This window comes from Diceros bicornis, chromosome 7 (genome assembly GCF_020826845.1).
Source record: "Diceros bicornis minor isolate mBicDic1 chromosome 7, mDicBic1.mat.cur, whole genome shotgun sequence".
Taxonomy (NCBI): Eukaryota; Metazoa; Chordata; class Mammalia; order Perissodactyla; family Rhinocerotidae; genus Diceros; species Diceros bicornis.
Genome location: NC_080746.1, coordinates 70,137,713 through 70,426,070, shown reverse-complemented (window position 1 = coordinate 70,426,070; position 288,358 = coordinate 70,137,713). Strand labels below are relative to the sequence as shown.

Here is a 288,358-nt window from a genome sequence, read left to right as displayed (position 1 = left end):
TCTATTTCTATCCCATTGGTCGATTTGTCCATTCCTGCACTAATTCCTTCATATCACTGCCTTCATAATAGCTCTTAATAGCTGGCAGGGTCAGTCTCTCCTCCTTGTTCTTCTTCAAAATCATTTAAGCTACTCTTTGACCTTCTCTCTTCCATATGAATTTTAGAATCAGCTTGTAAAGGTCTAGGACAATTCTTATTGAGATTTTGATAGGCATTTCATTACATTTATATATTAATTTAAGAGAAATTATATTTATAGTACTGAATCTTCCAGTCCATGAGTCAAGTAAAGCTCTCCATCTATTCAGTTTTCCTTTTGCGTGGGATGTGGCAATGAACACCAGAGCATCATTCCCAAAGGAATCCCCAATGGGAGAGTAAAGAGCATGTGAGAAAGCCATCACTGGGCCTGAGCAGAGCCGAGCCAGCAGGACATGAAAGTAGGCTGTTCAAACTGATTGCCAAGGTTTGGCTGACCCAGGGATGGCAAAGAAGCTCCCACTTCCGAATCCCACTGTGGCAGGTACTATTGGGCCACCATAGCAGGTCCCCTAAGCCTGGGGCTCTCAGCTGCTTTCCCAACCTGGCACTTTAGGCAGTCCCTGGAATTAGTCAGAGCTGGCACACTGCGTGAAACCAACCTAAACCTCTCTAAGCAGACAGGCATTTGCTGGGAGCCTATGACAACCCAACATTGGTGGCTCGTAGGGACTTCGCAGGCGTGCACAGGGCTCTGAGCCTGCTGCCTTCCACAGACAGAAGGGCAGGCACACCAGACACAAACCTCCTCCCATTTTAGAGATTGCTTTCCCCTGGAGAAACGGTGGATTTTAGACAACCCAATTAGCTGAGTAGACTGAATGAGACATACTTTGCCGCAGGATCTGGTTTTGACTTTTCATTCCAGCCACCAGGCTACTCTTGAGTTTTCACGTGCACAGAAGCCCTTCAAATCTGGTCCCTGAGTGCCTGGCGGTGGAAGCTATTTATGTTTCCTTACACCTTTTATGGAAACAAATTGTTACAATGTATTACGAAAAGATTACAACAGAGGTTGTTTGTTTAAGGGTCTCCACCTTGCCCCCTTCTGTACCTGTTGCATCTGGTGCACAGTAGGCACTTACCTGATGCAGATTAGAGTCAGTGAACATTCAGTAAGAATCTATCCTGTGTCAGGCACTGGGTTAAGTGCTTAAAAGATGAGAACCCATTTCATCCTCACCACAGCAGTATTGTCATCTTTGTTGTGAGATGAGAAACACAGGCTCAGGGAGCTAAAGTGACTTGGCCCCTCAAGATCACAAGGCCAGCCAACGATAGAATCGCAGGCCGAGCTCTATCTGCCCCTGACTGTGGGCTCCAGGTCCAGAGCCACGTACCCACTTCTGCCTGTTACGGAAGGGAGGAGAGAAGGGAGGAGAGAAGGGAGGAAGGGAAGAAAAGGGAGAGAGGAGAGGGAGGGACAGGCAGAGACAATGGAAGGAAGAAATGAGAAGAAGGAAGTTGAGAGAGCAGGGGAGGGAGAGCTGAGGGAGGGAGGCTGGTGGAGTTGGAGGCTCCAGGCCTGCGCTGTCCCCCCTCCTTGCCCCGGTCTGCGTCCTGGAGTCCCGTGGGTCTAGCAGCCCCGTTACAGCAGTCTTGACAGAGTGCTGCTGTGTGTCCCCTGGAGGAATGAGAGGCGGAGGTGAGGAGGGCAGATTTTCATAGCTGAGGATCTTCTCTGAAGTGGGAGGCAAGGTTCTTTGAGGCCTGGTGGGTGTAGAAGAGAATCCTGAGATCAGTTATGAAGGTGGCCCTTCCCTTAATGACAGGGCAAGAAAAGCCACAGCAAGCCCATGACCTCTGTAGCCTGGGAGAGGGGCACAGCTAAAGACCAAACAGAGCACCAGAGAGAGGATCGGAAGAGTATAATTTGGTTAAATGTTAAAAAAAAAAATTTTTTTAACTTTTCCAGAATATAGAAACTATTTATCTTTAGGGGTAGAACTCTAGAAATTTTCTTTTTTGTGTTCCAATATTCTATTATATATCTGTATTCCAGTGCATATAATTCCCTTTCTGTCCTTGATTTGCAGGATGTTGTTCAAATATCATCCCCACCTCCCAGTGGGTGGATGGGATGGGATCAGATGTGTATGTGTAGAGGGTATAGCTGTCAGATGGGGAGGCCACTGAGGGGAGGGGCACAGATGCTCAGGTGAGCGACCCATTACATAAGGTGCATTTCTGGGGCATTATCTCAGCCAGGGAGGAACCACTCTGGACTTTTGACTTCTCTCTCTCCTCCCTCCTTGCTGCTCCCAGCTCCCCAGAACTCCTCCCTTTTCTGATGGCTGCTGAGGGAGTTCTATGAGGCCATCTCTTCCCCCAGGCTCTCCGGGGTATGGACTTAATTAAAAACCAGTCCGGTTTGCCCCTCAATAGGAAATAGGGCAGACAGGATGTTGGTGCCAAAGCAAGCCAAAACCCCAGTCATCATAGAAGGCATCCGCAAGCTTCCTGTCCTGACCAGCTTGGCTCAGCTACAAGGCATGCTGGGACAGGAGTAGAGGGGCTGGGGCCCTCAGGGGAGTTGACTGGCTGGCTACAGACCTGGCAGGGGCTCCCGGGCAGGTGGGCGGGGCTCTGACAGGAAGAGTCTCTGGCATTGGCCAATGATACTTGTCCTCAGGTGAGCAGCAGCATCTCACTTCTGAGGCGAAACAGGAAGTAGTTTTGGATTCAGGAACAGGGTCTAGCCAACAAGGGAAAAGATGGGAGAAGTTAGCAAGACCTTAGAATCCCAGCCCAATGGGGTCCAGGGGACTGCCCGTTCACTGGGAAACCTGTGAGATTTGGAGCAGAAGTTCAGTCACCCAGATGGGGCTGGGGATAGGCTGGAACTGAGAAGATAGGTGGGGGCCCGAGGAGGGGGCTTCCTCGGGAACGCTTGAGTCATGAATACAATCTAAATCCTCCCTCTCCCACTGCACAGATGGGGCTCCCACTATGAGTCAGGCCTGGTTTCACCAGCTCATGAGCCTGAAAGGAGCTAAACAGGGCAGTTAAAGATTTCCAGCCCCTGCCGATGGCCTGGCTGGGGCGAGCAGAGACTGACAACTTCAACCTCACTGTGTGGGTAATAACACGAGAATCTCAACTTGAACCTGTTAATCGCCTTTCCCTCCACAGCATTTGGTATTGACAAGGCACTCGGGTGGCATTGACTCTATCTGTTCACCTTTGAAATGAGACAGTTTCACTTCCTCATTCCCATACTGAAGACCCCTTAGAAAAATGAAAAAGAGGAAACTGAGGCACAGAGGGGTAAAGAGTACCAGCTAGTACGTACCAGGTGGGCCACCTTCTCCCCTCCTGGGCCTTGGCAGACAGTGATCAACATGCAGTCACTGCCTTCCTTCTCCCTGAGCCCAGGGAGCTGACAGTGCCCAGCAAGGCCCCACAGGTCTTCCTGTCCAGCTGCTCAGGCTTTGCCAGCCCCTGTGTGAGGGACACATGAGGAGCCAGAGAGGCTGGACAGAAAGCAGTGCCGCAGGGGAGAAGGGACCATGCAGTACAAAAACGTCTGCTTCTGTATCCTTTGCCACAATAATGCTGTGCAACTGTGGAAGATTTCATTTCCCAAAGATGGTCCCAACACTGTCTCCCATCCTACATTCTCTTCTGAAATGTGATCTTGCCATCTCCCCATCAAGAGGTAGCATCTATTTCTTTACCCTCTTGAATCTCGGAGGATGCTGTGACTGTTTTGACCAATAAAATATGGAGGAAGTGATGCTGTACCAGAGTTGGCATAGCCCTGAACTGGCCTAGCAGCTTCCTCTTTCTGCCTCTTGGAACCCAGCGGCCATATTATAAGAAGATCATGCCACAGGGAGAGGTCATGTGTAGTCCATAGCCCCAGCTGAGACCCCAGACGACAGGCAGCATCGAGTGTCAGCCATCTATGTAAGCATCTCAGACACCCAGTCCAGTCAAACCTTCAGATGCTGCAGCCCCCGCTGACATCTGACTGTAATCATATGCAAGACCCCAAGCGGGAATTGCCCAGCCGAGGCTAGTCAACGCACAGAACCGTGAAAGATCGCAATAAATTAGTATATAATAAATTGTTTTAAGCCACTAAGTTTTGAGGTGTTTTGTTACCCAGCAATAGGTAGCTGGAACAGAAATAGACTACCCCAAAACATAGGCCTTAAAACAACCACCACATATGATTTCTTGTAAGTCTAGTTGCTCATGTGTCTTCAGTCAGTTGGCAGGTTGGCTGCGGGCTGGCTGGTCTGGGGTGGCCTCAGCTGGTCCAGCTGGACTCTCTCTATGTGGTTTCTCATTCCCCAGCAGGCTAACCCAGGCCGTTCTCATGGCAGAAGCAGAGTTTTAACAGATAGAGTTGAAGACACAGACTTCTTAAAACCTAAGCTTGAAACTGGCATATTATCGCCTCCACTAAATATTGTTCCAAGCAAATCTCAAGGGCAATGCATATTCAAAGGGTGGGGAAATCAATTCTATCTCTTGACCGGAGGAATTACAAAGTCACCTTGTAGCGGCTGTGAATACTGGAAGGGGTGGAGAATTGTGGCTGTCTTTGCAATCAGTCTATCCCAATTTCTAATGAGGATGTTAAGAAGTTTGCTGACGGTTATGAGACATAAATCCCTCCTCTGTTTTGATCAACATCTTTCGTTAAATCTCCATCGCTCAATGTTACTTTGCATTGTTTTAATTTTCCAGCCTCTCATGGAGGAAGGGAAGGAGAAAAGGGACCGTGAGGAGCAGCGTTTAGGTGGCCAGCCACACTTGTCAAGTGCTCTAGTCCTGAGGTTTTCAGACGGTGCTCTGTGAAGCCCTGCAGATCTGTGGCGGCTTCTCAGCAGCTATCACCAGGGGAGTGGGGGTGTTGAAGTGTGAGGGTCCCACGTTAAGCAGGTCAGCTCTGCTCTTTCTTGTGATTGCCTTTGGAGAAAGGCTATGCAGCTTTGAAAAAATAAAGGAAAAGATTTGCAGTCCACTGAACTAGATCAATCTCTCAGTCTTAAGGAGACAGTCTTGGTGAAGTTAACTGTCTACTCCAAGTTACTCAGCAAATGTGCTTGGCTGGTATTAGTGCCCCAGTCTGCTGACCCACCATTCAATCAAAGGCTACGTCTTCTCACTCTCCCCTCCCCTCACTGGGTTCAAGACAGGTGAGGATTGCTGTAGCCTGATGGATGGGGGGAAACAGAGGCAAACTGAAGGGATATTCCTAAAACTTTTCTAATTCTCCACTCCATTCATAGTCCTTGAGCCCTGATCCTTGGTGACACACACACACACGCGCGCACACACACACCCTCACATGATCTCTATAAGGCTTGATCTCCAGAACCATAGACAGTTCAGAGCAGCATATTGGCAGGCAAACTGGGCTGAACAGGGTATGCTTGGTGGAGCTGACTCCTACAAAGGCAGATGGAGCTTGATCTAGAAGAAAAAGCTCATTTCCCAGGAGAAGTCCTGGTCTTACTTGGAGCCTGTGATCTTGTTCTCCTCCCAGTGTGTTAATTCCATTTCTTCCCAAGTTAGAATTTTTAGGACATGGACTATTTATAGCCCCTCCTAAGCCCTTTCCAGTCTGTTTCCTGCTCAAGCACTGCATTACTCACCAGAAAGTGTCTCAGGCAATCTCCAAGTCGCTGCCTGATCTCAGAAACAGCGAACAAGGATGCTGGTCAGACTCTGGGCGGGTCCAAGTGGGAAGGAGGCATGCAGGAGGCAAGAGGCTGGGCAGAGAGGCAGAGGGAGCATCTCTTGTCCCCATCCTCTGCGGCATGAAGCCCTGAGTCCTTATGGCTTCCCGGAGTTTACTTAGCCCTTGGAGACACAAACTCTGCAGAGGCACCTCTATTTGGCTGCATATTTTTGCCATTACTTGATGACCCATTTGCATGCAGCTCCTTGCAGAGAATTTCCTCCCAAACCATATACGGTGATTTCATTGCACCACAAACTGAGGCTTCTATTTGCAGTCAGTGACAGAGCTCCTTCCTGGCTCCCCCCTGCCTGTCCCTATGTCCCTCCCTTTTACTGCAGCCTGCCTAGGCTGCTCTGAGCTTTCTCCAAGCTGGAGTCTCGCCAAGCATGTTTGGTCCCAGGAACTTACCAGCTTCATCCGAGGGGAAGGCCCCTGATCGAGCTGAGCTTTGGTATCCACAGCCCAGGGATCAGTGACCTCTGAGGCCAAGGGGAGGAAGAGGCAACTTCAGACAAGGGAGTGGGCGAAGGGGGCAGTCGCTGAGCCCTCCATGCCTTTCACCTTCCCGTGCCTTTGTTCTTGTGGTTCCCTTGCCTGAAATGTGTGCCCTGGACTGGGTGGGTGGATCAAGGGATCCATTGCTGGAAATTTTCAGCAGGCCACCAACATTCCCTGGCCACCTTGAGTGCTTTGATCAACCTCTACAAACCCCTAGTGCAGGAGGTGAGTGCAGGGTTTCTGACCCTGCCTTCCTGGGGACAAAGGAGGGACAGGTGGAGGGATGTTGGAGCTTCTCTTTGCATAGTAAGTCAGCAGGTGGCCAGCGCCCGGAGACTAAGATCTTTCCAGCTGTAGTCTCATCATTCCCCAAGCCCCAAACAAGGGGATTCGTGTGCCTTGAACAAAGCTCCCAAGGGCTTCAGAGGTGACTCACTCCAGGCTCTCCTCAGGGGCAGTGGCCTTCTCAGTCCCAGCCTCAGGGTTGCCCAGCTCAGCAGCAAAGAACCACCTGCTACCAGACGGTCGCTAAGCACCCGTTTTATGCCAGGCTGCCTACTAAGTGCTACGGAGACAAGCACTCTGAACACTCAGAAACAGTCTTGGGGAGAAGGTGCCAGAGCTAAATGTGACCCTCTCATCTCACTCAGAGAGCTGGCATGCACACCAGTGCCCTGAACGGAAGAGGAGGAGGAGGAGCAGGAGCGGGAGGAGGAAATTGGATGTGAGACATGCATACCAGGCGCCAGCCCGGGCCCAGGCATATCAGGGCTACTCCTGAGCTGTGATGCACACTGGCAATCTGGCACAACTATTCTGATTTCCATTCAGTTTCTATCCTAGGAAATTCATTACAGACTGTCTCCCTGTAGAGTATGCCCAGTTACATCCTTGGGAGTGTAAGAGCCCAGAAGACACCATTAGGGGTGGCTGAGTCAGGCTCAGTCAAGGATGATGTTGCTTCTGCCAGCACTGGAGACCTCAGGACCAATTTCCAGGGGATGGGTGATCCAGGAGCAGGCAGGGACGTTAGGACCAAGCAGGAACATCCCTCCTCTGGGACCATGATGGTGGATTCTGAAGCAGAGAGCATCGGAGGGTAAGACCCTCATCCAAGCTCCTCTTAAAATGAGGCCTCCTGCTTCCATTTTTTACGTAATGAAAATTAACACACACACAGAAAAGTGCATAGAACTATATGTTCTAATAAATAACTATAAAGCAAATGCCCATGTACTCACCACTCACATCAAGAAATGAAACATTGCCGGCACTCTGAATCCCCTTGCATATCCCTGCCTGATCATACTTTCCCTCTCCCTTAGACTTTTAAGGCATATACTTCCTTTTCTTTTAGTTTTACCCCCTAAGTCTGCATCTCTAAAAGTTTTGTTTTGCTTGTTTTGAGCTTTATCTGAATAGAAGCATGTTTGGGGGTGTTTCACGTGTCTGGCGTCTTTTGCTCAGTTATGTTTATGAGATTCATCCATGTTGTTGTGTGTAGCTGTAGTGCATTCATTTTCACGGTTGTATAGTATTCCACTTTGTGGATATGCTGTATTTATTTATCCATTCTACTGTTGATGAACATTTGGGTTGTTTCCAGGTTTTGACTATTATGAGCAGTCTTGCAACGAGACTTCTTGGTATGTATATCCTGGTGCAAATATGGGGATGTATTTCTCCAGGGTTTATACCTAAAAGTGGAAGTGCTGGTGATAGGATATGCATGTCTTCACCTTTACTCGATAGCAACAAATGGTTTTCCCAGTGGTTGCACTGCCCCTTGCTCTCTCTCTCTTTGTTGCACAATTGCAGCTGTGCTGAGGGAAGGAAACCACAGGCTCAGATTTACTGGTCCCACAGAGACGCTTTAGGAGGAAGAACTTCTGTTGAGCAATCAATCCACGTGTGCCTTTGTTTCTTTCCCTGCCTCACGTGTGGGGCCTGTCAGCCCCTGCCTCACTGTCCCAGCCTCTGCTGTTCCAACTCCCCATAGCTGAGCCTATTACTCTCCAACCTCAGCCTCACTTTGCTGTGGTTCCCAGACTAATCCGGTCAAGGACACGGTGCGCAGTTGTCATCTGAAGGTTAGCGCAAGGGTAGCGGGATTCCAGCCATCAGACAGGAAGCCAGAGGAGATCATACAGGGCGGGGGCTTGAGCAGTGCTGGTGGCAGGATAGCACTGCCATGTCTGGAGTCTGAGGCATGATGGCTCCTCATGGCATCCTGGGACAAGCAGGGAGCAGGAGATATTAGGACCCTCACTAGGCCCAGAGACCTGGGGCAGACCCAGGAGTGCCTTCAGCATAGCATATCACTTACAAATCTTTACATTGCAGCAAAAACCCAACTTGATGACTCTTAAACAAAAAGAGGAATTTATTGGCTTGTAACAAAATATAATGATAGGACTGCTTTCAGGAGAAGCTTGATCTAGAAGCTCCAACAGTGTCATCAGTGGACTATCTTGCCTCTGCTTTAGGAGAGTCAGTAGTTGCTAAAAAGGGTAAGGTGAAGCTCCATAAAAAAGATTAGATCCTGAAAGAGAAATGGAAACCAGCAGCCCTGGCTGAGGCCAGGTCTCAGCAGGATCCATAACTGGGGACAACTTGGGGAGTGATCCCCTGTGTCTGGATACAGTGGGTGCCCCCAGAGTGTTCCTGGTGCCTAGTGACCCACTTAAGCTTGGGGACTGGCAGACTCACACAACCTTATAAAGACATGTTTGCATCCTCAGATTCCTGAAAAAATTAATGTATTACTATTCTGAGCATCTGGGAGGGTACTCTCAGAAAGGAAAGGAAAAAGTGAATGCTCTTCGTAGACATGAAAATGTTGAATGTATTTGCTATACTAAAAATTGGGAACCGGGGTCTGATTTAAGATTTGGCCCTACTTCCAGATAGGTGAGGGAATTTCGATGCCAACATGCTGTCAGAATTGCTGGGACGTTTCTATGGTGTGTGAGACCAAAGGGACAGAACATCTGAACTCAGGGCTGTCTTGGAAATCTTAGAGGTACAGTAGCTGATTTTTAATAACATTTATTAGTCTTTTTGATACAGAAAAAAAGTAAAAACCAATTGGCCCAAAATCTCACTGATGAGAGAATCTCTTTGGCATGTTTCAAAAATAACACCTCTGCATGCTGTTTACACAGAAAAGTATAAAATGAAACAGTGAAATCCTCTTCCTTAGCATCCCCTTCCCACAGGGACCCACTAGTCAGAGTTTCTTAGGCACTTTCCAGAAAATTATTTCTTCAGCAGTCAGATCCAGGTAAAGGAGGGCGGGAGAACTCTTCTGTTAGCTGTCCCACCTAGATGAGGGGAGAGCCAAAGCATTCCAGGCCCTCTGGCCCCTCTCTAGTGGGCCCCGCTGCCCTGGCTCCGGGTGAGATGAGCTCAGCTTCGTGGCTCCAGGGAGCCTCCCCGTGTGCCGGCTACACTGACACTCCTCCCCCTCCAGTCCCACCCCTAGATTTACCAGAGCATCCCCTCCTGAGGAAGCTGACAGCAGGGGAATATTTACTGAATGAGAACACCCTGAAGGGAAAGATTTTCCTACTGATTACATGTCTGGCTCTCTAGAACATCTTCTCTCTATTTTTTCCCTGGTGATTCACCCAGGGATCATCAGAGACAGCCTGCTGGGGAACATGCCATTGTCTCTCCCAAGCTTTGATCAGGGTTATACAACTCTGTGCTGATTTGGGCTTAGAAGCCCCCTCACTTCCCCCTGGCCACTTGTCCCCAGAATTTAGGGAAGAAGCCTGTACAGTGCCTGGGGTTTTCATTAGGGTGAAATCCTTTTCCCTAAGCATCTAGTCATCTGTATCCATAAACATGCCTTTGCATGACATTGACCCTGGAAGAAAGTGTGAGATTCTCAAAAATTGTCATTTATACACTCATCGTATAATCACTGAGAGTTTACCATATCCTAGGCACTGTGCTATACCTTCAGTACTTTTGTATTAGGCCATAAAAGATAGCCAAGTTTTTCTGAGGCCGAGAAAGAGAGAGAGGCAGCCCAAGCATAAGGAACAGTGTGCTCAGGGTGCGAATGTCTGAGGGTAAAGGCAAATGACTCATAATGAGACGCTAGAGTCAGTGAAGGCCAGTGGCAAGAACCAGGCTGGAAAGGTAAATGGAGGATGGATGATGAAGGACTTTATTTTAAAGGCTAGTGGGAACCCTTGAGGGTTTTGAGTAGGAGAACTGAATCATTCAGGGACCCAGCAGAAAGAGATGGCTCACTCAAGTGAGGATAATTGGAGGAGTGGTAAATGAAGGGACTGGTTACTAAGGTTGCGATACCTGGAGCAAGCAACACGGGGCTGTTAGGCAGGAAGGGGGGAGGGCAAGGATCAGTTGCTTAGAGAGTTGTGTCAAGGTCACCTTGCCAGGAGCTGCAGCCTTTAGTTGGAGTGACTCCACAGTGAGGGAGCCGGGGTGTGAATACCCCAACCTACTCTCCTCCCCTTTTGACCTCCTGCTAGTTCTCCCCATTGGCCAAAACCAACCAGAAGCCAGAAGCCGGGGGAGGCCATTGTCGTTGTCTAAACAGGTCAGCCCCCCAGGGCCGAGAGCAGGATAGAGCGGATTTGCGGGGACAAACAGAAGATGTCCACACAATAGTGGTGTGATCAGATGAGCTGTTCAACAAGACCATCTTGGGCAGAGTGGAGGATGAATTAGAGGCAGAGGGATGAGGACAGGAAGAGAGCACCAGGGTCAGAACTAACATGGGTCATGGAGATGGGGAGGAAGAGAAAGATTCGAGCAATATTGAGGAAGTAGAATAGTCACGACCTGTTGACAGGGACTAAGGACAAAGGAGGTGTCTAGAGTAGCCTGGGTGGACGGTGACACCATTACCTAGGAGAGGGCTCAAGTCCAAGGGCAGGCAGTGCTACTGGAGAAAAAGAAATCACTTTTTCCAGTGGCAATGGCAACCGGGGCAGAAGGACAGATGGCTCTGTGTCCCTGCTCTGGGAAGAATTACAATGGCTTCTGGCATCCTTCTCCTCGAAAAACTACCACTTAGCAGCCCACAAACACCCACTTTCACAGGAGCGTGATGCTCCTCAGAGTGTCCAGACTGCACATCAATTTCTGTCTCCACCACTCTCCCCTTTCCACTAGTCAAAAACCAGTCCTTCTAAAGGGAGGGGGGAATTACAATAAAAAGTGACTGACTGCTAGCTCTTTGTGGAGAGAGATGCATGTTTTTAAAAAAATCTACTGGGATGAATTTCTACTCAATAGACTCTGAGGGGCAGATTTTTATTTTCAGCTCTGGACCCTCCTAGGGGGTCTCTGAAGCCCCAGCTGCACCCAGCCTCCCAACTCCACCCAGCCCCCCGCTGCCTCAAAAGAACAAGGTAAGCAGTCTAGTGCCTCCATTACAATGCTGGCAAGCCCTCATCTGGCATTACGTATTACTCAGGATTTTCAGTGGTGGGTGCAAATTTTAAGGTTGGTTTCTAAGAAGTGTGTGGTATGTTTGGGGGTAGGGCAGACCTAAACACATTTTAAAACAACAAGGCAACTTCCGGAAGCTTTGCGAACAGGGTCTCCAAGAGTGCCCTGGGCCTCCCCCCGTGAAATCCAATTGTCCTACCCACAGAGAGCTGCCTTGAAGGGGAGAGAGCCCGCGCAGCAGAGGGGTGATGGAAGGTGAGAGCAAGGGAGGCGGTGTTGCTAGGCAGCCGGTTGCTGTCCTGCAGTTGCCCTGGTGATGATGGTTTGTGTGCACGAGGGGGGTGCTCGTGGGTACTTGCTGAGTGTCTGTATAAGCAGACTGGACTTCTTCCCCACAATGCATTCCTGGAAACCATGTCATAATGCGGTTTGTCAAAATTTCCCAGAGGAACAGCGTTTTTTCTCCTTGCAGGGTTGGGTTCCTGACTAAAGACGCAGCCAGAGATAAATCATAACTGTGATCAACAATCTGTCATAAGCAGAAGGCACAAGTGCCCAAATGTCCTAAATGCATTCTAGGGCTAAGATGGCGCTCCGAGCCTCGCCATGAAGCTATCGCTTGACTCCACATGAGGCCCCACGTACCGTGTTCATTCATTCTCTCATTCATTCATTCAAGGGCTGTAGGGGTCCTTGCAGTTCACTCCCAATATCAATTCCACTTCCAATGACTAGTCTTCTAAGCCAACATCATGAGTTGTAGTCCCCAAAAAAGATATCTTGACATCCTAACCCCTACTACCTCAGAATGTGCCCTTATTTGGAAAGAGGGTCTTTACAGAGGTAATCAAGTTAAAATGAGGTCATTAAGGTAGGCCTTCATCCAGTATAAGCGGTGTTCTTATAAAAAGGGGAAATTCGGACAGACAGACATGCACCAAGGAAAGAGGATGTGAAGACACAGGGAAGACCGTGTGAAGATGGAGGATTGGAGAGATGCATCCATAGGCCAAGGAATGCCAAGGATTTTGGGCAAACCATCAGAAGCCAGGAAGAGGCAAGGAAGGATTGCCCTACAGATTTCAGAGGGAGCATGGTCCTGCCGACACCTTGATTTCAGACTTCTAGCCAGAACTGTGAGACAATAAATTTCTGTGGCTGTACACCACCCAGTGTGTGGTACTTCATTACGGCAGCCCGAGGAAACTAATACGGCCAACACAGTAATCTCCCCCTCTTGGCCCAATGGTGGCCAAAGAGTATAAGAGGAACACTGCTGGGCTGGATTCTGAGAAAGGTTTCTGCTTTTCCCTCTACATGTGCCTGGATGTGACTCTGGGAATTGCTGTAGTCATTGTACTGCGCGCCTACAGGGCAGAGCCCTCCCCAAGGCAGAGAGGGGATGGAAAGGACCAGGAAGATGACCCTGTTGAGTTGCCATTTCAGCCAAGCCGGAGCGTGCCTGGCCTCTGTGCGCTCTGTTATGTGAGATGATACCTTTCCTGTAGTCTAAGGTAAAATGTGAAGTAAAGTCTCCTCGCTGACACCAGTGTCCTCCATGTGTGGATGGACTGTGACCTGTGCTCAGCACTTCCCCCTGCCACCTCCCTCATGCTAATTGAGCCTCCAGCCCCTCCCAACCTCTATGCTGCGTCTCAGTATCAACTGCAGTGGGTCGTTTGTGAAGATGGCTGCAGTAATTCCTTCTAGCCTGTCAGCTTTGCAATGTAACGTTGCTGCCCCTCCCATCAAGAGGCAGAGCTTATTTCTCCATCCCTTGAATCCAAGCTTGGGCATGTGACCTGCACTGGCCAACAGGAAATTAGCAAATGAGACACAAGCAAAGGCTTCAGAAGCACTTGTGAACTATGGCTTGCTCTTTGGGCTGCAGTGGGAACCCTGGCACCATGACACAAATGGGCCTGAGCTAGCCTGCTGGAAAGGCCACGTGAAGGAGAACCGAGGCACTCCAGCTGACAGCCAGCACCCAGTGCCAGACATGTGAGTAAAGCTGTCCTGGATCATCTAACTTTAGTCAACTGCCCATAACTGCGGCCACGTGAATGAGCCCAGGTGAGACCTGCAGAAGATCCACTGAGCTGAGCCCAGCCTGAAGTGCCAACCCACAGGACCACAAGCAAACAAAATGGCTGTTGTTTTAAGCTACTAAGTTTGGGATGGTTTGTTACACAGCAACAGCTAACTGATACACCGTTGACAGACAATCCCCTGTCTGGCACAACCCTCTCAGGCTCATTCATGTGCAAGGCACTGTGGATATAATCAGGAGAAAGAACAGACCTGGTCTCTGCTCTCTTTGGAGCACTTATGGTATTACCATGTGCCACGCACTGTGCCAAAGGCTTTAGATGTCTTAACCCAGAGGAGAGCTGTTACAGTCACCACCACTATCTTCCTGCTGAGAAAATCAAATGTCAGAGAAAGCAAAGAAATTGCCAAATGTGGCAGGCTGTATTTTCCAAAGATGGCTGCAACAGTCTCTGCCGTCTGCCATGCTCCACTAGAACCCTGTCACTTCCTCATCAAGAGGCAGAATCCAGTTCCCCTCTTGAATCTGGGTGGGCCTGGGATTTGATTGTAAACCAACAGAATGCAACAGAAGAGACGCCGCATGACTTCTGAGGCTCAGCCATGAAAGAAGCTACTTTCTGAGCCAGGACACTTGACCTTGAAGGCCTGAGCTTCCATGACGGTCACCGTGCCATGAAGAATCCTAGGGCACATGGAGAGGACACATGAGGGTGTTCCCTCCGACAACTCCGGTTGAGGGCCCAGCTGACAGGCGGCCCATATCAAACTCCAGATGATTCTAGCCCCCAGCTATTGAGTCATCCCCAGCCTTGGAATCTTCCCCCTCAAGGGCCAGAAACCACAGATCGGAGACAAGCTGTCCTTACTGTGCCCTGCCCCACCCACACACTGCAGAGCATAATAAAATGGTTGTTTTACACACTAAGTTGTGGGTGGTTTTTTATACAGCAATACTAATCAAACGCCTAAGATCACACAGCTAGGTGACAGGAAGACGCATGAGGTCAGACCTTGAAGCCTAGCGGTCTGGCTGCAGAGCCCCAGCTCTCCAGCACTGCCCCTTCCAGGCTCTTCCTCGGGGAGCCTTTCACTCCGACGCTCCCCAACTTCCTCCCCAGAAAGGAACGGGCAGGCTTCTTACTCTGCTGCCTCCAGGCTCCCACCGCCCACGGCACCCTCTTTTTGGAAGCCCAGCCCCCTCCCTTACCTTGGCTCCATGACAGCACTTTCCCAACCTTTAGACACAGCCCCACATCCCTTGATGACTTCAACTCCTGTTGCACAGGTCTGCTTTGCTCCCCGTCAAACTCCATGTACAAATGCACACAGTAGGAATACAAAGTAGAAGGAGCCCTGCATTCGTTTCCTACGGCTCTGTAACAAATTGCCACAAACTTAGCGGCCTAAAACAACATAAATTTATTCTCTTACAGTCTTGGAGATCGGAAGCTTGAAGTGGGATTCACTGGGATAAAATCAAGGTATCTGTAGGGCTGCATTTCTTCCAGAGGGTCTAGGGAAGAGTCCATTCCCTTGCCTTTTCCAGCTTCTAGAAGCTGCCTGCATTCCTTGCCTCATAGCTCCTCCCTCCGTCTTCAAAGCCACCAGTGTAACATCTTCAAATCTCTCTGATCCTCCTGCCTCCCTCTTCCACTTCTAAGGACCCTTGTGATTACATTGGGCTCACTCTGATTATCCAGGAAAATCTCCCCATCTCAAGATTCTTAACTTAATCACATCTGCAAAGTCCCTTTTGCATGTAAGGTGACATATTCACAGGTTCTGGGGATTAGGACGTGGACATCTTTGGGAGTCCATCATTCTGCCTATGCAAGCTCTTTGAGGGAGCTCACATTTGGGTGAGGTTGTATATTTATAGCAGAAACAGCATTCCTCACCAGTATTCATCTTCTCTTCTTACTGGACACAGACATCCTTTCCTTGCATTCAGGTGTGATGACCGTGCAATTGGGTTCCTGCCAACGAGGTGTAGGCAGAAGTGACGGGCGCCCCTTGCAGGCCTGGCCCATACAAACCCACCTACAGGCCTGGCCACAAAACCCCTCATATGAGGTCCCCACTTCTCCCATCCGTGAACTGAGTGAAGAAGACTCCGAGGACCCAGAGGAAGGTAGAGCCACCGAGCGAAAGAAGCCATGGCCCTTAAATGACAGTGGGACAGTCCCCCTGCTGACTCACACTGTATTCTGACATAAACTAAGATATTGACATTTGAGGGTTGCTTGTTACAGTGATTAGTCAACACTGACAATATACAACTACGGAAATGTACTTTAAAAGAACATGTATAAATATATTTCATAAACTTTATATGGTATTCAATTTTATAAGTAAATATAACATTTACTTATTATAATAATAGGTTGATCTGTGACATAGACTCTATGTGAACAAGAAGGTTACTTGATAAACACAAAAAAAACAAAATCAGGGATTATGCCACACAGCTGCAGTCAGCCCTCTGCATCTGACTTACTTCTGTGTTTTGTATGACAGGTTGCACAATATTGAGGAATCCTGATTAACACAAATAAGTAACTGCAAAGGGTAACAAGTATATTTTAACTTACTATAATCTCTAGAAACTCTTCAATAAACAGAGATCACCAGAAAAGCTTGATTCCCAGGTCAACACAACTAGTTAACTGGGCGGCACAAGTTAATGTTTTGGAGAGCTTTTACACAGATTTATTTATGCATTGTTTACTTTCAAAAGTATCAAAGACAATTTACCCAAAAACCTGCAGGATAAATGAAACCAAAACCAGGCAAACAAGTACAACAAGAAAGGACCCAGCGGTCAAGAAACTAGAGTTAGGAATTTCATGGGCTGAGAAGCAAGGGAATGTGTGTGTGCGCGTGTGGGTGTGTGTGCGCATGGTGGGGGACCGGGGGAAGGGGGAAGCAGGAAGATCCTGTGGCCTTTGAAACATGTGACCTATTTTCCAAAATGATCCTTCTGGGCAAATGATTGAAGGGTCCCAAGTCTAGATGACCGTGCACCTGGCTAGAGTAAGAGCTGAGGGTTCCTGCAATGGTTTAATCAGGGAACAGAGCCTGGCCCCCAGCGCCGGTGTACACAAACATTGAGGGAGAAGCTGGGGAGAACTGGGACCCCAGAGCAGTCACTTCTAGGCAGTGATCAGTATCTGCACCTGTAACACGTTGTGAGACATTGGGTCTGTAACCCCATAGTGACTGGGGGGAAGGTGAGTCTTGAGAAGCCCCTGTTCCCTTTGGCACCAAAAGAGTAGAAGGTTCTGGAAGCCCAGCTAACAACCAGGCAAGGCAAGTCTGAGAAGTGGCCCTACCGTGGAGCCCAGGACTGCAGGAGAAGGCAGCTCCTCCCAGACTGGCCTGGGCAGCCCACTCCAGGAAGGCACCCACTGGAGGAAGGACACTCCCATTGACTGACACATATTCTGTGCCAAGCACTGTGCTCTGCCCTTTACATATAGTTCAGTTTGAACAACACCCCTGTGCGGCAGGTACTTTTAATCCCCAATTTAGAGATGGGGAAATGGAGTCTTAGCAAGATTAAGAAAGTCAGCCCCAAGAGCACAGGCCATTCCATTCGAGGCAGAGCTGACATCCAAGCCCAGCGGGGCTGCTGGAGCCCAAGTCCATGTGCTCAGACACCTGCCGAGTGGGCTCGAGCTGCACCCTTTAGGCTGCACACACGCCCTTACTGTCAGAGCCCTTCTCGGACTGAAATAGACCAGCGGAGGGAGGCATTGTGGCACTCAGCGCCACAATTAAGGCTATAAATATTACCAGGGAGGTGGAACTGCCGACTTTGGCTGGGAAGGAGTGAACCAGGTTGCTGCAAAGCCAGGGTACACGGCGTGCACCAGTGGCGCTCACGCCAGGCACCAGGGTGACGGGCACAATGTGCTCCCATCTACATCGTCTTTCGGGCCTCAGATTTCACAGGTCCCCATGACACAGACCTTCTGGAACAGCTCCAGGGCCCTCAGAACACTGAACTTCACATTGTTTACACAACAGTGGCTGCTATGAGCTCCCCAGGGTTAATCACTGTGCAACCGCCCACGCGAGAAGTGGGGAGACTGAGGCACCGAGATTCGAGCCTAAACTGGGATTCAGAAACCAGTGAGGGCTGATAAAGTGGTGAGCCATGGTCACCCGGCATGTCCATTAATGTCCAATGCACCGATTGCCGGCTCCAATTAACAGTAATAGCATTGGCACTAGTAAACACCTTCTGAATAAAGTTTGACTTGCCTGCTGTGGTCTCGCCATTTGTGGCCCGGGTGAGCAGTGCATGGACGGGTAGCGCTCAGGGTTCTAGATGTCGGGGTTTGACTGGTGGGAGAACGGGCTCTCGTCCAATCCCCAAATCTAGTGGCTTACCTGCCAGAACAGACGCCTCACATAGCCATCTGCCCATGTAAACAGAACGGGGCATCTCTCTTCCCTGGGACAGCAGATGTGGGTCTTCATAAGCCCCCCAACAACCAGCCTTTTAAGTTTTTGTTCTTGTGTGTTCATTTGGGGACAGTGCGTGATTATAAGTCACCTTTTCTTTCTAAGGGACATTGACAGTGAACTGAGTCCCAGCAGCCCAACTGGGTTCCACGGATGATGAAACCCATTCTGTTCTGTTCTTTAATGAAGTCGTTGCCCAAACCCCTTTCCCCTTCACTCTCTCCTGTGAAATATGTCAAGCCAGGAGGATCTTCAGAATGATCCTAAAGTTTACAGACTTGCAATGAGAAAGGACTAGGGGCTTTTTACTAGACTGGAGATTGAGAGGAATGTGGACTTTTCTACAGAACTCCAATTCTGGTACTTTCTTATTTAAATTTTTAAAAAGTTAAACAGCATTTATACACAATCGGCTTTTCCTAGGGATTTAGTTTTTATTGTTGAATGTTTTATTTAGAAATTTCCACAAATTCCTTAAAGAAGGAAGTGAAGCAAAGGGAAGGATCTTCGAGAGAAGGAACCAGCACAGGGTCTGGCTGCAGTGGACCCAGATGTGTTAACTGAGTGAGTGAATGGATGAATGGATGAGTTAAGTTATTATCAAGCAGCGGATCTAATCCTGTGGATCTGACCCTTGCTCCTCCCTCCCCTCCTTGTCACCTGCAAAATAGTGTCCAGAAGTCATGTGCTTCACCCAAACACCCACCTGTTCAGGCCTCAGGCCCATCTTGAGAGATTGGGGACTACCTGGCGCCCAGCAGTGGCTGATGTGGGCCCGATTCCCTGAGGCAGCCACCAGCCCTTCCCCGCCTGGGCATCTCCTGTTTTTTTAAGCCCCTCTGTGGGGTTCCCTCCTGGGTTCCTCTGAGCACCCCTCCGTGGAGGCAGAGCGGGGATCCTTCCTGTTTGTATTTGGGGTCCTGCCCCTGGGGCTAAAAGGCCACAGCTAGAGGAGGTACTGTCAGGATCAACAGAGCCAGCTGGACATCAGCGTGCTGAGGCCGCCCCCAGCAGGTGCAGAGTCCCAGCCAACTTCCCGCTCTTTATAAACTCACTCCCCCAAGATGCTTGCACACTTCATTTTCTCTCCCCACCAGGCAAGAAAACTGTGTTGAATTTAGCCTTGTAGATTAAATTATGAGAATAATAAGAGTATTTTATACTCATTTTCAAATGATACATCCCCTTCATCTCAGACTCTGGTAGCACCCTCGAGGGGCCAGAGCCCCCACTTCCCACCCCTCTCCCAGGTGAGCACTGCCCTTGAAGGAGAGAGGGCTGGTTCCCTTCTCCTCTGCGGGGTGGGACCACCCATGCACTCTGCCGTCAGTTCCACACTTCTCTCCCTGGTCCTAAGAGGTATGGAGGGGACAAAGTCAGTAGAGCCCTTTGGCCCCCAAGATCCAGGGCTCCTATTTTTGGTTTACTGGAAATTTGGGCAAAGGAGCAGCGGGAGGACTGGTTAAAACCATCGATCCTCAGTTAAATCCACTGACTCTTTTTCTGGCTAAAAATATCTGAGCATGAAGAAGCCATCTAAATGTTTGTTGTGGGGTGGGGAGGGCTGTCTCAAAATCTACCAACTGCCAAGACTTGCCAAGGGTCTTAAAAGAGTTAACTAACTTACTGCGGGGCAGTGACCTACTAGAGCCCTCCGGAGGAGGGTGACTAGGATGACACTGGATGTGAGAGACATCCCAAAGAAACGGGGACAGCCATCTCGGAGAGCACGTGAGTGGCCACTGTTTTCAAATCTCTGGAGGGCTGCAACAGGGAAGAGGAGTGGGCTTGTTCAGAGGGGCCCTGCAAGTGAGGACAATGAGGGAAGACCACATGGAGGTAGAAGGCAGCGAGCTGAGGAAGAGCCGATAGCCAAGAGCCAGCCAGACACAGGACAGGCTGGCCTGTAAGGCGGTGAGTTCCCCGCCCCCGGAAGTATCCAAATATCTATTCATTCATTTACTCTGTCAACATAGATGTACTGAGGTCCAGTAATGATTCGAGTGCCAGACACGGAAGTTTCCTGCTGTTGGGGAACTTACAGCTTAGTCAGAAAGACAAACCACAAAAAACTACAAAAGAAAAAAATCCCAAAATACATATTCAGTTGAGAGAGGGTTATGCAAAAAAATTAAACAGGGTTCTGGGAGAGTGCGTGCTGGGTGTTCCTTTGGATTGGGTGGTGGGGTGAACATCAAGCAGAAGCAGAACGGCCTCTTGCCAAGGAAGCTGTTAAGGGAGCCTCAGGTGGGGACCTTCCGTTCTGAGTCCATAAGCTCACATAATACGACTCGTCCATTTGCTCACTAATGACTGCGGGTGACCCCTGCCCAGAAGGTGGATATGGCTGAAGGAAACCTGAACTGAGTTGGGTGCATGGCTGGGGTGAGGGGTCCCAGGCGCAGTGGAGTGGTGGCATCCCCCGTCTCCCACCTGCCGCCCCCTCGAGTTCTGCCTGCCTCACGGGCTTGACTGCACAACTACTGGGCCCGGGTTCAGAGCCCGGAGCTTGTAAATCTTCTCTCACATCACAAAATGCCAGCAATTTCACAGCCAGGGATTCCTGTTCTCATCAAGGCCCCACGCCAGCAGACTCGCATCTAAAAGTGTCCTCTGGACTGATGGATTGATGTCAGAGCTGCTCCGGAGCCAAACACGGGGACAGGCAGCCTCCGACACACACTTGGCTTCTCCGAAGCCCCCAGAAGCTAAGGTTGTGATTGCCAGGCCCGGTGGCCTGCGAATCGACACTCAAACGCGGCTCTCTGAGGAATAGAGGCATAGGAATGGTGGCCCCACACTGGGCAACAAGGCCACATCTGTGTTCAAGACTATTTGAGGGGGAAAACCTACTTCCAAGCAATATGCACAGTTGTAATCCAAGTGGGGAAATAGCCACTTATACTTACGTTTGCTGGTAACTCTCACTTCTGGCTCCCATTTGAATGACCTGTGGAGTTCTTAAAAGATAGGCTTACAGAGAGAGGCAGTTCTCACTGCCTCTGGCCACGGAGATTCTGACCCAGTAGAATCTAGAAAGAATCTAGAAACGGGCCCCTGCATCTGTATGTTCCACAGGTAAAGATTCGCCACCTAATTCATAAGAAAAACAGAAAACAAACAAGAAGGACATCGTGGCAGGCTTCTAAGAAGGTCCCCATGATCCCCACCTCCTAGAATTCATACACTTGTGTAATTCCCTCCCCTCAAGAGTGGGCTGGACCTAGTAACTCACCTCTATGAACAGAATATGGTACAAAACGATGGAAGGTGACTTCTAAGACCAGGTTACAAAAGACTATGGCTTCTGTTTGGGCACCTCTCTCCTTCTCTTGCTCTCAGGGAAGCCAACTGCCATGTTGCAAGTTGCCCTGTGGAGATACCCTGGTAGAAGGGAATTATGTCCCCAACCAACAGCCAGAGAGTACTTGAGGCCTGCCAACAGCCACATGGGTGAGCTCGGAAATGCATTCTCTCCCTGTCGAGCCTGGAGATCACTGCTGTCCCCCGACACCTTGATTGCAGCCTTGTGAATAAAGACACCCAGAAAAGTGCTCCCAGAGTCCTGATTCACAGAAACCTTGAGACACTAAATGTGTGTTGTTTTAAGCTATTATGTTTTGAGGATAATTTGTTACACAGTAATAGATAACCAATGCAGACATATGTAACAGAACATTAATCATGGCCTATCTCTGGGCAGTGATGTGTATTTTCATCCTGTTGCTCATCTATATGTTCTAACTTTTTTATAGTACCACGGCTTATATAAAAATGAAAAAACAAATAAAAATCATTTTCAAATTATGTTCAAAAAAACTTCTAGAAGAAAATATAGGAGAAAATCTTTGTGACTTTATGTTAAGCAAAGCTTTCTTAGACAAGTTCCGAAAAGAGAGATCCAAAAAAAAAAGATAATTTGGACTTTATCAAAATTAAAAACTTTTGCTCTTCAACAAACACCATTAAAAAATATGAAAGACAAGCCCCAGATGGGGAAAAAAGATTTGCAAATCATATATCTGATAAAGGGCTTCTTTCTAAAATATATAAAGAACAACAATAAGAAGACAAACAACCTAATTAAAAAATGAGCAAAAGATTTTAATAGACATTCCTCCAAAGAAGATACACAAATGGCTAATAAACACATGGAAAGATGTTCAGCATCATTAGTCATTAGGAAAATGCAAATTCAAACCACAAAGAGATACCAATACATACCTATTAGAATGGCTATCATCAAAATGACAAGTGTTGGTGAAGATGCAAAAAAACTGGAACCTTCACACACTGCTGGTAGGAATGAAAAATGGTGCCGCCACTTTGGAAAATAGTTTGTCAGTTTCTTAAAAAGTTAAACATAAAGTTACCATGTGACCCACTCCTAGGTATCTACCGAAGAGAAGTGAAAACACTTGTCCACACAAAGACTTGCAGACAAATCTTCAGAGCAGTATTATTTTTAATAGGCAAAACCTGGAAACAATCCAAACGTCCATGGACAGGAGAATGGCTAAACAAGATGTGGTATATTCATACAATGAGATCCTACTCAGCAATAAAAAGGAACAAAGTCCTGATTCATGCTACAACATCACTGGACCACAAAAACAGTATGCTAATGAAAGAAGCCACAGAGAAAAGAATATATTGTGTGATTCTGTCTATACGAAATGTCCAGAAAAGGCAAATCTTCAGAGACAGAAAGTAGACCAGTGGTTGTCTAAAGCTGGAGTGAGAGTCAGTTTGACAGCAAATGAATATGAGGAAATGTTTTGGGGTGATGAATGTGTTCTAAAACTGGATTATGGGGATGACTGCATGACTCCGTAAATTTAGTAAAAATCATTGAACTATACACTTACAATGGGTGAATTTTATGGTATGTAAATTATACCTCAATAAAGCTGTAAAAAAGTTATGTTTATAACCTTGGACCTAGTAATTTCGTGCCAAGGGCATAATCAGAAATGTACACAGACTTATGTCAAGTATGCTCATAACACTGTTTGTTTTTTAAAGTTAATGAAAAACTAGAAACAACCTGAATGCTTAGTAATAGATACTAAATGATTAATAAGTGGTGATCCACTTGATAAAATACAATGCAGCCATTAAAGATATTTACAAAGGATTTTTAACAAGCTGTAGAAATGCTTAGGACAGAGCACAAAATTGTTCTTAGGCCAGATTTCTGCAAGAGTAAAAAAAGTGTATGTATAAACATTCATTTTTAAACAGAGTTGTATTTGTTCTATGAATGGATGTGTCTATATATGCAGCATAACCAGATACATATACGAATATAGTTTTTTTTCCTCCTGGGCATTTATAAATAGTAAACTGCTGGTGGTTGTAGAAGTAATTTCAGTTTTTTGCTCTGTCCTTCCATTTCTTTTCTGATTCTTTTTTTCCAAAAAGCATGTATTCATTTTAAAATCAGAAAAAAAAAAAAATGATTAAGGAAAGGAAAGCAATGGGAGGGCCCTCCCCTGCTGGTCAGAAGAGAGGCTGTGGTCTCCTGAGTGAGGGGCGCACTCTGGCCTCAACAAAAGGATGTAGAGGGCCCGTCAGCAGCTGCGGATGTAAACGGCAGTGAGCACACCTGGAAACATCTGTCTGAGTCCCAGTCATCCCAGCTTGGACTCATCAGGCTGTCAGAGATGCAGGAATGGGGCAGGGCCTGGCACAAGGACACTTCCCCCTCATTAGCCAAGAGGAGAAGGGGTTCCTGCCATGGAGAGGCCCCAGAGCTGGTTTCTTTGTCACAGCAGGGTGACATGCAGGAAAGGGAGCAACGACCTTAGAAACAGAGGCCTGAGACTTAATAGAAACAGCTGGAAACCCAGGTCCACGGGATGCAGCTGTGGCGTCATGGAGAAAGCCTAAACACTGGGGACAGAGAGACCAGCGTTTGAGTCCCGGCTCTGCTACGGAAGCCATGCTCTGCAGTCCTGTGGCAAACGACTGACCTTCACAGAATCTCAGTTTCCCCATCTGTAAAGCAGGGACAATTCGATTGCCTATTTCCAAAGTGGAAATCTATATGTCTAGTTAATAAGATTCAAGGAATAAGGGATTGTATTGGTTTCCCCCACAACCTGAGTGACTTACATCAACAGAAATCTATTCTCTCAAGTTCTGGAGGCTAGAAGTCCACAGTCAAGGTGTTGGTGGGGCCATGCTCTCTCCAAAACCTCTAGGGAAGACCTCCTCTGACTTGTTCATGGCAGAATCCCCAGTGATTGCTACATGCGCAACAGAATTCATACAAAGAAGAAATTAGTTAATAATTCAGAGGACAGTGGATTCTTTTTTGTTTTATTTTATAATAACTTTTTTCCTAAAATAAAAGTGACATGTATTCATTTTATAAAATATCAAAAACACACAGAAGCAGAAAGATTAAAAAGTGCCAGAATCACACCTTTTAAGCCATTGCTAATATTTTTGCATATAGCTATCCAATATTTATATCATGTTTTTAAAAATAACATCGTACTGTAAACACATTTTTGTAACCCGATTTGTAAACTTAACCTTTTATGAATATCTTTCTGAGTCATTATATTTTATTTGACCCTATCAATTCTTTTGGCTGCATAGCAGAATGACATTTTGAACTATTAACCAAGGTTCCCCTGCAAATCTGAAGGTCCTCTTTTCTAGGACCCTCCACCCAATCAGACAGCAGCTGAACTGAGCTGTTAGACACTGTTATTCTTCATGCTCTTACTTGGAGATTGCATTTGGACTTACTATTTTCTAAAAACCAGTGGAAAACAGAAATGGAGAAATGTTGATGCAGTGATCATTAAACTGTGACAAGATCAGAAATCACGTGGGAAATCTTGGTTCTCAAATGAACACCCTCTGGATTGGTTTACCACCTGTAGGTTCAATTGTTAAAAGAACAAGATTAAGGAAAAATGTACGCACTCTAGAGACATACTCTCTCTGTGCCACACCACGTGCCCTCAGCATTTACCATTTCCCCACTCCAGCCCGAGTATTCGCCTCAGGGCTTCCTCTGGCCACAAGCCTGCTCTGCCGCCCTGCACAGGACAGGTGGGAAGTGCTGGAAGCCACACCCTCAGGAGCAGCCTCAACCAATGACTGATGGGAGGTGGTGGATAAATACCCCAGCTCCCCCGCCCCAGGAGAGGCGTGCTCTACACTGTTTCCCAGAGCCCCCTGGGTAGAGTTAGGCTCTCATCGCCCACAGTGGTAACTTGCTGGATAAATCACCATATCAGCTTGTTTTCTTTCTCTTTCTCATTTCTCTACTCCTCCATCAGCACTACCTGAGATCACCTTGCAAATAAACAACCTGCATTCAACTTTTTGTCTCCAGTGTTAATTTTGGAGAAACCCAAACGAAGACACATATTATTAAAGACGACTTCTAAAAGGTTAGGCATATTTAACGATTTGATCATGTTTTAATTTGGGGGGGGCGGAACACAAACATCTCTCATAACATTAAAAGCTGTTGTTAGTTTCTAAAAATAAGCTATTGTCCACGTTTCAGACATCTGACATTTGGATGAATTCCTGGGAACACTCACTGTGTGTGAAAGTAGAGGGCCACCTGTGATGCAGTCATTCCTCCTTCTCTTCATGGACATTTCATTTATTTTCAGCCGCTGCTGGACAAACAATGCTTCATCTTACATCCTTGTGGCAACATCTGTGCACACGTCTTTGATTTCTCTTAAGCACAAATTCCCTAGAGTGTGATCACTGTGTCAAAGGACGTGCATCCATATTGCCAAATTGCTCTCCAGAAAGGCTGTCCCAATCTACTCCACCCCTTCCCCAGGTCTGGTTTCAGAAGTGTCTTTTCAACGCAATTCTCTGCTCTGCCATGGCTGTGCAGACACTGCCTTTGCCCCTGGCTGGGGAATCTGAAGGTCAGGCAGGCTGCAGGCTGCAGGCCATGAGCTTGGTCACAGTGGACACCAGGCAGGGGCCCAGGTCTGGGGCCAGCCCCAGGGTTCAGAGACTGAGATGAGTAGGAATCAGGGTGCAGGTCAAGGCTGACCCTGGAAGCAGAGCTGTCGCTATTAGAGAACTGAAACTTCACCCAGGGACACAGAGGGGGAGACCTCACCACACAGGTGGTGGCTGCAAAGGCTGTGTCTCCTTGAGCCTGGGCAGGGCCTGGCTGGCCCACACGGCACCTTCGTGCAAATTAGGAAAAGATGCCCCTTCTTCAGGTTAAAAGAGAAAGGGCAAGTTAGTATATTTCTGCACAACCTACACAGCCCTGCCTGGTGGGCAGCAGCCCTTGTTCCATGTACACACGCCCCGGGGACACACTCGTGGCCAGCGGCACACACACTCTGAGCGCCACTCTCCCAGTTCCCACCAGACCGGCCCCCCAGGTGAGGCAACCATGTGAGGTTCAAAGTCTCAGGGGCCTGGGAATTAGGTATTGAAGGGCATCAAGAGGCAAAACCGAAAAGCACAGCTGGAGTATGGGCAGGACAGGATGCACACGTGTGCAGAGAGCTTGTGCACAGGCCCGAGCGCCATCGTGAATTTAGGTCAAAGACTGCTCTCTCCTGCTATCTACCTGGAGACCCAAAGTCTTTGTGCGTCCAGTGTGCTCTCACACAAATTAGTGTGCATTTACCATGTGGGCGATGACCCTTAGATGTAGTACCTTAGAGCAGTGCATGACCTGAATTCCTGAACATGAGCTGCAAAGCATCATCCACTCAAGGTCTATGAGCTGCTTCTGGAGTAGCAGAACCCACCTGGTGGTGGGCTGCGGCTCCTGGAGACCTCCTGGCCCAGCTCAGCAGAAGCCCAGGTGGAGCAGAGACTTCAGTGACTTAAGTAGGGAGGGGCTAGGGAGCCAGAATCCAATCCAGTCCTCAGCCACCTCCTAAGGTAGTTCTCTGGGCTCAGACCTGCCAATTAAAGGCCTCAAAGATGAAAGAGGAAGGCTTCAGTAAGCAGTGGGCGAGATGAAAGCCAAAGCCAAGCCCAAGCGGTGTTTTACGGCCTCCTAATGGGAGGATTGCTAGTGCTCCTCATTATGCTCAATCGAAAGCTTGTAATTACAGAAACCCAGGGCAATTCTCACCCAGGTGGCGCCTGCTCTTGGCTTTGGCTCCTGACTCGCTTTGACTAATCGCAAATTCTCATCTCCTTACCAGCAGGCATCTGGGGAACACAGGACTAGCCCCAGGCTTCTGGCTGCAGGCCCCACCCACCCCTGGACCCGACACTGCACACCTGCCCGCTCCGCAGCCCAGGAACCTTAGCTGTGCCTCAGACCAGAGGCCGTGAGCAGTGGGACAGAGCAGCCCCCGCCCTTCAGCCGTGTGTGCAGGGAGGGGCATGAGGAGTGGGGGTGCCATGGGTGGGGTCAGCAGACTGACAAGCTCCATGCAGTCTGTCCCAGCCCCTGGCTTCCTGCTGTTCCGTCTGTGCTCACCGCCCCAGGAAAGGAGAGGAAACGCCCACGGCACACCTGGGTTTATCTATCTTCTTGCTGGGTGTCTCCATAGAATGTGAGCTGGGGGCGGGGAGCTTGCACTAGTACCCTCCTGCCGCTGTAACAAATTCCCACAGACGTAGTGGCTTAAAACCACACGGATTTCCTCTGCTGCAGTTCTGGAGGTCAGAAGTCTGACCGGGCTGAAATCAAGGGCAGAGCTGCACTCTTTTCTGAAGGCTCCGGGGGAGAATCCGCTTCCTTTCCTTTTGCAGCGTCTACAGGCTGCCCCCGTTCCTCGGCTAGTGGCCCTCGACCGTCTTCCAAGCCAGCACTCGCCTCACACAGACCTCTGCTTTGTCATTACACGTCCTCTCTGCCTCTCCTGCCTCCCTCTTCTACCTAGAAGGACCCTCGTCACTATGCACCACCGGGTAATCCAGGAGAATCTCCTCATCTTCCCTTCAGCTGGCTAGCAACCTTAATTCCCCCTTGCCACGTAACATAACGTATTTACAGGTTCTGGTGTCAGGACATGGATGTCTCTGGGGGGGCCAGCATTCTACCTACCACAGGGTTTATTGTCTCCTGTTCACTGCTATATTCCCAGTGCCTGAACAGTGTCTGGCACATAGTAGGTCTTCAGTAAATACTTGGTGAATGAATATGTGAATAAATTATTAAGAATAATATTTAGTATCATAGAAAACAGTAATCTTGCTTATTAAGGGCCACTGTTCAAAGTGCTTTATGTGTATTAACTCATTGAATCCCCCACAGTCCTATGAGGTGCACTTGGTTATTATGTGCATCCTACAGATGAGCAGCCTGCCCCAGGCGGCACAGCTGATGAGTGGTGAAGCCGGATTTGACCTCCAATTTATTGAGCACCTACTGTGTGGCCGGCCCTGGCTGGCACGTTACATGTCTGATCCCATTCTGTCCTCATGAGAGGCCATGAGGAAGGCGGCAGAATGTGAACCCTGGTCTTAACAGGCACAGAATTAAGTCACCTGCTCAGCTGAGGATTCTGAAGTTTGGGGCAATGGATTGCTTGTTGCTTCTTGAGTCTCCTTCGATGCCAATCAGACTGGGACCCAGTGGCACCAAGGAGACTGTGGCACTCCTGTCCCCACCATGATGCAGAGCTGCCGCCTCCGCCCCTGCTCTCTGGTTCTGCTTTTACTCCATGCAACCAGCGCCCAGGCCCCGGCAGGCCTCTAGCAGACCATGACCTTCACCTGCAGCTGGGCCTGGCAGCCCCGCCTCCTAGAAGCCTGTCCTTCTCCAAGAGACAGGAGCCTGCTTCGAACCTCACCCCGAGCTGAAGTTGCATTGCCCACTTCCTTGATGACAACTCTGGGGACCCCCTAGCCGGGCCCCATCCACGTTTTGCACGTGCTAGAGCTGCTTGCTCTCTGCATGCTGGCCCCCGTCACTGGCTCCTATCACAGGCAGCCCCTCCAGAGCCCCCTCCCCAGCTGCTGTGATTTCCCCACCTGCCTGCTCTTCAAGGCCGTGAGCACACGGGCCTCAGCGTCCCACCAGCTCTGCAGGGAGGGTGCTGCTCGGGTGGGGAGGCAGCCCTGCCTGCTCTCACTTGCATCTTAACCTTTGCAATCAAAGCCAAGAAGAGAGAAACACGTGTGCTGCCAGCACTGTGGGGCATCGCATTTTCTGTGCCCGCCAGCACATTTTTCTAGGTCAATGTCAAATCAGGGAAATCCAATACCGCATGTCCCAACTTTTTATTTGAAAACAGAGAAGTTGCTTTCCAAAATAAATAGTGTTACAAGCAAAGCCTGGAGAAACCTCCATCAGAAACACACTCAGTACCTAGGCAGGACAGACATGTTCTGGCCTGGATGCTGAAGACCCCATGCCAGCCCTCAGCTCCAGCCCTAGGAGGATAGGCTGGGTTGGGGGAGAACACGTGTATATACACATGTGTGCTGATGTGTGCCTGTACGTGTGTATGCGTGTGCATTTGCACGAATGTGCGTATGCATGTTTCTTTAAGGGTCTCTGGGTATGATGAGCATTTGTACATAAATTGGGGGGTTATACATGTGTACTTGTGTATATGTGTGTGTGTACAGGCATGTGCACATGGAGGTGGGGTGTGTTTCTGCCGGATGAATTTGCACCCAGCCCTGCTTCTCAGACACAGTTCTCTCTGCAGACACCTTCCTCCTCTCCTCTCTGCTGCCTCCAGTCTCAGGCCTCAGCCTGTTCTTTTTTTCAGCTAAATGAGGAGCTGGGGCTCAGCTTTTGATGCACTGTAAACGCATTTCCTCCATCCTGTCTCCTCTCAGTGCCCAGCCACTGCCCACGCCGTTAGATGTGGGCTTGTCCTACAGGCCAACTGGGCCGTTTCCCATTACCATGTTGGGATCCAGCAATTTGAGCTCACGGCATGTTCACAGCTCTCGGTAAATGGCACTTCGTGCATGCCCCAGGAAGGCCTCTGGTGTCACATCTCGCTGACGGTCACCCTGACTTCAGGGTCTCCCTCACAGCCCCCCCCCCACCAGCGCTGCCAGCACAATCTTCCCCAGTTGTTGCCTGTTTCTCAGCTCAAGGCCCCAACTGCCTGGGCACCACCTGCTCCATCAGGCTTGAGTGACTCAGCCTGGCTTCCAAGAGCTGAGGGATTTTCTTAGCAAAGCCCCCTGGTTGCTCCCGGGAAACCCCACGCTGTGCGTTAGCTCAGGTCCCTCCCTCACCCCTCTTGGAGCCTGTCTTTGCTCATGCTGTTCCTCTGCCACCACACCATTCTCCGCTGCCACTTCTCTGCCATCGGCTCCGCTGGTCCACACCCTCCTCGGCCTTTCAGACCAGTCCTACTCTCACCCTCCCCCATGCGGCCTCCTCAGATCCACTCCCACCCCATGAAATGCCTTTCCCGTCAGGGATGACACACTGCCTGTGGATTGCCTAAGAGTTGTTTTCAGGTTGCTTCGTGGCCCTTATCTCGCCCTCCCACCAGATTGCAATCTCCTTCCAGGTAAGAATCAAGCCCTGTGCTCTCACTAAGTTATGGATCCCGACACAGGTCTGGACACAGTGTAGACCAGTGATAAGGGCTTGTGGGTGAGTGGATGCGAGAAGACAAAGTCAGGGTAGGGGGTGGTCAGGGCACAAAACTGTGTGCCAGGCACTGTGTCCGGTGACTCATTGCCCTACATCATTTAACCCTCCGGATTACCGTGGGAGCTGGGTCGTATCACCCCCATTTCATAGATGAGAAAACGGAGGCTGAGAGAGGTGAAGGGACTTCTCCAAGGCTGCAAAACTAGTCAATGGCAAAGTCAGGGTTTAATCTGAGGTCCGTCTGACTCCGTTTCTCTATTACCTTGCAACAACCATAGAGGAGGGCAGTGTGCTAGAGAGCTGAGAACTTTCTGAGATTCCAAAGCACGCCCTAGCCAGAAGAGGTTGGAGTAGGCTCTGCGTTGGCGCTGTCCAACAGACCTTCTGCAGTGATGGGAATGTTCATTTCCATGCGTCCGATGTGGTAGACACTAGCCACCGAGTGGCCATTGAGTACCTGACATGTGGCTAGTGTAACGAAGGAACTGGACTTTAAATTTGATCTAATTGTAAGTCATTTAAACTTCAGAGGTCATCTGTGGCTACTGGCTACCATATCGGACAGTATAGCCTGAGGGAACTGCTTCCCACCCATGTTCATGCTGGGCAAATATGGAAAATAATAAGAATTATACAATGAAGGAGGCTGCTTGTTACTGGGGGCAACCGGCTCAAGGAGACCTGCCCTTCTGGCCCCACCCAGCCATCCTGAGGGTTATGACCTTTAGGGTCAATGTTGCAACAAACTTGTAACCCATTCCAGGCACACCAGCCCTTGATGGCCCAGTTCCCCGCCAGCTCCAGCCTCTAAGCCAGGACACGGAAGTCATTGTGGCGATGAGAAATCCCAGCATAGCAAGGGCGCAGGACCCTGCACGGCATCCTGTCCCTCCATTCCCCAATCAGTGCGGGGCCTGGGCAGGGGCTGGGGGACAAAGGGTGACCCGGCGCCGGGCCACACTGAGCACGGGGCAGCAGTAATGGACGGAGCGTTCCTGGCCTTCACTGTCAAGGAGCCTGCGGCCCCACAGTTGTTGGAGAGCAGGGCCCTGGTCACAGCAACAGAACCCAAGGCGGGGTCTGGCCCGGTGGGAGGGGAGCCCAGGCGTCCAGAGCAGGAGGGATCCCAGCTCCCACCAGGCCATTCTTCTTGGCAGCACTTTGGCGCCACCTCCTGGGCATCTTGCAGAATGCCGGTGAGTACAAACTTGCCAGGAGGAAGCCAGGACTGGGCGCTGCTGACTGATGGGGGCTGGCGGAGACCTCCCAGGCCTCACCTGGCTGGAAGACGGGGAAGGCCTGGCCACTTGCCTAGGCCCAACTAGGGCACAGCAGTGGAGTCAGCTCCCTTCCTGCAGGGAAAGGACACTTTGGGATGGAAGGGAAATGAGTGAGGCCCCTGCACTGGGGAATGGGGAGAAGAGGCAGCTCTAGTGCTGTGTGAGTCTGGAATAGGAACATTCCAGAATCCAGGATCACGTTCACACCTCCATCATTAAGCTGGGCCAGGCCCTGGATATACAGGGAGAAACCAGATGTGAGCTTGGCTGTGGCTGTAACGGGGTGACTGCAGGAAGCTGGGTGAAGGGCGTGACGTCTGGGCTTGTCTCTGAGGATGAGAAGAGCTGGCGGCACAGAGAGAGGAGAAGGAGAGGAGTTTTTGGAGGAGGGAGCAGTGTGGGGCGCCAAGCCCTGGAGGTGAGAAGGGGGGTGCTCCGCTGGGGAAGCGAAGTGGCTCCGGGGGGCCAGAAGGTAGAAAATGTGTGTGGGGAAGGGGCTGGAGGTGAAGCGCCGGGGTGATGCTCAAGGGGCGGCAGAGTCCAGCTCACCCAGGGCCTTGTTTTCTGCAACCCCACCCCGTCCAGCAGAACCCAGGGTCAAACCCCCAGGGGCTTCTGAGTTCGAGTGGTGTTATCCATGGCTACCCATGACCGATCCGGAGAGGCCAGCAAATGCAGCAGATGGGCACAGGGCTCATGGTTTGGTGCTGGGGATGGGTGTGGGGGGTGAAGGAGGGCCCCAGGAGGGGCGACAAGAGCTCCGTGACCTGGCAACATTCTTCCACTCTGGGCCTCGGTCTCCCCATCGGTAAACTGCAGGAGTTGACTGATGATGGTCTCCATCAACTCCCGCTTAACCAGTCTGGGTCCTGAAGGACAGGAAGGGAGTGAGGTATGGAGACTTTGTGCTCTGGGAAATGCCCCCCTGCCCAGGAGGTGTGGGTGAGGGGCTGTCCAGCCAGGATCCAGTTACATGCAAATACCAAGGGGGCTTCCAGGCCTACTGAGTCTTGAGTTCTCTCAGTGGGAAAGCTGGGGGTGTGGGGCCCCCAGGAGGGTTAGACGCCTGGCTGAACCACAGAGGCTTATGGGGGAGGGGCCTCTTGTTCAGACTTGAGCCTCACACAATTTCTCCACACCACAAAGGGAGGCTGTCGGGGTGCTTGCGGGGAGCCCAGAGCTCTGTCTAGCTCCAAAAATCAGAAGAGCCCACCAGAGGTTTCTTCCCAAGAGACCCCCAAGCCCAGGAAAGAGAGAAGAGGCCCCCAGGGGAGCCTGGGGAACCCTTTTCTGGGAGCTGCGGAGTCAGCAGCATCTTGAGCCTTGGGTAAACGAGTCAGGACGGCTTCTGGCAATCCTCAGGAAGTAGGAATGGAGATGAGGCCGCCCGTCAACAGACATGAATAACTGACATCCCTCTCATTTGAAAACACTTCCTGGGCATCTGCGAGCCCTCACAGGCTGGCCCTCAGCCAAGCCTCTTACCGACGGGCGAGGGCGGCAGGGCAGGGCAGGGGTAGGCCTCATTTTACGGTCATAAAACTCTCCTCCAGGAAGAAACAGCAAAGGTCAGCAGTCCAGCTCCGAGTTTCACAGAAAAGGACAACAAGACCCAGGGTAGGGAGCAACGGTCACCGGGCCACAAGGAACAGTGGTGACTTAGTGACAGACAGGAAGCTCCAGGTCCTTAGGGGCGGGACCTGAGTGAGGAGGTGAGGAGGAGGGGAGGGCTGCAGGGGTGGACCACACACGGAATTCCAAAGACTTAGTGCAGGAAACAAGGAGACAGAACATCCCCTCACTGATTTTTAATTACATGTTGAAATGACAAGATAGATATTGGCTATATTGGGTTAAGTAAAATATATTATTAAAAGTAATTTCACCTGTTTCTTTTTACTTCTTTTCATGTGATTACTAGAAAATTTCAAATTAAATGAGTGGTTGGATCTGCAGCTGGTGTTATATTTGTACCGGACAGCGCTGCACCAGGCTGTGACTTCTGATGCTGGCCATGCGGGGTCATGGGTGTCACCCTGAGGTCCAGTCCAGGGAGTGGGAGAGGGTGGGGACAGACATGGGGACCTGTGAGGACATTCCACATGCCAGGCTCTGGGCTAAGTTACTTACATCTCCTTTTATCTCCCCAGTGCCCTGTGCAGGGGATGGGAGGGCCGTGAGAGGTGCAGGGCAGGAGGGCTCATTCAGGGCCCCCAGATTGGTGTCAGGGGGAGGTCACGGTGAGGGATAGAGTCCTGAGTTTCTGGACAGGGAAATGCCTCCTCTGGCCCTCCTTCTAGGTACTTCCAGGTCCACCGTCTTCCCAACTTGGCGTCAGCCATGTCAGTTGTGAAATTTGTCCGTCTCCTCTCAGGCTCTGCCCTTCTCTTCTGGATCCAGACCCTGTTCCCTCAGTGACAGCACACATCTCCCCACCACCACACACTGGCCGGTAGCCTTCACGGGCCTCGGCAGTGTGGCGGCTTTCGGAGAAGGGCTCCTGAGTCAGGCAGCTGGGCCCGCTGCTGGGCAGGGGCCTGGGCTCAAACCCAGGCTCTGAGCTCAGAGAGCCTCGGGCCCTTTCCAGCAAATGCAGAATCCCCAGTTCCAGGGACACAACCCTCTAGGAGCCGCCCCTAGCTCTGAGACCAGCCAGGCCCTGCTCAGGACAGTGACCGCGGGAACCACAAGGTGGCGCTGTTCCCACAGCCCTCCATTCCCCAGTAACCGGGCACACCTGCCTCCAAAACAGTCCAGCATCTGGAAGAAAAGGTTTTCCCTGGACTGGTGGCTGAATTTCTTAGCCTTCAGCTGCCAAAGGTTATTGAAACTCAGGAATGCTGCTATGAAAAACAGTCATCTCGGAGTGCATACTTAAAAACAAAAGTCAGGCTGCAGACTCATTGCCAGTTTGCAAAGGAATTCCCGACCCGGAGGCCCTTACTCACACCTAACGCACTCACGAGGAATGCACGCTCGTGAAGCCAGTAGCACACAGGTCCTCGTGTGTGTGAACATGACGGCCAGAGGGATGTTACAGATCAGTTAGTAGTGAGGGGTTTTTCTTTTAGCTCTAGGATTTTTGTATTCAAAAAGGAAAAAAAAGAAAGAGGGGCCGGCTGGTGTGCAGCGGGTACGTGCGCCCGCTCTGCTTCTGCAGCCGGGGATTCGCAGGTTGGGATCCGGGCGCGCACTGATGTGCCACTTGTCAAGCCCTGCTGTGGCGTCCCATATAAAGTGGAGGAAGATGGGCTCGGATGTTAGTCCAGGCCCAGGGCCAATCTTCCTCAGCAAACAGAGGAGGATTGTCGTGGGATGTTGGCTCAGAGCTAATCTTTCTCACAAAAAAAAAAAAAAAAAGGAAGAAAAGAAATTTGAAGCCAAATATGTACAATGAGGAGAACAAATTTTAAAATTGTGGCTGCTCTCATTGCAGACGTCGGGTTAGAAGAATGTCTTCCCCATGGATAGTTTTCTGGAGCATAGTTGGAAGACCATCAATCTAGTCCCACTGCTGTATTTCATAAGAGGGTAAATTGAGAGGAAGGAGAAACGACTTGTTCAATGTCACACAGCCAGTTGGAAATGTACTCATTTTAAATCTAAGTCCTGTTGACCTAAATAAAGAGGTAAACTGAGGCAAGCTCTAAAAGATGAGTTTCTTTGGGAATAGCAGAGGAATTGCAATTTGGGCTAAGCAAAATGTAGCAAGCTACAGGCAAGCCCTATGGGGGTTTGGGGTGGGTTGTATTTGTTAGCAGGGAACATAAAGAGGGGAGAGTTCAGTTAGAGCCAGTTAAAATCAAAAACAAGCAGAGACCAGCCTTGACAACTTTCTGAGCAGACAAAACCAGTCCCGTCACACACAACTCCATTCAGCCCACTTTGTGAGACCAGCCCGACCTGGGTCACCTCCCGTCCGTGCCTCTGGCAAAACTTCCCAAGGTTGACATGAGACAACCTCTGATCAACCCCCCATCATCCAAGAAAATTCCAGCACTATCAGTTTTCTGTAAATCAGGCATTTACGGGAAATCAGTCTCTTAGTCCTTAGTTTTGTCGTCCCTGGGGCCCATTCTCCATTTTATATCCTCCAGTTCTACTTTAGATTGAAATCCTTTCACAGTCCCAAAAAGCAGGTGTTTCCACTGAGAAATAAAAACAGTTTCTATTTTCTCTGACTTATGTCCAGAATCTCTTCAAATTGTGGTCACAACCCAGGGCAGAATGATAGAAATGCATGACACTTCCATCCGGCTCTGCTCCTTCCAAGCCCTTTCGGCATCCCTTGTCCTGCACGACCCTCACAATGCTCCTGAGAGGCAGGAAGGGCAAGTAGACGCCCCACGGATCCGAGGAGAAACCGAGGCACAGACAGGCGACTTGACTTGCTCTTGAGCACAGTGAGCGAGTGTCCATAAAACAATAAAGTAAAAGACTAACACCCAGGACTCCCGCCACAATTCTATACAAGTCTAGAGTTAGGTTTATTTTAGGTTTATCAGGGAACATTTAAAGAAACAATAAAGGACGAGGCTGTTAGGCATTGGTGTTCAAGCTGATGAAAATGAAAAATGAGAACAACAGACTCTGTTCCTTAAGGACAGGACCCTGACTTCTTCATTTTTATATCCTCAGCCCCAGGCATAGTCGCTGGTACATTGTAAGCCTCTAAATATTCATTGAATGAATAAATAAACGTGACATAGTGTCCCATGCACTGTGCCCTTCACGTGCACACTCTCGTTGATGTACTTGACAATCCTTGGGAGTAGGTACAGTTAACGTCCCCACATTACAGATGTGGAACCTGAGGCTGAGAGTAACACAAGGTCGCCAACCAGTGCCTGTCAGAGCTGGGATTTCAACCCAGGAGTGACTCTGATATCAGCACCATGTTTCAAAATAATTCATTAATTTACTTTTAATTTTTTGCCTACATAATACGAGCATGACATTTTACAAATGTCATCAGGGACAAAAAGGTGAATGGGGGATAGTCCATGCTGATAGGTGCACAGGAATGTACACACACTCTTCTGCACTTTCCTTTCTTGCCTTAGCAATTTATCTTGGGGATCATTCCATTCGTCACTTTCCTCTTCTTTTCTAATAATGTACTGAGGTGAAGTTCACATTTGAAGTTCACACAAATCTGCCTTCTGTCTCGGATTCGTCTATTGTGGCTACTTCATATAAATAGAGTCATGCAATATGTGACCTTTGGTCTCTAACTTAGCATAATATTTTGAAGGTTCACCCATGTCATAGCATGTATCAGTATTTCATCCCTTTTCCAGGCTGAATAATATTCCATTGAATGTATGTACCACAATGTGTTTATCCATTCCTCCGTTGATGGACACTTGGGTTGCTTCTACCTTTTGGCCACTGTGAACATGCATGTACATGTCCTTGTCTGAGCAACTGTTTTCAATTCTAATTGCTGGGTCATGTGATATTTCTATATTTAACTTTTTGAGAAACTGCCAAATTGTTTTCCGAAGTGACTGACCCATTTTATGTTCCCACCAGCAGTGCATGAGGGTTCCAACCTCTCCACATCCTCATCGGTACTTGTTATTTTCCATATTTTGATTACAGCCATTCTAATGGGTGTGAAGTAGTTTTGGTTTGCTTTTCTCTAGTGACTAATGATATCAGATGTAAGGCGGAAGCTGTTGAGGGTCTTTTCATGGGTTTGTTGGCCATTTGTTTATCTTTTTTGGAGAAATATCTATTCAAGTCCTTTGCCCATTTTAAAAATTGGATTGTTTGTCTCTTTGTTGTTGAGTTGTAAGAATTCTTTATGTATTCTAGATACTACCTAGTCTAGACCCCTATCAGATAGCATTCCTCACTTTCTTCATGTCTGCTCAAATGTCACCTCATCAGAGAAGTCTCTCCAAAGCACATATATATAGCAGCTCTCCTTCATTCTTCCCAGTCCTCTTTCTGCTTTATTTTTTTTCATAGCATTAATCATCACCTAAAATATAAACATAAAATATTATTTCTGTGCGTGTGTGTGTGTGTGTGTGTGTGGAGGTTTGGAGGTCTCTCTATCCTGAGGAAAGTACACTCTATAAAAACAGAGACTTTGCTGTTTTTTTATCTCTATTCCCAGCTTGTAGAATAGAGCCTCGCACATGTAAGCACCCAGTAAACATTTGTAGAATGAATGGATAAATGAATGAATGAGGATAGACCTTCCTCATTCTTTTATTTTTTTAATTTTTTAACTTTTTTGTGAGGAAGATTATCCCTGAGCTAACACCTGTTGTCAATCCTCCTCTTTTTTTCCTGAGGAAGACTGGCCCTGGGCTAACATCCGTGCCCATCTTCCTCTACCTTATGTGGGACACCTGCCACAGCATGGAATGATAAGCAATGTGTAGGTCCACACCTGGGACCCGAACCTGGCCGCCAGAGGCGGAGTGCGAGAACTTAACCACTACGCCACCAGGCTGGCCCCTGTCTCATTCTTTTGATAGGTGAAAATAGTATCTCATTGTGGTTTTATAAAATATGATTCTTAAAACATAATGTCTCTGTTCTTCTAACTCTTAAGTTTTCAGGGAATTGTTCAGTCCTGTCTGATCCCTCAAACCACCAGCGGCCCCCCTGTAGGATTTCTCATAAAAGCAGGCTGCTCTCCGGCACCCGTCCACCCTCTACAGACTTGGGCCTGTGCTGCCTGCCCAACCTGTGTCAGGAACCACATCCAAACCTGTTTCTAATCTGCTCCCTTTTTATTATTTCCTTGTTTCTGACCTCTCTTGACCTTGGATGTGACTCAGCACTGTTTTCAGCTCTGCCGTTTGAATCTCAGTTGTGTTCTGCAAACGTCTTTCTTTGTCTACCTGGTTTCTGGGACCGTCTTCAATGGCCCATTTTCTTGAGCAGATCGCTTTGTCCAAGTCCTCCTCTCTTGGTCCTGTGATGTGAACCAAATCAAGAATGTTTGGTGGCAGCTGCCGGCAGAAAGTAGAATGGCAAACCTGGAAAACACTTTCATTTTCCTTTTGCTTTTATCAACAGTCACAATCTCTCTCTTTTACTTGGGCTGTTCTGTCACCGGAAACTCTACTGCCATCTTCTGGACACCGGTGAAGCTTGTTACCTCCTCCCAACAATCGAGAATAGAGGTTCTATGGGGCCAGCCCGGTGGTGCAGCAGCTAAGTGCGTGTGCTCTGCTTCGGTGGCCCCGGGTTCGCAGGTTTGGATCCCTGTCGCACACTGATGCACCGCTTGTCAAGCCATGCTATGGCGGCGTCCCATATAAAGTAGAGGAAGATGGGCATGGATGTTAGCCCAGGGCCAATCTTCCTCAGCAAAAACAGGAGGATTGGCATCAGATGTTAGCTCAGGGCTAGTTGTCCTCACAAAAAAAAAAAAAAAAGAATAGAGGTTCTAAAGGTTTGGTCCCTGAACCGAGAGTGTTAGGATCACCGATGAACTTGCTAGAGATTCCAAGTCTGGGGCCCCATCCAGGAGCCCACTTGCCGGCCCCCAGGCGATTCTCACACTTGCTAAAGCTTGAGGGTCACCAGGCAAAAAGATGGTCGGCGCTGGTATGTGCCACCTGGCAGCATTGGCCAGCCTCGGGGCCAGCAGGGTGAATTCCCAAAGCAGCACACTCAAACTAGCAAGGAGTTATCAGCTTGCAGAGACCCACAGGCAAATAGATCTGCCCCAAGTGTCTGCTTCAGATCAAGGGACAGACAGAGCATGACAGCGACAGAGGAATAACAATGAGAAGATGCAGTTTTAGCATATCTATCCAAACTGCTCCAATCGCAGGAAGTCTTTCCCTTGTTAGCAGTGGGACTCTGAACAAGGCCCTTCGTTTGAATCTTGCCCACGTTTCAGCAGAGGGCTGGATGGAAATCATATTGCAGGAAGCGATGTGCAGACCCTGAGCGAGAAAAAGAGAAGGAGGCTAAGCTATGAGAGCCTCAGCAACAGGACCTAAGCACAGATGGGGGCGTGTTCAGGGTACCGAGCGTGTTTATTATGTGAACTTCTTCTGACCCAGCCTTGCTGGCGGCACTGTGCGCCAAGGCAGATAAAACGTTTGCCTGTGTAAATAGAAAGAGCTCTCTGCACCAAGACCCTCTCTAAGCCTTCTGCTCTAAGCAAAATGGCTGTGGACACTCCCCTTGCCTGGCCTTCCCCTGAGCCGCCGCTGAGCCGACACAAAGGGAGCTCTGTTCCCTGCTTGCTTTGTTGGCTGGGCCTGGCAACGATGCTGAGGATGATAACATGTAACAGCTAACACCTGTGGATGCTCATTCAGCACCAGGTGCTTGCTGAGTGCCCTACGGAACTATTTCTTGTTAGACCCACAATAGTCCCATGAGATAGATGTAGAGGAAGTTGGGTGGTCTTCCATAAGATACTTAAGTTGGCTCCTTGAGGAGATGGAAGAGGAGGTCCTGTCCTTCTTCTATAGATGGTCACCTGCCTGGGGAAGAACACAGGCTGGGGGCGCCCCAGGACCCCTGCCCTTTACAATGACCCTGCAGGGCCTCCCAACAAGACTTGTTTCTTCAGGTGGGCTTTCATTGCTCTCTTTTAACAAAGAAATTATTTAAAAGATGAGAAAACTAGAGTTTAGAGAGAGAAATTAGCTTATCCAAGATTATAAATCTAGAAGGTAGCAAAACCATGACTAGCACATAGTTCTTTTCCCCACTCCATGATGTCCCCACACTGGCTCTTTGTCTGACATTCCCGACCACAGACAGAGCCCATTTCCCGAGAAGTGCCCCTTCCACCTCGGAGCAGCTGAGGTTTGTGAGGGGCCAGACTGCAGAGCAGTTCAAGTCTGGACCCAAGAGTTCAACAGACCTGCTTGAATGCCTTGCTCTGACCTTGGGCAAGTTACTTTATCTCTTTTTACCCCTGTTTTCTTTTAATTTGGATATAATTTAGGTACATTAAATTGATTTTTTTACTGTACAGTTCTATGAGTTTTGACAAATGTATACCAATATCGTGTGCCGACCACCACAATCAAGGTATAGAATCCCCCAAACGTCCCTGTGTCCCTTTATAGTCAACCTTTCCCCCCATCCTAGCCTCTGGCAACCAAGGATCTATTTGCAGTCTCTATAGTTTTGCCTTTTCTAGAGCATCATATAAGTAGAATCAGTATATAACCTTTCGAGTCTGGATTCTTTTGCTTAGCATAATACATTCGAGATGCATCTATGTTGTCACGTGTATAAGTAGTTCATTCCTTTTTGCTGCTGATCAGCAAAAATCTTAACGTAGCAGAAACCAACAGCAGCTACCCCACTTAACTGGAAACACCTTGCCAGGATAGTGAGAACACTACCTAGTAAGTCTTGGCCCATTATCTTCAAGATGGCACAACTGTCCTGGAGATAATGGTAGAAGAGGCCACTGGAAACCAGGACTGAATCTCAGAGGCACAAACACGCTCCTTGGGGACTTCCCAGATTATCTTCTTAGTGACAGCAAGTATGGGCTAAGAGCCCTGTGGTTTGGGCACTAAGGTGCCTGTAAGCTAGAGAATCCTGGGATGTTCCAGTCATGGCAATGAGAGTCAGAGCCAGAACTCAAGCCCAGGACTATCTAGCTCCAAATCCAGCCTTCTTTCCACTACTCCAGAAGCTTCCAGTCACTTCTATAGGAAAGCAAGCACTGCTGGGCCTGGCCCTGCTGTCCTGCAGGTTGGGAGAAAGGCTGATGCGATGGGAGCAGAGCTTTTTAGTGAGGCCTGGGGATAACAGAATCCTTGGCAAGGACCATTCCAGAATGTAGCCTGAAGGGCTCCATCTCTTACCCACTGAATCTCCAAAATCATCTGTATTTTTTAGCACGCTTTCCAGGTGATTCTGTTATGCAGCCAGCATTGAAAATTGCTCCAGGGAAGAAATAAACACATCATTATGTATCCAAACAGTGGCAAGAATTGAGTGGAAACACAGTTCTAGATATTCTTCTCCCATAGTTGCCTAAGAACATCAATTCTTTGCTTTTTCTCTTTTGGCCCGGGCTTCACCAAAATTCTCTTGCCCTTAGTCATCCTCCACTTTAGCCACACACACAAGAATATACAGAGCACTTGAATCCACCTGCTAAGTAAAAAAGCAAGACAGCTAGGCTGAGGGCTTGTCCCTCCTGTGCTGCGTTCCAAGGGTGATGGCCAGAAATATGGTCCTCTGGGCCCCTTTTGTTCACCCACCCACGGAAACTTGGCAAATTAAATGTATGTTTTGGATCTTCAGTGGCTGTTACTCATGGAAATCCTGAATCCATGTGAACACTCTTTCCAATGCCAGATGGAGTTTCCATTCAGAAAAATCTTGGCACCAATTTTTTCAGAACAATTATAAGTTACAGGACCTGGGAAGGCTCGATGAAATCGGGAGCTGGCACTGCGGGTCAGGGGTCAGCTAGCAAAGGAGAGGATGCCCCTGGCTGACACTTCCTTGTCCTGCAGGACCTGGTGGCCCTGTTTCTAATTCACGGGTCTCAGAGAGGGGTAGTAACCTCCTCAAATGCAAACCTTCCTGGAAGAGGATTGCCTTGTTAGAATATAGGCAGCCCCACCCCAGACATTTAGGGCAACTTGGTAGCCAGTAACGAAAGTCACTAAACCCGGCTCCAACCAAAAGGGAAGTATATGAGAAGAATCCAAAACCATCTCCTAGTCTAAGGGCATGTGGTACAGCTGGATCTCAGACTCATGAAAGACTAGAACCGAGAATCAGATGGCATCAAGGAATGAAGCAGCCTCTCTCTTCCTTCCCACCCCCCCACCCACCCCGTCTCAGGCTGATAGAATCTCATGTCTCTAAACGTCTCTCTCCATCAAGCCCTATCTCTCTGACTTTTTCTCTCCGTATTGACTTTTGTCCTTGTCGGGGGAAGAGGGAGACTCTCCCTCTGCCCTTTCTCTTAAGGTTCTTATGGCTGGCCAAATAATTAACAAGACAGGTTAGCAGGAGAAAATAATACCAAGTTTAATAACATGTATACATGGGAGAAACTGAGAAATGAGCAACTCGTCCCTCTGTCTAGGCTGCTTGCTTAAGTATTGCAGCTAAAGGCGAGGAGCGTGTTGAGGGTGGGTAGTGGCCTGGGACTTCAGAGTTCAGGATGACAATTCTTTTCAGGGTCATCTATAGATAATGTGGTCAGGGAGAGACAGAGTTTTTGATAAAAGGGGCTTGGTGCCTTTCCTATTGTAACCTCTATCCTACATTATCTTTACGGCCATCATGATAGAAGATCTGTTCCAGGAAGGAGCCACCATGTCAAATTCTTTAGGCAGTTAGTGGGGGAGGTCAAATGTCCTTCAGAGAAAACAATCAAGGTAAAGAGATATATTTCAGGCTGGCCAAATTTTGATCTCCCACAGTCCCGCCTTTGAAACTAAAAGTTTCACAGTCTTTTTGAAACTTAAAGAAGTTTCATAGTCCGGAAGCTGAGTTGGTAGATTGTTTCATCTCACTGAACATATTTCTTAGTCCTGATAATAGATCAGTTCAATTAAGTTCCTTTTGGAAGGTGGTGAGGCAGGTGGGCTCTCTAGGTTACGCCTATATTGTGGAAGCAAGCAATCAAGTATTTAATAGAAGCATTTCTGTGTAAACGAAAGAAAAACAAGGTTAATGGTTGGAGCAAGTTGTAAACCAGTTTTTGAGTTCAGAGGACAGCCAGTGAAGAAGAATTTTAGATGTCAGCGTCAAAGTATCTTTTGCAGTTTAAATGTCTCTGATGATGTCATCGGGTAATCTCTTAAGTTTGTATCAAGTCCATCAGCTTCAGTTTGTAAGGCTTCAGGAAAAAGGGCAGGTTCAGTTCAAAGTGATTCCAAATGAAAATGATGGAAAAAATCAAAAACGTTAGTTTGGATATCTGTAGCCAGATATTTCAGGAGACTAGAAGAAATCAGGATCCAGTCTAGTCAACAGATATAAAACAAAAACCTCAAAAGACAATTAACAAAACTAGGATCTAATATCTGCAAATGTATACTATAGTTTTTACTGAAATATAATTTTTCTCTCTAAAATCGCCCTCATTTTTTTCAAAGATAGCCAAATTAAAACTTAACTAGTTTGCAAAATAAGTCTAGTTCCAATAAAGTTGGCCCAATTATTTACATAAGTACAGCAAGAATAGCAATTGATCACATAGGCTCTTTTAAATCTGCTTTGCTGGAACTTTTTATAAGGAATCTCAGATTGAACTTCAAAGGCCTCTTGAGGCCAGGAAAGCCAAGCCAAGGATTTTGTCATCAGACTTTGCCTGCAATACCTACAGATTTGGGTGAATTCCTCTCTTCCGAGGTTCCCCCAAAATATTTTGAGGTTCCCTGTACCTGCCAGATAAGTGACATTCTTAACTTATCCTGGTAAGTGCTGCTTGGAACATAAGGTACCAGGCCAATATTTTGACGTAGCTTTATTCCATAAAGTCCAATCTTCATTCCTCAAAAGCTGTATGGTTATATCACAAAGATGATGTTCCAGTCACAGCCTTGGTAATATAACCAGTGTTTCCAATTGTGTCCTGTTATAAGGAGAACAGATTCTTATTGAACTTATGCAAATAACTATATTGCCATGAAAACAACAATACTCACTAAGAGTTTCCAAATCTTGGAGGGATCATGTAGAGAGAAAAAGGTAAATATTTCAATTTTGCTTACAAAAGTATCATTTACCAAATTGTTATGTCATAGCTAGCTCAGGAGAAAAGAGAAAAAGTTTTCCTTAAATCTGAAAAAACAAAACATTAAAAATTCAGCAATACTTCAAATGAACAATCATAAAAATTATAATCATCCTTATCAGTTCATTCAGTCCTGTGTAATCCATTTTTGATCTCAATCTTTTTGTTAGCAGCTTCATGAAGTTATTAGTCTCTCCATCAGATTTCTGTAGTTTTTTTACCAAGTTCAGTTCTATGATCAGAAAGTTTGTCAGAAAGTTTGTCACTGTGTTCCAGTGTAAATGTCAGAGTCCTTTTCATGAATTTTTTTGAAGTTGAAACATTTTGTAAAAGCATTAGAGCAAAGAAATAAGTCTGTAAACAACAAGACCTCAAAATGGCAACTGACAGGGAAATTTGGTTAATTTTGTGACACACAACACTTTAAAATAATAATAACCAGAATTATGACTGATAACCAGGACAGATCAGAACTTCAGTAATGTTATATAATTTTAAAACACTTATATCAATAACATTTACCCACAAAATACCACCTAAGCAGGCTTATCATCACTTGTCTGGCAATGCTTTCCATGTAATTTAACGTACTGAATAAGTCTAATGAGTTTAGTATCTTCTTCCTTATAGGAAGAGAGCAAATTTCTTTGAGAAGTTTCAGGGCCCTTTGAAAATTCTCAAAGAAAAAAAGTAAAAAAAAAGACTTTATTTAAGATATGAATTTTGGGGAGCTTGTCACAAATATAAAAAGTCAGAGCAAACAGAGCCTTAACAGTCCAAAAAGCCTTAATAGAGAGACTTCAGTCTTTTGAACACAGGAAATTATTTTAACAGGTTTTTTTTTTAGGTAGACTTACTCAAAGGTAAAGAAAAATCTTTTGTAACCTCTTTATCAAGTTTAAGCAAATTATCTTTTTAAGAGAGAGAAGACCAAATTTTAATTTTGCACCAGCTTACTTCTGCTATTAAAACTCATTTATTTAATTAAATTCATTTCAATCTTAGCCAACTTGACCATGCAAAAACTCCTTTTCCAGAATTTCTCTTCCACAAACTTAGAACTTTCTTTTTACATTCAGAATTTGTCCCATGTCTTTCTTTTCCCTCCTAGTACTTGAAGACAAATTTATCTTTCTTAATCAATCAAACAAAATATTTTTATTCTTTGTATCTTTTTTATACATCTTACTTTCCTTGTACACAGAAATATTTTTCTTAATATTTAGTAGCTTCAATCACACATACTAATTAGAAATTTTAACCCTTAGAAACCTTAATTTGTAAGTAAAAACTAAGTAAACAATTATAAACTTTCTTTTACATTAGTATCTTGTGGCTTGGAAAATTTATAAACACTTCATAACTTCTAGAAATATGTTACTTTATAGTACAATCTTTTAATAAAACACGTTTACCAATAGACCCAAAACACCTTTTAGTTTTCCTGTAATGAAAAGCCAAAAGTAGACAAACGTACATTTAGCAATCAATGTCTAATATTTTATGTTATTTGGAAATGATCTAGATACTCAATTGAATTTTTATCATAAAATTTAGCAAAACTCTAAAGTTTTAAGTTACCAAAAAGAGTTTGGAAGCTGTAACCACCATAACACATAATTATTGTTTAAAGTTCACCCAACATTCATCTTTTTCACAACTATTTAGTTACTTGTTCCCAATAATTATTTAGATTGCCTACAAGCCTTCATAAGACATTAGATAAAATTAGCCATCATTTAAGTTATTATTTTTGTTAACCAGTTCTGTAACAGAAATAACATCAGTTTTTTTCCTACAAAATTTCATGTAAATTTTATCACCTCTTATACCTCTAGACACAGTTTTCATTAAGACTTTTATCAATAGGTCTTGGTCTTCTAATTTTGGACAAGGGAAGCATTCCCAGTCAGACATTTTAAAACATACTCAGGCAAAGTTGATGTAACCTCTTTATATAAAATTAGCTCAAACATTCCAACCTTTATAATCTTATCAATACTTACACTTTTACATGTTTTCAATTCAATTGTAACCTGAGTCAAGGTCTTAAGGCTATTTAAATTTTTCCCTTCCTTTTTCTGGCATTTTTTTAGGTACCAATTAAACAATTATGTGAGAGCTCTCAAAACAATTTTTTTTTCCCCCAATTTAGAAGTTTTCCTAATTCAAAGGATCCGTCATCTGGCCATTGATGAGTAGGATCTTTATTTGTATATTTATTCCAATAGTGACTCGAACCAATAAGCCTTTTTAAGGAAAGACCCGGAGGTAACTTTCCACGCTTATAATAAATCTACCATGAACGCAAGAGGCATCCCTGGTGAGGGTGCAGATGATGTAGCCCCCGTGATCCACAGAATTCACTCCCAAAGATATTCAGAGAAAGTAAAGACCTTCGTTGCATAGGCGGTAAGGATTGTGTAGTGAAAACGGTGTCTCCGGTCTCCCACAATAGTGTGGGATGCCTCCAGTCACAGACCCGCTAATCTGTGACACCGGGCAGGCGATACTGGAATGGGATTTTTCCAGCACTAACAAGCAACGAAGGTTAAGACGACAAAAGCCCTTATGGACTGGGCCCTTTATGACAAACTCCCCTGAGAGCTTGGCACAGCCAGACAAAGAGACAGTTTGGAACCCCAGTCTACTCAACTGGCCACCAAGGGGCACCCCGGTAAATGCACCTTCCGTATGGTGGAGACCAAGGAGAAGATTCTCACTGGTCACAAAGACAAGTTTTCTCAGGACACAGAACAAGACAGAGACTACTCTGGGAGGAAAAGGGATCAAGATCAAAACCAAGAGTACTCTACCAAATTTAAACCAAGAGTCACTAAAAGCACAAGAAACTAGTTTCCCAAATATTTTCTCCTGCCAATCTAAATTTAGAAAGAGAAAAGATTCTCACCATTTCTTTCCGCCAGACTCCGCAGATAGAGATTCCGGGAGGCTGACATGGTAAGAAGTCTTACCTTTTTGCCGGCTTTTGTCAGGTGTTCCCGTATCTCATCATCTGCAGTAGTCCAGGGAGAAGGCAGGTCTTCCAGCCAGAGAATGCAACTTGCCAGCCAGTGTGGATCCTGCCGACTACGCCAAAACTGTCGGGGGAAGAGGGAAAATCTCCCTCTGCCCTTTCCCTTAAGGTTCTTACGGCTGGCCAAATAATTAACAAGACAGGTTAGCAGGAGAAAATAATACCAAGTTTAATAACATGTATACATGGGAGAAACTGAGAAATGAGCAACTCGTCCCTCTGTCTAGGCTGCTTGCTTAAGTATTGCAGCTAAAGGCGAGGAGCGTGTTGAGGGTGGGTAGTGGCCTGGGACTTCAGAGTTCAGGATGACAATTCTTTTCAGGGTCATCTATAGATAATGTGGTCAGGGAGAGACAGAGTTTTTGATAAAAGGGGCTTGGTGCCTTTCCTATTGTAACCTCTATCCTACATTATCTTTACGGCCATCATGATAGAAGATCTGTTCCAGGAAGGAGCCACCATGTCAAATTCTTTAGGCAGTTAGTGGGGGAGGTCAAATGTCCTTCAGAGAAAACAATCAAGGTAAAGAGATATATTTCAGGCTGGCCAAATTTTGATCTCCCATATCCTCAAGCAGCTGAATGGGGTCTCTAACCTCAAAATCCAAGAAAGAATCTGATGGGTCAAGAATCTGATGGGTCAAGAAAGAATCTCTCTGGTCCAATCAAAGGGATGGGAGAGGCAGGTCATCCACGGGAATACCACATGATCTCCCACTTCCACCAGAGTTAATTGGACCAGGGATGGACATTCTAGAAAGAGTTAGCTTCTATTATTTTCCCAACCTTCCCTTTCTTTAGTTGCCAGTTTCTCTCTGTCTTTTCCTCCATCATATTGTCCTGGCATTATCTGCTTACTTCCCTGTTTCTTCATAGACTGTAGATTCCTTACGGGTTGGGACCCCAGCCCCTAGCAGGCCTGCATTTGTTGAGCATATCTTTATTGAGTGCTAACTCTCTGTAGGCCCCGAGCTGGACTGGAGATGGCAGCAGGGACAGGCATCCTGTGCAATCTCATGTGGCTTGCATTTCGGCAGGGAAAATAGATACTGACTAGCCGTGCAGATACGTTATCTCTGAGCCAACTCTTCACATTTTTGTTCCCAAGTTATGTTTAGTCTAGTCTATTTACGATGGAAGGGAAAGAAAAAAAGAGAAATATGTAATAAACTCTCCCCTGATCTAATTAGTTATTCTGAATGGTTAAAGTTTTAAAAATCAGTGCATAACAGTCACGTATGCAGACTGAGTGCCTGTATTTCTGGATGTCTGAGCTTCCCTGTTTGAGTAGTGTTCCCTCCCCTGGTGGTGGTGGGGTCGACACAGAAGCCCCATCTACTGCCCAGAGCCAGCCCCCGGCTCTGGCTTCCCCTTCCTTCCACCCACTCCAGGAGGAAAGCTCCTAACCCTTCCAGCAGACAGAGGGCCTTTTATGAAGAGAATGCCCCGGGGCCTGGTGGGGGCCCTCCCACTCCTGCCTCTCACCTCACCATCACGGGAGCCACCGCTGGGCCTTGGGGAGGAGAGCATTTCTGTCAAGAACACATCTAAGAAAAGTCTGTTCAGCCCTAAGTGGTTTACGTTTTGTTTTGTTTGGGGTGGGGGATGTGGGGCTTGCCTTTTCCTTTTTTTGGGTCTCAATTTATTCACAAACTATTTCAAATATACTGGAAATAATACAACAGACACACTCACATGCCCACATGTAGTTAATCAACTGTGGTGATTAAACAGATGTGACTATTTGGACACTTTTCCTCAGAACTCCTCCCTGCTGGTACACTCTCTTTCTTCAAGAAACAAAATCCTATAAATACAACTGAAGACGGTCTCCATCTCTTCCCCCACCTTCCACTTTAGAGGCAGCCTGCACAGCTCTGTACTTTTTACTATATTTGTAACATCCATAAACAGTATATACTGTTGTTTTGTGTTTTTTAAATACGAACAAATAATATTCTGTGCATATCATTTTGCAAATTGCCTTTTCCACTCCACATCATGTCTTTCGAGATTTATCTGTGTTGTTGTTGCCTAGATATATTGTTCATTACTTTGCTGTATTCTATTGTTTGTAGAAACTAGCATATACCTTCTCTTGCTGAAAAACACAACTAAGTGGTTTTCACATTTTTGCTATTATAAGTAGTGCTTCAATAAACATCTTTATATATGTCTCCTTAGGCACATGGTCACGAGTTTCTGGAGGGTAGACAGCTAGATGTGAAACTGCTGTGTGGGTGCTAACCTTGTAGGTAATTTTCAGCAGGTTACAACCACTCTGCTGCCACTTTCTCGATCATGAAATGGGACCCAATGGAGAAAATGTGTGAACTTAGAATTTGTAAATGATGATTCCAGGAACTGCTTCTGATGCTCTAAAAGAAAAACCACATGTCCTAATTGATATAGAACGTAGACCAGTGGTATAATGGAAATGGTGGAATTTTAGAAACTTCCTTACCCTAAAGAGGATTGATCTGGACAGCTCTGGACGTCTCTGCCTGCTCTGTGTGCCCCTGTGCCTGTCCCCTCACGATGGCCATTGTGTGACTGACCCTTTGTCAACTCAGGCCCCAAACTCATAGGGCTTCCCTACCCCAGCCCCCAGGCCTCTTGGAGCCCAGACCACGTGTGCTCCTGGCTGGGACCCATCTCTGCAGCCGACCCCAGGGCCTTTGCTCCGTGCCTGTGGATGCCTCAGGCTGGGGACAGGACTGGCACGAAGCTGGGCAGGAAGGGCACTTATATTTGAGGACTGTAGACTTTCTTACTTTTCCTTTCTTTTTTCTTTTTTACCTCTTTCTTTGCTGGTAGTGTCACTTAATAATGGAACTATTAATACATTCCTATATTTAGAAGTACACAGTTTAGACCCCATATGAGAAAACATGTAGCCCTTCACCTGACACTTGGAGCAGCTCAACAATTGTTTTTTAAGTTCAGTCTGAAAGTCTAGACCTCCAGATCTCATGGCAAAGATGTAAGGCAGAAAACAAGTCTTGTTTGGGGAAATTCCTGGTCTTCTAAGCCAATACTGTGGAGGACTGGAAGAGCATGGTTTGCTCTGTAAATTTGCAACTCTTGGCTTGGCCCAAAATTGTGGCCCCAAAAGTTGGCCCCAAACTCCCGGCAGCGGCCTCCAGTTCTGCTTTCCTTTCTTCCCAGTGTGTGTGCCTGAACTGGCACGGCGGGGTACCTGGAGATTCAGCTCTGGGTCCTTGCATGGGCTCAGCCATCCCCAGAAAGCTAAGGAATAGCGGTGCCAGATGTGTCCAATACCTAGGGGACAGAGCAGGGGATGCTGGGGCGAGGGGGCTTTCCCTGCATTTTCAGGAGGACTTAGCCCAGAGGCCTGGAAGTTGAAGAGAACACGGCTAGAAGCCACATCTTGGTGATAAACGGTGATTTGGAGAGTTCTGCAAAGAAAGGCAGTCGTGAGAAGCAAGGCATAAGAGCCCCGGCTTTAGAGTCAGCCACCCCCCGAGTCCACCTCCAGGCCCACCGCTAGCTTACTCGCTGTCCGGCTCTCAGCACGTGGCCTGACTTCTCTGTCTCCATGCCCTCACTGTAGAGTTGGGGTGTGCACAGTGCCCGATGCCAAGAAGGCCCCCAAAATGCTTTCTCCCCCAGTGACACTCTGCCGTAGACTCAGGTGTATGAACAACAAAGAGGCCGTGGTCCCTGTAAGAGGACCCTGTCCTCTTAGGGTCTCTGGCCAGGCCTAAGAATTAAACTGACATAAGACAGATCAATGGGAGAAAAGCATACACATTTTATTAAAATTTTACATGTACACAGGAGCCTTCACAAGAGAATGAAGACCTGAGGAAGCGACCAGAGCAGAAAGCTTATACATCTTCTAGACAAAGGATTGATAAATTTGTGAGGAAATGACAGGCCAAGGAGGTTTGGGTTAGGGACAGTACATTGTGGGGAAGTGACTAGGAGATGTCTAATGGGAAACGAGTGAAAGATAGGAGCTATTTTAGTAGGTTGGTCTGTACAGATCCATTTTGGCACTGACTTCCAGTCTCTGGTGATAAGAATGTTCTCTTCCTGGTACCGAGAGGGCACCTCTCTCATGGGAAATTTTAGGGCCTGTTTTTAGGTAGAAAAGGGCAGAGAGCTCCTCCTCATCTGCTGTTTCTTTTTTTTTTTTTTTTAATAATTTTATTTATTTATTTTTGTTCCCCCAAAGCCCCAGTAGATAGTTGTACGTCATAGCTGCACATCCTTCTAGTTGCCGTATGTGGGACGCGGCCTCAGCGTGGCTGGAGAAGCGGTGCGTGGGTGCGCGCCTAGGATCCGAACCTGGGCCGCCAGCAGCGGAGCCTGCGCACTTAACCGCTAAGACAGGGGGCCGGCCCCCTCATCTGCTGTTTCTTAAGTGCCTTCAGCTCAAAATAATCAATATGCCCAAACAGCATATTTTGGGATGGCATGTCCTGAACTTCCCCAAACACATTTTCCAAGTGGTCACCTACAGAAATTGCTCATCTCATACTCCCCAGTTGGCTCCGGCAGCTCCCAGGCCAGCTTTACAGCAGAGGAGCTTGGCAGCGAAGGGTGGAGGCTCTCGAGCCCGATTCCGGGGGTCAGATTCCAGTTCAATCACTTACTAGCTGTGTGGCCTCAGGAAAGTTTTCTTACTCGTAAAAATGGGAATCAAGTCATAGGACCAACCTCAGAGGTAGTTTGAGAATTCAATGAATTAATACCTGTTCCTGGCACATAGTGAGTGCTCAGTAATGGTGTTGCTATATTGAAATATCAATACCTATTATTATAATGATCAGCCCATCCATTTTTCAGTGACCAAGTGTGGATTATGGCTGTGGCCCTGGTGACACAAAAGTGAACAAGTCAGTACCTGCCTCCCAGGAGCTGGGGGAACACAAGCCAGTGACCGGACAGACCGTGGCAAGTCATGGCTGGGATGGGGAAGCACGTGCGTGGTGCTGGGTGAGCCAAGAGAGAGACGGGGAGGGGTCGGGGCAGGTCAGGAGAGATTCTGAGTCATGAAAGATGGGGAGGAGTCAACCAGGCCAAGGGGAGGAGGTTTGACAAATAAAACACTCATTTATTCAAAAAATATGTGAGTGCTCCCTGTTCTAGGCACTCACACATTTTAAAAATTGTTTAAAAATAGTGAGCGCCTCCTGTTCTAGACGCTGGGGGGACTGCTGGGAGTAAGACAAAGTCTTGCTCTCACTGTGACAGCAACACTTATATCCCCCCCCAAACCACGCGCCGCACGCTCCCCTGCACGCGGTGCACTTAACCACGAGGGACGCTCACCACTATAACCTCCATTTTACATTTGGACTAACTGGAGCGCAGACAAATCTGGTAACTCGGCCAGATTGGTGAGATCCTAAGGAGCAGACCTGGGATTCCCACCAGGTGGTCAGGCTGCGGATGTCTGGTCTTAACCACTCTGCTGTGCCCCCCTCAAGGAGCTTGCTGACATTCTCGGGACCTATTCCGGGAGCTACAAGTGGGTGTTCTTGGTGGAGCACAGCGTCAACCATGGCAGACAGATTAAGGCCATCCTGTGATGGACCTTGAACGCCAGGCTGTGGGGCTGCGATTTTTATCCTGCATGCTGGGTGGAGAATGGCCTGGAAAGAGCAAGGTGGGATGCAGGAAGAACATCCTCCCCCTCTCCCATAAGCGGCTGCAGGAACCCAGGCCAGAGATGACAATGGACTGGGATGCCGCGGGGCACGGCTTCCTGTTGAGTCGACCGCGAAGGCCCAGGAGGCAGGCCTGGGGCGTGAGGTCGCCGGCGCCTGGCTGGCCAATGGCAGCGGGCTGGGCTCGGCCCCTCCCGCGGGGCGGGGGCCCGGCGGGCGGGGCGCGCGCTGCGGGCTCTTTCGGGTACCGGCGCCGCTGCATCCCCGCCGCGCTCCCCGCACCCGCGGCCCGCCCACCGCGCCGCTCCCGCTCCCGCAGCCCGGCGGCGGCCTTCCGGCGACGCCTGGCAGGTCTAGCCCGGAGCGCAGCTCTGTCCAGTCGCGGTGGGTGAGCGGCCGCGGAGCGTCGGCGATGGGGATAGGGGATAGCTCAGCTCGGTCTGGCTTGGGTGGGTGAGGGGCCGGGCGCTGGACTTGGTTCTGACCCCGCGCAAGGGTTGCTGACCTGCTCTCCGACCACCCCAGAAGAGGACTGGCCTGTGGTTGGGGTGGGAGTGGGGTCGCTGCACTAGAGCTGCGCTCTGACCTGGTCCAGGAGGGGGCAGGGCTCGAACCCAGGACGGAGCTGGAGTGAGCTGAGCTGGGGGCTGTTAGCGTGGGGGGACCCAGGTTCCGTTGCTCAGGGGAGGGAGCCGTCACTCGGGGCGGGGGCAGAGCTCAGCCCGTGCACGAGGATGGGAGTAGGGGTACCGAGGGGATCTGGGCGCGGGGGCCCGGGCTGGAGCGGGTGGGAGGCTCCTCTGTCCGGGGGAGCTGCGTCCAGAGGGGACTTGGTTTCGTCCCATCTGGAGGTGGGTGCGGGGAAGGGGGGCGCCGGGGGCGGGCGGGGCTCGGAGTGCCCGGGGCGGCGGGGCGGAGCGGCCGGGCAGGCGAGGGGGTGGTCGGCGCGCTCTGATCGCGCTCTGGAACACACACAGGCGGCGGCGGCGGCGGCGGGCGCAGAGCGGAGATGCGGCGGCTCGGGGGCGCCGTGCTGTGCCTGCTGCTGGCGGCGGCGGTCCCCACGGCCCCCGCGCCGGCTCAGACAGAGACCTCGGCTCCCGTCGAGCCCGGCCCGGCGCTCAGCTACCCGCAGGAGGAGGCCACCCTCAACGAGATGTTCCGCGAGGTTGAGGAACTGATGGAGGACACGCAGCACAAACTGCGCAGCGCGGTGGAGGAGGTGGGTGCGTGCAGACGGCCAGGGCCGCGGGGCTGGGGGAAGAGTGCACCGAGCGCTGGCCAGCGTTCTCGGTCCCGCGAAGGGGCAGGGAAGGGCCGGCAGCAGATTCGGAGTGATCTGGAGGCAGCGCAGGGTGATCCCAACTCCCACCTCTTTCTGCCTTCCTGCCAAGAGATCTGGCTCTGGGCCTGTTCACCGAGAGCCTCCGGCTGGACCCACCCAGCCAGGCCACCACCTGCCAGCAGGCTGCCGGCCACCACCCCGCAATTGTCTTCAAGTGTGCAGTTGCCCCCACCCACTGTGTAAGCGGACGCTTGCAAGGCCCCTGGTATTCCAGCGCTGCGGTTTGTAGAGGCTGAGGAAGCTCCAGGCATCTCAAGTTCTAGCTTGTCCGTTGGGCTTGGAGCTTGTGCCATCTTCCCAAGACACAGTAAGCATGCCATGTGGGGACAGAGCCCTGAGCTTTGCTGGTAATCTGTCTGGGCTTCCCAAAATGCATGGGGGGCCGAGAAGGAAAATCGGAATCCTAAATCCCAGCGGTGTACATCGTCAGAGGGTGAAGAGTGAGAGGAGGAGGGGCAATGCGAAAGGCAGCCCCACCTCCACCGCAAGAATGCTTTGGAGTCAGCCCTGGGCGCAAGATCCTCCTCTGCCACTCACTATCAGGGGACATTGGGCAAATCCCTTCACATCCTGTACCTCAGTTTCCTATGAGAATTGAATGCCATGATATGTGTGGGCACCTGGCATATAATAGGTGGGCAGTTGATAGCAGCTGTTAGTATCAGATACCAGATACCTTGGCAAAACTTTGCCTGGCTTCTTCCTTCCATCACCTCCCAGATCCAAACACTGTGGATGGCATCCTCCATGGTGGGCACCCAAGCATTGCCAGGGCTGCCTGGGAAGGAGGTGCAGCTGGCCCAGCTCACCCAGCCCAGGGGTGGGGAGCTGTCCCTGGTGCCTGTGGTGGGTGGGTATGGTCACTGTTGGACACCGCCCTGGCTGCAGCCTGCTTTGGAGAGAAGCCAGCCATCCCAATGAAGGAGTCAGCCAGGGACCAGATGTCCAGGCTGGTGGGCCAGATGTCTCCACATTCCATTTGGGCAAAGCCTTAAATGCTAGCTCTGGTCTACCAGGAGAGGTTGCTTTCTCCTTCCAACCCTGTGTAGTTTGGGAATATTTCCCCTTCCTTCCCACAACAGTCAACCTGGTGGAGTTTACAGTGAAGGGGACACTGGATTGGGGGGCAGTTGCCTGGGCATCTGTACCTGAACATCCACGGGACAGGCCAGATTCCAAAACCCATGGATGTTCTGTTTCCTGTGAAAGCAAAAGAATCGAGACATGGAGCAATTAAAGGCAAGGGAGTCACACAGGCTCCAACGTCTCTTAACTCTGCACCTTCCAACTAAATGAGCCTATGATCCTTCTGGTTCGGGGGTAGGTCCTCTGCTTTCCTTATCTGTGCTCGGCGCTCTCCCTCCTGCACTCGGATTCCCAATGAGACTGACTAGGTCACCTCCCTGTTTTTATTCAGTGTGATCGTGCCTGTGCAGCGTGGTCCTCTGATGGTAGCTCCTGGTGAGGGAGATGAGGGAGCAGCAGGGGCCTCTTCAGTCTCTTCATGGAGCAGAGCAGCTTGGGGCCCAGGGGGACTTCAGTGATGGTGTCCACTCCATGGGAGTTGTCCACGTTGGCTCTGCCAGAGCCCCAGCCTTCCTCTCTCCAGATGTGGCTCTGCTTGAGTTGTGCGGATAGACTGGTTGACCAGATGGACTGGTTGAAGTTTGCCACCAGGGGAGATGTTGGCTATTCCCCCTACCCCACTCACTGGTCATTTCCCAAAGAGTGTCCCCGCTGGCAGTGGAGACAGGTTGAGAGAGGCTGAACACCTGTGTGGCAGGAGAACAGGCCGTGGGGACCAACCTTCCTTCATCCGATCCCAGTGCTGCCACTTACTGGTGGTGGGATCCAGGCTCTGAAATGGAGGAAATGTCCACTCCACAGGTCAAAGGGGAGGATTAAATGAGAGGATGCAAGTAAAGCAGGTTATCTGACTGTCCAAAATGGGGTTAAATAAAATTAGTATGATTAAGTAGCTCCCTCATGAGATTGTTACAGGGATTACGGGAGATTGTCAGTTCTCAGTAAATAATGGCTATCATTGCCATCATATTAATGATACTAATATGAATAATAACAAAATCCACCAGTGTCTGATATATAATAGATTCTCAATAGATTAGGGCTATTAGTACTAATTTTTTTTAAAAGAGACGGTCAGAGGGCTGGCCCAGTGGAGCAAGCAGTTAAGAGCGTGAGCTCCGCTGCGGTGGCCCGGGGTTCGCCGGTTCGGATCCCGGGCGCACACCAACACACCGCTTGACAAGCCATGCTGTGGCGGCGTCTCATGTAAAGTAGAGGAACATGGGCATGGATGTTAGCCCATGGCCAGTCTTCCTCAGCAAAAAGAGGAGGATTGGCAGATGTTAGCTCAGGGCTGATCTTCCTCACAAAAAAAAAAAAAAAAGACGGTCAGAAAGCGCTTAAGTCACATGAACACAGGATGGTTGCTATTTACTTGTGGCAGGGTAAGAACCGAAAAGGACCAGACCAGATGCATTAGTTGTTTACATAGTTGCGTCATGAATCTGCTTTCAAGTAACTTCCTGACATTTTAAATATTCCAGCTGACTCAAGCTGTTGATTTCTCTTAAGGGGAAAGACGAAGTTAATTCTACTTCGAATCTTCAAATGGTTCAATCCAGCTGTTTTTATTTTCCTGTCTTATTATTCTATATGTTACTGATAAATGTAATTTTTTTTTGTGAGGAAGATTAGCCTTGAGGTAACACCTGTTGCCAGTCCTCCTCTTTTTTCCTGAGGAAGATTGGCCCTGGGCTAACATCCATGCTCATCTTCTTCTACTTTATGTGGGATGCCTGCCGCAGCATGGCTTGATGAGTGGTGCAGAGGTCTGTGCCCGGGATCCGAACATGTGAAGCCTGGGCTGCTGAAGTGGAGCACGCAAACTTAACCACTACGCCACCGGGACCAGCCCCAGCCCCAGTAAATGTATTTTGAGGATAAAACCACTCTCTGCCCCTCCCTTCCCCCTGCTCATTGCTACATCTGTAACTGGCCTATTTTAGAATGTTCTTATCACCTCACCTATTCCTAGGAAGAACTCCAGTACCAAGCCTGGATTTATCACTCCAATTTTTCCTGCTATGCCCCTTTAACAGACACAGAGATTCAACCAACTATAAATGCCATTTTTAATAACATTCACATTCCTCCTCTATGAGACAAGTCTTATTGCTCCAAGCTTAAGTTTCTCGTGCTAGTGGCAATTATAGTTGTGGTTGAAATTTCCACTGTAAACTGTACTTTTAGTTCATGGTGCCATTAAAGAACTGTTAGCTCATTCGGTTGAAATAATCCCTGGTTGAAAGGGAGAAGGTTTTAGAGAAAGACTATCTGCTCAGCCCAAAGCAAACTCTAGATTTGGTAACTAGTCAATTATTTGAAAGCCAAACTGGAGGATTCAGATTGCAATGGGAATTTTAAAAACATGCAAACATTCTCTTTCCCTTGTGGATGGAGCCTCTGTAGCATCTCCAGTCTCCTCTTCTTGTCCAGCTGTCTCTCTTCTCTCACTAAACATGCCAGGATCTCTCGTTTACAAAAAAATTTCAAGTCCTTTTCTTGCCCATCCTGTCTCCCATCTAAATTCCATTCCATTCTTCTCTGTTTTGTTAGCAAACTTTTCAAACATGGTATCTACTGTCTCCTCGTTCCACTTTCCCACAAACATTCCCAAATGTTTGGGGAAAAGTAGGGGAGATTCCCAAGGCAAACTGGCTTCATCTGAAACTGCTTTCTTAAAGGACAATATTGTGAAAGTGGCTATTTATTACACCTTTGCTGGGTGCAGGTCCTGTGCAAGCACTTGGATTTCGTGATACCTAATTCTTACATCCGCTCAGCAGACTAGGATCATCCCATTTTACAAACAGGAAAGCTGAGGTCTAGAGACATTTCATGTCTTGCCCAAAGTCACGCGGCCACTTCTTGGTGGCAGAGCCAGGATTGGCCCCACCTCACCTGACTCCAGAACCCTGGCACTTGCTCCTGTGCTGCCCTCTGGCGATGCTGGGGGTACCTTCTTACCTAATCCAGTGGCTCGGTCCTTCTAGACTTATTTGGAGCCTTTACCACCTAGAAGTCCCCTCCCCAGATATCACTTCCCACTCCCACACCTGGTTCTAGCCAGTCCCCTGACTCCTCTCTCTTCCTTGTCTAGACTCTATATTGTTTCCTAACTAGGCTTCAGAACTTGCTGTAACTCCCCATTGCCTGGAGCAGAGGTTCTTTCCTGAGGGCAAGTGGAGGAGAGGGAATACCTCAGAATCTTCTGAGAAGCTCATTGATATCTGAGGTCCCACCCCAGAAATACTAATGTGGCAGATCTGGGAAGGGATCCAGGTATATATATATTTTTTTTAAGTTATGGGTATGATTCCTATGTACCTTCCTGGTTGAGAACTAGGCCAACACACTCTGCTTTAGAACTGCTGCTGAATCTGCCGGTCCATCCCTCTCTGCTTCATCGTTCGCCATTTTATCCTGGGCCCCGTGTGGACGCTCTGCTCTGGCCTGCAACATGCCATTTTGTCCAGGCTGCCACAGCTTTGCTTCCTCCATGCTCCTCTCTGTTCAAATCCTACCCATCCTTTGAGACCAGCCCAAATGTGCCTCCTCCTCCTCCTGGAAGCCTTTCTTCTCTTCTCTTTGAACCCCTGACTCGCTTCTAGAGACCATCATAATCATCCTCAAACTGGTTTGTGTGGAACTCTCTTATCTCCCCAGTAAAATTATAAGCTACTGGGAACAGCTGAATTAAGTACTGGGAAAAGCATGTAATTTGGAGTCAGACTGACCTGCGTTCTAATCCGAGCTTTGCTGCTTTCTAACAAAGTGGTGGCCTTAGGCAGATCCCCCCATCTCTCTCAACCTCATTTTGTTATCTGCAAAATGAGGGTAGTAACACCTTCCTCATAGGGTTGCTGCGAATATTCAAGAAGACGTGAGAGATGTCTGGTGCAATGGCTCAGACGTAGCTGATGCCCAAACATGGAGGCTACTGTGATGATGCTGGTGAGAAGGATGATGATGGTGAAGCCAGTGGTCAGGTTTCAGACATCTTAGCACTTGTCTCACTATCAAACACAGCAGTTGCTGACCAAGTCCTTATTTGATTATTCGAGCCTTTGTGCCCCGCAGACTTTCTTCACACTTCTAGTTCAGCGTTTTTGTGCTGCAGTGAGACATGGGACTTCTTTCCCCCTGTCCACCCAGCTCAGCAAATCTGGTTGGGAGAGGAGGGAAAAGGGGGGCCTCATCTAATACCTAAGGGGATAGAGGACAGTGGTTTTTTTTTTAAATAGAAAAATCTGTTTGAGGATTAGTTTTAAGAAATAAAAATAGCCTAGAGTCAAAGATAGCAGTGTTGGAAAATTGCCAACCCCAACTAGAACTTCTCTTTGTATCTCTTATTTTAAATTCCTAGAGAGAGTGTCCGACTGACTCAACCAGTCCATGACATGGCCTCTCTCTGAGTCCATTCAGGTGTGAATGGATCGTGTTGTCAACTGCCCACCTGTCAGGGCTGGGGTGGGACGATAAATCTGGAAGGGGAAATTGGTGCAGACGTGATTTGACTGACATCTGGTATAGATGTCATGGAGGCTCCTGAGACTGGAGGACTTGAGGACAGCAGCCTCAGAAAACTGACACCAGGGAAGGCACATGTCGAGGAGAGCCAGAAGGAGGTAGACCCTGAGAACCAGTCAACTGACCTCCTACAAGGGTCCCTCTTGTGCCCAAGAGGTAGGGTGGGGAAGGAGACTTGGCAGTGGCCCTACCTGCAGGAGGGCGGGGGCTGCCTTAGTTTGAGTCCTCCTCCACTGCCGCCAGACCCGGCAACAAGGGTTTGGGAGCAAAGAGCTTATTTGGGAAGTGATCCTAGAAAGTCTAAGAGGAAGTGGCACAGTGAGAAGGAAGAGGAGAAAGGCAATAAAGGCTGTGCCAATGAGCAGGTAGCTGCCAGGTCGACTAGGACTCAATCCTACGGGAGTCCCAGGGAAACTGCCCATTGAGTGGAGAGGGAGCTGGGGTACTTAACCCACAGCCTGTCCCTCACTGGGCAAAGATTGTTTCTGGAGTGTTAACTCCTAGCACTTGGAGCCTCTGCAGACTGAGCACGCTTCTGCTGCCAGAGGATGCCCTCAGAGAGAGACAGAGTTGGTTGGTGGCGTGTAAAGGACTTGAATACAGGTGACCTCTGGTGTAGGCCACAAAGGAGATGGCCGGGGCAGCAACAGCATTTGTACAGGGGCCAAGACTCTTCCATGGGAACATGCTCAGATCCCAACTCTACTCTTCACTGAGCGTCTTGGGAAGTTATCTAGTCTCCCTGAGCCTCAGTTTCCCCATTTATAAAATGGGGACATTAACACCCGCCTCACAGGGAGGTTGTAAGATTTAAGGCTAAAATATATGTAAAACATTTAGTACAATGGCTTGTCCTCCTAGTAAGTACCTGTCATCACCACCATTATTTATAATTTCAGAAGAGGAGAAGAGGTAGTTCTTTTTTTTTTGTAACAGATTCTGATTTGTGTCAAGAGAAAACAATTTTGCTCATTCAATTCATCGATTTAATAGATGGAGGCTGAAGAAGCTGCTGCTAAGACGTCATCAGAAGTGAACCTGGCAAACTTACCTCCCAGCTATCACAATGAGACCAACACAGAAACCAGGGTTGGAAATAATACCATCCACGTGCACCGAGAAATTCACAAGGTGAGGGCGGTCACGGCCAGCACTTCCTCCTTTCTGTAGTGCCCAGTCCCGTCAGAGAGCTAAGGTCTTGTTGACACATGTGACACACAAGCGAAAAATAAAAATGAGGATGGTAAAATACAGATTAAAACCCAGAGGGAGTGAGGGAACTGTTTAAAGGAGAGAGATCTGTATCAAAAACCGCAATTGCTTTTGCCATTTAAGCAATAAATTTAACTCGAGGCTTCCTGCCAGTCCAATTGCAAAGGAATGTTCAAGAGCTTTTATCATTTGAAAAAAGGAAGCCAACAAAAGTCGAGAGAGATACTTTCCTAGTATTGAATGTGAGGAATTGATCTCATCGGGTTTTATGTGTGTTTCAGTAGAGAGTTGAAATAGAGCCCATGCTGTGGTGAATAGATCTTCACTGTTTTCTTAGGAGGAACTCAGATGTGATAAACTGCCTCACAAGGGAAGGCCTCTATTGCCACAAGATTAAACATTCATTTGTTTGCTGGTTATCCATTCAAAATTCCACAGCAGGCTTTTTTCCAACCTACTACATGTCTAAGTATCTCTTGGTCTAATACCTTGCATGAGGAGCAAGCAGGTTCATTCCCAGTCTGGCTTGAGGAAGAAAACGTTGCAAATCTAGAGAAACACAGCATCAGGCTGCCCCTGGGATGAGATGTCTCTAGCATGATTCTGAGAGCAAACCATGCAAGCCTGTGTTCTCCCGCAGAGTCTGCCGCGCAGATATTCATGTTAGAGGCTGTAGAGTCTGTTGTGAACATAAAGGAGCTTGATCTCTAATCTCATCTCAGCTCCTATGTGCAAGGCCACATGAAAGAGGCTTACTGTTGTTTAAGTGCCCAGGTAATGACTTGGTTGAGACAATAGTGTTTCTGTGCCACAGAGCCTAAAGGGGTCAATTTTTATGGGCCATTGCCTTGACTATAAAGAAGCCTTTGTGTGGCTCTTCTCCCACTGCATACAGATGGGCCCAGCGTCAAGAGTGTACCCTCCCCAACCCGGATAAATGAATGAGTCACCTGCTGAACAGAATCCTTTCGCATTGCTCATCTGAAGACCAGAGAATGTTTCAGAAAGTGATTATTTTATTCTTGTCAAAACCACTATTATGTCATCCTTTTGCACCATAATTAGCCAACAGGTTTGGCTACTTCTGAAAGTTGCTCCTTGTAGATGTCAGAATACCCAAGTGGGGGGTGAGTCCTACCCATAACTAGTGTGATTTTTAAAAATTATTTAAATTGCATGGCCCTCACTAACCATATTTACAAAATAGGGATACAACATCCACATTACATCGTTGTGAGGGTCAAATAACCTAAAGTTTGCGGGAGCTCATTGTAAACTATAAAGTGCTATGCAAAAGCAAGTTGTTCTTATTATTACTGTTGTTAGTATAGTAAAGTTATGTTGTCAGCACAGTGAAGTGCTTCCCAAGTGGTTCCATGGAGCACCTGTCTTGTGCAATGCTTCATGAAAGGGGGCTCAGTAGTGGTGAAACATATTTGGAAAACATTGTATATATTTCTCCTCCTAGAAATACAAAAATGCACCTGGGTATAATAAAGGCTCTGAGAAATCCTGCAACCTATACATACAGGACTATAGAATTTTTAAAAATAAAACATTGGTTAATCCTGTAAAAATCTGGCATGGAGGAAAAGGACATCATTTCTTTGCTAGGAAGAGGAATTATTTAGATAAAAATTTAAAAGTATGTTGATAAAGACGTGATCCTTACTTCCTCAGAGCTGGAATTTGATCTACTACTGTGAATTAAGCTAAGAGTTTCCACTTTGTTCTGGCTGCAGGCTCCTGTGGTGTTAGACCTAGCAGGAACTTTAAAGATGACCTAGAAATGAGAAAATGGTGAATCAGAGAAGAGATTACATACTAGATGGTTACAGACTAGATGGTTGTTGGCCGCTGAGCCAAGGCTCAAAGAACACAGATCTCCCAGCTCCGGGGCCAGCGTCCTTTCTGTTCTTCATCACCAGCCCAAACTTCAGACATGGCCTTTGATGGGGCAGGAATGGCTTGGCTTCCATGTCGGGATTCTAAGATGCAACTTTGAGATACCTGCCCCTGGTTGCAGAATCAGAGGCAGATGACAGAGAGAGGAATATTGGGCCAAGTCTCCCATTGGGCTTAAACACTTTCTTGATGAAACAAAACAGTTGGCCAGAATGAGGAGTTGGGTGGCGGTACCTAAAAGCTGCTTGTTTCTCATGAAAGGTGTTGGATTAGACACCCAGACCTGTAGTTGTTGAAAAGAAAGTGGGCATTGAGTTTCAAGTGATGAGCCCGATAAAAATAGCCGATGTTGAATATTTGCCAGGTGACGGGCTCCCCGCCCTCCTCATAGCAACCCTGTGAGGTAGACTCTGTTACAGCTCTTATCGCTGCTCAGATGGGAAGCTGTCTGTCTGATGGCTGCTGGTGGAGCTCAGAGGGAATGAAAGGGGGAGTGGGCATTCTCTCTACGTTGGCAGATGCTCCTGCTTCAGAAAATGGGAAAAAACAAAACTTCTATTTCACGCTCACTGTACCTGCTCTACCGTAGGTCACCAACAACCAGACCGGACAAACGGTCTTTTCCGAGACAGTCATCACGTCTCTGGGAGAAGAAGAAGGCAAAAGGAGCCACGTGAGTTGTCATCTCCCCGGCGCTCACACCTCAAGGCGCACACACCCTTGTTTGGGCCACCTAGGGTAACCCAGGCTCCAGCCCCTGGGCAGGAGGGAGCTCACTCTGCCCCTCTCCTGCCTTGTGTCTACCGAGATTCCCCAATTCCTACGTGTCTGACCGGACTGATGCTATCTGGTAACAGGCTCTGCCTCCTTGCACTTTGCATCAGAAACAAGAGAGAAATTAATTCAGTTGGTAACAAGACCTGGTGCATCTGACCGACTGTGGAATCCCCTAGAGCCTCTGGCCTGGCCCACGCTTTCTATAATCCCAGCCCTGGTCAGGCTGTTAGAGAGCAAGCACACCTTACATGGAAGCCGGTGGCCTAAAGGGAAAAGGCTGCGCTCCTGCCCCAGGCTTCACATTGTCCCCTCCTGGTTGTGCCCACTACTCTGTTGCCTAGTCCAAGGCAGGGTGATTTTTATAGAATTATAGAGTCCTAAAGTTGGAAGGGACATCATTTCACAGAGAGAAGACCTGGGCACAGGTTGGGGGAGGACCCAGTTGGGGTCAGTGGTCTCCAGACTCCCAGGCCGGAGGTGACTCGGCTGCACTTTATCTTCTCAAAGAGGAGGCTGGCTTCAGATGCAGATGCCTGGTGAGGAGTGCACGAGGTGACTGCCGCTTGGCACGGTCAGCAGTAAAGAGGTGCCCGCTCTGTGGGGACTGCAGGGACCAGCCTCTCTGTACCCAGGTGCCGTACGCAAGCTTCCGGCTATAAGTGCTTCCTCTCTGAGGTGCAGAATGCTTCTCTGGCTTTCCAAAAGGATCAGGATTTTTTCTCACCTCTTTTGGCCTTATCTCAGGAAGAGAACCAGTGGACTCATAATAGTTAGGGAGTTGATGTGGTTGGAAGTTAAAGGGGTTTTTTTTTTGGCACAGTGCTCAGACATGTACTGCAAGCTGGGGGGTCCAGTCGCCTGTGTGTGATGGTGGTGACCCACCATTCAGAAGACCTGGAGGGTGGGATGGAGAGCAAGCCATGTGATGAAATGGAAAGACCTGTAGTGACGGAGGCTGGAAGCATGGGTTTGTCACTTGTGAGCTGGGTCACCTTGGTTTCCCCATCTTTAAGTGAGGCAATGATTGTCACCCTCTCTCCCAACTCTGAAAGTACAGAAGCCTGTGAAACAAAGACAGGATCGATTAGGTCAGGAGAGAAGAGAGGCCAGCTTTCGAAGGTGGGAAGAGAGAGAGGGAAGCAAAACAAAAACAGCAGACAGACAGACAGCCATAGGATACGGTCATGGTACTAAGAGGGAAAGCTTTCGAATATTCCAGGTTTAAGTCTCTGTTTGAGGCCCCCTGAGGGAAGGAGAGCCTGGGCAGAGGCCATGGAGTGGACAGGGCAGGGGAGACAGAACTCTCAGGGCTGGGAACTGGAAAAAAAAAAGGCATTGTCCTCAAGAATAAAACAAGTGTTTTATTGCATGATGGTAAAGCTTTCCTTCCGGGAGCCTCCCAGGCCCAGAGGGCAGCGGCTCTGGCTGTGCACACACCTGCACCTGCCTGAGGCCCAGGTGCACATGTGGCCTGCAGCATGCACACCCCATGCCTCCTCCTTTGCCCTTGAAGGGAGGCGGTTGTGTCAGGTTTTGAGCCCTGTGGTGAGGGAAACTGAGGCTCTGAGAGTGGTGGGCGGGTCAGAGACTAGAGCTCAGGATGCCAAGAGCACACCTGGGTCAGGGAGCCCCTGCCTGCACTTGTGTTCATGTGCCTGCCTTCCCGAGTGTGCGTGGCCTTGTGTGTCCATGTGTGTCCGTGCTTCAGGCTCAGAATCTCCACGCCTGCCCACGCGGTCGCATGTCCATCGTGTGATGGAGGATGTACATGAGGCACCTTTGTGCAGTGCATAACCTGCACTCCTATACATGACGGTCCTGAGATTGCAGGAGATTGACAGGGAGAGATAGATCCAAGAATTCCAGAAGGTAGACCCACTAAGTTCTTCTTGATTCCTGCTCAGGCCCTTGGGATATTAACTCACTGAGTTTCTCTATGAGAATCAATTCCAGTTTGATTGGCTGGAAGGGAGACATGGAGCATCTGATGCTTGACTGGCCAGTGTCTGGCAAATCTCTTGGGTCTTAGAGAACAGACTGGAGACTTTTCAAGCCACTTGTGAAGGGATATCGTGTGGGAGAAATGGTGGCATGTGTCCCTTACGACAGAGCCTTGCTCGTTGGCAGTGTGGCTTGCCAAGAGTCAGAGAGGTGAAATCTAGTGTCAAGTGCCCACAGAATTCTTCCATTCACCTCCTCCTCTCTTCCTGGGTCAGCATCGTCCCAGCACAATTGAGCTGGGGCTCAAGCGTCATCTTTATAGAGACACGGTGCTCCTTTTACTGGGTAGGAAGCTGCACAGACTAGGTTGTCTTCAGTGGCATGCAAAGGATGGAACATTGCCACCACTTTCCCCTTCCATAGTTTTGTAATTTAATGATTTTTACAGTTGGCTCTGAAATCCATTACATGCCGAAGAAACTTTCTCTTAAATGGAAAAGGGAGATGTGCCATTCAAAAGGACAAAAGCAGGGGCTGGCCCCGTGACTTAGCCGTGGCTTAGTGGTTAAGTGCGCGCGCTCCGCTGCTGGCGGCCCGGGTTCGGATCCCGGGCATGCACCGACGCACCACTTCTCCAGCCATGCTGAGGCCGCGTCCCACATACAGCAACTAGAAGGATGTGCAGCTATGACACACAACTATCTACTGGGGCTTTGGGGGAAATAAATAAATAAATAAAATTATAAAAATTACAAAAGGACAAAAGCATAACGCTATTCAAACCTTAAAATACTGTAAATGGGGGCTAAATTTTCAGGATTTAAAATTCCCAGGTGAATTCAATTAAAAAGAATCACCAAGCACCCCGTATTTTCCTTTCTTCAAATGCTGGTATGTGTATTAATATGTATGGTAACCAGAGGAGGCTCATGGAAAGTTACAGACAGTAACATTATATGCCTGTCTAGAAAACTGAGCACAGTATGTGCAAGGTCTTGGTCTGTTTTTACATTCAGATGTGCGAGGGGAGAAGGACACGGCGGCTTGTTATTGCCCCTGAGTGCACTGGCGATGGTGATGGAGTCTGACGTCTCTCTGTGGGGCTTTTGTGCTGAGCCCTCAGCCTGTCTCCCTTCACGGGCCAGCGAGTGGGCTGACCGAGGCTGTGCTACTTTCATGCGGCGGGTTCGGAGGAAAGTGGCTGTTGCAAGCTAGAGAGTGGACAAGCCATTATGCATAAAGGGGAAGCTTTTATTTATAGCACTGTGTCCACAAATATGAAGAATCTGGCCCAATTAGCCACGGCACCATTCTGAAGGGACACATCCTCTAATTAAAATACAGCTCATGGCTACAAAGCTTAGCACGCCATGCATTTGTTGTCTATTCTGTTTTCACATTAGAATATGATATAAAAGAGAAGGTCCGTTTGTTTTTCCAGCTGAATATACCTGGTTCAAACCTACAGGTTCAATCACATGCAACCAACTCCAAGATATTGGTCAAGACTTCTGAGGCCACAGGTAGACACACTTCACTCCTGTCATCCAGACAGTAGAGATTCCAGTGACCTAGCAATTTCCTTGTCCCAGAGAATGATCCATGCAGACAGAGCCCTTTTGACTAGATGCAGTGGACAGCGATGATGAAGTTCTCCATAAGTGTGAACCATGACTTCTCTGTTGTGAGGATGCTTTGTCTGCTACTTGTGTTGAAGCCTGGGGAAGTGGGAAGGTAAACTGCCGCTGAATTTTTGAAGATTTGTGTGTGTTTGTTTCGCATTGAAGAGTAAGCCTCCTCTCACCTCACAGCCCAGAGAGACCCACCAAAAGTGTGGGAGGAGAAAGGAGTTGAAGGACCTCCTTCTCCATTAGGCTTCAGGTTCTTTGTTGCCCTCAAATTGTCCGTTCATCACAGAGTAAACTCAGGTGGGGTGCCGGCTTTGTGTGCTCCCTACGCCCTGATTTCTGATGTTGGCATCACCCGTATCAATTTAGTGGAATTTCAGAGGACACCAGGATGTCAAGTTGTTGGGGTTTATGTTAACAGAACGCACTAGGGGAGGGTGTGGGCCTGTTAGAGAAACTCAGGCCCTGCCTCCTGGAGTCCTTCCCGGTGCAGGGAGGCTGGGCAGGGGAGTGGGGGGCAACTCCCAGGAAATGCAGCCCTTCCCTGGCAGAATGAAGAAGGCTGAACCAGGTGTGAGGCCGACCTGGGCTCAAACCCTGCGCTGACCCTTGCAAGCTCTGCCCTCTATGATTCAGTGTCTTCATTTATCAAAAGGGGCTAATAATCCCCGGTTCACAAAATTGGGTGAGACTCTAATAAGGCAAAGTTTATAAAAGCTCTTTGTGTAAGACTCATTATTATTGAAAAGTAATTAAAACTGGGTTCTAATTGGCTTCTGCCCTGGTTCCCAAGCAACCTACTGCAAAAAGAAAGGAATCTGCCTGGAAGCTGAGGGTGTGTTTCGGGACTCCACGATCCTCTTTCCACTGATGTTTGTAGCCTTAGGCTAAGTTCTACAGAGCCCTGCCTCACCCTCTGAGTAATGCACTTTGCCAGAAGCTCTGCGCGCAGCCACAAGGTTGACTCACCCCGCTGTTCGTGTCCTTGTGATGTGTGGTTTGGGTGTTGGGAATACAAACAGAAGGAAGGGTGGGCCATAACGAATGACAAGAATAGGTGATGGTCAGGTGCCGACAATCTCCACAATGGGGTCCAGGTTGGCAGGATGTATGCTGGTTTCTATAGAAAACAGCAGACTTGCAGTTCTAAGAGTGATGACTTAGTCTTATGTGAATGTACAGTTCCACAGTCCTAAAACCAGATATTTGGGTACATTTGTGTTTCTAGATTTATATTTTGAGTTGGCTTTGTGATTACTGGCCACGTATAAGGCCCTTTAATCCAGCAGGAATAATTATAGGGAAAATTGAAGAGCCCTGGGTCATTGTGAGAAATGGATAAACAATCCCCAAATAAATAAAGTTGATGTGGATGAGCAATTTTTAAGGAGTAGGCGTTTCCCTTTGAGCTATAACCTGGCTATATTAAATTGTACTCTCCTCACTTTAAATATCCTTCAAGAAGGAATCCATTAAATATACATGATTCCAAATCCAAAATCAAAGTACTGTGAAGTTAATAAATGAGTTTCATATAGGTTTCCGGTAAGTTGGTATAAAAGAACATCTTCAATAAAATGTTAAGTGGAAAAAAAAGCCATTGCACAGCAGTATATATACTATATAAACTATATAAAATATTCTTTATATATACAGTGTATAAAAATGTCTCATTTTTAGAAAAAAAAGTATGCATAAAAAAGCTTGGCAAAATGTATCCTAAATCATTAATGGTAGACATCTCTGGAGGAATCAAAATTTGTAGAGACTTTTCCTTTATATATTTCTATATTTTTTGAATGTAAAGAGCTTGTGAATTATTTACACTTTTGCTATAAGCATCTGTCTATATTTTTGAATGACTTTGCAAGTATTTTCATTGTGTAAATCTTAGAAATTAAATTGCTAAGTCAAAGTGTGTGCATCTCTAAAATTTTGAGAGATACTGCCAAATTTTCCTCCAGAGAGGTTGTGCTAGTTTTACTCTTAGCAGCAATTTGAGGCTGTATTTCACCAGCCATCACCCGCAGTGGGTGCTACCGTGGGTGATCATCGGTGTCTTCTTTTTGGTTATATTTCTTTGATTATTAGGTCAAGGGGAATGGCTGTTTGAGAATTGTGAGTTGTCGCAAACATAGAGTGCTTCACAAATTTATATATCTCATTCCTTCCTCCCTTTTTCAGAGAGAAAGGTCAGTTTTGCATTCCAGGCTGTTCCGAAGACCAAACACCATCTGCCCAGTGTGGGGCAGATTAGGAAGGTGTGATGTTCCAGTAGGAACTGCCTGAGTGTTCCATGTCCATGCGAGGTGGCTGATGGGCTATGAGTCATGCTGGGGAGAAGGTGATGGTGACATGCAGGCTAGTGCCTCCACCCCTGGAAACACAGAAAAACAGGCACTCCCTCCTCCTTCTCATCCCACCTCCACAAACACCGGAAACCAATGCTTAGATGTCTCCTGGAAGGAAAAGCACTTCAGTGGAGTGGCTAAGGGCTTGGGCACAGGCAGATCCAGTTCTGTTGCTTCTGAGCCATGTGACTTTGACTTCCCTATATGTACAGTGGGTTTAATAAAAGTACCTTCCATATGGTGTTGTCAGGAGGGTAAAATAAAATAATCCAGGTAATAATCCGCATACAGTGCCTAGAACGCAAGAGTAAGCAATTAGTAAATGTCAGCCATTTGTTGTTGTTGTTATTTGATTGCCCCCAAACCGTGGCTCTTCAAATTCCTGGTATTCATTATTCAACTCGTTCATTTATTTGCACATTCGTTGAGCATTTACTGCATGTCTGGCAGATAAATGTAAAAGACAGTCCCTAACATCAGAGAGCTAGTAGTGGACCAAAAAAATAAACAGATCATTACACTATGGATTCATGTTTCCTAAGGTAAAGGTTGTACAGGGCACGGTGCGAGCATTGTGCAGGCGCCAGATCAGGTAGCCAGGGAAGACTTGGTTGGGAGACAGTCCTTCATGGTCTCTGGCATTTCTGCCCATTTTATAAGCAGAGGCACTAATTGCCCTTTGGTTCCAAACCATCTTTTCAAAGATGTTTGAACAGCAAGCAGCCTTGGAAGACGGAGCTCTTCCTCCTTGGCAGAGGGCAGGATTGATTGCAGTCCCTTATAAAAGATTTGTGTTCCCTAAGCTTGAAATTCCTCAGCTGTGATACACAGCCACTGCATGCACAGCATCCACCTGGTCTCCTCCAAGTTGCCCCATGGGGCAATAAATCCTTTGTTTCTGACCCAGGAGTCTCATGTCTTTTGCCGGCATCTGGGAGACTGTGGAAGGCTCCCTTGTCCACCTTGCAAGTAGAGTGAAGTCTCAGACCTTGCACGCCTCTTGGCAGGCTTCCTGCAAGAGATGGCAGCTGAGCTGCGTTATGAATAATGTCTGGGAATTCTCGATTGTGGGGAGGAAGGGCATGCCTTGCAGAAGCATTCTTTGTTCAAAGTCAAGCAGGCATGGGGGAATAAGAACACATTTGAGGAACACTACCTGGTTTAGAATGCTAGAGCTAGAGGTGTGCCTGGGGAGCAGCCGGTGAGGCTGGGGAGAGGCAGGCAGTAGATCATGAAAGGCTTTGAGAGCCCAGCTGAGGAGTGAGAAATACATGCTGAGTCAGGAACATATCCTGCATCTGAAATCCTTTAACATGCCCTGAACTGTATGTGTAGTGTATTAAGGCTCTGCGAAATCCCCAGAGGGAAGAGCCAGGAAGCTGTGGTTTGGACGCAGAGATGTTGGTGGGGATAGGGATTTACTTCATCCTGCTGAAGCTCGAGGCCTGAGCCCTTTGTGTCCTGCAAAAAGCCTGGCGTCAGTGCTTGGAATCTGGAAACTTTTACTTAGAAATGGAACACTTTGCTTTTGCTTGGTGCCGGTAGGCAGGCCAGATAAGTGACAATGATTGAACTTGAAATCTCATTAGGCTGACGGCTGCAGAACAAGCTGATCTCTATGGTTTCTGAGTAGCCCCAGCACGTCAGTGGCTGAAGCGTTCCCCTGTGCAGGTGTGTGGCTGTCCACTGCTATTAGGACCTGGGGATCCTTCCAGACCAGCCCAGACAACGTTCACCAGGGGGCCTTTGCATCTTGGCTGTAAGACATGTGGCCCTGCCCGTCCTTGATTTTTGGCATCGTTCTGAAAAACTCACAAAGCTTGTGAGTCAGTTTTGTTTTTAAAATAACATCAAAGACCACAATATTCCCTCATTTGGTCACTATGACTCAGAAGGTGACCAGATTAACCACCCCCTCTCCAAAGCCACCTATTTCTCATTTTCAGGGTAAATCCTGGCAACAGTTCAGACCAACCCGTCGGTGCTGTGATGTGATTGAGAGCTCGATAATAATGAGTGATCATAATAACAATAATGGTAATAGATGATGATGCAGGAAAGAGCTGCCATTTACGGAGCCCTTGCCGTGTGCCAGGGCACCAGCTTCCCCTCATATCATCCCCGTGACAACCTTATAAGGCAGATACCCCATAGACGCCATTTTGTAGGTGAAGTAACTGAGGCTCAGAGAAGTCATACAACAGAGCTAGTTGGCAGATCCAGTGCTAAAAGAACAAAAGAAAACAAATCACTTAGGTCTTATCAATTTCAGAACTTCCAAAACCCATGTTCTTAATGGAACATTTTTTTTTTAATTGTAGTAAAATATATATAACATAAAATTTACCATGCCAAGCATTTTTAAGTGTATAGTTCAGTAGTAAGTGCATTCATGTTGTTGTGCAACCGATCTCCAGAACTCTTTTCGTCTTACAGAACTGAAATGCTACACCCATTAAACAATAACTCCCTACTGCCTCCCCCGCCCCACCCCCGGGCAACCACCCTTTACTTTCTGTCTCTGAATTTGACTACTCTAGTTACCTCATATGAATGGGATCATACAGTATTTGTCTTTTTGTGACTGGCTTATTTCACTTAGCATAATGTCCTCAAAGTTCATGCATGTTGTAGCATGTGTCAGAATTTCCTTCCTTTTTAAGGCTGAACAATATTCCATTGTGTATGTGTGTGTGTGTATCACATTTTGTTTCCATTCATCCGTTGATGGACACTTGTGTTGTTTCCACCTCTTGGCTATTGTGAATAACGCTGCTATGAACATGGGTGTACAAATATCTCTTTGAGTCCCTGATTTCAATTATTTTGGGTTTATACTCAGAAATGGAACTGCTGGATCATATCGTAATTCCATTTTTAATTTTTTGAGGAACTGCCACACTGTTTTCCACAGCAGCTGCACCATTGTACATTCCCACCAGGGGAGTGCAAGGTGGGACAGTTTCTTACCTCTTGGTTTCCGTGACTGTAGGCACTAGGGGACCCGGGGGCCCAATTTGAGCCGAAGGGCTGTGCAGAAATCCCCGGGCTCTGCTGCCCTTGGTCAAGGCAGTGCCTTCCCAACACTGACCCAGCGGCTGCCTCCGCCGTGTGGCAGCCACAGTCTCAGGGGGTGTCTTTGAGGTGTAACTGACATGGTTCTCATCCATGCCCCAGCCTCTGGCCAGCGGGCTGAAAACTGCCCCAGGCTGGGTGTACAGGCTCAGGCTGCATCTTGGAGATTCATCTCTAGGATCCAAAGATGCGACTTTCTTGACTGTTACGAATCTACGCCCTCTCCACACGCTCCTGTATGAGGTCCTCCACTGTGGTCCCCTAAAAGAATCTCAGAGGCTTCGGGGGCCTCCCGCTTTCCTGTCAGGGCACTGCAGACTCCCGGCGCACCCGGGAGAGGGTTTTGCAGGGGTGGTGGTGGTTTTTTAAATCCCACTGGTGGTAGGGAGGACTTCCTGGGAGGAGGGCCAGAGGACAGTGTTGGTAGAGGCCGTGGTCCTGCCCTCTCCTCCTCAGAGTTCAGAAGCAGGACCTGTGGAAGGGGACTGGGTCAGAATGGGGGTTCAGGATGCAGAGGGACATGTTTAATGCTCTCAGGAAACTCACAGTCATGCCCCAAGTCTGATGAGCTGAGCTGGTCTCCCAAATCAGGCAGGAACGTCTGCTCTTGGTCCCATCCCCAGCAGACTGGAGGAAAAATGATGGATGCGGACTGAGTCATCTAAATGATTGCACAGATCTCATCGCCCTGTCTAGACCTGCTGCCAGTTTCGTTTTTCACTCCACCACCTGGAAGAGAAAGAATAAACAGGACATTTGGGTACATTTTAGGGGAGCATAGTGCAGTGGGGTTGGAGTCCAAACTGCCACCGGCTGGACTCCCTGCTCCTTGGGCAGCTTCCCCCACTGCTCTAAGCACTAGGGAGATGGAGTGATGCCTCAAGGGTGTTGGAGAAGTAAGAGGCAATGGGGGGAAAGTATCTGGCACTTAATAGGTGCTCAATAAATGTAATTTCTCCTTTCTGACCTAATTTCCTGGACCCTTGGGGGCAGGAAGCAGTAATTTACTGAATATGAATGTGATAAATCAATAATTACATTTATTTTGTTGTGAGGTTGCTGTGGCTTGAAACACAGTAACTGAGGAAGATTCTCAGGTGATGGGGGCTCAAGTGCCAGACCAACCAGATGAAAAGGCTGTTGTGTATGAAGACAAGCCTGTTGCCAAAGATAAAGTAAAACAGTATTTCCCTGAGTCACAGAATTATAAATGGCAGAATTCACAGGATCCTTTGAGCTCCTGCAGAGCAGGGATGAAAACCTGTGGCACATAGACTGCCCTCCCCCTGCTGCCATGCCTATGGCAGACATCACTAATCAAGTGCAGTTATTTCCTGATGAGCCCAGATTGGAGCCTCAGAACTTGAGACAACACAGCACTTCAAGCAGCCACTGATACTCAATTGGAAAAGCACTGTATCTGAAATCCATTTCTCATCCCTGCTCCAACCAAAATTCTCATTTTACAGAAGAGAAAACAGAGATGAGGGGTGCATAACTTTCTCCAAATCATGCAGCTATTGGGTTTGGGACCTCATGTCCAGTTCAGTTCAGTTTTTAATACACTGTGGACCTGGAGTTTCCTGTTCAGGAAGCGGGATCCCCGTGCCACCGTTTTTGTGACATCCCATGAGTAACAGGGAAGATGGTCTGCTGAATGCTGAGAGAGATGGTGAAGACCAGTGGGGAAGGGACTTCTCAGGGCCAGGGAGCAAACTCAGAAGTGTCTAGAAGACTGTGGACCCTGGGAAGGCAAGGACTTTGTCTACTGTGTTCACGTCTGTATTGACATGGGGTAGGCGCTTAGTAGTTGAATGAACAGATTTAATGGATGAAGGCTGTATGATCAAGGGAGTAATTGGGGAATATAAACAGCAGCAGAATTCCTTGAAGATAAGATTCAGCAAAGAGCTGCAAGGATGTAGATGAGTTATATTTGCTTGAAAAATGATCCTCTCTGTGTTTTTCTTGCCTTCGTTCATTCATCTACATTATCAAACAGATTGTTGGGCTGTTTTTACATGTTTTTATTTTCGAATCCTTATAATACTGAGAAGTAGATATTATTTTACAGATGAGGACACTGGAGTTTAGAGAAGTTAAATTCCCAAAGTCATGGTAGATGGTTGAATGGTAGAATTAGAATATGAACCCAGATATAAATTTTGGCCTTTTCAATAAAAAGATTTATTTCTGACAGAAAAAGTCACAGAAGTTTGCAGCCATAATTCTGGGTTCCTTTGAAAAGGTTTTCATGAACCTTCCACCACCTGGTTACGTTCCTTTCATTTACGTCGAGTCATTAAACACTGCCCCCCCCAATGCCCAAATGAAAAACCAAAATCACAAAAGGACAATACATGACAATCAACACCGAGATCGTTCCCTCCCAGTGATGGCAGAGGCCCTGGGGGCTCCTGAGAGGATGCCGAGTAGGGCAGTCAGAAGACTGTGGAATCTCTCACTCACTCTCATTTGCTCTCGCCACTGATTGGGGCAGAGAGCTGGTGCCACTGAAGAGGAACAGTCTAAACCACTGAAGAGGAGCACGTTAAGTGGGTGGCAGGTGGCCGTATCTGAAGAAGTTGGCCACTGACACATTTCAGTGCCATGATGTGGAAAATACAGCCACCGGGAAACAGTCTGAATTTTCCATAGCCTCCTAATTCAGGGCCTCCCCGAAGAGGGAGCAGGTACGAAAGGCAGAGAAAGCCCACTGCCTCGTGAGTAGTGGTGAGGATGGAAAACATCCTCACTGGAAGATGGAGGAGGGCCAGTGGGACCCTTGGTGGCTCGAGGTGGGCGGAGCCCGGCAGACTCCATCCCTCCCAAGCCCTGGAAGCCGCAGGACTTAGGCTCAGCCCCACAGACACGAGTTTCCCCTTTTGCGTCTTCCATTGTTTCCGGGGTCCTGTTTTTCCCGGTGATGTCTACAGAGACCTCCTTCCCCAGAGAGAACACGCACCCCATAGCAGAATGGACAGATCGAAGGCCAGTGGTCATCCTCGGTGCCTGCCTTGGCAGAGCTGCTTCCCTCCCTCCACAGCTTTGCTAGGATTTGGAGGGTGAGAGAAAGGAAAGAGAATTAATGTTCATTGAGCACCAACCTGGCATTGTGTGCCAGGTACTGGATGACCATTTCATAGAAGCTCTTTTCCTTAACTCTTACCAAACCCACCTAAAACAGGGTACTAGCCCCGTTTTAAAGAAACGGAAGCACAGAGTGACTTGCCAAGGTTGCACAGCCAAGTGGCAGAGTTAGAATTTGAACATAAGTCTGTCTGACTCTAAAGCCTAGACTCCTTCTGCTGTATAACACTGCCTTACAAAGGGTCAGATGGAAAGTAATTGTAATAGTAATTAAATGTCTGGCTCATGCCATAATATGTGGACACACTTATCACCCTTAATCTTCCTGGCAATGTAACTGATTTGGTTTTGTCATTCCCACTTTACAGATGAGGAAACTGTGGCCCAGTGATGTTAACTGACTTACCCAGGCTTGCCCAGCAAAGTGAACTGAGGAAGGAAGCAGACTTGGGAGCTCACCATGGGGGAGTGGGTCCCTCCTACAGCCCATGGCCTGGGTCTTGGCTTGGAGAGCTGGAGCAGACCCTGTGGTGGGGATGGCGCCCCAGTGGGCAGCACTGGGGCCATTGTGACGATAGTGGCTCCAGGGTGTCTGGGGCAGGAAACCTGGGTGTGCCTGGACCACCTTCCCTACACCACTGCACACAGCTGAGCCTTCCCATGTCCTGCCATCCCACCAAAGGGAAAGAAAGTAAGATGTGGCCACTTCTGAGCAAAATGAGGCCGAAGCATATGTTTTTCCACGCCCGAAACATATTAAGGCTTTTTCCAGGCTTATTAACATAAATGGTTCAATTTGAGAGGTTTAACAATTCCACAAGCTGCTGGTTTAGTCCTCGCTGTGGTAGAACTTGGTGGGGAGTGTTGGGAAGAAAGAAAGAATAATTACTAAGGGCAGGAAGAGGCCAAGACTGAGGGGTTTGCAGGCTCATTCAGGGCCTAGGGCGAATGCCAGGCTGGTCCCTGCCTGCTGCCGGGCAGTGGGCTGGGGAGTGACTTTTTCTGCTCAGGGGGAAACAACTTTGAGTTTGTTTTCTGTTGCTTTAAATTTTCTTCTTTTCCTATTTTTTTTTTTAATGGAAGTTGAAGGAATTCTTTGAGATGCATTTTAAAAAGAGGGCAATAGATTGGAGGCACTGAAGCAGTGGTTCTTAACCTTGGATACGCATTAGAATCACTCTTAGCCTTGATAGAACTCATGGGAAAAGAAATGCGCCTTTGTTTTCACTAACTTTTAAGTTAGAGCGGCACTTCCTTCAATCTTGAATGTAGGCAATAAACCTCAGTATTATTACCCGTACCTTTGCTCCCAACAGCAATCACAGCTATTTCCGTGTTCTCTTACTGTTGTCGCAGATGTCTTGAAATTGCATTTAGGTTCATCATTACCTACAAATTAAGGTCGTTGTCAGACTTGCTAGTAGACCTTTAGTACTCAGCGTGTTTGTAAAGAAGCCCATAAAACATGGTATATCAACTGTATTTCAGGGTAATCATTTTTCGTTGTAATCTTGTGTGTTTTCCTTTATTCATCTAAGTGCATGATTCTGAGCAGGGATTCGTAGGTTCATTTAGCTGCCATAGGAGTCCATGGCACAAAAGAGGTTAAGATCCCCTGTTTTAAAAAAGGCCGGTGGGGCCAGCCCCAGTGGCCTGGAGGTTAAGTTTGGCGCGCTTTGCTTTGGTGGCCTGGGTTCGGTTCCCGGGCGCGGACCAACACCACTCGTCTGTTGGTGGCCATGCTGTGAGGGCGGCTCACATACAAGATAGAGGAAGATTGGCAACAGATGTTAGCTCAGGGCGAATCTTCCTCAGCAAAAAGAAAAGAAAAAGGCGAGTGGCCCGTGCCCACACTGGACGGAGTCACCCCTCAGAAAGAAAAGCCCCCTGACCTGAATCTTGGATTTCGCAGTGTGAGTCTCGGCAAGTCTTATAAACACCTTTTGGTTCTTTGAGCCCAAACATATTCCTCTTTTCACCCACCTTTCACTGGGGTGGCTGCTGAGGGCGGAGTGGGGGGGCACCAAGGAGACAGGTGCTAGCTGCCCAGCTGGGAGAGTCAGGGAGGGCCTCATTGAGGAGGAAATGTTTGCACTGCTCCTTAAAGATGAATCAGTGTGAGCGTTCTAGAAGCAGGGACCAAGACTGGGTCTTGGGATGATCAAGAAGCCCGACTGGAAACCAGGATGGGAACTGACCATAAAGGGCTCTGCATGCCATGCAGAGTCTGGACTCCAGGTCGTGGTTGGCAGGGAAGGTGGAAAGGTAGTGAGTTGTACGGTAGAGTGTCCTCAGAGGGAAGGTCTCATGGAGACTCACAACCTTGGTGAATTTGCTAGAATCCAGGACCTTTGAGCCCTGGAGATCCAGAGAGTGGGCATTCTCGGCCCTCTTGCTAACTAAATTCAGACCCATGATGCATAAACCAAAAAGCAAGGTTATTAATTTGCGGGAGTGAGGAGCATCTCTTTGTAGTGGCAGAAATGTTGGGACCCCATCCAGGACACCCCCTATCTGGTGTCAAGGTCCTAGGGAGGCAGGCTGGTTGTCTGAAGGTTGCTGGGTGAGAATTCAAGCCACGGGAGGTCAGTACTGTTGAGGGCAGTTCATGGGTTCCAGGCTCTGCCCCCCGCAGCCAGAGCAGAAAGCTCCCCAGTGACGGAACCCCAGGTCCCCCCCTCCCGGGTCACTGGGGGACACACTTGTTTTTTCACTCACTCCCCCTTGTCACGTTATTTTATTATGCAGTGTCACAGATGCAGTCTGGCCGTTCCCAGGCCTGGAGGGCAGCCTGTCCCCTCCCATTAGGTCAATTGAGTTAGTGCAACCTCAGCCTCTCGAGGGCCCCTCCATCCCAGTTTCCAGGCCCTCGCAGGGGCTGGGCGGAAGTGGGGACCTCTCGGGAGCGTGAAGGTGGACAGAGCGAGGCCCGCTTTGTCTCTGGCACTCACCGTCTTCTCCTGGGATCCAGTCCGGATTCAGTTCCTGGGAACCTGGCAAGAATTTGGCTCTCTGCCCAATACTAGCAGCATTTCTCCCAGAGTCCCCTGTGGGACTTCAGACCCACCAGGGCCCAGGCCCCTCTGTGCTGCCTCCAAGGACTGTAGGCACCACAGAGGTCGCAGCAACCACCAGGCCTGTGGGTCCTGAACAGAAATAGCCACACTGACAGGGGCTGCTCGTGATGAGGCCCAGCCTGGCCCAGCCTCCACTTCCATGATGTTGGGGGGGGCTAGTGGGGCCCCCCCTGTGGATGGAAAGCCCTGGGAGAGGTGGGCCGTGCCCCCCAGTGGATGGGAGAAGACTGAGCAGCTGGGGAAGTTGGGGGCTCACTCGCATAATTTGTACCTTTCTCCTGGACCCGGGATTCTGCCCCCCACTTCTGTTGCTGCTCGTTGTACCCCACGGGGAGATGCTCATGGGCAGAGGGCAGGGCTGGCTGGAAAGGACAGGGCCCGGCGGGATACTCAGCCTGGGCAGGCTTCTGGATCCTGCCCCCATTTGCTGCCTGACCTGACATAGAATCCAGCAGGTCTGTGTTCACATCTCAGCCCCACTGCTCACTGTGTGACTTTGGGCAGGTTACTTAAGCTTTCTGTGCCTCAGTTTCCTCATCTGTAAAATGGAAAGGAATAATAGTACCTCTCTCAATTGTAAAGATTTCACAAATCAATGCTTAGCACGATATACGTGTTGGCTGATATGACTGTTATATTATAATCACTAGTGTCCTATGGAGTCCAGAGGCCTTTCCTCCAAGTACAGGAGCTGCACCTGCGCACAGAGCCCCCGATGGACAGGCCAGACCCCAGGTGGTCCTCTGCTCCTAGCCAAGGGCCCAAGGTCAAGAGCAGGCACCCTGATGTCCTCGTGGTCTTATCTTCCTGGATGTCTTGGAGGCCACCCCTCTCCTGTGGTCACCGGTCCCTCCTCCTTGTCCTTCTGCCCAAGGCCAGCCCTACTCTCTCTTCCAAGAAAGACACCTGTTGAATCTTCCCCTGTTGATGGAGTTGGCAGATAAAACACAAGACGCCCTCATAATACTAAAATAATTTTGACTATCAGTCTGTCTCATGCAATATTTGGGGCATACTATATAAGATATTATTTGTTTATTGGAAATTCAGATTTCACTGGGCATCCTGTATTTTTATTTGCTAAATCTGGCAATCCTATTGTGAGGCCCCAAAACTAAAGGGTCTCGTGCAACCCTGAACAAGTGTCGGGGGATCAGGATTGGGCCCTTTCCTTGAACTGGGAGGCCTGGAGGTGCTGCAGAATCAGGTGCCATAGCACTGTCCGTGCCCTTGGACCCGAAGCTCCTGTCAGGCTCCTGATGACTCGAATGACAGGTGTCTTCTGCATTTGGAGCACTGTGTCCTAGGAGTGTTTGGCGAAGGTCAGATCAGGCAAGGCCCAGTGCTTCCAGCCCACTGTCTGCCTTTGGAATGAGGAGTGAGGGCTGGGCAGACCCACAGCTCCCAGAGAGGGCGGGCTATGGTGGGAGGCTTCCAACCCTGGCGGGGCGACAGCACTCGTTTGGTTAGAGGACTCGGGTACATGAAGAAGTTTTCTTTGGAATTAAATAGGATGTAAGTTCTGCTGAGGAAGCATCGCTCAGACTGAAAGAATGTGTCGGGAAGTTCTGTGAGTGTGGGGCTGGCTGGCTGTGGCCTGGCAGCAGGACTGGATCCCGGGAGGAAACAAGCTTTTATCTGGAACACCCCCACTCCATCCCTGAAGATGTGAGTGTGAAGGTCTCCCCGGGAGGCTGGTGGAGCGAGGAGCCTCTCAGAGGGCCTGGGTCTGGGGGCGGCATATGTTGGGGGGAAGGGCAGGAGGAGAGAGAGAACTCCAGGCCTATTTCCGGAAGGATCCGGGCACTAAAGGGTCAGGAGTGGGCGTTCTGCATGCCTGCTGTGCGAGCCCAGCTGGGGGCTGCGTTGTCCTCTTCCACTGGCTCTGTGACTTGGGGAAGAAAGAACTGGCTTGAGCAGCCCCGGGAGACCAGGCTTTTGCAGACCGTGGGCCTTCAGGATAATGATAGCTGGCAGAGGCTCCTGCCTCCTGCTTGGGTTTTTCCATAGGGCAATCTCTGCATCGGGGGTCAGGCCAGAACCCTTGGTGAGGCTTGGGGTCCCCACCCATCCTGAGCTGGCTGAAAGTTTCCAGTGCAGCATCCAGGGGAGGCTGGGGGCACCCTGCTGTGTTAGAGACAAATATGCATTTTATAGGCTCCTGTGATTGGCCTGGGTTTAAGGTCATAAAAGAACTCTGAGGAACGGGAAAATCTGACTTGGAAATCCAGGAGAATGAGGGGAGGCGTCCCTCAGCTCCCTCTCAGCATCTCTCCTAGCCCTCGGGCACCCTGCCCTCCCTCGGAGGCAGAGCTGGCAGCCCCGGCAGCCCCTACTCCCCGGCTCTCCCAGAGGCCTCCTGCCTCACGCTGCCCCCTCCTACCCGCCACCTGGGCCTCCAGACCTACTGCCTGCTCCCCAGAGTCTGTCCAGAGGGCCTGCCCTGCCACTCCTTACCCACGACCTTGGTGAGTGCCTTCCTCTCGCTGCCTCGCTTCCCCCTCTGTAAAACAGGGATTCTCTTGCTCGCCCACATGTCCTCCTTGGTCAGAGGGCCATCCCTGGGGCCCCTGTAGTTCTGTCCTCCTCCCTCCTGTCTTCCCCCCGTAACAGAGGGCTCCGGGGTGAATGTCTTGGGGTGACGGCTCAAGAGCCCTGACATTCTGGGCCTTCTTAGTAGAAAAGTTATTCATTAGAAGAAGGAGACCCACTAGCCCAAACTTAAGCTCAGAAGGTTGCTCAAGCCTTCCCATGGTGGCCTTTTGAGCTCCTGCTGTGAGTTAAACTGTGCAGGAGAGGTGCGCCCCAGGGGTTAAGTCCTGGGGGCCTGGCCCTGTTCCAAGCACATGCACATTTTATCTCTTTTAATCTGTCCAAAAACCTCATGAGGTTCCCCATTTTACAGATAAGGAAACTGAGGCACAGAGGGGCTCAGTAATTTGCCCAAGATCACCCAGCTTGCAAGTGAAACCATATTCAAACCCCGCATGGGCCCCAAAGCCTGTCTCTCACCCTCCCTCCACTCCAAGTACCCTTGGTGGCAGCACGTGGCCTTGAGGGGTGGAGGAAACAAAGCAGTGACCAGTAGTGTGGCAGGTCAGTGGTAGGGCTGGAGAGGGGGTGTGGGAGTATGTGCTCCACACGGTGACCCGCTCCCCCGGTGTGCCCAGGACTTTCCCGGTGTTGGCACTGCAGGGCCTGAATCCCAGAAGCCCCCAGTCCTGGGCAAATCAGGATGCATGGCGCCCACAGTCCGCTCTTCTCTGTGGGACCATCTCTGCTCAGCAGGCCTAGGGGTCAGAGAACAGCCTGCATCTGGGAGGGACGTGGTTTATCATCCACTCATCCTGGGAGCATTCAGGGCCTGGCACACCACCCCATGCCTAGGGCCAGGAAATAACCATCCACCCAAACCTTGAGTAACCAGAGTGTGGGCCTGGGGTGCCAGAGCCTAGAACTTTCTGGCTGATGGGGGACTCCACCAGGAAGCCCTGTTCTGATCCCTGGGTTCAGCATCCCTCAGAAGGCTCCAGTGTCCTCCCCCGGCCTCCCCTCCGTCACGTCCCCCCAGGGAGAAGCTGGAGCTCAGGAACAGAGGCCGAATGTGTGTACAACATCCAAAACAGAGGAGATTTGGGCTACAGGCTTGTTGGGGGCAGGGGGGGCCAGGTATTAGATTCCCAGGGCTGCCGGGACCAAGTCCCACAAACTGGGTGACTCAACGGTGAGCAATGTATTGTCTCAGTTCTGGAGGCCAGAAGTCTGAAATCCAGGTGTTGGCAGAGTTGGTTCCTCTGAGGGCTGTGAGGGAAGGATCTGTGCCAGGCCTCCCTCCTTGGCTTGTAGACGGCCGTCTTCTCTCTGTGTCTTCCCTCCACGTGTCTGTCTCTGTGTCCAAATTTCCCTTTTTTATAAGGACACCAGGTATATTGGATTAGGGCCTAATGACCTCATCTTAGGAAATTACATCTGCAATGATCCTATTGCTGAATAAGGTTGCAATTCAACCCTTAACTGGGCATTTGGAGGCCACAGTGTGCAGTGGAAAGAGCAAACTCAGCTTGGTGGTCTTACGGACTTCGGTTACATCCTACCTTTCAAACTGCGTCAACGACCTTGGGCTCTGAGCCTGTTTCCTTATCTGCAAAATGGAGATTGCTCAATGGTTCATCTCTTCATTCTTTATTCTTTTAGTGAATTGCAACTATGCACCAAGCACGTGTTGGGGGATATGTAGTCACTGGCTGACCTCACAGGGTGGCACCGAGCAGGTGCAGACACACCCCCGTCTGCTGGAGCGTGCAAAGCTCTGAGGGGGAGCAAGTGTCAGTTGGGGGAGGTTCCCCAGGCCTCCATTCCACGTGCCCTCACTTCTTCCCCTGAAGATGTTCTTTCCAGAGCCTTGGGCTTGAAAGGAGACTGCAGACGGCCCCAGCCATGGAGCGGTCCACTCAGGTGGCCTCCTCCTTTGGGCCTCACAATATGAGAACATCTGAATTGCCGAGAAGTGTGGGCAAAGTGCCCCTGGCCAGTGTGAGAAGCAAAGTGCGGCCGCAGAAGGGCCAGAGAGAAGCCGAGGAAAGCCTCGCAGCGTTCCTGGGCTGCTTTCTCCCCTCCTTTGGGCTTCCGCCTGCTTGGAGCTGCTCTCCTCTGATAAACTCTGAACTAGAAAATCAAAGACACAGAACTGGCTCCTTTGCCTTTTTCCACTATTTCATGATAGCGTCCAAGCCCCAGGGCCGTTTCCAGACCCAGTATCCTGCCAAACCTGTGGCGTGTTCCGGCTCCCCACTGGCATCAGAACAGAGCGCCATGGGGCCTCGGGCCAGAGCTGCTAAATATAGCTCCCTCCTCCGCACAACAGAGGCCAGACCCTCTGAGCGCCGCAGTCCTGATGGCCAGCTCCAGGCTGTTGGTCTGACTTCGCCACCAGGATGGGAGGGAGGAGCAGGGACAGTCAGGGAGTGGCTGGACTGGAGAGGAGCCGCTGAAGCTGGGTCATAAGTGACATCGAGGCCCAAACGCCCAGGGCCCGTGGCCTTGGCCCTGCGTTCCTGCCTCTGTCTCCGGGACGTGTGGTGCCGGGGCCCTCTGTGACTGAGGAGCAGGAGACTGGTTAGTGCTGAAGGGAGAGAAAAATGATGATTTTCCCAGGAGGAGATGGAAAGAGCCTGTCCTGAGGGTCAGACTGCCCGTCTGGACTCCCGGCCCCACCTCTAAGCTGGGGGCCCCTGGCAGATCCCTCACCTTACATCTCTGTGCACATCTGTGAGTGGGGATAATGAGGCCCGGGTTGAGGGGATTAAAGAGAGTTTGTGCCGTGCCGTGCCGGGGCACGGGTCAGGACACCGCGGACTGCTGTTGCAGGCTCGGAAGGGCGGTGCTCAGCAGGCATCTCATCCCGCCTGCTCTGCGGCGCCGGGCGCCCTCTGCGTTCGCCCTGGCACGCGGCTTTAATTTCCCCGCCATGTGGCATGGAGTCCTCCCCCAGTCCTAACCTGTAGGAAGTGCCCCGAACCCAGAACCTCCGCGGCCCTTTAGACGGAAGCAGCCGAGCGTCTCCCTCCCCTCACAGGGCTCCTACTACAGGGTTCACCTCCTCAGACATCCTGTGCTCAGCTGGGTGCTGAGGCCCCTTTAACACATCCACCCAAATGTGAGCCTAACCCCTGATACAGGTAAGAGAAGCTGGAATTCTTGAAGAGAATAGAATCCTGGATCTCAGCCCCGGGCCTGGCTCTGCGTGGGGGTCACCAACCACGTCCTCCCCTCCCACCTACTCTGTTCTAAGTGGGAGGACCTGACCTGTCTCCAGGTGTCTAACATCAGGAAAGAGGGGACCCTGCCCCCTATTACTAAGGGGTTCTCAGGAGATACCCCAAATTAACAACCTTACCATATGGAGAGCCTAGTCTTCATGCAATGAGAAGCCACTCTGCCTTGGGGACTTGCCTCCTTGGGCCTGCAGGCCATTGCCCACCTATGTGACACTCTCTGCATAGAGGTAGGTCAGGACAAGATGTGAAATCCCCAGTGTTGACAGGGTGGAGATGGAGAGCTGTGGAGACATCAGCCCGTTGTCTGGACCTGCCCTTCTGCTGACAAGCTGGTCCCCCGCAGGGGTGCTCCTTGGGGAATCAGGCCTTGGTTGGGCAGAGGAGCAGATGCACAGCTCCTGTTGCCATGGCAACCATTCGCGGGGGTACTAACTCAGCACCATGGCACTGTGAAGTAGGTCACACAGCTATTAAGTGGCAAAAGCAGCATTCAAAGTTTGTGCTCTTTGGGCCTCTAGTGTTTCTTCATACTTTGAAGTTCCAAGGTCTCCAGTATGATCACAATTCTTAAAGAGCATTTCTAGAGGCTGCTGGGAGTGTCCATCCAGAACAAACAAGCTGGCAGATGATCAGAATAGAAGCACCAAGCTTTCTCGAGGGGAAGTCATGCTGAACTCACCCATCAGAGCTCTTGTGGGTAGCAAAAACATATCAGCAAAGGAAACCAGTAGCTTTAGTGTATTTAGATTTTTCAAAGGTCTTTGGCGAGATTCCATGCCAAAAAATTTTTCCATACCTAGAAAAAAAATTAATTGCTTCATGCGGCTTTGCAGGGAAGGCTTCGTCATGCATAGGAGCCAGTTTAGGGCAAGGAGGATATTCCTAAAGATGAATGTGTACTTTTCTGGATGGAGAACTGTAAACAGCAGGGCCTCTCAGGGATTGGTGCTGGAAGGGTCTTAGCTCATATATTTTTAATTAAAGATCTGGGAAAGGAAGCATATAGTGAAAATTCCAAGTCTACAGGATTCTTGAAAATGAGAAGCCAAATTAATGGGATGTGTTTTTCTGCCTTGCTTCCCAAGTCATTGCTAATGATCAGCATTTTGTTAGCCTGTTTGCCACAGTGACATACAAGTGGTTTCATCCATCAATACGTATCTATTGTGTGCCCCGTGTGCCAGGCACTGTGCATGTTGTTCTGCTTTACAAAAGGGATTCTGTGGTTCCTCCACTTGCTCGTTTTACTTACTGATGTATTATAAACATTACAATGCAAAGAACTACCTCATTCTGTTTAGTGTCTGCCTGGTGGCATTTCCCCGTGAAATGACTATACAATAATTTAATCAGTTCTCTCTTGTTGGGCATTTCCATTATTTCTCTTTTTTTTTTTTTTTAGAAATTTATTATTATTTTTTGTGTGTGTGAGGAAGATCAGCCCTGAGCTAACATCCATGCTAATCCTCCTCTTTTTGCTGAGGAAGACTGGCTCTGAGCTAACATCTATTGCCAATCCTCCTCCTTTTTTTTTTTAACCCCCCAAAGTCCCAGTAGATAGTTGTATGTCATCGTTGCACATCCTTCTAGTTGCTGTATGTGGGATGCGGCCTCAGCATGGCCGGACAAGCGGTGCGTCGGTGCACGCCCGGGATCCGAACCCGGGCCGCCAGCAGTGGAGCGCATGCACTTAACCGCTAAGCCACTGGGCCGGCCCTCCATTATTTCTGGATAACAACTAATATAACAATGTAGCCTTAAACGTCCCTGTATGCAGATATTTGCACATATGGACAAGGGTTTCTGTGGATAGTTACCTGGAAGGGAAATTACTGGGTCAAAGGATATTTGCATTTAAATTTTTGATAGATGCTGAAGAATTGCCCACAAAAAACATCTAGTTCAACATTACCCCCAAAACATCTGGCAATGCCCATTTCCTCAAATCCCTACCAACATTGGATATTATATTAGTTTTCTATTGCTGCTGTAGCAACTTACCATAAATTTAGTCATTTTAAAACAACACCAATTTATCATCTTACAGTCAGAAGTCCGACATGAGACACAAGTCTCACTGGGCTGAAATCAAAGTGTGGGCAGGGCTGTGCTCCTCCTGGAGGCTCTAGGAGAGGTTCTTTCCTTGGCCTCTAGTCCCCTTCCATCTTCAAAACCAGTGAGGCCTGCATGACCAATGGACTCTGTCTCACATGGTATCACTCTGACACTGACTCTTCTTCTGCCTCTTGTTTTTTTTTTTTTTTTTTGCTGAGGAAGATTAGCCCTGAGCTAACCTCTGTTGCTAATACTCCTCTTTTTTTTTTGTTCGAGGAAGATTAGCCGTGAGCTAACATCTGTGCCAATCTTCCTCTATTTTTTGTATGTGGGTTGCCGCCACAGCGTGGCTGACGAGTGGTGTAGGTCTGCGCCCAGGATCCGAACCTGCAAACCTGGGCCACCGAAGGTGAACGTGCGGAGCTTAACCACTACTCCATGGGGCGGGCCCCTCCTGTTCCATTTTTAAAGCCCCTTACAATTACACTGGCCACACCTGGATAATCCAGAATTCTCTCTTACCCTCAGGTCAGCTGATTAGCAACCTTAATCCCACCTGCGGCCTTAATTCCCCCCTGCCATGTAACATGACATGTCCACAGATTGCAGGGAGTAGGATGTGGACATTTGAGGGGCCAGTATTCTGCCTACCACAGATGTTATCAGCTTTTTGAATTGTTTCCATTCTAAGTGTAAACATGCTATCCTGCTCTTTTAAGTTGCGTTTTCTTGATTGTTACTGAGGTCAAACATATTTTTCTGTATGAAGAGGCAAAACAATTTCTGTTATTATAAGCTGTCTGTTCCTGTCCTTCGTCTCCTTTTCTATTGGGTGCCTTTTTTTGGTTGTTTTTGATGGAATTATAAGTTCTCAAGCGCCAGGACCTTCTCATATTCACGTGTGCATCTCAGAGCCTCAGAACACGGCCGGGTTGAATACGGCCGGGTTCCGAGAAGCCACTCAATGCCTGTGGGCCCTCCCTCCCGCCCCCGTCTCTTGCTATTCTGCTTTGGAGGAAATGCCAGGATGCTTCCTTCCAGCTGAACTGGCTGAGTCGAGTGTGCCTGGGATGGCGTGGCAGCCGAGACAAGGCGCGTCTTATGGTTTGCTTACAGCCCCGTGGACTTCTCAGGCCATTAGGGGCTCTGGGGTCAAACAGACCGAGGGCCTGGCCCCCGGCTCAGCCCTTAACTTGGGCAGTGCTTCCACCCCTCTGAGCCTGATTTGTCACCCGTAACAACAGTGATGGTGGCACGCTGACCTTTTAGGGCTGCTGAGATGGGAACAGGACAGGCACTGACCCCTCCTTTTGAGAGGGAGGGCCCCGCTTGCTGAGCTGCCCCACTTTGCCTGGGTGATGGGAGCAGTGGGCAGAGCTGCGGGAGGGGCTGCTGGGCTGAGATGAGTGGGACTCCGGGGAGACACAGGGAAGCGCTTAGGTCATTTTTCAGGGTGTCAGGCAATGTGCTCTCCTTTGACATTTTTAAAGAAGTTACAGTAAAGATTTAAATTCCTTTCCAATTTTTCTGGGTGTCAGCCCTTGTCTTTTCTGGAGCCCCTGGTGAACGCAGGCCCTGGCGCATGGTGGTGCGTCTCCAAGGTGGCCTCTTCCCCGTCATCCTGCAGAGGGGACTGTGGGAGGATGGTGTCCAGTGGGACTGCTGGTCTTCCTGGCCTGGCGAGCCTTGCTTGGTGAGCGGAGCAGGACTCGTGCTCTGAGGCGTGCCAGGCTGGGCATCAGTGCCCATCTGGGGTTGCAGCAGTGCTGTGCAGAGGCTGACGCTGCCGCTGCCCTGAACAAATGCCCATCCTCTCAGGCCTGCAGTGTCGGCCAGGGGTCACCCAGACCTGGACCAGGGACACTAGCCACTTCCCAGTGACAGAGTTTTGTTCCCCAGGCTGCCTGGCCAGGGCCTCCCTGCTGACCCCCAGGCCTAGTGACATGCTTTGGCCCCCAGGGTCCCTAGAAGGCCCCGTTGACAGTCTCCTTGTCCATACCCATTTGCACTGCTGCCTCAGTTCACAGAGCAGGAGTGGGGAGCAGCCCTGGCCACTGAGGCCTGCCCATCCAGGCCTTTCCGGGTCCAGCTTCACGCCCACTTTCAGGATGGAGCATACCCTGGTCAGAGGGGGAGGCAGGTCCCTCCCTCCTCCTAGAACCTTCCGGAAAGCTTGCTGGGTCCCCAGAATACCTGCCTCGGGAGAGTCTTTCTCATCCGACTGTCTGATGGCCGCATCTGGAGCCCTGAGCCCCTTAACCCGAGGGGTGTTGGTGGACCGAGTCCCCCTTCCCCAACTAGCTGTACCATCTTGGGGAGCCCTGGCCTCTCTGAGCCTCTGTTTCCCCATCGGCAGCATGAGTAAAGTAATCCCTGCCATCGCCTACTGGGAGGAGGCCTGAGGTAGATCAGGGGCGTCAAGCCCACCCGTGGGGCACTGGCACCAGGAAAGGGTCCTTGGTGGGGGTTCCTGTCATGGCCCCACCCTTCTTTCCCTCTGCAGCTGCCAGTTCCTGGGCCCGAGCCTGACGCAGCCCCACTCCTGCAGTGACCGGTGACCCGGGCAGGGCCACAGTGGCCTCTCCCGTGACCTCCGTCTTCTGGGCCCCGGGCCTCACAGATGCCTTCCCTCTTTCTGTCCCCCATGTCTCCAGCCGAGCAGGGCTGGCAGCCACGAGAAGGCACCTGGGCTGGAGGGCCCAATGCCAGCCACGCCTGCCTCCCGTTTGGAAGCTGGCAGCTGCGTTGCCTGGCAGCCCGGGACCCCAGACCTGAGGAGGGCTCCCTGCGGCGACCGGCTCTGCAGCCTCTGCAGCCCCTCTCCTTCAGCAGCAGGGCCCTGCCGGGCCTGGGCCCCAGCCCCTCCTCTGCAGCCGCCCGGGGCCTGGAACTCATTAGCTCTTTTTATAACATCCATCTGCTCTGCACTGAAGAATGGCCCCGAGTCTCTGTGCTCCCACCCTGGGTGTGAGAGGGAGGGCTGCATACAGACGGCGATTGTGTGAATTGCGTGTGGCGTCCTGAGGGCAGAAGCCCAGGCATGCTGTGTGGGTGAGCTCCCCCCACCCAAGAGCCTGGAGGGAGTGGGTGCTGAAGAGCATCAGCGGGCAGGGCTCGCGAGTGAGGGAGTCTGGAGACTGTTCCTGTGAACCCAGAGCCTGTGGGTTGAGACTGGGGGTAAAATGGGGCTTCGCCCCTCCTGGGCACTCTGGGCTTGCAGTCCTGCCTTCACTGATGCAGCTGCCCCCTCCCCCCCCAGGAGTGCATCATCGATGAGGACTGCGGGCCCAGCAGGTACTGCCAGTTTGCCAGCTTTGAGTACACCTGTCAGCCGTGCCGGGACCAGCAGATAGTGAGTGTGCCCAGAGGCCTCTGGGGCTGCAGCACCAGGGCCATGGGGGCCCAGAAAAGGGGACCCAGGGAGAAGGCCAGCAGCCCCACAGTTCTCACCTGGGCTTCCCAGAAGCCTCCTATGGGGCCCCATCCTGTCCATGCTTGGAAGAGCCTCTCCATGATGCCCAGTGGGGCTGAGTCCTGGAGTGACCAGGAAGTCACCCAGGAAGCCATCTGCAGACCTGCTGCCACCCCCCCCCCCCGTGCCCTCTGGCCCCATTGCCTGCTTCATGGATGACAGAGGGGGAGGCCACACACCTGTCCCTCCCCTGGGGGAAGACCCATCCCAGCAGACACAGCCAGCAACGCCTTCCCGGCCTGCAGCCCAGATCTTTCTCCCAGTCTGCCCAATTGGAGAGGGAGGCCCGGAAGAAGCCAGAGCTCCTCCCTGATGGAGGCTCCACAGAAAGGCAGGAAGCCAGGGGAGCGGGGACGCTCCCTCCACCCAGCACATGTTTTCGACAAAGCCATATGGCTCGCAGACTCTTCTTGTCCTTTTTCATTTTTAAGACAATAATGCAGCGCGATGACAAGTTTGGAAAGTGGAGGGCTTCTTCCTGCCCCGCCCGGCCCCGTCCGTGGTTAGGCAGCCGCAGTTCACCCACCTGGCTGCCCGCTCGGTGCTATCACTGAGCACAGCCGTGGGAACCCACTTTGCTGTCCAGTCGCCATTCCCTGTGAGTGACTCCAGGCCCGCGGCGCCCACGTGCCCGCCCCATCCACGTGACCTTCCCAGGCTTGGGCCTTCATTTAATCGGCTTATCAGAATCACGCTGCCGCTTGCACCTGTGGGCCATAAGCCACCTTCCTTCTTGAGCTTCAGGACCTAATAAAAAGGAGGCAAGGCACAAGTCTGGGGGGGAACCGCAAAGGCACGCTACTGTCCTTTGCAAAATCTCAAGCTGCGTAGGAAGACTCAGACACATGACTCCCCCCAGGGGCCATTTTTCCAGTGTTCTGACCCCTCACCTCTCACCAGCCCAGCTCCCACCTCCGCCCTCTTGACTTCCTCTACAAGCCTCGCCCCCCTAGGACCTCAGTTCCCCCCTCTGTACGATGGGAGGATGTGGGTTTGCCCACCTGGGTATCTTCAGGCTTTCCTGGTGGGGGATGGCGAGCCAGCGGGCTGTTGTGTTCCCCACCTCTCTGCAGCCCTGCACCCGGGACAGTGAGTGCTGTGGAGGCCAGCTGTGCATCTGGGGTCACTGCACCAAATCGACCACCAAAGGCGGCAACGGGACCATCTGTGACAACCAGAGGGACTGCCAGCCTGGGCTGTGCTGTGCCTTCCAGAGAGGTGGGTGGGTTCCCCTCGGGGTGCAGGGCAAGCCCTGCCCCAAGGTCCCCCAGACTGGGCTTCCTGGGGCCCCATCCGTGCCAACAGCACCTTTTCAGAATCCTACTTCCCAGGCAGGCTCCCAAATGCTCACCCAGTGTGTCCCAGCCCCACAACTTCCGCCTGAGTGCCAGCCCCACCTCAGGGGGAAGAACATCTCTTTTTTTCCCTATTGATGCCTAGAAAAGTTAAATTCCTTCAGCATGCATGTGCCAGGACAGGAGGAACACCCCAGATGGGTGGGGTTCGAGCAGCCCCTCCCCCAGCCCACCCCACCTCATTCCCTGGCCCCCCTCCTGCTCCATGTGAATTGCCCCCTTCTACTCCCACCCTCCATTCTCACTGCCCCTCCCAGGGGAGGTCGCTCAGGCACTCTCCTCTCCCACAAGGGTTTCTGAAAACTTCTCCCTTAGCCCCCTCCCTGGTCCTCCTCCCCCAGCCCCTGGTCCACCTGGTACCTGCTGCCCCAGCAAGTGTCCTCAAGGATGGCTTTCTGGGCCTCGCTCCTCTGGATACCTCTGCAGTCGCTCCTGCTCTGTCACTTCAGTTGGACTCCTCCGTCCGCCTTCCAAGGCCTCGGCTCACCTGGCCTTTTCTCTCCGTCACTCTTCGGCTCCTTTGGGGCTCTCACTGCCCCAACTTTTCCCACCGAGCCCAACCCCAGGCCTTGGTTGGTTCTGTGCCCCAACCTTGAACGCCTTTCTTCCACTCTTCATTTCTCCAGACTTTGGGCCTTAAAACCCAGCACAAGCCCACCTCTTCCAGGCAGTCCTCCCTAACTGCTCCAGCCCTCCCAGCTTGTTGCCTCCTGAGCCCACGCTGGCCTTCTGGTTTTCTCTCATTCCACCTCTTCAATCCTAATGTCCACTTTGGGGTTCAGGGTGGAAGGTGGGAGGCTGTACCCCATTTCTCTGCTCCCTCTCCTGGTGCCTGCCTGCCTGGTGCTGGGTGCACAGAGGTGACTCTCTTCTGGTTCTAGGTCTGTTGTTCCCTGTGTGCACACCCCTGCCTGTGGAGGGTGAGCTCTGCCACGACCCTGCCAGCCGGCTCCTGGACCTCATCACCTGGGAGCTGGAGCCCGATGGAGCTTTGGACCGATGCCCATGTGCCAGTGGCCTCCTGTGCCAGCCCCACAGGTGAGGCCTCACCTGCCCTCCCTGTCAGGGGCAAGAGCGGATGAGATGCCACCCAGTGGGGAGGCAGGAGCAGGAGCAGGGGAGATGTGGATTCAGGTTAGGGTAGGTTTAATTTGAGGTGTCCTTGGGTCTTCCAGATGGAGGGAGGGGTCCGACAGCAGTCAGGTCTATAGGACCAGGGCTCAGGGGAAGGTGTGGCCAGGGGGTACAGAGTTGGCGCTCCTCTGGGTGGTGGCTGAAGCCTTGTGAGTGGATGACCCGGGGAGAGGGTGTGGAGGGAGGAGAGCTGAGGGCTGAGGAGGGAGCCCAGGCCCATCACAGTGAAGGACAGGCTGAGAAGGAGCTGTCAGAGAGGAGGAGGGAAACCAGGAGAGGGGGCCGCCAAGGTGGAGGGCCCTGCCGACCGGGCAGGGGCTGCCGAGAGAGTGTGAAGCATCAGGCCTGTGCCGTGGCCTGTTTCTCAGTGCACATCTTACTGGACCTCTCGGCAGCTGCTACTCAACCTTCTCTCCCAGGAGAATCCAGGATGGCTGGGCAGACAGAACTCCCCCTCCCTGCCCCACGAGGCCCAGGGCTCCCACAGGCGCAGCAGTCAGGGGCTGCTCCTTCCTGCCCCCAGATGGGCAGGGGGCTGAGAGGGGCACCGCAGTGCTGCAAACTCTCAGACCCCGACTCCTCTGGGATGCTGAGCCCTGGCGAGGCAGTCACAGGAAGACAGACCTGCAGCTAGAGGTGGGGGAGCTGCCCCTGGAGTCCCTTCTCCTAAAGGGACCCTCCCTCAGCAGTCTTCTTTAAGGTAAGGTGTTGACAGGAAGTTAAGACTCCTTTGAAGAGATGTCAGAGGAGGCGTCGTGAAAGTGAGACCCGGAGACCCGCAGACAAAGGGCGCTGCCTCTGTTCCAGGCCTGGGCCTCACGCCCAGGCTCCCCGATGTTGAGAGCCTGGCTTTGCCCCCGTGGCGGGGACATGGCCCTCGGCTGAGCCACAGCCCCCATCTCTCCCCAGCCACAGCCTGGTGTACGTGTGCCAGCCGACCTTCGTCGGGAGCCGCGACGGAGACGGGGAGAGCCTGGTGCCCAGGGAGGCCCCTGGCGCATACGAAGACGGCGGCTTCATTGAGGAGGTGCGCCGGGAGCTGGAGAACCTGGAGAGGAGCCTGTCGGTGGAAATGGCTCTCGGAGAGCCCAGGGCCGCCTCTGAGCTGCTGGAGGGAGAAGAGATTTAGATCCAGGCCTGTTCTGCGGGTAGACGTGCAATAGAAGTAGCTAATTTATTTCCCCAGCCGTGTCCTTTGGGTGTGGGCTCACCAGGCTTTCTTCCATGGCCTCTTCCAAATGCACTGTCCCTCTGGCTAGAAACAGAATGAGATCCTGCACACTCGTCCAGCTCCCTCAGACTGCACAGCACGCACCGCAGTTCTGCTGCCTGGGGAGAGATGGGGTGGGGAGGCTGAAGGCAGAACAGAGCTGCTACACTGGTCCAGATTATTGGCCACTTTGCCTCTGCTGGTTGGCGGATGGCACACTGCATTTTGGTCTACAGCACCTCGAGAATTGCTGGAGGACAGGGGATGGAAAAGGATGCAGAATTTCCCCGTGATGGGTTTTGGGGAAATGCTGATTCTTATACTTGTGGAGAAGAGTGCTCTGCTTTGCAAACATAAGCCTGGCGAAAATGCAACAAGTGAATTTTTCATGCAGTCCTTCCCACCGCCTAGGCAAGCTGTGCCTTCAGCTGCTGCAGGTGACACGTTCTGCTCACTCTGTGTTCCATGCATTCGTCCCCTCAGCAGTGTTACTCCGCTCCTACCTCTGCGCTGGGGCAGCAGTTTTATGTCCATGATCAAGTCATGCTCTCACCACAGCCCGGTGAAGGGCGCATTGCTCTCCCCATCTGTCAGGATCTCGGAGGCTCAGGGATGTCAAGTTGTTTGCCCAAGTTACACAGCTAATGAAGACCAGAGCAGGATTATCACCCAGGTGTGACACCAAGCCCAAAGCTCCCCACCAGCCTCAGTGCCACCAAAAGTACCCCCTAAAAGGAGGAAGGATGAGATTTTTCTTTGTTTGAGGCACATTTGGAATTACCGTCAAACTAGTTCGCACATCCCTATAAGATTAAACTTCTTCTGTTAGAAATAGCGTTCTCCCCAGTGTGGGGGCGGCCACCATTCTAGTGGAGACAATGGTACTGACACTGTTCCCTATGGCAGTTAGTTACATTACTAACTTTAAAGGTGCATGATGGAACATAATATATAACTTGCCAGAAACGGTACTTAGGTAATTGTCAGGCCAGGATTGTAAATGAAATTTGCAAAATTGCTTACCAGCAGCTGAAGACCATTATCATCCACACGGAGGAAATCAAACAAGCAAGCCTCCATGAAATACGGCTGTAACATCTAAACAGAGCCCTGACTGCATGCTGTCCCACAAATGAGATTTTCAGGTGCCATGGACCGTTTCCATCATGTATTCATCCAGAGTTATTAAATTTTAAAGTTGCACACGATTGTATAAGCATGCTTTCTTTGGGTTTTAAATTATGTATAAACACATATGTTGCATTTAGAAATCAAGCATAAATCACTTACTTAAACTACTCTTTTGTAGTTCTTGGACTTATTATTTCCTTTTGACTTTGAATAAATGTAAAACACTTTCAGCCAGAGAAAATAAAATAGAAATGACCTGCATTGTCAAAAAAAAAAAAAAAGTCTCTTTCATATAAGTAAATTTTCCAGACGACTGAAGCACACCTGTTTTAGCATCAAAATACTTAGAAGGGTTAACCCTTTTTGGACAGAATTAGCCTTAAGAGTGTCAACGCATCACTGTCTCCTGAAAGAGTAAATGCGTGTATCTGCCCTTTTCTTGGGTGCCCTCTCTAATTAGTGCATTTCTGGGCCATGGCACAGTAAGAGCTTCAGGGACTGTGAGAATAAAGCTACTTTGTATTAAGGTCAGCTGGGTGGCAGGGCCCAGATCAGGCAGGCTACCTATATTAACTCATGTAATCTTCCTTGACTCCATGAGTATTTGCTTCATTTAACAGATGAAGAAATGGATGCTCAAAAATGTAAAGTGATAGAGTTGGAAGTCAAACAAAAACAGTATCTAGTACAGTATGCCCAGGAGACACAGAATTTTAAGACCATATAGAGAGCTGTTCTCTAGTCAATGATGTCAAAAGTCATCAGGACCACTCTGCATCCTTATTATTACTCGGCAGATACTTAGTGAGAGCCTGCTCAGAACCAGAGGCTGTGATATGGTCTGGGGGTGCCAAGGTCATCCAGATAGGGTCCCTACCCTGAAAGCATCACAGCCTGATGAAGGAGATGCACCAAACCCAGCACAGACAAAACAGAAGCAGTCAACCCGACATGCGAACAGAGTGTTATGGGAGCCTCAAAGGGGCACTTGGCTTGGGAGAGCTGGCTCCCCCTGGCATCCTTGAAGATGCCAGGAGTATATCCAGCCAGAAGGAACAGGAAAGGGCATTCTGGGCCACCAGCAGAGCGAGGGAGGCAAGAAGGAGGGATGGTATGTAGGGGAAACTGCAAGTAATTCACAGTGGCTGGAAGGCAAGGTAAATCTGAGCGTTTGGAGAAGATGCTGAAAATTATTTCATTCAGAAAATCTATTGAGCACCTACTGTATGCCAGGCCCTATATTAGGTGCCAGAGAGACAGTGATTCAGAGATAAAACTAGGTCCCCCCCTCCTGGAGTTTACATGCAGGTATATCATCTTGCTCCACTTTCTTCCCATAGCCACAAAAATGTAGGAACAAGAGAGGCTGTGCAAAATCCTTGGCTGAAATCCACATGTAGAGTAGCCGGTGTGTATTCTAATGAACTGTGGTAAGGGTTACATGGAGTCTGGTACTTGAATCTTCCTGCCCTTTCTCCGGGATGCAGAGTTCCTGCCGTGGAAGCCATGGTAGACGCTGGCGTTTCAGCTCCCCAACCGCTAGTCCCAGCCCTCTTTCCTTGCCCTTCTCCCACCACCAGAGCCTGGAAAAGCCAGCCCCCCCCTTGCATCTAGGGATGGCCACGTGGCCCAGTTCTGGCCCAGGAAACGTAAGGGGAAGGCTGCCGGAGAGTTTCTGGAAAGGATTTTCTCCAAGTCACAAAACGAAAGAGGCATACAGGACGAAGGCCCTGCCCTCTGCCCCTTTCCTGGTTGCCTGCCTTAGAGCACAGAAGCTTAAGATGTGCCGTTTGGCCCTGCGGCAGCCATCTCGTGGCCACGTGATCAAGATCAAGGCGCGCATCAGCAGGGCTGCATTGTTCTCTGGAGGCTCTGGGGAACCAAGCCAGTTCCCTGCCCTTTTTAGCCTCTAGAGGGCGCTCTCATTCCTTGGCTCCTGGCCCCCTCATCTTCAACGCGGGCAGTAACAGCTTTGGCCCTCCGTGTGTTCTCTCTCTGGTTCTCTGCCGCTGGGAAAGGTTTTCCACTTTTAAGGACTCATGGGATTAGATTGGGCTCACCTAGATAATCCAGAATAATCTTCCCATATCAAAGTCCTTAGCCTTACTCACGGGTGCAGTCCCTTTTTGCCATTTACCGTAAATATTCACAGGGTCCGGGGTTTAGGATGCAGACATCTTTCAGGGGCCATTATTCCACCTACCACGGAAGGATAAGACTCTGAGTCCTTGATGACCTTGAAGAGGAAAGCTGTGCTGCTGTCAATCATGTCTGGACTCCTTTTTAAGTAGACGACCAATATTATCATAGATAAAGTTGCTGTTAGTCTTTCTGTTATTTGAAGCCCATGGCATTCCTGATACAGGAGATGCTTGCATGACCAACAGTAGCCAAAAGGGGAACAAGGTACAGTTTTATCAATCCCAGCCCACCGGCTTTCCCACCCCCAGTGTAGAGCTCTGGAGAAGCAAGATTGGAAAGTGAACAGCTGGGGCGTGTGCTGCGGCTCTGAGTCTGTCCCCCACCTTCCGCACAGAGGAGGGGTCGGCCTGTCCGCCACACGGCCTCGGACTGAACTGGAAGAGGCGTGTGACCGGGCAAGAAAGGTCGCTGCTGACTGTTCCCAGCTTCCCCTCTTCCTGTTCAGTTCCTCCTCCCTCTCTTCCCTCCCAGGACTCTGGCTTTTCCAGCCTCACTAGCCCGGTTCTCTGGGACTTCGACATACAGTCGGGGAAGCAGGCGGAAGGGTGAGAGTTGAAGAGAGAAGCAGCGGCCTGCTGTGGTGTGGGGAAAGGGGGGATCGAGAAAAGGGGCCCTCAGTATTCCTAGTCTGCTATCCCCTCCAGAGAGTCAAGACACGCGACTAGATACTTGGAGATGACTTTTGATAGCTCGACTGGGTTTCTAAGTAAGTTCAGAGGCTAGCAGCTGTGGAGCTGGGCACCTTGGCGCTGGCCTTGCTGAGAGGTGCCGTTTCAGCAGCAGACTAGAGAGGAGGGGAAAAGTCCCTTTTTGGGAGATTGCAGTGTTTGGAAAACAGGTTATGCCCCTCCCCGACCTCCCGCGAGGGAGGGGAAATTAGACTTATTCCTTCGGCTAAAACCTGTATGTGGGGATCTTTCAGAGAAACGCTCATAAAATTTGTATGGGAGCTATTGACACATCTGCTTGGAGTTGAGTCCTTGGCTGGTGGGACCTGCAGGGCATCTGCCTTCCAGTTACAAGGGTTAACAGTGACCAGACGAAAGGGGACAGTAAGCTCATCATGACCCTCAGGAGGCTGTGCATATATGGGATGTCTTCCCCTCCTCCTCACCTCTGCCACTGTCCACAGAGCTAGTGCAGGAAGGGGGGGGGAGTGAGAGCACTGAGCACACCTCCCCTCACCCTCCCAAGCTGAGAGCAGCACAGCTAGTGGGCACTGGGGGTGGGGGGACCTTTGAATCAAATGTCTGAAACTTGAACAAGATCCAATTGTTTTAATAACGCAAAGTGTCTTAAAAGTTATAGGATTGCACTTAGAGTTTGATAAGAGTCCACTTCCAGTGGGGAACTGCATTCAACAGAACATGGTTGGGACACTTACTGGAAAAATAGAACCACTGTGTATTTGTATCTCAACAAGTTGATACTCCTTCATTAAACAGGTTACTTAAGCATTCTAAGAGGCTGAAAACTAAGTGTGCCCACTGTACTGGGGGAAGGGGCAGGTTGGGAGCCAAGAAAGCAGAGGGGGAGCGTGGTTCCCACCTTTCAGGCAAGGTCATAGGGTCCACTAATAACTCCTGGCCTGGGGAATTCTCAGGCTCTGCCCAATCGGAAGACCTGCTCATCTGTACCATTACCTGGTGACGGGGAAGGGGTGGAGCATTCCTCTCCAATGCTTTTAGCCCTCCTAGCTTGGCCCCTAGTGATTGCTGCATTCTTTTCTAAACAGTCACACAAGCTTTAATGCACTCTTGATTTTGTCAAGTATTCTTGTTTCTGAAAGCCAAGTTTGGAAAATTCACACTCTATCTAACCAGATGATCACAGTACCCCCCCCACCCCTCCCCTTGGACAACACACAAGGAGCATCTTGATTACATGTACACGAAGCCTAGGTGGCTACAAGCTTTATTCGGGCCATGAACTCCCTTTGCAAACCTGATAAAAAACATTACTAGCCCCCTAGAAAACTGTACATACATACAATTTTGCATTTAAGGATTTATGGCCTTATAATGCTTTTGACTGCTAGTGACCAAAATATTGTTCTTCAAAAATTACACAGAATTATTTAGATGGAATAGTTTTATTTAGCAAACAGAAAACTTGCTAATTCAGATTATCTTCTATTCCATATACTCTAGACTACAATTTGCAAGTCACAAGTGCAAAAGAGTTGCTTAGGGTCTTCACGCTGAACAAAGGGACAAAATTCAGAGGGAGAACCACAGTAGCCAATTGAAAAGGAAATACTAGCGAGTGAGCCAGAATAAAAGATTTTATTGTATTCCATACATTCACAGGTCACTTCCAGATTTAGTAACAACGCTGCAAGGCTCTGACGCTGGGCCCTCGTTTAGCTTAGACCACGTTGTAAGTCTGTGGCTCTCCTCTCCCTCCTAGAAATGTGCCACAATACCGTTCAGTGCAGCCTGGCATCCAGTAGCTGCTTGACTATCTTCTAGCTGTGGCCTCGGTCTACCCCCATTTTCTCAAAATTTTAAAGTCCTTTCCATTTCATTACAAAAGAGATCGCCAAACACTAGCGTAGGGCTCCTTCACTCAGTGTTTTTATCTTAGCATGACTACTATCCCTTACTTACACTTCCTTAGTTTGAGGACCCTCAACTAGCAAACTTCTGTACAGACCAGCTAAACACGGCGTGGTCCCGAAACCATAGCTTTTGCTTCTTTGGCTAGAATGCACCCCTCGCCTTCAGCACTTGCCCAGATCTGTAGGTACAGGTTTCTCCCGCTATCCGAAAGTAGAGCGTTCCTATGAAACCTTTCGTAAGCCGCAATGGCATAAAGCGAAGCAGCCATTACCATTAATTTATATGTGAAAGTTTTTCGAGCATCCCCAGATCCAGAAAATAACCTACAAAATAAATCCAGATAAAGCACAGATGCTCACACAGTCAAAGCTACGGGGGCTCGAGGCGGAGACGCTAAGTGTAGTTCCCGGGGAAGGAGCTTGGCGGCGCCACTGGGTGCGCGCTGCCTGCCTCTATCACGGCTCGCTGCGAAACAAATGCTGAACGCTATTTTCACTTTTAAAAGCAAAAATCCTCTGGATTTCTTTTGGTTAGTGAAAACAGGTCCTAACGTAGGTCTTTTGTAAAAGCGAAGTGGTGTAAAGCGAACTTTCGGACAGCGGAGGAAACCTGTACTTGGTTTTCACAGGGCGTGCCTGACTGACACAAACCCATCTGCCACACGGTCAAAGCTCTTCCAAACCTGGGCGTGACCTGTGGGGAGCAGGGTCGCAGTTTATTGCATGTGGCCTGCGTCAGCCTCAGGAGATTCAGCAGATGAGTGATCCCCGGGCTCCACTGCCTCTGGGCGTGGGGCGCTTGATCCACATGTTCGTGCTCTGCCTTCCGGCTAGGCGCTCCCCTGGTTCTCTGAATCTGAGAGGCTGGCACGCATTGACCTCCCTCACTTCAGATACTGCTCCCGTCTCCACGAATCCACTTTGAGACGTTCACCAGCCCTGTACTGAAATCATTAAAGTGCAACACTGTGTTTCACTCTTTCAGGCACTGAAAAGCTAGAAGCTTTAAATTTTTGTTTTCTATAATGAAATATTTTCTTTACTCTCAGTATTTGTAATATGCCTGCAATTAGAAGCAGCAAACACAAAACAAAAAACAGGGCAGAAGGCACAGAAAGAGGAGCAGGTGTGAAAAGAATTTTACCATTTACTCTTATAGGAACACCAAACCAAGCCCATTTTGTTTAGAAATCGGCCTCCTCTGCTCCACACAGTCAGTCCTTGAAAGCAGAAACCCGATTTATTAACCCTATAGTCCAAGTAAGCAGGCCTGTATAGAACCAGAGAGCTGTCATGTTACATCAGAAAATCCAAGTGACCCAAAAGACAATTCACCGCAAATGCTTCAAGTTTCCCTCTGAGACCACCACCAATTCCACTACTGCAAACTCAGAACAGCACTTCAAATTCAGCAGAATGCTAGAGTTTACATGGAATAAAAATTAGCCAGAAAAATACCTTAGAAAAGATTTTTTCCTTATGGATTCCAAGAGACTTTTAAGATATTATGGAATTCTCAATCATTATATTCAAATTGCAGAGCCAACATCTGCTAATACTATTTTCTAATTATCTTTCTTAAAAGGAAAAAAGGGTAAAAATCTGATTGTGAAATATTGACAGGATCCTCCAAAGTTAAATATTAACATCTCTTCATCTCTCTTATGAGAACTTTACTGTAAACATACTTTATCATAGAAATAATTATTTAATACACATTACAAACTGTTATATTTAAAGAAAACAAATCTATTCTTAACCCAGATACTTCATCCACAAAAGTTTAATGACTAAAATAACACAACAGAATGAACAAATGTTTTATTGGCATGTTCATTGTTGTAAACAGCATCTGGCATGAAAAAGTTTTACCAAAACCTTTTTATTGATTTTTATAAATTAGATGGCATTTTCAAAATTTATGTAGAATTGTGTTCACTGAATAGTTGTATTTAGCAAAGCAAAAACTTGCCGATTCTGATCGACTTTGCAATGAAATCATGTTGACTGCATCAGCCTGTGCCATGACCTGACTTACCACCAAGTTTATTCAACACGATGTGAAAACGTTTTCCCCAAGTTAAACTACGTGTAACTACAAATCAACTCCAAAAATTAAAGTGGGACTTAAAGGGGTCTAGAAGATTCAAACGAAGTAAATCTTCAAAAATAAATGTACAAAAAGAAAAAAAAATTGAAGCTGCTGAACAGAACCACCTCATTAACAAGGGCAAATACAATCGTATGGGACCCAGCACTGAGGAGCCTCACTGAGGATTACATTTAAATAGACTGCTCTACTTCTCAATGGACACAAGTGTCGATCATGAATGATATGTGAAAAGAACAGCCATGGGAAATAGCTAAACTGCAATTATGATAACTCAATAGGATCAATTTTATTTACATGCTGAATGAACGAGTGAAATGTATTCTCCACATCCATAACTTAAGTACAATCAGTTATAATTACAATATTGCAGCAATGTGAGCTACCACCTGCTGGGTGCCTTCTAAGGGAAACGTTTTGATGTTCCAGAATGTTCTTAATACTTCACAAAAAATGAAACAAAACACAACTTCACAATTCTTTACTGGGTTACGGCTGGTTCTAAGAACTCTTTCTTCAGCTCCTATTTTGCTGCTTTCCAGAGTCAACACACGTTGCATTTACTTCCAAATTGTCAATGAGGTAATGTGTGTATCAGTGAAATAAACAGAAAATTCATTCATTCATGGCCTTTGCACAGCTTTTATTATTAAGCTATGAGCATCCTGTTTGAGGCTAGTTTGACTAGCGGCTATGTGCACATTTGTCCTCAATAAAAGAAGTTTACTCATTCCCCTTCCCCCTTTTCTAGTAGCAGGTTTTGCTTTTTGTTTTTTGTTTTTATTTTTTTGCACATCCCTTTTCACTTTACAGTACATTTGACTATAGTGCACAACATGATTCCAAGTTACAACAGTGGCCCATCGGGCACTGAGCTCTTCTGATTGGTGAAGGGCAGTCCAATCAGTGCTGGTGTCACTGGGTTACCCCAACCACGTCCGGCCGTCATGGCACTACACAGTAGCAGTGAACCGTCTAATTAAAACCAAAATCCCTCAGGGAAAATGCTCCACTAGCAGTCAGTCTTGAGCCAGATCTTTATTTGGTGCTCCATCCAGATATATTTTGAGTGCTTTCTCTTTCCGAGGTGAGTACGTTACGCGATGTCCTGTCTTCTGCAGTCGACTGCTTTCTTTTTTCATCAGTTCATTTCTTTGCTCATCTGTCAACTCCATTAATTCTTCTGTTTTATCCCTACATTTAAGACATTAATGACATATTAGACCAGTATAGCCATCTGCCTCTATTCATTTATGCTTCAGTGCTATAATGCTCCTCGGTGAGAAAATGAAATCTGATTGTCACCAGTGAAGTTAAATAATCCCATATACCAAGATGTCCTAGATTTCTAATGTGTTTATTATATTAACATAGCACTCACTTCTGAAAATGGCATGGAATAATTTCCATGTTATCATTAGTATAAGGATAGCTGTCATTTATTGACCATCTATATGTAACAGGCACCATGCCAGTATTTTAAATGCAATAGCACTAATTCTCATAAAATCCTGGCAGGTTGACATCACTGTCGCCATTTTACAGATGAGGAGCTAGGTAAATAACAAAGCTAAATCTGACCCCTTTGTCTGCCAGGCTCCAAAGAATATTCTTTTTCCTCTGGATCTGTGTTGTCCAATACAGTAGCCACTAGCCACAGGTGCCTACTAAACACTTGAGATGTGCCTGATCCAAATTGAGACGTGCTGGAAGTGTAACAGACAGACAATATTTCTAAGACTTGCTACCAGAACAAGAATATAAAATATCTTATAAACGATTTTTTATACTGATCACATGTTGTAATGTTAACATTTTGGATAAATTGGGTTAAAATATTTTATTAAAATTAATTTCACCTGTTTCTTTTTACTTTTTAAAATGTGACTACTAGAAAATTTCAAAATGTAATGTGTGGCTCTTGTATTGCTACTAGTCAGAGCTGCTCTATATCATAACAACAGTATAAAGGTATTTATGGAAAACAAGACATTTATGCATAACAAAAATGTTTTATATCAGCAGAAATAACAAAAACACTGTGAATGTTACCTGTAGAATATGACTGCACCATCATCACAGATATAAAGAGGCCAGACATTCAGGGTAGAAACTTTAGGATTCCAGTCCAAATCCTGATGAATATCAAGGACAGAAATATCACAGGGAAAAGTTCCTCTACCCTAAGGAAAAAAAGAGTGAATGAATAAATCATGCCATTAGCCATGTTTATTGAGCACTAGGACCCAGATGCAAACATTCTCAGAGCTTTACCTTGACAAACTCAATATCTTCCAAAGGAATTCCACTGATTTCAGAAAGCTGTAAAAGGAAACATTTTATATGAGTTCATTTCAAAAATAAATTTGCTTAGAAAAATTATATTCCTTTTATCCCAGAAACATAGAAATAGCTTTTTTTCCAAAGAAGTTATATATTTGATATAAAAAATTAGAAACAAAAGCAGAATGCCATGTCCCATAAATATCAATTTTGTATATTCCTTCCAGACCTTTTCCTAAGCATATATAAACTACATACACACATTTCTAAAATACACAAAATTCTATTTATGAACTATCTCTATACAACAATTGTATACAGCCCACACATAACAGGATACAGAGTAACTCATTCTCCTCAATAGCTGAACAGTACACCCTTTTATTTCCTGCTGATGGACACTGAGCCTGTTTTTAATTTTTCCAGTTACAATGCTATACTGTATACCTTTATGAATATCTTTGCATATTTCTGCAAATATTTCTTCAGACTGAATTCTTAGATGTGGAATTGCATATCTGAAATGTTGATAAACAATGCCAAACTGAACTCTGAAAAAAATCATATCAATTTAACCACTTATCACAGGTGTGTGATATTGTCTGTTTTCCCCAAAATTTAATGATTCTAGGTATTTTGTGTGTGTGTGTGTGAGGAAGACTGGCTCTGAGCTAACACCCATTGTCAATCCTCATCTTTTGTTTTTTTTTTGAGGAAGATTGCCCCTGTGCTAACATCTGTTGCCAATCTCCCTATTTTGTTTTTTTCTTTTTTTCTCCCCAAAGCCCCAGTACATGGTTGTGTATCATAGTTGTAGAGTTGTAGCTCTTCTATGTGGGATGCCGCCTCAGCATGGCTTGATGAGTGGTGAGTAGGTCCATGCCTGGGATCTGAACCGGCAAACCACAGGCCACCAAAGTGGTACTCACACACTTAACTGCTGTGCTACTGGGCTGGCCCCAATTCTAGGTATTTCTTGATCTTCTAAATCTTCACCAATTTAAGAGGTGAAAAACGTTATTACTGTTTTAACTTGTATTTCTTGTTCTATGATTTGTCTATTCATGTTCTTTGCCTATTTTAAAATGAGATTGTTCATCTTTTTCTTGCTTCTTTTTTTTGTTTGTTTGTTTGTTTTTGTGAAGAAGATCAGCCCTGAGCTAACATCCATGCTAATCCTCCTCTTTTTGCTGAGGAAGACTGGCTCTGAGCTAACATCTATTGCCAATCCTGTTCCTTTTTTTCTTCCCCCCCCAAAGCCCCAGTAGATAGTTGCATGTCATAGTTGCACATCCTTCTAGTTGCTGTATGTGGGACGCGGCCTCAGCATGGCCGGAGAAGCGGTGCGTCAGTGCGCACCCGGGATCCGAACCCGAGCCGCCAGTAGCAGAGTGCGCACACTTAACCGCTAAGCCACAGGGCCGGCCCCTGTTCATCTTTTTCTTATTAATGTAGTAGCTCCTTATAAATTACAGACATCATGTTGCATATATTTTTCCCTGTTCTTGTTTTTTAGCTTTGTTTATAGAGTGTTAAAAAAAATTTTCTTTTGGGGGGGGGGCTGTGCAGAAAATTTAAACTTTTATGTGGTCTATCTTTTCTTTTTGAGCTTCTAGCATTACACTTACAAATTTATTTACCTTTCTGGGATTATAAAAATATTTTCATCTAGTACATTTATCATTTAATTGTATTTTTTATATAAATTTAGTACATTTAGAAACTATTTTTGTATTTGAGGTGAAGTACAGAAACAAATTTCTTTCTAAAATGCCAACTGTTCTAGTACTGTTTATGAATAATTCACCTTTTCCCCAGAGATCCTTAAAATTCCCACCTTTAAAATGGAATATATAAAAGAGACCTTCTTTGGATTCTTTATTCAATTCTATATCATTTTTTTTTTTTTTTAAATATATACAGCAATTTACTCTAGTAACTTCGAACTAATCCTAACTACTAAGGACAAAGTTGATCCAAGTAACAGAAAGTGAGGGTCTACTTCTGGATGGACAGAAACCAATGTAATTTTTCAAAGCATCAAGAGTCTAAAGAAACAACGAGAGTGTGACACAAGGTGTCACAAGCTGTGACAGAGACAAAGAAAGAAAGGTTGCCGCATCAGTGTTTGGCACTCGCTTCCTAGGCTATCTCTTAGGCAACATAGAGAAAAATGTTTATCAGCTTATTTTGTTTAAAATGAATTTACCTTCTCTCGCAACTCATCAACACTACTGCTTTCCAACACAACCTCCTGGAAGGGATCCAACTTCATCTCTGAAGGCCTCCACCGTCTTGACAGAACTGCAAGCTGTGACATGGATTTCATCTTCTCTACCCCTATGAATATACAAGATTAGGCTATCATTCTATTTTCTAATTAGAAGTTCATAATTTGACTTTTCCTGTATTGCCTGACTAAACAAAAAGATTTATTTCAAGTGTTATTCTTAAAAAGTGGGGATAAAAGAAACTCATTATCCCAAGGAATTTTTGAGAAGGAAATGTTTGCCCTCTTCTGCCCCATCTCAGAAGGTAATTCTTAACTCTTCTGCAAGCTCTCCTCCCATCAGGAGTCCTAGGTCCACTCTCTCCTGATTCCTGCTGGACACTGCTCTACCAACCACTCTCTGTGCTGGATCTCCAGGCTTTGCCTCTCTGTTGGCTTCTAGCCCTACAATCGAACCATAATCAATCACCTTCACTTGATCTTCTCTTTTCACTCAAGCTATCACTAATCCTTCTCTTTTCATTTGCTCCTAAACTTACTGATCCTTCAACACCTGCTCAGGTGTCGCCTTTCTCTCTGGTGTACACAAGAGCAACCTGCACTTACTGATTTGGGAATGTGCAGGTTTGCAGCTCTGGTTCTCTCAGACTGAGTGCATCTGGAGGGCAGTCACTGGTTCTTATTCATTCTTGTAGGACCAGGCATTAGCAGTGTGTGGCAAATTACAGGTCAATAAATGTTTCTTGGGTTGAATGACATGACTTATTTCTTAGTTAACTATTTTGATGCTAAAATATACACAGTCATGCATTACTTAACGACAGTGATATTTCTGAGAAATGCCTTGTTGGATGATTTTGCTATTGTGTGAACATGATAGAGTGTACTTACACAAACCTAGATGGTATAGCCTACTACAGACTTAGGCTATATGGCACTAATCTTATGGGACCACCATCACATATGTGGTCCATCATTGACCCAAACGTCGTTACGTGGTGCATGACTGTACTGAAATGATACTGCTGCAGGCACCTACCATTCAATAAAATTTTCTGGCTAATCCATTTCTGCTAATACATACTCAATCCTTCCTAACAAGGGTGACTTCTATATCCTTCATGATCTCTTCCTGGCTTACCCAGACAGTAATTCTTCTCTAAAGCCCCAGATACTCAGAGAAGGAATTACAATCTGGAGCACTTGCCTACACACCATGGTAGACATGTCCTGGTTGTTCCTTGTCTCTCCAGTTAACTTATCAATTAATCAGAATTTCAACCACTGAAATTTAAACCAAATTAGACCTGAAACAGCCTAAAAGAGGTGAGGTGTTGGTATTATTGAACTTTCTGAAAAACTATCATAATCTTACATAAAAACATCCAGAACTTAGGACATTTTATTCTGTGGAAAAAGAAAAGGAAAACCAAAATCTTTCTACACAATAGTGAAGTCACAAAGGAATACAGAACTAGTTGTTTCCCTTGACATGATCTCCCAAAAGCCAACTTTTCCCCGACTACTGCCTCCATAAAACAATATTTGATCATTAAAACCAGAGGTATGACAAACACAAGTGCTCTTCTAGGTCACTGTCATGGCTTGAGTTGTGTCCCCCCAAAACGACATGTTGAAGTCCTAACCCCCAGTACCTCTGAATGTGACTTTATTTGGAAATAGGGTCTTTACAGTGGTAATCAAGTCAAAATGAGGTCATTAGGGTGGGCCCTAATCCAATATGACTAGGGTCCTTATAATATTGGGAAATTTGGACACCGACAGACAAACCCATAGAGAGAACATCATGTAAAGATGAAGGCAGAGATCAAGATGATGCACCTACAAGCCAAGGAATACCAAAGACTGCTTACAACCCACCAGAAGTGAGGAGAGAGCATGGAACAAATTCTCCCTGACAGCCCTCAGAAGGAACCAACCCTGCCAACCCCTTGATCTTAGACCTCTAGCCTCCAAAACTGTGAGACAATAAATTTCTGTTGTTTAAGCCATCCAGTTTGTGGTACTTTGTTATGGCAGCCTAGGAAACTAATATAGTCATTGTTCTCAAAAGCTCTGATAAGTTATCAATACCACATCCTCAAAACAAAATAAGCCATAATGAAAAAAGAAACTAAATAACAAACAGTTGAGAAAAACATTAGCAGAATTTTCCACAAAAAGTACTAAAAATACAACTTGAAATTGCAAATTCCCTGTAAGGAGGAATTAATATTCTCAAAACTAGAGAAAAGAAGAAATATTTAAAAGGCAAATGGGACCCAGAGAAAAGATAGAAAAAACTCATGATTTGATTAAAAACTATAGGCTTCTATTAGTTTTAGAGCATTTCTAACTGATATTTCCCCACAAAAATATTGATAATACCATCAAGAACTTCAAGGAAAACCTCCCAGTTGCTGGAAATATTAATATCTTCTTCATAAATATGATAATCCAAAAAGACAGTGCCAGGATTCTTCCATGTTTTTTTCCTTAGACGAAACCTACAAATGTGATAAGACATTTTAAACTACCATAATTTGCAATTCTTAACTTTAAAAAAATTACATGAATCTGACATCAAGGAAAAATGAACTATATTCAAACACAAAAGTCAAATGGTTATTCATTAAAATTTGGAGAAAACATAATGAAATGCTCCTAAGACTTCAAATTTAGTATCCTACAGAGTCTAATATTTTTGCTTAGTTCTATTAAATTATTCTGCAGTACTAAAATTCTGAATAGTACAGGGATTTTTAATTCTTCTAGTTTTAGAAAATCATACCAATCCACGTCAACTGCTCACACGGTCTTTCTTCAAATTGCTGACGGCACTGTAATTGTACTTTACCTGTCAATACTGAGCTCTAAACCACATTGCTCCCTGAGTTGAGGAATTAATTCCTCTTTTGATTGCCGTACAGTCATTCCTTTAGCAAACACAGCGTCAAGCAGAAACTTGCATGGCTAGGAATATAAACATAAACAATTAGAGCCTGAATTACACATTAAAATAAGGATAATAAGACATTTTATTTGCACTTTATAGTGTGACAATTAGGGGCCTGAGTTTAGGAGACTGTCTTCTTCCTTGGTTCAAATCTTGGGCTCTGCTACTTACTAACTCTGCTATCTTGGGCAAGTTTACTTAATATTTCTGTGCCTCAATTTTCTCATCTGTAAAGTGGGGACAGTGTCTCCTCACAGAGTCATTGTGAAGCTTAAATAAAATAACATTCATTATTTTCCTTCTTATAATAAAATGATCACAATTTTGAAAGTAAAAAGAAGTATTTTTATGACTAAAATGAGGGAAATGCATACTAATTCTCCAAATACGTACATTGTCTCAAGAGACATAGTATCCACAAACCCCAAACTCAGAAGGAACATATAAGTCAAAATGACTGTAATGGATCACATATAAGAGAGGATGAGTGCTTGATAAAATATTTGTTGAGTGAATGAAGGCGTTTTATGAACAATGTCTCTCCTTATTTGCTATTCGGTTTCCACATTTGTCTAGGTCCTCAATAAGATGTTATAAACATCCTGAAAATAGGGTCTCTGCCTTATTCTTCTGTATTTGCCACAGCCTTTTATATCACAGGAACTAAGACATTTTACTAATTATTCCCCCAAAACACATGGCCTGTTTAGATCTTTAATCCACCATTTACAAGTTGTATGACCTTGAGCAAGTTACTTAACTTCCCTGTGCCTCAGTTTCTCCATCTATAAAATGGGAATAATAAATAGTCCTTATCTCACAGTTAACTGATGAGTATTAAAGGAGTGAATATTTGCAGGCACTTGGAGCACATGGTGAACACTGGATAAATGCCTATGAAATACTACCGTGGCTCTCTGAACACGGAAAGTACCCATACATTCTCCAGGTCAGCGGCTATCCCCCTGCAGCATTATACGATCATTCCCAGAAAACAAGCACAGACAAATCCTCTTTTAAAAGCAGGAAATTACTGCCTCACTTCAGAATCTGTAGCAACACTTTAGAGCAGGGGGGGTACAAAAAATGGCCTGAGGGCCACAGGTGTCCACTGCCTGTTTGTGTAAATAAATTTTAGTGGGACATAGCCACTCCCACTGGTTTATGTATCGTCTATGTCTGCTTTTGTGCTGCAATGTGAGAACCGAGTAGTTGCAACAGAGGCAGCATGGCCTGCACAACTAAAAGATTTCCCAGAAAAAGTATGCCGAGCCTGCTTTAGAGAGAGAAAAAGGAAAGACTAGTAATAAAATCTCTGCACTGTATGTTTTTAGTAACTACCAAGAGTGACCTTACAGTGCTCTTAAGTGTCTCACTTACCTCTTGTTCATTCACTAGGAGCTGGTACACTTTAACTCTGTATTCTCCTTTTTTAAGTGCTCTTCCCAGTCTAATTGTAATCTATAAATTAAAAACATTTTTTTTAGATGGCTGGTCTCAGCAGAATAAACAACCCATTCTCTCTCACCCCATTGTTTAGTTTGTTTTCCAAAATTCTCTAGATTATGGGCTCTCTGAGAACAAGCATATCTTTTACCTCTGATTCCCCAGCACCTAGAACAGTAACTGACACACAGTTAACATTTAACAAATGTTTGTTAGATGAATGAAGAAAAACAACAACAAAAAAAGCCAAATAACCACTAAACAACAAGGAAAAATGACCCTTCTAAGGGCATCTATTTCACCTTACTGGAAGTAGTGCAAGATGTTCTCAAATCTATCATTTAAAACAGACTCTAATTATTCAAAATTATTTTAATCAACCTTATTGTCATCTGAAAATGATGAAAGTGTCTCATTCAGCCGGACGCTCTCAAACTCTTGATTGCTGGCATACACTCGAAAGACCTTGAAGTGAGAGGACAAAACTCCAACAAAGGGTTCTAAATGCTGTTTGAAAGCGGCCAGAGTAATTCTTTTATCAACATGCACCATCAACCCTAAGCACAAAAAAACCAAAACAAAACAGAAACAAAAATGTGTAAAAGAAACCTCTTAGAGCATAATAAAACAGATCATATATTTATTACACCGTAAGCAGGAAAAAGTACCCCTTTTCAGCTACTTGACTGTCAGCTAATATACAACATTGAATGGACAGAAAACATAGACACTGAGTATAGACTAGGTATAACCTGACAGCTGTAACTGTGTGGAGATAGTTCAGTGCTTATTTCTTTCTTTCGACTGCTGAATTCAAAACCAAACTTGCAGGAATTCTTTTCAAATACATACATTTCCAGTTCTCCACAGTGATAGTGCGGGCTCCAGGGGGTTCCGACCCTGCCTCTTCTGCTTCCTGACTAGCTATGTGACATGGAGCAAGTCACCAGCCTCTATACCTCCATTTCTTGAGTCGAAAAATGGAGATAACAATAGTACCTACCTCATAGCACTGCAGTGTGAATTCAATGAGCTAATATGTTTATCATGCTTTTAGCTTAGTGCCAGATATATAATAATTGCCTTAACAATTGTTAGTAAATCCAGTTCTGGGATTTCGCCTAGAAAAAAATATGTCAAGACTAGCATGTGAAGATAGGTCTGTTTTATCGTGGTTGCACTGTAACAGGAACAGCATCTAAGTGGATCAGAAATTTCCACCTCCAAGCTTCAATTTAAGCTCGTAATTATTGTAATAGGCATTATTACATTAATTGTAATATGTAATAGGCATTGTAATAGGATTATCTTTAATGAGCTTTTTTCTAATGCTTATTATTTTAATCTTTTGACCTCTATTTTATAAGCCACTCATAGAATACTTCTGGAATATTTCTATTTACTCTGGTCTTCATATTCCAGCAAAGAGCAAAAACTTGACTCATTTCTTTCTCTTGTAGTAGGCAGTGCAGAATACACGAGCTGCTGTGCTGTCACAGGCCCGCGGTCCCTCTGGAGCCCCAAGGCTCTCTCTTGGGCAGGCCTTCATTTTCTGTGAAAGTTACATCAAACATCAAGGAAAAGACCCTAAAACTCTCGTGGTTTATGTTCTCAGGTCATCCCAACTCTTAGGCTGATGAATTTTTCTGAGTGGATTTTTTCAAATAAATTAATGTTCATTTACTATTTTCCTGATTATAAGATACAGGTTCACCACAGAAAATGTGACAAGTACAAATTAGAAGAAAATATAAACAGGGTGATAAACTTTTTTATTATATATACCTTTTGAGGCCGCATTTCTTTTACTTTGTTTAAAATGTCCATTTCTAAGCTTTAAGGAGTACCCCTAAATGTTAACAATCCAGCTTTTGGCAAACAAGTTTTTACTTATGTTATCTGGCAAGGTACTAAATTTCTTGAGAGAAGGGTGTAATGAAAAAAAATTACTTGATTAGAAATCAGAAGCCTATGGCTGGATTTCAGTGTTGCCACTTTAGTCTGATAAATGGCTTTAAGGAGGTCACCTCATCTCTCTGAGCCTCAGCTGTCTCACGGGATCATTACACCAGTCTCACTAAAGCGTTACTCAAATACAAGGCATTATTGCCATTTTTGGTTTCTCTCACAACTTGCATAATGTTGTGTCACAGGAAGACACAAATGTTTGTTGGTTATTGATATTGTTCAATATGGTGACTAGGACCAAGTGGTTCTGGAATTAGATGGCCTGGCCTGAATGAATTCCTAGCTGCTCCTTGTATATTAGATTTGTGACTCTGACTTCTTAACTTCTCTGCACTTCAATTACCTCTATTATTAAATGGAGATAACAGTATTTATACCTTATGATGTGTTTTTGGGTCAAGACTTATAAAATGCCTAACATAGCCCTGGCAAAAAGTGTTAGCTTAACTGATTGGCTGTAATTATTTTCTAGTTTTAGAGATTATCATCATATCATTTTTCCTATCCACCTCTTCAAACTGAAGAGTTCAGTCTCGTCACAGTGCAACCTCAAAGTATCTTTAAGGCTTTTCTTTTTCTTTCTTTTCTTTTATGTATTTCTTGGATGAGGTGGTAACCAAAATTGTACAAAGAAATTTCAGTGCAAATGCACTACCATTTTTATTACCTTGACCTTCCTGTTTATACCCAAGTGCCTGCAGACTACAACTCGGTCACACTGGAAGAGTATTTTCAAAGAAAAGTCTATAATTACTCCCTGAAACAATGCCTGGATTACAACAAATAGCTTAAAGACCATTATGTTAAGTGTTGTTTGGTTATTGCCTACACTGTGCATAGAATATCATTCTTCAGATATCAAATTCTGTGTTATATACTTTGCCATTTCAGCACTTTCAAGAGCCCGTATTATTATTCGTCATCCACATTTCCCGGGCACTTGCTTTCAGCTCACGAGGAACTGTGACAAACCAGTCTTAGCACAGACACCTGAAACCCCTGGCTGCTGGCTAGTGTCCCTACTCCTCTATCTCCAAGCCAGTTTTCTAAACATGAAAAAGCATTTCCCAGGGTTTTCACTTTTTCTTTTCAAACAAGCCTCCTGTAAGCCTAAATAAATTGTAGTAAATGGTTTCTCTTCATCACCATGTTTCCTATTTCAATGAATGCCCACTATAAATTTCCAAAAAGGTTAAAATGGCCAGCAGTCTCAAGATGTCACTAACCATTCTAAGATGGAAATGAGACTCTTCAGACTATAATTCTAAGCATTCCCACTGAATTCTTTTTAAGGTTGAGACTATCATGCAGTCAAGTTTTCAGCACATGATTCTAAAACCAACCACTTAAAAGAAATTTCTAACCTTTTCCTAAAGAGGAGCTACTTTTAATTTCTCCAGTGTACCTGAAGGATTGAGGATGGTGAGAAAGCAGAGTAGCTACTGGCTATTTTTCCTTTACTGTGGTGTGAGGAAAGGAAGGAACACTGGTAGCAGTTATGGGTGGCGGAGTCCATAACAGGCTCACAGTCAAAATGCCTGAGTTTAATCACAGCAATGTGACCTCAGGCAAATTATTTAACCCATTCGAGCCAGTTTCTTCATCAGTGAAAAGTGTCTGACAACATCAATTTCCACAGCTGTTGAGAACTAAATGTGATAAGGTAAGTTAATGAGCCTTATCAGCTAAAAACTCCAGAGAAATTTAAAGTATTATGATAATAAGAGTTTCCCTGTCTCCATTTTGGCCCACTAATCCACACTTCCCACTTGAGTTTCTGCAAGATCTATGTGTAGATGTCACATGGTTCCAGTGTTACTTGGACCTAGTTAGTTTGAACACAAATTTATGTATTTTTACTACTGATTTCATAATTTCTACCACTCCTTTTAAAAGACCAAATTTTGAGAGTACAAGCATCATAGCACTTAACTTTCATAGTGGTTGTTTGTGGCCCCCCCACCCCCCCACCCCAGCTGAAGCACAAGGCTGCATCCTGGTCATCTCTACTAATATCTACAGAGGCCCTGGCATCTAGCATAGATTCAGGAAATATTAATTGGGTGGGTGGACGAATGGATGGATGAAGAGTGGGACTCTCTTCCAAAGCTAACAGGAGCCAGTGCATCCAATTAGAAGCTTTAAATTCTAGTAATGGTTCCACTACTTTCTAGTTGTGTACTTTTGGGCAAGTCACTCATCCTCCATGAGCTTCAGTTTTCTTATCTGTCAAACGAGGATATCAATGTTTGCTTTATTAATTTCAGAGAAGCTTCCAGCAAAAACAAAAAAGTATTCTGAAAACTAAAATATACAAATACAAGGAGTAATATTAATATTTGCCTTGTTAAAGACTAATGCAAAGTATTTAGTATTTCAGCTGTTTCCCTTTTATACTTGAAAAAAGATTTTTTATTTTGAACCTGGTTGTCCTGCTAATTCTTTGGCTGGTTTTAGTCTAACGTTTTATAAAAGTTGTTTTATAGTAATTTTAATGTTGGTGTGTTTTTGTTGTTACCTGATAGACCCTTTCCATCTTTTTGAGATTATTTAATTCAGAATTGCTAGTTTACACCTTGTCTGGAGCTTACTTAAAGTATCAACTTGAAAAAAAGTTCCTTTCCTTTCTCCGACTTTCCCACTTAGTTATGGACTTTTTAGGGGGTGTGGGAAGTTGTTGTTTGCATTGGGCAATAGAGGATGCACAAATAAAAATTTTCCTGGGCATTGAATATCAAATTTTCTAAAGTGTCTAGCTTTTTTTGTTCATTTGTTTACTTATTAAACAATTTCTTAATTTTTTACTTAGTGCTTTTATCATAATTCTTTCCTTTTTTAAAAAGTTCTTTTTTTCTTACTTCTCTCACTAGAGTTCTGACATCATTACTGTCATAGGTCTGATCCATCACACAGGTCTAAGAACACTACTGTTCACTACAACTGCATCGAAAACGAAAGCAAGGGCGATGGAGAAGAATCGTATAGTCCAGCAAGTTACAGGTGGTCTTAGAATGAAGTACCTAACTCTTAGCTGATTCTTTTCTTAACTGAAAATTTAAATAAACTGAGAAAAAACTGATGCTGTTTCAAGGAGCGTTTTTCCGTTTAAGTACATACATTTATGTCCTTCCCCAGAACCTTCATCTGCAGCATAGGGCTCTGCTTTGAAATACATGTACTGTGTTTCTCCCCTACTCTTGCCACTCTCATCATATTCACTATCAGTTCCAGAGTCTTCTTCTGCTGTATCCCATGTCTCTTTTTTCCCTTCATTTGCTTTAGTTCTTCTACTACTCGTGATGCTATGGGAGTCAAGTCCATTAGCCAAGGGGATCTGGGCATTATCTGCATTGCACAAAGTGTCACTGCTATGACTGGAGCTGAGGATGTCACTGTCCACCGAACTTGTACTCCTGTCATTATTCACATCTGAGTCTGATCGTTCTTCAGACTGAAAATTTTCAGGATCAGAAGTCTGAATATGCTGTTCAAGTTCTCTATTATCCACCGATGCTGAAGAGTCCCTCTCATTAAGAGGTGATTCGATGTTTTCAAAGTCACTTGTTTCAGTACTTTTGCTGCTGTCCCCATTATCTCCATCTTGCTGCTGCTGTAGTGACAAGCTTTTGAGCTTTTCAGTGCTTTCTTCCAGAATAGCTTCCACAGACTTTAGGCTCCCCACAGGTCCTTTGACTCTTTCACAGTCATCATCCACATTACCAGAATCGCCCCCAGCTTTCTGGTATGCTGTCCTTTTGGAATAAGATCCTGGGGATTGTTCAGGTAACAAAACAAATAATCTGATTGTATTTGCATGCCGATCCAGGAGTTTCCATAAATGAGAGTCTGTAAAGGCCATCTGGTAATCCAAAGTCTCCGAACTTTCAACGAACACCTAAATAGTAAGTCAAAGAGTTATATTACATCATTAATTTTACTGACATTCCCATTCATCAAAAGAATAATATTGCATCAATACAAGACAGTGCATAAGTTATAAAATTTGGGATGATACTGTTTCTAAAGGACACGTGCGTTGTTTTTGGAGACTAAACAAAATAAATAATTGTGTTCATATGTCTTTGTAATTAGCCATAAAATTGTGCTATGATAGATGAGACACACACACATGCGGATATCTTGTTTATTAGGTTGTCCATTTTCAAAAATTTTTGTATTCCACAAAATTGTGGAATCAAAGCTTAGCATGAATATTGATAGAGAAACATGGATAAAGGCATCTTGGGAATGCAGCACCAAAATCCAGATTATAAAAGAAATCTAATGGACAAATGACTTGGTTCTATAGCAAATAAATTGCATGGAAACAGACAAAAAACATGTAGGGGAATCTTTAGGTTAAAACAGACTGGAGAGATATATTATGGACTTTATTTGGATCCTGATTTGAATAAATAAATCCCACCGGAAAAAAATTTTATAAGATAATCAGGGAAATTTGAACAGTGACGAGATATTGGTTGATATTAAGGCATTTCTGTTAATTTTTTAGGTGTAGTAATGTATTTGTGGTTATACTTTTTTTAAAAGTTCTCATCTTTTAGAGCTATACATTCAGATTACTTATAGATAAAATGATATAATGCTGGGGACATTTTTCAAATAATCCGGGGGAAGGAGGTGGTGAAATACAGATGAAACAAGAGTTGATAACTATAGAAGCTGGGTGATGAGTACATGGGGTTCATTACGCTATTCTCTCTACTTCTGTGTATGTTTGAAGTTTTACATAATAAAGTTTTTTAAAAAAATGAAATGCATATACATAAATTTGGCAATTATGAATCACATTTTGAGTTTTGCATAAAAAGATAATTATTATTATTCAATAAATATTATAAATCAGGACTATCAGCTAACCATTTAAAGAAAAAAATAAAGTTAGATCCCTCCCACTCCTTACCCTAAAACATTAGAGTGAATTAGAGATTTTAATGTTACACACACAAACACCACACAAAAGTATTAGAAGAAAACAGAGGTAAATAAAAATTAACTATTAAGATTAATAAAGCAATATAAAAAAGGTTAAATGAGATAAAAGACAAGACTGCACTAAAACGAATGAGACTGGAAAAGGCGATAAATAAAAGATGACAAACAAGGAAAATTTTGGATGAAATTTATCCCAAGTAAACCAATGGTGTTAGGAACAAACACATAAGAAAAATGGTAAATGATGGACCACGTAATAATACCAAGAGATGGAACAAAAAGATCAACGCGAACTTTCTCTTTTCTAACAGAGATAAATGAGTAGGTAAAGGGAATAATGTTGGGCGAATCCAAGATGATAATTTTCTCTATACTAGGCATGCCTCTGACTTTCACCATGAAGTACTGCTTTATGGGAGAAGCTCAAGAATGAACAAAATTCAGAGGACATAATCACTGTGGATAGAAATACTCATGAAGGCTTCACCAAGAGGCAAGACCAATCTGGGGCTGGAAAAAAATTTAGGGAGAGGGGAAGAACACTCTAGGGGGGTTAGTTCATGAACAAGGCAAAGAGGAGAACCAGCAAGACTAACTCTGAGGACAGAAAGAAGCCTGATTTGAGCTGACTACAAAGGAAGGTAATTAATTATTGGGAGGATGTGAGAATTTAAAAGGTAAATTACAGACAGACGGTGGATAGCTTTAGAGGCCAGACTTATAATAGTAAACTTAATTTTATTTACTATTACCAGCATAGAAAATAGTAATGAAAAAATAAAAGACATACCTTGTTACTTCTAAAAAAACCTTCAGCTTTCAGGGTTTTACTGGGCACAGTGAGAAGACGCAAATCATTGTAGCAGCGTTCTAGCACTATTCTCATTGTTTCCGCGGGTAAATGGATGGCCTACAAGGAAAGTAATTTAATAAAAAAGTACTCTTTCAAGAATAATTCTGCTTGCCTTGGAAATATGGGAAAATAAAATGCTGCTGAGTTCTTCTTAAAAATAGCAGAAATAAAATAAAGAGAAAAATAATTTTAGTACAGGTTTACAAATTTTTAAAGAATTTATGGGAAAAATTATTAGTCCCATCCATTAATTATGCTATAAATTAGGAGAACAAAGTATCACTTATAAATGTATTCTCTGAAACTATTTTAAAGGCAATGATTTTTCACGAAAAATTCTACTCCTCTCCAATCCGCAAAGTAAATGAGGTGATTTGGTTCCAAAAAAATTGAATAACTGACTCTTTGAGAGCTGATGTCAAACCATCATCTGTTTAACCTCCTGACTTTTGACGTTTTCTTTTGTATTCTGTGAATAGTTGTGAATACTTTTACTAAGTCAACTTTCTTCTGCGTAAAATGAGATTAAATTAGTACGTAAAGTTTAAAGTTATTCTAAAATTCCACGTCCTTAATTTTTTGTGTCATTTTATAAATTTCACATGAAATGATCAGATAAAAATAATTTACATTTTAAAAAACATAATTTGTTTTCAATACAACTAACCATAACTAATTCTTAGGTAGTCCAGTAATACTTTAAACACTGTATTTCTTGGCACAATGTTTTGTGACTGCCTTTATTCTCTACAGACATATTTTTCCCCAACAAAATTATCAGCTTCTTCAGGGAAGAGAATGTCATGTGCTTCCTTTGTATTCTACCTCAGTGCTCATACTCTAGATTAAACTATAAGACAGAGCAATTACACTAATGTAGTCTTTTTATGAGCAATTTAATTATGAAATATGACTTCACAATATGATTTGTTTCCTGCAATTATTACTTTGGCAAAAGTGTTAGAAGTCATTGTTGTCTTTTTAACATAATAATAATTAAAACCCAACTTTTATATAATACTTTACAATTTTTTTTCACAGAGCATTTATTTGTTTTATTAACATTCACAACAACCCTGTTAAAACAGGCATTAAAAAACCCCAGATGAGGGAGAAAATATTTGCAAAACATATATCTGACAAGGGGTTAATCTCCATAATATATAAAGAACTCACACAACTGAACAACAAAAAAGCAAACAACCCGATCAAAAAATGGGCAGAGGATATGAACAGACACTTCTCCAAAGAAGATATACAGATGGCCAATAGGCACATGAAAAGATGTTCAACATCACTAATCATCAGGGAAATGCAAATCAAAACAACACTAAGATATCATCTTACATCCATTAGAATGGCTACAATCACCAAGACAAAAAACAACAAATGTTGGAGAGGATGTGTAGAACCAGGAACCCTCATACACAGCTGGTGGGAATGCAAACTGGTGCAGCCTCTTGAGGTATGGAGATTCCTCAAAAAATTAAAAATAGAAATACCCTATGATCCAGCTATCCCACTACTGGGAATCAACACTGGGTATTCCACTACCTGAAATCAACAATCCAAAGAGGCTTATGCACCCCTATGTTCACTGCACTATTATTCACTATAGCCAAGAAGTGGAAGCAACCCAAGTGTCCCTCGACTGATGATTGGATCAAGATGATGTTGTATATATATACAATGGAATACTACTCAGCCATAAAAAAGACAAAATTGTCCCATTTGCAACAACATGGATGGACCTGGAGGGTATTATGTTAATTGAAATAAACCAGAAAGAGAAAGACAAACACCACATGATCTCACTCATGTGGAATATAAACCAACACATGGACAGAGAAAACTGTAGTGTGGTTATCAGGGGCAATGGGGGTAGGGGGTGGGCACAAGGGGTGAAGGGAGACATGTATATGGTGATGGACAAACAAAAATGTACAACCAAAAATTTCACAATGTTATAAACTATTAAAACATCAATTAAAAAAAAAAAAAAAACACAACCCAGATGAGATAAAAGACCAGAATACCATAAGATGAATGACTGGAAACGGGACTCAACTTCTTGACTTGAGATTATGGAACAATTTCCACTACACCAAGGGATCTTAACCTGGGGTTTAGGGACCCTGCAAAATTTTGCTTATGTCTGTGTGCTCAATGTTCTATAGAGTACAGGACCCCTGAAAGGATAATAATCATTTCTCTGGAGTGGACTAGTTTTTTTGTCTGAGGAAATTTGAATGTTTTCATCATCATATTTTTCCAGCTCAAAAATTCTGAATGAGCCTGTGTTCTTTATCATCCCCTCACATAATATGGCCAATATTTAATTCATCACCTTCCCTGTCAAATCTCCCCCACTTTACTCTTCTATTTCTATTAATATATCATCACTACCTTTCTGATTACCTAGTTTGAAACTCCTCAGGCCTTCGGTGCTCCTGCCTTACTCCAACATTTACCAATCACAAGTCCTGCAGATACGATTTACATAATTACTCTTACAAATCTACACTTTCTCTCATTTCTGGTCATATGCCTTCACTTGAATTATTTCCACAACTTCCTCATCTACATTCCTGACTCCTCCCTCAATCCATTTGGAATTCTAGTCTAGTGTTGCCAGACATCATCTACAGCAGAGCTCCCGTGAGACCACTGCTGTACTCAGGAAAACAAACAACCCACTTCTATTGCCTCCATCAAACAAACCCCAAACTTTTGTGTTTACTATTTAAAACTCTCCATGAAATAAACTGAACTTATATTTCCAGGCATGTATTTTAGAATGATCCAGCCAAACACACATGCCATTGTTATGTACACTTGCCTCACACTTTCTTACCTCCGTACTTTGGTCAATCTGTTTCTTCTATTTGACACATCCTTCTCTCCTAACTGTAGTTGTCTCCTAGCTATAAATATTGGCTCCTTGAGGTAAAACTGGTTCCTATATCTTACTCATAATTATCAAACAGTGCTTTGTAGAGAGCAGGCACTTAAAAATATCACTGAACAATTTTAAACTTACCTTTGAAATAAGCTGTTTGAACTCTGTAACGGTTTGATTTAAGTAAGCACGCACAGTGATAGGAGCAGCTACAGACTCGGCCTTGAGATCAACAACATGAACTTTCACCATCACTTCTGTCACATGTGAAAAACATAAAAAACACAACTGGAGGTTATTTTTAAAAATGTATTTTACATGAGCAATGCATTCTTTTTTTTTTTTTTTTGTGAGGAAGATCAGCCCCGAGCTAACATCCGATGCCAATCCTCCTCTTTTTGCCTAGGAAGATTGGCCCTGGGCTAACATCTGTGCCCATCTTCCTCTACTTTATATGTGGGATGCCACCACAGCATGGCTTGATAAGCAGTGTGTCAGTGCGAGCCTGGGATCCGAACCCCAGGCCGCCACAGTGGAGCGTGCGCACTTAACCGCTATGCCACCGGGCCGGCCCCAAGCAATGCATTCTTAATGTGTTTCTAATAGATGGCAAAGATAGCATTTTTTAAATTATCAAGATGGTGGATGTATGTTATACGTGTATAATACATGTTAAAACTTCTCTTTCACAGTTTATCACATTACAAACATTTATAAAGAAATGGAAATGAGGCTAATAAAAAAGTTCTCCTAGATCTCTTTAAAAAATGAAAAAAGTTGGGGCCGGCCCAGTGGTGCAAGCAGTTAAGTGCGCGCGCTCCGCTGCGGAGGCCTGGGGTTCGCCGGTTTGGATCCCGGGCGCGCACGGATGCACTGCTTGGCAAGCCATGCTGTGGCAGCATCCCACATAAAGTGGAGGAAGATGGGCACGGATGTTAGCCCAGGGCCAGTCTTCCTCAGCAAAACAAGAGGAGGATTGGCAGATATTAGCACAGGGCTGATCTTCCTCACAAAAAAAAAAAAGAAAAGAAAAGAAAAAAGTCAAAATGTGATTTTTAAAAATACATGCTTTGTTTCCTTGTAAAACATAACATCACTGTCAAATTCATTAAGCATATTAAAAATATGTCCAAAGTTCCAAAATGCAAAAATCACAACACTAAATGAATGTAAATAACTAGAGAATGCAGATCAAATAATAAAGGGAACATAGCAGCCCTACCTGCTTGTGAACAACCTTCATTAAACCATTCAAGACCTTCTTCATAATCAAAGACTTCCTCTCCTCAAACTAATATTCTCTATACTCTATGGAAAATTCTACAGAAAAACTGTTTCGGTTTACATGTTTGTTTTTTCACTTAAATTCTTCATATTACAATTTAATCCCATCTTTCCCTCTTCTGTTTTCAGGAGATCGTATTAACTAAACTTTCAGTTATTAGAAAAATAAACGATCTTCAAACACGACATTTAATAGACAGCTATTCTCCAGCATAACTGTTTAAATCTCTCATTTGTAGTATATGTCAATCCTCAGTTTTTTCCCTATGTTGCTAATCTAAATCTGACAAAATAATCTGCTAAAGTCTTGATTATTAATGCATAAAGCATATTGTTTTACAATCCACACTCACATTTAGAGTTCTTTTGAAAAAGTGGTTTTACTGCTGACGCATGTTATCTTTAATCATAATTTTTGCTATCTAGCTCAAAAATAATCTGCAAGGAAATGCTCCAAAGGGATTCTTTACAAACAGGGCAGAGTCTGACCGAAGGAGCCCTTGAAAGAATACCACACTTAATTTATTATGGAAAGAGAAGCCTTCATAAAAAAAGGAGGTGCATACAATCCACAGAAGAACAGAATTTGAAAGGGTAGAAGAGTTAACAAAGTTACCTTTGTAACTTTGTTAAATTTTTAGGAATAAAAGTAGAGAACATAAGTCTGAATTCTTTTTTTTGTTTTTATTATTATTTTTATTATTTTTTTTGTGAGGAAGATCAGCCCTGAGCTAACATCCATGCTAATCCTCCTCTTTTTTTTTTTGTTTCCCCAAAGCCCCAGTAGATAGTTGTATGTCATAGTTGCACATCCTTCTAGTTGCTGTATGTGGGACGCAGCCTCAGCATGGCTGGAGAAGCGGTGCGTCGGTGCGCGCCCGGGATCCGAACCTGGGCCGCCAGTAGTAGAGCGCGCACTTAGCCGTTAAGCCACGGGGCCAGCCCATTCTGAATTCTAATTAACGACCGATTCAAGGGAGTTACGGTCAAGACAACAACAGTAAAAATTTTGTAAAATTTTTTAAATGTTGATTTCCCCCTATTTGTTACAGTTTACATATAGCAATTACTAGAAAACTCTGAACACGTAACTGTCTTTAGGGACTACTTTGGTAAAGCTAGGGGCATTGTATTTTGCTTTCTAGATTAGTCTCAAACAAAGGAAAAAACCCCCAAGATACTGAGGAATGTGACAAATTTAATGAAAACAGAAAAAGCTGAAGTCTTTGGGACCTGTAGAAATGGAGAGGATGGAGAAAAATAAAAAATGTTCGCAGTGATGTGTTATAAAACCACCTCTTCAAGGAGACCCTGAAAAACACTCTACTTTTGCGATTTTTAATGGGAATGTACTTTTTTTGGACTAAGGTCTTCTCTAGAAGGTAGAGAGGTAGAGGCAGAGGCAGAGGCAGAGGCAGAGGGAGGGAGTGAGGATGATTCAGTACTGGAGAAGAAAAATCCTACTGAAGACTATAAGCTAGAAGTTTTGTTGTTGTTTGTTTTTTAAATTTTGCGTAGAGCTCTTTGAAAGTAATCTAGAAGTTAATTCCAAGTTTGTTGCTGACTACTTTCCAACTTTTCAAAATTATTCTACATTTTAAGATCATATAAAAAATTTAAAATTAAATTCATTTCTATAAACAAAAAACTTTCTTATGAAAATTTTAAGTCCAGTACAACTCAAAATACTATAAAATTCCTTACCTCCAGGTTTATAAGATTGGAAAACTTGATCAGGTTTTCTTGTCTCCAACAGCAGATCAAACATATATGTTGACTTGACTCCACCTAGTAGAAGTCCCATTGGTGTATCTTCTTCTCCCTCATACGATCGTTCAAGATAATCATGAAACTCATCATATTTAACAAGGCGACAGCAATCCATGGGTATTACCTCTTCTAAATCCATCATCTAAAAGAAAATGACCCCCAAGAAAAAAGAAAAAGAAATATGCAGTGTTTTAGTCTGATGTGTAATGGGACTACCAACAGACCCTAACAAGCAATAAAAGCCATGTATTTATGATTTGCATCAAGGGTCACAGTCATCCAAGCTGAAGGCATGACTTTGGTTATTTTTAAATAATCATATTTCATTTTCCCTCAAATCATACAACCTATGCACTAACATATTTAAAAGACATTTTTGGTTTTTAAAAACGTTAACATTTTAAATTTTAGATGGACTCAAAATCAATGTATTATAAACTATTATTCTTTAATCACTAAGTTGGAAACATAAGGGGGAAAACAACCAACTAGAATATGCATCTTTTGTTTTCTTAGTCCAATTTGGAGAATTGCTAACTCATGCATCTAGTAACTATCTTCCCAAGCACAGGAGGACAGCATCCCTCGTAGAGTCACACAGAGGCCATAGCTTCTGTGTCTCTTAAGTGTATCCCATTCCTCTTTGGACCACCCCCTTCAATATTAGCCTCCAGAATACCTACAGCTCAGGAATTTCTATCATAAAATTTTCCTCTAGCCCATGTCACTCCCTAGTTGATGGCATACCCTGGGCGCAATATGTCTTAAGTGGGAAATGAAGCTCCTGGAGAAACACAGTAAGATTGCTTAGAACTATTTAACACCCATTTAAGGTTTGTGGTTAGGACTTGAGAGAAAAACGTGTAAGCATTGGTGTGTGTCCCCACTGACCTCTCCTCAGTCCCCACTCTCATCCCCAGAGATGCGGTTCCATTTTTGGTACATAAGATAGATTTGTTTCTCTCTTCTGTTTGACTCTTTATATTTGTGAACTTTTACTTCCTATTTTTAAGACAATATTTTCTCCTGGCATTAGAAACTGATGGAATATAAACCACCTTTACTGCTATCACTGATTGACCTCACTGTGTAAAACTGTTTAGTTAAGATGTTTCCTCCGTTTTAGTCTAATTTGACTTCACTATTGTTTTGCAAAGGTAATGTTTGCAGCCCACCATTCTTTTCAAGGATTTTTATTTTAAGGAGGTGAATCCAGAGCCATCCATCCACTGTTTTTACTCATTCACATGCCCATCCAATTCTGATTCTCCTACATACCAGGCAAAAGTACTGGAAATGCAATCGTGAGCAAAACCAGAATGCTCTTCGCCCTTTAAGTGCTTACAGTGTAGTGAGGGAAAGTGACATTAATTAAAATAGTCACACAATTAAATGTAAATTTTCAGTGCTGATACGGCCTATGAAGAACCAGGTACATAATACAAAGGGGTTCTCAAACTTTAGTATGCCTAAAAATCACCTGCAGTACTTGTTTAAAATGCATATTCCCAGGCACCAACACAGAAATTCAGATTCATTTGCAGGAATTAGGTCTTTAATAGGAAAGTGATTCTGGTGCAGGTTGTGTTGGATCACACTTTGAGAAACAATGGCAGCTATCTTGTGTACTACTTTTAGTTGTCTCATTGGTTCCATAATTATAAATGAAATAATGTAGTATGCAATTTTTCTGTAGGTAATAACTATTTAATTTCAGTCAAATGATGTTTATGTATATATGGAAAGGGCAAAGAATTTAATTTGTCAAGTATCACAGATGACACTTAGAATAATCTGGTTAAAGAATGCTTCCCTTTCTATTTGCCTTTCAAAACCCACTAATAACTTTCCATTATTCTTAGAATAAAATGCAAACTTCTATTCTTACAAAGTCTCTAATTTCATTTTATGCTACTCTATTCTCATGCAAGACAATCTAAACATAAAGTCGCTTTTTCCAGCTTCTTGGTCACGTCAAGGGCTTTCTCACCTCAGTTTTCACTCATGCTGCTCCCTCTACTTAAAATATTCTGCCCCAACGTTTTGCACAGCTATCTCCTTCTCATGGTTAAAGTCTCAGAATAAATAATCTCAAATATACTACTGATTTACTTTACAGCATCTAAATGATAAAATATTTGCAAATTGTGATGTTTAAATATTTTTGGTCTGTTTTTCTTCCCAATGGATATAAACTCCATGAGGGCAGTGAGCGTGTCTTGCTCACCCTGGTGTCTCTAATGCATCATATGGTAGGCACCTAATAAACATCTGCTAATTGAATATAAAGAATAAATAAATATTTTTGTTTCTAAATCTAATTCTGAGTTCTAGACTGCTTAACTGGTTTCAGAGTGAGAAACTGCTTAAAATCAACTGAGTATGTTCCAAAGAAGAGGTATAAACTACGCTCTTTAAGAGACAGAGGATTTAACTGGGCTATCCAAGTTACTGCAAGTGCTTATATTACTACTGACTATAATAAAAATTTTGGAAAATAGGTTAATACTGTTCAATCAATCAATAATTAAATGCCAACAGGACAATTAAACATACCTTATAAGCCATTTCTACTGCTTCCTTTAATGTCTTATCCTTATGAACCTCCAATTTATTTTCCATCATTACTTGTTTCACAGGATGCAAACAGAATAATTTTATCTGGAAATTATAAAATATCATCATCAACTCAGCAGGTCATGAGTCAAAGCTTACTTCTTTTGTAGACAGCATTTTTTTTCCTAGGGATCATTTTCTCTCGTGTCTATTTATCTCACTTAATAATTGATAGTGACTACGTCTCATGTTACTAAAAAATCCAAAAACATTAGTTTTAACAACTGTATGTTTCTTTACGAGCATGTACCATAATTTATGTAATCATTCTCCTACTGACACGCCTTCAGGTTGTTCCCAATTTTTTGCTAGTTTGGAAAATACAGTGATGAATGCCCTCGTGGTCAAAATTTTTACAGCGTTTGTGATTAGCTCATTAGGTAATATTTCTTTAAGAGAATTATATAAAAGAATATGAAATTGCTTAAGGCTCTTGATAAATTCTACTCAATTTCTATGCAGAAAGGTTTACCAACTTATTCTTCTTGTAGCAGAATGTGACAATGTTCATCTCATTGTAACCTCACCAGCAGTGAATATTACCAATACACGTTAGTGTTTTTTTATGCATAAAATAAAATCATATCTTACCTCAGTAATATAGTTGATTACACTGCCTAATGATCCTGATAGCATAACTGTCTACAGAATCAGCCCAATGAATTAGTTACGAGAATGGCAGTTAAGCAAATGTCAACAGCACTTTTTAATTACAAGTGAAATTACAAAATCTAACCTTGCACGTATTGCGCTCAATTTCTCGTTGCCTCTTTTCTTGTTCTTCCAATTCTCTCTCTCTCTGCACCAAGTTTTTAATATGTTCTGGATATTCATCTACTTCTAGAAATTCTGTTAATGATAAGAACAGGGTAAGACAGGGTGACTGAAATTGAGCTTCTTTTATTTAATGTTGTTCTACTATGTCCACACAGTATATACTTCTACCACAGCCATCACCAAAATACATTTCAATTACATCAACCTCTCAACTTGGAACATGAGCTTCTTCCAGACAAGGGTGAAGAGACAGTTGATAATGACACATGGTTAAGTCTCATATTTTAAAAAGCCATATATTTGTCCTTAACAGCTCTTGGTTCCAGGACAATTCTAGCAAGTAGATTAAGATTTTTAGAATGAAAAAGCCTCTCTGAAATTTGGAAATAGAATCATTTCTGATTTCAAATCATGCTATACCATCAAATTGTGTGACCCTGGGCAATTTTACTTCTCCAGACCTTGGTTTCTTCAGTTTATTAATAGCACCTACCCCAGAGAGTTATTAACTGGGATATAATAAAATGTAATAAACGCTGTTGCTGCTGCAACTACCAAAAATGCTATTTATTTACTTGTTTATTATTATTCACTAATACGATTACTTTTCCTTTGTTCTCAAAGCAGTCTTTTAGCTGCCTTCTGATCAAAGAACTTCAGATGTAACTCAAAGCATTAAAAGTGACAATATGAGATTATGACACTGTTTAATAAAGCCAATGATTATTGGGCATTAAATAGGGAGAGCAATTTGTATTAAAAAAAATCATGCCTCTGTGGAAGGTCAAAATCCACTGTTTTTAGAAATGAGCTCTGATTTTTAAAATATTCCATACTATACATTACAGCGCCCTCTGGTGCTTCATCCCAAAACCAGAGTGGGGAAAGCAGATAAAGGAAAGCTGAGTTACAGCACTACTGGAAATATCGGGAACGCTGGGTACCACAGAGAACACAAGAACTACAATCCTGGCTCAGCCTCCAGGCAGCTATGATCTTGGATAAGTTACTCTTTGGGGTATAGTTTCTTTATCTGTAAAGTAAGAATGATTACTCCAACTCTGAAATCTCTGTTCTGAAATGACTTCTTGTTATAATTTCTACTTATTTTCATTAATTCCACAGTAAATTATCGATCAGCCACTATATGACAGACTCTGGACTATACCACTGGTGAAAAGATGAGTAAGTCCTAAGCCTTGTACTAAGTGAATTCACAATCTAACGAGGGTTAACAAAAATGTAAACAAAAACATTATACTACTTAAAATAGATTTACTCATAGTATGGTAGTTTCTAAACAAAGGAAATACGTTGAAATCAAAGACAGTGATTACATTATTTTAATTATGAAAAGAATATGTGCAAACACACCACCTGTGTATGTATCTGTATATACATGCACACGCCCCTACCTATTTGCAATACTGCTTCAGTCAGTCAGAGTTAGCAAGAAAAAACAGGCACTGCAATTTTTTAAAGTAATAACTACAAAAGAAAAAAATGACAAAGCCACATGCTTTCTATACAGGATTGTTTTGGGGATTCTTAATCAAATTAAAATATAATAAAGGATGTGTACTAGACTCATAAAACTTTACTTGCTTTTTAAGCAAATAAGCAAAGATATTTAACTCTAGTTCTTAAGAATGTTTCTAGAGTAGTAAGGTGGAAGTTTATTTCACCTAGGATCCCCATTCAAAGCATTCAGATACTAAAATACCCAAAAAGCTTGTAATATAAAAAAGCCATAATAGCTAAATTTGAGATTTTACTATGTACTAGCATAATGCCAAATGCTTAAAATATATGTTATTTCATTTAACTTTTTATAAAAACCCTGTAAAATACTATAATTATTCTCATTTTACAGATGTGGAAAGACTTAGAAAAGTTAACTTGCTCTGGGACATGCAGCTGGTGAGTTACAACTGCTACACAGGTCTGGGGGGGGTTATCATCACTGAACCAAACTGCATATGATACAATTTTACTGCAAATAAATATCCAATTTATTTAATGTAGAGTAAGTTTTGTGTCCTAGTGTATTAAAAAATAGTTCAGGGGGGCTGGCCCAGTGGCATAGTGGTTGAGTTCACACGTTCCGCTTCGGCGGCCCAGGGTTTGCAGGTTCAGATACCGGGTGTGGACCTATGCACTGCTTATCAAGCCACGCTGGGGCAGGCATCCCACATATAAAGTAGAGGAAGATGGGCACAGATGTTAGCCCAGGGCCAATCTTCCTCAGCAAAAAGAGGAGGATTGGCAACAGATGTTAGCTCAGGGCTAATCTTCCTCACCAAGAAAAAAAAAAATCAACCTTTTTCCAAGTGTTTTTACCAGTTGGTATTATCTCATAACAGTTTTTATAATTAATTATTCTAGGCATAAAAAAACTTAATTGTCCTATCATTTAAAAGTGGTTATCTGAGTTTGTAAACTTGCAAAAAAAATCAGTTTATAACAGATTAAAATCAAATTAACTATGTTAACATACTTGCATTTCTTGCTGGATCCTTCAGTCTATATATCAGCATATATGCATTTGTGGAGCTAGTAGAAATATAAAAAAGATTAATGGGGACAAAAAGTAGATTGTAAAGATTCCATTTCCTAGCATCAAATATTTATTTAAAATAGTTTTTTATTATTTCAAACAATTAGAAAATCATGCAATTCTTGGACAGGTTCAAATTTAAAACATTCTAGAAAGAAAAGGAGAATCTACTTTGCTTTTACTGACACATTTATGAGAAGATTCCATATCTCCTCTTGGTAACCTAGTAAAGTCTTCAAAATATCTGTGTCCTAGAATGATTACTACAGTTAAGTCAGGAGTCAGCAAACCTCTGGAAAGGGCCAGATAGTAAAAGTCTTAAGCTTTGCGGGCCAAATGGTCTGGGCTGTAATTATTTAACTTCGGTTGTAGTGGGAAAAGATCAACATACAATATTTAACCAAATGAGTATGGTGGTGTTCCAATAAAACTTTATTTCCAAAAACTGAGGGCAGGTTGGCCCGTGAGTTACAGTTGGCCGATCCCTGGGTTAAATCTTTGTAATGGTAAAAACTATTGAGAAGCTATAAATAATTCTAATTTATAAACACTAAAATATAAACACTAAAAATTATCAAGTTATTTACCTTGCAAAAGCACTGGAGTAATATCCTCTGCTTCCTGAAGATCCACCATGCGTTTTCTTAATGTCCTCTTGTGTTATCTAAAAAGTTGTTCCATTATTTACTTTTTTGTAAAATCTGTAACACTGTTACCTTTATGTCAACGTATAACCCAATTTTTAACCTCAGAGGTAAATGGACCACGCAGACACCAATTCACAAAATTTAATCATAATCAGTGGCTGCTACCAGCCAATCAGTTCCAGCGCTCCTAAAATTAGGCAGCCCGCATGAAGGCTCAGGGCAAGAAGAAAACTGGGAGTCTATCTCTTGGAAACAAGAGAAGCCCGAAACAAAACAAAGAAATAACAATAAACAAGCAGGAAACTTAATGAAAGCAAAAACAAAAGACTGATTTGGTATGTGTCTTAAAATGCTACACTGGACAATTTCCCATTTTTAATAAATCCTGCTGTCGATTAGAAACATCCCTAACTCCTGTCTTTCACAATAATAATCTTGAAAAACGCCCCCTTACCCTGCTGACATGTTGATCATTGAAGCTGTACCACTGTTCATCACTGAATGACTTTATACAAGCATAATAGTGACCACCAGCAGCACTCCCTGAATGAACCATAACGGAGAAGAGCTCATAGATCAAGGAATTCTAAGGGGAAAAAATAAAAGTCACTCAGAGAAGAGGAAAAACACAAAACTCTTATTTTTATATTTCCTATTCTCTACTAATACATCGCGAAGTGGCGTGTTAGTTGTCCTGTATATTTATTGAAGGTCAACTTTCCTCTAAGATAACTAAAATGGCAAGTCACCACATATTATACACCACAAGTTTCATTCAGTGTATTCCTTCACATTTTAATTATGCTATAACCTCTGGAACTATGTATATCTGAAATATAAATTTATTCATTCATATAAAAAGAAAATAAAAGTCTGAAATTTTAGAAGCAAGTGCTAAATACAAGACTGTTCTGATATGCACAAGATCAAGAAATCCCAAATAACATTGTTTTTTATTCAAATAAGATTCTATTTCCTTTACAAAAGAGCTGAAGGATATAATGATTTAGAACATCTTCTAATGTATATACGTAATATCTGTGATATAGCGATCTACCGATTTGACATCTCTCAGGTATGCAAAGCTGGTTCAATATGAGAAAATCAAACCATGTAATCCAGGCTAAAACATTACATGATTATACCAATTGACTCAGAAAAAGCATTTGACAAAATCCAATACCCATTCATGATAAAAACTCTCAACAGACTAGGAAGAGGGGAACCTCCTCAACTTGATAAAGAACATCTAAAAAAACCTAGAGCCAACATCATACTTAACGGTGAGAGACTGAACACTTTCCTCCTGAGACTGGAAACAAGGCAACAACGTCCTCTCTTACCACTCCTATTCAACATTGTATGGGAAGTCCTCCCTAGTGCAATAAGACAAGGAAAAAAACCAAAACTGACGGACATAATTGTCTATGATGAAAAACAAGCAGGGGGTTGGATTTGGCTCTTGAGCCACAGTTTGCTGACCCTTGCTTGAATGCAACGTTCTTTATACTAAGTTATAATGTATCCACTACATTATTCATTACATAGCAATTCACACTCACCTATCTGCCCTGAAAGAAACAGAAAATTTTAAAGAGTAAAGTGTAGTGATGATGGAGGTGAGAATAATGGTCTTGATCCAAAAATAGATTTATGTAAGTGAAACTGCATTCTTTAATATTTCCTAAAAAACTCTGTATTTAACATGACTCTGTAAGACTTGAGCTAGTGATCAGTCTTCATGCTAGTGATGTTATTCACACCATGCTCAAGACATTTGATCTGTAATTCTCCCCTCAATAAAGCAGATTATACCAATGTGAAAGAAATGGTTTGATAAGATCTTAAAAATCATTGATGCAGTGACAAAAAAGATTCTACCCTAGAGATTATTCAGTCTTGTAGTCTTCAAATTATAATCCACAGAAGGATACCTTTTTTTGAAGTGCCTTAAGGGCTGTCATGGGGGAGGGAGACTGAGGGCTTTGGCTTTCCCCCACCTCAAAAAGATCAGTTCTATTATTTACTGTTTCATAAAGGGTTCTATAACCAGAACTTTTTAAACCAACAGATTTAGTCTAATGCTTTCATTTTGCTGTATGAGAAAACTCATATGAATAAGATTTAGAGGCTTGCTGCAACTTCAAAGGCAGAAGTAGTTTCTTGACTACTAGGCACCCTTTCCACACCACCACCCAGCTTGCTAACGTTGTTAAAGTTCAGCCTCCCAGAAATTAATGCTCCCACTTCTAAGTATTTTTTCCTAAAGTTTAATAATGATCACATATATGCATAAAAAACAATACCTTAAAAAAAGTCTTAACTTTCAAAAATTAAACTTCTTTTAAAGAGAATTTTATCAGTTACAACAGCTGGAGAATTATATAGCAGTTCAGAGATTATCTGATTCTCTCTTTCAACAAACAACCACCTATAAAAGATACCTTTTCAAGTCCAGGTTTTGAAATCTTTTCAGTTCCACTGTTGTTTTCAAGACAGATCCCTTCATCGACACCATCGTCATTGGAGAAGTCATTGCTCATTTGATCACTGTGACAACTGCCTTCATTTTCTGCTCCACTGTCCGTGCAACTTTCAGTCTGGGGAGATTTCTTAACAAAACATAATTATCTTACAATTATAAGCTAAATAAAGGGAAAATATATACTCAGTAAAACTTCCTATCTATGCTACTAACTTTTTCACATAATTTAAAATACAATTGTTAATAAAAATACCTAAGTAAATTTATTTTCTCTTAAAAAATGAGACCTTAAATAAAATTAAACAAAAAAAGTGTATTTTTAAAAGCATTTCTATTAATGTCCTTAAAATTCTAATACATCAAATTAGTGATTCAGAATTCTACTAAACCCCATTTCTGTTTATAGTTACAACGTAACAACAGAGAATTACCATTTCTTTCACCAAAATCCATAAAAGCAGAGAACCCAAGCTCCAAAATGAGCTTCTTTTGTTCTCAAATCCCAAAAGAATATCATCTTTTTTCATGAACAAAAAGTTCAATTCAGCTTATCACTGTGCTACGTATTACAATTAGAAAGAAAAACAAGACATTGTATTCATCTTCAAGAATTTTATACTCTAGTGTATAAGAGGTGGAAATGTAATAACAGCATTCATACTCTTCTGTGCTTTTATGATTTTTAAATTTCTTTCATGCAAATTTAATTTGAAGAAATCTACTTCTTAGAAATCCCCAAACAACTCTTTCCCTCCTTTTCTTTTAATATTTTATATACATACCTAAAAATGTTTTTATTTAAATAGCTTGAGAATTTTTCTCTAAGATGTGGACTCTTGATGCGCATACGGCATTGCATAGAAATTCTTGAATTAACCAAGCAATATGTAATAAACACCAACTTTTTGCCAAGAACTTTGTTGTAGGGACTGCATCTAACAGGCAGACTTCATCCCTCAAGAAAGTTTGGTTCAAGGAAAAATGGAGATGAAAACCAACTTTAGAACTCTACACTAAGTCCAAAGAGATCATTCCTGAAACTCTTTTAACTAAATCAGAACATCTTCTCTTCTCTTTTCCCAAGAAATGGACCTAGAACTTTCTAAAATTTTCTGTCAAACTTTATATCTAGGTTTTCTTCCCTTGGAAAAGATTTCCTTTTTCAAGAAATACATTAGTAATATACAGAAGAACAATCTAATATTCATCTCTGTTTGAGGAGGAATACTATAAAGATTATGTCTTTGAAATGTTGGTATCCTTTGGGGTAGATTTTTTAGTTTACACACAGCATTTGACATATTATTTTAAATTAAACCTTTCAAAATGTTACCTGGTCATAGGTACCATTCAATAAACATCTACTTTATTTAAGGCACTCTGTTCTATAGAAGCTATAAAAAGCAATTATTACTCTTACATTACAGACAAGCAAAGTGAGGCTCAGAAAGCTTGCTCACATTGCCTCTTAGTATTTAAATAAAACCTGATGAATGTTTAAAGTTATTTTTGAGCTTCTGGGAAAAGGCATTTTTATAACTATAATAATCAGTTCCATTCAGAAAAAATGCTTCATGGTAGTTTTGAGAATAATAAAGATTTATCACTCTGTAATAACTATGTTAAGTGACTGTAAATATTCCCCATAATGAAATCAGAAGAGTTTCCAAAAGAATACAGTGGGACAGTACGAATCTTCTACTGAATAAGGATAGAGGAACCAGAGAATTTGGGGAGGTCAATGAGTGAAAGAAATTACCTGTGTCCTTCAAAGTTGTATTCTCAAACTATTTAGTTTTAATTAAAAAAAAAAAAAAGACACAGAAATCGAAATATAATGGTATACACTCAAAATTTATACATTATAAACCAATATTACCACAATAAAAAAAAAAGATTCATTAAAAAGGGAAACGGACAAAATACTTTTAATTTCCTAGCTTTCTAATCTAGCCAGTTTAAGAGCTAGCACACCTTAAGTGAGAATAACTCAGAATCCTTAATCCTTGAAAAAGACACTAAGACAAATACAAGAAATAAGGCCATACTACCCAGTTTGCTTGTTCATTCATTCACTCACATATATTTCCTATGTGTTTATTATGTATCAGAAACACAGGTGCACCCCATGTCTAGACTGATTCGTTTCAATAACTGGTAAACTTATGAAACATACTATTATCACTCAAATTAAGGAAATAATTTCAGAGTTTGAGATCCTTTTTGTCTTTTCAAAGAATATCATAAGTTACTCCAATCAAGCAAGAATATTTGAAATATAATTTATAGTGGACAGGAAAAGCTTATAGAAAGCTGGGTCTTTCTATAGAACTTGTCATACGAAATAAGGAAAGAAAGGAAAAGCTTCCATCAAGAAGACAGTCTAACCAAACAACATCAGTGTTAAGTTACTCCAAATAGCTCTTTTAAACACATGATGGACCAAAATGGATTAATGAAAAATATCTTATAACAAGAAAATATAATAAATATTTACCTCATCTTCAACATCAATAAATGTACTCATATCTAGCTCCTCAGGAAATGTCATCCGATCATTCAATTTAATCCTGTGCATGGTTGTATAATCAAAATCAAACCTTTTCAATTGTAAGGTCAGCAGATAAGGGAAATGCAAAAACCGAAGACCCTGAAAAACAAAGGGACCTATTGAATATTGAATATTATCTCAGATAATTAAGTATTAATTTCTACATGGCATCTACCTTTCGTGCATCACACTTCTTCTTACAACGTTCGCAAAAATATTGATTTGGGCCATCCAGGATCTCAGGCTGAATAAATGCATGCAACGCTTCTTCCTGGTTAGAAAAAAATAATTGTTTTATAATTACTTACAAATATTATAATATTAACGACAAAGCCCTGAATATAAAAACACTGCAGTTATCAAATACTTATAAGTAGAATGGTTAGAAAATTAGAACTCAAAATGCAAAAAGGAAAAAAATTGTCATTATAAAAACTAAGCAAAACATAATTTATTTCCTGTTGCATGAGGTGTGCCTTTCCCAGTGTTGCACATCATAGTCATTTCTACCTAATTTTTTTGACTTTACATTGTGGTGTCTGGCTAAATAATCTAGTAAAAATCCTCAGTCTTTAGATTAAAAAAGTAATTCCATACTTCTTAGAAAAGCAGTTACATGTATCACTTCAATCTTCTTGTAAAAGGAGACAACTGTACAATAAATAACACAGAACTCTGAAGAATTCACACTATACATACATTAAAAAGTCTAATAAACATCCTTAATCACTATATCTAAGGTCAGTGAGTAATCCACCACTAAACTAGTTATAAAGACTGGAAAACACTGCAATCCTCTCACTGTGTATCAGATACTGCGCCATCTGAAAATGTACAGTGAGAGCTCCTGGACTGTTCACCTAGTGGAAGGAACCATGTGGTTCTTTTTTCTCCATACAGCCTTAAGACAGAAGCAAGAAACTTAGTATAATTACTGTTGAAGAATCAGTGGGCATAAAATTAATCTTTAATTTTTAATTACTGATTTTTCACAATCAAAAAACCAAATTTTAGTTAACACAACATGTAAGATAAGACTGCATAATCTCAAATTTTGTTTGATGTCATCTCTTTTCTTCACACATGGTCTAGGCAGAACCACTGACAAAAAGGAAAAGAAAGGGAATCACGAAGACAGACAAAATATCTTCAAGTATTTTTCTTTTGGTACAGAACAAGTTGTTCCTCAAAAGATAAATAAAGGAGTTTAATCTGGCAAAATGGACCTAATTATAAAATAGCTGGTAAAGCTTATTAAACTACCATCTACATATTGTTTGATATAACTCATTCTGGAGTAGGATCAAAAATATGAAAAGATATTCAAAATGCTTCTAACTTCATCTATCTTCTATTTTGTTCTCAGAACACAAGGAAGCACCAAGCGTTGCGGGGATCAATTAGCTGGGGTGTTTTCCACATGACCAAGCATTTTACTGGAGGTCACAGGAAAGGACACATTTAGAAAATGATTTTTTTCTCTGAAGCATATTTTAAGCATGAAAAAGGCAAATTCTGTAAAAACATGGCAGAAAAAAAAAAACCTTTTAGATAAATCACATCTACAGCTTAACACAGACCAACAGATATCAAATTCATCAAGCTTTCCAACAGAGGTAATTTGAACTGGTAAAACATTTAATATCTAAAAAAAAAAAAAAGGATGGGGAGAGGAGGGAGAGTGAAAAATTCTGTAACTCAAATTCTACTTTACTAAACTAAGGTGTGTGTGTATTAGTCTCTGGCTTAGGGTTCACAGCTAGAGCTATCTTTTTTGTTGTTGTTTAATTTAAAACTCAGAGAAAAGTTTAAAGAACAGAAAATTCCCATAAACTCTTTACTTAGACTCACCAAGTTCTAACCTTCTGCTACCCGTGCTTTATCATTCTCCTACCCACATACACATTATGATGTATTTTTCTGAACCATTTGAGAGTAGTTCACACATCATGCTTTTCCTCTTAATACTTCAATGTGACTTTTTGAGAATAAGGATATTCTTACATAAACAGAGTTATCAAACTCAGAAAAAATTAATATTGATAAAGTGCTTTTTGTCAGTCCATATTTCAATTCTGTCAATTATCCTAATAACGTGCTTTATAGTATTTCTCCCCGTCCAGTACAGAATCAAATCCAGGATCACAGATTGCATTTGGCTGTCTGTCTCTTCAGGTTTCTTTTGTCTAGAACAAAGGAAAAGCCTTCCTTTCTTTCATGACATTAATATTTTTTTGTAGGGGCCAGTTATGTTCCTCATGATTAGGTTCAGGTTATACATTCCTTACTAGACTAGTACCTAAGTAATGGTATGTCCTTCTAAGGGTATCACAGCTGCAGGCCATGGTGTTCCTAACTCCTTATTGGTGATATTAACTTTAATCACCTGGGCAAGGTGTTATCCTGTTTCTCTGCTATATAGTTATTTTTTCCCCTTGCAACTAATAAGCAATCTGCAAAAAAGACCCTCGGAGACCAGGCAAAAATCCTGAGCCTTAAACTTTCCGCCCTAGTTCAGTATCCACTAATGGATTCTCACTTATACCAAATTTTAATGTGATGTTTGCTTTAGGAGGCAACTTGAAAATCTTTTTCTTTTAATAGGCAATTTAAGCCTGTTTATATTTGATATGACTGATATGTTTTGTTTCCTCTCAGTCACTACTGTATGCTATAATTACTGCATGTATTAAGTAATATTTACTGTGTTCCTTTCTCTACATGGTGTTTTCTTTGCTACTTTTTACATTTTCTTTTGGTATTTAGGAAGGTCAGTAATTTTGCTCTAGTGCATTTATACTTGTTAGTGCCCTTAATCCTTTTTCTCCCCTTTTTTCTTACTTAAGCTTTTGGTGTCCAGTCTGCCAGTTTTAAACAGTATCCTTTGTCTCCTACCTATTCAACAGTCTATGATCTTATTCTACTTTCCCTTTCTCTCCTCCTTCTCCTCCTTTTTAAAGAATGGTATTCTTTGTACTTTGTCAAACGTGCAACATTTCACACTATTCTTCTACTCACGACCCCACCCTTGTTTTATTTACCCCTTAACTTTACAATTCAATAAATCAAATGCTCATAGTCCTTCAGCTGCAGCTTCCCCAGTGATCTCTTGGTTGGATGGAGCTCATCCTCTAACAAACTCCTCAGGCAGGGCTCATGGTTACAATATTCAATGAGTTCTTCAATGTTCAAAATTGGTTTTCTATTGCCATCATAATTGAAGGGAAACTTGGCTGGATATCAAATCCTTGGCCTGTACTTTCTTCCCTTGAGTTTCTTGAAATTGTTATGCTGTTTCCATGATTTGCATGTTGCTCATCAGAAATATGATGCCAGTCCAATTTATCCTTCAAGTTGAACAGTTTACTAAAATATGTCTCAGAGATGATCATTCCAGGTTAGTTTGTCCAGGCACATGGTGAGTCCTTCAAAAGGCAGTTTTAAATTTCCCTTATTCCTAGAAAGTTTTCCTGGATTATAAATTTTGTTCCACTGTGCTTTTATTCTTCACAGACTCTAATTATGTTGGACCTCCTTTGCTGGTCTTCCCTTTCAATCATTTTCTCTGAGATCGTTTTAACCTCTTTATCTCATTTTCATTTGATGTCCCTCTTTAGATTTTCATTCCATTCTATTCTCTTGAGAACTTTATAATTTACTCTTCATTTCTAACATAGTTTTGTCTTTTTCTTCAATTTCTTTACTGAGTTTGATCAACTCGCATTGTATTTCTTCTTCTTCTTCTTCTTTTTTTAATCCATTTCTCTCCTTAAACTTTTGGATACCAGGTTTTGTTTTGCTTGTTTGAGAATACTTAATTTAGTCTAGAGTACTGTGTTACAGTATTCTACTTTGTGGTTATTTTCCCGAGGGTTTTGTTGGGGGAGGGGCTGGATTTTCATAAGCTGAAATACTTTAATACATATTTTCTGTTTTCTTCTAACAGTGGTGCTAAGTTTGATTTTTTCCCCCTAGTCATTTTGTGGATAGCATTCTTTAGTTTGAGTGTACCTTCTTTTGTCAACTTAGTGAAGTGCAGTCTCTTGAATGGGTAATGGGGGGGGAGAGGTTGGGGTCTTCTTTCATTTTGCAGGACCCTTAATTTTTCTCTCTCTTCTTGTTTTCTCTTCACTGCTATGACTCAGAGGCATCATTCCTTCTCTGTTTATATCCTCCTTCTCCCAAAGCAAAATTCTTCCAAGGATGCCACTTCTAATTCTGCTTACTCTAAAACCCCTTTCTTGTAGCTGGTACTATAAACTACCAAGTCCCAGTCTATGTTCACTATTTTGGCATGTACTGTTGTACTTTCTCTTTTTGAGGGTGATTTTGCCTCCGTTTTGCATAAGTCCTTCAATCCCCTCTCTTCTGTTTCACAGAGTCTCTAAAGCTTCCCACTTCATCCTCTCCACATATACAGACTTGCAGCAGCAGTGGAACCGCTGCTGGAACCTGGTGATGATTTTGCTACTTACAGGTGATTTGAAGTTCATGATATTCTGTCTCCTAGTAATGCAGAAGGAACACAAATGAAACCCAATTAACCCATACCTTCTATGGTTTTTTGGGAGGATGTGTGGAGATACGTAGATTCAGGTAGGCACCATTATCCTTCAGATTGAGAAACTAGTTAAAGCTATATTAATAATTTTCTATAGCTTCATTACTCTAGCTTTTAACAAGATGTCACCAGGATAAATATAATTAAGATTAGTGAGTTATAAAAATTAGTGTCAATTCATCCATCCATTCAACAAATAAATTATGTAAATAATGGGGTAAAGTGGTTATATATTTCTATCTTGACAATGTGATTACAAGACAACTAAAAATCATGCCGAACAATATTTTAGATATTAAAAAATAAGTTATGAATCATAAAAATAGAACAAACTATTATAAACACTGTACATTAATAATACACACAAAAAAACTGCACTGCTTACCATGAGCTGTCCTCTTGAATACGTTAAATTTATGTGTCTTGCTTCAAAACTAGCTTTGGGTTGACTATGATTGTTTTTCATCATTCCAGAGTGAAGATAATAGTTTTATTTTCTAGAGCTTACTCCTCTTCATTTATTATACAAAATGTAATTTTGCCCATTTTTTAAAGATTCTGTCATTTTTACAGTTCAGAATAGAACATAGAGAATTTTTACATCCTTAGTTCTCCAAATAAAAAACACTGGCTATCACAATTTTATAGTTAATGCAGAAAATCTAGGCACCGTGCAATCAAAAGAAATAACTAAGGAATGATATTGCCTATAAATCCTCTCATTTTTTAAACTATTAACCTATATATAAAATTCTTTCTCCATCATTCAATGTCTATTTTATTTTGAATGGAGAAATGAGTGTTAAAATATGATACTTTATTTTTCAAATTGAACAAAAAAAGATAAATCAGAAGAACCACTGATAACTATTTCCTAACGGATTTTGATGTACTTAGCGATTCTGTGCTATTGACACACATCAACAGACATATTCAATTATTTTTCCCACATATACTTTAAGTTGTGTTTTTGTTTTAACTAGGAAGAGAACTAGATACTTTTACTTAAGCCATCCACTTTTTTTAATTGCAATTTTTGAGATAGTTGTAGATTCACTCATAAGAAATAATACAGAGAAAACTCTTGTACACTTTGCCCAGTGTCCTCCAATGGTAACATTTTGCAAAACTATAGTATATCACAACCAAGATACTGACATTCACACAATCCACCTATCTTATTCAGATTTTGCCAGTTTTAGTGTACTCATTTGTCTGTGTATTAGGTTCTATACAGTTTGATCACCTGTATAGGTTCATGTATCCACCACCACAGTCAAGAGACTGAGCCGTTCCTACACTACAAGGATCCCTCCTGTCGCTCTTTTTTAGTAACCACCTACCCATCCTTCCCCTGGCCCCACAAAATCTATAAGCTCTGGCAATGATTAATGTGTCCCCAGTTCTAAAATTTTTTCATATCAAAAATATTGTTTTGGGATAGGCTTTTTTCACTCAGCACAATTCCCTGGAGATTCATTCAAGTTTTTATGTGTATCAACAGTTTGTTGCTTTTTATTGCTGAGTTTTAGTCTATGGTTTGTATGTGCCACAATTTGTTAAACCATTCACTTGCTGAAGGACATCTGGGCTGATTCCAGTTTGGGGATATTAAAAATAAAGATGATGCTATGAACATTTGTGTACAGGTTTCTGTGTGAACATAAGTTTTCATTTCTCTGGGATAAATAACCAAGAGTACAACTGCTGGAGCTTATGGTAACTGCATGTTTAGTTTTACAAGAAGCTGCCTGTTACATTTCACATTTCCACCAAGAATGTATGAGTGATCCAGTTTCTCTGCATTGTCGCCAGCTTTTTGGGCCGCTATTTTTTATTTTAGCCATTCTGTAGGTAGAGAGTGATATGTTCATTGTGCTTTGAACTTGCATTTCCCTAGTGATGCTGAACATCTTATCCCGTATTTATTTGACATCTGTATGTCCTCTTTGATAAAATATTATGTCTTTTGCTAATTGTCTAAATAGATTTTTTTTTTACTATCGTGTTTTGAGACTTCTTCATATATTCTAGATTAGTCCTTTGTCAGATACGCGGTTTGCAAGTATGTTCTCCTAGTCTGTAGCTTCTCTTTTTATCCTCTTCACATGGGCTTTCAAAGAGCAAATGTTTTTAAATTTTGATGAGATCCAACTTGTCAATTTTTCCCTTTGTGGATTGTACTTTTGGTATCAAATCTAAAAACTCATTGCTTAATGCTAGATCTGGAAGAATTTTTTTAAATGTTTTTTTCTACAACTTAATAACTTTACATTTTACGTTTAAGTCTATGATCCATTTTAAGTTAATTTTTGTACAAGATAGGAGGGTTAAGTAGAGGTTTATTTTGTGCATATAGATGCCTAATTGTCACAACACTATTTGTTGAAAATATCATCATTCCTCCATTAAATTGTTCTTGTGCCTTCTCAAAAAAGTTGGGCATATTTGTGTGGACCTATTTCTGGGTTTTCTACTCTGTTCCATTGATCTATATGTCTATTCCCTCCACCAACACCACTGTAGCTATATAATGAGTCTTGAAACCAGGTAGACTGATGTCTCCCACTTTATTCTTCTTTTTCCAAAATTCTTTTAGCTATTCTAGCTCTTTTAGTTCCTTTGCCTTCTACAATAAATTTTAGAATGAGCTTGTGTATATATCATCAAAAAACCTTGCCAGATTTTAAAAGGAATTGCATTAAAACTATATAATTTTGGAAAGAACATCTTTACTATGTTGAATCTTCCAATCAATAAGCACAGTACGTCTCCTCATTTATTTAAATATTCTTTTCAGAGTTTGTAGTTTCCAGCACATAGGTCCAGTACACATTTTACTGGGTTCACATCTAAGGTTTTGGGTTTTTTTCACCACTGTAAATGGTAGTGTATTTTTAATTTCACTTTCCACACTAGTATTTTGAATTACAATTGATTTTTGTAGGTTTATCGTATATCCTGCTACCTTGCTAAATTCACTTAGTTCTAGGGGTTTTTTGGGTAGATACCATGGGACTTTCTCCGTTAAAAAATCATGTTATCTAAAAGAAGGGGCAGACAATTTTATTTCTTCCTTTAATTGGTATGCCTTTTATTAACCATTTCTGGCCTTATTGTGTTGGCTGGGACTTCCAGTACTATACTGAATAAGAGCGGTGAGAATAGACATCCTTGCCTAGTTAACCCTGACATTCTAGGGAGAAATCATTCAGGCTTTCACCATGAAGTACGATGTTAGTCATAGGTTTCTTGAATACATTCTTTATCTTGAGAAAATTACCCTCTATTCCCAGTTTTCTAAGAGTTTTTATCATGAGTGGATATTGAATTTTTTCAAGTGCTTTTTCTGAGTCAACTGACACGATCATGTAAATTTTCTTCTTTTGCCTGTTAATATGATAGATTACACTCATTTTTTTTAATATTGACCAGCCTTGAATCCCTGGAATAAACTCTACTTAGTCATGGTCATGATATATAATTCTTTTTATACATTGCTTAATTCTATCTGCTAATATTTTGGTAAGGATTTTCCCATCTGTATGCATTAAGCATATTGGCTTGCTCATAGTTGTTTTTTCTTTTAACTATCTTTGGTTTAGTATCAGGATAAGATTAGCTTCATAAAATAAATTGGGAAGGGTTCCCTCCATTTCCATTTTTTGGAACAGATTGTGTAGAACTAGTATTCATTGTTGTAAAATGTTTAGTACAAGTCTCCAGTGAAACCATCCTGACTTGGAGATTTCCTTTTTGAGAGATTTTTAATTATGAATTTAATACCTTAACAGTTACAGGGCTATTCAAATTATCTAATTCATACTGGATGAGTTGTAGTTTGTGCTTTTCAAGGTATTGGTTCATTTCATCTAATTTATTAAATTTATATGTGCAGAGTTGTTTGCTGTAGTTTCATTATACTTTTGATATCTGCAAGGTCTGTAGTAGTATTCATTTTATTCCTAATGCTGGAAATTTCTGCCTTTTTTTTTTCCAGTCTTGCTACAGGTTTGTCAGCTATATTGCTCTTTTCAAAGAATTAGCTCTGTTTTACTGATTTTCTCTATTGTTTTTCTGTTTTCAATTTCACTGATTTCTACTCTTTTCTTTATTATGTCCTTCCTTCTACTTGCTTTGGGTTTCTTTTGCTCTTCTTTTTCCAGGTTAGGTGAAAGTTAATTGATTCAAAACTTTTCCTCTTTTTCGCTAATGTAAGCATTTTACTAAAGGTCAGCACTTAACGCCCTTAGTTTCCCTCTCAGTATTGCTTTAGGTATGTCTCAAAATTTATGATATATTTTCATTCTCATTCAGTTCAAAGTACTTTTTAAAATTTCCCTTGAGACTTCCTCTTTGACTCATGGATTACTCAGAAGTGTGTTGTTTATTTTTCAAGTGTTTTGTGATTTCCAGTTATCTTTCTATTACTGATTTTCAATTTGATTCCATTGTGGTTGAAAAACACACTCTCTGATTTTAATTCTTTTAAGTTGGTTGAGGTTTGTTTTATAGGCCAGGGTATGGTTATCCTGGTATATATAGTCTACGGGCACTTGACAGGAATGTGTACTCTGCTATTGTTGAGTGGAACATTTTATGAGTGTCTATTAAATCCTGTTGGTTGAGTTTTATATCTTTGCTAATTTTCTGTCTAGAGGGTCTACCTATCAATTATTGCGAGAGGGGCTTTGAAGTCTCCAACCACAACTGTAGATTTGTCAATTTCTCCTCTCAGTTCAGACAGTTTTTGCTTCATATATTTTGCAGCTCTATTATGTGGTACATACACATTTAGGATTGCTGTCTTCTTGACAGATTGAGCTTTTTATCATTATATGATGCCCCTCTCTGTCTCTAGTAATTTTCTGTGCTCTAAAGTCTACTTTATCTGATATTAATATAGCCATTCCTCATTTTTCCTAATTAATGTTTACATGAGATATCATTTTCCATTCTTTTACTTTCACCTTGCCTATACCAATACATTTAAAGGGAGTTTTTTGTAGATAGCATACTTTTGGGTTATTTATTTATTTATTTATCTGCTGAGGGAGATTCACCCTGAGCTAACATCTGTTGCCAATCTTCCACATTTTGCTTAATAAAGATTCACCCTGAGTTAACATCCGTGCCAGTCTTCCTCTATTTTCTATGTGGGTTGCCACCACAGCATAGTCACCAACAAGAGTGTAGGTCCGCGCCTGGGAACTCAGGCCGCCAAAGCAGAGCATGCCAAACTTAACCACTAGGCCACGGGGCTGGCCCCTGTGTTATGTTTTTTTAATCTAATATGCTAATCTTTGCCTTTTAGTATAGTTAGACCATTTACATGTAACTAAGTCTACTACTTTAGTTTTTTTCTTTCTCCTGCCTTCCTGTGGAGTACTTGAATATTTTTTTGAATTCTATTTTGATTTATATCTAGTGTTTTCGAGTGTATCTCTTTTTCAGTGGTTGCTGTAGGTATTATATTATATACACATAACTTATCAGTCTACTGGTGCCATCCTTTTACTAGTTCAAGTGAGGTATAGAAACCTTACCTCCCTTTATGTCTTTTTACCCTCTCCCATTTATAATATAATTGTCTTAAACATTTCCTCTACACATATTTAGAACTGCATCAGTGTTATAATTTTGGTTCAACCATCAAACATAATTTAGAAAACTCAGGAAGAGAGGGAAAGCCTATTGTTTTTACCAGATTTTTGCTTATCATGTTCTTTCTTCATTCCCAATGTTCCAAGAAGCCTTCCTTTTATCTTTTCCTTTCTGTTTAAAGAACTTTCTTTAGCCATTTCTTAAAGGCATATCTGCTGGTAACAAATTCTCTTAGTGTTCCCTCATCCAAGAATGTCTTCATTTTCCTTTCATTTCTGAAGAATATTTCCACCGAGTATAATACTCTAGTTGACAGTTTTCTTTCAACACCTGAAAAATGTGCCACTTCCCTCTGTCCTCCAAAGTGTTTGATGACAAATCTGTTTATGAGAAATCAGAGTGCTTTTCCCTTATAAGAAAGGTACCTTTTCTCACTCACTGCTTTCAAGATATTTTCTTTGTCTTTAGTTTTCAGAAGTATGACTATAATTGCACTTGATGTAGAGTTCTTTTGGCTTATCCTGTTTGGGGTTTGCTCAGCTTCTCTGATCTGTAGCTTTATGTCTTTTGCCAAATTTGGGGAGTTTTCAGCCATTATTTCTTTGAGTATTTTTCCAACCCTGCCTTCTTTTTCCTTTCCTTCCAGGACTCCAATGACACAAATGTTAGATTTTTTGTTATAGTCTGATAGGTTCCTGAGGACCACTTGTTTTCCAGTCTATTTTCTCTCTGCTGTTTAGATTGGGCAGTTTCTATTGTTCTATACTCAAGTTCACTGATTGTTTCCCCAGTCTCCTCCATTCTGCTGTTGAGCCTATCCATTGAGTTTTTTATTTTGGTTACTGCATTTTTCATTTCAAAATTCCCATTTCACTTTTCTTTTTATCTGCCATTTCTTCCCTGAGACTTTCTATTTTCTCTTTTGTTTCAAGTGGGTTTGGAATCTCTCACTGAAGTATTTCTATGATGCTTGCTTTAAAATATTTGTCAGATAATTCTAACATCTGTCATCTCAGGGTTTGTGTCTATTGATTGCCTCTTCTTTCATTCAAAGTGAGATTTTCCTGGTTCTTAGTATGCAGAGTGACTTTTTTTTTACTGAAATCTGGGTATTATGTTATGAGATTCTGGACTCTATTTAAATCTTCTGGGTTAGCTGCCTTCTTTGACACTGCTCCAGCTGGGGAAAAGGTCCCCGCCTTACAACTGTCAGTCAGGTAGAAGTACAAATCCAGGTTTCTCACTTGGCCTCTGTTGACACCCAAGGTGGGGTGGGGCTCCTCATTGCTGCTGGGCAAGGGTAGGGATTCTGTCTGCTCAGTGGGCCTCTGGCTGTGAGGGGCAGGAGTGTCTCATTACTGCTCCCCTTGTGGCCTCCACTGACACCACAGGTCAGAGGGGGGCTAGCCTCCTTACTGCTGGGAGGTGGTGAAAGTCCTGACTCTCCACAAGGCCTCCTCTGACATCACTCCAGTGGGGAGGCAAAGGAGCACCTCCTTACTGTCAGGTAGGAGTGGAAGGCCAGGCTCCCCATGTGGTCTCTAACGACAGTGAACCAGAGAAACAGGAGAATGGTGGTGAGGAGGTTTGTTGCTGCCTAAAAGGGATAAGACTCCTGGCTCCCCACTCAGCCTTCTCTGAAATCACCCTGGCGGTGGGCTGGAGAACCCTGTTACAACTTCATGAGCGTGGAAGTCTAGGATCTCTACTCAGCCTTGGCTGGCATAGGTTGGAGCGGGGGCCACAGTCTGTCTGTGGTGTTTGGCTAGAGCAGAGTGGTTATTGTCTAAAAGTTTTCTGCCTTGCTAGGCTGTCCCTTTCCTGGTCTTTTGGTTAGAGAGAGCAGGCTTTTTAGTCTGTGCCTGTTATTGTTTCCTGGCTGCCAACTTCTTCAGCTCCAAGTCTGGGATATATTAGGCAAAAAGAAAACCCAGGGAACTCACCCCATGTCATTCCTTGAGTCCTGAGGTCCCTAGTCTTTATGCCTTTTCTCCACCTTTCAGAGTCTTCTTATGTTTATTTTATATATAATGTTCAAGATTTTCAGTTGTTTTAGCGAGAGGAATAGGGCAATGTACATCTACTCCATCTTCCTGAAAGCAGAAGTCCCCACTTTTTAAACTGGTTCCCACTATGTCCAACCACACAAATTCCTGGAAAAATGAGGGTAGAGTCTGTGGAAGAGATTTTTCTTAATGTGATGCTTACATATTTGGACAAATTTGGACCACTCTGCCATCCAAATGAGTCAGGTGGCTGAGCCAGCCACATAAGAATGTCCAAATCACCTGTTAAATCAGGGCAGGACTTATGATATAAACTAGTGTATATTAAACACTTGAAACACTTATGATTTCATAAATACTCATGAATTTAACAATTTTCTATTCAAAACTTTAAAATAATCATTAAACTATGTTTACTTGGGGAATAAAAGTCTTTTACATAATCTGATCTTTCCAAAGACACTATATGGAACTATATGGCTAAATCCAATTTCAGACTTTTGAACACATTTTGTCATAACAGACAGATATTTAAAGGTACTTACCCAATAACAGAATAAAGGTATCCTAATAGAAAATGGCCTACAACAGTGCCTGCCACAGACTAGGCAACTCAATAAATATGTTATATATGTGGCCGGTGGCGCAAGCAATTAAGTGCATGCGCTCTGCTGTGGCGGCCCAGGGTTCGTCGGTTTGGATCCCGGGCGCACACTGACGCACCACTTAGCAAGCCATGCTGTGGCGGCATCCCATATAAAGTGGAGGAAGATGGGCATGGATGTTAGCCTAGGGCCAGTCTTCCTCGGCAAAAAAAAAAAAAAAAAAAAGAGGAGATTGGCAGATGTTAGCTCAGGGCTGATCTTCCTCACAAAAATAAATAAATAAATAAATATGTTATATGACAAAAGATACCCATAAAAAGATAGTGTCTAAAATTTTACTGTTAAATAGAAAAGCATTTCCCTAGTTAATGTCAAGCACATAAGGCTATATCATTTTTGTCTAATTTATGAAATATGCTTTCCTGGTTTCATAAAAAATTATAGTCCCAATTTTTATGTATCATTAGAATATATTTAGGACTATTTCCTTATAATAACACATTCTCAAATGTGTTTGGCAATAAGCAGATTCAAGGTTTCTTTAATTATGAAATTCAGAAAGATTGGTTTTATACAGAGAGCTCTAATCAGTGAAAATAAAAGGTTCAAATTACCTAATAAATCATTAAGAAAAGTTTTTAAAAGACCAATACAGTAATTTTTCAGCTGACATTAATTTTTTAGGATTAATAACAAAATATGTAAAACAACTGGAAATTATAACACATATTTCAGTATTCTCATTCCCCCTCAACATCCCAAGGATACAAACGTTAATGTAACAAAGTAGAGATATTCCTTAAACCACCTTAATCTAATGTAGAACTTCTCAAAATACGTTCCTCAGAATCCAAGTGTCCCTTGAAATATTAACAGATGTCCGACAGAGAAAGACAATGCTAAGTTAAACACAGTTAAACAAATTTCTCTACTACAGGAATCCTCAGGGCATTTAAAATAAAATATGCACTGTGAACTTCCCAAAGAGAATTATAGTTACAGTTTCCCCAATTTATTTAATCAACAAAGCTTTCTCCTGAAAGCTTAAATTCCACTGAAGATTAGTGTTGAACAGAACTCAATCTGAGAGAGAGAATGGCAGAAGAGCCCTTAAATATTGATTCTCTACTTGGCCAGGTAAAATGAAGACCAGAAATTTAATAAATATCATAGTTATAACTAAAAAATAATTCAATAAAAAATATTATGATGAAAAGCTTTTCTTTTAAATTGTAGGCAATTCCTAGCATTCATTAAGAAAACAGTCTGTCAATCATGGTGAAAACGACAATAAAAATTGATTATAGATGTTACGATGATAAATTAGCTAAGTGCTAATTCCATTCATATTTTAATCTTAAATACTATTCTCAAGTTAATTTATTTGAACGGAGATAAAACAACTCCAGAAATTGGATGTTTCAGAGAAAAGTTAAAAGAAAAAACTTAAATTTTTAACAGAACCTCACACTTAATTGTCTGAAATTAAACATCAGGTATTAACCTTACTATATATATATATATATCTATAACATTGTGACTCACTGAACAGAACATACAATAAACAGAACATATAACCATCAATGTTGTGTGTGTATGTATGTAGATGTGTGTATAGATGTGTATTTGTGTGTGTGTGTATATCTAATAAGACAAAAATACTAGAGTCCATTAATAAAGTGGGAAATAAATTTAAAAAGAGTTTGGTTCACATTAAGGCAAAATATTATATATAGTCTGAAAAAGATTTTATAATGCTTCTTTTAACTAGATTTTTACAATCCACATTTATACCAAATTCTTTCTAAAACACATAGAATTTACAAAATACACCATGGCAAGCAGTGATATAAAACTAATTTTAGATGCTGTGTGACAATTTCTGTGGATTAAGAAGTGTAGGTTATAGCTTTTGAATTCAGAAAATAATGGGAAACCACTTACCTTCAACTAAAGTTCTCTGAAGGTAGTATCCTCCTTAGAACCCCTATCTTGGGTAGTTTCACCTGCTGTAATTTCCCTCAAGAGATTCCAGCAAAGTCTAGGAAGTTTGAAGTTCCCTTCTGCAAGCCCTATTAGCGCATGTGTGTTATGAACTTGCTCACATACTGCTTCATAGCTGTAACTTCCAATTCCCACTGAGTCACCACCACCACTACCACCACCACCATCTGCGTATCAATGGAAGACTGTCACTGGAGAAATCCATTTAGACATGTGACTTTTTTACTTCTCCGAAAGTATCCTCCAAAGCACTCCACTGCTATGTCTATAATGTACTTAGTGATGGCAATTCAGCAGCTAAATAATTAATGACATAAAGATTTAGCCAAGCAATTGTATTTGTTGAGTACTCAAATATAAGATTGTAATATAACACAAATAAAACTAGCTTCCTCAACATTCAATTAATATATAAAAAAGCTAAACTGAATGTATAAGAGAAAAATATTTCATAAAAAATACTTTCATAAACAAAGTAGAAAAAATATTATCACTTTATTTTTTAATTAATTAATCAATTTATTTATTTATTTATTTTTTTCCTCCAAAGCCCCAGTAGATAGTTGTATGTCATAGGTGCACAGCCTTCTAGTTGCTGTATGTGGGACACGGCCTCAGCACGGCCGGAGAAGCGGTGTGTCGGTGCACGCCTGGGATCCGAACCCGGGCCGCCAGCAGCAGAGCGTGGGCACTTAACCCCTAAGCCACGGGGCCAGCCCTTCTCTATCACTTTGGACTACCAAATATTTCCTTTGTATATTTTGCTAAGAAAATGCCAGTATTTAAACATGATTTAGAAAATTAGTCATTGAAAAACAGATGTTAACTAATTTTCAATGATTTTTCAGTATGTCACTTCTACTTTAAACTGCCAAAATAAACAAAGTAAAAACAAAACAAAAATGAAAAACAAAACTAGCCACTCAAACCAAGGGTAAGCTCATATGCCTAGAATGGGAGTTAACAAGGATAATATTAAGCATTTAACAGAATTTTTCAAATCAATTCAGGAAGCCGACTGAAAAATAGTGGAGGAAAGGAGACTTGATCTTCCACTATCCAGAAAAGGTCTGTAACTTTGGATTCCACTGATTGATTCCATATCTTCTTGCAGATTATTTCCTGATAGCCATACAAATGTAGGAGAAAAAAAGCAACAGGAATCAATCATCCTAGAGGCCAGAGGACTAAATCATATTCGTAGCACTATTTTAGAGGATAAAGTACAGATCAGCTTTAAAAACACTGATTTTAGCTATGAGCCACCATTAGCTTGTTAACAGCATAAATAAGACCCAAAACAACATCATGAATGAAATTCTACTTTTTTAGATGTTTTATTTAGCTCTGAAAGTTTCCCTTGGTTCATAATAGGTTTAAATGTTTCTGAACACGCTAATTTTAAATATTAACTTAACTCCTCCCATTACTCTCCTTTTGTATATAAGTAGTTAAACATACACACATAAGGATAAAATGCAATAATAAAATTATCAAAAAGCAATTAAGAAATGGATAACAAGAGGTGGAACGACAGAATCTTAGATAATCTCCCAATTAGATACTGAGTATATAAATTAATTATATATAGTTCTGATTCTTCAAATTATCTATGCTTACATACGATATATGGTTTTTTAAATTAAATTTTAGAACAGGGATGCTCCTTTAAAAAATGTGGCCTCTGTTTATCATAAAAACCAAAGATTATTTTTCCAATTTTTAAAATCTATGGAACAAAACAATGTCCTCAAAACAAGAAGTACTTTCCAATGCAAAAAATGGTCACAAAAATAGCATTTATAAAAAATATCTTTTAGAGGTAAAAAAAGATAAAGTGAAATAATCTAGTCCCCTATCAGAAAGAATCAATACTGAGCCATGAGGCACTACACGTGCATTCACTTTCTCTCTTATACATGCACTATTAGGACTCACTGAAGGGTCAAAAATCTTCTAGATCTTGCTGGTTTAAATGCAGGAATGACTAACAACCCAAGAAGGTGTATCTAGGATGATACTTACCTTACGATAGATTATACCACTGTGCTATTATGTATTCTGTGTATGGCTACACAACCAGTCAGCTGAAAGGTACACACCACACTAGCAAATGCTTGGCTGGACCCATAAGGTCGGATGACCAATGGAATATCAAGATACGTGTCGATTCTCCAGCCCTCATAACCACATTCCAGACATCTCACGTAGTCCTTCAGCTTGCCTTGATAGAGTTCATTTATAAGATCAGCCTAAAAATAAGAACATTTACATTTTAAAAAGTGTTCCTTAAAAATACTTTTTAAAATATGTGAAAACACAATAATTCATGCTTTTAAAAATTAGTTTCAAAAGGATATTTATTCTTACTGTTGAAATTTTAGAAAGCTTTAAGATTTATCTAAAATTCTATTAAAAGATCAAGGCTCGACAACAATCAACTAGAAATCAACAAAATTAGATTAACATTAATTTAAGAATCAATGTGCAAAACTTTATTTCAATTCTCATATTACTAAAAACCTCTCTCTTAAAACGTTTTGTTGAAATCATTTATTATACTATTAAACCTCATATTATCTTTTCATTAAGATGAGAATACAGCCTAATGTATCACTTTAGGCATGCTGATAATTACACAGCTCAACAACTGGCTGTTTTTATAGCTTTACATATGTAAATCATCACTCTCAAAATAATATATTCTGATTTCTAAAATCATATCTTCTAGCTCAAGGTGCAAATAAAACTTTTTAACTTTCAGTAATACACATAAAACAATTTAAGGAGAAATACCATACTGTAATTTTTTAAACATGTATAGAAATAAAAAAAAAACATCTTAAACTCCATCTTCCTCAAAATATCCTCATCAAAAAAATGATCTCTCACCTAGTCCCCAAACTTAGCCAAGTGGGGCTCTTCTAGCCCAAAGAAGGCAGATAACTCCCTAAGGAGGAACCCTCCACATATATGTCTTGCCTCGAGATTCTTGTACCAAAACTTGGGAACTCAGTAGGAATTCCCTGGCTGATCTTAATGGAAGCGTTGACCCACAGAGGGATGTAACAAGGGGAAGGGTAACTTCAGACCCTACAAAGAGGAAACAGCCCCTAATACCATCTACATAAAGTTACTAAAATACAATTCCATAAGACTACGTAGGGAAACTGGTTCACTAAATGAACTTAAAAAAATTTTTTCAATCTCTCTTAAGTAAGAGTAGACAAGAAGGAAAGCATATTACAGTTTACCTCTTTCATAAATTTACATCTCTTCAAATGTCTAGGACTTATAAGCCTTCAAACTAGGATCCACCATCATGTCTACTCTAAAATTGTTTACTTCATGAAGGCTTCTTCATTCACTTGCCCCAGTCATATCTGATTATGTCTTCTGCACCTGGGAGAGGATTTCTAAGTGGTTCACTCCCCTGCTTTTCAAACAGTTTTGACAGCAACGCACAGTAAGAAAATAATTTACATGGCAACCCAGTACATATAACTGTAACAAAAGTTGCATAAAACAATACTTACCCTTTCTTATGTGATTCTCTCTTACACTTTTCTATTCTATTCCATTTTTTAAAAATGCTGGTGTAGATTCACTAAACTGATTTCATAACCCACGAATGGATCACAATCTACAGTTTGAAAAACTGGTCCAAGCCATCATAATAGTTCTAATCAGAGAGCAGACTCTCCAAGCTATGTTCCAGATTCTTCCCCTATACTATCCCTATGCTCCTCTATCACTACACCCAGTATAAACCCTCCTCTGACTGAGTCCTGAGTCCCATCCAGTTCCTCCTTACTCCTCATCCCAATGATATAGCTAGTGTTCTCCCCACTTCTAACCTGTTCCTCTTTCCATTGGAGAAGAAGAATAGGGTCAGATTAACAAGGATCCTAAATGTCAAAAACATATGACTATACCTCATTGGTCAAAACGAAGGTAAAGCTTGATAAATATACTTTATAATGTGCTACAGATTATAAAACATATAATTTACTTAGCAAATATCTGAAAATACTGTTCAAAAATCATTCCCAAAACATATATATATATATGTACACACAAACACACATATATGTATACATATAAATTATATAGTTTTTATCTAAAAAGAGATTATCTAGATAATAAGGCCTAACTTCCTTATTTTAAAGATGAGGAACCTGAGGTCTAGGGTGGTTTAACGAGCATCTTGATGACTCAATTAATGGCCAAGTGAGAACCTAGTACTTTCAATTCCTCATTCAGTACTTTACCAACCGGACTAATGCCCAAGTTTTAAAACATTCCAATAGAATAAAAGTCACTTTAAGGTAATGAATGATTTATTAGAAAACACTCCCCTCAACTTGAGAGGGATGAATTACCTGTTCTGTTTGTTTCCATTTCTGCTCCAAAGCATCAAACATGACTCTGCACAGTTCTTGTACATCATGCTGCTGCCAAGCTATTTTAAGATAAAATTTAATTAAAAATAGCAATAAATGTAATGTAATGAAATATTCATTTGTTGTTTAAAAGCAGATTTGTCAGAAACATGGAAAAGTCTACACAAAATAATGCTCAACTTAAAAAGAACACAAAATATACATTATAGTCATGAAAAGGCAATCATGAGAAAAAGAATCAAGAGATCTCAGCATTTTATAAATAACATATGCTTTATGGTGCCACAATATTTTCTATTTTTGTGGGGCTTTTTCACTGTAGAGTTAAGAAATATGTTAAGAAAAATCTAAGACAACAAATTTTTAAAAATTTTAGTTTAAGTATATAAAAACAGAGTTTAACCAAACTTATTTTACAAGAACTTTTTTTTTTTTTTGGTGAGGAAGATCAGCCCTGTGCTAACATCTGCCAATCCTCCTCTTTTTTTTTGCTGAGGAAGACTGGCTCTGGGCTAACATCCGTGCCCATCCTCCTCCACTTTATATGGGATGTCGCCACAGCATGGCTTACCAAGCGGTGTGTCAATGCGCACCCGGGATCCGAACCGGCGAACCCCGGGCCGCTGCAGCGGAGCGCGCGCACTTAACCGCTTGTGCCACCGGGCCGGCCCCTACAAGAACATTTTAATTCATCAAAAATTTACCCCTCGGAGCTTAAATTTTAAAAATAAGTTATTTTTAAATCCTAGCAAAAAGCAAAGAAAAAGTTTAAGGTAAAGCTAATGAAGCTTTTACTATGTGTTATTTGTTTATAATACTGTCTCCCAGAATTCCTCTGAATATCAGAAATACTTATCATCACAAGAGAATTAGTACCCTCGCTACTATCCCATCCAAAGCTCCTTGTAACATCTGTAGTTTCAATTGCTCTCTTTTTGCTGGTTTGTAACAAAACAAAAAGCCTTTGAAGTTGGTATGGGATACTTGTCACTGGATCTTCTTCAGATTCTTCAAATTCCCACCTATTGAAATGAAATGTTTGAAAATTACTTATAAAATATTTTTATTTTTTAAAGCATAATTAATATTAACATCATAATAACATAAGACCTTAACTCTGGGGGCTATACAGAGTTTGGATATTAACTGAAGCTAGTAATATCTAATGAGACATTAGTCTTTGTCTAATTGATAAATTCAGAAGAAATTTAGACTTTAACAAAGAAAAGGCATAAGAGGGCAACATGAATGAAAGGCAAAACACATTTAAAAGTAATCATCAAACTTCAGTCTGATCAAGACTCTTGTCCTAATTGTTAATTCACAAAAAATACAGGGAACAGAACAATATCAAATGACACCATGGCATTCAACCACCAAAATCCAAACTGTGGAAGACTACAGGACAAATGACATCAGTTTTCAATATATATATTTTCAAGGAGTAAATTGCAAGGGCCAAAAAAGATGGAAGGGGATTAAAAAAAGATTAAATAGATTAAGAGCCTTATCAATCAATTTTAATGCATGGATCTTGTTTGGATCCTGCTTTGAACAGTGTTTAAAAAAATTACAAAGTAATCAGGGAAATCTTAGCACTGACTTGGGATATAATTCACAGATAATATGTTTGGGGTGTGCTTCCAAACAGTGCAGGGTTATAGATAAAAAAGATTGATCACGAGTTGATAATATTCAAAGCTGAGTGACGGATAAGGGAGGGCTTCATTACACTATTTCACTATTTTTTAATGTTTGAAATTTTCCATAATAAAAAGTTTTAAAAAGGAATATAAGTAAATAAAATAATCTAGATAAGATTTTTACCCTCACAAACTTATGATAAACATCAGTCTAGCCGAACTACAGGGACTGTCTCAATAACAAGCAAATTCATAACTAACAAGCAAATTCCTTAGGAACAAATAAGATTGGGGGACTAAAGTTGATAATGCACTCACAAAATTCCTTAAAATAATTTTATATTCAACAAAAGAAAATGCCAAAGGCAAAATATTAAATAAGGGTAATATTAATGATTCTCTATATCTTAAGTTAGCAATAAGATTATTACTTTCCACTTCCTCACTAGAAGCTTTTTAGTTTCAAAAGGAGGCTGGCGCTTTAATTTTCCTCTGCTGCAGTTTACAAATTTACTAAAAGGCTTTTTTTTCTTCTTTTGGCATGGCCTTCTGTTAAAGTGTTGAATATTTTTCTCATTTTAGGGCTTAGAAGTCGCCACTCTGTGATCCTGTCCCTGTTTTCCACACCAGCGCTCCCTTCTGCCTTGCAGATGTCAGCGGAACACAATTCAAGTTTTTCTTCTCAAAGTTCCCCTGCAAACACCTCTACTCATGATCTGACGTCTGCTTTAACCCGTCACTCTTCTACATTCAATCCCTAGCCCTCCTTTATCCTTCTTTTCCTCAACAGAAGGAACTTATAATTGACATCATAGGATCTAAATTTCTCCCAGCAGCTATAAATGAACAGTGAAGTTAAAACAAAGAATGTGTAAATTTCTTGCAAGGGAAATTCACTAGTGGGGAGGAATTACTGTAATATAAAACTGAATTCTCACCTGTCCTTTAATCTTGGTAGAAATACCTTAAAAGGTTTTAAATCTTACTGGTACTTGAGGTTACTCCATCACCTAAGTTGGAAACTTTGGTGCCATATTTGATTCTTCCCTTTCCTTTCCTCCTAAATAAAATCTGTCACTAAGTTGTACCAGTTTTCAATCTGGAATATCAGTAAGCACTGCCACCGTCTTCATTCTGACCCTCATCCATCCATGCCTGGTTTAACAAGATCCCTCCAGGGTTCCCTAGCTTTCAAATTGATCCTGCAGGCTGCGATATATAAACTTTCCTAAAACAACGTATTTAACACATCACTTATGTGCCTCTACATCTAAAAGGGTAGATGCTCTCTGTTGGCTATCATATAACAAGTGAAGAAAATAAACAAACAGAACCCTATCCTTTCATGCTAGTGCAACCCTGCCTGTAGTCCAGCGAGGTCCAGCCATTTTAAGGAACCAAACCTTCCTTAGTTCTACATTATGAAACATGATTAGGCTCTCAAGCTTTGTTTCCCCCCCTGCAACTCTCACAATCCCCAAGGTATTTGGCCTTCCTCTTTAACCTTAAGTCTTATCTTACTCCCCCTCCTCACTCACTGGGCTTGAGTCACAACGGATTTCTTTTGTTCCTTGAAGACATTCCTTTGCACTGTGGTTTCTTCCACCTTGAATGCTCTTCCCCCAGATTGTCACAGGACTGGCTCCTGTGAAGTCTATTCACATGGTAGTTTCTCAGAGAGGCCCTCCCTGACTCCCTGACAGTTACTGACACCTCCTGACAGTTACTTTCCACACTGGTCTGCCTTATTTTCTTCATGGAACACATGACTGTGTGAAATGAGCTCATTTATATAGGCTGACCAATGGAAGGTCTAAAGGAGAGACTTTGTCTTCTTCATCAATGTAATCTCTGTGGCTGAAAGAGTGTTTAGCACATGGTAAGTATCCAGTATATATCTGTTGAATGAATAGCCCTGGCTATGCTCTTACTCTTCTCCACAGTGCTATACATTTACAGACCACTTTCAGGGTATCAGAACTCATGGTTAATCAAGCTCCTGGGATCCCCATTCCTATGTACTACTCACCAAAGCAAACACATCACCCTGGGCTATTCAGTTAGTTCTAGTTTTAAGGGCAGGCTTCAGACTCCATCTATTAACCTCATCTTCCAGTACTCTGACAAAAACTCTAGTTAGGCTGATGTCTTGGAGGCCCCTGTGACATATTATATTTGTTGGCATCAGCTACAATACAGGCAGAATAGTGTAATGCATTCTGGCATCTACTGGGTGTGCCACTTCTAGCATTGTGGCCTCTGGCAAAGTACTTAACTTCCTTTGTAAAACGTGGATAATAACATTGCATAATTCATAGTTACCGTAAGATTTAAATGAGTCTGTATGTGAAGTGCTCAGAACAGTATCTGATGCAAACTAATAATAATTAATATTTAGGTAGCACTTATTATTACTCACTTTTGCTCTTGCAAGTCCTCCAGTCTGCATTGCTCTCTCTTTTTCCTCAACATGGCCATATCATACCTAGCTTCATGACCTACCTGAAGTTCCACATTCCACGCTAAGCCACTTCTCCAAGTTTCGTTAATCTCCCTTCTCTCTAAACTCTCATGGCATTTAGCTGTCCTTAAATGTTTTTTAAACTATTTCATACATACAGATATTGCTATTGTGGAGAGATCTGTAAATTACTCAGGAACAAAGACCTTAGTTCTAACTCCATGTCTATCCACTGAGTGTCTAGCATATAAAAACTACTGGGTAACAAACACTTGCTGAATGAAAAACACATCAACTTGTACAAGTAAATTCAGATGATGAGCTTACAAATGAATGTCATGTTAATATAATATAGTATAATCAATATAGTGTTCAAGCAACTCAACCAATATTAAAGTTCCCAAAGTATGTTTAATTCATATTTACAGCAATTTCAAAGACAATACTCAAAAGTAACCCAAAAAAGGAAAAAAACCTGTTTATTTGTTCTTAAAAACAATAAAAGTTATGTATCCCTTAAAGAAAATATACAAAGCAAGGGTGCATTAAATGTATTATAATAGGATATAAAAATAAATGTTTGACTTTAGGGTTTGTTTAAATATGGACTTCTGTCATAGAACATTTTTAAGTATTATCTGATGTATATACAGTCTTTTAGAAACATACACACACACACACACACAACACAGAACAGTTGCATTATATATTAATTAGACACAAAACTTGCAAGTTTAAAAAGACAAGTTTGTTTCTTAAATTGAGAAGTGGAGGGAAGGGAGAATATGGTTTACATATTCAGATTATCTCAAAAAGCAGATATTTCTTTATAACCAAGTTAAAGCTATAAGCGAGGGGAGCTTAAATACAGCAACATATCCCAAATGTAAATCTTATCAATTTTATCCTTTGCTGTCTTATGCACTTGTGATTCTCTCTCCCCACAAATTTTTCATATGCCAATCTCTCATAAAATCATTTTCTGATGTACTATTCAAGATGTGTCTTATGAAGTGAGAAATGCCCCAAACTTTACAAATAACTGCAAGAAGGTAAATTAGATTTTACTAGTTAAAAACTATATTTTCATTCTTAAATCAGTTTTATTTATAGAAGTTTTTCAATACTCACTTATATAATGCATTCCTAAATTCAGGAGTCATAAAAAGTGTTTGCAAAAGGCTATTCAAATAGCAAGTCATTGCTTGGTTTACTAATCCCACATATCCTTTAAAAAGAAAACACAAATATACATAAATCAGCATTTACATTAAAAAATAACAAAAAGAAAACAATAAAAATTTAATACACAGTAAAAATTGAGAGGTTAAGGTTACTCATTTGAAAATTATTTCAATTTTTGCAGTAGCATCTAAAAAGACCCCTTTTCTAATGTGTGAACTATGTAAACCTTGTTTCTCAGAAAAAGGGTATCTTGTTATATGTTATATGTATGTTATATGTTATATACAGACATGGATATTATATAGCATTTAATAAAATTTTAAGAGGAATGTTTAATTGACATAAAAACAATCTTTGTTCCCCAAATCTAAAAGTTGTGTATTAAAATGGAAAAGTATAAAAATATTTCACTTTAACTATCATATACACCCAACATAGGAAGACTGAACTGAACCAGTTATCCTTGCCATCAGGCCCTACAAACCAATTTCTACCAAAAATTAACCACATAAGATAAATTCATATGAAACCTCAGAGTGACCTCCTCTATTTGAACAAGCCTATAAAGTATGAGATTCCATAGATCAGCATGCTATGCAAAGAGTGACTATAAAGTAAGAAGAGGAGCCAGAGATAGGAGTAGGGAAGAACAGAGGGAGGGAGGAGGAGAGGGAAAGAAAGAGAAACTTATATGAACTTAGAATTCAAGTGAATGATTAAAAGTACTTAGCTTTATGTATCTAACTGGATATGGCTACCACTGTTGAGAACATTTTTGGAACTTCTCTTTTCAAGTAGACTTCAGGCCCAGTTTATTGGATACACATATACAAAAAAATCAGTCTCATCATTTTAGTTATGTCATTATTTGAGCAAAATATGGTAAACTCCTTGCTTAGAAATTAAACTTACTTACTCCCACTTGATACTGAATTGCTTGGTTGTCTCAAAAAAACTTAAATTTTTTCTCAATAGATGCCAAAAGTGTTCCCTGAAGCTTTTCAAAATACTTTTTCAATTTTGCAACAATTATCATAAATGTCTTGAGAAATGGTAGGCTCTGTGGATAACTATATTGCCAAAGAAGGTGATGAAAGGACCAACAAATATGCTTGGTGAACCTTGGTCAGTTTTAAAAAAGAGGAATAGATTCCATACTATCTGCACCTGCACAATTCTAAGAGAACAAGTAGCTACCCACCTTTCACTTTGGACTAAGGACAAGGTTTGATTTCATCTTTATTTGAGGAACACTGTGTTTACATACTTTACTCTACATTGTTATATAATTATAATCTGCTTCAATTCCTAACCACCCTCAACCAGGGTGTTCTCCTAGCACCCTGTCCTTCATCCTTACTGGAGCCTTTCTCTCACTGTTCTGTTATTACCTATCTACGTACACACCTCCCCATCAGACTGTGAGGGCAGGGGTTGAATCTGATTTCTCTCTCCCTTCTATTACTTAGCAGAGCAGCAGGTGCACATGAGGGGGAAGTGCATATGACTTAAAAGTAACTCACATCTGTATGGTATCCGGCCTGATTATTAATAATGAAAAGCATTATTTCATTCTTAGTTAATATAAACAGACTCTTCCCCACAAACAACAGCACTTTGGCAAGGAGAGCAGGCTGTTCTGCACCTTCTTCTCAGCTGAGGCTGCCTGGGATTGACGTTCCTTTCCATCTTTTTCCCCCAACTCCTCAATGGTCAATGACAACCACTGTACCTGTAGCCTTAAAAGGTAAATGAACACTACTATTGTCCTTTGTGAATCTATAGATCAATCATGTATCATTTATTTGTGACCTTGTTTCCCTTTCCTGGCTTAAAAAATAAAGGTGGTCGGGGGAGGGGGTTTAAGGGAAGGAGGAAGTAACAGTAATTCATTTTTGCCATCGCTCTTTATTCTGCCATTAGCAATAAAATCATATAGAAACTTATGGTCTTTTGTACTTGATTTAGCACCATATTTAAATCCACTCCATATTCCTCAAAATTCACACCCCCCACCCCAACTATCTCCTATCAACAGTGGCTGGCTACCAGAGGGACTTGCTAGGCAAGGAAGACAGGAAAGAATGTGTTAAGTCCCCAAACCCATTGCATTATGGAGAAATGTGTTCCCAGAGCCCTGAGTTGAAATCATGACAGCCTTTTCCAATGAAAACATTTTGTACACAGTGCCAAGGTTTACAAAAATTTCTTAAGGAAAATGCAAATTCAATAGTCACTAACAAAAAGTTTTGAACCACAACTCCTTTGGATGCTTATAGACTATTTTAATTCAGAAAGGCAGTACACAAGGACACCGGAGGAAAATGTATAGGTAGAGAAAAGGAGTAGAGTAGAGGCTATGAGGAATAATTGGGAATGAAGACTATGATTATAGGGCAATATATATCAAAGGCCTCTAAAATTTTTTTGAAATAAATTTCAACTTAGTAATTCAATTTCTGGGAACTTACCCTAAGGAAATAACCAGAGATGAAAATAAAAACTTATGTACAAGAATGTGCGTAATAAGATCAATAATAACTAGAATGTTTAAATATTTAAACCATACAAGGAAACACTATTTTTCAGCCATTTAAAACTCTCTAATAAAATACTATATAACAGCATTGAAAAATGCTCCTCATATAGTATTAAACGAAAAATACAGATTAAAAATCTGCTCATAACATGATTCCCCCATTTTCTTAAAAGCATACATACAGAGGAAAGATAAGACAAAAATAAGCAAAATCACTGAAAGTAGTTTCTGCTACCGGTATTGCCAGTGATTTTCATTTCACAGTATGACAATGAACATGTATTACATTTGTATAATCAGAGAAAATATATTTTTTTAAAAACATGTTTTAGTCTCTAGGAAATTATAGGCATCAGAGAGCCAAATAGTACACCACACAAAGTGGGAGTTCTAGAAATACTTGTTGCATAAAGGACTGAATTGGTTGTCAGAATAAAAAGCAAATATTTCAAGAATCCTGATTTGTTAAATCTGAAACTTTCTCAAAGTATTCCAACTATCTCAGAATAATCTAGGGTGCTTATTTAAAACAAAATGCAATTTATCCAGCCTACTCCAGAACAGCTAAATCAGTACTTTGGGGAATAATGTCTTATAACCTACATTTTTAACAAGTATCCCCAAATGATTTAGAATCACTACTGTAGACAGTGTAATGAAAAACAGCTTTTTTATCTCTTATTATTTGAATAGAAGATAATTTTGCATTTTCTTTCATTCTTGATAGTTTGCTGCAAAAAGTTTTACTGATATAAATAATCCTAAATACCAAATGTGATCAGCTTTTACTGCTATTTCCAGAACAAATACACCATTAAGCCTGCACAAATGATCAGCTATGAGGAAATTATTCTACTTTTTAATTAACAACATACAGCAAATGGAAGATTACAGATCACATTAAAACAAAATTTGCAAAGTAACCCTATAGTTTTCTTTTTATACTAGATATTTGTAGGTAATATTTAAAATCTGTTTTGAAGTTCTAAGAGTACAGGTTCCGAAGCCATAGCTAGTATTAACTAGCTGCACAATCCAAAGCTTCTCTGAGCTCCAGTTCCCATTTCTTTTAACACGAATAATACCATCTACTGTAAAAGTTTGTTGTAAGATGAAATGATATGTAAAAGTATCTAGATTATATTTTTAGGCAATTAACCAATCATATATAAATGAACAAGCTTTTGCATAAATAAAGCAATTTCACTAGCTCAACAAATTGAAAATATTCAAAAGTCTAGGTTTAATCATGTTCAGAAGAAACTTAGGAATTTTTAAGTTACATGGTTAATCGCAAATATATGATTAGATTAAGCTAAAAGATAACACAGTAGGTCTATTAAAATAAGCCTCGCTCATATGCTTCAAAATGGAAGTATCTCCCATAGTCTATTCTAATCCAAAAGGAGATAACAGAGACATCCCTTTCCAGAGAAGGTCAACTTCAGAAATTTAAGATTAATTTCAAAACAGAAAATTATCAAAAAGAAAAGTCTTCCTTCAAAATATTTCAATTTTTTTTTTTTTTGAGGAAGATTAGCCCTGAGCTAACATCCGATGTCAATCATCCTCTTTTTTGCTAAGGAAGATTGGCCCTGGGCTAACATCCGTGCACATCTTCCTCTACTTTATATGGGACACCACCATAGTATGGTGCATAGGTCCACGCCTGGGATCTGAACCTGTGAACCCTGGGCCGCCGAAGCGGAGCACGTGAACTTAACTGCTACACCACGGGGCCAGCCCCAAAATATTTCAATATTTTTACTTGATTACTAAATAGTAGCAGTAACAATACAGTAAAAACAATGGGTTGAGAGAAAGAGAAACTACATTCTTGTTCTAACTTTGCTTCTGCTAACTACTGATCTTGCTCTGGGTCTTAGTTTTTCTAATCCATAAAATGAGGGGATTAGGCTTGAGATCTCTAAGATTACTCAGGGTCGAATGTCCTATGATTTTATGAAAATACAAGAACAACAATAATAAATCTTACCAGTTTCTGATTTATTCAAAATAGACGAATACGAGTAGCTTTGGCTGACATAATCACTGGTAGAGCCCACAGAACCTTCTCTTGGAAGTGGACCTATAAATCTGTCATGGACACTGTCATCTCCAGCACTGGAATCCTCCTAAAATGCAGCATAACCAATATTTACTGAATGGCAAATATTGCTGAAACAATGAAAAAAGATATACTAATAGCTGAGGCAATGAAAAAAAGATGAGGCATTACTATTACTCTTACCACCAAGACATTCAAAGGAGTGTATACCCTCACCATTTCCTGTAGGAAGGTTTGAAAGATATCTGATATAAAACACTTTGGAGAGGTGCTCATGTCTCCTTCTGAAGTTCTTACTTTCTCAATTTTCTTTAATTCTCTTTCAAATTTTTACACAGGAGGAGATTTTTGGTACTAATAAATCAAAAGTACCATTGTAAACTCCTTGTTAACAGAGTCTATCAGTCATCTTTACATCATCCTTGCCAAGAAGGCCTGGCAGGTAGGGTATACTCAGTAAGTGTTGGATGAAAGGGACAGTTTCCTACTATCTCCAAAAAGAAACTTCCTATTAATGAGAAAGACGTCGAAAAGGATTAAGGTATATAAAATCAGCACAAGAATATCCCTTAAGACAGAGCTGAAGAGTAATTATTAGGCATTTTAAAACATGAATTTCCAAATTGTGAATCCAGAGTTCCCTAAATCAATAGCTAATTTCAATGTCACTCAGACTAATCAAAATCTTCTCATTATGTCATAAAAATAAATGACGAGATTAATGAAGGTCAGAGAGCATACTCTGATATTGGTTCAGGATGGATGCCCTGTGTTTAATTATTGTCTACTGTCCAGAAGGGCATTCTAATTCCCAATAGGCTTCTAAATGAAAAGCATCATACAGAACTCTTCCTGAGGAAAGAAGAGAAGGGTTCTGAAAAAGTCCATAAACTCTCAGAGACTTAGCTTCCTCAGTCTATAAAATAGCAAGGTTAAATCAGACCAGGTTTTCTCAATCTTTTTAAGTCACGCCCCTCAAACTGGTAGTTAACTGCATTAGGTGATCTCTAAGGTCACCGCACCACACAGGAAAGCCTACTGAAATGCGAATTGGAGTAAACACTGAAAGAACAGAAATAAAGCATATAACTTACAAACTAATCACTCCAAAAAAAAAAGGGCAGGGGGGATAGGAGCAAAAATGGCAGAGTAGAGAATTCTGGGCATCTGTCCCTCCCCCAAAATACTGAAAAATCTGGGCAAAACTGCCAAAGATTTCTAGAAACCAAGTAAATGCTCAACCAAAGGAAAGGCCGCTGAAACACAGTAAGAGATCTTTGAGGGGTTTTTTTTTTTTTTTTGGTGAGGAAGATCAGCCCTGAGCTAACATCTGCCAATCCTCCTCTTTTTGCTGAGGAAGACTGGCCCTGGGCTAACATCCGTGCCCATCTTCCTCCACTTTATACGGGATGCCGCCACAGCATGGCTTGACAAGCAGTACATCAGTGTGCACCCGGGATCCGAACCAGGGAACCCCGGCCCACCGCAGCGGAGTGCGCGCACTTAAATGCTTGCGCCACCGGGCCAGCCCCTGTGGAGTTTCAACTTATCCTAGAACCACCCCGATCTCTGTTGTGGTGGTGGTCTTGAAGACGGCAAGCTGTGTTCCCAGCGTAGCAACAGACTATTTATTACACAACAACAGTGCTATGGATGTCCAGTGTAACCATGTTAACACAGACACTTATAACAAACCAACATAAAATTATACATAAATTACAAACATATTTCTCTTCCCTTTGGAAAATTGCTTCCCAAGTAGTAGGTGACAGTGCACAAAAATTATGAATATAGGGCTTTCTAAATAGTTTACCAGCAGTATTTGAGGCTGTTCACCATCTTTATCTGTCAAATGCAGAAAGTTCTTCTTTCCTGGCTCAAAATTAGCATCAAGAAGAGACTTGTCACTGGTATGATCCAGTGGAGCCTATGGGCATAAAATAAAACATCTCAGATTATGAGAAATATTAATTGTAATAATATGTAAATAGACATATTTCTACAATTATTGGGCTCAAACAGTATTTTTTTTCAAATAAAGATTCTGGCAAATTCTGTTAACCTAGACTTGGAATTAACTCATCTCCTCATGTACTGGGATGGCTAAGCTGGGACAGTGCATATACTGATAGGCACCCAGATGTTCACATTTCCCAACATCTAAAAAACTGAAGAGAGAAAAGGTAAAGGTTAAGAAGTAATGTTAAGTACTACAAGAAAAAAAAAAAAGAATTATAGAATTTGTGTTTCTATGTTCTCTAAAATATATGCAATACAGTATTTAATGGACTTTCATGAAAATTAAAGATAATTTATATAACTAAAAACTAGAAAAACATGTTTTGATATGTGAATATGAGAATCCCCAGATAAGCAACATACTATAACAACCCAACCAAAATAACTATGTAATATAACAAAATGGGCACCTTCAGAAAGAGTCCTTAAGGAAAAGCTTGTCTTAGTAAATGATACCTATTTCCAGTTCACTGCCAGGATGCAGAGGATCCCAGGGAGATAGAGGTAATCACTCCTAAAGTCTTCACCTAACTCGTTTATCTGGTGGGGGATTTCAACCCTACCTGTCACTCTGATACACTCTAGTTCGTGGATGAGAGATGGAACTCTGTACGCCCTAAGCCCTACTTACCCACACTTCAGTCCATTATTAAGAAAAATGAATGATGGGATGAATACCCTATTCTTTAGTTTTAAAACCATTTTGCTACGCTAAGAAATGTTTTTAATGTTTCAAAGACATGAGGAATGTCTCCTTAGAAGGATTTATTTTATGGAAATGTATTTCTTAGGAAATTAACATTATATAAAAGTACAGGTATTAAGGACAAAAAAATTAACTGTAAGAGATTCTGCCACTTGCTATTTGTGTGACTTTGGGCAAGTTCCCTCACTTCCTCATGACTCAGTTTCCTCAGCTATCACATGAGGCTGTCATAGCACCTACCTCACAGAGCGGTTATAAGGCCTAAATGAGGTTATATTTGTATAGAACCTAGTATCAGAACAATACTGGGCACCTAGTAAGTGCAAAATAAGTGTCAAGGAAATAACATAACAAACTCTCTGATCTATTTCTTAACTTTGGCTCACATCTAAAAATCCATGAGAAAAACAGGACATAGAAAACCTGAAGCTAAGAGAAGCCACATGGAAAGAGGAAAGGTCACTTTGGGTCCCTTACAATCTCTGGCAGGACATAAAAGATCAGATAATATAGCTTGGATACATAGAGGTTTTACATCAATAAATGTGTCTGTGTGTAAGAGGTGGTGGGTAGCTAAATGGGCTAGGTCTTCAGACAAGGATACATGCAGCATTGTACGGTAAGCAGGTGAAAGAGTATAGCTGCAGAAATGTACGGTGGACAAATAAAAATACAGAAATTGAGTACTTGAGAACAGTCACAGCTGAAGAAAGAGAAACAGGTAAACCTGATAGAGAGCTATATAAAGCTATTACAGAAGCTAATTTGAGTGCTTAGGGGGTGTACCTATGGAGGATACAAAACTAATACTATGAGGTCCCAGCCATCAAAATACTTACATTCTACCAAATGGAAAGACACAAATGAGTAACAACTATAATAAAAAGAGACTATGATAAGCAATATAGCAGAAGAAAAGGTGCAATAGGAGGACAAAGAGAAAGAGATTACTTTTAAAGTGGCATGAGAAAACATCAAGTAAGGCTTCTTAAAAGGAAAAGATAAATAGGACTGGGTACACATATATGACAGTACCACAGACTATCCTTTAAACTGGAAAAGAGGTAATACTAGAAGTTACATGGTGCTGAAACAGAGAGTATTCAAAGTTTCAGATTAAATATTGTTTCTCTTTATATATCTTGTTGGAGTACCAATTTTACTGATCAAGTTCAGAGAGAAAACATTGACTAATTTAACACATTAGTTTTATATTTTTAAAAAACACAAACATATTATGGGATAGAAAGCAAAATATTATGAATTTTAAAGACAAATCAGGCAACATTTTTCAATGGAGAGAATTAAAACTATGCCCTCCAAATACCCTAGGGATACATGGTCAGTTTCATTTGCCATTAGAGGTATTTTTCTAGAAAATTTAAGAGCAGCAATAGCATAGGACAGCAAGAGGTACTATAAGCAAAAACACAGAGATGGAAAAGTATAGAAATTTGCACTAAGAAAATACATTAGTCTGGTATTAGGAGTTAAGATTACAAAGATTTAAATGACCAATTGTAGCTTGTCTTGAATGCTAACCTAAGGAAACTGATTTTTAATCAGTGGGCAGTGAGGAGTCACTGAATGTCTCTGAACTGGAAGGTGACACGAGTGCTATCATTTAAGATGACTGAAGATAATTCTAACAGGAGTATGCAGGGTCAATTTGGACTGAGATAGGAAACAAAAAAGAGTATTTAGTAGTGTAGATGAAAGCCAACTCAAGTTTCCTTTGCCACTCTCCCATGCAAAATTGATCAATGCCTCCTCTGCATTCATAGCAAATTTATAATACACTACTTAAAACATGTTAGTGTAATTATTTGTTGACACATCTGTCTCTACAACTGGACTGTGAGATCCTTGAAGCAGAAGTCACGGTACCACCAAACTTCCTGATCAGGGGCCTATCACTCTATCTGCTTCATAATCTCTGTTAACATTGGGGTGTATATCCTTCCACTCCTTTCTCTTTCTATAGACATGTTTTCTTCTTTTCCAAAAATGAGATTACAAAATATATACGATTTTATATAGTGCTTTTTTTCATTAAAAAATACAAGATGAATATCATTCAATTCAGTAAATACTGGAAAATTTTCTGTATCGACACGATATTATGATAGTCACCTTACATGAATTTAAAAAAAAACTAATTAAATTACATTAAGCAAACTTTAGGATAAGTAAATGTTGAATCCAGAACGAAGGCAATGGGACAAAGAGGGATCCAATCATTGAGTTGCACACAGGCTCTTAATGTAGTTGGTATAGTTTTGCTCATGATATTAAAGATAGTTCCAGGATTTAATATACTCATCAATGACAACAACAACAATAATGACTACAATATTATTAGCAGCTTAAGAGAAGATGCTTTAAGTCTAGGATTTTACCATATCAGCAGTATTGATTCCATTTCCCCACACCAAATCAAAGGTTCCATTTATGTAGCCTACTTTGTTGGCCACATCTTCAAAGAGCTTTCTGAGTGGAGTAGAAGCTGGTAAATTTAAAGTGATTCGTTCATTCACTGTCTTTGAATTAGTAGTATCTTGTATTATACATAAAACTCTAGGTTCTTCAGCAGCATTTTCTATCTGAAATAAAAAAAAAAAAACCATATTATTTATCTTTAAAGGAAAACAAAACAACTATAATTAGCCATATTTTCTATGATTAAATGTAAAAAAAAATCCCACAAAATATTATTTTCTCTGTGTTAGTATTACTATTTTACTGCGTCTGAAACACACTCTAATGAATATGTCAAACATATAAAGCAGTATATACATTTGTTTTGGAAAACCTGGGGCATATTTAAGAATCAATAGTCATTCTTGTGGATATTTGCTTTCACCTTTTAAGATTGTAAATCAACGGTCAACAAGCCATAAAGATAGTATACTTAGCAGTTTTCAGTTGAAAATAACAAAATCTGATCCTTAAAAATGTGTCATTACCAAGCTAGCACAGTCGAATCAAGCATTTCTGGGTCTCCTGAAGAAAGAGAAAGGGAACTGTGTAGAAATGCACTGAAGATTGTCTAGGACGGCAAAATCCGTAACTAAAGGACAGAGGCACCAGCCCTCCTGACCTCTATGCTGCTGTACCCATGGACCAGATGTCCAAAAAGTCCATTATCAATGTGTTGGCAGCTGACAAACTTATCCAAACAGATCAGCCAGCGGAGGGGGAGGGAAAAGCAAGGAAAAAAACTTTTCAATTACCAATGTAATTGGTAATGAGAGTCAGGGTCACAAATTATCCTTCCTACTTTTTCATCTAGTGCGTAACTCAGTAATTATCAGGACAAAAATTTTTAAAAGGAGACATTCTCAAAGAAGCTACACTCTCCCTCAAGCTGTTGAAGGACACTGCTTTTCATTTCCACTTTCCCCAAGGGTAATAAGCTCCATCAGACACTTTAGTGGAAGAAGTTCTTTCCTTTCTTCTCCTGTAATGCCTGACTCAATGAATGGCACCATTATCTACCAGCTGCTGAAATCAGAGGTGAGCATTTCCTGTCTCCTCCCTCTTCTTCACCTCACACATTCTATCAGTTCTACCTTTTGAATATCTCTTGAACTACCCCCTTTCTCTTTATTCCTGTCTGCAGCAATCAGAATCTTACACCGAGATTTTTTTTTTTTTCTAGTTCCACATTTTCTTAGCAAGTCCACATCATTTAACTAAAAGAGCAGGTATCGACCCAATATGATCACATCGGTGGGACTATAGTTAATAAAAACTGGACATCCGATTTGATAGAAACGGTATTTGTTACACCGAGATTATGGCAACAGGTTCCTGAGAAGTTTAACTTTTTCCAATCTTGTCTTCCTTCAATCCAAAATAGTACTTTAATATGGAAATTTGACTGTGTAAATCTCTTGCTTTCCATCAAAGTCAAGTCAGCAGTCATTTAACTGGGGGACCTCTCACCATCCCCATAATAGACTTTTCAGAAATATGAACTGTACAAACTGGTGCTGTATATAAGAATTCATTTCTTTCCTTGTGTTTTTACAACAATATCAACCTCAACCTTTTACTGATTCTATATTATCCATTTTTAAATAAGAATAATTATATTATGATTGACTAGTATCAAAGACAGGATAGCCACAAGGTTTTTTTGTTTGTTTGTTTGGGTAATACAACTACAGACATGTGCTGTATGATGACGTTTCGGTCACCAATAGACTGCATACACGACAGTCAGTGGTCTCATATGATTAGTATCATATAGTCCAGGTGTGTGATAGGCCATACCATCTAGGTTTGTGTAAGTATATTCCACGATGTTCACACAATGATGAAATCGCCTAACGATGCATTTCTCAGAATGTATCCCCTGTATAATTTGTTTCTACCATATACAATTTTAGGTCTGCAAAAGATTATTTAAATTAAGGTAACCCAATTAATTTAGAACAGAAATAAATTGCTAAAGAATTATAATGTTTAAAACAGATTGGCTAGCACTATATTTCAGACAAATCAAACTAATTACCAACAATAATCCACAAAAATGAAAAGGAAAATACATTTCTATAAAATAAATAGGATAACCAAAAAAGCATTACTAATACACTTCTCAGAAAGGAAAAAAATCCCTCACCTATAAACTTAAGGGGCTACACTGACATATGTAATGGATTGTTTTACATATTTTAATTCCAAACTGGGAACATAAAATGGACCTTTTTTAAAACTGTGGTTTACAATAAAAGAGTGAGCAACTCAAAATAAATTTCAACTACAAAAGATCCACTTTTATAAACAGTATACTTCAGAGGAAGATCCTAGTTTCCAGGTATAAAATATTATAGTGGTCAGATTTTAAAGCTTCAGATAGGTTGGAGTTGATGGTTCAAAGAAGATGACCCTACCTAAGAATTCAGAAATCAGAAGTGCTGACATAGTAGTATACATTAAGAATGGTGATTTGCCAACATCATATGGCTAGACATTAGCAGTTCCTGGTTCTTTCCCTAAATATGTGAGCACAAGCCCCCTATCCTTCTACCCAAAAATGTGGGGAAATTACCCCCAATGGCATCTCATCTGAAGACTAAGTGTACTATAGTAAACACAAAATTTAATCTCATGAATGCCTTCTATTCTTTTTAATAACCATAGCTTTCTTTTTTGTGCATTGCATGTAAGTAATTTCACTCCTTTTTTTTTTTAAACAGAAAGATTATAAAGGAAAAAGCGGAAATCATTCATAATCTCACAACACACAGATAACTATTAACATTTTGGTGTATATCCTTCCAAATATTTTTCCTATACACACACACAGACATATTGCACACTTTTTAAACACAAACACTGGGTTAGGATATACATACTGTTTTGTAACTTCTTTCTTTACTTATAAATATATCATGTAATCTTTCCCTGTCAAATTTTTTTTAACTCATCATTTTAACAGTTGAATAGTATTTTATTACATGGACTAATAATCATTTGTCCCATCAATTTTATTTTACTGACTCTTAGGCTAGACTTTATTACACTTCAGAAATAATTCTGTGAAGAACACCTACATAAAACTTTCTGCACTTTTCTGTTTCTTTAAAATTCCTATAAGCAGAATTTCTGGGCCAACCACATTTTACTCTTGAATTCAATTCTAGGATAATTTAATTAAACAAACAAAAAGCTCTGCTCTTCTTTAAAGCTCTAAGATAGCCACTTGTAAATCCCATTACTTTATATCCAAACTTCTGGCCCATTCTTTATTTCTAATTTAATCTAACATGTGGTTATCATCCATGAACTGCAACTAAATTTTTGATATCACTATTGCCAACACTAATTACACTGAGGTGAAATCTCTCTCCTCCCTCCAACTCCCCAATTTGGAAACTGCTAAGAAAGAAAATTTTTTTTTCAATTCTAAGATATCATCAATTAGATGTACCAAAAATTTTATAACAACTTTTCAAGAGATAAAAAATCTCTACAATATTATATTAAACATGCAGATTTCTAAAACATTTAAATGTAAAAAGGTGTTTCGTAGAATTGGAAATGTAGGGTAGCTATCTTTTTTCTTAATTTCTTTGGAGCTCTACTCCTGATTGATCCTACCTATGCCCAAAGGAAAAAGCAGTATCATCTTGAGGTGATTAAAGATGGCTAAAAATTCTTTGCCACTCTTTTTCTCTTCCCTCTTCCCACAAACCTAGGCTGGCCTTGTGACCAGCTAGGAGCAAGAGAATGTGATAGAAGTGATACCGTGTGATTTAAGGTGGATTTTAAGAAATCAGCAGCTTCCGCTTTTGCACCCCTTGGAACATTCCCTCTTATAAGCCAGCCACCACAAAAGAAACCCAGTTACCAAAAAAATTAAAAAAAAAAAGAAACCCAGTTACCCTGGGGCCACCATGCTGTGAGGAAGCCCTCACAATCCACACAGAGAGAAAGCAGCTACTTAGTGGAGCACAGAGATGCCTGACATGTGAGAAAAGCCTTCTTGAATATTCCATCCAAAGCCAGGCACCACCCAAATGGAGCCAAGTAATGATCCCAGATGATGCCACGTGAAGCAGAAAAACTGACCAGTTGAGCCTTTGCCCAAATCCCATCCCACAGAATTGTGAGCAAATAAATTAGTTGTTGTTTTAAGCCACTAAGTTTTAGGGTAGGCTGTTCCATAGCAATAGATAACAAAAACACACCTAAATACATTTAAGCACACGCAAGCTCCAATTGGGAAGGATGTGGTAATGGCAGTGTTAGTGATGGGGGAGGGTGTCCATTTAAGTATTACACCCAACATTAAGGTAAGGTATCTGAGGATACATCATAATTTAGGGAAAGGAGCACAATTTTTGAGTCAAAAGAGTTCTATGATGAATAAGAGAAAACAAGTGCAAAGTTTTAGAAAAGCTTAAAGCATGTTCCACTAGGGAAAACATTTAATATACCTTTGGTGTGCTATTAGAGGGGCACAAAGTTCTCCCCACAGAAAATCTAGCCAAGTACAAAAAAGGCATAAAGCATGAAATTAAAACTACTTATTTTATGGACAACTCAGAGCAATATTACACTTGTGAGAATAAGGGAAAAGTCAACAGCAGTTATATTAACACTGGTGTATGCGAAGAGAGTGTTCCGTCTGTGTTTGTCTGTGCTCACTGAGGAAACAAAGCTAGATTTCCTAGCAAAGTCTGAAGAAAGAATTCTTGAAAAAACAAAGTAAAAAAAGAATAAAACCATAGTCTTTATTTACAAAAGGTAAAACTTATAAGGATAAAAATATTGAAAACATATTTTTCTTCCAGAAAGGTTCCCTGCTAGGAACACTTAGAAGAGGTCGACATAGTTGTTCTGTCTAAGATATCTCAGAGCCTGCTAAAGGCATGTTTGGTTGCCTAAGAGGTCATTTTGTCTCCTTTTCTCGGCATTCCTAATAGGTCTAACTTCAAATCTGAGTTCTCTGAAGTTAACATCATAATTTTTGTTTCATAAAAATTACTTCCTGGTGTTTTGTATTAAAAAACACAAAACAAAGTGTACAATTGATGGTATATATTTAGAATGGCATTAGCATGTAGAAAACAACTTAATATCAAATATAATCCAAAGTTATCAAGATTCACATTTTTTAAGAGAAAAAATTAAGACAAAGAATTTTAAAACATTATGAAGGGACCCCTTAACCTCCAAATTTAATAGTCAACCCATTTTTCTCTCAAGACTTTCTTCTTTTCAACTTAATTACAAAGAATAATATTACAGTTGCAAACTTAAAAATACACACACCAGGGGCTGGCCCAGCGGCGCAGTGGTTATGTGCGCGTGCTCCACTGCGGTGGCCGGGGGTTCGCAGGTTGGGATCCCGGGCGCGCACTGACGCACCGCTTGTCAAGCCATGCTGTGGTGGCATCCCATATAAAGTAGAGGAAGATAGGCACAGATGTTAGCCCAGGGCCGATCTTCCTCAGCAAAAAGAGGAGGATTGGCATCAGATGTTAGCTCAGGGCTAATCTTCCTCACAAAAATCAAAAATAAAAATACCCACATCACACACAAGTAAGTCCCTTTTATCTACTTCTTGATACAGGAGCTGCTATGAGCTAAGAAATGTGCCTTAGCACATTACCCTTCTGGATATCCATAGTTCATGGTGAATATACTGCTATACATTAAAAAAGAGAATTGATGGTGTGAATATTTTTGCTGATCAAAATTTATCAGCCTCATTCAGACCGTGCTTTTTACTCTAACAAGTGACAATTCCTGGAGTAGAGATGGGAGTCCTAACGTACATGAAAACAAGGATTATTTTATACTTAAGATCCTCCCTCCACTCCACTCCGACTGCCCCAGCAAACTCTGATGTTATATGATCTTTTTCTAAGTGATTTCTTGCCACAGATCACTTGGAGAGGATAGAAGAGATTAACGGAAGAACCTTGGGGAAAAAACTTAGAGCTGAAGGGACCTGAGGAAAATGAGTTATTAAGTAAAGGGTAGAATGGGATGCTACATCACAGGAAAATTTAGGTTGTAGCATATACAGGCTGTCAGGAAGGTAATAGTTTTATTTAATTCTTCAAATAAGATTTCTGGGGTTTGACTCTACATTATTAAATGATTTAATCCCAACACTATTATTATTTCAGAAAATATCCGTAAAAAAGAGACAACTAATATACTCGAAGTCAAAACAAAGAGTCCTGTGGTTTTTATATCAGTTTTCCCCCTCAATCACTTGTTAAAAAACAAGGGATTATGAGACACATAGTCTTTTAAGGTCACTTTCTTATTATTAAAATCGGGTAGAAATAAAATAGCCAAACAAGCATAAAACTTAAGACATGCCTTGTTATTAAATAAAAATACTAACATGCTGTTACTTGCTCTGCTGATTATCACACTAAAGCAATTACATCAGCAGTCTACCTGTAAAAATTTCTTCTTCATTTCATCAAAGATATTTTGTCTGCATCTCCAAAACACATCCTATGGTATATAAGAACAAAATGAGTTACAAATTATTTCTTTAAAATAAAGAGGTAAGACAGTGAAATGAGAAAAATTAACCTAAAGACATTTTTGCAACAAAATTAAAGTATTATCACATCATCTAGGATTTTATTCATAAATTACATTTGTAATTTTTATTTTAGGCCTCAATTACTCCTGTAAGGTTACTGAAAATCTGTGCTATAGTGATAAAGAATAATATTAAAATGGAAAACAACCACATTTTAACAAAGAGTGATAGCTTAAGAATTGTGTATAAATCAAATGTTCTAAGTCACATAATATATTTTCCCAGTTTTATTGAGATATAATTGACATATAACATTGTATTAGTTTAAGGTATACAACATAATGATTTGACATATGACTATACTGTGAAAATATCACCACAATAAGTTAATATCCATCATCTCATACAGTTACCAGTTTTTTTCCTTGTGATGAGAACTTTTAAGATCTACTCTCTTAGCAACTTTCAGATACACAATACACTATTGTTAACTATAGTCACCACGCTGCACATTACATCCCCAGAACTTATTTATCTTATAACTGGAAGCTTGTACCTTTTGACCCCCTTAACCTATTTCTCCCACCCCCACTCCACTGCTGCCTCTGGCAACCACCAATTGTTCTCTGTTTCTATGAGTTCAGTTTTTTTAGATTCCACATATAAGTGAGATCATACAGCATTTGTCCTTCTCTTTCTAGGTCATAAAATATTTTGAGTCCATTAACGGAACTCTGCAGGGAAACCAAGAGATCCCTGATTTTGCTACTTTATAAATTTGGATTTTCCACATGATACATATTCTTAAAGTAAGGCTGCTTAACATTACCCCCATAACTATTTTCTTTAATACAAATCTCTTCCATATTATGAGATAAACTTATTGTAACAATTAAGAAAATGCAGAAATATATAAAAGGAAATAAAAATAACCTATAATCAAGAGATAATCTCTTGAAAAAATCTTGGTTTTACATCATTCTACACTTTTTCTGTACAAATTTTGCTTTCCCCATCTCTTTAATTAATAAAAAGAGAGACTAACATATTGTTTCAAAAGGTGGTTTTTATTACTCACAGTAACTTGGATACTATTCTACATCAATAAAAAAAATTTATATTATTTGCTTTTACGATAGAAATTATTTCTATTATAATAGCAACACATAGCTTTTTAAAAAGCAACTCTAATACAGGGTAACAGGGGTTACCCTGTAACAATTATTAACAATTTGATATACATCCTATCAGATCCCTCTCCATTCTATGTATATATTTATTATATAGATTATTAATTATTAACCAAATAGGATCATTCTGTACACCATTATTTGAATTCTCTCCTTGTTCCTCAACACTCATTCATCTTTCTGTGCCCAAAACATTTAGTTTAAACACTGCAGTGTTCCAAGGGCCGGCCATAGTGGTGTAGTGGTTAAGTTTGGCATGCTTTGCTTCGGCGGCCCGGGTTTGCGGGTTCAGATCCCAGGTGCAGACCTACACCACTCGTCAGCTATACTGTGGTGGCAATCCACACACAAAATAGAGGAAGACTGGCACAGATGTTAGCTCAGGGCTAATCTTTCTCAGGCAAAAAAAAAGAGGATGATTGGTGACAGACGTTAGCTCAGGGCAAATCTTCCTCAGCAAAAAAAAACCCAAAAACAATAAACAACTGCACTGGTCTGTTACATAGACAAATCATACTTTACTTAACTAATCTGCTACTAACAGGCATTTAGGTGCCTTCAAATTTTCACTAGTTTTGCTTATTTGTACATTTTTTTTCCTGAAGATAATTTTCCAAGGAAAGAATACTAGATCAAAGGTTATGTACTCATTTTTAGGATTTTTGATACATGGTGCCAAAAGGCTGACTCTCTCTTTCACAAATAAGAATTGAACTACAACTACCTGTCAAACACTGTTCTAGGTGCTGAGAAAATAGCAGTGAGGAAAGCCCCTGCCCTCAAAGAGCTGACACTGCACAGTGGGAACTCAATCATAAACAAATCTAAAGCATCAGGCATCCACCAGCCTCAGAACCTCCACAGTTCTGTTCACTGTATCTGGAATGCTCTTCTCCTGGATCTCCTCACCCTCTTTGCTCAAATATCATTGCTGTGACTTTAAAATACGTCCACAAATTCTCTGACATGCCTCCAGCAAGAACCGGAATCTAATTCCAGTCCTCTTAACTATGGGCCAGCCTTACTGGCTTCCTGTGATACACAACATGACTTCCAAGGCTGGGTTAGAAAAGGCAATACAGCTTCCTCCTGGCTCTCTCTCAGACGCTTGCCCTTGGAACCTGGCCACTACGCTGTGTGAGAGCCAAGCAGCCACATGGAAAGGTCATGTGTAGATGTTCCAGCCACAGCCAAAATGAAATCCCAGCTGGCAACCAGCATCAACCACCATACATGTTGAGTGAGAAAGCATTCAGATGATTCCAGCCCCTGGTATTTCAGCTGCCCCAGCTGATGCCTAGCAGAGCAGAAACAAGCTGTCCCAGCCCAGCCTTGCCCAAACTGCACATCTGTGAGCAAAAGTCACTAAGTCTGGGGGCAGACTATTATATAGCAAAAGATAATCAGAATAGTCAATTTCTCAATCTGGTCCTTCTCTCACCATGCTATTTAAAATTACAATCCTCTTGGTACTCTTCATCTCTCTTCTTTGCTTCAGGTTTCTCTATAGTACTTATAGCCACCTGATATATTTGTTTACATTTTGCTTGTTTATTGTCTATCTCCAAAAAACCTCCACTATGAGCCAAGACAAAATAGGAGACTGGACTTACCCTCCCCACCTTAAACAACTAAAAATCTAGACAAAATATATGAAAGAACAGTTTTCAAATATTAATCAACAGACAACATAGTACAGTGATCCCTGTGAAAGCAGAAACAAACAAGGCAAGCCACCTTGCAGGCTGCAGTTCAGGGAAGGTGAAGCCAGGTAGAGTCCAACAATCTCCCTGAGTCGAAGAGATGGGCTGGGGAGTTCAAGAGGCCCAATTCAGCTAGAATTTACAGGGCAGAATTCTGAAGAGAAGAAAGCTGTATAAAAAGCAAGCTCCAGAGATCTGTAGAGCGGTCCTCCTTGAGTATTCAGCTGAGCGCTCATCAGAATATGCATGTGAAGAAATTATCTAAGGCAGCGGAAAGAATCATAGGAAAGAATCCCTGGAGCTCACTTCAGTTCCCACCAGCCAGACTGAAAAAAATCTCATAATACACAGGGCATCAGATCAGGGTACTCAGAAGAGTACCGTCCCAGTAGTGGGACCAAATTAGGCCTAGTCTAAAGGCTACTGTGGTCCAACCTTACAAAGCTTAAAAGCAAGCTTCAAAAGGACAAACTGTTTACAAGTAAATTAACTGCATCTCAGAACAGACCTCAAGAATATTTACAGGAATAAAAAATACCCAGCACCCATTCAAGGTAAAATTCACAATGTCTGGCATCCAATTGAAAATAAACAAGCATAGGGCTGGCCCCGTGGCTTGGCGGTTAAGTGCGTGCGCTCCACTACTGGCAGCCCAGGTTCGGATCCCGGGCGCGCACCGACGCACCGCTTCTCCGGCCATGCTGAGGCCACGTCCCACATACAGCAACTAGAAGGATGTGCAACTATGACATACAACTATCTACTGGGGCTTTGGGGAAAAAAAACGAGGAGGGTTGGCAATAGACGTTAGCTCAGAGCCAGTCTTCCTCAGCAAAAAGAGGAGGATTAGCATGGATGTTAGCTCAGGGCTGATCTTCCTCACAAAAAAAAAAGAAAAAAAAAAAAGAAAGAAAATAAACAAGCATGCAGAAAAACAGGAAACTATCACCTATAATGAGGAGAAAAATCAATCAATGATAACTAACCCAGAAACAATACAGATGATAGAATTAGTAGATGAGTACATAAAAAATTTATAACTATATTCTATATTTCAAGAAGGTAGAGGAGAGTATATTAAGAAAAAACATGGGAGATATAAAAAAAGATCCAACTCAAATTTCTAGAGATGAAAAGTACAATATCTGAGATGAAATATACAATGGATGGGATTAACAGATTAAGTAGCACTAAAGAAAAGATTAATGAACTTGAAGACACAGCAATAAAAATTATCAAAAATTAGACACAGAGAGAAAAAACTTAAAAAAGGAGCAGAAAGTGGGACAACTTTCTTGTTAGAAACCATGAAGGCCAGAAGAAAGTTGCACAATATTTTTCAGGTGCTTACAGAAAATAACTGTTAACTCAGAATCCTATAACCAAAAAATTGTCCTTCAGGAATGACCCAGGAATTGCTTTAGTAACCAAGCAGAATTCAAGACATTCTCAGATGAAGGAAAACTAAAAGAATTTGTCTCCAGTAGAATTACCCTAAAGGAATGGCTAAAGGGAGTTCTCTAAATAAAAATGAAATGATCAGAGAAGGAGCCTTAACACATCAGGAAGAAAGAAAGAATATAGTAAGCAAAATATGGCTAAATACAATACACTTTTCCTTCTCCTCTTGAGTTTTATTAAATGTTTGACAGTTGAAGTAAAAATTAAAAGACTGCTTCATGTGGTTATAAATGTATGCAGAGGAAATATTTAACATAATTATAAACAGTGGAGGGAAAAGGGACATAAAGGGAGGTAAGGTTTCTGCATTTCAATTGAACTAGTAAAACAATGACACTGGTAGACTCTGATAAGTTGATATATATAATGTAATACCCAGCAGAACCACTAAAAAAGCTATCACAAAAGGATACAATCAAAATCACTATAGATAAATCAAAAGGGAATTAAAAAAAATGTTTAAGTAACTCACAGGAAGGCAAGTAAAAGACAACAGAAAACAGAAAACACAAAATAAAATGGTAGACAAACTCTTAACATATTAATCATTACATTAAATATGAATGGTCTAAATACATAAATTAAAAGACAGATGTTGGCAGAGTTGATTAAAAAAATATGACCCAACTATATTGCTACCTCTAAGAAACTCACAACACACACAGAGATATACAAACATATATAATACATATTATTTCAAATATATGATATGTAAAAAATATTTTTACATAAGTTTATATATAACATATATTTCATGTAAAATATTTTATATGAAAGTAAAAGGATGGAAAAAAATATACCATGAAATCATTAATCAAAAGAAAGTAGGAGTTACTTTTAAAAATTAATCAGATAAAGTAGACTTCAGAATAAAAACAATGATCAGAAACAGAGAGGAACATTATATAATGATAAACGGGTCCATCTACAAAGAAGACATAGCAATACTAAATGCATATGAATCAAACAACAAAGGGGCAAAATATGTGAAGCCAAAACTGATAAAACTGAAAGAATTAAATAAACCTACAATTCCAGTTAGGAGATTTCAACACCTCTTTCTCAACAATTGCTAGAATAAATACACAGAAAATCAGCAAGGATACAGAAAAACCCAACAACACCATCAACCAATAGGATCTAATCAACATTTATAAGACATTCCAACCAACAAGGACAAAATATACATTCCCTTCAAATGACCATGGAACATATACCAAGACAGACCATATGCTGGGCCATAAAACAAACTTCAACAAATTGAAAAGAACTGAAATCATATAGAGTGTGTTCTCTGATCGCAACGGGATAACAGAAGATCTAAGTAAATGGAGACATAATGTGTTCTTACGTTGGAAGACTCAACACAGTAAAGACATCAATTCTTTCCAAATATACAGTTTTAAAGCAAGTCCTATCAAAATCCCAGGAAGATCTTTTTGAAGATACAGACAAGATTATTCTAAAATTTATATGGAAAGGCAAAAGATAAAATAGCTAAAAGGATAAAGTGGAAGGATTCAGTCTACCCAATTTTAAGACTTATTATATAGCTACAGTAATCAAGACTATGTGGTACTGGTAGAGGGAAAGACATATAGATCAATGAAACACAACAGAGATCCCACACAAATATGCCCAACTGATCTTTAACTAGGTATGAAAGCAACTCCATGGAGCAAAGACAGTCTTTTCAACAAATGGTGCTGGAACAATTGGACATCCATAGGCAAAAAAAATAATCCTCAACCTAAGTGTCTCACCTTATGCAAAAATTAACTGAATATGGATCATGAACTTAAATGAAAACTATAAAACTTGTAGAAAAAAAATAGGAGAAAAATTTCCAGAGCTAAGGCTAGGCAGAGTTCTCAGACTTGACATCAAAAGCATGATCTATAAAAGGAAAAATTGATAAACTGGATTTCATCAAAATTAAAAATGTCTACTTTGCAAAGACCCTATTAAGGATGAAAATACAAGCTACAGACCGGGAGAAAATATTTCAAACCACGTAACAGACAAAAGGCTAGCATCTAGACTATATAAAGAACTCTGAAAACCTAACAATAAAAAAGCAAACAATCTAATTAGAACATAAGGCAAAATCATAAGGGACATTTCAATGAAGAGCATAAACAGATGACAAATAAGCACATGAAAAGACTTCCAACATCACTAGACAACAGGGAAATGCAAATTAAAACCACAGTGAGATATTACCACACACCTATCAGAATGGCTAAAATTAAAAATAGTGACAACACCAAATGCCGGCAAAGATGTGGAAAAACTGGATCTCTCATACTTCCCTGGTGGGAATGTAAAATGGTACAGCTGCTCTAGAAAAGAGTTTGGTAATTTCTTAAGAAACAAAATACGCAACTACCACACAACCCAGCAATTGCACTCTTCAACATTTATCACAGAGAAATGAAGAATTATTCACACAAAAATCTATACATGAATTTTTAAAGCAGCTTTATTCACAATAGCCCCAAACTACAAAGAATCCTGACATCCTTCAACAGCTAAATGGTTAAACTGTGGTACATCCACACCATGGAATATTATCAAACAATTAAAAGGAACAAAACTTTGATACTTGCAACAACCTGGATGAACTTACAGAGAATTATATGTTAAGTTTAAAAAGCCAAGTCCAAAAGACTGCATACAGTAAGATTCCATTTATACATTTTTGAAATGACCAAGTATAGAAATGGAGAACAGATTAGTAACTGCCAGGGATTAAAGAGGGGCTGGGAGTGGGAGGGAAGTGGCTGTGCTTATAAAAGGGCAACATGAGAGATCCTTGTGGAGATGAAAATGTTCTGTATCTTGACTGTATCAATGTCAATATCCTGGTTGTGATATTGTACTATAGTTTCACAAGCTGTTACTATTGGGGGAAACTTGATAAAGAACGCATAAGGTTTCTTTTTTACTTCTCACAACTACAGGTGAATATACAATTATCTCAAAATAAAAAGTTTAATTTAAAAAATAGTAAGTCTGCTTATCCTACTACTCTTCCACCTCTCTTTCCTAGAGACTGAAAGAGGATTCCCTACTTTAAACCTTGGAGCTGAGTGTGGGTGGGAGGTGGAGTGGGGGTGGTACTCCTGAGAATAGGTAGCCACAAGCTGGCCCTCATGCTCATTTGCAGCCCCAACTCACACTGACCGGGTATGAAAAATGTCATACCCACTGACTGGGTATGGGTATGAAAAATCCCAAGCCAAGAATTACATTGAAAATGGTTCTAGAATAGTAGTGTTCCCAGGTACCTGGTAGAAACAATCAAAAATTTTTTCTGGAAGAACTCATCTGTATCCCAAAGCTCAAATAATTTCCATAAAAATTATTTTCATAATTACAAGATAAACAACCAGCTCAAAATTCCTTTTAAGAAAAAATCACTAAATACATAAGGAAAAAGGCATCATGAGTGAGAGTCAGCAGAGAATAAAATACAGCAGATGACACACAGCTAATAATTGGAACTATCAGTCACATTATAAAATAAATATATTTAATAAGCTTCAAGAAATAAAAAAGAGCTTTGAAATTATGAGTGGATGTTAATTAGCAATTAGAAGGCTTTTAAAAGCACCAAACAGAATTCCTAGAAAAGAATAAAATAATAGAAATCAAAAACATGAAGTTTAACACTGTATTTAAAATATTTGAAAAAAGAATTAATGAACTCCACAATAGAACCAAAATTTTCTAAACTTTTAGTGACATAGAGATGTAAAACATTAGGGCATTAAGAGACATGAAGGATACAGTAAGACGATCCAATATACATTCAATAGAAGAGAGAGAGAACGGAAGTAGAGGGGACATTTAAATAGATAATGGCTAAGAACTTTCAAGAACCAATGAAAGACATCAAATCTCAAGCAAAGTAAATGAAGAGTTCAAACACAGCCAGAGAGAAATGACAGATTACCTTAAAGTAAACAACAACTAGACTGACAGCTGATTTCTCAACAGCAAAAATAGAAGCAGAAGACTAGAGCATGATACCTTTAACATTCTAAAAAAAATAACTGCTAGCCCAGAATGCTAATATCCAGCAAAAACGTCTTTCAGGATTGCAAAAACAGAGATTTCTGTGATCAGTAGGTCCTCATTAAAGAACCTTAAAAAAGGTATTTTCCTTCTTCTCTACCAGTTCTTATGCCTAGGCACACAATGTTTTCTCTTGTCTAAGAATCTTTTCTGAGGGCTAAAATCCCAGTCAATGTCTGCCGACAACCACACCAGAGACTCCAAGACAGAACCACCCACTTGAGGCAGGTCGGTTCACAGGTCTGTAAGAGGCTGGTATCCTCATCATCACAAGAAGGCTGCAAAAGCTTGAGGCATCAGATGCTCTTAGAACTTCACTGAAGGATAGGATTTTTTCCTCTGCTGTCTTCCTGTTTATATTATCAAAAATTACATTTCAAAGTATCTCAAAAAAAAAAAAAAAGTACTACAGGCAGAAAGAAAAGTGATCCTAGAGGGAAGGTAATGAATTCGGATCTAGCCACTTAGCCTACTGACAGTGACGCATACCTCAGTTCTACTGAACAACTACTGTAGCACCCCAATAATAAGCACCATAATCATGTTCACCATGAAGATGACTTTCTGGTAAAAATACCGCCAGCTCTACAATGTCTAAACAATGAGCTCATATGTTGTCAGCTAATCAGAGGCATGGAGAGACTTTGCTTATCGAATAGGGGATAGAGACTGTTCAAAGTATTGAACAAAGTATTTATTTTAAACAAAGAGTGAGATACAAAAAGAAATGAATAGCTACAAAACTTAAAATGGATCAAAGACCTAAATATAAGAACTAAAACTATAAAACTCTTAGAAGAAAACACAGGAGAAAATCTTCATGATGTTGGATTTGGCAAAGATTTCTTGGATATGATACCAAAAACACAGACAACAAAAGAAAAAACGGATAAATTGGACTTCATCAAAATTTACAATTTTTGCGCATCAAAGGACGCTATCAACAGAGAAAAAACTATTCTTAACAGCTGCAAAATGTGTTTTGCTTTACAGCACACATAGAACATATTTAAAAACTGACCTGATATTGGGCTTTACTATAAAGCCTACTATAAAGTAGGCCTCAAAAAATTTCAAAGGACTGGTATCATATAGAACACTTTCTTTCACTATAATGCAAGTCAATTAAATATCAGTAACAAAAAGGTTAACTAGGAAAACCATACATAATTACAAAATTAAGAAACACACTAAATCACAGGTCAAAGAAGAAATAATGGAAATTAGAAAATATTTAGAACCAAATGATAATGAAAATATTACATATCAAAACTTGTACAGCGTACTGAGGGGGAAAACAGGAGAGTTTTCCAGCAGAACAGGTGAGCCTGCATGGGACAACACAGAGGTGCGATGAAGAGTGATCCTCCAAGAAGAACTCCAAAAACCTAGAGCTGAAAAAATAGCCAGTTCCCTGCTACTAATGGTGTTTGGGGCTGTGGCTGGTCCCCAGAAGTAGAAAACAAAACAACAACAAAATCTGTGCCATGTAGATAAAGCAGCAGAAGAGAAGTAAAAATTAATGAAATAGATAACAGAAATACTATAAAGAAAATTATCAAAGGCAAAAGCTGGTTCTATTAAAAAACAACAATAACAACAACAAAAACCCTAATGATAAACCACTAGTAAGACCAATCCCCCCAAAAAGAAGGCAAAAAATATTACGAATAAGGGGAGATAACTATAGATACAGAAAAAAGATAAAAGAATGTCACAAGCAAATTTACACCAATATATTTGAAAACATAATGAAATGAATAAACTCTCAGAAAAATATAACTTATCAAACTCAAAACAAAAGAAAACCTCAATAGGGGCTGCCCAGTGAGAAGCTCCAGGGTAGAGAGGGTCAGCTGTGAAGTCCAACATCCAGGCCTGGAAGGAGGCAAGTGAGGCCTGGGTAAAGGGGTAGGCTTTGAAGACAGAGGCCAGCCAACAGAGCGCAGGATGATGATGCTGAGCAGGTCGAGCAGGACTGAGTGGGAAAAGGAAGAGGACAGAGCAGACGTGAACCATGAGAATATCTGAAGTATCCTGCATTGTCTAATATAGTAGCCTCCTGGAGCCTTGGATATGTGGTGAGTCCAAACTGAGCTGCACCGTAAGTGTAAAATACACACTGGATTCCAAAGACTTCGTATGATAAAAAGAATGTTAAATATCTCATTAATAATGTTTACACTGATTACTTGTTTAAATGATAATATTTTGGATGTATCGGGTTGAATAAAATATATTATTAAAATTTAAAAAAAAAAGAGAGTGATGTCAGCATTATGGCCGAGTGAGCTTGCCCCATTGAACTCTCCCCCTCTAAGACACAACAAAAAGGACATTCATATTCCAACAGAAGCTATTCACACAACACAGGAGATGTGTGAGGCACCCAGGCAGCTGTACACCCGAGGACTGAGGTGCTGGAATCCCCAGAATACATGGAAGGAGGTAAGAGGAGCTCCCTTCCTTCCCCAAGGACTGCGACCCAGAGATTGAGACCATGCAGCTCTCAGAGGAGGGGGAGCGGCGGCTCGCCACATGCAAACCAGCACTCTCCAAGACCCATCACAGCCTGAGGGGATCCCCCTACAGAGGGAGCGGAACTGTTGCGAGGGTAGTTTCAACAAGCTAGCCCCTCAGGAGAGCAGAGAGCGACAGTGAGGCGAGGCGAGAAACCTCTGAGATTGGGGAGGCGAAAGTAAGCACCCCTCCCCCACCCGGCCCAGCCAACTCGGGCTTCAGCACAGTGGTGCTTCAGCTCAGCCTCGTCCCCAGAAGCAGGGGCCCCCAGGCGCCTGGGACCCACCAGCAGGGGCAGCGTGACCATGCCCCACCCACACAGGCAGCGGCTTCCAGGTGCCTGGCCCGACCAGCAACAGGGTGAGCCTGCACCCCCACACCAGAGGCAGTGGCAGCAGCAGCTCAGGCCCCACCAGGCCACAGCCACAGCTGCTCCAGCTGGACCAAGCCACGGCCCCAGATTCCCCGGCTCCATTGTGCCACAGCCCCAGCTCCTTTGGCTTGACCGCCCACTCTCCCCCGGCTCCAGCTGCTTCAGCTTGGCCTGTGCTTAGGCTCCACTGACTTGGTGCCAGCAACTTCAGCCTACCGCACTCCAGTTCCAGCTTCTTTGGCCCAGCGGCGCTCCAGCTCCTCCTTCTTCGGCCCAACGGCACTCCAGCTCTTCCTTCTTCGGCCCACCGCGCTCCAGTTCCAGTTTCTTTGGCCCAGCGGTGCTCCAGCTCCTCCTTCTTCGGCCCAGCGGCACTCCAGCTCTTCCTTCTTCGGCCCAGCGCACTCCAGTTCCAGCTTCTTTGGCCCAGCAGTGCTCCAGCTCCTGCTTCTTTGGCCCAGTGGCACTTCAGCTGCAACTGCTTCAACCCACTTGCACCCAAGCCCCAGCTGCTTCAGCCTAGCTGCCGTCTCCAGTCTCAGCTGTTCCCATGCTCCAGCTCCAGCTGTTCGAACACTTCCCTCCCAGCAGCCTCCACTCAGCCACACCTCAGATCAGCCAGGGGCCAACGAGAGTGCCCGCAGATTGAGGCGGGCCAGAAGACACAGCCCTTGACCCCCACCCAGCGGCAGCAAGAGGAAATTGCGACCATATATTTTTACTATGAGGAAAAGTAAGCCAACACCGACAGGCACCATCCAAAAATATATTAAATGTCCAGACCAAAAGGAAAATGACAAGCACCCAGAAGTCAACCCAGAAAGCACAGAAATGTATAACATTAATGACAGAGAATTCAAAATAGCCATCATAAAAAAGCTTAATGAAATACAAGAAAACACAGACAGACAATTCAATTAAATCAGGAGTTTCTTCACAAAAGAAATTGAAACTCTAAAAAAAAAACCAGAAGAAATCTTAGAAATGAAAAATACAATAGAAGAGATAAAGACAAATCTGGAAGCCTTAAGCATCAGAGCTGACAATATGGAGGAAAGAATTAGCAATATTGAGGACAGCAATGCAGAAACGCTCCAGATGGAGGAGGAAAGAGAACTAAGACTAAAAAGAAATGAAGAAACTCTCCGAGAAATATCCGACTCAATTAGGAAATCTAATGTAAGGATTATAGGTATTCCAGAGGGAGAAGAGAGGGAAAAAGGAGCAGAGAACTTGTTCAAAGAAATAATACCTGAGAACTTCCCAAACCTGGGGAAGCAGCTGGAAATACCAGTGAATGAAATCAACAGATCTCCTAAATATATCAACATGAAAAGACCCCCTCCAAGGCATATAGCAGTAAAGCCGGCAAAAGTCAACAACAAAGAAAAAATATTAAGGGCAGCTAGACAAAAGAAAATAACAAACAAAGGATTTCCTATCAGGCTCTCAGCCTATTTCTCAACAGCAACTTTACAGGCTAGGAGAGAGTGGAACAATATATTCAAAATTCTGAAGGACAAAAACTTTCAGCCAAGAATACTCTATCCAGCAAAAATATCCTTCAGATATGATAGAGAAATAATAACTATCCCAGATAAACAAAAGCTAAGGGAGTTCATTGCCACAAGACCCCCACTACAAGAAGTGCTCAAGAAGGCCCTCATCCCTGAGGGAAAAAAGAGAAAGGGGATTCAAAGTTTTGAACAAGGAGGAAAATAGGTCGACAAAACCAGAAAAATTGCAGTCCTCTATCAAAATAGATTAGCAAACACATAATTACAAAACCGAAGATCAAGGAAAGGTAAGCACCAAGCATAAATATAACCTCATCATGTTAAACATGAACTCACAATACAAGAAGGAATAAGAGGTGACAACAATAACTTAGAAGGGGAAGAGGAAAGTGACCAAATCGACTCAGTCTAAGGGAATAAGAGGCCATCAAAAAATGGACTATCACATCCACGAGATTTTTTATACAAACCTCAAGGTAACCACTAACCAAATAATCAGAACAGAATCACACACGATAAAGAAAGAGAAAACTAAGAGAACCCCCATACAGAACTACCAAATTAACTGGTAGTCCAAAACACACAGGACAAGAAACAAAAGAAATGCAAAAAAAAAAAAAAGGAAAAAGAGTGATAAAATAACAACAACAAGCCCCCATATATCAATAATTACCCTAAATGTAAATGGACTGAACTCTCCAATCAAAAGACACACAGTGGTGGGATGGATTGAAAAACAAGACCCAACAATATGCTGCTTCCAGGAAACATATCTCAGCTCTAAAGACAAACACAGGCTCAGAGTGAAAGGATGGAAGACAATACTCCAAGCTAACAGCAAACAAAAGAAAGCAGGTGTTGCCATACTTATATCAGACAAAGTTGACTTCAAGATAAAACAGGTAATGAGAGACAAAGAGGGGCAATATATAATGATAAAAGGGACATTCCACCAAGAAGACATAACACTTTTAAATATATATGCACCCAATACAGGAGCACCAGGTACATAAAGCAACTATTAACAAACGTAAAAGGAGAGATTAACAACAACACAATAATAGTAGGGGATCTTGACACCCCACTCTCATCAATGGACAGATCATCGAGACAGAAAATCAATAAGGAAATAATGGACCTAAACAAAAAACTAGATGAGATGGACTTAATAGACATATATAGAGCACTCCATCCAAACACAGCAGATTACACATTCTTCTCAGGTGCTCATGGAACATCCTCAAGAACAGACCATATGTTGGGAAACAAGGCATGCTTATATAAATTTAAGAAGATTGAAATCATAACAAGCATCTTTTCAGACCATAATGCCATGAAGTTAGAAATCAACTAGAAAGAAAAAACCAGGAAAGTGACAAAGCTGTGGAGACTCAACAACATGCTACTAAACAACCAATGGATCATTGATGAAATTAAAGGAGAAATCAAAGCATATCTGGAGACAAATGAAAATGAAAATACACAGTACCAATTCATAGGGGATGCAGGAAAAGCAGTCCTGAAAGGGAAATTCATAGCAATACAGGCCCACATTAACAAACAAGAAAAAGCCCAAATAAGCAACCTCAAACTACGCCTAACAGAATTAGACAAAGAAGAACAAACAAAGCCTAAAGTCAGGAGAGGGAGGGAAGTAATAAAAATCAGAGCAGAAATAAATTAAATTGAAATTTAAAAAAAAACAGTAGAAAGGATCAATGAAACAAAGAGTTGGTTCTTTGAGAAGATAAACAAAATTGAAAAACCCTTAGCCAGACTCACCAAGAAAAAAAGAGAGAAAGCTCAAATAAATAAAATTAGAAATGAAAAAAGAGAAATTACAACAGATACAAGAGATACCACGGAAATACAAAAGATTATAAGAGAATACTATGAAAAACTATATGGCAACAAATTGGACAATCTAGAAGAAATGGATAAATTCCTAGACTCATATAACCTCCCAAAACTGAATCAAGAAGAGATAGAGAACCTGAATAGACCAATCACAAGTAAAGACATTGAAACAGTAATCAAAAACCTCCCAAAAAATAAAAGTCCAGGACCAGATAGCTTCTCTGAAGAATTTTACCAAACATTCAAAGAAGATTAATACCTATCCTTCTCAAAATGTTCCAAAAAATAGAGGAAGATGGAACACTTCCCAACACATTCTATGAGGCCAACATCACCCTGATACCAAAGCCAGCCAAAGACAATACTAAGAAGGAAAACTACAGACCAATATCCCTGATGAACATAGATGCAAAAATCCCCAACAAAGTATTGACAAACCGAATACAGCAATACATTAAAAAGATCATACATCATGATCAAGTGGGATTTATACCAGGGACACAGGGATGGTTCAATATCCGCAAATCAATCAACTTGATACACCACATTGACAAAAAGAGGAATAAAAACCATATGATCATCTCAATAGATGCAGAGAAGGCTTTTGACAAGATCCAACATCCATTTACGATAAAAACTCTCAACAAAATTGGTATAAAAGTAAAGTACCTTAACATAATAAAGGCCATATATGACAAACCCACAGCCAACATGATACTCAAGGGGAAAAACTGAAAGCCATCCCTCTGAAAACAGGGACAAGACAAGAGTGCCCACTCTCGTCACTCTTAGTCAACACAGTACTGGAGGTTCTGGCCAGAGCAATTAGGCAAGAAAAAGGAATAAAAGGAATCCAAATAGGCAACGAAGAAGTGAAACTCTCGCTGTTTGCAGATGACATGATCTCATATATAGAAAACCCTAAAGAATCCATTGGAAAACTATTAGAAATTATCAACAACTACAGCCAAGTGGCAGGGTTCAAAATCAACTTATAGAAATCAGTTGCTTTTCTATATACCAACAACGAACTAACAGAAAGAGAACTCAAGAAGACAATCCCATTTACAATTGCAACAAAAAGAATAAAATATCTGGGAGTAAATTTAACCAAGAGAAAGACCTATACAATGAAAACTATAAGATATTATTGAGTGAAATCAATGATGACATAAAGAAATGGAAAAATATTCCATGCACTTGGATTGGATGAACAAACATAGTTAAAATGTCCATACTACCTAAAGCAATCTACAGATTCAATGCAATCCCAATAAGAATCCGAAGGACATTCTTCACAGAAATAGAACAAAGGATACTAACATTCATATGGGGCAACAAAAGATCCCGTATAGCTAAAGCACTCCTGAAAAAGAAGAACAAGGCTGGAGGCATCACAATCCCTGACTTCAAAACATACTATCAAGTGATAGTAATTAAAACAGCATGGTACTTGTACAAAAACAGACACAGATCAATGGAACAGAATTGAAAGTCCAGAAATAAAACCTCACGTCTATGGGCAGCTAATCTTTGACAAAGGAGCTAAGGACATACAGTGGAAAAAGGAAAGTCTCCTCAATAAATGGTGCTGGGAAAACTGGACAGCCACTTGCAAAAGAATGAAAGTAGACCATCTTCTTTCACCATACACAAAAATTAACTCAAAATGGATCAAAGACCTGAATGTGAGACCTGAAACTATAAAACTCCTGGAGGAAAATATAGGTAGTACACTACTCATCATCAGCCATAAAGGGATCTTTTTGAATTCCATGTCTACTCAGACTAGGGAAACAAAAGAAAAAATAAACAAGTGGGACTTCATCAGATTAAAGAGCTTCTACAAGGCAAATGAAACCAGGATCAAAATGAATAGGGAACCCACCAGCTGGGAAAAAATATTTTCCAACCACAGTATCTGACAAGGGATTAATCTCCATAATATATAAAGAACTCACATAACTGAATAACAAAAAAACAAACAACCCAATCAAAAAATGGGCAGAGAGGGGCCGGCCCGGTGGCGCAAGCGGTTAAGTGCGCGCGCTCCGCTGCGGCGGCCTGGGGTTCGCTGGTTCGGATCCCGGGCGCGCACCGACGCACTGCTTGGTAAGCCATGCTGTGGCGGCGTCCCATATAAAGTGGAGGAAGATAGGCACAGATGTTAGCCCAGGGCCGTCTTCCTCAGCAAAAAAAGAGGAGGATTGGCGGATGTTAGCTCAGGGCTGATCTCCTCACCAAAAAAAAAAAAAAAAAATGGGCAGAGGAAATGAACAGACACTTCTCCAAAGAAGATATACAGATGGCCAATATGCACATGAAAAGATGCTCAACATCACTAATCATCAGCGAAATGCAAATCAAAACCACACTAAGATATCATCTTACACCCATTAGAATGGCTATAATCACCAAGACAAAAAGCAACAAATGCTGGAGAGGCTGTGGAGAAATGGGAACCCTAATCCACTGCTGGTGGAATGCAAACTGGTGCAGCCTCTATGGAAAACAGTATGGAGATTCCTCAAAAAATTAAAAATAGAAATACCTTATGATCCAGCTATCCCACTACTGGGAATATATCCAACAAACCTGAAATCAACAATCCTAAGAGGCTTATGTACCCTTATGTTCACTGCAGCATTATTCACTATAGCCAAGAAGTGGAAGCAACCCAAGCGTCCCTCGACTGATGACTGGATCAAGAAAATGTCGTGTGTATATATATACACACAATGGAATACTACTCAGCCATAAAAAAGACAAAATCGTCCCATTTGCAACAACATGGATGGACCTGGAGGGTATTATGTTAAGTGAAATAAGCCAGAAAGAGAAAGAAAGACAGTGCATGATTTCAGTCATATGTGGAAGATAAACCAATACATGGACAGACAGAACTGTTTGGTGGTTACCAGGGTCCAGGGGGGTGGGGGGTGGGCACAAAAGGTGGAGGGATGTACTTATATGGTGACTGATAAACAAAAATGTACAACAAAAATTTCACAATAAAAAGAAAAAATTTAAAAAAAAAAAGAAAGAAAACCTCAATAGTCCTACAGTCATTAAACAAATTGAGTCAGTAGTTAAAAATCTTCCAATAACAACAAAAAAAATTCCAGGCCTAGATGATTTTACTAAAGATCTTTCCAAATACTCAAAGATAAACACTTCAAGTTTTACAGAAATTTTTCAGTTATAGAAAATGAGGAGCACTCTCTAAATCATATTATGAGACTAGCATATGATATTAAACTCCAAAAAGACTAAAATAGGAAAGAAAAATTATAAACCAATATTATTCATGAAAACCGCAAAAAATGTGAAACAAAGTATTAAGAAATTGAATCTAGCCATGTATTAAAGCATAATACATCATAACCAGGTTCATTTAACATTGGCAATACCAATTTATATAATGCAACACACTAACAAATTAAGAGAGAAATTCATGTCAATACATAAAATACAGAAAAGGTATCTGAAAAAAATTAAACATCTTTTCATCATAACTTTTCAAGATAACTCCATTAACATCTTTTTATAACACATAACAAAATAGGAAGAGAATTTCCTTAACTTGATAAAGTACATCTATAAAATTTTACAGCAATCATATTTAATGATAAAATACTGAAAGCTTTCACTTTAAGAATAGGAACAATACAAGACTGCACACTAGTCACTACTTCTGGTCAACACTGTAACTGGAGGGACAATGTAACAAGCAGGAAAAAGAAAAACAAACTAAACGGATTGGAAATAAAAAATATGGTCATTATACATAGATGTCATGACTGTCTACCTAGAAAACCCAAAAGAATTTACATATAAATTATTACTATTTAATAATAGCTTATCCAGGTTCTATGTATTACAAAATCAGTATACTAACAACAAATAAAAAAGCAATAAAAATGCTATTTACTATAGCATCTTAGAATATAAAATATTCAGGAATAGATCTAACCAAAACTGTAAGATTTTTATGGAAAAATTATAAAATCTTTGTCAGAAATTAGCAAAGATCTGAATAAATGGTAAGATAACGAAAGATATATCATGTTCATAAATTGGAAGACACAATATTGTAAAGTCAACTCTCCCAAATTGACTTATAGGTTCAACATAATTTCAATCAAAATTCCAACAGAGAGAGTGTGTGTGTGTGTGTGCGTGTGTGTGTGTGTGTGTGTGTGTGTGTGTGTGTGTGTGGAGGGGGTGGAGGGGGGACAGACAGGCTGATTCTAAAATCTATATGAATGTGCAAAGCTACGAGAATAGCCAAGACATTCCTGAACAACAACAAGGTTGAGGGACTTGTCTTTTCAGATACCAAGAATTAATAAGAAGCTATAGGAATTAGGATATGGTGGTACTGGTGCAGCAAGTTACCCCCAAATCAGAGCCAGCCATATGTATATAAACTTTGATTAGAGAAAGAATAAACCTTTCAATAAACGGTCCTGGGATAAGTAGGTATACACAGAAAAAAACCCACAAAAATTTGGCACATATACCATACACCGAAAATAAATAAACAATTCCGAGTGAATTAAAGACCTAAATACGAAAGCCAAAACTATAAATCCTTTAAAAGGTAATATCTTTAAAATTGGGAGAGGAAAGATAAATTTTTGGTATACAGAAAACATAAAAAGTTATGATTAAGATCAATTCAAATTAAGGACTTCCTGGTTTTAAAAATTAAAAGGGTGAAAAGATAAGCAACAAATTGAGAAAGGATATTTACAACAAATATAACTAACAGAAGACTGGTATATTAATAATAAATTCCATAAATCAATAAAAGAAAGACAACCCAACGGAAAAATGGACAAAAGACACGAACAAGAGATTCTCAGAAAAGGGTGATTAACTCACAAAGAAATTTTTTAATGCACAATATTATTAATAAGCAAAAAAGACATACTTCAAACCAAGAACTCTTGCTCACTGTTAGTGGGAATGTAAACTGATATAACCCTTTGGGAAAACAGTTTGACATTACCTATAAATCTGAAAATATGTTTATCCTACAATCCACTGATCTCTCCACTAAGAGTATCTATCCATCTACCTATCTGTTTGCCAATCTATCCATCCATCCATCCACACATCCACCTATCTTCTCCTAGAGAAACTCTTGCCCCAAGTAACAAGAGACATGTCCAGAAATGTTTATAGTACCATTGCTCAAAATACCACAAAATTGTAAACATTCCAAATGTGCTTCAATGGATAAATAAACTGCAGTATATTCATAGACTGGAAGACTATGTAACAATTAAAATGAACTACTGTTATGTACATCAACTTGGATGTATCTCAAAAACATAAAAGTGAATATTTTCCCTTGTCAGTAAATGTCACATGGCATTATTTTTAAGGGCTGCAAGGTATTCCACTGCATGTATTTATCATAATTTTATTATAAATTATTCCCTTCTTTGGCTAATTAGACAGCTTTTGGTTTATTCCTATTACATATAATGTTTTGCTGAATAACCTTTAACATTCATGTTTGCACGCTCCATTGACTGTATCTTTGGATGAATTCTCAAAGGTAGACTTGGTGGATTATCATGTATGTACAGTTTATTTTTTGAACAAAAATAATTGACTTTATTCCTATTTTTTTTAAATTTTTATTTATTTATTTATTTATTTTCCCCCCAAAACCCCAGTAGATAGTTGTATGTCATAGCTGCACATTCTTCCAGCTGCTGCATGTGGGACGCGGCCTCAGCATGGCCGGAGAAGCAGTGCGTCAGTGTGTGCCCGGGATCCGCGCCCGGGATCCGCTCCCGGGCCGCCAGCAGCGGAGCTCGCGCACTTAACCACTAAGCCACGGGGCCGGCCCTATTCCTATTATTTTTAATCTTTGTTTTGGCCCTGTTGACTGAGACAGTTTCAAAATTGAAACTGCTTATTTTATTAACTGTTCCATAGATTGTTCTTTAAATTTGGTCATCTTTTTTCATGGCTTTGTCTAAATAACTCCATAAAATGTTGAATAAAATAGGGCCAAAGATAATCTTTTGGCATAATTTTTTAGTTATTATTTCAATTAAGAGTTATAATTCTCTAGGCACATTTTGTCACTTTATCATATCAGTGTTATGGGTGATTTTGTCAAATGCGCTTTTCTAAAATCAAAACATTTTGTGTTTCATATTTGTTGATGTATCAATCCAACACTATCAAAAAATAAATAAGATGTGCATTGTTCTTAGCGAATTAATTTAGACTTTAGTCATCTGTGCTTTGTTCCTATTTTGATTTCATTTTATTGTGAAGTATATAGGATACACACACAAGAGTGAATGAATATATTAAGTACAAATCATAAGAAAGAAACTTGGCTAATTTTAACATATATATAAAGTAAAATTTTTAAAGTGTTAACCCCACTCCTACCCTCTCAATCAAAACAGACAAAACAACTACGTGCATAATAAGGACACAAAAGCAATTTTTCTAGGCAGCATAAGTATACATGAAAAACACCTGGGGAGATTTCAAGGACTACACTCAGTGTGTACAGCAGACAGAATCATGTGTCTACAGAAAACAAACAAACAACAAAAACTAGCACAATCAAGATCAGGTAACATTAACAGACATTAATATACAGTTTATGGGCAATTTGAGGGTACTACATAAGAAACTAGTTGAAGGAAATAGGGATATCTAAAATAAAAAAGGCTTAGGATAATAAACTTCAACTTCTAGATTCTTCTACTTCAAAGTAATATATATACTTGGAAGAAGAGAGGGCAGAAGAAAAGATGGAAGCATCTTAAAGGGAAATTGAAAAGAAAATAGCACTCATTTAGATAGTGGTTAAAAAAGAATTATTGTCATTTACAGCCTTCAAGCCACATACAATATTCTACTCTTTAAAATATCTAACACTTCCACGGGGTCAGCCCCGTGGCGTAGCGGTTAAGTGCACATGCTCTGCTGCTGGTGGCCGGGGTTCGGATCCCGGGCACGCACGGACGCACTGCTTGTCAGGCCATGCTGTGGCGGCGTCCCATATAAAGTGAAGGAAGATGGGCACGGATGTTAGCTCAGGGCCAGTCTTCCTCAGCAAAAAGAGGAGGATTGGCATGGATGTTAGCTCAGGGCTGATTTTCCTCACAAAAAAAAAAAATCTAACGCGTCCATTTCTGGGACAAGAGGGAGTAGATGTACTTCTTTCTATTCCACCTACTAAATACAACTAAAAACGTTATGTATAAAACAAGATAAGACATTGAAAGGCAAAGAGGCAGCAGACTAGCTAAAGACCTCAGGACCCAAGGAACGAAGGACATGGTGGTTAATTCCCTAGATTTCTTTTTGCCTAATAGATCCTGGTCTGAGTGGGTACACAGTAAAAAAGCCCCAAGAAAAGAATGTCCTTATCTAGCTAAAGGATCAGGAAAGGAGCAGCCTCACAAAACAGGAAACTTTTTGACACTAACCACACTACTCCAGCCAAATACCCAGAAAAAAACTGTTGCCCTGCCTCCACTCCCATCATCAAAGTCCAAGAGAGAAGTCTAGATTTCCACCCTTGCCTGACTGTAACAAGGCACTACCCCAACCCCCAGCCAGTGTAATGTCAAAGAAGACCTAGTGGGCAGCAGGGACTTCCATCACAGCCCAGCGGTAAGGAGCACCTATCACTTCTTATCAATGGAAGCCACATGAGGAAGAATAACAAAGTGCCCCTCCTCCTCCCAGCCACGCAGGTGTCCAGAGAAGCTTAAGGGGAGACTGAATTTCACACCTACCCAGCAGTAACAAGGCACCCTTCCCACCCCACACAGTAAACAAAAGTGGGATGAGGAACCTGGACTCCCACCCCGACCTTGAAGAAATGAGGAAGTGCTCCTTTTTCCCTGTTGGCATGGTATCAGAGGAGGTCTGTTAAAACAGAAGATTTAAATAAGATCCAGAGTCTCATAACCTAATACCCCAAATGTCCAGGATATAATGAAAGGTCACTTGTCATACCAAGAACCAGGAAAATCTCAACTTGAACGAGAAAAGACAATCAACAGATGCCAACACCAAGATGATACAAATGTTGGAATTATCTGACAAGGATTTTAAAGCAGCCATCATAAAAATGTTCAAGAAGCAATTATGAGCTCATATGAAACACGAAAAAACAAAAAATCTCAGCAAAGAAACAGCAGATAAAATACAATAACTAAAATTAAAACTCACTAGGTGGGCTCAATAGCAGAATGAAGATGACAGGTAAAAGAATTAGTAATCCGGAAGATAAGAACAACAGAAATCTTTATCTGAACAATGAAGAAAAAAAATAGACCAAAAAATAAAAAAAAAATCAGTCTTAAGCACCTTCAGAACTATAACAAAAGATCTAACATTTGTGTTATCCAAGTCCTGGAAAGAAAGGAGAAAGAGGGCAGGCCTGAAAAAACACTTAAAAAATAAGGGCTGAAAACTTCCCAAATTTGGCAAAAGACATAAAACTACATATTCAAGAAGCTGAGTGAACCCTGAACAGGATGAACTAAAAGAAATCCACACCAAGACACATCATAAACTCCTTGAAAATTAAAGAGGAAGATTTTGAAAGTAGTGAAAGAGAAACATCACCTTATCTATAAGAGCAAAACAATTCAAATGCAGCAGATTTCTCAGCAGAAATCACAGAGGCAGAGGTAAGTGGCACCATAGTTTCCAAGTGCTAAAAGAAAAGAATTATCAACTCAGAATCTTATATCCAGGCAAAAATATCCTTCAGGAACGAAGGGAAAATCAAGACATTTTCAGATGAAGGAAGACTAAGAGATTTGCTGCTAGCAGACCCACCCTAAAAGAACGGCTAAAGGAAGTTCTCTAAACAGAAATAAGAATGCTAAGAAACCACTTTGTATTAAAATGAAATATGACTATTATATTCTATGATAATGCATAAAAGCTATTTTATGTAAGTAATTAGAGTATTGCCCTGACTAACACACCTTGCAAAATTCTACACTATAAAATAACTTAGAGTTGACTCAATGTGATGTTGGGGTTATTTCCACAAAAAGCTAGACATCATGAGCTCTGAGTCAAATCTATAACCTCTGTTATACCGCTATCTCTAAGCTGCAAAGTCAAATTCAACTTACATCATTTCAGTTTACCACAAGTTTTCAAAAAATGTGACCCTCTATGAGTGTTAAAACTGCCTACTGATCTGGCAATTTCACTTCTGCGTATATAACCAAAAGAATTGAAAGCCAGAACTTGAATAGATATTTGCACAACCACATTCTTAGCAGCATTATTCACAGTAGCCAAAAGGTGGAATCAACCCAAGAGTCCATCGATGGACGAGTGAAAACAAATGTGATCTATACACACACACACATACATACTACAGAGTATTATTCAGCCTTAAAAAGGAAGGCAATTCTAACACATGCTACAACATGGATGAACCTTGAGGACATTATGCTAAGTGAAATAAGGCTGTTACAAAAGGGCAAATACTGTATGATTCCACTTATAAGAGGTACCTAGAGTAGTCAAATTCATAAGACAGAATGTAGAATGGTGGTTGCCAGAGATGCGGGGGCGGGGGGGGGTGGCAGTATGGGAATGTGGCGTTAATAGGTACAGTTTTGCAAGATGAAAAGATTTCTGTGGATGGATGATAATGAGTAGCACAACAATGTGAATGTACTTAATACCACTGAACTGTACACTTAAAAACGATTAAGATGGTAAATTTTATGTTATGTGTATTTTACTACAATTTTTTAAAACATTAAAATTAAATAAAGAACTTAAGACCATAAATTTGTGGAAGTAGCAAAACTGTCTGCAAACTGAGTTTCCAGTGGCGCTGTATTACAAACACATAATATGCATAAAAATATATTATGGCTATATGTAAATATATACATGAAATAAATTTCTATTTTTCTTACAATCCAAAAAATTAAAAATCTGCCTATTAAGGGCTTTCATATGATTTGAGTGTATATATGCATACATGTAGAGAGAATAAATATCGAAATAAAAACATTTCACATTTATATATGTGTGTGTGCATATTTTCTAGCTCCTTCCACTGAGAGGACCTAGAAGTAATGACATCCCTGTAGGAATAAACACATCTAGCACCCAGATTTTGGTTTCTGAATACCATTCTCCACAAAAAGGATCCAGAGGTCTTCGTAGAAATGGCTGATCTTAGTGGTAGGGCTGAAAAAGCATAAGAAGAGCTTAGAATATCTTGCACTGCCAGAAAGTAAGGAAGTGCTCCAAGAACGGTGGAATATGTCAAGAGGACACAGGAACCAAGTGAAAAAGGCCAAATCTGGAATACTTTCAACATCAAAATAAATTGATGATTAATTCAATTTAAAAGTTAACATTGAAAAGATTGCTGCATAGAGTGGGAAGTAATCAAATGACTAAGAATGTACATGTAGATATTCTGCAAATTTTAATAGTAAACATGTCCTATTTCCGGAATAATATTAAAAGACTGATAATGGGCAGTAAGGATTAGAGAATGGCTATAACTGGCCTAATACTTGTTAAGGAACCCTTGGAACAATTTATTTTCCATATTTAAAATGCACTTTTCTCACTTACAAGCTAAAATGTTAGCTATAGAAGTTAACTGCCAGGAAGCTCTGTTCCTAAATCAAACATTAAAACTCTGATCATATTTTTTAAAAAATCTGATTGTGAACTTTTAATTCAGCATATTTTAAATATTCAACTTAGAAATAAATGAGTATGTAAATAAGAGAATTAAGGGTAAAGATGGTATCATCAAATTTGATATGAATCAAGTTAGAATTTTTAGCGCTTATTTCAGTTTTTAAATTTTTGAGAAGTTTATCATTTACTGTTTCCATTTTTGTGATTTCATGTTTCAAATGTTGCCACTTCAATGTGGATGAAAACTGAAGATCAAGTATATCATTAAAATATATCACATTTCCCATTTCCCATTCTGTTTAGCACTCCTAAACAGTCAAGCCTTTTTAATAAAACATCTCTACAAATCACTAAAATCAGAAAGTGATGCAAACTACATTTTACTAACAAAAACTCAAAACTTTCTTAGTGTCCACTTTAAGTCCATTCTCACTACTGTCCTCTACAATTTCACCCAAATAGCTCAGTCTTCTTAACTCTAGCTTTTCACAATATTTAGTTGTAGGCTCAAATTTCTAAAAAAAAAATTCCCTCATATATCTAGGATTTGCACCCATTTCTTAAAAAATAGAATTTAGCTCTTAATATATTCAAAGAAAACAAATATGTCCAAGGATTTGAGGAGATTAGTCAGGAATACATAAATCGTTCAGAAAATCATAAAGATACAATATGAACATGAATAAAGACGATAACAAGTGTACAGGAAGAAACACAAGCAGTTTCTTATGCATGCTTCTACTTAGCTAAGAAATGAAAATGACTACAATCTTTACTATTGAACACAAACCATGGAAGTAGAAAGTCTAAGTCCTTCAAGGAATTCTCTAAACAAAATATAGTCATTTAGGAACATTTCATAATATGTTATAGCTGGTGCTTTTGGAAGCTTAGTGTGCTCTTAAAACTTGTAAGCAGGGGCCGGCCCTGTGGCTTAGCGGTTAAGTGCACGCGCTCCACTATTGGCGGCCCGGGTTCGGATCCCGGGCGAGCACCAATGCACCGCTTGTCCGGCCATGCTGAGGCGGCATCCCACATACAGCAACTAGAAGGATTCGCAACTATGACGTACAACTATCTACTGGGGCTTCGGGGAGAAAAGGGGAAAAAAAAGGAGGAGGACTGGCAACAGATGTTAGCCCAGGGCCGGTCTTCCACAGCAAAAAGAGGAGGATTGGCATGGACGTTAGCTCAGGGTTGATCTTCCTCACAGAAAAAAAAAAAAAAGAAAAAAACTTTTAAGAAAATTTCCAAAAAATTGAGTTCGAAAAATTTCCAAGCTGATTTTAACTTTGAAAATGTTTTTAGTGCAAAGGCTTTTACTATTCAGAGGAAGTTTGATAATAATCACTCCTCGCTTTAACCTGCTTTCTAAATTCAAATCTTCATATAGGGATTTTCTAAAAGATGACTTTGTTCCTGTTCTAAAAGCTTAGTCCAGGCATTAAAAAATTGTAAGTACATTCTACTTTACTATTTTAGTTAAATACAAATTCTATGATACAAGTGCTTGTGCAATATATCATGGTATGGATTTTCTGAATTTAAACTAATATACAACATGTTATAACATCAACTGCCTATCAATATACGACATTTGTTTGTTTTTAAAATTTTGTAAAAATACACATTTTCATACCTGCCTTTGTGCTCTAGTATTAGGGCGACTCTCAGATACCTGTACTCTATTTTCTTCTAAAATACCCATGAAACAAACTCCCAGAACCTCATAATATTATAATTAGAAAACTAAATATATAAAACTCTGAAAACTATGTAACATTTTTACTAGTAACAAATTACACTTATTCAGTAGTAGAAAACTAGCAATGTAAAGTTTCAGAGCTTTAACAGAATAGTTTACAATCTATTTAATTATGATCAACATATTTGACCGTTAAGAACCAGTCAATCAGATGACTCATCATACATGACACAGAATTACAATATTTAAAGCTGGATGGACCTTCGGACATCAGATCAAGCTCCTTATTTTACATATAAATAAAAAGAAATGCAGAAACCTGAAGTGACTTTCCTAAGGTCATATATGAACATAGTTCGCCTAGGAAATACAAGCTTTCTGATGACTATAATGTTGATATATTTGTGGCATGAAAATTGTAAGGACATTATTTTTCCCCTCATTTCTAACACTCTTTCCACTTTTCCCTTACTCCTCTTAATTGTTGTTCTACTCCTGGTAATGGGTAACCCACTAATAATACACTGTAGGTATCTAAACTTAGAAACTAAACAATCTACTCTCAGGACGGGAAATAATATGCCCTTTACTATTCTTGTTATCTTTATTTTTGATTATAGCTAAGTTTTCTTCTGGGCATAGGCCGTTGCTGACAAGAAGTGACTCAGCTTGTGATACAACTGACTTGTTTACAGGTCTTGAATGTTCTACTGAATTATTACTAAATCAGAGAAGCTTGTTTATATTATCTGTTACCAAGCTTTTTATTTAGAAGCATGGATAATAATTTTAATGTAAGAATATTACATTCTTATAATACTCTGAACATGAATTTATACAATTGAAAAAAATGTTAAGGTTATTTAAAACTATTTAAAGACTGTTTATTTCCTTTTGGCGTGGCCTATGGTACAAAGAACAACGTACTGCAGAAGCAAAATATCTAAGCTAGAACCCTCAGGTCAACGTGGCTACTTTTCTTTTAGCTGTGTAATCCTTTGCAAGTCACTTGTCTCTGACTCTCAGGGTCCACAAAGAGTTTTTCTGCAGATCAAAAGACAGAATATCTTGACAATGCTCTATAAATTATTATAATATCATACAAAAGGTATTATTAGAGAACTATCAGTTACTACCCTTAAAACAGATTTAAGAAATATATAATTCTCTGCTATAATGAAATTTATATTATTTAAAATTTCAAAAGATGATCTTTTTTGGGTAACAGGAACTTCATCAGGAAAAAAATCTGCAAAGATCTTTTGTTTTCTGATTGCATGGCCTTCTCACAAAGTTTAAAAACCTACTACTAAAAGAGTAGTAAAAACCCTACTACTACAAAGTTTATGTAGATTTATAATTTAGAGATAAATCTTACACCTTATCTGGTCCAACTCCCTCATTTCACAGATGAAAGAATAAAAAAAAAGGCAGGCCCAGGAAAGGTTAAGCAACTAAGGCAAAGCCAACCACCGAGTTTTCTGACGCCCAAACCACTGTGCTTTCCACCAGACCTGCCATTATGCGAACCCCTTTCCCAAAGAGCCTACCAAAATCATAGCCACTACTCTTTAATGCAGTGACCAGTACCCTATGGGTACTCTTTTTACTTCTCTCTGTTTCCTATCAGTACTTAGCAAAACTTTAAACATACAACATCTGCATAAAGTACGTTTTTTAGATCAGGCTTAATACAAACCCCAAGCACATGAAAAGATGCTCTACATCATTAGTCACTAGAGAAATGTAAATTAAAACCACAAAGAGATATCACACACACTTACTACAATGGTTAAAAAACTAAACTAAAAAAATGACATTACCAAGTACCAACAAGGATGCAGAGCAACTAGAATGCTCATACACTGCTCACTGAAATGCAAAACAGTACAGCCACTTCAGAAAAGAGTTCAGCAGTTTCCTCCTAAGTTAAACATGCATTTACCATATAAAGACATATGTCCACCCAAAAAACTGTACACAGTTTGTAGCAGCTTTATTGAGAATCACCAAAAACTGGAAACAACCCAAACGTCCCTCAGCTGGTGAATGGATAAACAAATTGTGGCATTCAGTAATAAAAAGGAAGACTGCTGATACATGCAACAACATAGATGAATCTCATAGTTTTACAGTAGATGAAAGAAGTCAGACTCAAATTCTCCATATTATATGAATTCCAGTCATGATATTCTGGAAAAGGCAAAATATGAGGGCAGAAAACAGATCAATGGTTGCAGGGAGACTGGAGCTGGGGAAAGAGGTTGACTACAATGGGCACGAGAAAAATTTTTTAAGGTGATGGAGATATTTTATATGTTGATCGTGGTGGTGGTTATACAACTGTATAAATTTGTCAAAATTCATAAAACTGTACACCTTAAAAGGACAAATTTTACTGTATATAAATTATACCTCAGTACATCTGACTTTTTAATAAAGGTCTCCTTCTAGCTCTTCCACTACCTGAGTCCTTGAGGAAGTTATTGAGCTTTATGTTTTTCTCACCTAAAAATGAAGGGACCGTAAAACCTAACTGCTCCCTCCCTCCCCGTGTTAAATCATGTCACTGAATCGTGGAAGCATTTTCTGTGTCATCTCGGCTTTTCTTAGAATTCTTAAAGTTATCTTTGTATGTTGATAGTAAATAATGTAATGGTAAATAAATATTTCAAGACATGAATTTAAAATGTCAAAACTAAAGCAATAATATTTCTCAGATGTTTAATAAGAGACCTTATTGTTAGGTATCTAATCTTTCATTACCACAAAGTACTATAAATAAAGTAATAAATTACAAATTGGTGTAAACTTAAAATTAAAGGCAATAAAATTAAAACAGCTAAACACATAAAAGGGTAGACATTTTATAAAGTGGGAGAAATGTATATAAATTCATAGATTATTTATATTTACTAAAGCGATATGTATCTTTTACAAGATGAGTCATACAAAAATTGTACTTTCTGAGGCAATCTGGAACTGGGGTTGTAATCAAGGGCTCCTCTTGGTTAAATATAAAGTTAATACCAAATGTATTGGATTCACTGTATACAAAAAGATTTAAATTCCAGGCCTTTTTGCTTAATTATGTCACTCAACAGCCCTTAATTTTTCTACTGGAAAGCCACTATATTTATTGAATATAAGCATGTTATGCTAATATTTAAAGACTCTGCAAGTCTTAGAGCAGTCAACTACACAGCATCAACTCTAAAGCACAATAATAATAGAACTCACAGGAACCCAGAGTCTCGTCCATCCACTTCAACTGGTTCCACTCCAGAGACAGAGAAAATCAGAATTATCAAACACACCAAGTTCTCTCAGAAACAAACTATTCTTAACATGGATTCTGCTTTAAAATAACATTTCACACTGAATCCTACAATTTGTTAATCTAGTAAATTATTTTGATAAATATCTATATATATATTAAACCAATTTCTCTCAGGACCCCATTAGACTCAAAAATTTTTTTAATATTTGTACTTTGTTATATGTTCCAGTTCTCAATTAAAGCAATAAGAGTAAGTCTTAATGATATAAAAGAACCTGTCAAACATAACAATCCTTTAGGATTTGTGTTGTACACATAAACATATTAGCTGACAGGTCATAATCAGAACTGTTACTTCAAATGACTAGCATATTTAATAACTAAAATATGACTTCATTTTCATTTAATCAAGCAATATTTATTGGACAACAACAATATACAGCACATTGTGCTGGCCCCAAAGTAGAACATAGGGTGAAGGTAATAACAGAAATGAAGGTAGTAACAGTAATGATAGTTAACATTTATACAGTGCTTATTACGTGGAAGACACTTTACATGTATTAACTCGTTTAATGTTTCCAACAACCCTAGGAGGTAGTTACTAGTATTTTCATTTAACTAAGGTACTGAGAGGTTAAGTAACTTGTCCAAGGTCACAAAGCTGGTATCTGAACCCAGGAACTCTTGCTATTGTGTCCTGTTTGTATGACTCATCTCGACTTTGAAGAGCTTCTAATCTAATGATGGTATTAACACAAATAACAAGTAACTTATTATAAAAGGATATAATTTTTCAAATGCCAAAAGATACAGTGCTAAGGGATTTCAGGGTTAGGAAAATGCAATCTGATTGAAAGGAAAATCAGGACAGGTTTCTTATAGACTAAGAGAGGCTGGATTTTGCCAGCTGAATAGGATTTTAAGAGCATGTTTTTTAAAAAATCAAAATTCAAGACATAACATCTCAGTAATTTTCATAAAAACAGTAATCTCTCAACACTGGGTTGTAGGAACAGTTTTATGTAAATGTAAACATTCATATCCATGGCTACTTTACGTATGCATGGTTCAGTTTAGTTCCATTAAACAAAAGAATAAGGCAATTATTATTGCTCCCACACTAGAGACAAAATAAATGGAAGTATGCAGTAAGGCAGAGAGAAGACCTCTGTTCACTTCACTACACCTGCATTCATCCCTTCTTCCATTGTACCAACAGAAACCAGGCTCAGGAAAAAGGTTGTGTTCTTTAAGAATCTTGATGAGAAAGATCACATCATTTTTGCCAATCATTTGCCATCACTGTCAATCATTTTGCCAAAGACTTTTTTTACAATGCAGAATGTTTGTAAAAAATTAGATTTTAAGCCAGCAATACCTAGACAGAACACTTCAAAATCTGTGTAATAAACCTCATAAAAGAATATGCCTCTGCATATCATGACACCTAAACATGTTGCCTGAACTGAAGAAGGTCCTTAACACCAATGAATCAGTTTTAAAAGTAGATGTCTTCTGGAACTTTAATTTATATTAGGTACTTAAATATATATTTAATGCTATGTTTTTTGCAATCTCCTATTTTCAATACAATCTTTTCTTTCCAACTTGGGCTAAGATGGTATGCTAGTACTCTAGAAGTATACAAACCCTCTCCCCTCCATTTCAGCAAAAAATTATAGTATCTGGGCACTAAGACACAAAAAGTTTACGTGACTAATCCAAAAAATGGAAAATAAAAAAGAGGCAAGAACCTTAAGAAAGTAATTAAATAGTAGTTTCCATGTAAAATCAAAGTTCACCCATTTAAATTCCCTAAAAAAACGGATGATAAAAAAATACTTCACATTATTCACTCAGGGCAAGGGCACAGAAGTGGCACATGAAAGCATATAGCACATCTGGGAATAGCAACTAATGTAGTCAAATATGGCTAAAACAAAATTGGCTTGGGGCAGGAGACAAAAATATTAAATTAAGAATTTCTGGTTAAAGAGGATAGATGAATACAAGCATTTAGCTGTGAAGCTTCCCAAAATATCTCTGAAACAAGAGTAAAGAAATTTTTTAAAGAGCATAAACCCATAAGAAACCAGAAACACAATTTTAGAAGCTGGAAAGCAGAACAAATGGTAATGACTATTATACCTGAGAAGGTTGAATCCTACATTAGCCTAGAGAAAAACCAAAGACACCTGGTTTATATCATACTTACATTTACACCAAAAGATCCCTCAACTCCTTGGAGAAGTGGTTGATTCCAGGGTTGAGGCAGGGAAAATATAAGATGGGCTGAAGCATTACATGGTGCCAGAAACTAAGGAAGCATTCAAAAAACAAGGATGAGCACAGACGCCAACCAGAAAGAACTCCTCATGGCTGAGACTGGAACAGTTTGAGCAACAAAATACTCTAAATAACCATAGTATTGGGTTATAAACCAAAGAATAAAATAAATATCCATAAGTCTATACTGATATAAATAAATAATTAAGTAAATAAATGGGAGAGAAGGGACAACTCTTCCTCACAGAATAATTCCCCTTAATAAATGTAGAAATAATGAGAGAAATAGAAAATCACTATTAGAATGAAACAGTAATAAGACAAGATCCATAGAGGGACGCTACATTAGTGGGCAGAAGTTTAAGCAGAAACAAGATACCTGCGTGGTATCAAAGTATTTACTAATTATTAAATAGGAAAATAGTAACTTCACAGTGGAGAAACCAAGCAGACACCATCTTAACCAAGCGATCAAGGTTAACGTCACCAGGAGTACATTTCAGCATCATGTCCCCCTACCCCCTCCACACGATGCATTATTGAGAAGGACACATCATGTCTGTGTTAGCCTTCTCTTTAATTCATAACCTCAATGCAATAATGAGGTAATATCAGACAAACCCAAATTGAGGGCCATTTTACAAAATAACTGAAAAGTACTGTTCAAAAGTGTCAAGGTCACGAAAGAGAAGGAAAGACTGGGAAACTGTCACAGATAAAAGGAAACTAAGGAGACATGACAACTAAATTTAATGCGGAATCCTGAATTTGGATCTTGGAACAAAAAAGAACATTAGTGGAAAAACTAGTAAAATCTGAATAAATTCTGTAGTATAGTTAATAGTATTGCAGTAAGGTTAATTTCTTAATTTTGATAAGTGTTTGATGGTTATATAAGATGTCACCATAAGGAGAAGCATGGTGAAGGGTATATAGGAACTCTCTATATTCTTTTTGCAACTCTCCTACAAAAAAAAGTGAAAAGAAAAGAAAAGAAAAAAAAACCTAAAAGCCTCAGGAACAGGCAGTTTCAGATACTCTGGGAGAAGGGTGGAGTCTCCTATTCTAGGAGAATAGGTTGAAGTCTGCTTAAGAAGCAGTTAGAATCCCCGGACTCCCTCTTTTACTCTTTGCCTCCTCCTGGCAAAAGACTAAACAACCTCTGGAGAGCATAAAACAGCATATCTCTGGACAAGAGAACATCAGGCTCAATTGAATTAGAGGGGCGCTATACTGAAAACTGGGGAACCGAATGAAAGTGTATTTGCATACTTAATAATGAAACCCACATTCCCTTTTCCTACTCAACAACCAAGCTTGTTCTCTCCAGGCAAAAGATCAGAATTCTTTTCTGGGAAATCAATCCAGTACAAGAGAAGATGTGTCACTAGAAGTCTGCAAGTAAAGTATCCAGACATATCAACCTATAGGGAAAACCATAATCACCCACTGGCAGAGCTTCCATTGAGCTGAGTTTCCCCTCTTTTAAATAAGCGTTGACTTCCAAGGATCACCAGACATCTAAGGAAAGCATCTAACAGGAAAGAGAAAGCCCAAAGCAAATAAACAGAAAAAGGAAATTTGGAGGAAAGAGAGAATATACAGAGTGGAAAACTATCTATAATTTCCTACGAGAGAAAAGAGAAGACATTGCATCCATAAAACAAAAACAGGATATTATTAAAAATTTTTTCAGGACAAAAAAAATAGAGTGCTTGGAAATTATAAACATGATAGCAGAAGCAATTCTTAGAAGAAGTGGCAGATAAAGTTGAGAAAAACCTCCCAGAAAGCAAGGGGCAAAGGAAAAGAAATGGAAAATAGATGAAAACAGACAAGAAAATTAGAGAAACCAGTCAGTAGGCCCAACACGTAAACAATAGGAATTCAAGAGAGAGAACAGAGAAAATGAAGGGACAGAAATCAAAGAAATTACTTAAAGAAATTTCCCAGGGTGCTGGCCTGGTGGTGCAGTGGTTAAGTTTGGTGTGCTCCGCTTCAGCCACCTGGGGTTCGTGGTGGCAACCCACGTACAAAATAGATGAAGATTGGCACAGACCTTACTTAGCTCAGGGAGAATTTTCCTCAGCAAAAAAAAAAAAAAGAAAGAAAGAAAGAAAGAAAGAAATTTCCCAGAACTGATGAGATAAATTCCAGATTGAATAAGACTACCCTGAACCCAGAAGAAATGGATAAAAACAGACCTAAACCTAGGCACATAATACAGGAATTTCAGAACTCTAAGGAAAAAGATTCTCCAAGCTTCCAGAGAGGGGAAAAAACAGTTTTAAAACAGTGGAAAAGAACCTTTTAGGCATCTGATGTCTCAACAGCAACACTGGAAAAAGAAAACAATGGAGCCATGTTTTCAAAATTCTGAGAGAAAATTATATCTGACCGAGAATTCTCTGCCCAGCCAAGCTATTTATAATGCAAGAAAGTAGAAACAACATTTTTAGATATGTGAGGTCTCAAAAAAATGATATCCCATCCAGAAAGCTCTTGAAAGTGGTCCTCCAAAATGAAAAAGCAAGCAAAGAAAAGATGAAGACATCTGATACAGAACTAGGGGCTCCAATAGAGGAGAGACCGTGGGGAACTACTCAGATGATAGTAAAGGCAAATCTAAGAGAACAGCTGCAATTCAAGGAAATTCAAACAAAAAATGGGTAGGCTTGAACATAATGAGAGGAGACATACACTCAAGAGAGAGTTTGGACTAAATCAGGGTTTCTCAACAGTGGCACTATTGACATCTTGGGCCACATAGTTCTTTGTTGTGGGAGGCTGTCCTGCGCAGTGTAGGATGATGTTTGGCAGCACAGCTGGCTTCTACTCACAAGACGGCAGTAGCACGCCCCCCGCCCTCCCACCACCTACCCAAAAGTCCTTTGGGTTGTCCCCAATTGAGAACCCCTTGGCTAAATTAATGATAAGTACACAGAAAACAAAGCAAAAGCAAATTTTAAAAAAATACTAACTCAGGGAAAACAAAATGTTGTACAGGAAAGGAAAATAATCACAGTAAACTATATGGCTCCACTATGAATAGTTTATAGTCACACTGATATAAACCAAATACCGATGTATCCAAACAACTTGCAATATGACAACATTGGTAAGGATTGGGCAAGATTGACAAGTGTGTGTGCATAAGGTTGGGGATAGTGGTAAACCATATCTTCCATTGTGGGAAGTCAGTGGATAATCCCTTAAACTGAAAAATCAAGAAAGAAAACTAAAAGCATGCTATTTTTAGATATGGAGGCAAATATCAAAAGAATGAGTTGAAAGTGGTTGCTCTGCAGAGCCCGAAATAAAGGGGAGGGAGGATTTGCAGAGGACTACTGTTTTTGTGTATAGTCCTGCAGAGCTATTCAACTCTTTTAAATATGTGCATTTATAACTTTGATAAAAGTTAAATTTAAAAAAATCAATTGAGGCTAGATTATGAGAGACTTGCCTACTGGTTACGGCCACATTGTCTTAGAATCAAACAGCTACACAACTTTGAGCAAGTTGCTTAGGCTCTTTAAGCCTGACTTTCTTCATCTATAAAATAGATAATGAAAAATAACAGCTGCCTTAAAGGGTTGTTATAGGAATTAAATAAGATAATGTATGTAAATTATGTAGCATAGTATCTGGCACATAGTGTTTATATAAATAGTACCTATTATTCAATTTGCAATCAGAAGGTAATAATTATAAACTTTAAAGCAGGTAATTCCTCATCTCATCTCTTTTAGGAAGTAATGCTGGCAGCTGCGGAGGGGATGGCTAGGAAAGAGAAGAGCCTAGAAGCATAAAGACCATTCACAAGGGCCACATTTGAATGAGAAAATACAGAGAGGCAGAGTCATGGAGAGAAAGGTAAGGGTACAAGAGATACCTTCTAAGTGAGGGACTAACTATACATGAGTAAAAGGAAAAAGGGGGAGGCAAAAAAATGTTCCAACTTAAGCAATTAAATAGATGGTGATGACAGTAACTGAACAAGAGACTACAGAGAGAGAATGATGTTGGGAGAACGACGTGAGAAGAGGGAGAGCAGAGAAATGAGGTTAATGTTACCCATATTGAATTTGTGGGTCTCTACCAAGTAGAGATATCCAGTATGCAGGTGGAAATCTGAATCTAGAAGAAGAGTGGTCAGGGCTGGAAATATAAATGTGTAAATTACAATCGAAGGCTGAAGCCATACACGTGGATCAGATTACTCTGTGGCAAATATACAGAGCAAGAAGACGGGAAACTAAAAGCCATGAGCATGAAAAACAACACAACACTATATAGGGCTGGCCCCGTGGTGTAATGGTTAAGTTTGGTGTGCTCTGCTTCAGCAGCCAGGGTTCACGGGTTCAGATCTCGAGTGTGGACCTACACCCCTCATCAGCCATGCTGTGGTGGCGACCCACGTATAAAGTGGAGGAAGACTGGCACAGATGTTAGCTCAGGGCTAATCCTCTTCAAGCAAAAAAAAAAAAAAAAAAAAAAACCACTATATAAATAACTACCTCAAAAACTACAATCAGATCATCTAAATTTCTTTTTTTAGTAATGTACATGATCATCGTTGAAATATGTCAAGAAGAAAATCTAAATAAAGCTCAATAATCCAGATATCCAGAAACAGCAACTGTTAATATTTTAGAGTATTCCTTCTAATGTTTCAATGTATACAACGCTAAATTGTTCATTTTTTCCTTGACAAAATTGGAATCATATACAACTATGCATTCAGCTTTTTCACTTTGTTGAGCATTTACAATGATATCTGAAATGTAAATGATTTTTATTAAACACTCCAACTGATGTAAACCACTGATGAGTGTTACTTGACATCCTTACCTTTTACTGGTAAAGGAGAATCAATACCCCAAATTTAAGAAAAAAGGCTAATTAAAAAAACCACCAAAACCCAGAATCACCACTGTAGCACATTTCCTCAAGTAATTTAATGAAGACAAAATTGAAAGAATATTCATTTGACATGCTCCATAATACATATTGATAGATTTTATTTAAAAAAAAAGACCTGACAATAGAGATGAAAAACAAGTTGTTTTAATATTTGGGGGGGCTCTTGATTATCAATGGCCCTTACAGTGATAGGTCATTGTGATATATTGTGAGGTCATTGTAAGGCTCAAATGAGTTAATACACACAAAGCACAGACAACAGTATCTGACATATAATAAATGCTAAATAAATATTGGTTATTACTATCATCATTATTAGTTCCAGATGGAAGCAATGTATACTGCATGGAAAAGAAAGGCAGAAAAGAACCCACTGAGATATGGAACTACACATTCTTTTTCTTTTTCTTTCATTTTTTTATCTTCTTTACATTTATATTATCCTTGGAGATCACTTTAAATACTGCTGTGAAAGTATCATTTTAAAAGCATTAGTAAATATGTACCCTATCCTTAATTATACTATAAGACACTTGAGGGAAGAATAAATTTTTCTAAATTTTCCCTCTATGGTAGAGTACAGTAATATGCACAGTGAGTACTCAATAAATATTAATGTCACAAATCCTCATAAAGAAACAGAATAATAAAAATGACAAACAATAAACAAAAATTGGGATGATATTAAAAACAAGAGATCTCAAAGCCAGTACCAATACACAACAATACAAAGACATATACAGTAGAGGGAAAAACTGAGGTAAAAAGCTTTGCTGTTAATCACAACGAACAGACCACACTGTCTTTGCTCTTCTCTGGATACAACAATTCAGGAGGAATACTAAAAACACTGGATTATGTCTAAAAGAGAGCAACTGAGAAACAGTTAAAGAAATGAGGATGCTCAGACTGTAGAATGGAGAGGACCTCCCTCCTGCTCCCCTTCCCCATCTTCAACAATGAGAAAGAGCTATCCTACAGGAAATGATTTAAGATTTCTTTGTTGTCCAGAGGCAACTATCAAAAGATGGCAGCTATAGAGACCTAGACTTTCCTCAACTCAAAAACTTAAAATAACAGGTCTCTTCTAAGACAAAGATGTTATCAGAGATCAGTCATGAAGGTATTCAAGTAAAGGCTGGAAAACATCCAAGCAAGAGATAATCGGTTAGAATTCTAAGTTTCCTTACAACCCTGTAACCACATCAAGAAATATTACTGAATGTCTGCTCCAGGAAGGACACTGTCCTAGACCTACAATACATATGAAAACAAAAAACAGAGAGAGAGAAATACACAAAGATCTCTACTGCCAAGAAATTCATCACAAACAAATATAAAATGTACATTACAGTTTGAGACCATAGTAGATGTCACAAAGCACTATTTATTAACTGCCAATTCATATATAAAGGTCTTCTAAGAAGGAGAAAGCCCTAAGGTTAAAATGGTCAGAAAAGGGTTTTTAGAATAAATGAGATATGAGGTACTTACGGAAAAACGTGTATGAAGGTTCTGAACAGGTGGAGAGAAGTAGAAAAGAGGGAATAGCACAAATACAAATGAAAAGCAAGTTAGAGAGAAACCTGTTTGGCTGCATTAAAAACTTGTTTCCTGGGAGAAGAGATAAGCTGAAATGGCAGGTTGTGGCCAGAATCAAACTATACTAGGCCTTGAATACCAAGCTAAGTAGTTTCAAATTTGTCCTGCATACAGCATCTGTAGCAACTACCCAACTCTGCTGTAGCCACAGACAACAGTAAACAAATGGGCATGGCTGCATTCCAATAAAAGTTTATTTGTGAATAATGAAATTTGAATTTTATATATTGCCATGTGTCACAGACTTTTATTATTCTTTTGATTTTTTCTAAAAATGTAAAACTCATTCTTAACTCATGGGCCATACAAAAACAGGCTGTGGGCTGGATGTGGCCCACGGGCTGTAGTTTACCAACCCTTGTACTATGCTAAGCTACCTTCTTCAGCAGTCCTCTAAGGTACATCTGTCCTTGAGCTTCGGGGACCAGAATAATCTATTATTTATTCAACAACGGCATGCACGCATGAATGCACATGTCTAACCAAGATCTAAATCTAGTAGGAATCAGAGGTACCCTATATAAAGGTCCTCAAAAAAAAAAACCCTCCAAATTGTTGATAATAAGCCATTAGACCAGAAGCAAAAATTTTGTAATTTATTTTCATATAGTAAATGTTCTTAGAGAGCTACAAACTATCCTTACAGAGCCTCTCAGTTACATGGAGGGACCTGTAAAATAGAGTAAAATCAAGGGGATGTGAGTTCTAGTCCTAGCTCTGTCATTTACTCCTTACATGACCCTGAGCAAGTCACTGGCAATCCTCTGGCCTTTATTTCTTCATCTGTAAAGTGAAGGGCTATAAGTTACTAGATGATCACTATGTTCTCTCTCAGCTCTAGCTCTGTATGATTCTACTCCTACTTAAAAAGACCAGACAGGAGATGACAAAGACCAGACAAAAGTGATAATTAAGGACACAGAAAAGAAGAGAAAGGCATTGACTAAAAAGGTGGGCAGATATGACAAACAGGTAGGAAAAAAGACCAGAAAAGTACAGTATGCTAAAACCTAGGAATGGTTTTGTTTTGGTTTTTTTTTTTTTAAAGTATCAAATGCAAAAGAAAACTCAAGGACGAGAAGCAAGCAAGAATTCAAGAAGAGGAGTATGGCCATCAAGAAAGAACTAGTTAGCTAGCTAAAAAAGGCAAGGACTTCAAGTGACAATCTTAAGACTTAGAGTACTGTGCATGCTTCCAGGAATCATGCAAGGAGCCAGGGAAAAAGAAAAGACTGAAGATGAGTCTAGGGAATAGAAGATAAAGGCATAAAGTCCAGAAAAAGTAGGGGGGAAAAATGTTAAGATGAGCTTGAAGCCTCAGGTAAGAGAGTTAGTAGTCTTAAAGGAGAGGCATTTAATCTTTAAAATCCAAAAGGTAGGGCCGGCCCCATGGCTTAGCAGTTAAGAGCGCGCGCTCCGCTGCTGGCGGCCCGGGTTCAGATCCCGGGCGTGCACCGACGCACTGCTTCTCTGGCCATGCTGAGGCAGCGTCCCACATACAGCAACTAGAGGGATGTGCAACTATGACATACAACTGTCTACTGGGGCTTTGGGGGAAAAAATAAATAAATAAATAAAAAATTTAAAAAAAAAAAATCCAAAAGGTAAAAGCAGCATTATAGTTATCAGTTTTTACACAATAGATATATTTCTGCAAAGCCGCATATCTATATCATGTTTTCTATAAATCAAATTATTAGGGAAATAAATCTACTGTTGAGTTTTCTTAAAGCGAAATTCCACCTATATTATATTTTCTAATACTTAAAAAAAATTAAGAAAGGACTAACTTTGCTTATGATAAGAATGAAAACCAGCAATATGTTGCTCTAAAAGAAAATGCACGTTTATATCTTTGTTATAGCACCTATCAATTCCATCCTTGCCTAAGAGTTACCACTTGTGTAGTAAAGTACCTCGCTCCTAATTGGAGCTCAACGAATTCTAGAGTTCCTTTTTTAGTATCTTTGAAAACTCCCAAGGCAAGAATTCTGATTAATTCACCTGTTTATCTGCTTTGCACAGAACTGGTGATGCTTGATGAATAAATACTGACACATGATAACTGAGTTTTAAAAAAAATTGTCCTTGCAAAACAACCATTGTCTGATAGAGTTGGAAAAATATTTGTATCAGAGATAGATAACTCCAATATCACTGTTGCAGTGTCAGAACTTGCTTAAGTAGGAACAAATTGCTACCAAGCAACTAAAAAGCAAAAAAAAAAAAAAAAAAAAAAAAAAAAATTTTAATGAACATCCATCATAAATATCAAGATCCTAAATAGCTAATTTCAACCGACACTTGCCTCTATTTAAGGTATACGAGAAATAAAAATCCAAACCATTAGCCCTGATGATTAACCAGTTAAAAATACACATTTGGATACGCTGAAGATATTTATAAAGCCAACAGATACTATTAGTATGTTGAAATTCACTGGCCAGCGCTGGATTCTGCCACTAACCTTCTACTACTATTCAAGAGAAGCCACGACTTCTCATATCACTTGCTTTTAAGAATTTAAGAAGTCGCCCCAACTGGCATACACAATCCAACGACAAAAAGTAGTTCAGCTCTCCATATGGTAATGTTCAGCTATCTCCCACCTTTCGGTGGAAGTCACATTTACTGCTTTTCAACGATCTTCCGTAGGCCCCACTTAGGCAGGCCAATAGTACTACTAAGTAACAGGAGTTCAAAAAAGTCGTAACAGTTAACTCTGCCCTCCCACAGATCCCAAGTTGGGTGTAGATTTCACAAGCCCTGAAAGGGCTACACCGCCACTGTCAAAACCAGAAGCAGCACAGTCACCCTGTCGTGCCCATCACCAACTGTTCCAGAATATTTTCTCTGAGCGCACCTCTCTATCTTGGCTCGACATGGTAAATAAGTACTTAAAAGGCCACCTTCTCCCCCGAGGCAGGACCCGATTCCTCCCAGTGCGCTCCTTTATTTGTCCAGCCCCACAACCCCCAGGTGGGAGGTCTCGGCTCCCCCGGCCTTCCAGACCCAGCCCGGGCTCCCAACTGCTCGCCGCACCCACCAGACACCCCACCACCGCCACACACCTCCTCCCCACCCCCGGCCGGGCCCGCAGGCGAGCCGGGCCCGCAGCCGGCCTCTCGCCCGGGCCTGCGCTGCCTCGAGCAGCCGCAGGCCTCGGGCCTAGCCTCCGCTGGCCCCTCACCTCTTTCGGAACCAGTTGGTTCTCCTCGCCGGGCACCATCGCTCAGACTCCGGCCGCTCCTCTCCGCCCTGCCGGGGGAGGGGGAGGGTGGCGGCGGCTCTCTGCCTCACGAGAGAAGGGCAGCGGCAGGCATCCTCTCCACCGCCCCCGCTCCGGCAACCGCGGAGGCCTCAGCCACCAGCGCGCAGACAGCGACCCACGGCTCCGCCGCCGCCGCCGCCGTCGCCTTCGTCGTCGGCCCCTCCCCCAGCCCGCTGCAATCAATGGAAAAATGGCGGCGGCCGCTCTCGCGAGAATTAGGGCCTTCGGGCTCCGAGCCCGGCGCCTGGCGCCCGAGGTGCCGAGGCAGCTGTCGCTCGCGTCTAATTACCTCAGCTCTTACTCAGCCCCGGGAGGTAGTGCAAAATCGGCTGAGCGGCCACGCAAACGCTTTTTGTTAGAGGGATTCTGGACCGTCCATGTCGGGACTCCCTCTGCCGGCAGAGAAAGGACCAGACCTGGGTCCTCCATGCCTTCTCGGACTCTTCGGACTCCCTGGCCACCAGGAGAAGACTGGAGCCTAAAGCCCCGCGCTGACCCTACCTCCAAGACTGTTCTCCCTTCCCGTTAGGAAAGCGCCCTAACCTCCCCTCTTCACATACCCGTAGCCTCTTCCTGGAAGAAAGCACACGGGCTCCCTCCCGGCCTCCGCCCTCAGCCAGAAAGGGCTGCGTTTTCTTTCCCCCGCCTCCCACCCTCCTAATGGCCTCGGCCCGAGGGACCTCAAGGCCCATCTCCTGCTAGGGGAGGCAACAGCCCTTGTCTCAGAGAAATGGTGTCACATCTCCCCCACACAACACACCCTCCATGAGAACGGCGCTCTCCGGCCCCCCTAAAGGGAACTTTCTTCTCCAACAGGTTCGAGTCTGGGACTGGGACAGCTTCAGAGAGTAGGGCGCTAGTTTGAACCTATGGTCTTCTTTAAAAATGTTTTTAGAATACTTTAATCTCCTCCGGCAGTAATTGCAAAACAAATTGTTATTGCAAAAACAAATTTTGCAGTATTTTTCCAAATCCTAGTCATTCCTCATGAAGGAATGAAGACTTTATGAAGATTCAGTGGGGTATCCTTCCTGAAGACTTCCATGGGTACAGTGATTTGACAGCATGCTGAGATAATAGAATCCTGCCACGTTCCTAACACCCACAGCATTAACTACCTGTACCTGTGCTCTCCAAAATTTTTGATTGCACTCGCCTATTACCAAAAAAAAAGTCTATATACGTGTGTAAGTTATATACACACTGTGCATGACATAAAACATTTTTAAAACGTAAAAAGGATAAGATAAATATGAAATAAACGTTTCAAGTAACTGTAAGAGTTATTTTTTATATTAATGGTATTAAAAAATCCTTGTTACTCTCACTAAAAATATTTAGTGAAAGCCATATGATTGACTAGGTTTCAGTGGTTTAAAAAGCTTTGATACTTTGTGAAACAGTTATTAAAATGTCTGATTCAACGTTCAAGTTATTTCTGTACTTCATTTTAATGGCTGTCATAAGTTCAAAAATATAACTCACAAAGATATGTAGATTCTAATGGAAGAAGTACATCTTTGGCTGCTCTTACTAACTCAAGTATCCATTTTTATCACTTCCATCCACCAAATTCAACTAGTAACTTTCTGTCTTTCCTGATGTCAGCCAGAAGATGTTGCATTTTTATATTTTTAACAAATAGGTTCAAAACTCTTTGGAATGCATTGCTTGGAAGAATTTTTAATAGGTTGGAAAATTCTGTCTTCAAGTTTTAGTGTACTGTATAAGATTTTTTAGGGTACGGATCTTGTCTTTATTTAAAATTTTGATATTTTGTTCATCATAGATTTTTACATTAATTTTGACTTTTTAAAATATTGCATTAAGAAATTATTTATATTGATTACTGAGTTCTGGGCACCCCGTTAAATTTTGTGCCCAAGGTGAATGCCTTACTTGCCTCACTATAGTCCCAAGCTTGGGTAGCACACATACATCATTTTTGCATCAAAATCACATAATGGAAATACTTCCAAATCTCTGATTTCAAAATGTCATCTCCATTACTATAAGACGGCTTTTGTAGGGCTCATGCTAGAGGTAGATGTGTCATCTCTACTATCACCTTTTTTGCTTATGCTTACATTATTACCTCTAACTCATGTTTTCTTTCCAGAAATATTTAACTACTTTCATTTTAGTGAGGGTTAGTTTAATGAAATAATAATGTAATTGGTAAATCTACTTAACCCAGCACATATAAACTGGAATAAATCACAAGATATTAAAGGGAAAGATAAGAAGAAATTCCTGGATTATTCTCCCCATTCCATGACTCACACTTATTGAGAAGCCAGTGTCCACCTATATATTAAATATTTGTAAGACAATTCTTTTTTTGTTTTTAGATAAATGTAGATATTAAAAAAAGTTCTAATATTTTCTTCTCACGATCCATGTTCTCTGGTTGCACACTCTTCTCCTTAGATGCCACTGGCATGACTGAACTAGAGCCTGATTGATAGGTGGGTAGATATACATAAATATTTGTGGAATAAGTATATAAATGCATGAATTGATTAATAGACAAACAAATAGGGATGTATGGCTACTCTTCCTAGTAAGTTAAGTTACTGATATTCCATGTATCCGGGTTTGTTTATATTATATATGGATTTTATGTCACCAACCCTGACCTCTCCATGGACTCCAAACTCATGCATCCATCTACCTTTTAGATAACTCAAAACATCTGGAATTTACCTTGACCTAAACAACACATTTGATTTCCAAGGCTCCCCAACCTTCCTCCTGCAACATATGCTCTGTCAGTTCTCCCCACCTCAATAGATTGTACCATCATCAATTCAGTTTATCAAGCCAAAAACCTGAAAATCTTCATCTCACCTTCAATTTGTTACTAAGTGCTGTTGCTTCCTCCTCTTAAATATATCCCAGATCCAACCACTTTTCTTTATATCTGCTACTGCCCATCCTACTCCAATCATTATCTTTTCTTGCCTGGACTACTGCAATTGTCTCTTAACTGGGCTCTTGGCTCCTACATTTACCCCTAACAATTCATACTCCATACAGAATCCAGAGTCATCTTTTCAAAATATATCAGACTATGTCCTTCTCTTAGTTAAAACCTTTCAGAAAGTTCCCATCCCACTCAGCATAAAATCCATATTCCCTGCCACGGCCCATAAAGCCCAATGTAATGTAGCCCCTGTGTGCCTTGCTCATCTCATCTATGCTCTTCCTCTTACAACAATGACCCAGCCACTCTGCCTTTATTGAAGCTGTTAAAATACATAAGGTTTACCTCTGCTACAAAGCTTTTGCACTAGTTGTTCCCATTCCCTGAAATGTTCTTCCCCCAAATCTCTGCTGTTATCTAGTTCCATCGTGTCATTTGCGCTTCTCGAACGTTACTCCTCGAAGAGGCCTTTTGTGACCATTCAATCTAGGCTGGTTGTCCCTAATGTATCCTCTGTGCCTAGAACAGTGCCTGGCACATAGTAGGTGCTTAATAAATTTTTGTTGAATTACTGACCTTTTTTTAGGTGAGATTCACATAAAAAAACAAGTGTCAGGACTGTTTGCCTTATAACTTTTTTTGGGTTATTTTTCTTTTTCCCTTCACTTTAAAATGCTCATAAAATGATCCCAGTCAAAACATGAAAAAAACCATCAGACAAACCCAGATTGTGGGACACTCTCCAGGACACTTTGCTAGTATCTCTCAAGACAGTTAAACTCGAGAAAATCAATGAGAGGCTGAGAAACTGTCACAGGCCAGAGGAGACTGGGGAGACTGACAACAAAATGCAGTGTGGTCGCCTGGATTCGACCCTGGAACAGAAAGAGAATATTAATGGAAAAACTGGTAAAATCTGAATAAAGTCTGTGGTTTAGTTATTAATAATGTTCCAATGTCAGTTTCTTAGTTTTGACAAATGTACGATGTTAATGTAAGATGTTAACCATGGGGCAAATGGGGAGGGGTGCACGTGGACTCTTTGTTCTATCTTAGCAACTTTTCTGCAAATTTCAAATTATTCCAAAATAAAAAGTTTTTTTAAAAATGCTTGTGATAATACTTAAGGTATTTCTTTTATTTTTTGTATATTTCTAGACCCTTCGTGAAACATTTCTATATTTTAAATGATTTTTAAAAAGCCATATAGTCAAAGCCATATTGTACAATTTAAGAGCTAGTGATAATGTTCACCACTGTGACTGTAACTATTAGTAATAATGTTAAATGTATTTTGTAAATGTGAATAGAAATTTTCACCATAACTATGTTTCAACAAGGTTAAAAAGATCTTTAGTTAGTGTGATATGGCTTTGGAGCCAGACCAACCAGTTTTGAGATCCAAGCTCTGTTATTGTGTCTATATAAGACCTCTCTGAACCTCTTTTTTCTCAACTAGAAAATGGGAGTAATAATTTAGACCCTTGACATTTACCAATTTAACATTTGCGGTTTTGACCAGACAAGTTCATGACATATAGCACTCTATAATTGAGCTAAAGAGGAAATTTGAATTTTATACATTACCCAGAGAATAGGAGGCTGTATAGCTGAGTGGTTGAAAGAATAAGCTAAAAATTGATTACCTGAATTTGATTCCTACCTCTGTTATTATTATCTGTATGGCCTTCCTTGGATAGATCTCTTAAATTCAAAACCTTCAGTTTTCTTATCTGTAAAATGAGGATAATAATAGCCCTACCTTATAAGGTTATATCAATAGTAATAATCACAAAACTATAACAGTTAAGATTGGTTGAAGATATATCATATATATCTCCAGCCCTGTTCTAGGTGCTTTACACATATTATTTCATTCAATTCTCTCAACAACTTTATGCATAACCACTACTATTATCCCCATCTTACAAGTGAGGAAATTGATATAAAGCCTTTGAAGCACTCAGCATACTGCCTGGCATATACTAAATATACGAAATCAATATATGCTAGCTATAATTATCCCAGCACTAGAATGAGCCCCATGAGGGATGACACAACCCTAACAATGCCTGGCAGATAGTAGGTGCTTTTAAATATTTGTTGAATAAATAAACCAGGCATTTAGCTAGTGAATAAATTTTGTTAATCACTCAGCAACTATACTTTGATATAATTTCACTGCTGTCTACTCTTCACTTACTTAGTATCTCCATGAAAATGCTTAAAATTTTCTTTGTGGAAAATGCCTCTGAAAGGAAATTCATCTATTAGCAATGAAATTGAAGAAATTAATAAAGTGATAGATCTTAGTTACAAAATAGACTCTCTGGCTAAGTTAAAGAGTGGAATGTAAACTTAGTCAATAGCTTATATTTGTGATGGAAATAACACTATCAATAAGGAAGCAAGAAAAAACTATTCGAGAAATTATTTCCATGAGTGCTTCCACCACTGGGGAAAAAAGTCATCAATTGAGTAGAAAACCTAGTAAACATTGAAAAGATGACTAACTCTTCGTGTAAAGATAAGAACAAGAAACATGATGCTCCAGAAAATGTAATCCAGGAGAGACCTAGGAACATATACAAATATTTTTGTGAAGTAATAGAGTGAAGACATTAGTGAAGCTCTCAACCTGCTTTGACCTCAAAGAAAGGTTGGTTCAAGGAACTGATGTAGCATTTTCTATTGACATAAGCTAAAAAAAAAATCATTGCCTATTTCTGAGCTGAAGTTCATCAAAGAAAAGGTTTATAGGTCAGTGTGTTCAACAGCATAAAAAGCAGTTTACATCAACAGAAAATGCCTAGGCAAACATATCGAAAGAGAAGACACAATTAGAGCTTTAGGCAACCAAAGACAGCTTGACCGTGATTCATCCTAGCCTTCTCTGACCATGATTCGTGCAAGCACTCAGATTGCAAGGTCCAAGAATGAGGAGGAATCCAATGAAATAAAGTTGAAGTTATGGTGTTAATCTTTTGAAATGATTTCATAAGATCTTTGCAATTGAGTAGTATTTATAAATTTGATGTTTGAAGAAATCTCAGTATTCCTTGAAAGTATCAAGAGCTTGTTGGAATAATTACTTTAGAGAATTGTGAGGATTATAAATAATGTATACAAAGGTGAATATTTTATAATAATATTGTCATGGAACAAAAACAAAACCCAGAAGTATAAAGGAAAAGATGGTAATCAAAAATTTTTAACGTGTGTAGCAAAATATTAATATAAATAAAGTCAGAAGACAAAATATCAGCTGGAAGAAGATTTTCAACAAATATGACAAATAGCTAATTTCCTTAACGTAAAAGAGCTCTTATAAATCAATATGGAAAAGACGAACAACCAGATACAAGAATGCTTAAAGGAGATAAATTGGCACTTCATAAAAAATGAAATACGAATTGCCAATAAACATCTGAAAAGATGCTCTACTTTACTCATCATTAAAGAACTGCAAATAAAAACAACAAAATGTCATTTTTCACTGTCATATCAGCAAGATTTATGGGGAAATAAGAACTCATTTAAATTTTGTGGAATATGAATTAGTGTAAATTTCTTTGAAGGCAACATGCCAACATGTATATCAAAATTATGCACAAAATGTACACATCTTTTGACCTAGCAATTGTATTTCTAAGAATATACTACAGCACAAATGAACAAAGATATACACATAATGATGTTCATTACAGTATTGATTGTAATAACCAAAAACTAGAAACGACATGAATATTTGTTAATAGGATTATATAAATTATGGTACACACATACTACATAATACTAAACAGTTGTTAAAATGGAGTGAGGTGGAAAAATAAAAATTGATAGGGACTAAATGCAGTATGGTGTGCTGGCTTGGATTCTGGAACAGAAAAAGGACATTAGCAAAAAAACTAGTGAAATCTGAATAATTCCAGAGTTTAGTTAATATTAATGTACCAATATTAATCTCTTATTTTTGACAAATGTACCTTGGTTGTATAATATGTTCATATTACATATTTCATGTAAGTTTATATTATAAATTTCCATAAATCCAAAATTATTACAAAATAAGTTCATTTTAAAAAAGTAATATATAAAGATAACCAAGATATAATAAATGAAAAAAAGCAAGTCACGGGATAGTTTATAGAGCATTTGTGTACTAAAAGATGGGGTTTATATATGTATATACTATTATAGGCAGAAGTTTCTAGCAGCATATGATCCTACTCCACCAAAAAGAAAGTGTATAACAGTTATCTCTGAGTCTTTGGAATAGAGGTTGCCAATGTCAGTGTCAGGTTGGATCTCTTATTTTTCACTTTCACATTAAATCATGCTGTGTTCTTTTAACTCTTTTACCAGGTGGGCATGTGTGTCTTAAACAATTTTAAAACAACTAATTAAAAAAATAAGATGTGAAAATTGACTGACATGATAACTGACACATTGTAGATGCTCAATATTCGAAAACTTTTATGGTCTTTTATTGTCTGCTTTGGTTCATAAGTTCTTTATCATATCTCTAAAAACAATCATACATTTTTATTGAGTATTTACTATGGTCCAGGCCCTATGTTAAATATTTTACGTATAGTATCTCATTACTCTCCGCAACAACATTCTGAGTTGGGTACAAGTATTAGCCCCATTACAGACAAGGAAACAGGAATAGGGAAGTTAAGTAACTTGCCAGGGTCGCAAGGCTAAAAAACGGGGGAGCTAGGATTTGAACCCAAGCAGTCTGACTCCAAAGTCTTTCATCATGGGGAAAACCTTGTTTGCCTCTATGGGTGCTATAGAATATATTTTAATATATAGAATATATTTCTATAGAATATATTTTAACTTTATTGATGGTTATGTGACAAGTATATTTACCTTCAGCGGAAAAAGCAGTGACTAATCATTTAAATTTTTAACCCAGTTGGGTGATTCCGAGTCCCTGGGCCTTTCTTTTAAAATCTCAGCAAATGAGCTTTGCTGCTTGATCCTTTACATTCTAAAGGTTGAAACTGCTCTTTCAATTATTGATGGTTCCACTAGGCTAAAGGATCCCACTCCTTGATCATTTTTTAGATATTTAGTTATTTAATCCTTGTAGCTGCTCTTTTCTGGAAGATTATCAGTCTCTCTCTACATACCCTAAAGGTGAACCTTTTCTTTAAAAAGATAAATAGCAGTTATTATTCCTTTCCTCCTCTTCCTCTTCTTCCCTCTTTTTATAGTGCAAGTAGCTTCTTTTGCATAATATCATCTAAACTTGTCTGTCAAGACCTTTCACAGACCGGTACACGTGAGCAAAGGAATATTTTCTCCTTGGTGTACGTGTCCTCTGGTAGAAAAAACTGAAATTGACACTTATGTTGGTTGTTGATAGAATTTTCTACACACACAGATAATTAGGTCATTTTCTTTGTTTAAAAAAATTTCCAGAAACTTCAACTGTTATCTCATTTACTCAACAGTTGGCAGAGTACAGGTTTTGAACCCCAATCATCATCACAGTTTTTTGCCAATAATCAACATTTATTGGATTTCTGCTGTGTATAGAAATACACAGCTGTTCATGAGGAATCATAAATTCTTAGCTAGACTCAATGTCTCATTTGATTTAACCACAAAAACTTGAAAATTTACTATGTGTGTGAGTGCTACAATCAAATGAGGCTCTTTAGAAGATAAAATATAGTAAATAAAACTCAGAAAGTAGATCATAAAAATAGATAAAATGATGAAAAGAATGGAAAATGAGCAAGGGTCATTTATCATAATAAATTAATCTCCACTAAATATCCCTAAGGTGTTCCACATTGTAACAGATGTTTAAGAGAGCATAAAGTCAGTGTGGTGACTGATTTCCTGCATAATTGAATAAAGAAGATTAAAAATGATGGAGATATAAGAGTTTTATGTCTGAAAATGTACTATGAAATGCAATTCAATAGATATTTGTTGAGCATCTTCTGACAAGGCACGTCACCAGGAACTATGCCAGATAGACGAACAGGAACGTTCTCTACTCTTAGGGAGCTTACAATCTAGTTGGAACAGCGCTATCCAGTGTGTGAATTGGGAAGGGCGCTCCAGGGTTCAAGGCATGGGGAGCAGCGCTTGGGCTAGACTTCAGGCTCCGCTCGCCCTTAGCCAGGCATCTGTGTGCACGGCACCACTTGAACACTCACATGTGACAGCCCTATCCATAAGTAAAACAAATATGTTAAAAAGATATAATAGGTGTATACGTAGAGTCCTGAGTGTGTAGAAAAATAGGCTTTGTCAGGACATGGCATTTGAGCCTCAGATGTGTTACAGTGAGAAAAAGGGGCCCCTTTCTCTATGACTGGCCCAGTCTGGGTCACATGCCTAATGCAATGGCCACAGACTGAACTGAGTGCTGACAGCCCAGTAGGGACACAGGGAGAAGAGACTTCTGGAAGGCAAAGCCATAGGGGGCATTATGAGAGCTGGAGAAGAGGGTCACAAACATCATGGAAGATCCTGAATGCCATGCTAAGAAGTTAGACACTTTGGGGTTGTTAGTAGAGACATAGAAATAAATTTATGCTTCGAATTTTCCTTATAAAATCTTTCATAGCAGTTGGGAAATTCCACATTATTTAAGTCTAGAAGTAATAAGTGGAAATTTTATCTTAAAACCATTTTGTGTACACATTCTCATTTCCCAGAAAGTAACCACAATAAACAATTCGGAGTGTAAGCTTCTGGACACTCACAGAAAGTTGTTTAGCTATCCGTTAATCTCTAGGGCAGTGGTCTCCAAATTTTTTTGATCTGGTGCTTATTTAATAAAGCACTAATAATGTTTATTAATTTATTTATAAATTCAATACATGTCCTACTATTATTGGCTAATATCCCAACACATAATAATCAACTTGAGGCAAAATTCATTATTAAGGATAGTGAAAGCAAATCCATATTTCAAATACCTTCTTGAAGGTATTTTGGCTTCCGAAGATGTCTGAGTGAGGTCTTGTACCAAGAGGAGGAGAAGCGTTGGCTCTGCCATTTTCTTGTTTGCTCATGTGTGTGGGGAGTATTGTATTGGGGTTAAAAGCATTAACAGACGGCCTGCGATGGGCTGCAGCTCTGCCATTGACTAGTAACTCACTTAAATTCTCGATTCCCAGTTTCCTCAAGTTTAAAATGAGAATAACAACAGTACCATCCTCACAGGGTTTTTGTGAGGGTTAACTGAATTAATAGAGATGAAGCCCTTAGTGCCCGGTGTGTAGTGAATGCCACATAAGTATTTGATATGGTTGGTACTATATTCCAACTGTAGTTTTTCACAGGAAACTTTGAAAGCCACTTTTCTGTTTTGTGAGGGCAAGTTAGTTAAAGTCAGACAGCATAATCTGTGACTCTATCTCACTGAGCCCTCAGTGACCCCCTCTTTGCTGTAGAAGCTCCTCTCCCCTCTTCCCTCCATGTGACCTGGGTACAGGATTCGCCACGAGGCCATCAGACGTGCCTAGTGGGAGTGCTGATGCCAATCCACACATAAAGTGTTAGTAAATCTTGATTTTTCTTCTTTTTCTTTTTTTATAAAAAGTAAACAAGTATGTGCACACGTGTGTGTGTGTGTACATTCTAATATTTTCTTCTCACACCTCAGTGGATTTCTTGAGTTTTCCCTGTGATGTGCCCATCCCATCTTGGAGGCCCCTGTGCCAGGGGACGCACTGAGGACAGATCCGCAGCCTGCCTTGGAGAGCTGACAGCTGTGGAAGCAAGACCTGCACAAGGCTGAGCCTTGGGAGGGGAAAGAAGTGCAGGGGCGGGAAAGGGCAGGTGAAGCGATGGAAACCTGGCAAAAGCCCACCAGTCGGATTTTAGCTGTGGGCGTAATCCTGTTCTGAAAGCTCTTCCAGGGCAGCTCAGCCAGGCTGCAGCATCTCAGATCCAATATATTCCCACAGCTCAGATCCCTTCAGCAAGCGTGCAGGGAGCACCTTCTGGGGCCCCGCACTGTGCTACGGGCCTGAGGGTAAGTGGTCACTTCTGCAAGTAGTTTATAGTTTGATTGAGATGACTAACTGCAACATACAATTTCAATATGAATTACCTATTTACATCTATTAATATGTAAATATACATATAATTTATGAATAAATTACATAGCACGAAATGCTATAATGTGCTGAAGAATGAACTACTTAGCCCCACTTGAGTCTTCAGAGGAACTGCTTCTTGGAGGAAGGAGATGGTGCCTGGGATAAGTATTGAAAGAACAAACTTTCCTTCATTAATGTTAAAAAATGAATAAACAAAAAAAACCTTCTATTAATTGTTTATTAAAGACGCTATGCCTAATGACCCAGGATTTGTCTAGAGCCGCTATAGACACGAGAATCCAAATTCCATGAAGATGCCTCTGTTTTTTTCATTGTTGTGTGCCTGATGCCAACAGTAATACTTGACACTGAGTGTGTTTTCACTTGTCAAATGAATTGCTGAATGATTAGAGAAACCGTGTCTGTGAAATATAAGTTGGAGGCTTCATATTCTCCCTTTGAATTATAGAATGAGTATTTTGGGGACCCTAGACCAAATGTGGTCCAAATTCCACAGCTGAAAAACAAAGGCACAGATTGTTCACGTAATCTACTCAAGGCAATCCAAGAAGCCAGGTCTAGAACTGGAGTTAGACCTCCTATTTCCTGACTCCTAGCCCAGTGCTTTCTTCACAATCCAATGGCACCTCCCCAGAAGTACCAGATGGCCATAACTCATCTTCTGCTATTCAGACCTTCTCAAGAGCCAGGAAAGAATCTGATTCCACAAGGTTGAAGGAAATGAAGACAGCTAGAGATTTTTCTTTCCAGCTGCTGTGTCTGTGTCTGGCTTCCCTGGAAACCAATGGTTTCAGCTGTCATTAAGTCTCTCTTCTCTCAGGAATGAGGCAGAAGAAACAAAGCAGCATTAAATCTGTAGGTACAGTTTAAATTATGTAACATCAACATATTCTCTAATTACTTCCATTATTTCCCAAGCAAACCAATCAGGCTAAGTAGCCTAAACTGTGTAGCTCAATGTTCAACAAGAATATGACCTGAATATCTCAGGGTTCTTCATTGTTCTTAAAGGCACATTTTGAATACATACATAGCCATATATATAATGAATATATATGAAATTAATATGTAATCTATAAACTCTTACACTTTATATATATCCAACAACCCAAAATTTTAGGTCTTAGGCATAAAATCTGACCTTGACGTAACACCCTTTAGTCTCGGCGTAAATGTTATTGCCTCAGAGTAATCTCTGCCACCCTTTCTAAATAGGGACTTTCTGAACCTTACTAAGTTTTTTCCCTTGTTAAACTGAAATTCATATCTAATAGTTGAATTTTCAGGTCTTAGTTGTTTGTCAAGTCTTCCTACTAAATACATCTCAAAACTGCCCAGTTTTCTCCATCTCTCCTGCCAGAAGCTAGGCCAACAACAATCACCTCTCAGTTAAGGCTAATGAAATAGCTTCTTCATTCTACTCTCTCCCTCCAATCCCTTTCCCACACAGCAGTTAGAATAATCTTTTTTAAAAAAGCATCATGTAACTATTTTTCTTACAATCTTTCCATACTTCGCACAGCTCACGAGGTAAAGACCAGAATCTTGAATGTGGCCAACACGGCCCCTCATGATCTGGCCTCTGCCTGGTCGCCAGCTTCCCCGTGGGCACTCTCCTCCCAGATCTTTGCATTTTGTCCACATTCTTTCAGTTCCTGAGAGGAGTCAGCTCTCTCCTTCCCTAGGGCCTTTGCACATGTTTCAACTTCTTGGAATGCTCTCTACTATGGTGCTTTCCCCTACCCCACATGCTTCCTTTGCCCAGTTATTTTCTACTTACTCCTTGGAGCTGGGCTCAATCAGTACATCCTCAAAGGAAGCCTTTCTCCCTCTTTGAATGAGGTCAAATGCCTTGTCATAACCTCTCCTAGCAATTTGTTTTCCTCTTTTTTAGCACTTAACATAACTGTAATTAAATAATTATGTTATCTGTCATTCTGTGTTTGTCTACCCTAATAGACTATAGCTTCTATAAGAGCCATTGTATTTATCACTGTCACAGCATTGGCAGGAATAAATACCTCTTAAATGAGTAAATAAAAAAGGAATAATTTTAAAAATTAAAGGGGTGTGTTACAAAAGGGAACATTTAATCATGAAATTGAGTTCACATTTGTTTTTTTTGGTGAAGAAAATTAGTCCTGAGCTAACATCTGTTGCCAATCCTCCTCTTTTTGCTGAGGAAGATTGGCCCTGGGCTAACATCCGTACCCATCTTCTTCTACTTTGTATGCGGGACACCTGCCACAGCATGGCTCGATAAGTGGTGTGTAAGTCCATGGCCAGGATCCAAACCCGCAAACCCCAGGCCACCGAAGCGGAGTGTGCGAACTTAACCACTACACCACCAGGCTGGCCCCAAGTTCACATTTTTTAAGTGAACATAATATAAATATATACTGAGAAACACGGCTAGATACTGCCCTCAATTAAAATACACACACACAGACACACACACTTACACGCACATTCTGTACCTCTCAAAAAAAAGGAAAAAGGACCTGGTCACCAACTGAGGGAGACATGACCTCACTCTAGCCAGGTACACTGGGGCTCACGTCCTCTGGAGGGTCCTCCATGCTGACTCTCAGAGAGAGAGAGAGGGAGGGACTGTGAACCTGGCTGACACTGGAGAGGCAGAGAGGCAGATAAAGCTTCCTGGGACACACCAGGTTTCTGGGGCAGGGACAGGTAGAAGCCTGAGGTTCCCTCCAGATTAGGCACATGGGGGGGAAGGGGTGCCTTGAGCGGCTGAGCCTCAACCAAAGGCCTAGGATTCTGCCCCAGAGTAGCGCTGTGGGTGGAGGAGGTGGCCACAGGCTTTAGGCAAAAGCAGAGTGTAGGGTCTTTGGTGGTTGTCTGCCCAGAGGTAGGGCACAGGGAGGGTATGAACACCCCTCCCTCAGCTCCCAGTAGTTTGTCAAGAAGCTGAATGGACTAGAGAGGGAGGACTTTTAAGCCCAACCTCCTCTCATGCTCTTGGTTTCCTGGTGTTTACGGCATCATCCTCAGGCTGGTGGCTTGGGAAGCCCTAATTTAATTCTATTGAACATATTCCAATAAGATTGATATTAATTTATAGCTAGGTTGTGAGTTATCACTATATATTTATTGTCTATAGGATATTAGGGATTAAACAATAGAAAACTGTATGGATAATTGTTTATTAAGAATTCATATTAAAGGAAAAAACCAACTGTCTGTCTTTTTATGGTGCTTGAAGTCATTTTTTTAAACCTGTGATAGAAGTGGGGTCATCTGGCCGGGTAGATTTGTGACTTAAATTTGGTTAACACTGAAAACTCATCCTGATTGTGCTAACATTTACTCAAACTACACAAAATGAAAGATTGGTTACAGTGAAGATTCTTGACCAGAGACAAGTATTCATAGGAATACGATGTAGGGCTTGAGAACTTATTGTTTTCAAATTAGAAGTTAATCAAGGGATGTCCACGATAACTGATTTACCACAGAGCGTCCCTTCTTGCCCTCTGTGGACCATCTTACGTATTTCTGTGAGTGGCAGCAGTAGTATCCTCCTGGGCAGTGGAGCTGGGGGAGCTGGAGAGCCCTCTCTGGTGGCTCAATGCAGGAAGACGAAAGCAGTGGAAGAAAAGAGGACCAGTTCTTGGACAAACCACAAGATGCCCTTGGAGACTTGCAAAATGAATGGGAAGAACGGGGTGGAGCTGGATTTTGGAGAGCGTAGGGGCAGGAAGGGAAGAGAACCAGATCAAGAAATATATTCCTCTGGACTATGTAGGTTTTTGTTTGTTTTTTTAGTTTATTTTTATTTTTTGCCTTAAACTGATGTGACTTGAAAAAAGATAAGCTATCTAAATTGACATTCCGCAGCCAGTATGGGTAGGCACATGAATGCTCCATGCATGTTTACTGACTTGAAATGAATAGGACAGCAGAAATAGTTTCTGACTAGAATGTTTAAGAATATATTCAAAATAATAGCTCTTATTAACTGAACTACACGTTGCACACCATGCTACCTGCTTCACTTTAATCCCCATAACTAACTGCAGGTGAGGGTTTTTAAGTTTCTGTTTTACAGAGAACGATACTGAGGCTCAGAGAGGTTGTCACTTGTCTAAGTCACAGCCAGTAAGTGGCAGAGCCAAGAGTCAAACCAAGAAATGCCTGTTTCCATAGCCAGTGTTCTACCTTCCCATACTGCTTTGCCCTCCTGCATTACTGAGTAATCAGAACTAAGATAATTTTCCTGAGTGATGTTAATCAGATTTCCTGCAGAATTATTACTTATATGTCTCTATTCTCTACTAGTGTGTGAATTCCCAGGGTGGAGAGAGCTAATTCATCTTTTTGTCCCTACTGCTTAGCACAATGACTGGTACATAATAATAGTGTTCATTGAGTATTAGGTGTTGAGTGCAATTTAAAGTGCTTTATGTATGTTAGCTTAATCCTCACGATAACTTTATGATAGACACGATTATCTCCATTCTACAGATGAAGAAATGGAGCCACAAAGAGGTAAAGTAATTTGCCCACGATGTCATAGAGGCTTTCAGTGCTCACCCTTCCTGGGGGCTCCTCTCTTTCTAAGCATGTGGGAGGATCGTTTTCCCACCCTCTTTCAGTTACATGGCCTTGTGACTGGAAATGGTCCATAAATGAGCAGTAGAATTGATATGTCACTTCTGTGCTTTGGGTCACTTCTCTGCTGCAGCATTTTATTCCTGGCATGAGACTCTCCAGTGTTCACAAAGCTGAAGTGCATACACAGCTACAAGACGCTAGAGTCTCCATCGCCCTGCACGGCTGAGTGATTATGTGAACACAGCTCCCTCTCCCTCACAATGGAAATGTAGCCTAAGTGAGAAATAAACCCTGATGCTTTAAGCCATTGAGATTTCGATTTTGATCTGTTACCATATGCTATAGACCGAATATTTGTATCCCCCTAAAATTCATATGGTGAAACCTAATCCCCAATGTGATGGTGTTTGGAGGTAGGGTCTTTGGGAGGTGATTCAGTCATCGAGGCAGAGCCCTCATGAATGGGACTAGTGCCCTTATAAAAGAGACCCCAGAGAGCTCTCTCACCCCTTCTGCCACGTGAGGACACAGTGAGAAAACAGCCACCCATGAACCAGGAAGAGGGCTCTCACCAGACACTGAATCTGCCTGTGCCTTGATCTAGCACTTTCCAGCCTCCAGAACTGTGAGAGATAAATGTTTGTTGTTTATAAACCACCCAGTCTATTTTTTTATTTTTGTTATAGCAGCCCAAATGGACTGAGACACCATAGCAACCCTAGCTTATCTTGACTGAAACACAGGACTAGAACTCTAGTAAGTGACGGGGTAGAGATTTAAACCCAAGCAGTCTGGCTGTGAAACCCATGCCTTAACTCACTACCCCATTAGTGATTAGTTAATGTCAGTTGACTAAATAAATGAATAAATGGTGAGAGGCCTTTGTTACTCATTCATGCTTCTGGTCAGGATCAAGCTTTGGTGGGCGTTGAATGCTTTCCTCTTTCTAAGAATACTATCTCATTTTCATCTTGAAACACTGGACAGTTTTTATACGTAGAGTGAGATGAATATATCTAATCACCACAACATTCATCTTGACCTTGTCTTTTGAAGGTATTTAGCTAAATGAGAGCTTTCAGATCTCATTAAAACTGAAACACATGGTTGTTTCTACTTAGTCATTTTTGACTCTATGTATTTAAAATGACAGTACTATCAATCAAATGAAACTTTAATCAAAATTGGAATCTTCAATAACTAACAAGTTAATTTGGAAATAAAAGATAGTTCATCACAGAAGATACCTATAGGTGCTTTTGAATTTATTTAAAAAAATCATAGATAATAAGAAAGAATGTCTACCAACATTCCAGAAAATAAAATGTAGGGCAAAACATTCATATTTCAACAACCTATTACTACTATTCTCATTTTTATATTATCCTTCTAGTGTTTTTATGTCATTGTAATCAGAGTATGTCTTCTTTATTTTATTTTTTACTTAATATTATATCACAAATATTTTTCAAAAGTTTCTAAAACAAGAGTTCATAGTTATATAGTCAAAGCACCATAATTTAATCCATCAATCTCCTATTTTTGGACGTCTATGTAGATGCCCTGCTTTTTTTTTTAACTTGTTAAAAACAGATGAAATGAATAGACTTATCATATAGTTTGTTAAAGCAAATCCATGACTTTACTGCATGACATTGAGGAAGAGTCTAATTAATTAATTAATTAATTATTATTTTGCAGTTTATAAGACAGGTAAAAATATCTAATTAGATCTTGCTGTCTTCTACATTGACAGGTCATGCAAGGAGCCATAGAGCTGGGATCAGATCCAGTTTTCTCCACACTCCATTGCATACTGTGTTCTCATGTCTTAAGGGCAACAGCATGGATTATGTCAAAGTGTATATTAGTCAGCTTGCACTGCCATAACAAAATACCATAGACCGGGTGGCTTAAATAACAGAAATTTATTTTCTCACAGTTCTGGAGGCTGGAAGTTGGAGATCAGGATGCCAGTATGGTCAGGTTCTGGTGAGAACTCTCTTCCTGAATTGCAGATGGCTGCCTTCCTGCTGTGTCCTCACATGGCAGAGATAGAGAGAGAGACAGAGAGAGAAAGAGAGAGAACTTTCTCTTCCTATAAGGCCAGAGTCCTATGGGATTAGGCCCCACCTTTTTGACTTCATTTAACCTTAGTTACTTCCCAAAGACCCTACCCAGATACAGTCACATTGGGGGTTAGGGCTTCAACATATTATTATTATTATTATTATTTTTAATTTTATTTTTTGTGAGGAAGATCAGCCCTGAGCTAACATCCATGCCAATCTTCCTCTTTTTGCTGAGGAAGACTGGCCCTGGGCTAACATTCGTGCCCATCTTCCCCCGCTTTATGTGGGACGCTGCCACAGCATGGCCTGACAAGGGGTGCGTCAGTGCGCACACTGGATCCAAACCCAAGCAGCCAACAGCGGAGCACACGCACTGAACTGCTATGCCACGGTGCCGGCCCCCTCAACATATTAATTTTAGAGGGGACACGATTCAGTTCACAACAAAGTGTCACTAAGGTACCACAGTCTAATGGCCAAAGAAGATGGGACATGATCCAAGTTTAACAGGTTTCTAAAATTTAAGAGTTTGTTTTCCTGGAGGACCCCACACACATTTTCCCCTTTCTGATGCCAGTTGCATCAGGTTATCAAGTTTCTCTCTGGGCCTTAGTACCAGGCAGCCCAGATCCCTGGCCCCATCCTAGTAACTGAAATGGCCTCTATTATTGGAATAGTTGCAGTCTGCCCTTTTTTCCCTTTGTTGTTTTCCCCATTGCTGCTTTTGTCTCTTTTTTGTTAGCCAATTCTTTTTTTTCAAGAAGATATGGAGTAGAAATTAAAGAAATAGACAATGATTCCAGTAGTCAGGAGCTTTCGGTTTCCTTTCTCACATACTATCAGTTTATAGTGGTAACGTGTATTTTTCACTGGAGCGTGGTGTACTTCATAACAAAGAAACACGGCTGAACAATCTTCCCTTCCTACAGGGTCTTCATATTTTCCCCGTATTATATATACTACTCTGTGTCTGAGGATTTTATCCTTTCTAACATTCTAACATTTAAATAACCACAAGGAGAGATTAAGTTTTATCAAACTTAAAACATTTATATCCTTTGAGTAAGAAACCAATATGAATATAATCAATTTGCCAAAAGAGAATGCTGAACTAAGTTAAGTTGCAGGGTCCTGAGAATACCAGATTATGATGAAAATATCTCCTTAACCATGACTGCAGTGGTTAAAATTTAATGCGACATTAACAGTGAAGTATGGCTCTTCCTGCTTCGTGAAAGCTACGGGAGGATTAATGTTACCAACAGGGCTCTGTATTCATGGAAATAGGCAGCTTAGGTTTTAAATATCCCCAGCACATAAAAATGCCATTTGCTGTGCTTTATGTTTTCATGTATTTGTTAGTTTTTAATAATAACCATGACCTCCAGAGGCTGGACATTTTCTGGAAGCTAATGATCTGTACAGGTTAGAGGCCCAAAGCTTCATGCTGAGACCATTAATCAGCCCACCAGCCCTTAACTTATGGGCAACACCCCCTTCCATCAGTCATTGTGACTCAGCTCCTGCAAGCCAGAGCATGAGGTTTGGAAAGCCTACACTGTGGGCAGGCTTTGCTGAATACCACAGCACACTGCTAATCGGACCGTGTAAACCATTGTCAGAAACTTCACACCCCAGAGGACACCTCTTCTATGACTGTCACTCTTCTAAGGCCTTGAGCTCTATCTCAAAAATCAGATGGGACAGATCATTATTAACTCCCTTTTCAAGCCATTGGGTAAGCAGTATTAAAAATATTTCGCAATATTTTCATATAATTCAACCCTATTAAATAAGTGTTTATAATAATTTTAAAAACTATGATGGATTTTTTAAGCAGGAAAATCAGAAATGAGTCCAATATTCCATTGTTTTCCTTACAACTGTATTATGGTTAACTGAACTTGGGGGCAGGTTGTCTGTTGATAACACACCAAGATCCTACATCTCTCTCCCTAGAAGGTCTTAGAACACTGAAGCTGGGAAAACCAGGGGAGTCTTCCTCTTGAGGCTGCTCCCCCTGGTTCCAGGGTCGTCTTTAGAGCTCTCGTCACCCACCAACTTTCTGTGGCATGTTGATTACTTCCTCCCTCCTGGCACTGCTCATTCACTCATTAAACAAGAATCTATTTGGCACCTACCATGCTGCAGGCTCTAGTCTCTCCACTTGGCTTCTGTGCCATCTTTCTCAGTTCTCAAACCTCTCTATTCAACTGTAGTGTTATCCAGGGTTCTCGTTAGTCCTTCTTCCCTCTTAATTTTTTTTTTTTGACAGTGTTTTGAGGCACACTTTAACATACTACAATAATCACCCATTTTAAGTGTACAGCTTGATGAGTTTGGGTAAATGTACACTGTTGTGCAACCACCAACACAATAAAGTTTTGGACACTTCTATCATCCCAATAAGTTCCTTCCTGCCTCATCTCTGGCCCCAGGCAACCACTGATCTGCTTTTTGTTGTGTGCCTTTTCTAGAATTTCATATAAGAATTATTCAGTATGTCTCTTTTGTGTCTGGCTTCTTTCACATAGCATGATGTTTCTGAGATTCATCCATGTTATTGAGTGTAGTTTGTCCCTTTTCATTGCTCAGTAGTATTCCATTGCATGGTTGTACCACTTTCCCTTTTATCTATAGGTCTTAACCTTTTTAGCCATCCTGTGCCTCAGTCTCCCAATTTGCTAAATGGGCACAATACTGGTAACTTACTTAGAACAGAGCCTGGCACCTACTAGGTTCTCTGTTAGCTCATATTATTACATCTAGTTGTCCACTCAGGGGCAGTACAAATGTCTCAACATAAGGGGCTCAAACCAAGAACTTTTAAGGCAGAATTTGACTTCCTGTCGTCAGTACCGCGACCCGCATGGTGGGGCTCTCTTTGCCTGTCTCCACTGGGCCAGGAGGCTGGCGGGGAGGGAGGGAGTCCGTTATCTGGGGAGTGCAGGGCACGGTGGGAGAGGGGGTAAGACAGAGGAAGCGGGCAGCATAGGAAAGGAAGGGTACTGTAGGGCGGGAGGAAGGGAGGAAGGGGCCAAAACGGTCGGAAGAGCGGGACAGCAGGGTGAGCAGGGGACTGGGGGTGGCGGGACGCAGCGGAGCTCGCGGTCTGGGGGCGGGGCCTGGAGAAGGGGCGTGGCAGGGGCGTGGCACGGGGCCCTAGGTCCCCCGAGCTCCGGCTCAGCGGCCTGGGGCGGTGGGCGCTGCCGGGGCCTCCTTCGCCCGGGCGCCGGGCCGAAGGCCGCCTCCCCGTCCCCGGTGCGCCCCGGCTGGAGTCCGCGCCCCGGGCGCGAGTGCGCTATTTCTTCTCGGGAAGGCCGGCCCAGGTGAGCCGGAGAGGCGCCTCGCCGCCGGTGTCCGACCCAGCTCTGTCACGAGGCCCCTTTCCCCCAGTCCTCGGGCCAGCGAGCCCAGGCCCAGGACAACCGAGTTCAGTCCTGCGGTTCCTCGCCCTCTGCCGGAGGAAGGAGTGGGGGACCAGCGCACTGTCATAGCTTTTTGAAACTCAGTTAGCTATGAAGGGGAATATCTTCTATACTAAGTTTGGTGGGCGTTTAGTTTTTAGAAAACTTTTTTATTAAAAAATTAAGAGGAAGAGAGAGATTCACATCCACTCCCAGGCCACATTTTCAAATACATAGAAAGTATTTAGATTTTAAAAACGCCCTGCAGCGGAAGGGGCACAGGATTAAGATAGTCCACACCCGGACTACGGTCCCGTGCTACCTCAGAGGGGTCAGATAGGTTTCTGGGCTTCCCTCATTTTGTCTACTGTAGAACGAATGATCTCCCAAGACCTTGCAGTTCTGTGATACTGTAAAAGGCTGTCTGGTACAGCGGAACAGCCTCGGTTTGTGTATCCTTAATCAGCGGATGGTGGCTGCAAATCTCCCACCCCTTCAGCAGCAGTTACTACAGCGAAGAGAATGCAAAGTGCTGGGGGTATGTGGTAGACAGACAAGCCCCGTGCTCAGGGGCTCCGGGTCAGCAGGGGCCGGAGAAGCCCACCTTTTCTATCCGAGTCCTCAGATCAGGGAGAAGGGAATCTAGATGTGCCCTATCAGAGGATCTGGGCAGAGGAAGGAGGAGGAGGCTGTGTTTGAGAAACAGGGAGGGATCTCAGATGGGAAGAGGAACAGAGTGTACAGGAGGCAGGCTGGCGGAATGGGGGAGTCGATGCACCGGTGCTGCAAGCATATGAAATACTTCCGCGGTTCCAGGGGTCAGACCTTAACAGCTGCGCTGAGACCAGGTCAAGCGCATCTTCCTGAGGGTCCCCTGTCCCCAAACAGGTGCTCCAACATGATGCCTAATGCAAGCCTACCTTATCAAAAAGCCCTGTGTGACTGTGATTCGCATGAGGGTTTGGGGACAAGGAGTGGCCACACCGTGTGGACTCTTTCAGGGCTGTTTCTTATTAATTTTTCTCTACAAGTCCCTAGCAGAGAGCCTTAGCCATAGCTGATTCTCATTTGTGTGTTTTAATTTAATTCCAGAATCACAGAATGAAAAGCATGGTGAACTCTCTCCTACCAAAAAACCCTCTCTGATAACAACAAGAGAACCCCTTCTCTTGTTCATATGATCCTTGGTGCCTGCGGTTCTTTTAAAACGGCAGACAAGGGTTTTCATTCCATATTTAGGCCATTCCTGCAATATTGTGTTCCCTTCTGGGCGACACTTTTGAAGAGGGTCTTTACTGAACTGCAACAAGTCCAAGATAGGATGAGCAAGATGGTTAGGAGCGGGTAAACCATGTCATATGAGGAGCAGTTGGGCACATTTGGACTGTAAGGACATGGTCCTCAGTGGGGGAGGTGACAGCTGCCTTCAAACACAGTGAAAGGCCACCTGGAGAAGGGCTTGTTTTATATTTCTCAAGTGTGGAGACACTGTAGGGGGCTAATTTTGGCTAGCGTCACTGAGAACCTTTAATGATTAGAACAGTCCAGAAATGGAACCGGCTGCCCCAGGAGGCCTCGATTTACCATCGGGGAGGTGTTTACTCAGAGGCTGGATTCCATGTGTGGGGATTATTATAGGAGAAATGATGCACAGAGTGACAAATTAGGGAAAAAATACTTCTAAGCTACTTCCAGACATCTGATTCTATGTGTTAAATTCTAGTTAAGAATATCTGACCTCAACTGATTCACAGTGAAGAATTTTTCCTGTTTCCAAGGCCTAAAAGTGGGGAGTTGGGGAGTATGAATGGTTGGGGCTCAGGTGGGGAGACTAAAGAATTGTAAATAGAAGGGTAGTAGACAAGAAAGAGGCCACGAAAGGGGCCACTCCTAAAGGAAGGCTGCCTTAGTCCACTTCACAGGTTGTTTTTCTCTGCCTTAAATTCTGTGTAGCTTTGTACGGAGAGGTGCCATGTGGCTTGGTGAGGATTTGGGTCCATAGCTTTTTCTCTCTCCTTCCTACTAGGTCCTTTCTATAAACCACATTCTATTTACTTGATGCCAGCCCTGATGAGTTGGAGTGGCAGACTTAAAGATGAAATGACAAGCAGCTTGAATTAACCAGTGGAATCTAGACTTGTGTTCTATTTTTATTCCTTCCCTGTTATTGTGTAGGACTGTGGGTAGACATTTGATTCAATACTCAGTGTGCTTCTCTTGCCTTGTTTTTAGTTGGTTTTGTCAGCCTTATTTGATTTTGTTTTGCTTGGAGCCCAGCTTCATAGTCTGGGGTTTATCTTCACGTATAATACAATATGCTAAAGACAAAGCTATCCTGCCTGCAACCACTGCCTAATGGGGCAGACATTTTCTCCCTCAATTTACATTACAGCTGCATCTGGCACACTGCATAACATCCTTTTTCATTAATTGGTATGAGATGTGAAAGCATTTTGAAAGCAGAAACACACTATACAAGTGTAAATTACTGTTATGGATGATATGTGGTTCTTAGGGGGAAGTTTGTGTAGATATTTACTAGTACTTTACCAGCAGAACAGGGCTTTGTTGGTTTTATGATACGTTATTAGATGGATACAGCTGTTTTGTAATTGGCACCTGTCATTTTTGGTGACCTGATTATCTGTAGTTTTAAAATAGCTTTTTTCCTAGACGCCTGGTCCCCAGATGGTTTCATCATTGATCCTCTGTTTTCTTACTGAAAACATCACATACCACTTTGATACACTTATCAAACAGAAACATTCTCTTTGTAAACTTCACTAAGTTGGCAAGTTGGCAACAGAAACTTTTTTTTTCTTAAAAATCAAATCACAGCCTGCACTTTGTTTAGGGAGCACGTGCTTGGGAAAGTAACCATTTCTACCCAAAGTACATCAAGTCATTACCAGTTACAGCTGAATTATCTTACAGTGTTGCAAGATGTATCCAGTACTGCTTGTATTGCAATCAAATTATTGTAATGTGCACTATGTGTAATATTAATAAGAGAGTATTACAGATTTACTCTTGGGTATAACCATCCTCAATCTGACCACCTAAATGTACTTGCTCACATAGTGGCTTGCTTTTTTTCTTTTCAAAGACCTATGTCTCTCTTTCTCCAACGAACCTTCGTGAGGTATGACCATAGATAATACCTAGTGTAGGTCTGTGTGCATATAGTGACTACTTAAATGTTTATTATATGCCTGAACAGAGCTTATTGTTTTCTGTCTTATTTTGAATATCTTCAATTGTAATAAGAGGAGCACCAGTTTGAAAACTCTGGTAGCTATAAAGGGAAATTCAGAACAAGTCATCATCAAAGAAAAAATAAAACTAGAAAATAAAATAAGAAGTAGAAGCTCCCATGGATCATCAAAATATGCCTCAGCTGTGGAAGGAAAATGAAGATATGATATTCTCTTCAGAAAACTTGAATATTTTGAAAGATATATCAAACATTTCCAATGTCTTGTCTTGTAAAAAGTATAAAACTCCTAAAAACATTCTAAACGTGACAAAAAGGGTCTAGGCAATATCAAACCAACCAAAGTTGACATTTACTAGGATCAAGCCTTTTCTCCTTCATCTTTAGTCTTATCAATTATTGACAAGAAAGGAAAGAAGAAAAAAGCACATTAAAAAAGTCTTAGTCAAGACTTGTCAGACAGAACTTATAAAAGGTTTTACAGAACCCTCATCTCTCCCCAGAAAAATAAAACCCAAGAGAAGGCCAAAAGAGCTGTGTAAGTATTGATACGTTTGCCTGTCAAGATGAAGACAGCGAACACCAGGGAGCCGGTACTTCTAGAGGTAATTGCAACCAAGATCTTAAAGCTGCTTCATAGTGTTTTGATGATAGGATCCTAGCAGATTCCAAAAGCAGAAAAAGGCACACAAGGAAATCATTGTTGGCCTTGTATTAGGAGTTGCCATCCCTGAAATAAACAGCTGTCCTTAGAGCATAGAGCTTCCTTTGTCATCCAGTCCATCTGTGCTGGAATTGAAAACATGTAACTCAGAAGATGGATTTTGGGTGGACAGCCTGAGAGATAAGAGGGCTTCTCAAACCCTGAAAAAACAGGCAGCCGTTTTGATCACAGTCAAGAGATTTTCTAACTCAAAAGACTTAAAAAAAAAAAAAATTGAGACTTGTGTCCAGTTTTCACTGTAGTTATTTGTCCTTAGTAACTCCCAGACATGTCAGGGATGGAAGTGGGGAAGGAGTCACCATTTTGTGACTCTGCAGAACTTGGGCAGAGACATTTATGTGGAGAAACAGTTTAAGAGTACAGCCCCTTACTCAGAGCAACCAAAGGTCCTCTAAGAGAATCAGATGCCATGTGGACACGTAAGAGAAGGCCAGTCAGACAGACTTCTTTGGTTCTTCAGCCATAGCTACCTCCTTGCTCTTCAGAGAGAGAAAGTAGGTTTGAGCGAACAGCCTCTGGATTTGAGTCTGACTGGAAGAAGCAGGTCTTGGCTAAAAGGGGCTGAGAGTGTATTTTGTAACATGCTAGTTGCTAATGATGGAGTTCATGTGACCCCTAGAAATGTCTTGGAGACTGTGAGCCTTACAGAAGACAATAATGAGCACTCAGGTGTAATGACTAAAGTCCTTAGTGATTATAGTCAGAGGGGAAAATGTGTTTGCATCAAGTTCTAAAAAACAGATGAGATAAAATATATTCCAACAAAATTGAATTCATCCTTTTTCTTAAAAAGTGGGCCTAGGAGCTGGGCCCCTGGCTTAGTGGTTAAAGTTCTGCATGCTCTGCTTCGGTGGCCTGGGCTCAGGGGTTCGGATCCTGGGCGCAGACCTACACCACTTGTCAGCCATGCTGTGGCAGTGACCCACATACAAAATAGAGGAAGATTGGCAACAGATGTTAGCTCAGGGCCAGTCTTCCTCAAAAAAAAAAAAAAAAAGTGAGCCTGATACTGATATTCCTAAAGAGGCTGTAGTGAAAATAAAAACCAAGACAAAGAGAAATGGTTAAACCTAGAAATTACCCAGGAATATAAGCTTATCCAAATTTCAAAGCAAAGTTTTTTAATTTTTATGTTCGTAATTTTGTACTAATAAAATAAAAAATTTTAGTATGATACATGCACATGCACATATCTATATACTTAATTTTGAATTTTAGCATTTTTTTGTTGTGTTGTAAATTGAAGAAAATGGACTGGGAAAATGGGAAACAGCAATTTCTTGGGATGTTAACACTGAGTTATCAGTAAATATAGATAAGGCAATCTCAGCTGGCCTCCATTTTGAGTAAGAATAGAAAATAGTAATGTTAGTTGTCTACCTTTCCAGAAAATATATATATATTTTTTAGTGTAGTAATCCTCATTGTGACTGTTTATTTCTAGGAAACAATTAAGTGAATAGTAAAAAATTATTCCTTGATGGTTTACAAAGCAGGCTTTTTGACAAAAGTAAAAATAACCATATTTTAATTTTTTTCCCCCAAAGCTTTGGTGTCTGGTAGACAGCCTGTGTTTAGGTTTTCTTAGCACGAGAGATACTTATTTAAACAAAACTTAGAGTTTGATCCTTAGCCATCAAATTATGTACTGTGCTTATTCTAAAACATTGTGCAGTTTAGAAATACGAGCACTTTTGGACAAATAAATGGCTGCTTAAATTGCTGATTACATCGCCTAGGCTTTTTTGCTCTTGTTTAAGCAGTAAAATTTATGTTACTCCAAATATTTTTTTTAAGGTTCAAAGCTTACTGTTTGGGAAGTTAGGATCTTAAATATTATTTGTGCATTGTTTATGTGTTATAAGGAAGTCAGGCTACGATATTTTATAGCTATCTTTGACAAATGTGAGAGTAAATACAATATCATAGTATATAGTGTTAACTGTTGTGCAGAAAGTCATTTGTTGTTTTTATGTTTCCCATAATATACAGTATTTTTCTGTTGGCATTCATAAATGCTAAGACCATTTAGAGGGGTGCACAGATGTTCCTTGTCTCAGCCCACTGGAAAACTGGCTAAAGCATTTTCAATTTGTGGGATGTATTACTTGTCAGATGTTTCTGGTTCTTCATACAATTTAGGAGCAACTCTCTGGTTATGCTAAATATTAATTTCCAAAAATTTGATAATGACTTTAGTTGTCACACCTCATTTGAAATGTGAAAGAAATCAAGTTGTGGGGCTTTCCTTTTCCTCTACAGTCATTCCAAGATAGAAATGCTTAATATGCTTGGATTTCCACTTGTCCAAGTAGCCTTCGATTCCTTTGGTTTATGTAAAAACTAAAAGGCTACAATCAGTCAAGAATATTGTGGGTGGGGGTACTCATTATGTGCGTGTGTGCCATCAACACTGAACAGGAGCACTGAGACACTGTTTCTATGCTGCATGGTTGATCAACCAATGTGTCAGCCAAAAGAGAGTCATGTTACACCCTCCGAAGCCCCTCTTCCCTGTGTCAGACAATTAGGTCTTCTCCCTCCCTTTTATTTTACAGACTTGGGCTTGCTAAATAGCTTTTGGGGAGGAGGATATGTTCTCTTTCTGACAAAGCAGTATCATCCCCCACAAACTTCCTCCTGGATTGACATAGTCACGTGGAACCACAGTAGAAAAACAGAGAGGATGGAGCAAAAGAGGTGTGAAGTTAGTTAATAGGCAAAAGACAGGTACATGGCCATGTATTCGAATAAAATTAAAGCCCTTCCTGTGCAGAGTAGCCTGCAGCTCATCAGCTCTGGTGTAGAGTCAGTTTAGGAAGGTCATATACGGCAGCACCTGATGGTCTAAGACTGTTTGGGGGAGGGCCAACGGTGGGGGGATGTGGAGAGAGGATGTGGAAGTCACAAGAGAGCCACTCCTTGCCCATTTCTCTGGCTGCCCAGAGGACCCCTTCTGTGTCAGACAGCCCTCCCCTGTGCTAGGGGGATGGCAGTCCCACAGAAGTCTTCACCTGTGTGGCTTATTAGCAGAGTATTTCCTTGGATCTCACTTAATGGACGTCATGGGTGCACAGGATGAAAATTCAAATGATATAAAAGGACATGCAGGAAAAGGAATTCTTCCCCCCAGTCAGAGATCCTTCACCCCTCAGTTTCCTTCCCAGATGAAACTCTGTTATTAATTTCTTATGTTTTTGTCAGATATATTCTATGAAATGAATATATTTTATAGAAATGGTAGTATACTATCCTATTTTGTTTCTTGATTTGTTTTTCACTTAAAAATACAGCTTAGAGAACTTCGTTCTTAAATGCAGCTTAATTTGTTTCCATCATGAAAATAATACATATTTACTTGGAAACTTTGGAAAATAGAAGAGTAGAGGAAAAAAATCTATAACAGTCATTTTTAAAAAATATATAGCACTTAGGGAGTTTTTCCTTCTAATATTTTCTTTTTTTTGCATAGTGTTAGCAAACTACTATGTAATTTTGTATTTTGCTTATGTTTTCAGTTGACATTAAAATATTGGCATTTTTTTCTTACTAAAAACTGTTTAGTAAAAACCACAATACTAGAATTTTAAGTATTCCTGAAATATCACTTTACTCGCCCTGCACTGGAGGTTATATCCAAATCAAAGACCTTTCCTGCAGACAGTGGTAGATACAAGGCTTTCATGTAGAATGTGAGCACCTTTAGTTTGGAGTTTTAATAGATACTTTGCCCTTTTAAATATATCAGATATCTCCCTGCAATCTTTTGCACTTTGCTAATTTTGGAGCCAAACTTCGTACTTGCCGTACATTTTAAATAGCGAGATCTGGATTAAGGAAGTTTTATTGTACATAAACCTAAAACTGCTCTCATCAGCTGTTCTTTGGTTTAAAGCCATGTTTTGATGGAACAGAGATCAAAGCGCCTTGGTTAGTGCATTCATTTATATTCCTCAGATTTCTTGTTAGCTTCTCTGTTCCAACTTTATCCTTCTTTCCTCTCTCTTTTCCTCTCTTACTCCCACCTTTCTCTTTCCTTTTCTCGCATCTTCTGTATTTTCTTGGGTTCTTTTCCCTCACATTTTTTTTTACCACCTCTCCTCTCTGTCTCTCTCCCCTCCTTTCTGGCTAACCTTTTTCTTAAGCACATTTATTCATTTGTTTGTATACAACATATTTACCAAGTGCCTATTATGTGCCGAGGAATTAGTGCACTAGAGTATGCTACCCCATGTCGCTCCAAATCTCACAACACGGTCGAAAATATGACCAGTGTGGTGGAGTCCCACCTTGAGATAAAGCTGCCTTCCATGTAGGGGCCAAGTGTATCTGGGTCTGTGTGGAGGGGTGAGTCTATCTGGGATCTATTTGTATTGAGATCTTAAGGAAGATGTTTACCCTAATGGAGAGGATTTGAGTAAACAACAAGACCTCATCTGTGGGGAGGAGGAAGCATTTCTGAGCACAGGACTTTCTTGGATTGTTCACTGGCCCCAAGCTTGAGTCTCCGAGAACACTGGAAACACAAGGTGGCGTTGCTTTGTAAGAATGCTATCAGCATGCTTTTCTGAAGACCAAGAAAAGATCCCTTTCACCTCAGTAGGCAGGTCTCACCCATAAAGAGCACACATGCTATTGCAAATCCAGCCCGAGACACAGCTAACTCAGCTCACCTGGGTGTGTGCAGTGGTTGGAAATGGAACTGCTCTGGGAACTAGTCTTGGGGCCAACATGTCCTTGACAAAGACAGAACCACTGTCAGTGTGGTTCCAGGACTGATTTCCCAGTTAGCTCAGGGCCCTCTCCGGCTCTTGTTACCTATAGCGCCTAAACCCACCTCTGACCGGCTTCTCATCCAGCTCTCTTGTGAGCTCATTCCTCCCCTATCTAGTCCTCCACACAGTCAAAAATGTCCCAGCCCACATGTTCTGCCCTGGATACTTTTCCTTGTGCACCCACATGGTTGATTGTCTGAGCCACTTCTTAGTCAGCATTCTAGATTCCCTCACTTTCTCTTCTTTTGCTGGACTCATCCATCAAAAAATTAACTCTAGATCAATAAGACCTCTGTCTTCTTAGCTTTCACTTCTGGGCTGCTGATGCTGCTGGAAAAAACCATAAAATGACGCAGACTGTGCCACTCTGACTTCAGTTTCCAGGCTTGCTGGGTCTGTGGTTGTGCTTTTCTCTTTTCCTTGTCCTAGTTAGCTTCTCCCTCAAGAGCTCCTTAGTAGCTTTAGCCTTCAGCACTCTCCTCAAGCCCAATCCATCCCTCACTTCTCATCTTTGGCATATGAATTTTCTTCTAAGGACGCTGACTTGCTCTAACTGAACTTTGTCCCTACCATTCTCCTGAGCCCTGAGATTTCTTTTCAAATGCATCAATAGCATCTGTCTTGTCAAATCCGATGGTCGAGTCTCAATCCTCTTATAACTTGAAGAATTAGCAGCATTTACTGCAATCGGCCCCTTGTCTTTTCTTGACCACTTTCTTCTCTTGGTTTTGGGGACACCACACTTTTTTGGCTTCTTCCCACTAATTGGCTGCTCCATCTCAATCTCCTCCCCCAGCTCCTCAGAACTCAGTTCTTGGCCTCTTTTCTGCACTTTCTTATTCACTAACTCATCTCATCCAGTCCTATGGCTTTAAATATCATCTGATCATTCTGAAGTAGACATTTCTGTCCTCAAACCCCTCCTGAATTCCAGACTTGTATTTCCAACCACCTACTTGGAGTGTTCCCTCAGGTCTCTAATAGGCATTTCAAACTTAGCATGTCCAAAACAAAGCTCTGAATTTCTCCCTGCCAAACTGCCCCTCCACAGTCCTCCCCATCCTTGTTGCCCAAGCCAAAAAACAGAGTCACCCTTGATTCTTTAACCTTCCACATTTAATTCATCCAAACAGATCCTCAATCCATTCACCTTTCTCCAAGCCGTCACCATTTCTCAGTGGAATATCTGTAAAATTTTCCCTGCTTTCACATCTCCACTGGCCCTGCCTACATTTTCCATATAGAAGCCAGAGTGATCACTTAGCAACATACGTTAGGTAAGATCATTCTCTTGATTAAAACCTTTCACCAGCTTCCCACGATATTTCAAAAAAAATCTAAATTCTAACCTTACTTACAAAGTCTTATGTGATCGGGCCGCTGCCTATCTCTCTGATTTTGCTTTGTTCCCTTTTCTCCTTTGCCTGTTCTATTCCATCTGCGCTGACCTGCTTTGGGTTCTTCCAACTCAATAACCACTTCTTTTCCCTGATTTTCATGTGGGCTTGGCAAGCCTAGATGGTATCTCCTCACAGAGGTTTCCCTGGTCCCTCCTTCTAAAGGCACCGAATCCCTATCACATCACCTTATTTTAATCATCCACATAACACTTTTATCTACTGGATATTTTTCTTGTTTATTTGGCTTTATCTGTCCCAACTGGAAGGTGATGGGAAACCTTGTTTTGTTTGTTCCTGTTTCCCCTGTATAATTTGACATAATACTCATGAGCCTTCCACAAGACATTGGATACGTGAGTCTGAGGCACAGTAGAAGACGTTGGAGATGCCATCAGCTGAAACCTTATGCAATACTTCCCCAAGACTACTGATGTTATCTTTCAAGTATTTCTCTATTCCAACGCTTTCCCTCCATCATCAAAGAGATGGAGAAGGCACAAACGTGTCATCATCTCTTTCCAGTACTACTTCTACAGTTTCCCAATTGGTCTCCCTGACTTCTGTCTTATTTGATTTTTGTGTGTGTGTGTGTGTGAGGAAGATCAGCCCTGAGCTAACATCCATGCTAATCCTCCTCCTTTTGCTGAGGAAGACCAGCTCTGAGCTAACGTCTATTGCCAATCCTCCTCCTTTTTTTTTTTTTCCCCAAAGCCCCAGCAGAGAGTTGTATGTCATAGTTGCATATCCTTCCAGTTGCTGTATGTGGGACGCGGCCTCAGCATGGCCAGAGAAGTGGTGCATCGGTGCGCACCCGGGAACCGAACCCGGGCTGCCAGTAGTGGAGCACGCGCACCTAACTGCTAAGCCACGGGGCCGGCCCCTGACTTATGTCTTATCCCCTCCAATCCATTCTCCACTTCAGTTTCCAAAACACAAGCTTAAAAGTCTGATGTGTCCTAAAACCTACTTAAAACTCTTCAATGTCTCCCAATCTTCTGCACGATAAAGTCATTTGCCTAACATGGCATACAAGGCAACTCCTCTCTACACGCTCATCTCCATGCTCTGTCTCCAGGAATACCCAACGGTGTGCAGGTCCCTGTGAATACCTTGTTTTTCCTCATCTCTCTGTTTTTGCTCTTGCTTTCCACTCTGCCTTGGAATGCCTGCCACTTAGAAGCCATGTGACCTGGGAACACTACTTAGCCTTTTGAACTTTAGTTTCCTAATAATCATAATTCTTCACAGGGGCAGAATGAGGATCAAATGATATTGTATACACATAATACAGTACAATGAATGATATATAGCATGTGCTCAATAAATTGTACCTATTTTTATTAGCAACCTTGATATTAACAGCAACACTAAATAATAATATTGTGGAGCTAGAATAGGATTTCTGGTAGTTTCTTAACTGCTTGCCTTGGGGGAAAGTAACCAGATCTGGTTAAAAATTCGAACTACCAGCTCTGATTCTCTGATCCTCTGATTTAGCTCCTTCCCTGTCCTGCCTGGAAACCTAGTTACCTGCATAACTCCCACCCCAGGAATCTCAAATCTGCAGAGACAAGATAAGCACTTGCTCCTCATGAATGGTCAGTTGGGATTGCCCTGCATTCCTGTGTCTTGGGATTGGAAATCAAGACTTTGAAGTTTTTCTCCAATCTTTCCCAGGACTTGCTGAACAGCCTGGCTTCAGGGACTTGCTGGAGCCGCCCAGTGGTGGCCTGTGGGCATGGGACTAGCCATAACAACAGGGTGAATGGGACCTGCCAAGTTCAAAGTACTTTGGCCCCAGTTATCTTGTTATCACTGCAAAGGGTTTAGGTATCTACCTAGCATCTTGGAGACAGAGACATGAAGAAGGATAATGACGTGTTCTGACCTTCCAGGGTCTGGTGGGAATGGTGAGAAAAGAGCTTTGGGCCAGTGGGATGGTTTAGCCTGGGGGGCTGCATACGAACAAAAATTAAGATTGCTGTGCATAATGACAGCCTTTGACTGGATCAGAGAGGGACCCAGGGGAGCCAGGTCTCCTGGTGATTTTGGTGGATTTGAATCTACTTGCAAGGTTTAGCTGCTCTGAGCTCTGTGACTTTCAAATAATCTAATGGTCAGTTTGGCTAATACATTAATTTACTTACAGATTTAAAAAATTAAGTCAATAGATACCTACTGAACACCTACCATATGCTAGATACTGTGTTAAGTGCTCTTGAAAATTCCAAGATGAATCATGGCCCATGCCCTCCAGGAACTCATAGTCTGGTAAAGGATACAAGACATGTAGACCAATAACTGAAATAGATGGTGGAAAGTGATAATGATTCAAGACAAATATAAATAAAATGTAAAACGAGTTCAGAAGAGGGAGAGTGAGCCAACAGCCGGTGAAATATCTGGAGTAAATTTTTAGATCAAGAAGTGGTGGGAGATCAAAAATTGGCCACCCTGAAATATGTCTCTTGACCTTGATTATTTTCTCTGATGGACATTTGACCTTCTCCACTAACAGCCTAAAGGAATTTAACTCTGGGTATGGACAGTCGCTGGCAGGAACCTCACTAAGCCCATTCTTATCAAAGTTTTGTTTACCAAACATTTACATTTGTAAAGGTATCTTCCTCTCTGTATTGGGAAGAGGGGGGGATTGCCTTATCTCTGGAAACTCTTATCAATACGGAAGAAAAGGACTTAAATCTACATACTCTTGATTACTATAATTTCTGTCTCTCGGTGACATTCTCTATAGGTGGCCCTGTAAAAAATTGTCTGACAAACATTTACATTTGCCTCTCCATGTAAATTGTCTTCTTCCCCTCTGAAATCCCAAACCAGCTCCCCCCACCCCCACTCCGCCCAACATCCTCCTTTGTCTTTAGCTGAAGATGGTATTTAAGTTTCCCTGGTTTCTCCCATGTATACATGTTATTAAACTTGGTATTATTTTCTCCTGCTAACCTGTCTTTTAATTATTTGGTCAGCCATAAGAACCTTAAGGGAAAGGGAGGAGGGGGATTCTCCCTCTTCCCCAACAAAGTATTTGCACTAAACTTAAAGGATTAGAGATGCAGACGGCCTGCCAGGTGGAACCACAGCAAGAAAGCCTGAGTTTGTCTAGAACTGCCAGGAGTTTTGTTTGGTGCACAAAGGACATTGGAAAGATAGACTGAAGCTAGATCCTCGGGAGTCCTCATCATCTGTATAAGGGCTTTCGTCCTTATACTTTAGGCAATGAGCATTGTGGCGGCAGTGCAATCTGGTGGGATGTGTCTTAGGAGGAGCTGGTGGTGTTACCGCACCAGGTCCGTTTCTGCCCGCCGCCCAGAAAGCCAATCGCCAAGATGACGAGATTGCAGAGAGAGAAGGTTTAATCACAAGGCAGCCAAGTAAGGAAAATGGGAGAACAAGTCTTAAGTCTGCCTCCCCGAAAATAGGGACTCAGAGGTATTTATGGGGAAGGGGGCAAGGTGGTCTGAAACGATTGGAGGTGAGGAAGGATGAGGTAATTGATGATCTGCGCAAGCATAATCAGCCTTCATGCCTTTTTGTAGGACACAGATTCACAGAATGGTGGCATTAGCATGCCCTGAGGGTGGAGTTCCAACCTCTTGCTGTCAAAAGGGCCCAGTTGATGGGTTGGTGATCTCAGTCCAGCCTGAAGTGGACAAGGGGTTCAGTTCCCGAAAAAATAGCTCAAACATCCATTACCATGGTGACCCCGACTCCAGGGGGCTGTTACCTATAGGAACCTAGTGGGGATCCGATAGCTTATTACCTAAACAGCACAGTTAAAAATGGGTAAGTTTATCATGCAGATTTAAGTCCTCATCTTCTGTTCTGATAAGTTTCTAGGTAAGGCCATCCCCCCTTCTTCCTGGTACAGGGAAGAAGATACCTTTACAGATAGAGATTTTCTTTTCAAATGTAAATGTCTCTCATAAAGGGTAACCAGAACTAAGAATGGGCTTAACACAGACCCACCCAGACACCAGAGATGTCTATGGTGATGGCCTGTTCTGGGGGCAGTCCTCCCATCCCGAACTCCTCTGGTTAGTTAGTTGTGGTGGGAGCCAAAATGTCATTCAGGCAGGGACATATTTTGAGTTGTCAAATTCCAATACCCCATAGTTAGTAGCTGCTTAATCATCAATGGCTGTTTGCTGGTTTCAGTGGTAGGATGTAGGGTAGACGGGAGAAGGGAAAAGATGGAATGTGGAGAGACACTAGACAGTTATTAGGATAGTTCAGGAAGGTGGAATGGAGAGGGGAAACAACCTAGATAGGTGTTTTGGAGTAGAATTAATATGACTTGGCAATTGATTATAAAATGGGGCAAGGGACAGAGATGAATCAAAAATGCTACAAAGTTTCCAAGCACGGGTGGCTGAGGAGATTGTGGAACCAACAGGGGGTACAGAAGGCAAAGCATATTCGGAAGGAAATGGAGGAGTTCAGTTTTGGACAAGAAGAGTTTGAGGTGGAAATTCAGGCTTGGAGTATGGGCGAGAAATGGCTCTGGAGATACAGAACACAGGATCATCTGCATTGAGGAGAAAATGAAGCAGTAGAATTCCGTCAGATTTCAGAGGAGGGAGGGAGATCTATTCTCTGTGGAGAAAGAGCGAGAGGCAGTGTGACAGTGGTTCTGTGCTCTGGAGTCAGACAGACCTGAGTTTGAATCCTAGCTCTGCCACATAGTCTCCTTGTGACCTTGGGCAAGCTACTTAACCTCTCAAAGCCTCAGTCTCCTCATCTAGAAAACGGAATAGAAAATAGCATTTTTCTTGGAGGAGATGTGAGGATTAAATAAGATGATATATGTAAAATACTTAGAATGATGCCTGGCATATGCTCCATAAAAGCTAGTTATTTCAAAAAATTTATTACCACTAATAACGGAAATGATTGTGGACAGAAACTTGGAGGCACTGACATTTTTGGGGGGTGGAGGGAAAAAAGTCAGAGAAGAAGATAGGAAGAAACAACAGAAGAAGATCAATGGACTATAGTTCTGCAGCATAAGGAGAGAGTTTCACAAGGACTCGGTGGCCAGCGTAGTTAATTGAAGTGAGAAATTCGTGTGGATGAGTGCAGAGAAAACGCCATCAAATTTGGAAGGGGAATGTATTAGTTTGCTAGGGCTTCCAAAGCAGAGTACCACAAACTGGGTGGCTTAAACAACAGAAACATGTTGTCTCACAGTTCTGGAGGCTAGAAGTCCCAGGTCAAGGTGTCGACTGCATTGGTTCCTTCTGTGGGTGTGAGGAGGAATCTATTCTATGCCTCTTCCCTAGCTTCCGGTGGTTTGTGGCAATCTTGGCATTCCTTGGCGTGTAGACGCAGCACCTCAATCTCTGCCTTTGTCATCACATGGTGTTCCCCCCGTGTGCTTGCCTGTGTCCAAATTTCCCCTTTTTAGAAGGGGCCCACCCTACTCCATCCAGTATGACTTCATCTTAACTAATTATATCTACAACAATCCTATTTCCAAATAAGGTCACGTACTGAGATACTGGGGGTTAGAATATCCACATATGAGTTTTGTGGGGACGCAATTCAACTTGTAACAAGGAAGGTGGGCTTTGGAAGAACAGTTTCAGCAGAGATCAGATTATACACAGAACAAGAGAAGGAAGAAAGTGGAGCTCTGAGAAGGAAGGGAAGCAGAAGAGCACAGGACAGCTCAAGGATATTGACCATGAGGGCAGAGAAGCTGTCCATATTGAGGACAAAGCAGAAAGGATGGATTATCAAGAATCTGTGTCCGTGTCTAAATCCAGCGGGTGGACTTTTCTGCATCCTCCTGCCAGGCCCTACCCTCTTTTCTTTTGTTTTTGCCTAAGTTATATGGAGAATTGATTTATCTCTCCAGGTTGTTCATGAAAAAAATTGTTAAAACATTGTCAGAAAGAAAGCAAGCACATGCAAGCAACCCTGATTGATATTATGCTATGGAAATATAATGAGGGATGGAGGAGGGGAGGCCTCCTCTGGATACAACCAGAGCATATGCACTTGTAGAATTTCAGGATTTCTTTTAAAATACTTTTTTTCCAAAGAAGATATGTAGCTTAGAATGAGAAACATTTCCTTTGAGAAAAAGCTTTAAAGATAGTAATAATCTTAATTAAATAGTCTTTCATATTCAGAAGGGCACAAAATTATAAATGTACATACAACTTTCTCAACCATATGTTCTTTTTAGTGATATTAATATATCCCTAGAGATAATAGTAAAGCTTCTTCCTAATTAGGTAGTATTTTATTAAACTGAATGGAATCTCATGTTAGTTTGAATACCATTTTCAAGAATTAAATAACATTCACAGTCTCAGATAAAGAGGGTTTTGCTTTCTTCCGTGGAAATTACTGGTGCTGGTGAAAAATGAATTTTAGGATGAAGGAAACAATGAGTTTGCTTGTTAAATGAAGACAATTCAAATTCCCCAAGATTTTGCCAAGAGTGAATATATTATTGCTGATTCTACTTATGCCAAGATAGCTATTTTAAGTAAAAATTAGAATAATTTAAACATTAGATTTTTACAAAGTTGTAATTGGACTAATCTTTTCAATCAAATCAGTTGAAATGATTTACATTTACAGATTCAGCCTTAATTAACCTCTGAGGGTGTAGTTGGAGCAGTGGCGTGGGACTGGGGCCTGAAGCAAAGATCAGAGTTCAAACCCTGGCTCGGTGATTAAAGAAAGAAGAGGCAGAGCAAAAAGTGTGTCGGACTGGAAGTGACAGAGATGAAAATAATTGTAAGGAGCATTCCATGCACCTCCATGGCAAAACATTTGAAAACAGAAAAAACAGTGGATTTCCTAGAAAAATATAAGTCCCCAAAAGGAATAAACTGAAGTGGAAAATATGAATGTGCCAATTACCATTCAAGATGTTGGAAAAGTGTTTAAAAAGCTATGATCGAAGAAGACAATAGGATTAGGCAGATTCACAATTGAGGTTTTTCTCATTTTTAGAGAATAGAAGAGTTCGAATGTTTTATAAACTAATCTAGGCCATAGACAATGATCATACGTGAATATAGATGCAAAATTTCTAAATAAAATGTTAGTGAATAGATTCTAGTATTGTATCTAAGAGCAGTAAAACAAGTTCAGTTTATTTCAAGAATGCAAGTATAGTTCAATACTGGAAATCTGTCAACATAATCCATTAATCAACAAATTAAAGGAAAAAAATCAACCTATCAATTGAAAAGACATTTGATTAAATTTCGTAACCATGTCTAATAAAAACTCTCAATAAGGTAAGTTATTTACCAAAAATGAACAGCAAATATTATCCTAAGTGGTAAAATAGTAAAACCATTTTAATTCAAACCTAGACAGGAATGCCTACTCTTGCCATTATTATTTAACATTACCTTGGAGGCTCTTGCAAATATAATAAATAAATAAATAAAATAATTGGTAAAATACTGGGGAAGAGGAGAAAAACAATCTCTTTTTCTGACTACATGATTATATATACGGAAAAATCCAGGAAGCCACAATAAAAACCTTCTTAGAGTTACTAAGATAATTTGGCTATGTGTCTAGATGCAAGATAAATATATAAAAATCAGCAATTTTTGTCTATTGTAAAAATAAACAACTACAAATGAACGTTGACAGTATTTAATTAATAACAACAAAGTTATAAAATAGTAAGAAATTTAACAAGAAACACACAGAACTTATATGAAGCAAATAATTCATTAGAAGTTATGTCTTATAAAAGGACATAAAACAAGATATAAAAAAATAGAAATACCATGTTTTTGGATGGGAAGACAATATTAAAATTGTCAATTCTTCCAAAATTAATATATAAATTTAATGCAATTCTTGTTAGGATCCCAGTGGCTTTGGGGTGGGGAGGATTTGATAAAATGATCTTAAAGTTGCTATGGAAGAATAAATGCCCAAAGATGGCCCAGAAAAATATGATAAAAAGACTAGCAAGAGAGGGTTTATAAGATATCAAAACATACTATAAATTAAATATCGTAATGGCAAAGGAATAGGTAACTAAATCAGTAGAACAGAATAAAGACTCTGGAAATAGATCCTGCAATATATAAGCATCTTTTATATTAGAAAGTTTGTAGTTTAGTTCAGTGGGAAAAGGATGCATTCTATAATGAATGGTCCTGGCAAAACTGGCTATCCATTTGGAAGAAAAACTTGGACCTCTACATTATGCATGTTCAAAAATAAGTTATATAGATATAAAAACTAAATATAAAAAAATTAAACAATAATATCTTGGAAGATAACCTGGGAGACTACATTCCTAGATTTTCTAAGAATTGGGAATGATGGGGAAGGACCCTTTTAACCAGAAGTTTAGTCATGTTTAACTACATGAAAATTCACATTCTTGTATGGTGAAGATATCATAAGCAAAGTCAATAGACAAATGATTGATTTGGAAGAAATAATTGTAATGCAGGCGACAGTTATAAGATTTGCGATGAAAATACACCAAGAACTTTTACAAATGGCAAGCAAAAGATAAACTACTCAATAAAAAATGGCCAAGTTATTTAAATAGGCATTTTATGGAAGAGGAAATCCAGTTGCCAGCAACATATGAAAAGGTGCTCAAATTCATTAGAAGTTAGAGAAATGCAAATTAAAGTAATAATGAGATTATTTATTACCTCTACCTGACTGGTGGAAAGAAACAGTAGTGCCAGCTGCTGGTGGGATGGAAAGAAAAAGGAGCTGGCATACTTTGCCAAAGGAAATGTGATCTATTTCAGCCCTTTGGGAAAGTAATCTGGCAACTTCTTTGAAAAATAAAAATATCTCCTTCCTTCAACCTAGCAACCCCTCTCATGGATTTTATTTTATAGAAATGAACCATTCTGATTTGAAAGGATTGCTGTAAGATATTGTTATGTGAGAAACACAAGATGCCAGGAAATGTATATAATGCGCTTCAATTTTTATAAGAGAAACTATGAAAATCTTCCCCCAATACAAACATGAATATGTGAGATTATAGAAAGATAGAGAAATATATGGATGGGTACATGCTAGGTTATTGACAGAGTTTTCTGTGCTGGTGGGTGTAGAGGGGTAGTGAGTAAACCCAATATAATTTCTTCAACAATTTTCTATGTAACACATTTACTTCTTTTTTCCAATCAAAATTTTTATTTTACTGAAATTTTTTTATAAAGGTAATTTTTTTCATATACATTTTTTAACAAAGATTCAACTAATTAGCATTTTTTCCCCTATCTGGCTTGACTGATGATAACTTTTGCTATTGTGAGTTTTCTTTTTGGCCATTATTTTTAGCAAGGATAATTCTCCTGGGTAAAATGATCAGATCAAAATTTTATGAAGAAGATTCTATTTTTTCCCATAAGATTTTGAGTTCAAATTTTGCCGTTTTCAATATTATCTAAAAGGTGTGATTCCTTTTGTTATTTTTAAATCAATAACAAATTTTACTGTTTGAAGCTTCTGCCATTGTGAGTTTTATTTTGTATAGATTATTTCTGCAAGTAATATCTATTAAGAATTGGATGTGTTAGTGATTGAATATTTCTTGCCCAGAGACAAAAGCAAATGCACGGAGCAAAGATGTAAGATCTGAATGTACAATGGGATGGAAATATCTTTGAGGTCAAAAAGTTAGGGTCAAAATGCTCTTCTTTGTGCCTGGTACAGAATAAGTGCTTGGTAATTATTAATTATTATTATTACTTGAAGGTACAAATCAGTCCTACTCTATTTAGCCATCCTATTTTCTGCAAGGCATCATGGTTGGGATTGGGGAGAAAGAGTTTGTGTAGAGCCAGAGTCAGGGGTCAGCAAGGTAACTTTACTAAGTGAGGCAGGCCAAGTGGAAGACAATGAGGAGTGGTAGGGAATGTGTCAAACTGGAGAGAGCATGCCCAAGCTAAAGGGGCATTGCTACTCACCTCCAGCTAACTGCTGTCATGAAGGAATGTGGGTCACATGTTGCCATACCCTTAAATTTTTCAACAATCTGAAAACCCACATTTTAAGGTGAAATTTGATATTTAAGTTTTGGTGGGTAATATGAGTTTTATGAAACACGGTGTGGGCCGACATTATGTAGTTTCTGCGAACCACGTCTGCAGGCCGCATGCTACTTTTTGACTTCTGGTGTAGCTCAGTCCATGGCTGTCCTCATGTTCCCAATCTGGAAAATGTGACCTATTAGGAAAATGTCATCCTCTGTCTGCTGAGGAAATTTGGCTGTAACGCCAGGATCAGATAAGACAGGTGTGCCCTTGGTCCAGATCTGAAGCATGGAGATGAAGGGAAGTGTGCTGGGGAGGGATTTGTCCAGGTGTGCCCCATAGAGTCCCCCACGTATTTCAGCGCATCCCCTTGAAATAGCAGCATAGGATGTTGGCTGTCCAGCAGCAGGTGGCAGCATTACAACAAAGATTGGCCATGTTAGGGCCGATGATACTCTCAGTTCCTTCCTTATTTGTATATGAATAAGGAAGGAACAGACTTCCCCAGGTCAGTTTTAGAGGGAAGAATATTATTTGCCACACACTTTCAATTTAAAAAAATATTTAATCTCCTTCTACGTGCCAGCCGCTGTGCTGTGCATTTTCTCAACAGTCGTCTTGTTTAATCCTCACCATCTGTGATGTAGGCAACTATTTCCCCCATTTTGAAGATGAGGAAGTTGAGTTTTCCAAGGCTAAAGGAATCTGCCCAAGGTTGTACTGTTTCTAAGAGGCAGAGTTGGGTCTGGAACTACTAGATCTTTGACTCTTTTCATGGAATCACATTTGTCACTACCAGCCTTGTAGTCGTCTTACTGTCTCAATTTTGTTGACATTTTGCCTGACTATTGTTCCTGAGAAACCTGGACTGTATTCTGGAACAGAGAAAGCCAGCATGGCAGAGGACGTTTGCCCCAGATGCCGGGCAGGTGGCTGTGCCCCAGAGCTGGTGACTGAGAGAAGACGGATGCTATTATGGAGGAACACCATGTTTACAGTCTGGAGAATGGACGTGGAAATTTGATGTGTTTCTCTTTTTTTATATAACAATTCCCGTGACAAGAACAGATTTCCTTGTCCCTTATTTCTCATTGTTCAAAGTGTTGGCATAGAAAATAAGTTATTTAACAAGTTGAATGCTTCTTGTGATAAATGTGAGGGGCTGGCCATCATTCCAGCCATTTGGTAATTAAGGCTCCAGGATGTTCGCATGACGGATCTACCCTTGGCTACTTCATCCTGTTAAGACTGTGTTTGATTAAAAATGATTAATCTCGTGATTTTGTATAAATGGTTTAAATCTCTTAAACAATTTGCTGAATAAATTAGATCAACCAGCAAAGTTCAGAATTTCTTCTAGCTAACGCAGTGTTGGGGAGAGAGTGGATTCAAAACTATTCCAGGCCAGCCCCGTGGCTTAGCGGTTAAGTGCACACGCTCTGCTACTGGTGGCCCGGGTTCGGATCCCGGGCGCGCACCGATGCACCTCTTCTCCAGCCATGCTGAGGCCGCGTCCCACATACAGCAACTAGAAGGATGTGCAACTATGACATACAACTATCTACTGGGGCTTTGGGGAAAAAAAAAGGAGGAGGATTGGCAATAGACGTTAGCTCAGAGCCGGTCTTCCTCAGCAAAAAGAGGAGGATTAGCACGGATGTTAGCCCAGGGCTGATCTTCCTCACAAAAAAAAAAAAAAAAACTATTCCTCTCTTCCTGTGTGACTTTGTGCAAGTAACTCATTCTTCATCTGTGAAGCAGGGTATGGACTGGATGACATCAGAGGTTCCTTCCTGCTCTGCTAGTCCATGAATTTCTGGAGTCCCCTGGATCTGCGTTGAACAGAACTGACTCCCTTCCCATGCAGAGGCGCTCCAGAGGTGGGCACGGAGATTAGATAAGCCCTTGTACCTTCACAGGAATGATCCCAAGTCATTGGTTAGTTAGGAACCAACAGAAAAGAACACCATTACATGGCATTTAAAGAGCATGGGGTTGGAGTCCGAGAGTCCTGATCCAAATCCTGGCTCCACTGATGACTAGATTTATAATCTTGGGCAAGTCAATATAATTCTTTGAATCTAAATTTTCTTAGTAGATACCTGAAGATTTGCTGTTGGTTTTAAAAGAATCAGAGTTTATAATGTGTTTGACACATGGTAGCTGTCCAATAAATGGTAACTATTTCACTAGTCATTGTTCTGGGTTGAATTGTGTGGCCTGAAAATTCATATGTTGAAATCCTAGCTCTCAGTACCTCAGAATATGACCTTATTTGGAGATACGGTCTTTTCAGAGGTAATCAAGTTAAATTGAGGTCATTAAGGTAGGTCCTAGTCCAATATGACTGGTGTCCTTGTGTAAAGGGAGGATTTAGACACAGAGACAGACGTAGAGGAGAGATGATATGAATAGACACAGGGAGAAGATGGCCATCAATGACAAGGAGAGAGCACTGGAACAGATCCTTCCCTCACAGCCCTCAGAAGAAACCAACCCTGCTGACACCTTGATCTTGGACTTCCAGCCTCTAGAACTGAGAGCCAATAAATTTCTGTGGTTTAAGCTCCCCAGTCTATAGTGCTTTGTTGCAGTAGCCGCAGCAAACTAATACAGTTATTTTCACTCAAATTGCCATCCTAGTGCCATCTTCCCCCACTCTGAATGCACCTTGCATAGCACCTATATAAGAACAAATCTTTTGTTGTGGCTTTATGTTCACTGCCTCAGCTGCTCCAAAGTGGTCAGCCAGCCTTTGGGACAATGTAAAAATAGTTCAAATTTATTGGTACTTTTTCAGTATTTTATATGAATTCCATCATATAAACCCTCACAACTCTCTGAGAAAGGTACTATTATTTCCACCATTTTATACCCTAGGAAATCGAGGCATGTATAGGTTTAGTGACTTATCCCAAGGTCACACATCTACGAAGGAGTGACATCAGTGTTCGGGTGGACCCAGACACTCTGACTCCAGAGTCCTTGCCCTTAATTCTTTTTTTGTTTGTTTGTTTATGAGGAAGATTAGCCCTGAGCTAACATCCGCTGCCAATCCTCCTCTTTTTGCTGAGGAAGACTGGCCCTGGGCTAACATCCGTGCCCATCTTCCTCTGCTTTATACGGGACGCTGCCAAAGCATAGTTTGACGAGCAGTGCATCGGTGCGGGCCCAGGATATGAAGCCACGAACCCTGGGGCCACCGAAGCGGAGCGCGAGCACTTAGCCACTACGCCACCAGGCCAGCCCCCTTGCCCTTAATTCTCACAGCGAGCTCTTAACCTCCGTGCAGAGAAGCTTGGAGATGACCGGGGTTGATAGAAGGATAAATCTGAATGGCCACCCCTCATCAGCAGCTCTTGGCAGCAGGACAGAACTGAGAGCTCTGTATCCTCAGCACTGGCATCCGAGTATCTGTCATCACATCGTTGGAACATACTAGACACAGTAGTACCCACTGCCTGTAGGTCACTGAGCCTGCTAAGGGGTTCCATTGGCCAGAGCCCAGAGCTGTTGCTCTCATTTTAGGCCCTGGACCTTTCATCCTTCAGGCTTCCCCAAAGCTGCCATTGATGAATTTTTTGGGCTTCTGCCTCAGGATTTGATGTAGAAAACCACTATGGAGGGGCAGAATGCCATAGTGGTTAAAGTGCAGGCTCTGGTATCAGATGTCTGGGTTTGGATACTGACTCTGTTAGTTGCAGCCTGGGGGAACTTAGGTGATTCAGTTAGCCTCAGATCCTCATCTATAAAATGGGGACGACGATAGTACTTATCCCGTAGGGTTGTTATGATGAGGATTATAAACACATGCACACTTCTTAGAGCAACATGTGGTGAGTACTTAATACATGTTGGCTGTTATGATACAATATCAGTGGGATAGGAGAGAGCACTATAATGGTAACTGTCTAGGAGTACATCTCTTCCAGAAAGAGGATTGAACTATATCCAGTCATAGTAATAAATTCATAAAATTTCAACAATCTGCCAATCATATTACTATAGAAATACAGAGCTTGACGTGTACGTAATTTAGTTCAGGAATTTTGCAATTTGTTAGAAAATGTGCATAGCATATAATAAATATTTGTTGAATGAATGAATGAAATGTGAGGTGAGGCCCTGGCACTGTAGAAGGCAGGGAGCACAGGCTGGCAGAGGGATGCCAGAGTAGTCAATTATCCAGACCCCAATTCTAGAGGATGAGGTGAATTCTGATCCAGTCCAAGACAGCAGGTAGAGAAGTGAGAGGGCAGTGAGCATCTCAAGACTCTCACCATGACCATTGGTGATGGAGATCCTGGGGCCCGGGCTGGGCTGAACTAGAAGAAGCAGGGCTGGGAGGAAGGGCAGAGAGGAACAAGGAGAAGAGGGCAGAACCCCAGCCAGCTGGGCTCCATTCCACGTGGGGAACTGAAGGGAAAGCCAGGCACCAGGACAGAAGCCTGTCAGACAGACAGAAAGACTGTTCTGTGGGAATTAGAGCTGGCCTCTGGCTCTGTGCTTGCTTAGGGAGGCCCCACCACTCACAGGATCTCAGGAGACAGGCCTGGGGGCAGTGGAAGCACTGCAGACCCTAATGGCCACGTGCGCCAATCCTGCCTCCTATACACTGAGGACAGGTCTTTATTGCTGGCAGCTGACAGGTGTCAGAAACCCAGCTGAGAGAGAGTGCCAAGGACCGGACTCCCACATACATGTTGCAAGACACAGGAGCTATGCCCAAGCCCAATGAGAATGGGCACTCCCATTCTGAACCTGAAACTCTCATTCTGAACCTCCTGCCTCCTGGAACTTTTAAAGTGGAATCAACTGATGGCTTTCCAGAAGCAATGGAAAAATTTGTATTGTATTTGTCATTAAGAAGTGTAAATTGTTATAATCTTTTTGAAGAGTAATTTTGCAATATTATCAAAATTTAAAGGATGTTAATTGCAATGTTGTTTGTGGCAGTGAAAATTGGAAATGATCTAAACACCATCAACAGAGGGCTGGTTATATAAATAATAGTACCTTTGTACTATGGAATAATACACATTAATTGAGGATGATGAAGTAAACTTATACATACAGACATGTAAATGTGACCACATTATATTATACGAAGAAAGCACGTTTCAGAAGAGGAAATCAGTATTATGCTGTATGTGTAAAGAAAATTATGTGCATATAATACATATGTTTGAGTAATGCATTGACTGTATCTGAAAGGACATAAACCAAATGAACAGTGGCTAATTCCAGAAAGAAGACTTGATGGGATATGGGAGGGCAAGGAAAGGGAACAGAGAATTTCACTTTATAGTTTCACTTAATTTCACTTAATAGATTTCTGTACTGTATGCTTGTATTATTTTGTTTTACAGGTATTTATTGCATGTTATTTTTAAAACAATGTAAAAAAGAATCTCAAAATAAAACAAAAGTTTGTTACTTTGGTATTTGGGGTTTTATATTTCCTTGACTGTCTTCAGGTTTGGAACAAGTTGCTTGTTTTGATAAAATGATATTATGTGGTTTAATCCCAGGGGCCTGTGCAGAGGCTGACAGTGGGGTTGGACTCATCAGGAGGCCAGAGGGACAGTCCTAGGGGACTGTCTAGGGGACAGGAGAGAAGCTTCCTAGGTGGGTCACTCTCTGGTGTTTGAAGGCCATTCACTGGGGACCACACAGGCCATCAAATGGGCACTTGTTGGGCACTAGGCATTATACTCAGAACCATGTTGGATCTCTCACTGGGCACAGCTCAGAGCGCTTCAAGGGGAATTTTGCTGAGCACAGCATGGAACTCTTGACCAGATATTATGTTTGGGATGGCTGAGGTCATCTCACTGGCTTTGCCCAGGCTGCAGCCCATCATACCTCGCTGGACTCAGGGCAGTCACCACACAGAGCACTTGACTGGGTAACGCCCTAGGCACTGGATGGAATTCCATGTGTGCCACTGCACTGCACACTCCATAGAACTCTTACTGGACTCTATCCAGAATGTGACTTTCAGCATCATAGTTGGCATCACAAAAAACTCTGAGGTTATCCCCAGGAAGCATACTTTTCTGGGCACTTCCATGACCCCAATAATGGGCATGGATGGACAGCTGAAGAGCTTGATGCTTGCATCCCAGGCTCTCTCAGTGGACACCTTCCAGGAACAGAGCCTGTGCTATGGAGGAAACTGAGCTACAGACCCACCAGGGCAACCATGTCCTCTCTACCAGGGCTCTCTGAGCTGACTGTGGCAATGAGGAAGGTAGATCAGAGCCTGGGGAAGGGTAAGGGAACAATAGAGCCCACTCATGCTCACCACCTCCTTCTTGCTGCCAGAAAGGCTGCAAGGGTTTGAAATGGTCAGTTTGCTGTGTGAAACTCCAAACAAACAGAAGCCACTGTCAACAGTACAAATACTTCTGAGAGTAGCGTGAAGCGAAGGCAAACATTTCCCAAAGAGCCTGAAAGGAGAGTGAAGCTCTGAGACAGGTCCTGTGTCCAGGATCACTGCTGCTTGGACGGCTGACCCTTGCCTGGGGGTGTGTCCTGAGGCCTTGCTAAGTCCCCATTTTCATGTGGCCTATAATTTCCCACATAAAAGGCGGTAATGCCAAATTAAATATCTCAAGTGACCCCTCAGAGACTTCATGGGAGCTTCTGCACTGTCAATGCCAAGAACGAAGCCCAGCTGAGATGGGATGCCGGGTGGCTGGCTAGGCGCCCTCATTAGCTAAGAGATTGATTCCATATATTTCAGATTCACAGAGATTCAGAGTTGCTCCTAAGCAACCAAGAAATGACCACATTTCACAGACCTGTAGAGTCATTTGAGAATGATCAACCAGAATTTTGTGTCTTCTGAATGTAGAGGACTCACCGCAGAGGTGGCCTTCGCCCCTCATAAATGCCCTCAGGGGCATTTTGGACCATCTTGGGCAGCTCCTCCTACTGAGATTAAAAACACAAGTACCAGTGCCTGGGGACTCTCAGTCTCAGCTCAGGAGACATACTCATACTCTTATCCAAATTCTTCACTTGAATCAAGAAGAAAATGGCTCATCATGCTGGTCTACTTGACTCAGCACCTTACTGTTCCCCAAATAAGCTGAGGGAATTCTCTTGAAATCCCCCTCTCCATCCAGCCCCTGGCAACCACTAGGTTTCTGTCTCAGTAGATTTACTTGTTCTTGGTGTTTCAGATAAAAGGAGTCATACAAATGACCTTTTGTGCCTGGCTCCTTTGACTTAGCATAATGTTTCGCGGTTCATCCACATTGTCCTAATAGCTTTTCAGGGACACTGTGTGGTGTGAAAAGAATTTAGTCTTCAGAGTCAGATAGACCTGGGTTTTAGTTCTGGCTCAGCCACTTAATAGCTGTGTGTCCTAGGAAAGTTATTTACTCTTTCTAAGCTTCAGTCCTCATTCATGAAATGAGACTAATAATCTCTACCTCATATATGGTTGTGAAGATTAAGAGATAATGTATATAAAATCACTTGGTTTTGCATCTGGCACATAATAGGTACTCCCTGATTGTTAGAGGAAAAGAAATTCAGTTAAATGGGAGAGTGTGTGGTGTGTAGCATGCTGATTCCTTGCCTTTGCCCCTCAATTTATGCCCCCTCTTTTATGTACCTCATTACGCAGCGGCAGCTCTTTTCTCTGAATTCCTACAACCTCCCTTCCCCTTATCTAAATAATTTACCTTGAACTGAGCATACCCTTCCTTGTCCATTGTCAAATAGGTTCTTTTTTTCTAAGTGTGTATCTTATCCCTCCAACTAGACTGCATATTTTCCTGAGGTCAGAGGCTATTTTCTTCTTCTAGGGAACATATGTTCCAGATTCTCCAGGCCAGTCCCACTTTTAAATACTCTGTTATGTAGTCCCCCAAAATCACTGGGATCTTACAGAAAATCTAGTTTGGCATCCAAGCAACGTCTCCCAGACCGCTCTGGCATGCAGAAGTGGCACAAACTCCTTCTTCAGCCTGGATTTGGACGACGCCACCCCTTTCAATGTTTGGTGAAATTGTCAGTTGCCTAGAAATGTCGTATCTGTCCCCCGCCACCCACATAGAAATGGAATGGGTGGCAGGCGAGCCTCCATCCTAATCATCTGGTCATAATTGAGAGGTGCAAGTTGGCATTCTCAGGAAGGTACTTCTTCAAAGGCACTCGCTGCAGAAGCTAAAGTCCAAATTAAAATTTATTCACATCCTCATAGAAGCATCAGCTATTAGAGAGTGGGTTCTGAAATGGTGCACATTACCAGAGAATGAGGTCAGCTATGGGCAGAGAAAGTGTGTTTCAGACTTTTAGTGTGACTTAGACTCACAGCTGAATTTATATGTTGGGTTTTTACCACAAATAAAATGTAATAATGTTCCCAGCATGCATTTAATGTTTCTGACCCTGTCTTTTTCTTTTTTTTTTAAATAGGAAGTTGGTACTTAGAGAAGGAATAAAAACAGAAACCAAGAGCCAGAAGCATTTATGAAGGTGACAAATTTCTAGATCAGTGGTTGTTAACCATTTTTTGGGTCACAGGGCCCTTTGAGGATGTGATAAAAGCTACAGACGCTCTCCAACAGAAAGGTGCACGTAGGCACGGACACACAATTCTGCATATAATTTTGGGGGATTTGCAGACTACCTTGAAGCTCACGTGAGGCCACCAGGTTAAGACTTCTACTGTAATGAGAGCCACTGTGTAAACACTAAGGACACCACGATGAATAAGACATGGTTCCTGCCCTCAAGGGGCTTGCAGTCTGGTGAGAAGATCAAACACAGACCCAGACAGGGAGACCTCAGCTGGTCAGTTGAGGAAACCTACTAATTCTGAACCATTTCTCCTTTTGCTTCCTGCTGCTCTTAGCCTGGTTCTGTCTCTCTTTTTCAGGCAGGTAGCAATAGCTTCCAAGCTGGTGGCCTGTGGTTAATTTCTCCATCCTTCACATGGAGATCCTCCTAAGGCTCATTCATCTGAGGAAAGATTGGATCACTCTTTTCTTGAGAAACCTGTCATGGTGCTTTTCCAACCCCTCCAGAATAGAGACCCAACCCCCTACCACAGCACTCAAGTCCTTGTGCTGGGTCATCACTATACATTTCAGCTTCGTGTCCTATCCAGCCCAGTATGAACCCCGCTCTTTACCAGTACCGGACCCCTCATTGTTCCCCAAGTAAAGCTTGCATTTTCAAGCTTCCCTGTCTGGCTCATTCTGCACCCCCATCCTAGAATGTCATTTTCCTTATTATCCATCTATTAAATCCTTCTTATCTTCAAAGAACCAGATCAAACACCTCTCCCCAATCCACCAAGTCAGAATTAATGAGGGCTTCTTTGAACCTGTATTTAGCATGTAGTCTATCTTGGCTTATAAGAATATTATTGCCCATGTCTGATTCACACAAAAGACTATGCCTTTTTGAGGCAGAGGTGGCATCAAATTTATCTCTGGGATTTGGTGGGCCACCAAAGAGGGGTGACCCACTGCGGATTGAATTTGTGCATTTTCTGCAATGTACAAGACGACCTCTGACTCCCCGAGGCTGGCTTTCCTTAGGATCAGTGGAATCCTTTGGAGTATCTCCCTGAGAAAGGCAAAGCCCTTTGGAATCACTAAAGATAGATTTTGCTAGAAGAGGAGGTGTAGTATGATTGAGGGAAGAGGGCGTAACAAAATCCTGTGTTTGCGAGTTCAAAATAAAAGCTTCTCAGCCTTGAAGACAAGCCCCAGGAGGGAAGAGGACGGAGATTCCGGGTCCAAGAGGTGGGGGACCCCAGAACCGATCCCAGATCAGCTCATTCCCTAGCTGGGCTTCAAACAGAAAGAGGTAGTGTGTAAGAACTGTGTCTGGCCTGGGTGGAAGCAGGAGCAGAAGACCCACCTCGGCCTCTGAGCTCCAGCCTGCTTCTCAAGGAAGCAACACTTCGCCAGCATGGACAGCACTTCTCCCTCTGGAGGCTCCCCTCTGCTAAGCCTCAGGGCTCACCCTGTGACTGGAGGATAGAGCTTTCCTTTCTCATGGCTTCCACACCCACGCAGAGCCAGGAAATGGGCAGAAGTTAGTCAGTGGGTCCTGAGGGTCTCCCTGGGCTCTTAAGGTTAGCTTCTGGTGGAGAGGACACACCCTAAAATGCAGAGCTGCTACTGGAGCTGAGGACTTGAAGCTGCTTTTGTGGTTTGAAGGCAACTCCCCAAGAGGAACTTCTGATCAGCCACCGGTGCCCCTCCTGGAAGTCAGAACCATGAGGTAGAACCAAGGTGGTCTGGACTTCCCCTAAGCTCTAGGGACTCCTAGGCATGTTACTAGGAGGAAATTGTTATGGAATTTATGCTACTGTTGTCAGAGTACAACCTAGGGCATCTTAGTTGGACCCCAAACAGGGTCGAGGAATCTTCTGCTGTATCTGTGTCTCCAGCATTCGAGGCCTGGTCCGCAGTGGGCACAATAAATGCTTGCAGAACGGAAATCCAAGTGCTTCTTAGCTGGCTCTGAATATTGATTCTGCTATGCAAACATTTCTTCCATTCTCTACAATACCAAACGCCACTGTTTTAGTCCCTCTCCAACTTTTCTGTCTCTAAGCTCTTAATTAGAAAAGGGAAGCAGTAATTATTAAAGTTATTAAAATATGTAATATCGCAAAGGAGCAGATTAGAAGTCTTCATGCTAATCCAGACAAATCATGCTAATGTTACTTTGATACTAGCAAGCCCAAACCCACAGAGGAGGATAAAAGCTAAGGCTTGTTTTCTAAGTGGAAAGTTTAGCCTATTCACTAAGCCAGGATTCATTAAGCATTCATCAGGAGCTGCAAAGGAGAAGCAGGAGGAGATGAAAGGAAGAAAGATGTGAACATGATAGAAAAGACGAGGTGGGTAGGGAGGAGAGCTCTGCCAAGAGAGTCAGCCCAGTAGCTGTGATTCATCACGCTCCTACCACAAGCTCCTCCCTCTGCTGGGAGTTACAGAGTACAAGGAGTGCCTTCTCTACCCTATGACTTCGGCGAGTGCATTTATGAAGATGACTGCTCAAACCCTCTGTCTGGTCCAGATACGTCTACAGAGCTAATTGACTGCTGAACACAACCACTTATCAGGGAGAAGGACCTACACTTCAGCTTGCACCATCCCCAGAGCTCCAACGGAGTTATGCATTGGACACACCTTTGTCTGGGAAGCTGCCTTGGCCTGGGAGGTCCCCATATGCATGTCAAATTCAACATATATCAGATTGAGCTGAAAATTTACCCCTCCATCTGATCTTCCTGCTAGGACTCCATCTCAGTCAACGGAGTCACCACCCACTCAGCCCTCCAGGTCAGCGACCTGAGAGTCATCTTAGATGTTCCTCTTCATCCCCCGCCAATGTCTTTTGGTTGCTAAGAACTGATGATGTAACCTCAGAAATGTCTTTTATATCATTTTCTTCCTCTTTACCTTCAGCACCACTGCTCTAGTTTGGATCTTTATCATCTTTTCTTCTATTGCTTCTCCAATGTCTTCTCCTACCACTTTCCTAACCTACCATGTTTCAGTCAACCCCAACTTCTCACCATTTCTGTCTCCATACTTTTGCACACATTGTTCCTTCTGCTTGGAGTCCTTTCCTTCCCTTGACCACCTGTCAAACTCTTCCCCATCCTCCAAGGCCTAGTCTAAAGGTTGCCTTCTCTGGTTGTCCAGTGCCGGTTCTCACAGAGTTCTAGGTATCGATCGTGCCATCAGAGCCCTGGTCCAGGGACTGCTGCTGTGGACGGGTCTGTCTCCCTCGGGGGTCAGGGACAGTGCATTCTATGATTACTTATCCCTGGAGCCTTGCAGAATGCGTGCTTCCACACAGTAGCACTCACTCAGCACACCTTTATTGAGAGAATGTTGGTTCTGGAGAGTGATTAACCTGGTAGATACACGCTGCTGTGAAGGACAAAACTGCTCCTTTGAAAGCAAGAAGCTTGGGTGCTGCCACAAAGAGCTATGTGTGATCTAGTGATTCGATGAGATATAAAGTGATGCCTGAGGAGGCAAGAAGCACGGGTCTGAAGGGAAAGGGAGGATAATGAAGAAGTTGCATTTGAGTCTTGCAGTATTTCATAAGGACACCTTGGTAGTGCTAAAAACTCATTACCATATTTAGGACTTGAAAGACTTGAAATAAACATTTCCATGTAGAATAACTGCCACTTATTGAATACCTTATCTGCTCAGACACTATATTTTACCTATTTTATATTTAAATGTAACAACTCTACATGGTAGGTATATTTACCCCTATTTTATAGATGAAGAAATTGAGGCTCAGAGAGATGAAGTAATTCATCAATGGTCACACAGGTATAAAGGGTGTGGAACAAGGATTTTCTAAAAGCTGGAACACAGATCTGATTCCAAAACCTGATCTTTCCATACTAACTTATATTTACCCTGGAAAGTGGAAATATACTACCTCTCTAGGATCTGTACTAGGAATCAATCACACCTTCAACTTTTTCTCTCATCAAAAATATTATAGGATTAGCAATCTCTGATAAAATGGATGGAGATTTATGTCAACTTGCCCTCCTTCCCTTCACTCGCTTTTGGTTGCAACCAAAATGGAAAAGTAAATAGGCCCCAAAGGAGGAGACCAAATGAGAAAAGGAAGAGAAGCAGAATGCCCCAGTAATCCACAGATGACTAACAAGAGCTCCTTTTGTACCTTCAAAGTGCTTTTCAAAGACATTTTTCTATTTACTCCTCATAACAATACTGGGGATATACATATACTATGACTCTCATTTTCTAGGGGAGGAAACTCAGGCTTGAGAAACTTAAGGGATTTGACTAAGTTGGAACAACTAATAAAAGGCAGAGCCAGGATTGAAACTCAGGCGCTCATTGTCCCAACCAGTACACCAGGTGCGCCAGTACCCCAGCTCCCAGCACGGTGCCTGGCAACCAATTATGTTTGAATATATGAATGGTAATAAGGATAACCAATTTTTATTGCACTTACAGGGTGACAGATGGTCTACAAAGTGCTTTGCATGGATTATCTCTTTTAATTCTTATTATAAGCCTGTAATGCAGGAACTGTTATTAGTCCCACTTCACAGAGAAGGAAACTGAGGCACAGAGAGGTTAAGTCACTTGCTTCAGTGGCAGAGCCAGGATTTATACCTGGTTCTGATGACTGCTGAGGATTTGCTCTTAAAAGTAGATAACATATTCTTTTGTGTCTACTAAGCATGGGACATCTTCAATTATCTCCCCTCTCAGAGAAGGCCTGTGCTATCTTCACTTGGGCTGGGCTTGGTCGGGTACAATCTTGCACGGTAGGCCTCCTCAAAAGTCTCTTCTCCAGACTTGGAAAAGAAGTGAAAACAGCCTCCTTGGAAGATGGGAGAGATGGATAGTTTGTTGCTGGTTTTTGTTTCCTCGGTACTAATTAGTATCACCTTTTGAAAGCCTTGGCGCTAAGTGATGGATATTTCCTTGTATTTCATTTGAACCGTTTGCTGAGTGGAATTCTGAGCTGAGGATCTACACAAGCAATGACCCACAGAGGAGCTGCAGGTGCTGTTTTCATCCTGTTAATGGGTGCTACCAGCTAAGGACAATCCTTTTAGGGTTTTTGTCTCTCTTTTTCAAAAACGTCCAGGAAGGGAATTTGGAGACATGGTGGTGAATGTGGTGATGACTATGCTCCAGACTCCCCAGGTCACAGGAGCACTCAGTTTTTGCCTCCTCCCCGTCCCCCTGCCTTCATGTTTTTAGCTTTTCAAGGCCTGAAGCTTCTTGAACTTTCAATCTCCTTGTCTGCCTAGCTCTTATTGGTTAGTTTTCTCATCTGCCAAATTGGGCCATGGTGGAGGAATGATAGTAACAAATAATAATAATAGCTGCCCTAACCCTGACATCTTTTGGGTCTCTTACTCCTTATGATAAGATTTGCTCCATTCCCCATGCCATCTCAGTAGATAACCAATGGACTCCCCATAATGTTAGTGCATTCCCTGGGTGGGGTGGGCACTCTCAACCTCATGGTCACCTTGTGCTCTAAGCTCCGGCATTTGCAGAATTGATTCAGTCTCTCCTTCCCTGGCTGCTTCTGAGAGACGATTCATTTTACCTAATTCTGCCTGGTAGCAGCACCGGTATCTGTTTTTTTATGTAAATATGGCAGCTAAAGTCCTTAAATCAGTCAAAATTGATCTACCAAATGGTGTATAACCTCCCGTTGCCTTTTACCTACCTGAATCTTGAGCTGGCTGCTCCTCACTTCAAAATAACAAACCGTGTCATTTATTGAGGTCTTCGATGTACTAGGCACTGGGCTGATCGCTTACCTCTATTATTACATTTAATCCTCAAAACAGTTCTACAAGACAAGAGTTTTTATTCCCATTTTGCAGATGAGGAAACCGCAACTGAGATCCATAGCTAGGAAGTGTAGGAGCTGGGATGGAAACACTGATTCCAGTCTTAACCCTTGCTTCCCCGACCCTGCCCCAAGGGCTGAACATCTGTGGTGTTTAGCGCCTGGGGAGGGGAGGCGTTGAGGCCTACGCTCTTGTTTGGTTCCATCTCTCCATTTGTCTGAGTGTTCTGGCAGGTCTTGAACCACGTTTGTCAATGGAATCTGAAGCCTCTGTTCTTTAGAGAGAAAACAGAGCCCTCTATCCCCTTTTTCCGAATCTCCCAACCTCTACCTGAGTTCTTGCCACCAGAACGTGCCCTTCTAAAAGCCCTCAGGTCTCCACAGCATGCCCTGCTTGGGGGACTGCTGTCATAAGATAATTATTGTGAGGGTAATGTAACCCTCATAGCATCTCCAAAGTATGATTTTTAGTGTATTGGTGTATTTTGGTGTATTTAGTGTATTTTATACCAATGAATGCAGTCTTTACCTCATGTTCTTGACAATATAAGCCTGATATATCTGAAAAGGTATATCTCAGCTCAAAAATTAGTCTTCCTCAGGGAGGCCTTCTCCCACTATCCAAAAAAATGGTGAACCCCTCTCCTGTCTCGGTTACACTACCACATCTCTCTGACTCATTTAAATCATGTGTATCATCTCAAATTGACATGATTGGTAGGATTCCACTTACATGAAATGCCCAGAAAAGGCAAATTTATAGACATAAAACAGATTTGTGATGGCCTGGGGTTAGGGGGTGGGAACAGGTATTAACTGTAAATGGGCATGAGGGATCTTGTTGTGGGGATGAAAATGTTCTAAAACTGACTTTGGTGATTGCTGTACCACTCAGCAAATCTACTAAAAGTCATTGACTCGTATACTTAAAGAGGATGATACGTATATGATACCTTGATAAAGCTGTTAGAGAAGGGAAATAACCTTGTTCAGTTTATTCACTGTGTTACTGTCTTGGCCTCAAGAGGCACATCCATCATTAATCCCTGGACACTGTGGGTCTTAAATGAAAAAATCTTTCCTCTTCCCATCATGAGCTCTATCATCTCTTTCTCCTACTCTCTGTGCCATGGCATTGTGAGTGGTTTCTTTCCTCTCCTCACCAACTCCCAGAAGCCACCAATATACCTTTCCCCAGAGCGCTGATTTACGGAACTTGGCCAGATTTCCTGGCTTTGCAGTCTTAATAAAATCATCTGGTTGCCTGGTTACACCAAGGGAGCATAGCCGACACCTGGCAAGATTCCCCAGAGCGAGACACATCCAGCCCACTCACCAACCTTCCCAAGCCTTGTGCCAGATGCTTGAGGAGTCAAGAGCTTAGATTTGCTGCCTAGAGAAAGATATTGCACAATCTGTTCTTTTCCTCCAAATAACAAAGAAAAGAAGTCAGACTAAAACCATCTTTTAATAATTATTCTTCCAGAATGTACTGTTTTGGTTCAGTTTGAGCCTGAACTTCCACGTTTCTGAACCCTCGGTAGAAACAGGTCAGGGAGGGACTGCAGGTTTTTCACTGCTTGTGTCTTGGCCTCACTCAGCCCCTCTTACTGTGGGTCCAGGGCCTCATAAATCCCCTAGCCGTTCCCACCTAGAACATAGCTTACATTAGTAACCTGATGCCCATCACCGGGGGACCTGGAGTTAAGTTACTCCCAGACTTGATGTTGGGAGTGGGAAGGATGAGCTCTGCTTGTTTGAGAGGCTGCCCAGTCCTGGCACTTCCTGATTCAGTATTAGACTTTGCCCTACTGGGCATTTGCCTCAACCTCTGCCCTGTAGTTGCCTGGCTATCATGCCTTGTATTATAATCTCTCTCCATGACTGGGGCCCAACTTAAACTCTGTCTCTGTGGTTGGGACTTACACTCAGTTCAGTTTCTTCCCTCTCTTTTGGGGATGTGGTAGAGAGGTTCTGAAATCTCCTTCCTGAACTGCCCCTTCCCAAGTTACTGGCTGAAGTCCTGCTAGAAATGGTTGGATCACTAGAATTGCCACCATCTGTCTGTATGCACCTGCCCAATACCAAGGTCTTCCCTTTGCAGTACTCCATCACCTCTGTCCTCTCTCGCCTACCCACAACATCCCACCAATTCTGGCCTTGCCTAAGCCAATGCAGAACTAGCTATACCCGTCAGACCCTGAGTCTTAGACCATCTGGTTGCCCTTGCTGGAACCCCCTTCAGTTGAGCTAGCTGAGATTCAACAAGCATTCAAGAATCCTTTGCTAGGTGCTGAGGGATAGAGAGCAAGTAAGTCTCAGTTCCTACTTCCAGGAGCTCACAGTATTGCTCACAACAGTCCTTCTCCCTCTGCTGGCTGGCCCACATTACTGAGAGCCCACCATGTATCGCATCTAAGTCTCCATCCCAGTATGGTAGAATTTCTCATCCTGGAGGGAAGATTGAAGGCAATGTAGAATGAAATCTTCTCATTAGTTCAGGCAAAAGCAACACCAGAGTCTAAATTCTCCAGATAATAACATTTTCCTTTGTCTGGGGGAAATCTACAGAGCCTTGGAATGCTTTTCTGTTCACAAAAGTAGAGGGAGCTTTTCAGATCTCTGCAGAGTCCTAGTGTGATAGAAATAAAAATGTGACAATGATAATATAAGATCCATGATAGGTGTGCTGATGACTTAGCCTTGAAGGTTGTGAGTTTTTGATGGTTTGGTGCTTTAGGCAAACCTAGCACCTAACCGAACAGTGATGGCAATAATGACGACAATACTAGCAAGAAACTCAGAAGAAAGGCATTCACTGTCCTTCTGAAATGTGACAGTCGCTGTGGAAATGGAATCATCAAATACTAGGAGGATTTCCTGCTACGAATCTCAAAGACCTTGGGCATGGGTAGGATAGTTTGTTTCTTGTAAGGGATATGGGAAATATTTTTTAACTACCTCCAGCTTAAATTTCTCTTTTTTCTCTGAAAAGCTATAAGCTTTTCATGCTATAAGCTGCCTTTCTTTATAGAACTATGAAAATCTCCTTCAGATGCAGTCAAATTTTATTGCTCAAAGGCAGAGGATAAATTGGGGGTAAACACATCCCCGTATTCCTTAAAATCTGCACTCCATCAAGCTGATTCTGCTCTTTATAAACATTTATTCCACCAGCACGGCAAATGGGTTAAGTGTGGGGGTGTGTATCACGAGACGCTGACACAGGGAAACAAAACATGGAATTGACATGTCCAGTCCTTCTTCTCTGGTACTGGGCTCCCTCAGTTTCCCCCAGGGATTGATCTGCCTAATGATAGGTTAGAGGTGCCACTGATGGACGTATGCACAAAGTGTCCTGGATCCCTCTGAAGGAAGGCATGCTCATTTGGACAGATCCTCTCATCATTAAGCTTAAAAAATGGCAGAAAACATCGGACTCAGTGGACTTAGTTATTTTAAACCAACAGGCTGTTATTTACATATCTTTCATATAGTAACTTTCAGTCCCATAGGTGCCCACAGCTATTACTAAGGTTTTTTTTTTTTAAAGATTTTATTTATTTATTTTTTTCCCCCCAAAGCCCCAGTAGATAGTTGTATGTCATAGCTGCACATCCTTCTAGTTGCTGTATGCGGGACGCGGCCTCAGCATGGCCGGAGAAGCGGTGCGCTGGTGCGCGCCCAGGATCCGAACCCAGGCCGCCAGCAGCGGAGCGCGCACCCAACCGCTAAGCCACGGGGCCGGCCCATATTACTAAGGTTCTTTATTGGTGGGAATCCTCCGATTTCATCTCCACTCTGGGTGCCAGTTTCATACTTAAGCTCTGTAAGCAGCAAGGAGGCTCTTCCCCAAGGCGTACCTTCTATGCACCTAATAATCCAAGGCTGTCTGTAAATGAACAATACAGTTCTCAGGCCAGATGTATGACGGGCCAGAATCTGCTCAGTTAGGATTTTAAGGACCTCGGTAAAGGGAATCCATTCATTTATTCTAAGGAAATCTGTTACTGGAAAAATTACTGATATTTTCCCAGTCACATATCCTCAATGCCAATAAGCTAAAAGAACTTCTTAGACGCAAAATGGTCATGTTCTTCAGAGAAACTCAATTGCTATTCGGAATTCTATTGTTATCTTGCCCAACCTCTCATCATTTACTGATGAATGCTTTCAGCAGCAAGAACATTCCTTATAATGTAAGAATTTAGGTTTCAATCAAAAGAACATATATGATTCTGAAAAACAACTTTTCTCCGAGGGGGCAGGGAGTCTTTCTTCTTGGGAAAAATTTACACACAGTGATCCTTTCTGTCGTGAAAGGATCTGGAGCCAGAAAAACTCATAGTGAAGCAAAATGGTGGCTCTGCCAACTGGCCAGTGTTCTTGGCATAGGAACTTTTCATTGTAGACCAGCTGGTATAGTCCTAGCACTGCCATCTTCATCTAGTATCCTTGGGGCACAGGCCACAGAGGGAGGCCCCAAGCTGTTCTTGATCTTGTATGCACTCCTGATTACCAGCTCGTGCATTGGACTTCAGGTGACTTAGCAACAATGGTGACAGTAATAATAGCTAACATTTATGAAGCACCTATTATGCACAGGTGTTGGGAGAAGTGCTTTTCATACTTTATCCCATTTAATCCTCATAATGATGTGAAGTAGGTATTAGTTCTTCCAAACTGTATACAAGAGGAAATGGAGGACCAGAGGGATGAGAAATGGAGGCACAGAGGGATAAAACAATTAGCAGTTAACCCTGGGATTCAAACTCAAGTCTATTTGAGCCTGAGTCCTAACCATTATGTACTTTTCTCTAAAACTTTGGCACCATTTGGAAAGATAAATTTTTTAAATAAAGTTTACTTTTTTGTTTCGAAATTTATATTCTTTATTAAAAAATTGAAAACTAGAGAGACAGAAAGTAGAGAAAAAATGTGACTGGGCTACTATAACAGAAATACCATAGACAGTGGTGGCTTAAACGACAAACATTTACTTCTCACAGTTTGGAGGCTGGGAGGTCCCAGATATAGGCACTGGCTTATTTGGTGTCTGGTGAGGACCAGCTGCTTGATTCATAGACTTTATTCACGTCTTCTTGCTGTGTCTTCATATGATGGAAGGTGTGAGAGACCTCTCTGGGGCCTCTTTTATAAGGGCACTAATCCCATTACTGAAGGCTCCGCTCTCATGACCGAATCACCTCCCAAATTCCTAATAGCCCCACTTCCTAACAGCATCACCTGGGGGGTTAGGATCTCAACATATGCATTTTGGGGGAGACACATACATTCCGTCCATGACAGTGGCTCATAGTCTTGTGATTCAGACCAGCCATGGTTAACATTGTACGTTTCTATCCAGCCTTTTCCCTACAGAGTGCTTTGTCTCCAGTTCTTAGATAGTCGTGATCGTTCTCTGCTGCAGACTTTGCAGACTGCATTTTCCCATGTTATAAACTTCATAAATGTCACTTAGAATGGCTACATAATCCTAGCTAATGAAGGCAACACGATTTTCTCAACTCTTCTCCTGTTGTTGGACATTTAGAACTTTTTCTTTCTTTTCTGCTTTTTTCAGTATTTCAGAATGTTTCCTTCAGGAAAGATAGTCTTAGCTGTCTAGATTCAAATGAGAATACCCAGGGAGGGGACAAGGAGACAAAAAGGAGCTCTCTTCATGGTACTTGCTACCTTCCACAAGAAAGCATCCCACAACAAGTGGGGAAGGGCTGGGAACCACAAGGCGTGGAAACCTCACTCGCTCACCTTGACCTGCTGCTTTCTACCACTGCCTGTTTCTCCCACCCTCCCCGGGCTCTGTGCATATGAGGGTTAGAGAGAAGGAGAGAAGTGTCCTCTAGTCCATGGGAAAAGATCCCCCTCCTCTCCTTCCCAGGGACTCGAGGTCCTCATCTCCAACAGGCTCATGGCCATTTTAGGAATATCATATTTTCTTGGCCTTGCAGGAGAACAGACCGGCTGGCTATCTTTCTTGGACAATGACTGGGAACCCAGTGGAGACAGGGACTGGTTGGCTCCTCTCTCACTTGGAGAAGCAATGAGGATGGGCAGCCCTATACACAGGGACCGAATCCACAGCTCATCCCCACCTGTCTCTCAAGCAAGGATGGTGAATTTCTTCTCCGCTGGTAACAAGTCATGTATGTGCCAGCTGTGCAACCTTGATCAAAATGGATGAACTTATTTCAAAGGGTTAGTGTTCATAAGTCCTATGAACTTTATATGTCAATTTCAGTTCCTAAGTCTGGGAAATTTATATGTCAATTTCACTGATGCATTTTATAGTGTCCATCACCTGGGAATTTTTACACTAACTGAGAACAAAAACAAATTTTCTATTATTTTAATTTTTCTGGAAAGGATTTAGTCAAATTTCATAGGCCAAACCACCGGAATGAAGTCTAATTCTTAACCCCAGATTTTGAGATCTTCCAGACTTTTGACAATAATCTCAAGGGGTATCATGACACGGACAACATTTTCAAAAGGTAAAGTATAATTAATTTAAAAAACATCATCATCTATAACACTGTTGTTCAGGAAGGCAGGAATGCCATGGAAGTAGTTTAGGGGGAAGCTTGGTGAGGTGGCAAGAGCACTGGATTGGGAGTCTGAAGGCCAGAGTTACATAAGGAGTCTTCTGGTTACCAGCTGTGACATTTTCAGTAAGCTGGCTTCTCTGAGCCTCAGTTTCCTCATCTGGATGTGGTAGCTAATATCTAAGCACCTACTTCTGTTGGAGACTGCCCCTCTCAGAGTCACATGAAGGCTGCAGAAGACCCCATGATTCCATTTGCTGTGTGGGACGGGCCATTCTCCCAGAGTCTCCTGAGACGGAAATCGCCTACTTGAGCCAGGACCTACTTGAATGTTGCCCCTGTTGACCTGCTCTAAGACACAGCACAAAGCGTCGGTCTGAAGTACAGATTCTAAAAAGGCACTAAACCCATCCCAGGGAAAAGAGGAATGTTCTAAGTGAAAATTGGTTCCCAGAGCCAGTCGTGGAAACGCCTGCGCTTCCTGTCCGTCTCCCTGCTTGTGACTGGTCCTGCATGCCTGTGCATCTCCTACGTCCTCACTCAGGAATGAGAATCTGGCCACACACCGGTCCCATTCTGCTCCTTCCATTTGGCTCCTGATTTTGGTTTTACAATCTGATTCTATCTCCGCAACTACACTTTACCTGCTTTCATTGACTTTCTGCCCTTTACAGCACACGATCCTCCAGAGTTTTGGATATTCCAAGCACTTCAAAGCCCTTTAACTTAGTTTAATCCAGATCAGGTTCCTGGGGCCCACGCAGTGTAGGAAGAGCACTGAGCTGGGAGTCAGAAGACCTGTGTTCCAGTCTTGGCTTTGCCACCTACTGGTAAGTTTCCCAGTCTCTCTGGGCCTTGGTCTCCCCTCATCAGACTTTAAGGAAGTAAGGGTGGGTGAGTGGATACAATTTTCCTAGCCCCGGAATTCTGGGATTTGTTGAGCGGGGGTGAATTCTGAGCTTGTTAGAGAAAGAAAACCTTTTAAGAAATCAAAAGGCATGGAGAGAAAGTAAGAGTGGGCCAGTGTGAAGCTAGACCTTCACCTCCCGCCAACCCTGGATGAGTTTGCGGCAACATGGGAGATTGGAGTCTCACTCTAACCCCCCTAAGTGAGCAGTCTCCTTCCTAACATCCCACACGAGGCTGTAACTCACTCAGAATTGTACTGAGGCTATAAATGGCAAAGAGCTCGTCCTGAAGAATTTACGAGGGGTCTGAAAGCTGTATATTTGCTCTAGAGACATCTATTGTTTGTTTATAATGTGTGCATGCTTAATTTGCAATAAAACCAGGAGGTACTCCTGTACAAATAGGCAACTCATCCACCCTCGAGTGCTGTCTTGGAAGAAGGAGGATGGGAGAAGGGGAATTCAGGAAATACTGGTCGCCTTGGCCTCTCAGTGGAAGGATTTTACATTGTTGCTTCATTGCTAAAGGACTGTCCTGTTGTGTTGGTGGGATGGGCTACTCTGTTCCTGGGGGGTTCTGAAGGTCTCCTTATCCCCAATATTCCCTTACCAGAGTTCCACCTGAATCCTCCCCTGGGTGAGTCCTCCCTAGATGTAGGGTCTACAAGTAAGTGGTGGGGACCCATAGACCTGTGATCCTAAGGATGCTTCAGGTCCTGACTGTCATCCGAGCAAAGAAATCGGGCAAGTGGGAGTTTGGGAGAAACAATTACTACCCTGGTAGGGGAAGGAAGCCTGTGTGGGGTGCCCTAGAGGACCATGTGGGGACTGGGTCGGGGAGTCAGGAAAGGGAGAGTCAGCCCAGGGGAGGAGGGCAAGGCACTGACATTTGCTGAGAGTCTCATATACCAGGCTTGGTGCAATCGCTTTAAATACCAGACCTCTCTCAATGTACTCAGAAACTCTGCGAGGTTGGCGTTATTATCTTCATTTTACACATGCAGAAACTGAGGCACAGAGAAGGTCAAGTTCACACAGTCAGTAAGTGGTGGAATCAAGCTGTCTGACTCTAAAAAGTCATTGCTTTGAGCCAATGTGTCATATGGCTTTATTGTGACTGGTCTTGTAAGAAGACCAGCTTCTTTGTGGACCAGGATGGGAGACTCAACTTTTCTCCATAGGGAGGGCTCCTAGGATGCTGTATTGAAAAGATAGACCCTTGGGAATGGGGGTAGGGTCTTCATGTCTTCATTACCAGGAACACTTGATGCTTAGAGCATGGTCCTGCTATAACCCTCTTTAGAAAGGGGCACGGTGCTCAGGTTCAGTTTTATTAGTCAAAGATCTGAAGGGGATTGTGAGCCCCCTATGTCATGGTATTGGGCATCTGTGTCCCACATGCAGTTACATTTCAGTGGGAAAATGTGCCCCTGCCTTAGAATGTAAGCTGTGTGACATCAAGGACTTTCTCTATTTTCCACCTTTGCTTTCCTAGTATCCAGCACAATGTCTGCCACACACTTACTTAGTATTGCGGAATGTATTACTGAATGAAGGAAGAAAGGCTGGGGACATAGTTCTTTTGGAAGCTGGAGACTTCCTGTTTCATGCACAGTTCAATGGCTCAATGGTTGGTTCCCTGGGCTTTGATGCTGAGACTGGAGACGCCGCATTTTATAGATCACTTGCCACAGTAAAAATTCTTATTTCAAAATTGCATTGTAGGCCCTTGGGCTTTCTCTGAGGTCAGCCGGAGTAGTCCCCTTCATGGCGTCTGGGGCAGGGGGCAGAAACCCCCAAGACGCATCCCTCACCATTAGGACCCGTGACCCTCAGTGGTTTGTTCCTGCAGCAAACTTGTGTGGAGCTCATGCCTGTTGTCCCTGTCATGTGGGAGGGCCACCTAAGGAATGAGCCAGATGCAGTTGAATTAGGAGGGCTTTTGGAAGTGCTGGGGGGCCCAAGAAGGTTGGGCTCCTGTGGAGGTGTCCCAGGAAGGCTGAGCAGAGAAGGAATTAACCAACTTGTAGAGGAATCCTCCTGCCTAGGGCTCAGTGGGCTGTGGGTAATGATTTATTCCACTGGCTGCCCACCACCATGGGTCTGAACGATAATCCTTACCAAAGAGGTTTTCTTCCTGACCATTCACTTTCCTACAGGTTACTCTCTCAAGCCACCAAAATTCACAACCAATATTTATTTCCTCTATATACAACAATGGTAGCATCTACCTTGATACTTTGAGATCTCAGTGATCTCCAGCACTAATAGCATCAAAATTCTCTTACCCATCCATTCTCTGCACTGCGACCCCATTTCCTACGATCCTCTGGTGACAGAGGTACCCACACCTACAAGGCTGACAGAGAGGATTACGTATCCTCTTTGGGTTGCCTTTGCATCACGGCTTCTCCAGACAGCCCCAAATGGTATGACAGACTGGCAAGAATAAGATGCAGAAATATGCTGTGCAAATGCCTTGGAGGTTTTACAGGGAAACACTGTCCAAGAGAAGGACTTCTCTGTCCTAGGCAGAAAAGTCCCTTGCCTGAAACACCGAGCTGGCAGTTAAGTTTACCTAATGCAATGAGGCATTCAAGAAGAGCTATCCATTCTGTGAACAAACGGTGGTTGTCTACTTTCTGTAGCCTTGGCGTATAGGTGCCACTCTCAGATATTAAAGTTTTTTTTTTAATTTTGGTAAAACACACATAACACAAAACTTACCATCCTAACCATTTTAAGTGTACAGTTCATTAGTATGTTCACATTGTTGTGCAACCAATCTCCATAACTGTTTTCGTCTTGCAAAACTGAAACTATACTCATTAAACAACTTCCCCTTCCCCTCTGCTCCCAGCCCCTAGCAACCACCACCTACTTTCTGTTTCTATGAATTTGAGTACTCTAGGTACCTTATATAAGTGGAATCATACAGCATTTGTTTTTTTGTGACTGGCTTATTTCACTTAGCATAATGTCCTCAAGGTTCATTCATATTGTAGAGTATACCAGAATTTCATTGCTTTTTAAGGTGGAATGATATTCCATTGTGTGTATATGTCACATTTGTTTATCAATTCATCTGCCAATAGACATTTGGGTTATTTCCACCTTTTGGTTGTTGTGAATAATGCTGCTATGAACATGGGTGTACAAATATCTCTTTGAGATCCTGCTTTCAATTCTTTTGGGTATATACCCAGAAGTGGAATTACTGGATCATGGGGTAGTTCTACTTTTAACTTTTTGAGGAACTCCCATGCTCTTTTCCATAACGGCTGCATGATTTTACATTCCTATCAACAGTGTACAAGAGTTCCAATTTCTCCACATCCTCACCAACACTTGTTACTTTCTGGGTTTTTTTTCGATGATGAAGATTGGCCCTGAGTTAACATCTGTTGCCAATCTTCTTCTTTTTGCTTGAGGAGGACTGTCCCTGAGCTAACATCTGTGCCAATCTTCCTCTACTTGGTATATGTGTCGCCGCCACAGTGTGGCTTGATGAGTGGTGTGTAGGTCTGCACCTGGGATCCAAACCCGCGAACCCTGTGCCGCTGAAGCGGAGTGCTTGAACTTAACCAGTATTCCACTGGGCTGGCTTTTCTTTTTTCCCCGATAGTAGTTGTCCTAATGGATGTGAGGTTATATCTCATTGTGGTTTCGAATTATATTTCCTTAATGATTAGTGATGTTGAGCGTCACGCGTCAGCCATTGTGGTTTTGAATTCACTTATTTGATGCCACAACCAGTAGCCACTGTTATTTAATGATGCAGAGCCCTCTTGGTTACTCCTGGAATCAGCTCTTCCAGCCAGACTCCTCTGCCCTTCTTTCAGGAGGCCAGGATACTTCTGCGCCTCTCCTGTCTGGCCTCAGGCGGGGGGCGTTTTCTTGTCCTTGCTGTCACACAGCACCTCAGCCTGGTCTCCTTACTATGTGCCTTTTGCCTTTTAGAACTGCATGCCATCCTGGTGTGCCCAGGGGAGAGCTGGGAGAACTTTCCTCCAATCCCAGTCTGCGGCAGACCCACAGCCAGGAGGAATCTCAGCCCATCCTGGGAGACTCTCGGGGAGCTGGGAACAAAATTGCATTGTGATGAGGATGACTGAGAGTTGGGAGTTTCCTTTAAAATGCTTTAGGAGCAGCAGCTGCGGCTGAGTGAATAATTAGATTCTCTGGAGGCCAGTTGGAGCCCTTTTATGCCAGCCTGGGCCCAGCTTGGAAAGACTCAATGGTTTGAATTAGAATCCCAGAGGACTGGCTTCTTGTTAAGACTCTATTGGGTTTTATCACTGCATATCTCACTCCACCACCTAACTCTTTCTCTCCCAGTGTCTGGATCCTCCCCTGCTTCTAGGCAGAGCTGGGCACTGTCTAGAGGGATGAGCCATTTCTCCATCCCAGGGGACCCCAGGTGGCTGGTGGTGATGCTATTGCTTTTGCAGAGCCCTGCTGCTCTCTCACTACCTCTTGTTTTTGGCTGCTAGCCCATTAATTAATTAATTAATTAAACAGACTTTGTTGAATATTTACCCAGTGCCAGATCCCATGTATTAATAAGGTTTCTTTGATTACAAGTATCAAAATCCAATTCAAGCGATTTTACATACAAAAAGGGAGTTTGTCATAAATACGGAGGGATGTTTCACAGACCCCGAAGACAGGCATGCAGCCAGGCCTCAGGAAGGGACTGGAAAAATCATTGGCAGGGTCTGGAAAACCATCATGAGCCCAAAGGCGCTCTCGTCTGGTCCCTAGCCTCTGCTTAAATATCTGTTTCATTCTTATTTCTTGGAAGATTGGCTTTCTCTACATCTCAGTTCATGCAATAGATGCAAGAGGCTACTCAGGTCCCAACTTATCCATGTGGAAGACTAGCCCATGCTGGCGTAGAGTCTATCAGCTCCAGTTCCAACAGGAGAGAGAGTCTGGTTTGTTGAGTTTGAATTAGGGTTCCACCTCTTGTCCAATAAACTACAGCCAAGGGACCAGGCCTGTGAAGGACAGATCCTCAGAGGATCACTCCTGGGAACACAGGTCACTTTGAGTGGTCACTGTGAATTGAAAGGTCTCTATTGTGTGCTGCCGGGTTTGGGGATCACAGAAGTGAGGACAGGAGAGCCCCTGCCTTCAAGGATCCTGCAGCTAAGGGGAGACAGATAAGTGTACATTACATACGATGAAATAAAGCAGTAGTCATCAACTGGGAATGGGTGATTTTGACCCCTGGGGGACATTGGGGAATATCTGGAGACATTTTTGGCTGTCACAACTCAGGGAGAGGGATTAGTATTGTCATTAATG

General features: G+C 42.0%; 2 protein-coding genes across 4 annotated transcripts; one reads left to right on the top strand and one right to left on the bottom strand.

The window, feature by feature from the left end:
* The first annotated feature begins 53,707 nt into the window (after nt 1–53,707).
* DKK3 (dickkopf WNT signaling pathway inhibitor 3) lies at nt 53,708–95,626 on the top strand. Its single transcript, XM_058545991.1, has 8 exons — nt 53,708–53,787; nt 54,381–54,625; nt 61,358–61,495; nt 64,071–64,154; nt 90,512–90,604; nt 91,798–91,942; nt 92,961–93,117; nt 94,123–95,626. Exons 2-8 carry the CDS (start codon nt 54,413–54,415, stop codon nt 94,340–94,342), a joined length of 1,050 nt encoding a protein of 349 aa, XP_058401974.1. The 5' UTR covers nt 53,708–53,787; nt 54,381–54,412; the 3' UTR covers nt 94,343–95,626.
* A 4,396-nt stretch (nt 95,627–100,022) lies between these two features.
* USP47 (ubiquitin specific peptidase 47) lies at nt 100,023–220,125 on the bottom strand. 3 transcript variants are annotated; one of them, XM_058545988.1, is made up of 29 exons: nt 219,916–220,125; nt 177,437–177,496; nt 170,908–171,111; nt 167,597–167,710; nt 165,712–165,850; nt 161,123–161,219; nt 156,764–156,909; nt 155,867–155,946; nt 153,587–153,736; nt 136,880–136,975; nt 136,651–136,803; nt 134,113–134,280; nt 132,123–132,254; nt 131,609–131,685; nt 130,962–131,017; nt 128,424–128,536; nt 127,628–127,732; nt 125,006–125,213; nt 122,159–122,274; nt 119,056–119,175; nt 116,427–117,204; nt 111,723–111,898; nt 111,276–111,356; nt 109,797–109,912; nt 109,328–109,446; nt 106,919–107,049; nt 104,701–104,748; nt 104,479–104,609; nt 100,023–103,620 (listed from the first exon to the last, which is right to left on the bottom strand). In XM_058545988.1, the coding sequence occupies exons 1-29, from the start codon at nt 219,952–219,954 to the stop codon at nt 103,446–103,448; spliced, it is 4,128 nt and encodes a 1,375-aa protein (XP_058401971.1). In that variant the 5' UTR covers nt 219,955–220,125; the 3' UTR covers nt 100,023–103,445. The 3 variants fall into 3 exon arrangements, with proteins under 3 accessions (XP_058401971.1, XP_058401972.1, XP_058401973.1); XM_058545989.1 differs by having other exon boundaries at nt 122,159–122,271; XM_058545990.1 differs by lacking the exon at nt 177,437–177,496 and having other exon boundaries at nt 219,916–220,124.
* Between the last annotated feature and the right edge of the window lie 68,233 nt (nt 220,126–288,358).

What these genes read in the sequence shown, in the direction of transcription:
- USP47 (XM_058545988.1), bottom strand. Translation starts at nt 219,954, where the DNA reads ATGGTGCCCGGCGAGGAGAACCAACTGGTTCCGAAAGAG. An exon ending in AACAGCCTCAAATACTGCTG is followed by an intron (nt 165,851 to 167,596) that starts GTAAACTATTTA and finishes GCTGCATTTTAG; the next exon opens with GAGGATTCCAGTGCTGGAGA. An exon ending in TTAGAGCTCAGTATTGACAG is followed by an intron (nt 109,447 to 109,796) that starts GTAAAGTACAAT and finishes TCACATTTGTAG; the next exon opens with GTTTCGTCTAAGGAAAAAAA.
- DKK3 (XM_058545991.1), top strand. Translation starts at nt 54,413, where the DNA reads ATGCGGCGGCTCGGGGGCGCCGTGCTGTGCCTGCTGCTGGCGGCGGCG. An exon ending in TGCGCAGCGCGGTGGAGGAG is followed by an intron (nt 54,626 to 61,357) that starts GTGGGTGCGTGC and finishes TCGATTTAATAG; the next exon opens with ATGGAGGCTGAAGAAGCTGC. An exon ending in CTCCTGTGCCAGCCCCACAG is followed by an intron (nt 93,118 to 94,122) that starts GTGAGGCCTCAC and finishes ATCTCTCCCCAG; the next exon opens with CCACAGCCTGGTGTACGTGT.